The sequence below is a fragment of the Muscardinus avellanarius genome (genome assembly GCF_963383645.1).
Source record: "Muscardinus avellanarius genome assembly, chromosome: 3".
Classification (NCBI taxonomy): Eukaryota; Metazoa; Chordata; class Mammalia; order Rodentia; family Gliridae; genus Muscardinus; species Muscardinus avellanarius.
This window is the reverse complement of record NC_137788.1, coordinates 137,963,442-138,219,991: the sequence shown is the minus strand read 5'-3', so window position 1 is coordinate 138,219,991 and position 256,550 is coordinate 137,963,442. Positions and strand designations below refer to the sequence as shown.

Here is a 256,550-nt window from a genome sequence, read left to right as displayed (position 1 = left end):
CTCTTGAGTCCTCGGGATAACCTGCAGCCAGGGCCCTGAGGGCCTTGCGTTTTTTTCTACTGTAACCGTAGCAAGATATGTATATGAATATGTATATGTATATGTATGTAAGATGTGTATATGTATAGCTATGTAGTGCTCTATAGAGCCATGTAGATAGCGACTCACATGTGCACACGCGTGTGTGCGATCCAGTTAACCCCGCGTTGCCAGGACACCCAGGTCACCTTACATCCAGCAATCCGCGTGGCCCTCCAGCTGGCACTGCAGGCCTGGGGAGCACTCCACAGCCCTCGGCAGGGAAGCCCCAGGATCTCGCGGCAGGCCCCTCGCCCCAGCCCGACCCCTCCCCACACGGAAGCAGAGGACTGCGGCTGAGCCCTCCCTTCCCGGGCCGCACACCCCTTACCTCTGTGGCCCTCAGTTTCCCAGCCGCACAGTGGGTGGTGAGGGAAACTATTACTTATTGAGTCTGCTCTGTGCCAAGCACTGGTTTTGCACTTTACCCACACTGACTCTTCAGTTCCACAGACTGTGGGGTAGGTACTCTGATTCTCCCCATTTTACAGATGAGGAAAACAAGTTGGGGGTAATTTTTCCAGATTCACGTAAGTAGGCGTGGCAGCGCTGAGAAGCAAGTCCGTGTCTGTCTGGGGCCAGAGCACATGTTCTGTCCATCAAAAAACTATTGTCGGGGGCTGAGTCTGAAGGTCCCTAAGCGTGGAGCAGAGGGAAGAAACTAGAGTTTGGCTGCCTTTAGGCCTGGATTTGAATCTGAACCCTGCCATTTCCTAGCTGTGTGACCTTGGGCAAGTTATCTGAGTTACCTTTCTGAATCTGTTACCTCATTTGTGAAGTGAGAATAATTTTTGTACGGCCTCACCAGGACCTATGGACCAGGACCAGATAAGGAAAAGAATATATGTGAAATGCCCAGCCCAGCGCCTGGCACACAGCATAGTAGGTGCTCAATAAATCACATTTCTTCTGGCCTCTCCCATGCGCCCAGCCCATTACTCCAGCTAATTGTGGTGAGAACCAGGGAGCTTGGGCTGAGGGCTCCTGGACTTAAAATCTCAGGACAGGAGGTGGCTGGGCCTCCAAAAGGGCCCGAGGAAAGTGTGTGGACAGTGGCGGGCTTGAGCCAGGCCTGGAGATGCGGGAGGAGTTAGAAGAAGGAAGGGGAGAGGGAGAGGGAAGGGCCAGAGGAGTGGGGTGTGCTGGAGACCCACGGGGAGAGCCCCAGCTGACAGGGCCAGCTGTGCTGGGTGTTGAGGACAACTGGAGCCACAGCAGCTTCCCGACTGAGGCTGGTGTGCAGCAGCTCGGGTGCCCCAGGCTCCAGCTTCTGCCCTACAGGGCTGTGAGAGGCGTTATGAGGGCGGGTTCTCCCGGGACCCTCAAGCGCTCCAGGCTCCCAGCTTACATCAGGTAGGGCCCTCCTGTGGTGTGGGCTGGCCTCTCTGCAGACTGGCTGCTGAGAGCCGGAGACAACCTTCCAGGAGGGAAGGGGTGAGGGTCCTGGGATCCAAGGGACAGACTAGAGGCTGCCCGGCACTAGGAGAGCGCTCAGACCCAAAAGGACTTAAACAGCCTCAAACCGAGCTCTGTGTGCTCACACCTCCCCGCCTCCAAGGGAGGCAGCTCAGAGATGCCAGCAGTGCTGGATCCCAACCCAGTCCAGTCTCGGAGGCGCGGGGTAGAGACGGAGGCTCCAGGGGCCTAAGGAGCGAGGAGCCCCTTGCCCTCAGGGCCTGGCCCAGCCACCCTCTTCTCTACTTACACACGCGCACATTTTATAAAATCTTTGACCCAGCCTGGCCTCTCCTTGGAGCCCAGACAGGCCAGGTCCAGTCAGTGGGCCCTCCCATCCCCAATTCCCACAAGCAATTTTCAAATCTTCCACTTTTAAAACAGAAAACGGTAAATGTACCGTGTTGTATATTTTATTTAAATAAAAAAATTCTAGCAAGTAGCTGCTTTTTTTGTAGGGGACAGGGATACGGTGAGTGAAGGGCACAGGTATCCTGGAGCCTCAGGAACTCCCTGTGCAGGGTGCGGGACATGGTCCCTAGAATGCCCGTGGGACACATGTGTGCAAACCTGCACCCTCAGGAAGGTCTGGGCAGCGGCGTGTGTGGGCATGTGAGCCTGGCTGTGGACACGTGTGCACCTGCCTCCAGGCTGGGGCAGTCGCTGCGGGGGAGGCTGTGAGCATCCTCTGCTGCGAAGGGGAGAGGCAGGGGTGGGAGGTGTGAGACCCTGACTCGGCTCCCACCCCAGCCTCGAGGCTCTAGGGCCCCTTGCCCCAAGGGTGGAGGGTGCACACCGGTTCCATCCAGCTGGATGCGTGCAGGGAATGCCTGCTGATCAGAATGACCCCCAGAAGCGGGGTGCAGCTAGAGACACAGGCGACGGGGCTGGGGTGGGGTACATTGCAGTGGCTGAGGATGAGGCACAGCTGCTGGGCTCCTGCCTGGGTCAGGCAGCCTGGGGGGGCCTCACTGGGAGGAGCTGTGGCACCAACTCTCCCACTCCAGTGCTGGTGGTAGGGGTGCTGAGCCTGGACCTCCGGTGGCTCTCCTGCCAACCCTGAGAGCAGAGGGTCCTTGAAGTCCCTGGGGCCTTGTGCATAGGGCTCATGCCTGGGGCTGGGAGAGCGGAGTCCTCTGGCTCCCTGTGGCACCGGGAGTGCCACCTCACCACCAGAGGAGGGGAAGTCCCCAGAAAAGGGCAGGGAACCCGGCCACTGTTTCCCATCCTGCTTGCTGAGGCTGTTTCCGTGGTAACTGGCCTGGGAGTCCCGTTGCTAAGGAGGCAGCTCAGCAGGCCCTGGTGTCCCCATGACAACTGCCCCCTGTGGCCAGGCAGTGGTGCTTCCTCAGGGGCCCTGGGGCACGGCACAGGCAGGGCCAGGCCCAGACACCACCTCTGCATGGCTGGCCTTGGGCTGGGGAACCCTGTGTGCACAGCCCTGAGGTACAAAGCCCAAGGGGGTTGGCTGGGAGATTAGCTGCTTATGAAACCAAGTGAAGCCCTGCGGCCACACCCATCACTATCTTCTCTCTGATCCTTGACTCCAAAAGGACCTTAGTAAGTGCCTGCTGTATGCCAGGCCCTGGGTGCGTTGCCATTACCTCAGTCAAACTCCCAATAACCCTATAAGGTCAGAATGAGCCTGACTTTAGCGAGCCAAAGGACACTGAGATTCAGAGAGGGTAGGATCTGAGCTGGGCAACTTGGGAGGCTGAGGCAGGAGGGTCCCAGTTGGAGGCCAGTCTTAAGGAGGCCAACTTAAGGAAACTGTTTCAAAATGAAAAGGGCCAGGCCAGGGTGGAGAGGGGGGGGGAGGGAGGGAAGAAGAAGAAGAAGAAGAAGAAGGAGGAGGAGGAGGAGGAGGAGGAGGAGGAAGAGGAGGAGGAGGAGGAGGAGGAGGAGGAGGAGGAGGAGGAGAATAAGAGAGGGAGAGAGAGAGAAAGAGAGAGAGGAAGGGAGGGGAGGGAAAGGAAGGGAAGGAAAGGGAAGAGGGAGGGAGGGAGAGGGAGAGGGAGGGAGAGAGAGACAGAGACAGAGACAAGAGAGAGAAAGAGAGACTATGCCAAATGTACTTTCAGGACTTAAAGATTCAAACCCGCAAACGTTTCCCACTGGGAATGTAGCAACTGCAGGTGGTAGGAGCTATGGTCCTGGGTGCATATTGTCTGTAGAGAACTAAAAAACAAAACAAAAACAATACAATGACTTAAATGTCAGTTTCTTTCCCTTATCACCATGTACCAGCAGTTTTAGACAATGTCAGTGATAAAATGCTCCTCTCCACCCCCGCCTGGAAATGCCCCCAACCCCCCCACCTCGTGCTTCAGCCCCAAGGGGCCTGCTGGCTGCCAGAGTGGTGGGAAGACCCAGGGCTCCCCTCGGCCTCAGGACTACAGCAGGCGGGACATTCTGAAAGCAAGTTTAGAGTTAATGAAGTCCCTCTTCTCAGCCGGACTTCTGGAGTGATGTCCCAACTCACCGGCCTCATTCCCTGCCAGCTGGGTTCCTCCCAGGAATGGCTCTGGCCAGGTCATCACCGCATGGGGAGCGGGCACAGGGTCAGAGCACTGCTCAGAGCCCCCGCCTCGGCGTCCCCGCTGGCCCCTTGCAGCCTGGTCTTTCTGCTCAGACTCAGCGTTAAGGGCTCCTCTTTCTTCCAAAAGGTTGGTGCTCCCTGGGCCTCTGGCCTTGGCCCCTCCCATCACGCTGTGTGCGTGGCTCCCCCCACCTGGAGGCAAAAGCCCCCAGAATTTCCCTCGGTCCAGGCCTCAGCCTTCTCCCCTAGCCCGCAGCTCTCATGCACTGGGGACCGGCGACCTGCCCCGGGCGGACTCTGCTTCTTTACTTTTCTTTCTCTGGGAGGTGGACTATTTTACACGGAAGACATATTATAGGAATAAGTTATTAAAAGTAAGATAAGTAGCCATTTATCCCTTGCTCAGTTTAAGAAATAAAATGGAATACCTTTGAAGTATCTGTGCCATTGCCCAACGCCCTCCAAGGGAAACCACGCTCTTCTGAGTTTTATCATTTCCTTACTTTTCATAGACCTTTACTACAGAAATAGACATCTCTAAACAAGGTATACAACTGCATACTAAGGAGGGGGAGATGAGGATTGGAAGTAGCTGCCTTGGTGAGGGGATTTTGTCAATAATATTGCTTGGAATTGCTGATGCGTGTGGTGATAATAAAAATCCACTGAGTTTTAGTTTTGTTACTGTTTTAAATTTCTTTACAAATAATGTATCTTTTTATTGCCTACATAGGAGTGGATCTTATCCCCTCCATCTTCATATACCACTGAATATATTTGTAATTTTTAAACCTTTCATAAATGCTATCATGCTACATGTATTCATAGTTGTTTTTTATTCAGTACTGTAGTTTTGAGATCCTATTTATGCTTGGAACATCGTTACCGCATTTTCACTGCTGTGTAGTTTTCTAGTTGATGGAAGCTCCACTCTTTACATATGCATTCTGGAGAGGGTACTTCTGTCAATTTCGGTTCTCACCATGATAAACATTCCTGCTGCAGTTCTTCCTTATGGCTCCTAATAGAGAGGTATGAGGTCCCGAGGCTTTATATCTAGGAGCAGAATACCTGAGTCATAAGGTAAATTAATCTCCACCTTACATGATAATGTCAAGCTGTCGTAAGTAGCTTTAACAGATTCCACTCCCATCTGCAGAGTATGGGAGTTCTGAGTTGTCTTCATCTCCTTCCTCTTTTGTTTGTACTGGGGGTCGGACTCAGGAGCATTTTACCTCTAAGCTCCACCCCAGCCCTTCTAAACATTTTTAACATTTCGAAGCATGGTCTCACTAAGACACTGAGGGTCTCACTAAGTTGCTAAGGCCCGTCTTAAACGTTCCACCCTCCTATCTCGACCTCCCAAGTACTGGGATTATAACCATGTGCGAATGAAAGTTAGTCTTCTTGCCAATAACTGGAATCATTATGTTAACTGTTCCAATTTTTTAAGAGCCCCAAATTTCAATGATTCACCATAATAAAGGTTTATCTCAGCTCAGTCCTCTGTGGGCCAGGAAGCCACTCTCCTTGCTGGTCTCCAAGGAGACCAACGGGAAGCCCTGGTCTCCGAGGTCCCTGTAGGAGGAGCAGAGACAATTGGAAGAGGTGACGGAGCCCGGGCGGTTCTCAGGCTGGGCACACATCACTTCCTCTGACACCCTGTTGTCACAGGGCAGCAAAGGAGGCTGGCCAGGTGCGGGGCGCCGGTCCTATTTGCTGGGGACTAACTATCTTGGCCAGTCCTTTCAATACAGCCTTATAGTTTTCTTCATCCAGGTTTTGCCTTTTATTAGATTTATTCCTAGCTCTTGGCATCTTTGTGGTTATAGCCACTTACATCTGTTTCTTATGAAGTATAAATTACGTGTAACAAAAACAATCAGTGTTAAGTGTACCCTGGATGGAATGTGACAGGCAGACCCAGTCCTATAATTTTGACAATGAGAATGTAGCACAGCTCCACTGCTCCCCAACCCCCTCAGGTCCCCCCCACGCCTGACCCCGGTTAAGGTGAGTCTGTTTATCTTTGTCACCAAGGTTTTGCCGTTTCTGGAACTTCGTATAAGTGGAGTCCTAACACAATTTGTCTGTGTCTCATTTCTTTCGTGTAGCCTCTGTCTATGTTGTACCGAGCGACAGTCCCTGTAAGGATATGTCCCCAATCATTCATTCACCCATTGGTGAACAGTTGGGTTGTTTTCAGTTTTGAGTTATTAAGAATAAAGCTCCTAGGAACATTCATGTTCAAGTCTTCAACGTGAATGTGGATTTTCTTTAAAAATTTTAAAAAATTGATAATACAAATTGTGTATATTTACCATATATGGCATGATGTTTTGAATATATATATATATATATATATATATTGATATAGCTCAATCTTTTTGTGTGTGTAGTGAAACCACTTGAAATCTCTCAGTGATTTCCAAGATGAATGCAGGTTTTTGTTGCTTTTAAAGACCTAGGTGTAGCACTCCTGGGTTATATGATAAATATACTATGGCTAGGGAATGAACCCAGAGACATCCTACCTCTGAGCTAGACCCCTAGCTCTATTTTATTTTATTTTTTTATTTTGAAGCAGGGTCTTGTTAAGTTGCTGAGGGTCTCAGTAAGTTGCTGTAACTGGCCTCAAATCTCCAATCCTAAGGTCTCAGCATCTTAAGTACTGGGATTACAGGTATGCACTACCATGCCCAGCTTAATGAGCATATTTTTATAAGAAATGGTCAAAGCCGGGCGTGGTGGCGCACGCCTGTAATCCCAGCATTTGGGAGGCTGAGACAGGAGGATCGCGGTTCGCGGCCAGGCTCAGCTACTTAGTGAGGCCCTTTGTAACTCAGTGAGACCCTGTTTCAAAGTAAAGAATAAAAAAAAAGATAGGGCTAGGGGTGTAGCTTGGAAATGGAATGCCCCTGGGTTCCATCCTCAGTACCTAAAAAAAAAAAAAAAAAAAAGGAAAACGAAAAGAAATGGTTAGTATTTTTCTCCCAAAATTAGAGTGCTATTTTTTATTTCCATCAACAATTATATGATAGTACTAGCTACTTCATATCCTTACAACACTTGATATTGTAAGTCTCCTTATTTTTTAACCATCAAAAGGGTATGTGCTTGGTGCGATGGCGCACACCTGCAAACTCAGTCCTTGGGAGGCTGAGACAGGTTCAAGGTTAGCCTCGGCAACTTAGCAAGACCCTGTTTCAAAAATGAAATGAAATGAAATGAAATAAGGCTGGAGGTGTGTAGCTCAGAGGTAGAATGCCCCTGGGCTCAATTCTCAGTCGCAGTAAGTGAATGAATGAATGAATGAACGAATGAATGAATGAATGAATATTTAAAAAGAGCAGGTTTACTGTTAACTCCTGGTGTTAATCTGCATTTTCCTGATGACCAAGGAGCCTGAGAGCCTTTCAGGTATTTACCTGCTACCCGCACGTGCTCTTTGAGAAAGTGACTGCTCCAGCCTTTGTGTTCATGAAGTCACTTGTTTCCTTATGACTGAATCTTAGATAATTTATTCAAGATACAAGTCCTTTAAAAGATACAAGTCCTTTAAGAGTAAGCATGTTAATTTTCCCCAGGCATTTATCTTTTACTTTCACACTGGTGCATGTTAATTATACAGAGCGGTGGTTTCACCGAGGCATATCCATTCATGCACATCCCATATTGGATCAGTTTCACTTCCCGACACCCCGTTGCCCTCCTCTCCTCTGATCCCATTCATTTGCCTTAATGGCCTCCCTTCTACTTCTGTAAGATTCCTTTTTAATTTTTCATTCCCCCCTTATCTCCCACATAGGGGAGAAAATATATCACACTTGTCTTTCTGGATCTGGCTTATTTCACTTAACATGATGCTCGATTAGAGCTATCCCTTACTTTCGTTGGAGCAACTTTTTTTTTTTTTTTTTTTTTTTTTTGCAGGTCTGGGGATAGAACCCACAGGCATCTGACCACCGAGCTACACCCCCTGCCCTGTTTTTATTCTTTTTTTTGAAACAGGGTCTAAGTTGCAGAGGGCTTCACTAAGTAGTAGCTGAGGCTGTCCTCAAACCGTGATCCTCCAGTCTCAGCCTCCAGAATGCTGGGATTACAAGCGTGCGCCACCACGCCTGGCTAGAGCAACTTTTTTACTTTTCTTTTTTTTTTCCTTATTATTTTTAAAAGTCTTTCCCCTCGCCGGGTGTGGTGGCGCACACTAGTAATCCCCACGCTTGGGAGGCGGAGACAGGAGGATCACGCAGGTTTGAAGCCAGCCGCGCTGGCTTCGGAGACCCTGTTTCCAAATAAAAATATAAAAATAGGTCTGGGAATGTAGCCCGGAGGTAGAAGGGCTTCCAGGAACCCTAGTACCACCAAAAAAACAAAACAAAACAAAAAAAAAAACAAAACCCTTTCCCCATTTTTTCTCTTTGTTGTACTGGGACTTGAACCCAGAGGCATTCTACCTCCAAGCTACACCCCAGTTCTATTTTTTTTTTTAATTTGAAATAGGGTATTGCTAAATAGCTAAGGGCCTCAAATTTGAGATCCTCCTGTCTCAGCCTCTTAAATACTGGAAATACAGGCATGCTCTGCCATGCCTGGCTTCTTTGCAGCGGGTTATTTAAAGGCCTTCCTTCAGCCAGGCGTGGTGGCACATGCTTGTAATCCCCTTGCTTGGGAGGCTGAGACAGGAGGATTGCATGGTTCAAAGCCAGCCTCAGCTACTTAGTGAGGCTCTCAGCAACTTAGTGAGACCCTTTTCCAAATAAAATATAAAAAAATAGGGCTGGGAGTATAGCCCAGAGGTAGAAAGCCTCTGGGTTCTACACCAGTACCACACACACACACAAAAAAAAGGCCTTCCTTTTGTTGTAATTTATCTAGTACTGAGTTTTTTCTGTTTTTCAGATCTTGTTCAAGTGGCACTAGACAAAATCATTTCCTTTCTTGGGCTTTGTTCTCAGGGTAACTCGCTTGGTGACTCCCAACTCTCCAGTAAGGGCGGGAACTGCTTCCTTCCCCAGATCTCTGCACTCAGGTCTCACACTTCCCTGGATGGAAACCTGTGTTGTGTCTGAGCCCTCCTCTAGGCTGTGGACACTCCAGCAGCAGAGGCTGCCTTACTCACTTCCATCCTCAGTGCCCGGCACGGAGCAGGCCAGGAGCATCTGGAGATGATGAATGAGTCCCAGGTTCTTGGGTGAGGAAGACCCTTTCAGTGTGGCCCCAAATATTTCTTCTCTCCTATCACCTGCCTGCACTGAGGTTTTTGGCTTCAGTTCCAGACAGTTTCTCTTTATCTAAGGGGGGATGTGAATACTGGGGATTAAACTCAGGGTTGTTGCTCTACAATTGAGCTATACCTGCAGCCCTTTAAATATTTTTGAGAAAGGATCTCACCAAATTGTCCGGCTGGCCTTGAACTTGAACTTGCCATCCTCCTGCCTCAGCCCCCTGAGTAGCTGGGGTCACAGGCACGAGCCATAGCAGCCAGCCAGTTCTCCTCCTGGAAGTCTAGGATGTCCATCAGTGGGTTCTCCTGTCAACTTTTAGGCCACTTTGTCTATGGGAGCCCGATCCATCATTCTGCCATCAAGAATAGATCCTGGCTCTCCTTTTCCTCCTTCAGAAACCCATGAGCTGCCTAGAACACTTAGCAACACCTGGGTTTGAGTTTATGAAAGGAACCTACTTTCTTAAGTTGCTAGGACTGCCCCGAGCTATGCTACCTGACTCGTTCGCCCAGCTCCACAGGGGTAGCCTACCTTGGTGGTTGGTTGTCAGGCAGACCAGGGAGTGGAATGTGAGCAGCACCATCTCTCTCTGCACAGAAGGTCAGCAGCCACACCAGCATCCTCTGTGGCCTCTGCATTGCCTGCTAGGGGATCAACATTTAATCCGATGAAGAAAGCAAGCTCAGGCCCAACACAGGATGGCTGGGATGTGTCCTCCTTCAGGCACGCTGATGGCCGTGAGGTGAGAAGATTCCTCCTCAATGCGACAGCAGTCAGACTCAGCTCAGCCGCACCTTCTCTACCAGGCCTTCCTAAGAATGCTCCCTGGGAGCATCAGGGTCTTGTCAGATCTTCTTGGCACTGGGCCATGATGGAATAGTTACCTAATTTCAAGTCTGGTCTTCATGTGGCAAGTTTATTTAATGAAGACCTATATAGCTTGCTAGGCGCTGGGTTGGTTGGAGAATCCAAACACAAGCATGGTTCCTTTCCTTAAGGAGGGCACTGTGTATAGAAGATGGAAATACAAACAATGGCCGGGGGACTGGATGGCCAGGCTGGGTCTCTAAAGATGAACATTTACTGGCAGAGAAAGCTGGTGGTGAGGCAAGATAGGGAGAAATCACAGAGGAAATGGTACAGAGGCCAGACATCATGGTTCTTCCACAAGGATGAATTACTGACCTTGCTAGGCCCTTAAAAGGGCTCAAAGGGCAGACTGAATGGGAAAGAGGTGGGCAGGGCTGTGCTGACCTCTGTTCTGCAGGGCAGCTGAGGGAGAGGAGAGGGGGACACAGCAGGTTTGAGTTAGAAGAGGCACTGGGCAGTGTGCAGGTTGCTACTGAGACTGAGGCAGGGTGCACTGGGAGTCTGTGTAACAGACAAGGAGGTGCTCGGGGACACCTGACAGGTGGGAGCTGGTAGGATTTGCTGAGCAATGTGCTGTGGTGTTGAGTAAAGAGCTTAGAATAGCCCCCAGACTTCCCCCTGGGGAGAGGGGGGCTGTTAATAAGCACCAGGCACCTAGCAACAAGGTGCTGGGCTCTACTCCAGGACCTGGGAGGAGGGCGTGGAAACGCATAACCACAACCTGGAACCAGCTGCCGTGTAAAATCTAGATGAGGCCCATGGGAGCCCACATTCTCTCTCACATGTGCTACTGGGGGTTGAACCCAGGTCTTCCTTTGAGCCACACCCCACCCCTATTTTTTATTTTGAAATAAAGTCTAAGTTGCTGAGGGCCTTGCTAAGTACCTGAGGTTCAGCTTCCCAGGAACTAGGAGTATAGGTGTGCACCACCATGCCTCACTGGAGCCCACATCTCGACTGTGAAAGGTCTCATGCCCTCCCTCTGCCCCTTAGATCTCTCTGGATTCTAAGGTTTGGCTTCTTGTGGTCACTTTTGACTTTGTGCTCCTGCTTCCCATGAGCTAGACCACTCTAGGGGTCACTTACATCATGCCAGATGCCTGGTCTGCTAATGGCTGGAGACTCTTCTCCATTTGGGGAGTAACCCGTAGGTCATGTAGGCCCTTGTCCACGTGGCAGGTTACACAAGATTTGGGGAGCTGGAGGGCATCTACTTCATAGAAGTATAAATAGCACTAAATCCTCTCTCAGATCTCATTTTATGAAGTTCTTTGGGATGCCTCAAAGCCAGCCATTTCCCAGGGGGCACTCATCATGTAGCCCCGAATTCTCTATCTTGATACCAGCTGCCTCCCCCACCCCAACTATTTCAAGAAGTTACAAATTCTTCTCTAAAGTGCAGCAAGTACTCTCACTTAATGTCCTGAGGTTAGCTCTGGGCCTCCTTTCTTTAATTTTTCTTACAGAACTCAGGATTGAATCCAGGGGTATTCTACCTCCAAGCTACACCCTCAACCTTACTTTTTATTATTTTGAAACAGGGTCTCATGAAGTTGCAAAAGGCCTAAATAGCTGAGACTGGCTGCGAACAAGAGATCCTTCTTGTCTCAGCCTCCCGAATACTGGGATTACAAGTGTGCGTCACCACGTCTGGTACTCTAAGCTCCTTTCATTTCTCCAATCCATCAAGTTTCCGGTCGAGTAAAATGGGTCCTTGAAGCTGAGCGTGGTGGCACACACTTGTAATCCCAGCACTTGGGAGGCTGAGACAGGAGGATTGTGCGGGTTCAAGGCCAGCCTCAAGTACTTAGTGAGGCTCTCAGTAACTTAGTGAGACCCTGTTTCCAAATAAAAGAGAAAATTGGTCTGGGTGTATAGCCCAGAGGTAGAAAGCCCTGGATTTCATCCCTAGTATTGCTTAAAAAAAAAAAAAAAAAAAGAAAAGAAAAAGAAAAAAGCTTCTTGACCCAAAGATTGCTCACTAGGCTTAACGGTAGTTGGGGTTTTAAGTAGCATTTCCACTCAACATTATGTATTACCAAAAAAAAAAAAAAATGAAGTATTATCTTCCTTCAACTACTATCGTACATCTCTTCCCCTATATCCCTGGTGTTCCTCCTTCTGGTAGCTTGAAACCCGAGGAAGTCTGTGGCCTGGGGTCCTTCTGTTTGTGTGGCTGGGGTGGCCCCTCTTGGCTCCTGCTTGTCCAGCCCTGCCCACGCCCCTGCGGCCGCCCACTGGGGGGCTTGTCTGCTGCTCCTTGTGTGTCTCTGGATGATGCTCCCCTGGCTGGGTGGGAGGGGCTGGAGGACAGGCCAGCAGGCATTTCTTCTTTATATCTGGCCTTATCCATGTTGCTCATTTGAGAATCAATCTGGAAGACGTTCTTGTTTTAGTTCCCAGCACCAAGTTGATTACTGAGGCATCAGCATTGTCTTTAGGACTCTGCCAGGCAGAAGTGCCTTGTTTTTTTAAGTTTAGCCCAGGATGCCACAGGGCCGCTGATGCTCACATGGACAGTTGTGGCGCCAGAACACGAGGGCCCCACTGAGATCCCTGCGAGGGCAGGAGGAGGGTATGGGGGCAGCTTTCTAACATGCCCCAGCCACGAGTCCACTCATTCAACAGAATCATCTTGCGATATCCAGAAATTGCCTCTGTACCAGGTACTTGGAATAATGAGAAATTCTCTGGTCCCTAATGAGCCCATAGGCCTGTGGAGAGACTCAGATTTATTACTGTAAAATGCGCCAAGAGCTCCACCTAGGGATGTGGAGGGGCAACATGGGCAGGCGCTGTGCTGGCGGCACAGGAACAGTGAGAAGGTACCCAGGCGCAAAGGCAAACTGGCCTTCTGTGGCTGGGGCAGCAGGTGCCTCAGGCCATGTGACTCTGGACCAGGAGGCTGTGGACGTGAGCAGAGCGAGGTCTGGGAGCTGATTTCCTCCTGAGGCCATCAGGGCACTGCTTCTAGAAATGACGAGACCGGGGTTTCCTGAGTCCAGACTAGCAGAAGAACAGATGGACCACAGGGGCTGAGCAACACTGGCCTCTGGACCCATCTCTTGGTCTACTGCAAACAGGAATGGCACCTGTGGCTATGTCTCCACTATCCTGTGGCCCAGATCCCGGGCCACCATGAGGAATCTCAGAGAGGTTGTGGTGGGAGGGTAGGGCGGTCTTCCCTACCCCATGTCGCACCTGGGTGGTGAGCTGGGCATGGGAAGGGCAGCCCTGAGGCGGCACCTGGCTGTACACCAGCCAGGGCTGCTGCGCTCTGCTGCCAGGTCCACTTGCCGTTCTGCTGGCTTCTCAGTTAATACAGAGCAGCGACTGCAGGCCAGGGACAGGGACAGTACTCCTCTTTGGGGCCGGTGGATAGTCACACACCTGGCTTACCTGCCGCTCCTCCCCGGGTCCCTCTTAGAAGGCCTGGCTTTATAGTTGCAAGGACAATAGGGAAGACAATTAGAGGGTGGAATCAAGGGCCCCTTGATTGTTTTAAGGCAAAGGGAAAATAACTATTTGACCAGACCAGACCAGAGTTGGATTAAAAAAGTGTATTGGATTTCCAATACTAAATAAAAACATGAAATTGTTTTTAAAAAGCATAGAGTTTACAGCATCAACTACAGAAAAGGCCAAACAAATGCATACAGAGCCCAGCCCCAGCAGTCCTCCAGGCCCCTCCGCAGGCAGCAAGGCAACAGACACTTTTGAGCCACATCCTCCTGAAGGAAACTGCTGGGCAGCAGCTCTACTGGGACATGACGAGACACACATGATTTAGTTTCAAAAATCACAGGAAAATGTAAGAAAATGTATTAAATTGTGAAAGGTACAATACAGAGCTTTGATTTTTGTTTAAATTTTAAAAAATCCCCCAACTTTGAAGAGTTACTTTATTTAAAAATAGGTCCCTCCCCTACCTCACCCAATTCTGTGGCAGTATCCAGGTATGAAGGCCCTGAGGTAACAGAAGTGCCAGGGTTCATGGGAGGGAATGCCCTAAATACCCCAGTGTGTTCTTTGGGCAAAAGGTAAGACAGTCTGTGGGGAATCTAGCCCTCCTGATGGCCAGAATGCTCTGCCTGTTCTTTTCAGGATCAGTTGAAATGTACTGTTTAAAGAATTTCACCTGGCACCACCCTATGACCACAGCAGGGCAGCAGGAGCTCCAGCATTGCACCTTGAACCACCTCCCACCCTGCCTTAAATGCAAAGAGTTCATCTTGTAGAAAAGCAAATGTACAGTAGGACCTAAAAAAGGGTAAAATAACCCATGTTCAAAGGCTGGCGGCATCTCTGTAGCCTGTGGGGCACCTGGGAGGCCCAGGCGGGGCTGAGGCCTTGGGGCAGGTAGGCTGGGCACCCACTGGTGGTCCCAGCAGTCTTACTGGGCACAGAACTCAAGCCCGATCTACCATCTACAGTGTCTTCTGGGGATCTGTTGAAAAGCAGGAGAAGATGCCCAGGGAAGAATCTTCTATTTTCACCATATATTCTTAAGATTCAAAAAACAAGAATTTACCTCAGCTTCTTACCTTTTTAAGGAAAGGACCAAGAACTCTTTGCAAAGGCAAAAGCTTCTGTGTGTGGCCAGCTTTCAGCACACCTCAATCTTCCTGCCACCCTATTCTGGCAAGGGCTTGCTGAGCTGCTGAGATGGAGGGGACCATGCCTCTGTTGACCCTATCTACTGCCTCTGTCCCTGTGGCTCCTGCCCTGCCCTTGTTGGAGCTTCTCTGGAAGGGCCCTGCAACGTGGAGGCAAGGCTAGCCTGGCTGAGGACAGGCTCCAGGGAAGCGGGAGTCCTATGTGGAAACAAAGCTCCTCGCTTAACTTTCAACCTCCCAAATGGAATCTCTGACAGCAGGAGGCAATGGTCTCTACCCTGTGCTGATGTAAGAAATAGGGCCAGGCTCTTGCTCGACTCGGCCTCATTCGTGCAATTAAAACACAGCACACAGGGGTCCTCTGCATGACATTCCTGTTAGGATAGGACCCAGACACCGGGGCCACTAAATCCTCACACCCACCTATTGCACAGAAGAATTTTTAACCAGATCCAAATGACTCCAGTTGCAATGTGGCGATAATAAGACGGACATGCCAGGAAAGGACAATAAAAAAGATGCTTCCATTCTCTGCAGGCTTCTGGAAGAAAGTACAATGACTGGAACATTCACAGGACCTCAGGAGCCCCTCACTTCCTACTCCCAACCCTCAGCCCCCCACCCAATACTGAATCTGCACAGAGAGCAACAAACAAGTCTTTTCAATGTTACATTTCATTCAAATAGATCTGTAATCTCACAGTGATGAGAGGAGAAAGTCAGGCCTTTAATAATTATAATAAAAAAATAATAAAAAAACTTACAAACAGCAATGCAATATTTCCTCCCCCTCAAAGTGATGAATAACAGCTGGTAGAGGATGCAATGTCTCAGAATTAAAAAATTAAAATAAAACCCAAAACAAGCCAACCCCTGAAACAACCCACACTGTCAATGACTTTCCATACATAACTGGAACAAGCAGTCAAATGTCAACCACTTGTGGAGAACACCACGACTTCCTTCGTTTTTGATAGTGTTTTTTTTTTAAGGTAAAATAAAATAGGACACAAATAAAAGTGTACATAAATGCCAATGTCTACACTCCATAAAGGTGATGCCGCTGCAGCACAAAGACACAGCCTGATCACAAAGTGAAATTCAGGTGGCACTTCTCGCCTCTTCCCTGGACACAATTTGGCCCATGGTGCCCAGTCCTGCAGGGATGAGCAGGCAAAGGGAAGCTGCCCTGACACAGGCGTCTTGCAGGCTGACCAGGAGAAGGCAGGTGGCCGGGCTGGAGCTGGCCCAGGCGGCGCGGGCTGGTCTGCTGGTTCACTGTGTTCTCAGGTGCTGTCCTCTCGTACTCTGTACAATTCCTTGTTTTCAAGGCTAAGTTCCAATACTTCTAGTCTTGAGCTTGGAGTCCTGTCCTGGTGAAGGCTGTCATGCTGTCGTGATGGCATTAAGGTCCTTCATTAGTCCTTCCAGGTGGGCCATCTCTTTGGTCAGCTCATCTGGTTCATAGCTCTACAGGAAGGAGAACACTGTTACTGGGCATGATGAGAGGAGCTGTTTAGGAAGGAAAGCCTAAGGCGGGTCAGAGCATAGGTGGCTAGCGGTACACCTGCTCTCAAGGCCTGGCCCACTAAACCCAAGCTGGCTCAGAACGTCAGAGGTCTCTAAGAGGCCACTAAGATGTTATTTATTGACACTGGACAATGCCTTTCTTCCAACACACACTCCCCAGGTCACAATGGCCCAACAGGCCCATGGTCCTGCTACCTGCCCCTTCTAGGTCTTTACCACAGTTAAGACTGTTAGGATGTTCTTGATCTCTGGGCCCAAGTTTTTCTCTTGAATAGAGAATCCTATTCCTGAAAATGCAGATGCAGACATACTTATTGGTACTATTTGTGTGTGTGGTACTGAGAATTGATCCCAGTGGTGCCCTACCACTGAGCTACATGCCCCACCCATTTTATTTATTTATTTATTTATTTATTTATTTATTTATTTATTTATTTATTTATTTGTTTATTTTGGTGGTACTGGGGTTCCTGGAAGCCCTTCTAACTCTGGGCTATACTCCCAGACCTATTTTTACATTTTTTAAAATTTGGAAACAGGGTCTCCTAAGCCAGCGCACGCGTCTGGCTTCGAACCTGCGTGATCCTCCTGTCTCTGCCTCCCAAGCGCGGGGATTACAAGCGTGCGCCACCACGCCCGGCTCATTTTATTTTTTGATACAGAGTCTTCCCAGGTTGTCAAGGGGGACCCTGAACTTATGGTCTTCCTGACTCAGCCTCTGAACAGCTTGGATTAGAGGTGTTTGCCACCGTACCTGGCTACTTGAGAGCTGAAAGACCAGGTGAGTTTGTTTTGAGTGCGACCTCCCAGGCACTTCTCCAACCTCCCTACTTGAAAAAGGTCACAAAGCAGAACTGAGGGGTGAGAGAACACACACATGTTTCAAAGCAAGAAGAAAGGGCCGGGCAGAAGGGACAGAACTGAAGGACTGAGAGAAAAGTGTGTGTGTGTGTGTGTGTGTGTGTGTGTGTGTGTGTGTGTGTGTGTGTGTAAGTAGACCAAACTCTTAACATAGAGAAAAATATGTGTGTGTCTATGTGTGTGTGTAAGTAGACCAAACTCTTAACATACTCCTGGCTCAGAGGAGATGCTCAAAACATGAGTGAGGAAATGAGTGAGTTTGCTTCCCACCTCTGGGTGGTGAGGCCAGGGCCTGTATAGAACATCAGCTTGATCACACACTTGCAGGCCCTGGGACATGCACCTAGACCTTGTGGCTGGGCTGATGGCCCATGAACTTACACTCTCGGAGTCTTCCAGCATCCTTGTGGTCTCCTGCACTTCAGGGGCACTGGGAACAACCACTGGCATAGGAGGCCGGCTCCTTCCTAAAGTCCCGATGGAGGCTGTCTTCACTGCGTGAATGTGATGGTTCAGAGCTGAGGGGAAAGGGCACTGTCAGGCTGTGGCCAAGGCTGCACTCCCAGACCTCACTAAGGAGCATAACGCTCAAATGCTGCTTTGGTGTGAGAGACGTACAGTACAGGGATCCTGGTCAGAAAAGTTACTAGAACCAGAGAAGAGGAAGGAAGCAGCAAGAAATTCAAGAGGCCAGAGAAAATATTCCACTGGCTTTAGAAAACTAGTATCCTAGTCCAGTTGTTCTCAAAGTGTGGTTTATAGAACCCTTGCAGAATTTCTGGGAGGTCAAAACTCTTCATAATACCATGAAGATATCATTTGCCTTTTTACAGTGTTGCCTTTTCAAGGAGGGCGCCAAAGTAACAGTGGGTGAAACCACTAGAGTCTTAGCACAAGTTAAGGCAGTGGCACCAATCTGTCAAGTCACTGACATGCATTTATAGTTAAAAGAATCAAACAAAAATCAAGAAAGTGAGTTTCACTTAAGATCACTCTTAATGAGATGGCAAAAATTATCTTATTAAATCTTGACACTTGCCGGGCGTGGTGGCGCATGCTTGTAATCTCCACGCTTGGGAGGCAGAGACAGGAGGATCGCGCAAGTTCGAAGCCAGCCTTGCTGGCTTAAGAAACACTGTTTCCAAATAAAAATATAAAAAACAGGTGTCTGGGAGTGTAACCCGGAGGTAGAAGGGTTTCCAGGAACCCCAGTACCACCAAACAAAACAAAACAAAACAAAACAAAACAAAACACCACAACAACAAAACACACACACACAAACTTGACACTTGATTACACATCTTTTAAATATCATATGTGACAAAATGGAAAGAATGCAGAAAGTACTTCTGCTGTACAGCCAAGTACTATGCTATCCACAGAAAAGCACTAGGGACAGGTGAGATGGGATGAACTCCTGTTCTTATCATACAACACCACCATTGAGTCAAGAACGACTGAAAAATGGTTCATTAAGACTTTTTCAAGAAATTAAATTAAGCGAGCCCTTCAATTCAAGGAAAACAATGGATACTGTTTACTGCCAATTATAAAATTCAAGTTTTAAGTGAAAATTAGTTTTGAAAAACGTGTATCTGCCACCTGACTTGGCAGTTTCTTAATTATTTAAATACCTTGGTGGTGTTAATGAACGTGTTTTTTAGATACTGAATAAAAATGTATAACTATCTGGAGGAGGTGCTAAGGTAGTGAGCAAGCCAATATTTTCCATTTTGTTATGTATTCAAGATGCAACAAGGACTAATGGACTCTGACAAAAAGAACAAGGTGTAAGTTCATGGATATTGTTTCAGATCCCACATTAAAAGCAAACCTTTAAGAAATTACAACTTGTTGAGTTTTTCTATAGCATCAAAAAAGAATATCCACAATTATCTGTGGTTCTTGGCAAAAGGAAGAGTATTTTTATATCTGTGAGGCCACCTTCTCTTCTTACATTTCAACAATACAACATATGAAACAGATTGAATACAAGCAGACAGAAGGACCCAGCTGTCTTCTATTAAGCCAGACATAAGAGTTTTGAAATAAGACAATGACATCTTCTCACACATTTTTTGAAAAGTAGTTATCTTTTCATAGAAATGTTATTAATCTTAACATAACAGACTGATTACTATTTTTAAGTGAATGAAACATTTTAAAAATTGCTTGGTTTTAATTTCTAATATAGTAGATATTGATAGATATAACCTATGTTAAAAAAAAAAAAGACCTCTTTTGTGTTCTTGATAGCTTTTAGGATACCCAGTAGACCAAGAAGTTTGAGAACCACAAACTATTGTAAAATGAACTATCATAATAGACAGTGATATGGAAGAGACTAGGGAGACAGAGGGGCCTGGGTTTGTGGCTGAGCTGTGTGAACTCAGGCAAATGACCTCCTTCCTAGGACTCTCCTCCCTCCCTTTCTGAGGCTCCTTCTCATCTCAACCACCGGCCTCCCTGGCCCTTCTCTAGCTTGTAGGCATCTTATGGAGTAGGAGATCCCGGGGGGCTAAGGTAGATTCGATCTCTTGCTCACACCCAACCCACTGAGTTTTACCACCAAGGATTTACACATAAAACATGATTCTAAAGGTCAGTGCTTGCTCTCCAAAACATTCTCTGGTTTGATCTGAGTGGGACAATGAGACACAACCACTCTAAAACTACTAGGAAAAGTTTTAGGGGTTATACACTTTGTTCTTCCCCCAAAGAAGGGTTGACTCTTGTCCCAAGCCTGAGCCAAAGGGTCCCTTCAGTGGTCTGTTGTCTCCACTCACCTTGCTGGGATAGTAATGGGGTGCTTGGCAATGCAGGATCATAGGTGGGAGGTCCAGGGGGTGGGACTGCTGGCACAGCGAAGCTCTTCAATGGGTGGGAAGGACGAACGTGGGCCGTGGGGAGGCTCTGGCCTGAATCTTCCTCTTGGGAGCTGGCCAAGTAAGAGGAGCTGGTAGCACCTTCAGGATCCTGGTGATCAGTACAGCACGTCTGAGACGAGGAGGCTGGCATGGTGTCAGTGCTGGGGGTATTTCGAACAGATTCTATAGCAGGAAAGCCTAAATGTTAGCACTTCTTTTACTGTTAAATACACCCAGGGTCTTGGCTACTTCTGGGGGGTCCCCTAAACCAGTTTAACAAATACTTGGGATCAGTGCTAGTCCAAAAGAACATGGATTAGAACCCCCTGTCAGGACTAAGAACAGACTAAGAGTCCCAAACAATCCTGTCCTCAATCAGTTATTGTGAGTTTTTTTTTAATATTTACTATGAAATGCATATAAAGGTTACTGAAACTATTGTTTAATGATGAACAAAAAAGAAAGTTTAAAATTACACTTACGGATTGATAGTCTTAGAACCTGATCTTTAGTAGACAACCATGTCTGTTACCAAGGCTGGCTGGGTACTGCACGGGAGGCCAACACCACCGGCCCTGCATGGTTACCAGAGACCACACATGGCTCTGTCTTCACTAGAGCAACAGCCCCACTGCCCAAGTGAAGAGGACAAGCAAACAGCTCAGGTCTGTAGTCAGCTCTAAGATCATGGCAAGGCTCGGGTGTGGTTCTGTGGTAAAGTGCTTGCCTAGCACAGGCTGGACCCTCAGTTCAATCCCCAATATGGAAAGAGAAATCATGCCAAATGAAGGGTGTTTTGGTCCAGAGAAAGAAATAGGGGTAGACCAGCTCAGAAAAGGGAAGACTGAGAAAGAACATGGTAACAATCTCAAAGAATGTGATAAAAGGGGCGGAATTCTCCTGAAGGCAGCACGGCAGGGTCTGGCTCTAGGGCCAGACACTTGCATTTTAGGCTTGGCATACCAGCTGGGTGAATTTGACAGTCAGTCAATCTCTGAGACTTAAATGTCTTCTTCTACAAAACAGAAAGAATAATGCATAATTCATTGAAGATTAAATTAAGTGTATACAAGGAGCTGAACATAATGCTTGAATAATAAAGTTCTTTTTCTTGTAGCTTACTCTATAACAGGCACTATGCTAAATGTTATATTTTTTTTCATTCATTCCTCAGAGTAACTTGGAAGACACTGGGAGGGTAAGTACACAAGCCACCCGTGGATGCAGAACCAGTGGCAGAAACTGAATTGCTGTATTCTGGCTCCTATGCCCTGCTGCTGAAGCATCACACAGTCCTGCCCTGCCCTGGCCCAGGCCATCTCTCCCCGCCCTGTGGGGTGGCACCAAGGCCAGGGCACTAGCTCAGGAAGGAAGACTTTTACATGGTATGAGCAGGGCAGAGCATTACCCCTCTGGAAGAGAGACATGGAGGCATCAACATGGGCAACAGGCTGCACCAGGAAGCCTGAGGACATTTTCTGACTCCTAGCTCTCAAACCTTCACAGCAATGCAATAAGCAATCTGCAGAAATCCAACCTTCCCTGCCTCTGTGAGGTGGCAAGGAGTCTGTCCCTTTGGGCTCTGAGGAGCTAAGCCATGGGCGCTAACTCCTTAGCTTAAAGGTCTTGTGTCTTAGGTGTGAGGGATGGATATGCCTCCCGAGGGTGCCTAGCTATTGTGACCCCTACAGGCTTGCTTGCTTCTGAGCCTCTAAAAGGTTGGGCTAAGGCTTCCCAGCTTGCTCAAGCCAGTCATCATCATGGCTGGGGAGCTGCTGGCTGCTGTCTGTGATGCTGGCTCGGGTGAGAACTGGTTAGGAAGAGAAGGAAGGGGAAAAAGGAACTGGTGTCCAGACATGACTAGGTCAGCAGGCACTGGCAGATGCGGCAGGTCAGCGCTGGGCACACAGGCCTACCACAACTCCTTTAACTAAGAGATGGTGGGAAAGGCAAGAAAGGAAAGCCAGTTTCCTACATGACTCTAGGGGCTACAGGCACATTCTATTCTCCACAAGGACTGCTCCCAGATATGGTCCAACACCTAAGCTGACTAAGATGCTAAGCTGTGAATAGAATGTTTTGGTGAGGGGCATAATTCCTGACTTACCTCTCAGTTGTTAAAGATACAAAGTTACAGTGGCCAAGTGCTTGGACAAGGGGAAAGTGCTCTTCCTGTGTCAAGCAGCAGTGATACAATAAAAGCCCTTGGAGCAGGGACTGCCCAGCCCCAAGACCTAGGGCTGTGGCAACACTCTGAGCTCCAGAGATGCAAGGGAATGGGAAAGTACAATAGTGAGAGCTAGGACCATTTCTAGACAGCGGCTCTATTTTCCAAATCCATTTTCAGTAAATTGATCACTTTAGTTTTACCTTTTTTTTTTTTTTTTGATGGTACTGGGGTTCCTGGAAGCCCTTTGACCTCTGGGCTACACTCCCAGACCTATTTTTATATTTTTATTTGGAAACAGGGTCTCTTAAGCCAACGTGGCTGGCTTTGAACCAGCGCAATCCTCCTGTCTCCGACTCCCAAGCGTGGGGATTACAAGTGTGTGCCACCACACCCAGCTAGTTTTACCTTCTTTTATCCCTAATCACATAGGCAAAATCCTTCAGTAAGCAAATAATTACTTTTTTTCTATTCTCTACGTTCTGCTTTGATCTATACAGAAAGGAACTTTTTCAACACTGAACAGCTTGGAAGAGGGCCTGGTGGGACTAGTCATACTTCTACTTCCTAAGCCCCACCTAGTCCAGGATGAGAGAGGAGGGAGCTAATTTGACTGAGAGAGCCTGCCATCTACTCAGGCTGGCTCATATCCTAGAGAGTGGGATTCTTCAGCCTTTAGAATTGAGAAGCAGGGTTGGGCAAAAAAAACCTCCTTTCTAAGAACAAGTTTGGAGAGCTGCTTTCTGGTGCTCTGTTCTGTTTGAAACTATGTGAGGCAGACTTTGGTTCTCCATGCAATTGGCTGGAATAACTGTCTATCCCTAAAACCACTTTTCCTTAAAGACAGAACTCCAGACCTGGATTTGGAGGGAGATAAGTAGGAAGGCCAAACTGAAACATAGATTTATGTAGCCATTTTCCAAACCAAATAACAGTTTCCAGAGCAGACAATGTTGGGGGTTAATAGGCATTCCTTAAATAAAGCTTTGATCGTATTCTAGGTACATTTATCATCAATCAAAAGTTAAAGAGATGGGAATGTTAAACCAAACTTCTAAGCATGAAGTTTTGAGGTTCTTTTAAAATGGATCTCACCTGAAATTTCCTTATTTCCCAGAACCACAAAAACTTAGTTATACCAGTAATAGGATAACTATTAATAGGGAAGTTTCAAATAATGTTGTATCTATAAGAAGTTAATAGATTTGAAAGAATGAAAATTTGAAATTGAGGAACAATAAAATTAATTCTACTTAGTGTCCCCTCACTTTCATTATTTCCTCAAAACTGTTTGATAATGCTGTTTCTTAAGAGTTTGAAACTGGGACATTTGTCCAGCAATGTGTTCTTTAGATACAATGCAGATTATTATGCTAAGTTCCTATTTTTTGAGATGTGCATCCCTTCCCAATTTTCATAATCCACTAGGCAACCTGAGGTTTACAGTGAGCACAAACTCAAAGTGGCTGGGGCTGCAGGGCCCTGCATGCTGGTCTGACGCGGGTAATCTGTGTATGACAGCTGCCCCAGGGCCTTCCCATTGCCAGGTGACTGGGAGGCAAAGGCGACAGCTGGCATCCACTTGGTGTTTTCCCTTCAAACTGGAGGAGTAAGAAAAAAAAATAAACATGTTGGAAAAAAATGAATTAAGATATAAGTTTTGGAATAACAGATACTTATATGACTTACATTTTTGCTGTTTTTACTAAAATGGCACCATACACTGAACACTTAAAGCTTAGGGAGAAGGATGTGGTGAACTATCCAGAAACAAATTTGAGCCAGTCACAGAAATGGTAAGTAAATAACACTGAACAATTCTCAGCAGGGCAAGTGCTTCCCCCATTCCTGCTTGCCAACTCTTGGAAGCGTTGCACCTGAGCTCGACCCTCATCTCTCACCTGTAGAACTGGCCCTGTCTGAAAGGGACATGGATGTGCCAATGGGCCATGGGCTGCCCGGGTGGTAGAGATGACTGCGAGCTGGAGAAGCGAGGCTGCTGGAGTGGAAATGATGGTGAGGGTTATCGAGGGAATGGATGGGATGGGCACTAATCACAGCTGTGAATGAACACAAGACAGAGAAATGCTTAACATGCTTGCACAGACACACACAAATCACAGTTTAAGAGCAAAGCCACCCCTTCCCACCTTCCATACCACCCAGTCACTCCCTTGGCTATTGGTGGCAGCTGGCAAGACTTGGACAATGAGCTATTGTTCGGACAATGAGTTATTGATTTTACATTTGTTTTAACAAATGAAAACACTCCTATGCATACATCTACGTATGTATAGAAAAAAGTCTGAAGAATATATGCTAAAATGTTAACTGTTTATTCTGCACAGTGGTCAGGATTAAAAAAATATTTTTTGGCTTATCTATATATTCTGATTCTTCTATTACAAATAAGGATTACCTGGGTTATTACAATATCTATTTGAATATGTCACCAAACATAAATCCGTAAGCAAACAAATAATGGCTTAGGCTTTTGTGATTTTTTTGTCTTGCTAAAGAAAGAGTAGTCTCTTCTCCTTTGAGTACAGCCTGAATTCATTCTAATTTTTATTTTCTGAAAGAGGCATGTAACAGTATTAACAAATGAGTAGCAGTTTAATTAGTTGATACCTTAACAGGAATGTAAATGAAATTTAACTCTAGTATTAAGAGCACAAACTACAGTCCTATGGCACCATCTCCAATTGCTTCCAGTTTGGGGTCTTGGCTATACCCATCTGTATTTTAAAATATAAAAGACTTTTACTAATTTCTCCTTTCTTTACCATGCTGGCTAAAAATTATTTATTGCATTTAGCTAAAGAACCTAAGTTCCACTCAGAGATTCTATTTAGCCTCTTTAGTAAGTCTTCATGTATAATTTTGGAAATGTAAACAAAGAAACAGTATCAGAAGCCCAGATTTGGGGAATTGCTTTTTCTTAGATACTCCCTTAGAATAGCCATAGAAACAGAATGTTTAAAATCAAGATAACTAGACTAGAAACTCTAGGATTTTTTTTTCTCTCTGTAAGTAAAGGCTTCATGAACTTTATGGCAAAACTTAATTAGGTGTTTGTAGCCTAGTAGAATGTCTTTTGTTGCCAGGTTCTGCCAGGTCCAGATCTTTGTGAAGTGATGCAACATTACTTAAATGAATGTTGAAATGGATACTTTTATCCTCCAGTAATCTCCTGTCCTGACCATGTTGCAAGCAAGCAGAGGCATTAGGGTCCAACCTAGGGACCTGAAATACCCCTGCCCCTCTACCACTCAAGGCCAGATTAACAAAAAGGGGGCTTTCTCTCATGCACTGCTCTCAGGGACCGGAGGCTCTAGGATGTCCATGGGAGTAAAAATATAACCCAGAAAAGACGGCTAAGGAGGGTTCTCTGGAGAGCCTGGAAGTCAGCATCTCCTCACGAGGTAGCTTGAAGAAGGGAGATGCTGCGGTTAGCATTTTCCGAATCCAGGCTGAGAGAAGAAATAAACCTCCTGATTTTGACTTAAGTACAGTCTGAAAATGTTCTAGGTATAAAGGACTTTCACAAACAAAAAGAGTGGATTTTTAAATGGGCATTTGTAGTGTTTCCAAGTAAGTAAATAAAAAGTAAAACATGAATGTGCCTGCCTAGACTATAGTAGACAATCAATAGCTGGTAGCTGAATCTGAAAGCTATGTTTTTGTGCACAGCCTTGGACTGGACCTCTTTCCAATGCTAGCAAGCCCTTCCTAGCAATGTTGTCTTTGCAGACCAGGGTAGGTGGATGATGTGTACATGGCCCCAGACCCATCTCAGACTCCTGAGCTCATGGAATGCCAGCTTATAAAAATACGGTAGCCATGTGGGTTTTGAAAAAGGCTCTCTCAAGCTGGGCGTGGTGGCGCATGCTTGTAATCCCTGTGCTTGGGAGGCGGAGACAGGAGGATTGCGCAGGTTCAAAGCCAGCCTTGCTGGTGTAAGAGACCCTGTTTCCAAATTTAAAAAAATATAAAAATAGGTGTCTGGGAGTGTAGCCCAGAGGTAGAAGGGTTTCCAGAAACCCCAGTACCACCAAAAAAGAAAAACAAAATAGAAAAAACAAAGAAAAAAAAAGGAAAAAAAAAGGCTCTCTCAAAACCTGAAGCCCACATGTGCATCTGGGCACCTAATTTCAGATTCTTTAATTAAAAAATCCCACCTGTGTTGATGCACAAATGATATATTGTCTAATAGTGCATATTACTTTAGCATCATTAAAAAGTAAAAAGTAAAAAATGTCAACTAGGAGGATAATGTATCTTTTTTTCTTAATGTATCTTTTTTAACATATTAAATGTAATAAATCTAGTCAAACTTTATAAGCTTAAAAAGCCAGTTCAGATGGGAACTGAAGTCTTACACAAAGCAAACAAATAGGCAGGCAAACTACTATCTTCTTATAAGTTAAAAAAAAACTGGGACAAATTAATTTACTCTTTTCAGACATTTATGTCTTTAAACCTAGGGGCCCTGGTTTAGGTGACCTCTTAAAAGAGGAAAACCATGTTTTTTCTTTCCCCTATAAGCTTCCAAGTTCGGACATTTTTTCCTATGTACCTCAAGCATAAATTACTTTGTATAAAATTACCTATCAATGAATGAATAGGGCCTTACTCTTTCAGAGATGATTTTTTTTTGTGCGGTGGTGGTTTTGGGGATTGAACTCAGAGGCATTCTACCCCTGAGCTATACCCCAGGCCCCTTTTTTAGTTTTTAATTTTGAAATAGGGTCTTACTAAGTTGCTGAGAGCCTTACCAAGTTGCTGAGGCTGGCTTCAAACCTGTGATCTGCCTGTCTCAGCCTTCCAAGTACTAGGATGACATGCCTGTAATTCCAGCTGCTCTGGGGCTGAGAGAGGAGGATCTAAAACTTGAGGCCAACCTGGGCCATATAATGAGAATCCATATCAAAATACAATAAAGGACTTGGGGATGTAGTTCAGTGGTAGAGTTCTTTCCTATCATATAGAAGCCCTGAGTTCAAACCCCAGTATCAAAAAAAAAAAAAATCTGGGGTCTTACATGTTGATGCACTGTGTGGGCAGGGTATACATCTGCATGCTCTGAGGTTCTACCAGAAGGGTAGATGAGAGGAGCTTTACTAAGAAAAGAATGTTATGGTATACCCCTGTGTGTAGAACATCCACAGCTATTAAAATCTTATAATTTGTTGATACAGAGATGGCTGAACACCCCCTTAACTAGACGCTCCACAGTGTCAGCTAGTCTGAAAGGTTTCTCTGTCTTGAAAAAAGATACCAAGGAGAGGACATAGTAGTTTGAGAAAAACAGTTTGTCCCATTGATTTTGGATTTTTAATCACAACATGTAACTTATTTTGAATTATAACAATTAGATTTGGCAATTTTTATGCTTATCAAAATGAGCGATGGGTGAAATCAGACTAAAACATGTTGCCTCAAAAATTCCATGTTGCCGGGCATAGTGGCACACACTTGTAATACCAGCATTTGGGAGGCTGAGACAGGAGGATCACAGTTCATGGACAGCCTCAGCTACTACTTAGTGAGGCCCTCTGCAACTCAGTGATACCCAATTTCTTCTTTTTTGTGTGTGTGGTACTGGGTTTCCTGGAAGCCCTTCTACCTCTGGGCTACACTCCCAGACCTAATTTTTATACATTTTTATTTGGAAACAGGGTCTCTTAAGCCAGCATGGCTGGCTTCAAACCTGCGCGATCCTCCTGTCTCCGCCTCCCAAGCGCAGGGATTACAAGTGTGCACCACCACGCCCGACAGTGATACCCTATTTCAAAATAAAGAATAAAAAATAGGGCTGGGGGTAGAATGCCCCTGGGGTTCCATCCCAAGTACTGCAAAACCAAATAAATAAATAAATAAATCCATGCTAAACTGGGCATGGTGGCGCACACTTGTTAATACCAGTATTTGGGAAGTTGAGACAGGAGGAGGATTATAGGTTTGTGGCCAGCCTCAGCTACTTATTGAGGCCCTTGGCAAATAACAGACCCTGTTTCAAAATAACAGAATCAAATGTAGGGTTGGGAGTGTAGCTCAGAGGTAGAATGTACCTGGGTTCAATCCCCTGTAGTGCGTGCGCGTGCACGCGCACGAGCGCGCGCACACACACAGAGACACACACACACACTCTATGCTATAAGTCAGGTGTGGTGGTGCATGCCTGTAATCCCAGTACTTGAGAGGCTGAGACAGGATTGCAGGTTTGAGGCTAACAGCAACTTAAGACTCTATTTCAAAATTAAAATAAATAAATAAAAATAAAAAGGGCTGGGGATATAGCTTGGAGATGGAATGCAATGCTCCTGGGTTCAATCTCCAGCACCAAAACAAACAAATGCCCCCCCCCCAAAAAAAACCCCCAGAAATCCAAAATAAAACAAAAACAAAAACTTATGCTACAAACCTAAAGCAACTCTAAAATATAAACTATTAATCAAAAAATAAAAATGTCACAAGGTGTTCGTCAACACCAACTGTGTCAGGAAGCCAAAGGAAGGTGGCAAACACCCATGCATCTCAAGGGACACCTCCATCGGTCTCCTATGGAGATGTTATACACTTAGGGAGATTGATACGTTACTGTTCCTGGGAGACTGTAGAAATTGGCCTTTTAGTTTATCATAATTAAAGATGCCAGTCTCAAAAATATTTACTGCAAAATATGGCAACTGGTCACAGATTCTCTCTTATATTAGGATCAAGTGAAGTAAAAGTAATCATTTATAATTGTTCCCCATCATGGTAAGAAAGGTCTGGCAGTGCTGAAGAAAAACTTTTACTTACGCTGGGGTGGCTGAGAGTCAAAAGGCATCATCATTTTTGGTCTCATCCCCCGCCTTCCGGCCAGAGTAGACATGCTGTCCTCTGATTCATGCCCTAGACAATCATACTGGAGGTTAGTTGCAAGTGTGAGCCCCAGCTCACTGGGCAGCCTTAACAGTAAACTATTTATAGTGGGGGATTTGGGACTCTGACACAGGGCAGGGAGGGGGGACAAGGCATTTGTGCATTAGAGAATCAGGAGAGTCCCTGATGAAGATCAGGGCAGATGACACAATGCTGCCCACCATGCATCCATGAGGTGCTGTAAGAGCATTCAGACCAAGAACATCTGAACTCTGCAATGATAGCTGAAGTCCAATGGAAGGGACAGAATGCAATGTCGACATGGGTTAGATGGCTCAAATGCTTGACTGAAGCTTGAGGAGAGATGTCAAAGATCTATAAAGGTGCTCCTGATGGGTAAAGAGTCTCTCTCCATAACATGCAAGCTATTCTTCATGAAATGTTTACCAAATTTTATGCACATCTTTTTAAACCCAACCTCTTGTAGGAATTACCAAATTAAGGCAATCTTACAAAATAGTTATTGAAATAAAATCTCCTAATATTTGGAAAAAAACTGCGTTGAAAATGGTACCTCTATATGAGTTCCGCCTTTGATGGATATTGCTATCCATAGAATTGTCAACTGGTGTTATATCTTGAGAATTGCGAGGAATTGGAGTATCAGTCATGATAGGGTTTGGATCTGGAGACTTATCAATGGGCTTCAGCTCTAGTCTCTCGTGATGGATCCAAAGGTCTGGTGGTTTGACATCTTTGGAGTTCCCTTTGTACTTGTGGGAGCCATTTACTGATTTGCAGGCAGCTCGTTTCCTGGGCACAAAATTAAGAAGTTTTTAAAAAGTAATTCTTTTGATCATATTTGTCAAAAAGCCTGACTGATTAAAACTGCCTTTCTGAAAGATGTTTTAAGTAAAGGCAGGAGAAACAACAATAACAATTGGCAAGATGTTATTTTTGGAAAGAGTAAATGATACATCTCCATCTTGTCCACACATATTTAGAGACTGTACTGGGGCATACTTGAATATTGCCTTGTGACTTTTTTTCTTTCTGTGGGTCTGGGGATGGAACACATGGGCATTTGACCTCCAAGCTACAACCCCTGCCCTGTTTTTTATTCTTTATTTTGAGACAGGGTCTCACTAAGTTACAGAGGGCCTTCCCTAGAAGCTGAGGCTGTTGTTCATGAACTGTGATCCTCCGATCTCAGACTCCCGAATGCTGGGATTTACAAGCATGCGCCACCATGCCTGGCTGTGACTACTTTTTTTTTCTTGAGCATTAAGAGATTAAGATAGCATTTTTAAAATCAAATATTTTCTACAGTAGAAGGTTCCTCTACAAGTTTCCAATTGATAAAAAAAATAAGTAAAAATGACAAAATCAAGTCACTATGAGCATCACATTTGGAAGAGATTTAAGGCAGTTCTCACAGGACCAAGCTAGTTCCCCACAAAATAGGATATTGTAAGGGAGGGCTGTCAATCCCCTTTAGCCCCTCTTCTACACACGACTGGTTACCTATCTGTTTCTCTGCCATGTTGTTATGGGGTCCTCACCAGTACCAGGCCTTATCTGAACCCTTTAGTTCTCAGAATCGTGAACCTAATAAACTTCTTCGTAAAGTACCCAGCCATGGGTAGTTTGCTATAGCAACCCAAAAGAGATTGATACATCATCTGATGACTTTTACCTTCTTCATGAAGAAGCCCCAGTCATCTGTTAAGAGTGAGGGGGCTAAGGGGAATGTGTTGGGAAACAATGAGGGGTTAGAATCTCTAAATTCTCTATCGACTTTGAGGTTTTAAGAGGATATAAACAGCTACTGTCTAAATGGGAGATACATTAGATATTAGAGAGGAAGAAAAGCAACAAAAAAGATCATTTCTATTTTTAAATGGTTGATAAAACACTTAGAAAGCAGCCCACTAGAGAAAGGAGAGGAGGAAGCCCTTTGAAGACTTGATATAATTATTTTAAACAAAGGGATCCAAATCTGTAGATCTTGCAAATTCAAAAAGAGTACAGAGTCTATTATCAACTAATTTCCTTAGTCAATCTGAAGACTGAATGTCTTATTTTTATTTACCCCGAATTTGAAATCTCCTAAAGCACTGAGGACTTCTTTTGTCATTTTGGTTTTCAAATTCTCTTCAATAAAGACCTCAAGATGTCTAAAACCAGATATTAAAGCAGTGTATAAAGAAAGATAAATATGAAATGCCAAATAAAGAAGCTTGCAAAAAAGTTTTAGAGTAGATAAAATATAGTCTTTGAGGCTTTTAAGTGAAACAGTTTTCCATAATCAAAAGTAGACAGGGAAAGTTACAAGAGGCAATGTTCAGGAGGCATATAAAAGGAGCCCTCATTCTCTTGGAAAAGTGATGTAATGCAAGCAATGGGAAGCTTCTTTATTTAAACAGAAGAAAGAGATTTTAAAATATCACATAACCTACAGAAAATGACATAAATTATTAGCAGCAGTTACAGAGTACCTTGTACCTGCCCTTATACTGAAAACAAACTTATCATTATTATATACATGCATTCTTGCCCTGAGGAGATCAAATCTGAAAGATAATCATAAACACAAACATGAACTTCTTTATTTTTATGGAGCAAATCTATCTTACGAGCTTTTAGGATACTGCAATTATAGTAGCTTTATTATCTCTTATGTTTTTGCTATTAGGGGTAATTTGGGAATCTTTTTTTTTCTGTTTTTTTTTTTTTTTTTTTTTTTTTTTTGCAGGACTGGAGATATAATCCAGGAATATTCTACCTTTGAGTTACACTCCAAGCCCTATTGTTTTTAATTCTTTATTTTGAAACAGGGTATATTAAGTTGCTGAGGGCCTCACTCAGTAGCTGAGACTGGCCATGAACCTGAGATCCTCCTGTCTCAGCCTCCCAAGTACTGGGATTACAAGCGTGCGCCATCATGCCTGGCTTTTTGCATCTATCTTGATGATCAGATATGGAAGTTGAATGTGATCTAGGGTTAAGAATTCTCTCAAATTTGGGAGTGTAGAATGTTATCAAGCACTACATAACTGAACCTGCTTGCTATATGCTTAGGCTGTCAGTAACAAGTCTTGAAACCCCAGAGTTGTCAGTAGCCATTTGACTTCTCCGTGAATATGATGAGATGATTATCAACAATCCTTTCTTGTTCATTAAAGCAACCCCTAGCCCCAGCCCACTAACCTGATACTTCACAGAACTTCTTCTAAAACATTTCCAATCTTACATTTATAAGAGGCTTATGGTATTCTCCACCTTGGCTGGCACTTGGCTTGACACAGCTTGCTGTAGGCCTGCCCACAAACCTCAGCGTGCTTGGCTAGCTGTATGTATATATAGACAGTGCTCCAAGGAGATGCTGGACAGCTTCTACTTTTCATCTCTTTTCTCCTTGACTGTGAAACTTGGGAGGTTGTGCTAAGTAAATTCTATCTACTTGGCAATCCTGGCCCTGGCTTCCAGTTGGATTTGGTCAACAGAAGGTGCTAGCAAGAGATTAGAGGATAGGAAGTATTTCTTCTCCCATCTCTCTCTGCTGGGCAACATTCTTCTAGCTCCACAAATGTTCCTGTCAGAAAGCTCTCTTCTCTTTTCAGTCCTCTGAAACAGCTCTCTTTTCTTGCCTTTTGAGGACTGAGGGTGATAGTGTCTCATCACTGCTGCTAGCCCCTGAACAGCTCTGTCCAGTTTACCCTAACCCCAACTATGGCTTTGTAACCCCCCTTTGAGCATGCCACTTCTTCCTGCCAAGACTAGTCGACACACATTTATTTGATGAATCAATTTCTACTTTCTATTAAAATACGGTTACATGTCATTTAACATGGTATGTCTGGGAAACTTGTTAGGTGACTTTGTCATCAGGCAAAAGTCATAGAGTGTACTTACAAAAACCTAGATAGAATAGTGTCCTATACATTCAGGCTATATGGTACAGCCTACTGCTCCTAGGCTACAAAACTCTATGTTACTGTATTGAACACCATAGGTCATTATAATAACAATAAGTACTATGAAAGGTACAGAAAAAAATACAGATAAAAATGGTATGTTTGTACAGAGCACTTAACATGGACATAGCATGTAGGACTGGAAGTGGCTTCTCAGTGAGTCAGTGAATGAATGTAAAGGCCCAGTTACTGTCTACTACCATAACCTTTATAAACATTGTATAAGCAGGCTACACTTACTTTATGAATAATATTTTTCTTTCCTCAATAAATTAACCTTACTGTACTTTTTTACTTTATAAACATTTTTTTGGGTAGTGTTTTGATTCTTTCATAACAATACTTAGCTTAAAATGCAAACACATCACATGGCTGTACAAAAAATATTTTTCTTCATAGTTAGTCTTTATAAGCTTTTTTCCTATTAAAAAATGTAGGTTGGGTGCAATGGCACACATCTGTAATCAAGTACCTAAGAGGCTGAGACAGAAGGATTGCAGGTTTGAGGCCAGCCTGGGCAACTTAGTGAGATTCTGTCTCAAAATAAAAAATAAAAATGACTGCAGGTATAGATCAGTGGTAGAGCACCCTGGAATTTAATCCCCAGTATCATACACACAAAAAATTTTAATTTTTAATTTTTTTGTTAAAAACGAAGATGTAAACACACACACTAGCCTAGGCCTCCAGAGAGTTAGGATCATCATATCATTGCCTTTTACCTCCATATCTTGTTCTACAGGAAGATCTTCAGGGGAAATAACAAGCATGAAACTGTCTCCTCTTACCATAATGTCTCTTCCTGGAATCCCTCCTGAAGCATCTACCTGAGGTTCTTCAGGAGAAAATGTCCACAGTGGATCACTGGGTTTCTTTTTTCATCACAGATTTGCTTGTAAGTGGATAATTCATCATGCACATTCCCATTAATAAGAACCTTTCAATGTTGGGGTCCATGTTTTCAAACTTTTTAACAAGCTTGCTGAAGTCTGAAAAAAGTTTCTGCTAGGCCAGGCTTGTAATCCCTGCGCTTGGGAGGTGGAGACAGGAGGATCGTGCAGGTTTGAAGCCAGCCGTGCGCGCTGGCTTAGGAGACCCTGTTTCCAAATAAAAAAGTATAAAAAATAGGTCTGGGAGTGTAGCCCAGAGGTAGAAGGGCTTCCAGGAACCCCAGTACCACAAAAAACAAAACAAAACAAAACAAAAAAAATCAAAAACTTTTCACTGTGAATTTTCTTGAGAGTTCTTTTTTCTTGCTTCTTCTCCAACTATGTGTTTCACCAGATAGCAGGAATTTTTCCAGCTCCATTATTATTGTTGTTGTTATAATTAGGATTGAACCTAGGGTATACTACCTTTAAGCTATATTCCTAGATATTTTTATTTTGAAACAGGGTCTAAGTTGTTGAGGCTGACTCAAACTTGTAATCTTCCTGTCTCTGTTTCTCAAGTATTGGGATTATAGGTATGGGCATTGCACTAGGCTTAGCTCCATTATATTCTTATGGATCACCATCATAAAAGCTGTCCCTTGTTGACCAAAACGTAATTATGTAACATATGACTGTATCATATGCTTTTCATCTTTTGTGATTTAACTTTTGCATCACTCTAAACACAGAAGTCACATAGAAGAAAAAAAAAAAGATATCACAACATCTATGGACTATCTTTGGGAATCCTTACTTTTTCTGGTGAGAGGTGGTGCGCCGAGTGCAAAAGACAGCGATGATTACAACCACCACAATGGTGATGACGCCGACAGAAACAATGATGACCAGCAGCATATTACTGTCGAGAGGAGAGGTGGGGCTCCCATGAGGGCTGTTGCTGCCTGTACAGGGAAAATGGCACATCTGTTAATTCGAGAATTTAAAAAGCACATTCACCCACCCTACAGAACCATTCCGAGATCCTCCAGGTGAACGTTCTTCTTAACACTCGCCATGTTGCAAAAAGTGCTGCATGAATGCGGCTATGTTCTCTAGATTATGAGCGTCTAGGAAGCTGAAAGTATGTAGAGTGCTCAGCACCGAGCCCAGCTCAGAGATGGTACTCAGTAAGAATTGCTTCAACTGTGCTCAACATTCAAGAGCTTTCAAATGGCTAGATATACCCAGGCAAATAAAGGGTCTTGGCTCTCTGGTGTCTTACAGAGTATTCAAATTCATCTTTAAAAGCACCATCTCAAAGTCATTTGGTTTTTGGCTTTCAAAATAATTTAAAATGTATATTGATAAAAAAGTGCTCCCTAACATAGATGTCTGAGATTACAAAACAAACACTTAAAAACATCTATTTTTTAAAATTTTTTGTGTGTACTGAGAATCAAACCCAGAGCTTCACACTAGGTAGGCAAACACTCAACCATTGAGCTACATACCCAGCCCTTTTTGTTTCTATAAAACACAGTCTATATAGAGTTAATTTACGTATTCAATTTTAGAAAAAGTAGATCTGCACAAATGAATTAATTTGACAATTATTTATTGACTGGTTATTCTATGTCAGATACTAAGGATGCAACAGTGAACAACAAAAGTGAAAAGGTTGGGGTTGAAGCTAGGCATAATAAACAAGAAATGACTAATTAGTAATGGGTGCTATAAAAAGTAAAATAAAGAGGGGATATGATACTGAGTGACTAAGTTAATTAAGACTGAGTGGTTAAGAAACTTCTCTGAATCTAATGTGGGTAAATACTGCAAGAGGTTACTCTCCAGTTCTGTCCAAATGGCTCAGGGGACCAATAAAGACTTGCCCCATGGTATACAGTCTCTTTCCATGATAAAGAAGCTGGGCCTAGAGACTGTATTTGCACATTCCCACAACTAACTAACTAACTAACTTCCTTCCTTCCTTCCCTTTCCTTCTCACAAACCAACCGTCCATCCGTCCTCCCGTCCGTCCATCCACCCAACCACCCACCCACCCTCCCTTCCGCAGTCCTAGGGATTAAACCCAGGAGCCTTCTACCTCTGAGCTACATTCCCAGCCCTATTTTTTATTCTTTATTTTAAAACAGGGTCTCACTAAGTTATGGAAAGCCTCACTAAGTAGCTGAGGCTGGTGGCGAACCTGTGATCCTCCTGTCTCAGCCTTCCAAGTACTGGGGATTACAAGTGCACGTCACCACACGTGACTAAGAGTCCTGTTGAAAGTAACTGAGACACAGCCTCCTAGAACACTAAATTCTCCATTCATTTTGCTTTAGTCTGTTTTGCTATACTGATAAATGAGTTTAAAGCAACGAAAGAAATCTTTGAGAAGATGGCATTTGAGCTGATATTTGAATGACAATATCCCATCATAAAAAGACTTGAGGGAAGAATACTCCAGAGGGAGAACAGCCATGAAAGGGCCAAGGCAGGGAAAGGCTGGCAGCGCTGCGTAAGCTGAGATGCAAGAGAGAGTGAATGAAGTGAGGAGAAAAGTGACAGAGAAAGGCTGGAGAGATGGGCAGAGAAGAGGTCACTTAGGACCTTAATAAATTCAGTTTTCTCTTCTTCCTATTTTAACTACTTTTTCATTGCTTATGTGATGAGTTCCAGGCAGCTCTAAGTCTTGCTGTCTTCCAGTTCTTGAAACACATTTCTTTGCTCACACCTCATTATTGAAGTTATGTATGCTCACATTATATGAACCACCATGAACCATGAATATTTTTGGAATTTCCCTTTTTTTTTTTTACAGTACTGGGGACAGAACTCAGGAGCATTGTACCTCTGAGCGACACACCCAGCCCTACTTTTTAGCCTTTTTGTTTATTATTATTATTATTATTATTATTATTATTATTATTATTAGCGGTACTGGGGATTGAACCCAGAGGAATTCTACCTCTGAGCTATTTTTTTTATTCTTTATCTTAAAACAGGGTCTCACTGAGTTGCAGAGGGCCTCACTAAGTAGCTGAGGCTGGCCATGAACTGTGATCCTCCTGTTTCAGCCTCCTGAATGCTGGGATTTCAAGTGTGCGCCACCACGTCCAGCTTTAGTCTTTTTAAATTTGAAACAGGGTTTCACTGAGTTGTGCAGGGACTCGCTAAGTAGATGAGGCTGTCCGTGAACCGCAATCCTTTGGTCTCCGCTTCCTGAATGCTTCTCTCTTATCTTTCTAACCATCAGAACTGTCTAATAATGAGATGAGCTGCCCTTCCAAGCAGTGAAGCTAGTTATTAGGAGTACTTAAGAAGAGGCTTCTCACTGTGTGGGATGTTCTAAAAGAAATTTCCACCACAAGGAATAGTTTGAGAATCTGTGTTTTTAACAAATTTCCTAAAGTGATTCTCATATACCGCCTGGCTTATAAATTTATGATCTAAATTTATACTCACTGTGGGAATCCCTTCCACTACACTGGATTAGCTGACCTTCCAGCTCTGAATCTATGATTTTATAGATGACATCTAAACACAGTGCTAAATCTGGGGCTGATTTAGAAGGGCTTAAGGGCTTATTCTTCTACACTTGGTTCAATCATTTTTATCCTTCATTTCTGAGAAAAAGTTAAGCAGACAGACAACTTCAACTGTACATACTGACCTTCAACAAAATAATTTATATCTGGGAAAGACTACAATACTGGCACCAAATAAAATGAACCTTACTATGTTGGAGAAGAGATTTACATAACACTGTTATTAACAGTGCTGAGCTACTGGACTGGGTACATGGCAGGGCAGTCACAGCAGACGAGAGCTTGAAGGGCTGGAGTAGAAGAAGCAAAGGTAGTGGTAGTTCCTTTCTGTGTCTAATAAAGACGGATGCTTCTCATTTTACTGCACTTGACCTCTAATATATGAGCTGGGCAAAAGTTTCTGTTTAAGACAGTGCAAGAATGAGAAGCCAATGACTGTACCAACACTCCTACCTGAGACAGTACTAAGTGGTGTTTCTTTACGCCTCATCTAGACTGTTATAACAGTGTCCTAACTGCTTTCCTCTGACATTGTACTCTTAGCCCTCAACTCTTTCTTCACCATTACCACAATAATAATAAGAGGGAGAGGAAAAGAGAGAGCGAGAGAGAGCGAGAGAGAGGGAGGGAGGGAGGGAGGGAGGGAGGGAGGGAGGGAGGGAGGTGAGTATTTGGTGGTAATGGGGATTGAAAATCCAGAGTTGTTCTACGTCTGAGCTATACTCCCAGGCCTATTTTTTTTTTTTTTTTTGGACTGGGCATGGAACTCAGGGGCATTCTACCTCTGGGCTATACCCCCAGCCCTATTTTTTATTCTTTATTTTGAAACAGGGCCTCATTAAGTAACTGAGGCTGGCTGCAAACTGCGATCCTCCTGTCTCAGCCCCAAATGCTGGGATTACAACAGCGGCCCACCATGCCTGGCCCTGTTTTATTTTGAAAAAAGGTCTAAGTTGCTGAGGGCTGAAGCTGCTGAGGCTGGCTGAGTACCTGTGATCTTTCTGTCTTAGCTTCCCAAGTACTGGGATTACAGGCAAGCTTAGCTCTACTGAGTCTCTTAATGGATTAAATGGGGATAATGGTACCTGCTCTTCCTGTTTCCCAGTATTATAAGGACCAAATGTGATTTTCATGTGTGAAAGTGACTTATAAATGATGAATTAAGTTCTATAAAGAGGGAGGTGTTTTAAATCAGAGAACATCAGTTCTTATGATGGTGAGAAGAGTGGGAAAAAACTTCTCAAGATTCCCCTAGTATTGGGAGAACTTCACTATGAAGTGTTTCTTTGGCTTGTTTTGGGCGATGGCTAATCCAGCTAGAGGATTTATTCTTGAAAGTTTAATTATTTTCTAGGGGCAACAGAGAACATCATTTGTTTAGGAATTAATCTTCATGGAATATGTGGGAAAACAATTTTATTTACAGATTCTATATTTGCCACAAAATGCCTAATACTAGATCTGTTCAATCCAACAGGTTAACACACGACAAGCTACCACTTTAGCTACCAAAGACATTTTGAGACTTTAAGCAAAACTACTTAATATCCACAAGAGGCTCAAAAAGCCATAGGAAGTGCTTTACCACTCATCGGAGGTTTGTAGTCAGATCCTAGGTCTGGCAGCCGGCTTCCTTTTCCTGCAGACCCTGAAGCTAAAGCAAAAGAAATCATGTCAATAATGACCCAACATATTGGTGTGACAGTTCACAGCTAGTATTTTCTTAAAAAAAAAAAAAGTCTGTCTGTGAGAAAATGAAATAGCACATAAATAAAGGAAAGCAGTCTGCATGTACAGAGAAAATTAAGGTATAGCTCTATGTAATGAGGCATCTGAAAGGCTGTCACTCTCTTGTTCAGGATGTGGGAGCACATACTCAGAGGTCTTATGGCAGAAGTAGGTTCTTTTGGGAAAGAAACCAAGGAGATTGGTTAGGTTGATGTCTCACTACAGAACTGTACTTTTCCAAGGGACTCAGCTATACTAAGCTGGCCTAATGGGGTCAGTATAATTTTGAATCATCTTCTCAAATTCTAAAGTTACCTTTCAATGTATAAAGTTAGCTTAAGTAGGGGCAGAAAGGTAAATGAAAGGTCAAACTGGATTTCCAGTTCCTGCTCTGCCACCTGTAAACATACAGAAATGGAAAAAAACAAAAACAAAAAAACACCAGTCTTCCCTCTAGTTGCTTACAAAGGATTCTGGCTCCGAATCCATCATCATGGGACACTGTGAGGCTGCTGACTTAAGTCTTGTGCTACCCTAGCAGCAGGCCTCAGAAAATGCAAATATCAGTTTTTTTAAAAAATTATTATTTGTGGTCTTGATCCTTATTCTTTACACTTAGAGGCAAAGCTCCTTGGGTAAAGTAAACATAAGGAGTCCTTCCCCAATAAAGCAAAGGTATCCCTTGATCTAAGGTTTGTGGTCGGAAAGCGGTATCATGTTCCTCTTGAAAAGAGGCCTGAGAGGCACTTGTACCTGCAAGGTAAAGGCTGCTTCTCAGGACTTGAGTCTGCATTTCAATATTGGCTCCAACACATGTAACTGACTCTGGGGAAGTTACGTAACTATTCTTTGTGGGACTCGGTTTCCTTATTATAAAGCAGGGCTAATAATGGTATCTATACTTCACAAAACTGTTGCAAGGATTAAATGAAAATTTAATTCCATAAAGTAGTTTGAGTACTGCTGATACACAGCAAATGTTCAATAAATATTAACTATTATTAGTATAAGCATCATAACCTTCAGGAAGGAATACAATCGTTCCCATTACAGAGGCACTGAGCATAGTACTTCAGCAAACACATAAATGAGTTATTTTTATAAGTAAAGCTTGGTCAGAAGTGCATACACTAGGTGTGCTTCTGCAAAACATTAGAGACTATGTGAAGTCCTATAAATTATCAGACTTTGATTCTGAAGCTGAAGATCCCAAAAGAAAGTAACAAAACTCCTTGGCTGTCCCAAAGCACATATGCTAGAATTTAACTCAATCTCCAACCCCCTTTTCAGTGTGTGTGTGTGTGTGTGTGTGTGTGTGTGTGTGTGTGTGTGTGTAATTTTTTTTTTTTTTTTTTTGCAGTACTGGAGATGGAACCTAGGGGCATTTTACCTCTAACCTCCATCCCTAGCCCTATTTTTTATTCTTTACTTTGGAACAGTGTCTCACTGAGTTGCAAAGGGCCTCACTAAGTAGCTGAGGCTGGCTGCAAACCGTGATTCTCCAGTCTCAGCCTCCCAAATGCTGGGATTACATGTGTGTGCCACCATACCTGGTTATACTGATTACTTTGTCCTTTTACTTCTAAGGTTATTCTTTCCTACACACACCACAGGTCAAGATTTCAGCTGTTCTTAGAAGCTTTTCACTCTGACAGAATCTACTTGGCAGAGATGCTCAGCATTTTAAGATTCTTTATATTTAAGTGAAGATGATTATCAGGCAGGCTACATTCAAGCCGAACTGCATAGAGCACTGCATCAGGTATCACACGCTCACGCTTTGCCAATAAACTGGGTGCTTTCTATTCCTGTATTTCCCCAAAATTTTCTTTTAAATTTAAATTATGAACAAGAAGCTATAAGGTAAAGAATTTTAAATACCCAGAGGTATGGTGTAGCTCAGAAGTGTACTCTGGCTGTAGTGAAAAAACAATGAGCACATGTGTGTTCTGTGTACATACATCACAGTCGTTTTTACATCCTGATGCTTCTTTCCACATGTATAAAAAGTATGTTTGCAATTTCCCTTGTGTATGGCATAAGACTCACTGAATGCAAACACATGTCTAAAGTCCTGAAAACCAATACCTCAAGTTTTGACTCTTATATGAACCAAGATCCAAAACTTTTTTATTTCTAATAACCATTCTTAAGTCATAAAGTGCAATTATCAGATTAACTTTTGTGCTTTCTCAAAATGAGAATCTAGATTTGGTTTGCTTTGCAGAGATAACAATCACCAAATATAGCTACCCTTCACCTTGGCAATTAACAGTGAAAAGAAGGCAGACTTTCAGATGATTTCAAGAATGTGATATCGAGGCTTAGGCTTTCTAAGTTTCCATATTAAATAGTTTTTGTCCTCTTTTAAAATGATCAGATATACTTAAGAGAAGAAATGGAAAATAATTGAATTAACTTCTAACTAAACCATAATTAAGCATTCTTAGCCACAGGTAATTACATAATTTAGTAGGATAAATTTGCAGGTTCTTTTTGGGGGATGGAAAATAGTATCTCTAAGCAAAAAGTTATAATCAAAATCAATGAATATCCTAAGTGCTACAAATAAAAAAATTTATGATTTTTCCCATTGTGAGTCATCACTGTTATCAACTTCAATATCTTACTACAGAAGGTGAATAATCTTATTTTATTCAGCTCAGTTTTCTTCTGCCAGTCTATTTAGATCCTAAATAGATTCCCAGCTTTTCAGATACCCCAAGTGCCACAAACATGGACTCAACTCTACTTTGGCCAATAAATATGTAGTTGTTAATACATGGTACTCATTTTTGGAGGAAAAAGAAAAAGGAAACCAAAAAGCTAAATATAGGTCACAAAACAGAGAAAAGGAAAGAGGCCATCTGTTCATTTACCTTGATCATTAGGCATTTTATCAGAGGAGTCCGCTAACAGGCCAAGCACAGGGGAAGAAAAAAACAAGGCAAGGATCAAAAGCTTTGAAGATGGGACAGACAGAGGTTAAAAGGAAAAAAACAAAATCCCCCACAAACTTCTAAACAAACTGAGTCTTGCTTTTAGTGCTAACAGAAAACAAATCCATATTTCCACAGACTTAGTTCCCAACTAAACTTTATTAGCCTAAGCTTACTTGGTTCAATATCAGTATTTTCATTTTCTTATCCTGAGTTTTATATAAAAGGTCCCATTTAGTCTTTTGTTCTTCATAAAGCCCATAAATAAGCCTTTTAAACTAAGAGTTGCATGTGTTGAAAGCTGCATGTGTGTACCCATCACAATAACGTGCTGTATTACTTATCACATCTATCTAACAAAAACTTTTAGATCATGGCAATTCACCTGCCCCAAATAGCCTAGAGCCAAAGTTCCCATGTGTGATATGATTAGGGCCAGGAACCTGGGGAATACTGACTGGGTGGTGAGTGGATGGGGAAGGGATCCTTTGGGATATATCATCACTGTAGCTGGCAAGCTCATCATTAGGACATGTAAGCACAGCCCCATTAAAGAGACACTCAACGAACCCTCAGCTCAGAAGATTTACCTTTAGGTGTTCTGAACTGGACAGCTTCAGACATGGGCCCCATTCCCTTGGAGTTCCGAGCCTGGATTTTGAAGTAGTATGGTGTGTCGAGTGTTAATTCTTGAATCTGGTGAGTCAGCCTGTTTCCCACAACAGGCTCAATAACCCAGTCATGTATCTCTGCATTCACATCTGTACTGTAATATATAATGTAACCTGTCCAAAGGAGTTATTGGGAAAAGAAATCTTATTCTTGTTTTTCTTTTTGTAATTAGGAAGTCAATAAATGCCTATAGTATCATCTACATATTATAATGCAATATTTGGATAGCAACCTCAAGAGCCTACAATTAAAATAATACAGTTTTGAAAACCAGTAATGGCATGACATGCTACTTTTAGCTCTCATCTAAGGGATCTGTTAGGAGGAAAACTGGCAGATGGGCAGCAACCTCCTTACATTCTCCAGATGAAGGGTGGGTGAAGCCATACTGCACTGTCACAGAATTCTCCACCAGGGGGCATACAATCCCCAAGAATGAGGCTGCAAGCCTCACAACACAAGCCTACCCGACCCATACCATACAGAATTGCATTGTTACTGTTTTTAAAGGACAGAACAGAATGTAATCCAAGTAAAGTTATGCTTGATTCTTTTATATAAGAGGCAAAATCAAAATCTTAAAAAAAAGAAACAAAGACCAGGATTTACAGAAAGGAATTCCTTTGAAAAAACTAAAAGGAAGACAGTGCTAAGAAATACTTCTTGTTTCCTTAGGCCACCTTATTCCTACTTCAGAAAGTAAACTGGTTCCTCAGCATAAACCTATATAGAGCAGAGGCCCCAAAGGGATTGAGAAGCAGCCAAATTTCATCAGGGTTCACTCCTTGGTAAGGCTGAGGAGAGCACAGTGTCCCCTCTACTGTACAAAGTTTTCCTGGAAGTTCAAGAAATTCCAGTTCCCTTCAAAAGGCCTAGGACAACTCAAGCTGTTAACTTTAACTGTAAGCATACAGAAACCTGAAGCAGCAGGCCTGGGGAATAGGTAATGAATTGAAAGCCTAGTAGGCTTTTTTAGGCTTCAAGATAAAAGAGCAGAATATAAATTTATTAGGGATTGTTCTCTGGAATTAAGCGGGGATATACAACACCAAAGCTGGCTATCTAGGCAATTTACAGCTGTTCCAAGGAAAATTAATACCTCTATAATGTCACAGTTCAGCCACAGGCTGTCTAGTGCACTCCATCCCCATCAGCCTTGCAGGCAGCGTGAGCAGAACCACTCAATTCCGTGCCACTGGGCAAACATCATACCCTCATCTCTAGTTTCAAGGACCATCATGACTCACACCACCCAACCCAGACCTCAGATTCCTACTTCTCTTGACAATACAGTACTTGCTAGAATAGGGCACAAAAAACACTTTAAGTCATCTTACCTGTAATTTTGCCATTGGCTTCAGAAGGAGGCTGCCAGTTCACAATTATGGTCCTAGGCTTTCCCTCTTTACTCACAACTGTCACATCCTTGGGTGGAGAAGTAGGAACTACAAAATAATTATACTTTCAATAATTCCTTTTTATTTCAATATAATTCACCATTTTCCCACCCTTTCCATTTGTAAGGTGCAATAAAAATACAAGCAAAAAAAAAAAAAAAAGAATATGCAAAGTACCAAAGAGAAAATATCATACTGTGAGGATATAGAGTGGTCATCTCAGCTGGGGGTAAGTGATATAAGGGACAGTTATGGAAATAAAAAAAATGTTTTTATCAAGTACCTACTATATGCTTGGCAATGTAAACAGCATCCCAAATATTTATGGCACTCTTGACAGGTGTTCTTGCTGTCCATGCTTTATAGGTCAGGACACCCAAAATGAGAGAAGTTATGTAATCTGCCCAAGATAACTTTCTTCCTTTCAATTTGGATTATTGTTTAGAATATTTTTAAGGGTAAGTAGTTTTTGCTCTCATTTATAGTTGGTTCTTCAATTAAATGTGACTTTTAAAAGTACTATTTCCAGCCGGGCGTGGTGGCACATGCTTGTAATCCCTGTGCTTGGGAGGCTGAGACAGGAGGATCGCACAGGTTCGAAGCCAGCCTCGGCTACTTAGTGAGGCTCTCAGCAACTTAGTGAGACCCTGTTTCCAAATAAAATATAAAAAAATAGGTCTGGGAGTATAGCCCGGAGGTAGAAAGCCCCTGGGTTCCACCCCCAGTACCACCAAAAAAAAAAAAAAAAAAAAAAAAGTACTATTTTCTCAAAGAAAAAATGATTTAAAAATTAACATTTTTCATTTTAAGCTTACATTGAAAACACACTGCCAACTATTGAGGTTATTGCTCCAAAGAAAAGTTATTTATGCAACAGAAAAACTTACAAAATTAAAACAACAGTTGTGTTTCCAAGTTATAGCTGAAAACTAATGTAATAGCAGTTCTGGAAATGAGCAAATTAAGTATATCTGAAGTTTAATCTTCTCTTCCTGAAATACTGGGATTCTAGTTTAAGATTCTAGTATAAGGAAGATAGCCCGGTGACATGCAAACTTCCTAAGGAAAAATACAAAGTTCATTTATTAGCTAATGGGTTGGAATTAAAACAAGATATTCTTAAAACACTGGTGCCAGTCCTGGTGGCACACACCTGCAATCCCAGTATTTGGGAGGCTAAGGCAGGAAGTTGGGAGATTTGAGGCTAGCTTCAGCAACTTAATGGGGCTCTCAGTAACCCTGTTTCAAAATAAAAAATAAAATAAGGTTATGGCAGGGGAGAAAGAAGGCTGAGGCTCATTAATGGAAATGCTACCTGCAACTATGTGTATACATGTGAACATAACATTGTTAACCTGGACACTTGGTATTGGGAGGGAGGGAAATGGGGAGGTGTGGGGGGAGGACACCAAGTACTGTATGAATATATCCCACTGTCAACATGATCTACATTATGATGTGAGACTATAATGTACTAATTTAGAGAGTGTGTGTGTGTGTGTGTGTGTGTGTGTGTGTGTGTGTGTCTGTGGGTATACCCCAGATGTAAAACACTTCTAAGCTGAATCTCCAGCACAGCAAACAACAACAAAAACCACTGGCAAAGAAAGCAAACTAAAGTCTATTTAAACTTTTGTGCACTATATTTTGAAGTCTCCAAATCCATCCCCTGTTCTGTAGGAATTCTAAACAACTGTGCAGGAGAGCCAAGCCTAGTCTGTGAAGAGTTCATAACTTCAGTCTTTCATTATTCCTGGATAGGAGAGAAAGATATGGGGAGGCCAGCACAGATAGAATCACAATGGTTAAGACATATTCCTGTGCTAGGAGTGCCTTAGGGGAAATAGAGGATAACCTTAAAAGTGAGAAAAAAGCAAAGAGACCATCAAGCCTGGACAGCCAGCTCTCTCCTTAATTTGCTTAATTATCTTTTCTCCCTACTTTTAAAAATAAAAGCCAAAAGAGTGTTTTGGTGAAAGATTTTATAGACATGAATTGTTTTTCAAAGAAAGTTTTGGGGTCATCCAGTAGTGCTCAGGTTCTACAAAGCTTGACAACTCTTGTTCAAGAGCAGGTTGCTTCATTTTCAATCTCAACTTGCCAGTAAAGCAGGATTAATGACAATAATCTCTTACATCTCTACAACGCTTTGTGATTTGCCACATGCTTTCCCATCTGCTCCTCATTTTCCTTATAATAACTCTACAAAGTGGAAAGGGCAAGATTATTCCTCATTTACAGGAAGGAAGAAACCAAGATTCAGTTGAAAGCCATGTTCACATTGTTAGTAGATGGCTGACATGAGCGCGAGTCTCTTGATTCCTGAGATCTAGTATGCTTTACACTATATTATTAATTTGCTAATATTCTTGCACAGTGATGAAAAAGATTCATCAGTTAAAATAGCAAAGATAAGCCCAAATATAGCTGGTCACATTGTTATCTATAAGTCTATCAATTTATATACTCAATTTTTTTCCTTGAGTAGGAAAAGCAGTGATGAGAAATCTGAGACTTGGAATGTGGCACAAATATTAACATGGACTTGTGATAGTTTCTGTATTTCACAAAGAGAAGAAGTGCCTTGTGACATAAATTGTGACAACACATACCTAATTCAAAGGTGGTCCCATGGGCTGTCATGCTCCATGTGCTGGATCTTCGACCTTTGGTCACCATCACAGAGAATTCATAAAGTGTATTTGGTTTCAAACCAGTCACCAAGTAACTAAGAGTTGTTGCATTTGCATTCTGGAAAAATGTAATTAAGAACTTTAAAATTAGAAAATATCAATAATTAGATGTTTTCATGCAAAGCAAATGTGTCAGTACCTTGTACTTGGTGTTTGCTGGGATGTTGGTTTTCCATCGAACTGTGTAGTACCGGGAGTCTGTAATCTTCTGGTGTTTGGGCAGTGAGTTGTCTGCCCATGTAATCCTTATGGTGTCATGGCTCAGAATGGAAGCCTGAACTCCCACGGGTGGCATCATGGGAGTAGGATCTGGCACTGGAGTGTATGGAGCATTAATAACAAATAAATCAACTTCAGAAGTGTCTGGGTAAAAAGTAATTAAAGAAGGGAAGTGGCATTTTAACACAAACAAAAATAAAAGGGAAATGCAGGGTAGTATAATGAAATGAAAGATGAGAAATGAAGAAAAAGAAAGAAAATAGAGTTAATTATCCATTTAAAAGAATAGTTTGTGTGTGTGTGTGTGTGTGTGTGTGTGTGTGTGTGTGTGTGTGTGTTACTGGGGATAGAACCCAGGGACAGTCTACCTCCAAGCTACACTCCCAGTCCTATTTTTTATTCTTTATTTTGAAACAGGGGACCACTGAGTTGCAAAAGGCCTCACTAAGTAGGTGAGGCTGTCCGAGAACCAGGATCCTCCTGTCTCACAGCCTCCCGAATGCTGGGATTACCAGCATGCGCCATCACACCCAGCCTAAAAGCACATTTTAATAGTGATCTTTTAAGAAAAAATTTGTAGGAAAAATGTTAAAAAAGCAATAATTAATTATATTTGCTATTGAATACTACAGTCATTTTAAAATGTGGTAATCTAGTGATTATTATATATGTGCTTGAATTTTCTTAAAATTACCTGAAAATTCAACTGTCTAAAAAGAATCATGAAAAATAAAAAAAAATACTTTTAAGATCAAGGGTATAATTTCTGATTAAGCAGCAGAAGGTCCAGATGTTTTGAGATTTCAGTAAATATGGCTGGATGTTCAGAACATGAGTTATCAGTGCATAGCACTAGACATGAAAGGGTCCTACTCGCAAACCTAAGTTAGCGGGTCAAGTCCAGATTTGCTGGTATCTTGGGGTCTAGAGGCAGTATGATTACATGTCTTACAGCTGAATGACGCAAAAGGAACTCAAGGGCATTCCTCTTCCTCGAGGAAAAGTAATCATGTTGGATGATCATCTGCACCTTCTACAGGAAAGCTAGAGAACAACCCAGTGATGATTCCTCATCAGTTAAGGGAAATGCCATGGCCAGTAGTGACACAGCTTTATGAACTTTGGAAATCAGAAAACTTATTTGAAAGTGGAAGTCTCCACTCGTGTGCTATGTCCTATATAACAGACACATCTTCTAAAAGTCATTACAAAACAAAGGCCAGAATTGCCATAAAAGCACCACTTGCCATAAAAGCACCACGAATGAGGACATATAGTGTAGCAGGTCCCTTTGAGCTTCCCCAACTCTCAGCTAGGTTTTCTAAGTGTATATGTAATAATTTAAGTTTAGGTTTAAAATGGGTTTCCCACATAGATATGGTAACTAGTCCTTCCTGTATCTCCAAATCTGAAATGGAATAGGCCTTGTAAATAACTGCCACACTAAATAATCTTCTTTTATATATGTCCTGCACAAAAAGGACTAAAAATAACAGAGGGGCAGCAAACATTATTATCAAGGGCTTTGTTCAAAGACTGTCTGGCCATAAACCAATTAGTTACAGAAATGCATCTACAGGTTCAGAAATCATTAGAATTGTATGAGAATTTTTTTCTTACATGCACTAACTCTTGGAAAAGGCTAATAGGTTTCATGACTTAGGAACATTTATTTGTGTATTTCTTGGCAGAGTATATTTTTAAGCTACACAAAAGAAAATAATTTCAATTTTTTTCCTATTATATCCTGATTTAAGAAAGTAGAAGATGGCTTATTTAAATATTCTTTTTTCCTTATTTTTTCTTTTCTTGTTTACTAAGCCTATTTCTGTAAGAATTTATAAATTGTAGGCATACAACAGCAGAAGATAAAACAGAACTACCAAACAAGTAGTAATAATACTGCTCTGACATAGATAGAAGCTTAAGAAACAAAAGGACAGAGATTCTCGTTTAATAAGAATATTGCTAAGTCTGCATTATTATGAACAGCATCTGAAAGACATAGCAGACAAAAGATTCACACTTCTTGGCAACAAATAAAAAAAAAATTTCTGAAAAAAAATCTTTAGTTTTCAGTACTGTAAAAAATTTATGACTCATATATTCAATAAACTTTCAGACCTAAATTAGCTGTTTTATTTAGCTATAGAAATTTTACATTATATATACATTACTTTATTTTGGAGATATTTTAAGCCAATGATTCAAATAAAAACAATGAATATTTGATCTAATAATAAATGTACAACTGATCAAATGGATAGTGAGGACTTTATACTCTTTAGGCACATAAAAATACTTTCCTAACTCAGATTACTAGTAAAATAAATGTTAGCTTCACTAATTACATATATTTATTGCCACAATTAGTAACCTCTAGAGATAGAGATACTACCATTTTTGACTCATTTTAGTTCTAACTAAATATGACCCAAAAGATGAAAAATCACTTTCATGACAGGCTTAATATTTTCTAACAATCAAATCAAAACAAAAATTAATAGAATTTTCCCTCCCTCTTTTTTTTTTTTTTTTTTTTTTTGTGTGTGTGTGTATGTGGTACTGGGGATTGAGCCCAGGGACATTCTATCTCTGAGCTACACTCACCAGCAATATTTTACTTTTTATTTTGAAGCAGGGCCTCACTAAATTGTGGAGGGCCTCACCATTAGTTGCTGAGGTTGGCCTTGAAACTGTGATCATCCTGTCTCAACCTCCTAAGTCCTGGATTTAGAGGTGTGCACTATCATACCTGGCTCAGAATTTTCTCTGTTGAAAACTTATTTAAGTCTACACCCTAAATTGCTATATACTTTTCCTTCTGCAAATACTTATCGGGCAAAACTCATGTCAATATTCTATATAAGCTGCATGAAAAGATGCTGACAACCACAGACAGGACACCCTACCTGTGTGAGGCCTGGTCACAGCACTCTCGTACAGCGGGATGCCTTCACCCACATTGTTAAACGCTTTCAGGGTAATCACATAGTGAGAGCTTGGATCTGAGGGAAAGAAACAAGTCAACACAATTAATTAAAAAAAAAAACACCTCACTACAGAATTTTTTTTTGGGGGGAGGCGGGTCTGGGGATGGAACCCAGGAGTATTCGACCTCCGAGCTACACCCCCCCCCCTATTTTTTATTCTTTATTTTGAAACTGGGTCTCACTGAGTTGCAAAGGGCCTCACTAAGTAGCTGAGGCTATCCGTGAACCACGATCCTCTGGTCTCAGCCTCCCAAATGCTGGGATTACAAGCGTGAGCCACCACGCCCGGCTCCCACTACAGAACTTTAAAAATTCAAGGGCGACTGTGCATTATCTCAACTGCAGGGAATTCAAGAAAGATTTAAAAGTTTTTATATGGGGTTATTTTGAGGTGTGAGGAGATGTGGATGGAAGCTCATGCAGTAGAGAAAAACTGGCCAGATCAAATTCTCAAATTTAGTCTCAGGAGTGGAAGTTGACTGTGCTTGAATCCTCTCTTGGCCTAATATGCTTTAGTGATGTCTGCTGTATGGTGTAGGGCTTAAGAGAAAAGGAGTAAATAGGATTTTTATGTGTCATAAGAATATAGGTGGAGTTGGTAATAATTAAACTCTTCCTTCCCTGAAGCACAGTGTTGGGACAGTCAAGATAGAAAAGCAGGAGATAAACCAAGTAACTGCTGAAACGTCCTCAATACTTCAATCCAGGACAGCCAAACTTGTCAGTCATCATGCAGACTTCTTGGTTAGATATGGCCCAGAATTTAACTGGCTTGGAAGTGATTATGCAATGTAAAACTGAAACACTCTTTCTCCTCTCCATATTTCTCTTTCTATCCTTCATTCCCTTTCTTTCCTTCTTTTTCTCAATATAAGACTGAAGCCTTCCCTCCCTTCCTTCCTTCCCTCCCTCCTTCCTTTCCTAGGGCATTCTACCTCCAAGCTATACCCGCAATCCTATTTTTATTTTGAAACAGGGTCTCACTAGGTTGATGAGAGTTTCACTACTTGCTGAGGCTGTCCTTGAACCTGAGATCCTTCTGAGATTACAGATGTGCAGCGCCATGCCCAGCTCCGGAACATACTTTCTAGGGGATCATACAAAATGCTACCAATAAGACTCAGAGAAGAGACAGGACACTGTATAGATGGAATGACATTCACTCTTATAATCCATCACATTCCTGACCCAGGCAAGGGTTAGTACAAATATTTCAAAAGCCTAGTTTCAAAAATGAAAAACTGAGTTCCACTGAAGTGTTCCAGGGAGAGGAAATGACCTGTTATATTCACTTCTGGCACAGCTGGGCAGTTTTCCAAATTATCTATACCTCATATGTCCTGTGTTGCTTCAAAAGCTTAAAATAGCTGCTTTCCTTGTTGGCCCACCTATGCTCCAGATAATAATAAGCAATTTATGGAAGTCTCAGGTCTTCCAATGTCAGAATTCACAACAAATGGAATCAATTAGACTTTTACTTGACTGGCAAGGAAAAAGTAGTTTGGATAACACAGTAAACAGTGATATCAATCACTGAGACTGGGAATAGATATGACAGAGCACTCATGATACAACACAATTCCAAGGCTTAATCTAGACCCAGTCTTCACTCTTCCCAATGAACTTTCATTTGCTGCCTTAGTTTTGATTAGTTTGTGCCAGTAACTGCAAATACATATCATTAATCCAAACCTTTCCTAAGGATAAGACCTGTATCTGCAACTGGAAGTTTGGCATCTCCTCTTGTATATCTCAAAATCTTTCTCTCTTCTTTCTTCCCTCTACTTCGGACCTGCTCCAGTGTTCCCTACTTCAGTAAATGGCGCTACCATCAATCTTTGCTGCTTGAGTTAGAAACCCGGAAGTCCTAAGACCTCCCCCTCTCTCACTCTTTGAGGCACACTGTCAAGTCTGGTTAACTCTTTCTCTAACCAGTCTTCCCTTGTTCTCTGTGCTCCATCTTTCACGGCCACCTCTCTGTTCACTGAGCAAGCTGTTCTTCCACTACTGTTCCCTATGCTGGCTGGGGACACATCCCACCCCTCCTTTGTATCTAAGTAAGGCTACCCATCTGACAGGGCTCATCCCACACTGATTAGGCTTGCTAGTTACAGAGCCCACCCTTGACACTGTGAACACTTTCAATTATTTTACAGTTAAATTATTATTTTTTGTGGTACTGGGAAATTGAACCCAGAGGCATTTTACCTCCCAGCTACATATCCCTAAACAAACAAACAAACAAACAAACAAACAAAAAAAACAAAAAAAGAAAAAGAAAAAAAAATTTTTGTGTGTGTGGGTCTGGAACCCAGGGGGCATTCAACCTTTGAGCTACATCCCCACCCTATTTTTTTATTCTTTATTTTGAAACAGGGTCTCATTAAGTGGGGAGGGCCTAAGTAGCTGAGGCTCTCCACGAACTGCCATCCTCTGGTCTCAGCCTCCCGAATGCTGGGATTACAAGTGTGCACCACGACACCCAGCTCCCAGACCAAATTTTCTTTCTTATTTGGAAACAGGGTCTCACTGAGTTGCTGAGAGCCTCACTAAATTCCAGAGGCTGTCCTTGAACCTGCAATCCTCCAGTCTCAGCCTCCCAAGCACTAGGATTACAAGTGCATGCCACCATGTTTGCTTCAGTTATATTACTTTTAATCATTCTGACCACGTCTGTCTGATTCTTCACTATATTTCCGAGTGCTCATTATTTATCTGTTGATTGATCAAAGGGTTGGGGGAAATGATACTGACTTAAATTTTATAGAGAACACAGGAATTCAGAGAGAAACTAGAGAGAATCCAGGTGCAGATATACATGTTTATATGTAAAACTCAGGGAAAAGTTCTAATGTGATGAATAAATGAATTCCTAAATGAATTTCTTCAGTCTTAGTTGTCGTCTTCTTCTCCTTCTTCTTCTCCTTCTTCTTCTTGGTCTGGGCCTCTGAGCTATAAGCTATACCCCTGCCCTATTTTTTTATTCTTTATTTTGAAATAGGGTCTAAGTTATGGAGGGCCTCACTAAGTAGCTGAGGCTGTCCGCGAATCATGATCCTCCCTAGTTTTCTTCTTTTGCACAACATTATATGCATTTTATATCTGATACATATAGTTCAAGCTCATTTTACTTGACGCCAGTGAACTCTGTTCTTGCTACTTCTTCATAAACACTCTTCTTACTCAGGTCTGTTGGCTTAATCTCAACAGCACATGCAGTGCTTTTTCTCATCTGTTCCTAACACTGCCCTGGCTCAATCTTTCAAGTCCAGGTGACTTCTTCCCTGATAAAGACTTAAGTCTACAATGTATGAAAACACTTGCAACTTAATAATAAGAAAACTCAATGAAAAAGTAGACAAAATATTTGGACAGACACTATGTCAAAGATTTATGAGTGGACAATACAACAATGAAAGTTTCTTTTTCTTTTTTTGCGGGTCTGGTGATTGAACCCAGGAGCATTTGAACTCCGAGCTACATCCCCTTTCCTATTTTTTATTCTTTATTTTGAAACAGGGTCTCACTAAGTTGCAGAGGGCCTCACTAAGTCGCTGAGGCTGTCCACAAACTGCGATCCCCCAGTCTCAGCCTCCCGAATGCTGGGATTACAATTACAAGCGTGTGCCTGGCACAATGAAGGTATCTTATAAAGTTAACCATACAACAAACAATCTCGTTCATAGATGTTTAAACCACAAGATATAATACCACATGTCTAAATAAAGACTTGAATGAAAATGTTCACAGTTAGTTTTATTTATAATACTTCAAAAGGAGAAATAGTTCAAATTCCCATCAATTGGTAAACAGTAAATTTTGCTTCATTAATGCACTGGAACACTATTAAGTAATTAAAAGGAACTGGCTATCAGTACACACAACAGAAAGGAGTCTCAGAAACATGCTGAGCCCAGGAGACTGCACACTGTGTTATTACATTTTTGTGAAATTACAAAATAGGCAAAATTTGTTAAGAGTTACCAAGTAAGAGCAGTGGTTACGTGGAACCAGCCTAGAGGAATGGACTACAAAAACACAGTAACTTGGACTGGTAATTACACAGGTATATAAATTTGTTAAAACTTAATGTGCACTGAAATGGGTACCTATTTTATCATATGCTACTTATACCTTAAGGGTAATTTTAAAAGCAAAAAATCAAAATATTAATATTTTATTATAAATACTTGTTTAGATAGGTATAATTTTCCAAATTGGATTATCATTATAAATCTTTCTTTGAAACACTTGTCTTTTACTTAAGACTCTACTCTGGTGACATTTTTATTGAAATCATTGCTTTGTAACATTTTTAAAAATATTTTTTATTGTTGCCTGAAAAATGAGTGACCTCCACCTTTTCAGTAAGAAATTAAGCAGGAACTCAAATTTTTCAAAAGCAGTGATAAAAACCCAACACTTCTATATCATTCCTTTCAAAATGTATAACCTGAATGTAATGGAGAAATGTTATACAAATTTAAGCTATGGGGTATTTTACAAAATATAAATGCCCTATACTTTTAAAAATATCAGTCATCAAAGTAAAAACAAACAAACAAACAAAAACCTGAGAAACTATTCCATAACAAAGAAATTGAGACATAAGTAAATGAAGCATGTGATCCTGGACCAGGAACAAAGTTTTGTCATAAAGGACATTAGTGAGAAAAGTGCCAAATATGAATAAAGCCTTGGATATTGTCTTAGTATTAGTTTTCTGATTTTGATAACTGGCTACGCTAGAACAATGCCCTTTTTAGGAGTTGTACATTAAAATACTATTAGGAGAGTTATGCCTGCAACTTACTTTCAAATTGTTTGGGAGATAAAGTATGTACATATAAGTGCAGTTACACATTAACCTTTGGGGATTTTGGGTGAAGAGCATATAGGAATTCTTAGTACTATTTTTGCAAATTTTCTACAAAAATAAAATGATCACAATAAAAAGTCAAACAGAAAGCCATCATATTGTACAGCTGTTTCCTTTACTTAGCAAACGTACCTAGATTTTCGATGGTATAATAGCGCTGTTTATAGTCCACTTTGATGGTCTGGGCATGCGGGCTGCCAATGCCATACCCAATGGCATAACCTCTGACCACAATGTTCTGATTCTCCGGAGGAGTCCAGCTTACCACTATGCTAGTGACAAGTGGGCGGACGTGAAGAGAGCTAGGCACTTCAGGAACACGAGTTTCTAGAAAGGAAAGTAGGAGAACAAGATGAAATGCACTTTCCTTTATAATACTTTATCAGCCTCAGCTACTTAGTGAGGCTCTCAGCAGCTTAGTAAGACCTTATTTCCAAATAAAATATAAAGTAAGTCTGGTAGTGAAGAACCTGGACGTAAAAAGTCCCTGGGTGCCATCCCTAGTACTACTCACCTCACACATACAAAAAAGGCACAACTGATGTGGTTCAGCCTTAAATTTTAGATTATCCATCTACTACTTAATGGCCTTAGTAGAAGACCTGACTTAAAGCAAATGTACATTTTCATGTGTTCTCTTCTGCTTGAAGGGATAGTTCTCTATAAGTTACTGCAAAAAAATCCACCTCGGGGGCCTTGTTGATTTATAGGAATGACAGTATACTTCACTAGAGTTCACAAATTAAAGTCAAAAGTCTGTGGCTTTCTAGTTAGACTTACCAACTCAAGTTAATACCTAGCATATGCTAGGTGTGCCAATGGTTTGTTCTTACCATCTAAGTCACTTTCAAAGGTTTCAGTAGACAGCCAGTCAGTTGCCGGTCCTGTACCATTGATGGTTAGAGCAGCCACTCGGAAATTATATTCAGTTCCTCGATCAAGACCTGAAACCCAAGTGACAAAGAGACAAGCTGAATAAGGGCTTTGAAAAACAAAAGATTAATAATCTCTCGTCAAAGCAAATATCTCACACACAAACTTACTTCATAGCTTGATAAATTTTAATATAGAACAAACAAAACAAATACAGTAGCTCCTCCCATGTCAATAGCAAAGGCTGAATGAAGCACAATCCAAGAGAAAAATAAGAGAAAAATGAAATGATAAAGTTCCCAGAGTACAAATTTTTGTGTAAGAGTTTAAAGGCACTTTAGGGATCATTTAATGTAATCCCTTCAATCTTCTTACAAAGAAAGCTAGGGCTAAATATAATGTAAGAATTATTATGAAGGAACAAAGTCAGCTGTTTTCAGAAGACACCAAAACCCAGAAAAAAAATGTAAAGACGTAATTCCTATCAGGTTACCTCTGTTCTGGGAATCATCCCATAACCACAGCAGAAAAATTTTAGACATCAAATATGGCCTAGAAATCTATTTCTCAACAACCAATTGTGCATATGTATTTATAGTAGATAAAAGAAGAAAAAGCTCCAAATCTATTATCATTTTTTTATTTACTACAGGCTAATAAAGTATATGATTTACCAATGTACTAAAGGCAACAATGAGCCATATATAAAAGTCTACTCTGCAAAGCAGGACAACAATTAATAACTGGATCAATTAATCATACATCCATGCATACATTTTTAGAGGACTTAAATATATGGTATTTAGCCAGGCATGGTGGCACATGCTTGTAATCCTAGCACTTGGGAGGCTAGACAGGAGGATCACACAGGTTCGAAGCCAGCCTCAGCTACTTAGTGAGGCTCTCAGCAACTTAGTGAGACTCTGTTTCCAAGTAAAGTATAAAAAATAGGTCTGGGAGTATAGCCCAGAGTAGAAAAGCTCCTGGGTTCCACCCCCAATACCACACACACACACAAAAAAAAGTTCTAGAAATACATGGTATTTTAAGTATAAATTAAGCATAAATTAAATTTAAGGTGGTAGGGCTTATAAGGTTATGATAATTATCCTTCTGCTTCATATTCAAATACCAGGATTTTTGGAGAGTAACACAGTACAGAAAATCCAATGAGTGACAGAGACACTGAGCATATATATAACTTGACTATGAGGCAAGATATACCCTAGCTAAGTTAATGAATTCTGGCATACAGTGTGGAAGGAGATATAGAAGGTTTTGTTCTCTACAGACACATCCTGAATGTTTGCCTACAAGAAAGCAAGGACAGAAAGAGGTGTGAAATGGCTGGGCCCAAGTAGGTTACCTCCGTATCTTGTCTCCACACACAATGAGCCAGAAAGTGCTAGAGTGGGCTGTCCATGAGATTTTAACTGTTAACACAAGACAGCCTGAACTACTAGCAAACATGGCTCGATGAAGATCTAGAAAGAATCATTCCTTGACCTTTGGGAAGAGTTAGGATATATGAGAGAGAACATGCAACAGAGAGACGTGTGTAATGAGGCTAAGAGTTCCTCTGCTTTTAAGTAACTGACAGGATTTATAAGCCCAAACTAAGGTAAATAATATATATTATAAAGATAATGGCAAATGTGTTAACTGCTATCATAATAATTACTTCTGGCTAAAATGTAATCTATATTTTTTTTGGGGGGGGGTGGTACATGGGATAGAACCCAGGGACTTTCTACCTCCAGGCTACACTCCTAGACGTGTTTTATTTGGGAACAGGGCCTCATTGAGTTACTGATAGCCTCAACTAAGCTGCTGAAGCTGGCTTTGAACCTGCATGATCCTCCTGTCTCAGCCTTCCAAGTACTGGGATTACAAGCATGCGCCACCAAGCCCTGCTGTAATCATGTAATTTATTGTTCAGTACAGGATCTTGGTAATCTATACTGTTCCCTGATTCTTAATAAGCTTTAAGTTAATGTTTCAAGAGAGTAAGGATCATTTTTTTAATCCCATTATATATGCAGTGCCAGTATATGCAAATTAAATGCTTTTCATCCTGTGGATCTCAGAACCATCCTTAGAGAAAATAGCTCTTTATTCTATAGAGATTTCTAGAGATGTTTATATGGCTGCAGACTTGATGATGGTCTGAGCAGTCCACATCCTGCCCTTTTCTACACTCTGTCCTCCTCTAGTTACTCGTGACTCAGACAGAATGTGCTGCCTTCTCTCCCAAGATTCCTCTGCAAGGGAAACTTACCTTTGCTTAGCTAACTCCTTCTACCCATTTTAGTGAACAAAGTAAGTTCTCTGTGGTCTACAGGATGAACCTCAGTATTTGGACTGATGTTTACCAGTATGATACTTTTCTGCTACACATAAAGGGAAAACTATATAAAAGGAACTATCCCTGACAGAATTTTCTAAAACTTTATAATGTCCATAGTAGCAAGTATGATCATTATACTGCCACAGCTATTCATAAATATTCTTACAGGCCACAAATATATGAGTAGTGTCACTATTATAAATATCATTTGACAGACTTGTTACCAACTAGATTGAGTGGGGTAATTTATTTGTTATGTAACTTTTTTTAGATTACATAAAAAACAAATTATAAACTTTCAAAAGAAAATGTGAGGAATACAGGAAGGAAATAAGAATCAAATATAATTTCACCAGAGATGGTGAAATCTATGAGTGCTTTCCACTAACCTGTATCAAGAAAAAATAATTTTTGGGAACCATTTTTTTTTTTTTATAGAAATTAAGAGCTGAGAGCAGTCCTTAGACTAGCATAAGTCAATATCTGAGAAAGGCATCACCTCCTGGCTCCTGCGTACATGCAAAGTAACTTACCTTCAATCAGCTGAGACAGCTGTGTCCCAGTCACCAAGGTCTCAGTGACATCACTCTTGCGGGAGGCCTTTCGGTATCGAATCTTGTAGCCAGTAATCTGCCCATTCTGTGTGGCTGGAGAAGGCGGCTGCCAGTGAATCACAATACTCTGGGAGAGAAAAGATTATAATGAAAAGGCTGAACATGCTGAGAGGTTTGTCCTAATTGTTGTATTATTAGCCCCTCAAAAAATATTTTATTTTTTTGCTGCTGGGTATTAAATCAAGGAGCATTCTACCTCTGAACTATAACCCCAGCCCAATTTAATTTCTTATTTTCGTTTTGAAACAGTCTCACTAAGTCATGGAGGGCCTAAGTCACTAAGGAGGCGATCTTTTTGTCTCAGCCTCCCAAGTACTGAGATTACAAACGTGTACCACCATGTCCAGATCAAAAATACTTTTCGATTTAAAAACTCTCAATAGTCAGATGAGAGACTGCTTTTTCAAGCAGTAAACTCTGAACCCTAAGCCTCCTGGGTAATTTGTGAGAATGAAGGCATTGGTCAGAAGTTCCAGAAGTTTTCAGTGGGGAAGTGTAAGGTCAGAGGGCATTCTACCACTGAGCTACACATCCAGCCCTATTTTTTAAAAATCTTTATTTTGAAGCAGGGTCTCACTGATTTGCAAAGGGCTTCACTACATAGCTGAGGCTGTCTGCAAACCGTGATCCTCCTGTCTCAACTTCCCAAATGCTGGGATTACAAGCGTGTGTCACCATGCCTGACTAGTTGTTTCTTAAAGAAGGAGACCTATAGTACTTTCTGAAAGGACTATTTCACTTATCTGCTGAGCTCAAGGGGCTCTGGCCTCTCGGAGGCACACTTGACTCCATGTGCAATGAACTTGACCAGGAAAGTTGGTGTAAGCAAACACAACTAAATCTACAGTGTCCATCTTTGGTCCATACTGGGCTTATTTTGGGACTAAGAGATTATATTGTCATAAACAATTTCTTTCTGCCACATCACCAAGATTTCGGGTAAGTTAGGATCTAAAATGTCAAATTAAAATAACAATATAGTTGTAGGAAGGCTAAAGAAGTTTTGGCATTAGAGAAAAGAAGTAAAGGTAAACTGTAAACAAGTTGGTTTCTAAGCCCATCTTAATTGTCAAATGTAATATGTATGTTGGTTAATTTCTCTGCTTGATTATGAATGTTAAGTTACATTCTAATTTAGTATGTATGTATTTATTTATTTTTGTGGTACTGGGGGTGGAGCCCAGGGGCTTTTCAACCTCTGGGCTATATTCCCAGACCTATTTTTATACTTTATTTGGAAACAGGGTCTCACTAAGTTGCTGAGAGCCTCACTAAGTAGCTGAGGATGGCCTCAAACCTGTGCGATCCTTCCTGTCTCAGTATCCCAAGCACTGGGATTACAAGCATGAGCCACCATGCCAGGCTAGTAGGTTAGTATTTTAAAAGCAAATTGATTATTACAACATTGGCATTCACTGTTCTGAAGTGAACAGCAGCAAAACAAAGTTTTACCTTTGAATTTCTCACTTCTAAGGACAAATTCTGAGGAGCAGCACTGGGAACTAGACAGGCAAAAACAAACCAAAAACAAAAACAAAACAAATTTTAATCACACATCATGTAGATTGTTCTTGGTCAGTCTTTATGCAAATACACATCTCAAACATTCAGTATGTGACTTGAAAGTCTCAACCTAGCTGCTCATGTTCTCATGTTGATATCACTAGATGGGTGAAGTGTGGCCATGTTTGTTTCTTTTGTTGAAACTAAGGGTGCTCTATCTCTGAGTTATATCCCCAGCCCTATTTATTTTTTATTTTTAAATAGGGTCTTGCTAAGTTGCTGAGGGTCTAAGTTGCTAATGCTGGTCTCAAACATGTGATCCTCCTCTCTCAGCCTCCCAAGCACTGGGACTATAGGCGTGTGCCACTCTGTCTGGCTAATTCATTTTTAAAAAGGTACTTCCCAGAGCATGTGCCATATCAAGTTAGGCTGTACCTCTGAAAGTCAAATACTAATTTCAAGGACATACGGTGGCTTCGAGATCTCCTAGACTCTAAACTTTTCTAGACTTTAGATACAGTCTGTACCTTAAACATATTTCTCTGAATATATGTCTTGGGAAGGAGCCACACATTTTCTGGAACCATGTCTAATGAATGCGGCAAAAGACTGAACTGGGTGATAACAATATGGATCAAAACGAGATGTACACAAATCAGTGAGCTTGGCTTCCTTGCATGATTCCTAAACTGGTTTTGAATTCTCAAGAAGAGAAAGATATTTAAGCAATGAGAACTTGAATAGAGTGAGCATTCTGGCTTTCTGAGGCAGCTATGTATCAGGGAACACTCACTTAGATGTGAGAAATTTGGAACTGTTGGTTAAACAAACAAGTATATAACTTCAGTCCTTGGCATATTAGAACACATGGGGGATCTCTGTGTTTACGGCCCACATATCCCTCAGTATCTCCCTCCTTTATGAAAACAGCAAGAAACTTAAGTAGACCAAATTAGTTAATTTTTCTCTTCCTTTCTCTAATATTTGGTGACCACGTATCTAAGTGGCCACTGTGCTAACAAAGCTTCTGGAAGCCAGAGAATATGCCTTGCTCATTATAACATGTGTTTCAGCCCTCAGTCACTTGTGTCGAGTGTCCAAAGATTCAGGGGAACAGGGTCTGAAATAGGAATCAGCCATCATCTCCATGTTAAGAACTGACTTAGCTAGAGGCACCCAAGCTCTGTAATAGCTGTCATTTCTTTCACTGTCATCCTCTTAACTAAGATTTGTTGTATGCTCCCTATGTAGCAGGCATGATCCTTACAACAGTTTTACAAAGGGTTTTCTATTATTTTCACTTTATAGATGAGAAAACTATTGATGCAGTTGAGGGAAGTTAACTTGCCCAAAGCCATTTGTTGCAAAGAGCATAAGAGCTAAGGTTTGCCTTATTCCCAAGTGTTGCCCTAAACCACCATGCTGAGTTCATCAATTACATTCAGTTCACAAAGATACTGTGGTCAACATGCCAACTCACTTAATACAGTTACAACTTGGCTCATCTATAGATGAATGGAGGAGGTGTAATGGAGATTGAACCCAGTGGCATTCTACCTCTGGACTATACTCCAGCCCAATTTTACTTTTTATTTTGGAACAGGGTCTAAGTTGCAGAGGGCCTAAATTGCTGAGGCTGGCTTCAAACCAACAATCCTTCTGTCTAATCCTCTCAAGTACTGGGATTACAGGTGTTCATCACTGACTAAGATTTTCCTAAAAATCTTGACCAATTGGCTTAGGCAGCTGGCTAGTAAACTACAGTTCATATTTCATTTTCTCAATTTTTTATCATGAAAATGCCAAGCCCACAGAAAAGAGTGACTCCTTAAGAAGGGTATAACAGTAAAAGTGTAAACCAGCCCATGACAGTTTTTTGTACTTGTTTGGTTTTCATGATTACTGTGTAAGGAAGACTGACATAGATGTTCTATGCTGTCCTGGACAATGTTAATTACACTTAAAATGTATTTTGGTTCCACACGCAATGACCCTTTTATACTTTCTAGGCATATTTGTTGTTGCAGATTCCCTTTGCATTGTATTAACAAATGTAATGTGAATCAGATATAAAAGAGGTCCAGAATAAATATATTTTGATATAAAAATTACAACAAAGACTATACATTCTTTTCTTAGTTTTGTCAATTATTAATATTCTAAAACATCTGCTTTACCCTTACTATAAATATATACAGATTTATCTATCCACACATTGTTTGTGAGCCATCTAAGAGATGGATGCAGTCAGAACAAGAACAGGGTCCAACAAAGCTACAACGATTATACTTGGAAAATGAATCCTGACATGAAAATCTTACCTATTTACCTGATAACAAATCTAATACTGCCCAATACTATACATATCTAACATGAGGTAACCATGACAACAGTGCTCATCTGCTTTTATCTCCAGGTCCAGGACCAAGTCAAAGATCAGACTTATTTAATATATCTAGATTCTAGAATGCTTCTTTTTTGTGTGTGTGGTACTTGGGATGGAACCCAGAGGCATTGTACTTCTGAGCTACACCCCCAGCCCTACGTTTTTTAAGTCTTTTTATTTTTGAAATGGTTTCATTGAGTTGCAAAGGGCCTTGCTAATAGCTGAGGCTGTCCTCGAACTCTGATCTTCCAGTCTCAGCCTTACGAATGCTGGGAGTACAATCATGTGGCACCATGCTCAGCCCCCCCTTTTTTTCTTTCATAAACTAATATATTTTAGGAAACTAGGTCAGCTTTTAAAACTAAGTCCCCCCCGCCCCCCCCCCGCCCAAACTTCTTTTGATTTGGATATGTCTGGTTGTTCAGGTTCAGGTTAAATATTTTGGGCAGGGATACAACAGAAGTGAGGCTGTGTCTTTCTCCGTACATCCCATCAGAGGTACTTGATGTCAGTATATTACTTTATTGGTGATGTTAAAATTTAATCATTTGTTTAAGGGAGTTGAAGAATTGCTTCTAAAGCATGTGTGTATAGGGTGAACTATATATAAAAACATTTTTATAAAACAGTGAACTTAGGTGAGTGTCATGAAATAACAGATACTCTAAATGCAATGAAATTGGATATTTACTCTTCTATTGTAACAATATGTATCTTAAATACTGGTCTTGACCTACTTACTCTCATTGACATGCTGTAGTTTGGAAAATACTGTTGTAGGTCATGGGTATGTGTACATACCTTAGTCTAGAATTCAGTCACAGGTGAGAAATGAAACTGTCATAAAATACTGAGGGATTAAAAACATTTTCAAGTAAATAAAATTGCTAAGTAGAGTAAGACTAGCCTTCCTTCAGCCTTGAAATGGTGTATTAAGAACAAGCAATACTATTTACTTACACAGAAGCCTCTAAAAATATAAACACTGACAGCCTATTCTGTATCAGATACTGTACATTCTATGCTTTCCCATCAAATCTGTATAACAACCAATGAGGGTGGTGTTACCTACATTTCACCTGTAAGGAAATATGTTCAGAAAAGTTAAGCGACTTGACCAAGTCAAACTACCAGTAAGGAAGTATAACTGGGATTTGAACTCTTCACATCAAAGCCCATGATGTTGTTATTATACCACCAGGGGTACCAAGCATGGTATTTTGTAAAAAGAAGACTCACCATCCGACAATGTTCGAACAGCAACATCCTGTGTGGAGACTCCAGGACCATGTTTATTGTAGGCCACCACCCGGAAACTATACTCTGTATATTTTTTCAACCCATTAAGAGTGTAGGAATGACTTGAAACATCAACATCCTTCAATAAAACAAAAGACTATATGTACACCTTACTCACATCAAAGAAATGCTACAAAATATACAAATTCTCATATTTTATATACAATATAATTTTTGTACTGTATGTTATATACAATATAATTTTATTACCTTTACAGTGTTATTTAATGGTCAACGCATATAAATCATAAATACTGTCAATTTACTTGCTGTTGAGTGATCCTTGCTGGTAAAAATTATGGAAAAAATCTTGGTACAAAGGCTCTGTCAACTTTTCATTTCCTATACATCTTTTTCCTCTTTTGATTTCTAGACAACTACTGAGTTTGCAGAATTCATTTCAACTTTACTATTTCAACCAATAGTTTTTAAAAATGGCATCATTTCATACCTGTTCTTTATCAGTCCCTTTTTCCATGTAGTACAATTTGTAATTCTGAATTTCTCCATTGCCAGACAATGGCGTTTCCCACGTGACAACAATGGAAGTAGGTGACGTCGCATAAGCACGGATGTTAGGTGCTGGGCCAGGGAGCTGGACTGAAAAGAAAATTTCAAGAGAGCAAGGTACAAACAGAATTTACTAAATTCCTTAATAACCATTCTCAGCAAACTGTCAGGCTATCATGTTTTCAAAAGGGTAAAAACTAATAATTCATTTGATTGAAGTGATTTTAGCATAATATCTGTGAAGTATAAACAATTTATTCAAAATATGCAAAAGTAAAAAAAAAATTTTGTGACCTACAAAACCCTAGTTTTGAAACCAGGGATGGTGGCACATGCTTGTAATCCCAGCACTTGGGAGGCTGAGACTGGAGGATCCCGTTTTGCGGCCAGCCTCAACTACTTAGTGAGGCCCTTTGCAATTCAGAGAGACCCTGTTTCAAAATAAAGAATAAAAAAAAATAGGGCTAAAGGTGTAGCTCAGAGGTAGAATGCCCGTGGGTTCCATCCCTAGTACCGCAAAAAGAAAAAAAAAATCTTAGTTTTGCAATGAGACTAGGTAGCATACAAAAGCAATCACCCTAAGAAGAAATTCTTACTCTACCAGACTCTGTGGATGGCCCTGGGGAATCCAGTGAAAAAGAATCCTGTTCACAGAGGCTTCCAGTCTAATATATAAGTCAAGCATATAAATAGTTACAAATAATGTCATGTTAACTAATTTTGGTCATGGTTGTAATGAAAACAGACTCTGCTCTGGGATGGGTTGGATACGGAAGGGAAGGACTGGTAAAGACTTTGTGGAACAGTTTCCTTAGACACTTTCCAAGGGCGTGGGGTCCACCAGGAGGATGGAAAGGTGATGTTAAATGTGGCTTAGTTGGTTGAAACACAAGATGGATGTGGGAGAAGTAATACTGAAAATGAGTGAAGAATCTCTAATGCCCTATTATGGAGTGTAGATTTTCTTTGGGCTATTAGGTAATTACTGAACTATTAAGAGCAGGAGCATAACATGATGAGACCTGTGTTTAGGAAGGACACAGAGAAGAGTAACAGTTTAAAAAAACAAGACTGCTGGGCGTGGTGGCGCACACTTTTAATCTCCGTGCTTGGGAGGCGGAGACAGGAGGATCACTCAGATTTGAAGCCAGCCTCGCTGGCTTAGGAGACCCTGTTTCTAAATTAAAAAAAAAAAAATAGGTATGGGAGTGTAGCCCAGAAGTAGAAGGGTTTCCAGGAACTCCAGTACCACCAAAAAAAAAAAAAAAAAAGACTATATAAAGGAAGAATATTAATTTTAAAAATAGCTACTATTTATTGAAAGTTTATCATCAGTCAAGAATTCAGTTCTTTACATGCTTTCTTCTCATTTAATCCTTACAGTAATTCAAATAAGATGGATATTATTACCATTCTCATTATAGGTGAAATTTTGAGATTATAAACCTTCCCCAAATGATGGAAAAGTTAAGAGTGAAGGCAGAGCCAGGTGTGGTGGCGCACGCTTGTAATCCCCACACTTGGGAGGCAGAGACAGGAGGATAGCACATGTTTGAAGCCAGCCATGCTGGCTTAAGAGACCCTGTTTCCAAATAAAAATATAAAAATATAGGTCTGGGAGTGTAGCCCGGAGGTAGAAGGGCTTCCAGGAACCCCAGAAACACACACACACACACACACACACACAAGAGTTAAGGCAGAAGCTGGGCACTTTCTGATTCCAAAACATTAGTTCAAGGTGACCAAGAAGGAGATAACTGCAATATCCTCCACAGAATGTGCTTGATTAGAATATTGGATTGCTAGATGACTGACCCATGTGCTGGTTGACTGAAAGGCTATCTATCTGACTCTTAACTTCTGCAATGGCTCACATATCGACCTTCATATTTATTTATTTTTGACTGGCAGACTAGTCCTGATTATACACAAATCCTGGGTAAATGCCCTTGTCTACACTTTGGTAGACATTTTGCATGTGAAAAAATTTCTCTGGCACTATTGTTTCTATAACAGATATCCATTAGATAAAAGTGGGGAAGACAGGGGCTAACAAATGTAAAACAAATTAGTGTGAGATGGGTGCTGAAGGCTCGTAGTATTATTGTATTGGGATCAATGTGTGACTTCATGTCACAAAGTTTGTTTTATGAAAGTAGCTGCACCAATGTTTGGAGCATAAATGTTGTTTATTGTTATTTCCTCTTGCTGTATTTTTCCTTTTACCAGTAAAAAATGACCTGTCTCTTCTGAGAAGCTTGTTCTTGAAGTCTAACTTGTCTAATATCATAATTGCTACTCCTGCTTGTTGAGTTCCACTGACATGAATTACCTTGCTACAGACCTTCATTTTTAGTTTGTTACTATATTTACTTGTAAGGTGTGTTTCTTGCAGGCAGCAGATAGATGGATTCTGGTTTTTAATCCTTTTTGCCAACTAATGTCTTTTTATTGGGGAGTTGAGGCCATTTGTGTTCAGTGTAATTATTGAGAGATGATTTTTAATATCTAACATTTTGAGTTTTAACTTCTGTTTGAGGGTTTGTTCTTCTTTGCTTAGTTGTTTGCTTGATGAAAATGGTTGTTTCTCTGGTTATGGTGTATATTACTTATTTCTTCTTTGCAGTTAATCTCTGAGTATTTTCCCTAGTGCTGGTTTGGAAGATATAAATTCTTTCAGCTTCTGTTTGTTGTGGAAGATTTTTATTTCCTTGTTGAATATGAGAGAGAGTTTTGCTGGGTAGGAAATTTTAAGGTGCAAGCTGTTTTCTTTCAGAGTTTGGAATATGTTACTCCAGGCCCTCTGGCTCTCATAACTTGGTTTGGGAAGTCTGGAGTGATTCTAATTGGTTTGCCTCTGAATGACACTTAGTTTCTTGTTTATGTGCCTTTAAGATTCTCTCTTTAGTGTCTACATTAGTCCATTTGACTATTATGTGGCATGGTGAATAAGGCAAGAGAAGAAAGTCATAGGAGTACAGATCGGAAAATAAAAGAACTAAAACTATTGCTACTTGCAGGTGACATGACATTATACTTAGAAGACTCAACAAACTCAACCAAAAGGCTTACAGAACTGATCGACAAATCAGAAGAGTGTCTGGATATAAAATCAATTTTAAAATATCAGAAGGTTTCCTGTATGCCAACCATAAATCCACTGAAAGAGAAATCCAGAAAACACTTCCACTCATGATATCCCACACAAAAAATAAAATACTTAGAAATAAGTCTAACCAAAAAGTTAAAAGACATTTACAAAGAAAACTATAAAACACTGAAAAAACAAATCAAAGACTTTGGAAGATGGAAAGATCTTTCATGTTCTTGGATAGGCAGACTAAATATAATTAAAATGTACATTCTTCCAAAGTGATCTATAGATGCAATGCAATACCCATTAACCAAGGTCATTCCTCACAAACATAGAAAAATCAGTCCTTAAATTCAATTAGAACAACAAAAAACCCAGAACAGCCAAAGTAGTCCTCAGCAACAAAAATCGTGCAGAAGGAATGATAATACCTGATTTCAAATTATACTACAAAGCCATAGTAATTTTTTTTTTAAAAAAAGCATGGTACTAGCACAAAAACAGGTACACAGACCAATGAACCAGAATAAAAGACTCAGAAACAAATCCACACACAACCAATTGATTTTTTACAAAGGTGCCAAAATCATACACTAGAAAAAAGGTAGCCTCTTCACCAAATGGTACCGGCAAAACAGGTTAACCATATGCAAAAAAAAAACAGAAATAAACACCACTTTCTCACCCTGCACAAGAGTCAATTCAAGATGGATCCAAGACTCGGAAATCAGCACAGGCCCAACACTGCAACACATAGGCACAGGTAAAAGTTTCTCAACAAGACCCCAAAGGCACAAGAAACTAAAAGGCGGATCGATACATGGGATTGCATTAAGCTGAAGAGCTTGTGTAAAGCAAAGGAAACTATAAAGAACCTCAACAGAAAGCTGACAGAAAATTTTTGCCAACTATTCCTCCAGTAGAGGACTAATATGTAGAATATACAGAGAACTCAAGAAACTCAGCACTAAGAAAACAATAACCCAATCAAAACATGGGTAAGTGAACTAAATAGACACTTCACAAAAGAAGAATTTCAAATGGCCAATAAATGTATGAAAAAATGCTCAACATCATTAGCAATCAGAGAGATGTACATCAAAACTACCCTGAGATTTCACCTACTTTTCCAATTAGAATGGTGATCATTCAAAACACAAACAACAACAATTATTGGCAAGGATGTGAAGTGGGAACTCCAATACATTGTTGGTGGGATTATAGATTAGTGCAACCACTTTGGAAAACAGTATGGAGGATCCTCAGAAGAATGAGAACAAACCTACCATATGATCCGGCAATACCACTTCTGGGTATCTATCCAAAAGAATGAAAACCAAACTACCAAACTAAGGCATTTTTCAAAGGCTGACTCCAACATTCATGCCTACCTCACACAAGCTGAATACCTCCAGATGAAATGCAAATCTCTCTTCATTCCCTGCTTCTCTTGTGCAGAAACACATTATAGTATTTCTCCAATCCAAAAATACCATCACCAGAACCTATTATCCCTCCCACCTATACTCTTAATTACTTTCTCTTACCTCCTTGAGCAAAGACTGTGCTGCCTGTTTTTCTTGTGATGACAACACCTCACAACATGGTGTTTTTACTTGTCTGTCTCGGGTACCAGACTAAGCACTTTGTGGACAGAAAAGTCTTTACCTCTTGACTGCCTAAAACAGTGACTAGCATACAGTACACACTCAAAAAAGTCACCCTTCCTTACATCTTTTCTTTCTTCTCTATATTTGATGATGATACTCCTAGTCCAGTCGTTCTCAACAACTTGATTCATAAGGTCTGAAATGATAATGAAGGCTACAGATTCTTTCCAAGAGAAGTGTGAATATATAGACATTCAAAAATTTTTATGTTGTTTCAGAAGGTTCAAGGCCCCAGGATTCTACCTTGCCCTGGATCAAATCCAGTGGTCTTTCAGTTTTCATCATGACTCATTTGCATGTACTGTTTCATCCTACTTCTGGAATTAGAGTCATATAGCTTCTTTCTCCCAGAATGCTTGCACTAAAGACAAATGTTTCCTAGGATCCTTGCCTTGACTTACCTTTTATAATTTTTCTTTGTTCTGAATACCAGTATCTCTCATAAATTGAAGGGTGATTGAGCTTAAAATCTAACAGAGTAATGAACATGGATGGATAACTGTGAAATTCAACATACTTTATCTGTAATAAAACATATTCTTCCCTTTAATCAATTCCTGGACCTTCTATCACTGAAATGTTCGATGGCCTATCATTTTATTTCCTTTATTTTTTTGGTACTAGGGATTGAATCCAGAGGCAATCTACTTCCGAGCCATATCCCCAGCCCTTTGAAATGTTTTAAAATATTTTTACTGGTGCACCGTAATTATGTATCATAGTAAAATTCAAAACAACATATTCATAATGCACACATCACTTGTATTTCCTTCTCCCACCACACTCCCCTCTTTCCTCCCCGACCACATCAGTGAGATTAGTAGTGGTGCATGCATATATAAATGTAACATGATTTGAACTGTTCACTTCCTCAAGCCCTGCTTTCCCTCTCCCCTAATCCTCTTCCAACTCTTTTCCCACCAGGTACTGTGAGTTAAACCCAGGAGCATCCTACCTGAGCTACAACCCGGTCTTGTATCTCATTCTTTATTTTTAAATTTTGAAATAGGGTTTAAGTTGCAGAGGGCCTAAGTAGCTGAGGCTGGCCACGAACCTGCAATCCTTTTGTATCAGCCTTCTGAGTACTGGGATTATAGAGTGTGCACCACCACCCTGGCTCCCCTTCCACTACTCTACTGCTCTCTTTCCTTATTTAACTCAAATTCCTTAAGTTTTCTATTTTTCTCTCTAGCTTCTCCATGAGAGAAAATATATGACCCTTTACTTACTGAGAATGGCTGATCATACTCAGCAAAATACTGTCTAGTTCTACCCATTTCCCTGCAAATGAAGTAATTTTGTTCCACTTTATAGCTGACTAAAATTCCACTGTGTACGTATATCACATTTTCTTCATCCATTCACCTACTGACAAACACCTAGGCTGGTTCCGTGATTTGGCTATTATGAATTCTGCTGCTATAACACAGGTGCGCATGTATCTCTAAAGTACTCTCACTTAAATTCTTTTGGAAAGATACTGCGAACTAGTATAGCTGGATCATGGTAGTTCCATTCCCAGTCTTCATTCATTATCCCCTTCCTCCTGCTTGTTTGTAACTAGCAATTTGTTAAGTTTTTGAAGTGCTCTAAGTATTAGGATCTGTATATTATTTTATATACTTGTTCAGCCTAAGCTGTTAGATTTACTAGTGTGAATAGAATTTACTAGTAATTTCCCTCATGCTATAATCTTTGAATGTTCAATAAACCTAGTGACACTGTGGAAAGACAGAAATTGTGTGTGACATAATTCAGTGGTCTTAGGACCTTGCAGCCCATTGCTTGAAATAACTTTCTTCCTCTAAGTCGTGGTCATCATGTATTTTGGGTCACAACAGTGAGAATGCAGACTAAAACGGTTTCCCAAATAATAGAATTATAGGCATGTATCAGCATGCCTGGCTAATGGCCTCCTAACTTCACTGTGTGTGTGTGTACGCGCGTGCATGTGCATGTGCACATGTGTGATACTGAGGACTGAACTCAGGGGCATCTACCTCTGAGCTACACCCCCAATCCTATTTTATTTTGAAACAGGGTCTTGCTAAGTTGCTAAGAGTCTAGCTAAGTTAATGAGGCTGGCCTCTAACCTGTGATCCTCCCTCCCTCAACCTTCCCAGTACTGGAATTATAGGCATATGCCACCGTGACCAGCTCACTGCTCATTCTTTTTTTTTTTTTTTTGCTGCGGGTCTGGGGATGGAACTCAAGGGCATTCAACCTCTGAGCTAATAACCCCTGTCCTATTTTTTATTCTTTATTTTGAGACAGGGTCTCACTAAGTTATGAAGGGCCTCACTAAGTAGCTGAGGCTGTCCGTGAACCACGATCCTCCTTTCTCAGCCTCCTGAATGCTGGGATTACAAGCGTGTGCCACCACACCTGGCTTCACTGCTCATTCTTTAAGAGGAAAATATTCTTCCTTGTATCTTTAATACCAATATAATATCAGGCCTGTTATAACCAAAAACATAAGATATACAAGCCATTTGCAATATAAACCAACCTGACACTTATCTCAGTCACAGAAAAATCTAGGAAATGTTATTATAAGTAATATGATTTAGCACCAAAGACCACAGGTCCAAAATAAAAGCCCCAAGAGATTCCAATGTGTGAGGTTTATATAAAGATAGGGCAATCAGTTGATAACAAAAATAAATACCGATTTCATATGCATTTAAGGAAATAACCACAGAATAAGCAAAATATGTTCATAATAATAAAGTGATAAAATCTCAGAACTGTAGAGATAGAGATTAGAGAGGATAAAGATGAATAAAAAGGGTCAGAAGAAGATTCTTCTAGAAGGCATCTGAATTAAGTCTTAAAGGATCCGTACCATATAAATTTGCAGGAAAGTATTGGCAGAATTATACTGTCTTATATCATTTGCTACTTTTGATCAAATTTTTTTGAATCTTCCCTGATTCATAATGAAGATGAGAAACTGTTATCTTCTACTCCTGAAGGTGTGCAAAGCTAAACATAAGGTAGCTCTCCATACAGGTCTTGATCTGGGTGGGGCTGGCTGACAGAGGAAGACTTACCCTCAGGCTGAGTTTCCACTTTCAGGGGAGCTGAGCTCTCTCCAGAGCCATGCCTGTTTTGCGCTATAACTCTGAAGATGTACACAGTCGCTGGCATTAGGTTTTGGATGGTTACCTGCATCTCTCCTGGGCGACTGGTATTCTCAACACGTTCCCTTTAGACAAAGAAGGATTTGAAATAAAATAGTATTAAATAGGAATATTTTCAGAATGTCCATTTTAAATTTTCAATTCATATCAAAATCTGAAACCTTAAGTCCATTTAACTAAAAAAAAAAAAAGAAAAAGAAAAAGGAAAAGAAAAAGAAAGAGAAAGTGTAGGGGTTATACCAGTGCATGTAGAATAGTATGATGGGCAAAATGGCAGGTCATACACATCCAAGTCACTGATGTCGCTGCGTAAGCATTACTGCTGTCACTGATCACAATCACAGCTTCCTTTCAGAGGCAGCACAGGGCTCTAAGTTCCACTACATGTGGGGCAGCTAGTCATCAACTTGGCAGGCCTTAGAAATCATTCAGTTTTAAGAAGTGATTTTCAGGGAAATGGGCAACAGATCATTGTAGGTATCATCTAATTTTTGTGGAAAATATCAAAGAATACTGCACATACTTTGAATAAGAGACACCAAGAGAAAGAGAGCTACATGTTATCACTTTTAAACTGGGAAAAAAACATTAAAAATCGAATTATAACTTCATCTATTGAAAAGGTGATTTATGACACTGATTTTTATAATTTAAATCTTAAAACTAATACCCATTTAAATGATTTTCAACCTGATCTGAAAGGCTTGGCAAATCTTATCACTAACACCATAAATGTACTTAGGGGTCTAGTGTTGTGAGATGAAAACAACCAAAGTAGTTATTTTGGTTCTTTATAGAAAGGTAGCTTCCAGGCTCTATCACCCAACATGGGTCCACAATTATGTCAGGCTACTGTACTTACTATAATGAAAACCAGATTATGTTAAAAAAAATTTTTTTTCAACAAATACTGTGAAGAATTTGTTTCAGAGGGTTGGGTTTTAAGAATTGTCATTCATGTCATAAAAGAGCTGTACTTATCTTGAAAAACAAGTGGGGAAAAAAAGAACCCCAAAGTACTCTTACTTCAGAATATTGCCAATTTGTCCTGCAATTGCTGATTAAAATTTTTTTAGGTACAGGTGAACATATGCTAGTTTGATTATATATGAACATCTGCATTTGAAACCTAAGTGTTTTCAACAGTTCTTTAAGCTACTTTAGTTTCATTAAAATACTACTACTACTAGGGCTGGTGATGTAGCTCAGAGCTAGCTCTCCCAGTGGTAGAGTACTTGCCTAACACGTGTTAGGCCCTCAGTTTGATCTCTAGCACTGCAACAAAACTAACCAAAGGAAAAACCAGTACCCACAGAGGCTGTTTCACTACAATCAGGCCCACCAGAAAACAGTAATGTGGTAATAAAAACCACTGTTCAGAAATATTTCAGTTATCTATAAATACTATGTTCTCTTTGGCTAAACCTCTATATCACAGAGTTTAGAAGGAGGATATCTACTGGTTTCTTATACTTGGAGGGTTCTGACACTTGGTCTGATCACAAATGATTGCTGTTTCAAAGAAAGTATTTGGCTCGGTATAGTATTACATGCCTATAATCCCAGCCTCAGCAAATTAACAAGGCCCTCAAGCAACTTAGTGAGACTCTGTTTAAAGAAAAAATAGAATATGGCTGAGGGTGTAGCTCAGAGGTAGAACAATTCTAAGTTCAATCCCCACTAACCCCCCACCACACATGTGCATATGTGGGTGTGCACTAAACTAAAAGCTCCTTGAGAGAGCACAGATTACTCTTTTGATCACCATGTATTTAAAATTTTAACAAGTTCTCTCCTAAAAAGGTTAATTTAGGGGGTTACTCGCTTACTTTAAACTCAAGTACAAGACTATTCAATCATGCTCACATGCTACAGAAGCACTAGGCAGAATACTTAAATGGAGAAGCAACCTTACACATGTCTATGGAATGCATGAACAAAAATCTGCCTTCTGATGTGTAACTCTCAGAGTGATGACATCAAGTTTATCTGTTGTTTGTTCCTGCTTGAAAGGGGAGAAATGAGAGAAATGAGAGAAGATACTGAAAGCTGAAACAAATTTTTATAGAAGCATCACTATAAAAAGAAAACCAGCCATAGGTATAGTTCCCTAAAATGTAACGTAGTACCTGAGAAGGCTCTGATAGTACACTGGTCTGAAGTCTCAGAACCAAGTTTCTATTCAGAAAGAAACCTTGATTTCAGGACAAGATCATGGAATGTTAGAAAGGGCAAGTCTCATAAATGTGTGTGGGGTTATAATGGGATTTAGGTTAGAATGTGATAGATAAAAGTCAACAGATACCGAGACAGTGCTGGGCCAGAGTGAGGAGATCCCATTCTAGTGTGTCAATGCTACCAGTTTGTGAGAGCCTATAGAGAAGCTGTCAAGTCTTTCTTGGCTCTGCTTTCTTTATGTATTGAATCAAAGAATGAGATGGGTTGTAGACTTTTTCTGAAAAAGCCTAACTGTAAATATTTATTAGGCCAAGAGGAAAATGGAATATATATAAACTTTGAAAACATTTAAAAATTAACATTAAAAATAACATTTAAAAATACAAAAACTATGTTTAGTTCCTATGACATAAAAATAATAGCTCTGACTTTGCCATCCCCTGGAATGGACTAATAGATTTATAAAGCTTCATTTATCTCTAACATGCTATCACTATCAGAAATATAACTTACTCTCTATTCTTCATTTAATGGTCAATAGAAAAGTGCTGCTGTTTTAAGTTAAAGGCTTTAAGAAATACATAAAAAGGTAAAATACATAAAAGGTAAAATACATAAAAAGGTAAAAATTTCATAGCTAAAAGGCAGAGGAAGGCCGGGCGTGGTGGTGCACGCTTGTAATCCCAGCATTCAGAAGGCTGAGACCAGAGGATCGCTGTTTGTGGACAGCCTCAGCTACTTAGTGAGGCCCTTTCAAAATAAAGAAAAAAAAATAGGGCAGGGGGTGTAACTTGGAGGTCGAATGTCCCTGGGTTCCATCTCCAGACAAAAGACAGAGGAAGGACCTTTTGAATTTTTTGGCAACTCAAGGCCCTAAAAATATTATAGCTCATGACCAAGGTATACAGTGCCATCTGGTGGGTTGAATTACTGAACGCAGAAAGTGTGGGAACTTGCAAATGAAAGTAGTGGCATACATCCTTACACTAAGTTCTTATTAAAAGAAGTCAGTGAACTAATTTTATTAACCTTGTTTTTTAGGTAAGAAAAGTTAAGCTTAGAAAGGCTGGGTAAATTCTGTTTATAAAATAAGAAGCCAGAATATATTTTTTAACTTATAGCGTTCTTTACTATTCCTTCATTGCCCTGTTCAAAACCCACAAACTTCAAGTAAGGAAGTAACAAAATTATTAGTCTCCCAAGAATTTTCCTTTCAAGTACTTCCCCACCACACCCCATCACCTCATGTCACTCTCTCATCTGCGTTTAGGCGATCAGCCCTGCATGTCTAAATGAACACAGCTACTACCTCATTTTCTCTCTGGCTCCACTTTTTTCTTTCTAACCTTGTGTAGTACTCCCAAAAGTGCTGCTAATACAAACTGCCGAATACAATCACAGCGTGCACTTGCTCTAGAGCCTAAGATGGTCCCTTCTCTTCTGATTATGTACAAATTTTTATTGCCATTCTACATCTTACTAATTCCTACCCAAAACTCTGGGTCAGTCAGGCTAGCTTTCTAGCATCCTTTTCAAAGCAGAAACCCCGCTGTAACCAGACCTTTACCTTGTATTTCTTCCTTTACACACACTTGTCTTGTTTGCCTGCACCTGCCAGCTTGCCTTCTGTATTTCCCTCAACTCCAACTTCATTTATCATCCCTGCTTACTCCCAATCTATGGTCCATTAATAAAGAATTTAAGGAACAGATTCTCATTAAAAACATATGAATACAGACATATATGTATACTATGCATACATATATAAAACTGAAAAATAAATCCTAGTTCTATTACCACAAACTTATCCTACCTGAAACCTAACTGCGACACACATATACCGAAATGTATCTTATCAGATTTCCCCATGACACACATATATGTACCTTATCAGATCTCCCCATGCCAGGGCTCCTCAACTCTGGAAGTATTGAGTTATGAGTCAGCACATTTCTTTGTCGCGGGAGTTTCTGGTACACTGTAGGATGTTTATCTGCAACCATGTCCCATCTACTTCATGCCTTTAAGTACTCCCTTTCCTCTTGTGACAATCAAAAATGTTGTCATACATTGCCCAATGCTCCCTGGGAGATGAGTGGTAAAACTGCCCCTGGTTGAAAATTACTGTTCTAGGTATTTAATACGTGTTACAACATATAGATATTTCATTTTAAAAAACTGATATACTTCAAATGTGTAAATATATATTATGTGTTCATTCCTCCACCAATAGATATTTGCACTATTTCCTTTTCTAATCTTATAAACAATTCTATAATAAAATTTTTGTATGAGTTTCCTATGCATATGTGTATCTCTGTATTAATAGGATGAATAGCTAGAACTGTAATTGTTGGATTGAAGGCTATATGCAATAAAATGATTTTAAAAGTCTGCCAAGTGACCTTCCCTAAAAACCATTTTAATACTACTGCCAATGACCTGGACTAAATTTCTTCCCAGCCTCAACTCTCTTAATATTGGATATATTGTCAACTCTTCAAATAGATTGGATATCAATATAATCTTTTATAAACGTTACAAAATTTTTTCTAATTTCTCATTTGATGTTTAACTTGTTTATAATGTTTTATCACATGGAATCCTATACAATAAACTGTCTATCTTTCTTGTTATGACTTCTGGATTTTCTATCTTTTAAAAGGCCCTTTCCATTTCCCCAATGATAAAGTTTCTATATTTTTGTCTAATGTAGTTACAGATTTAAAAACATTTGTCTCTTAATCCACTTATATTTTGCTACTATAATCATATAAAATAGGGACATAATTTATTTTTCCATCAAATGATCAGTTATTACAGCACAAATGATTACTAATCTATTATTTCTCTACTGAATGAAATTAACTTATCGACTTAGTATTTATTTAATACTTCTATGTGCCAGTTTCTGTTCCAGGTGCTAAAAACATTCTCTATTAAGAGAGACAGCCATAATAAATACATTAATGAAAGAGATAATCTTAGATTATGGTGAATTCTCAGGAAAAAAAAAAAAAACAACAAAAAAGCAAAACCAAAACCAATAGCATGAGTGATATGACGCAGCAGTATTATGGTAAATGTTTTAACAATTGGCTCTAGTTTATAGTTTTTGTTATTGCAAATATTCCTATTTCCCATTTCCAGCTGTCAACTCATGTCATCAGGATTGAGATTTCCTGAAAGTTTAGCAAATGGCATAAGAATAACATAGCTTAATAAATCACAGCGTCCTAGTGACTGAGGGAGCTAAGTTAGAGTAGCTACGTAGGTATTCAAGGCAGCAAGAGAAAGTGTCATATGGGGATGACAGATAAGAAGCCAGACAGTTATTTATAAGAGAAATGTGTTTCTAGTGCATTACAATGCCCTGTTGTGGAAACAGAGTCTATTATACAGAGGATCACTATATGCTTTTTTCATTCTATGAACTTTTAATGAGATTCTAAAATCTATCGGAGATTTTTTTTTGGGGGGGGAGAGAATTCTACCTCTGAGCTATATTCCCATCTTCCTTCCTTCCTTCCTTCTTTCCTTTCTTCTTCATTCATTCATTCATTCATTCATTCATTCATTCATTCATTCATTTTATATTTGCAGTACTGGGGATTGAACCCGGGGCAATCTACCTCCAAACTACACCCCAGTCCTATTTTTTATTCTTTATTTTGAAACAGTCTCACTAAGTTATGAAGGGCCTCACTAAGTATGGCTGAGGCTGACCATGAACCTGTGATCCTCCTGTCTCAGCCTCCCAAGTACTGAGATTACAAGCGTGTGCTTCCACGCTCCCTTTTTATATTTTGAGACAGGTTCTTGCTAAGTTGCTGAGGCTGGCCTTCAAGATAGGAGCTTCAGCTACTCAATATGAGAAATTTTAACAGATACTGAAACTTTCTCTTTGGTAGTAATATCTTACCTTTGTGTTTACAGAATTTTGTTTCATTATCATTGCAAAACCAAAATATCCAGTACAGTATTCAGGTAAACATTATCCAATGAGTAGTTCCATCTATGAAACTCAGATTATGTCATTCAAAACTTTTAAGACTATTAAATTAAGGTGTCTTGCACTTGTTAGTCTGGGCATTAAGTATATTGACTTTCAGCACCCTAGTAGAAATACAAGCTTTATTTTTTGAGGTACTAGGACCCTAACCAATATAGAAAGGCTAAGAGCAGTCAGACTGGGAGTATAGCTCAGTGGTAGAGTGCTTGTCTAGGATGGGTACAGGGTTCAATCCTTAATACCATCTCTCTCTCTCTCTCTCTCTCTCTCTCTCTCTCTCTCTCTCTCTCTCTCTCTCTCACACACACACACACACACACACACACACACTCTCTCTCTCTCTCTCTCTCTCTCTCTCTCTCTCTCTCTCATGTGGCACGGTTCCTTACAAAGAATTTAACATCTGGTTGAGAAAACAATATAAATACACATAAAATAATCATGGCTCTCATATTATCATAATCAACTGCCATTATCAGCCATATGTATGAGAGAAAGGCTAATGTGCTAAAAGGTAGTAGAAGCTCTGGAAGGCCTTCATAGGGCTTAACTGGGGACAAAGAGGATTAAGTGATTTCTGCTGAGGAAAGGGAAGCAATTGAAGAAACTAGAGAAAAAGACTATAGTGATAAGAATTAGATTAGCTTCATTAGAAAGTAAGTTTAAACTGAGAAAAAAAAGGAAAATGAGGGTAGACAGATAAAATAAAGCTTGGCTAAAGAATAAATTGGCCTAGAGATGTTGTATATTCTTCTATAAGCAATGGAGAAGCAATCTGGGCTTATAAAAGGAGTGGAGATAAAGAGATAGTTAATGAAAATGCTATTTTAGGAAAATTAGTCACAAACTACTCTTGTATCACCAAGGAGACCCCCGTGAAGCTCAGGAGCTCATGCCAAATAAGGGTACAGGCTTATATTCAGCTAAGATTTATTTAATAAATCCTAATCTCTAGAATCTGTGCTGACTGGACCTTATAAAAAAAAAAAGAGTAGTCTTCTTGATTATATTTCAATACTTCCAACCTATAAATAGTTCTACCTTCTGTCCAAGTTATCCCAGAAAGACAGAAAAGAATACCAAAACTTTGGGAATTTACGTAATAACCTAAACTTAGGAAAAATGCATCCCAGTGATCTTATTTTCTGGAATGAGAAATGATATAGAGTCTGCAACAAAGAGTCAGAGCATATCAGAATGGCGCAGAACCACTGGCTCCAGACACACAGATACTTACCTAGCAATCCCTTCTTTGGTGTAGAACACAGAGTAGGTGAGATTATCTCCATGAGGATCTGATGCAGGCGTTCGCCATGTCAGTTTGATGAAGCGGGTAGAGACCAGGGAGGCCACGACATCTCGAGGAGCTGAAGGCAGTGGTCCTGTTGTGGCTGGTGCTAGATGGTCAGTAGTGGCACTGGTCAGTGAAGTGGGAGGTAATGTTGGGATGGCAACATCTTGTCATGTGCAAACATTGGGGAATATGAAGGGCAAACCACGACGGTTTTTAAAAAGAGAACAGAAAAAACAAAATAAAAAAGAAATAAAACCATGATGGGAAACAAAATAAAATGAATGAACATAAAAAAGGCCATTAAACTGAAGGCTAACATGCAGGCCAGGGGTAATCATTGAAAACTAACGGGCAGTACTCAACAGACATCACCGTAGAACAAGCAGACTCTCTGGTCACTATAATGATCGTGCGTAAGGATTAGGGAGGGTGGCATAAGAATAAGACATCTCACGGAGGGGCACAGCAGTGCCCAGGTAATTTTCTTAATCCTGAAAGCAGCATGCAACATCTATCAAACTTTACATATAAGACTCTCACAATATGATTGACCTCAATATTGTATTTTACTTTATCAAAATACAGGATATATGTAGTATAGAGGAACCTAGTTATAATGTTTACACTGTGGGTAAGTCTAATTAGACTCTGTAACAGAGACCTCTGGCTATCATTACCTCAATACAGAGCTGTGCATATCTTTAACTCTGAATAAAATCTTGCTAGAGCCTAATGTTAAACTCTGCTCTCTGTACTGGCAATATTCAAGGAAGTGACAACCGCGCTCACTTTGCTAAGTTACACTTAATTTGCTATCATGTCAATTCATTTAACTACAACAACATAAAATCTTAAATCAAAAATTCCAAAGCCATAAAAATATAATAGGTGGATTATTTGTTATACTCCTCAGTGCTCTGTATGTTGATTAAAACAGCTTGTGGGCCTTGGGGATTAGCAGGGGGAGACAAAGCAGATGCACTGGTCAAAAGTCTCTGTCTATATACCTGTAGCCATGGATAACTTTACCTCCTAAGACAGCCTGTTTCCCTGCTGGCCAATTGTGATTTTAGAAACTTATTCCTAACACTGAACTTAAAATTTGCTTTACTTTGAAGTCAGAAAATACCAGTTTAATGTCATAATATTTAGTTAAAATAATTCATTAGTTATAATTGTCTCAAGGGGCTGAGGAAGCAGCTCAGTGGTAGAGCACATTCTAGCATGCATGAGGCCTTGAGTTCGATCCACAGCTTTGTAAAAGAGAAAGAAAGGGAGGGAGGGAGAAGTTGTGTCATAAACTTAATGGTGAAATTAGCAGAAGAGAACACAAAAATTACACACTAAGTTTTGAACGAAGCGGTAGGGAAATAACCTCCTGGAAACGTCAGTGAACTCTAAGAGAGTCTAAAGTGAGGTAATATAAATAAACTTGCCAGATGGAACTGATTCTCTAAAGGAACATCAGAGGAAGGCCAATCTTATGTTTCTAGTAGGTAAGGAGGAAGAAAGAGTAATTCAATAGCTACCACTGATAGAGCATGTACTACACAACACTCGGGCTCTTTATATGGCTCATTCCGTCCTCACAAAAATTATTAGTACTATCATAGTACCTTTGTCTTTAAAGTACAGACTGACATTTACAGGAGCTTAATCACTCATCTTTGGTCACAATAAGTGGTGGAGGGGTAAAATCACCTTTGGTTTTTAGTCTAAGAGACCTCTAGATTTAGGTAGTAGGAGTCTGAGAAATTTACTTACAGGCTGGATGTGACACTTACCCCGTGTTACCTTAGACAATCACTTACTCTCTCCTTTGTCCCTACCTTCATGGAAGTAGTGTTTTGTTGTTGTTTTGTTTTTAAACAGTCTGGGGATGGAACCCAGGGGCATTTGACCTCCGAGCTACACCCCCTGTCCTAATTTTTATTCTTTATTTTGAAACAGGGCCTCACTAAGTAGCTGAGGCTGTCTGCGAACCACGATCCTCCAGTCTCCGCCTCCCAAATGCTGGGATTTCAAGCGTGCTCCACCATGCCCAGCTCATGGAAGTAGTTTTTTGTGTTTTACTTTTGTGAAGTAGTTTTTGTGTTTCACTTTTGTGATCCTGGAAATCAAAGAGTTCTCCCACTGAGCTGAGAGTACAGACTATTAAAATGTAAGATTATAAACTGGACGTTGTGGCACATGCTTGTAATCCCAGCGTTAGGGAGGCTGAGACAGGAGGATCATACAGGTTTGAAACCAAACTTATCTACTTAGTGAGGCTCACAGCAACTTAGTGAGACCGTGTTTCCAAATTATAAAAATAATGATCTGTGAGTGTAGCCTGGAGGTAGAAAAGTCCCTGGGTTCCACCCCCAATACCACACACACACACACACACACACACACACACACACACACACACATTATTAAAGTGTAAGATTATAAAGTTTTCCATCAGACATAAGTACATGCATGACTGAAACAAGTGCAAATATCACAAAGTCAAGTCTGAATGGCCTCTAAGAACTTATTCTTGTCTCATATGCTTTGGTAAATATATTGCCTCAGAGATAAATGCCTCTCAGTTTTCAAAATTCTCTTTCGTATTCTGTCAGTTTATAAGGTAGGTAGAAAGGATGGAATTAGATGGTAAGATGAAGGTGATGAAGGAGTCAAGCACTTCTAGGTTTCTGGCTTGGTAGACTGGACAGCTTGGGGTGTCCTCAACAGAAGGGGAATAATAAAACAGATAGCAGACTAATGATGCTTTTGATTTTGAGTATGTTGTATCAAAGTAATCCAACACCTACAGAAGAATGTATGCAAGCAACTGGAGATATCAATCTTATTACTGTAAAATTTAAAACTATTAGAAAAAAACTTTTAGGATTCAAAGAGTAGTCTGAACACAGTTTTTCTGCTGCCTCATTTCTAGGCCTGTTTAGAAACATTTTAAGCTAACTTCCAAGTCTAAGTATGTTTACCAAGCCTAATTTTACCCAACTATTTACTAGTTAGAGAGGAAAGTTGTCTGTCATGTGAGAGGCAACAGAGTATACTGCAAAGAGCCCAGGATTTCAAGTACAAAAGATCTGTGTTCAAAACTTGACCCACCACTTCGAGGTAATGTGAGGGCAGCAAGTCAACCTGTCTGACATCTGCATCCTCGTCTCTCCACCGGGAACAGTAATGCTCCCTACCTGCAAGCCTGAGGTTGATCTGACAAGATGCACAGCAAATAAAAAAGTACACATGCTATGCTAATTATTATCATAACTAGCTCTGAAAGGATAACAAGCACAAAAATATAAGTATAAAAGCAGTCAGGGCACAAATGTAAGCAGGGAGGACAAGGTGAAGGGAATAATGGGTGAGCACGGAATCACTCAGATAAGGAGAGTCAACTACCCTACTGGCCAACAGCACAGATCTGTAATTCGTTAATGGCATCCAGCATTTTCTATTTACACTGTGTAACTTACACTAACCTATAAGGTCCTTAAGGACAAGATTTGTATCTGCTTCATTTAGAAATCACTCACTGTAGCTCTACTTTAGATAAACAGTAAATCTATATCTACTAAATAAACAGAAGAAAATTCAGGGAGAATGTTAGTCAACAGAGTCCAATGTTTTTAGACTCTCATGACATGATGCAAGTATTTTAATCTTTTTAGCTGACAGGACATGCATAAATAACATTATATGATGAGATACAATTTGTGAAGCAAATACATGTATTCTATTACACAGCGAATAAAAATATAAATAAAATAGATTATAAATAATTCCTAATTAACAATAAAAAAATCACTTTAGTGTAGCCCCAGTGTTCTTTCCCCAGGTGGGTTTCAGTGCTGCTGTTCCATGTCTTAGCTGAACAAGTAGGGAAAAGAGACTTCTATAATCTCAGAGAATCAAATCGGCAGGTGGGTCACACTAGAGTTCATGACAATATGGTATAGATTGGGACTCTGGGCTTCTAGCATAATAGTTTGAGGTAAACACATTTTCATCCCCAAAAGCAATTACAAAGCTGGACAAAGTTGTCAAAGACTAAAGAATGACCAAAAGCATTCAACAAGCTGAGAAGCACTTATTCATGAAAACTAACACACTTCAGGCAAAAATAGTGTCGTTGGTATTGCCCTGCTTTGTTGGAATGACTGTTCAACAAGGCTAGAGTGGGCCCTGAAAACCAGTGGCTCTCCTGCTATTGAAAGTTTCCCAGGCTGAATTTTTAAAAATAATTTATTAGTTTTCATGAAAACAAAGATTTAACTATGCAAAATTAGATGTCTCTAGTTCTGCCACAACATTCCAAGATAAGTAAATGTTCTTACTAACCAAAAAAGACCATAAAAGATGTTTTTAAGTGTAAAATACAAATGCATATATTATACTACTTATTTAAAACTACATGATACGCTATTAATTTCCAATTAAATCCTAAATTATTTTGCTCTAATTTATAAAAATTTCCCCAAAGCCAGTTGTCATGGTGCATGCCTATAATCTCAGGACACTGAGAAAAGTGAATTGCAGGTTTAAGGCCAGTCTCAGCAACTTAATGAGACTCTCAGCAACCTAATAAGATCCTGCTGGGGTGGGGGGTGTGTGCAAACAAACTAAAAGGGCTGGGTTGTAGCTCTGAGGTAGAATGCCCCTGGGGGGTTCAAGTCTAAGTATGAAAAAGAAAATTTCATCCAATTATTTCCTTTTCCAAATAAAAGTTTATATGCATTCACCACACAAGTCCACATGACAAGCTTTCATTTCCAACTCAGTTACTGAAAATTCAGTTGGTTCCTAGGTAGGGCTAAATAATTATTCAATGGTTGGTGCTGATGAGGCCTAACTTATACTCTTAAATTTTTAAACAACAACAACAACAAAAGTTGCTAGATGCTTACAGGAAGCATGTTTAAACCTAGCCAGGTTTTTGAGAATGAATGTAGGAGTGGCCAGGATGAACAGTATCACCCTTTCAAGAATAAAAACAACAAAGCACAACAAAGTACTGATAAGTGAAATACCATATTTTTATAAAAACTCACTTTGTAATTTCTCTACCTTAAAGTAGTACTTTCTTCTCCACCTCTATTCTTACCTTATACTTTAAATCTTATTTAAATAAAATAAAAAAGTGGAACACTCTGGCATTTCAACTGCAGCGACCAGGCAATGTCTAGATGGTATCAGTACGACAGATAAGCTATTTTTATAACTGTCACTGGAAAAAATCAATCAAAATTGCTCTAAGTATTTGTCTTATTCTAAAATTATCATAGAAAAACTCATTTAAATACTCATGCAGCTCATTGTTCATCCTCAAAATTTCTCTACTGGGTCCTACTCCACAATTCTGATACAGCAATTCATTTTTTCCTCATAGCAAACAGCTCAAAGAAAGCAGTAAAAAACACTTTTGAGAAGCACAAAACATGACAAGAATCCAATAAAACAACTGTTCCTTCAGATTAATGAGATTTAATGAAGTATTTATACTCAATGAAGAAACAATTACACTCAGCTATTAATAATACTACTTTATTAAAAATTAAAACACTAACAGAATGTGAAAAGAGCTGCATATGATTTGCTCAAGAGAGCAATCTGTCACATAAAAGAGCCATGAAAAACTATACGGCAGTTATAACAAATTCAGGCTGTACAATGGTATTCCAAATGTGTCTTTCAATACATTAGTGATATTTTATGAAAGATCTTAAGAATTGTTAAAAAAAAGATTTCTTTCTCTCTTCCCAAACTAATAAAGTCCATAACTATTTCTAAACTCAAAATATGATACTGAGCTAGGTGTAACAATGCATGCACAATTATAATCCCAGTACTTGGGAGGCTGAGACAGGAGGACTGAAGGTTTGAGAACTGCCTCAGCAAGAAGTGAGACCTTCATCAATCTAGCAAGACCATGTTTCAAAATAAAAACAATCAGGCTGGGGTGTAACCCAGAGGTAGAATACCCCCGAGTTCAACTCCCAGTACAACAAAAAATTATACTGAAGTAAAGAAAATTGAAGCAGAGGACTAATGCTACACAATGGTGGTGATTTAGAATTAGCATCCTCTTACATTATATCTGCTTTCAAGAGACTCATAAAATAAAGAATAAAAAATAGGGCTGGGGGGTAGCTCAGAGTTAAATGCCCCTGTGTTCCATCCCCAGTACTGGGGGAAAAAAATAAAGTCTAAAAAACCTGTAAAAAAAAAAAAAAGTTATGGCCTCAATGTAAATTCTGTATCTCATTCTACTGGATATCCCATGAGAACTGTCATGGAAGTTAGTTTGAAAATCTTAAAACTTTTAAAGATTCTACAGGTTTTGAGTAAAGAAAAGCTTTAGAAAACAGAGGAAGATTTTAATTTAAAATAAAAAATAAATTTTAAAACATAAAGTTCAACCAAATAGTCTACTGATAAAAATGGATGAAGATAATAACTGTAGAGAAAAAAATTACAATTCCAAGATTCTGATTTTCTGAAGCAGAAAAAAATAGTTTTCAGAGATTCCATGTTTACCATATCACTTATTTGAAATGACTCACACTTCTTTGTTATGTATTATTTACAAAAAATTATAATCAAATTGCTTTGGAAATTCTGACATGGATTTTCAGTTTTGAAAGGTATAGTGACAGAAAGAATGATTTATTTAGTGTCTACTTTTTAATTGGGAAGCATCTTCCATACGATAATCAATTATTATTTAACTTATACAAGGAAAAATAAAAATGTGTAGTTAACATACAAATGGCTTCCAAATGTCCTGAGTCTCCTAGAAATTTTCACGCATGTTCATATACCTCTCCTGATGCCAGTATAACAAGGAGCCGTATCTAATCAATTCTAAAGCCACTTGCCATTTCCTTGATATTCATAAATATTAATCCCTAACGCAGAATTAAGAGACATGCTCAAGATCTCTTCCTCATATTTAAATGAAATTCATGTAAATATTTATAATGAGCTGACAACTCTGATGTAGAAACTGATTTGAAAGGATGCATCTATAAAGACAAAAATTACACTAAATATATTTACTAATATCTATTAAAATAGCACATGCTTAGAAATGTTAGCAATTAGCCGGGCGTGGTGGCGCACGCTTGTAATCCCCGCGCTTGGGAGGCAGAGACAGGAGGATTGCGCAGGTTCAAAGCCAGCCGCGAGCGCTGGCTTAGGAGACCCTGTTTCCAAATAAAAATGTAAAATGAGGTCTGGGAGTGTAGCCCGGAGGTAGAAGGGCTTCCAGGAACCCCAGTACCACCAAAAAAAAAAATAAAAAATAGAAATGTTAGCAATTAAACACATAAATGACACAAATGGAATTAATGGTGAACACATATTCTCTTTCCAGTGATCTTATAGTTTAGTGGGAAAGAAGTGTATGCATTAAATGCCTACAGTAGAAAGTAGAAAGTGCTAGAAGGGACAAACAAATGTAAAATGAGGTTAAAAATAAGGGGTTTCCTTCTGCAGAAAGCCAAGAGCATTACAACTGAGGCAGCATTTAAACTGGGTCTTGAAATGTATGTAGGCTTTGGTCCTGGGAGAGGGAGGTATTTTATGTAGTAGACCTACTTAAGTTGCAAAGCATGAGTAGGAAAAAAGGTGATTGAGTTTAGTGGGATAGAAGGTACAGATTATATCACAGATTGTTAATGTGCACCTGGTTTCCTATAAATTGTTAGAATGTGCCTGGGTTCAGTCCCATCCCTAGTGCCACAAAGGTGGGGGGGTGAGGGGGGGGAGAATGAGAATGAATGCCTTGAAGAAAAAAAAAAGAAGAAAAAGCTGGCACAGATTATGTAACATTAATTAGCTATATTAATTTTAGATAATACAAAATTTAAAGAAAGAATATCACAGATAAAGAAAATCATTTCATAATGGTAAAGTTGACAACATTTCAGTAAGACATAACAATCCTAACATACGCAACAAAAGAGTGCCAAAATATATAAGGCAAAGAAAAAAGGAACTGCAAGAAGAAATAGGCAAGATTCACTATTAGAGAGTTTAAACAACTTTTGTCAATAATTTTATCAAGAAAAAAGAAAATTAGTAAGGATACAGATGGCATGAAGAATTATATTGATTAATTTGATTAAAGTGATATTAACAGACAATAATCCAGCAACTGCTGAATGATGATTAGTGTCAAATTTCCATGGAAATTTATATTTCAACACATTTAAAACATCATTCAGCCAGGCGTGGTGGCACACGCTTGTGATCCCAGCATTTGGGAGGCTGAGACAGGAGGATCATGGTTCAAGGACAGCCCCAGCTACTTATTGAGCCCCCTGGCAACTTAGTGAGACCTTGTTTCAAAATAAAGAATAAAAAATAGGACTGTGAGCCTGGCGTGGTGGCGCACGCTTGTGATCCCCGCGCTTGGGAGGCTGATACAGGAGGATTGCGCGGGTTCAAAGCCAGCCTCAGCTACTTAGTGAGGTTCTCAGCAACTTAGTGAGACCCTGTTTCCAAAAAATATATAAAAATGGGTCTGGGAGTATAGCCCGGAGGTAGAAAGCCTCTGGGTTCCACCCCCAGTACCACAAAAAAAAAAAAAAGAAAGAAAAGAAAAAGGATAGTGTGGGTGTCACTCACAGGTAGAATGCCTTGGGTTCTATCCTCAGTACTGCAAAACAAAACAAAACCAAAAACAAAAAAACCATCCAACGTAGTACGTTTTCAGACAACAAAGGAGCTAAACTAGAAATAAGCAACAAAAACATAGCTGGAAAACCTGCAAATATTTAGAAATAAATATATATCTAAATAACCCATGGGCTAAAGAGAAAGTTACACTAAATAAGAAGATATTTTGAACTGAATTAAAAGAAAAACACAACTTAAATATTTGGGATGCAACAAATGTGGTGTTTAGAGGGAAATTTATAGCATATATTAGAAAAATGCCTAATCTACCTCATGAAACTAGAGAACAAATTAAGTTTAAAGCAAGCAAAAGAAAGTAAATAATGAAAATGAGAGTAGAAATCAAAGACAATGAAAATAAGAGAGAAAACTAAAAGCTAGTTATTTGAAAGGACCAACAAATCGATAAATCATAGTAGTGAGGCACCAAGGGGAAGAGAAAGAGACGCCTTGCATTACTAATATGAAAGAGATGCCAATACTACTGATCTCCTGGGCATTGTAAGGATTATATTACAAATAACTAGTTTATATTGTTGAAAAGTTTGATGAAATAGACCAATTTCTTGAAAGATAAACCACAAAAATTCATACCAGGAGGAACAGAAAACCAGAATAGCCTTATGTTTATTAAAGAAACTAAGCCAATAAGGCCTTTAAAAATAAAGAAAACACCAGGCCCACAGTTTCTACCAAACTCTTGATGGATAAACGATATCAATTATCTATAATCTCTTTCAGAAAACACAAAGAACACTTCCTAACTCATTCTATACAGGTAGCTAAATGACTTAAATGTGTTTCTTTCAAAATTCACGCTGAAACTTAGTAGCCAGTGAAACAATATTGAGGTATGGCTTTTGGGACTGAGTCATGAGTGCTCTGTCTTCATGGATGAGACTAGCACCTTTATTAAAGTGCTCCAGGTTGAAGGGAGGGTCTTTTTGCCCTTTTTGTCCCTTTTACCAGAAAAGAACACATCATTCCTCTCTGAAGAATGCAGCAACATAACACTATCTAGGAAGCAAACACTAGGCCCTCACCAGATATGGAACCTGCTGATTTTGGACTCATAACCTGCAGACCTGTGAGCAATAAAATTGTATTTCTTATAAATAAGTCTAAAGTGTTATGTTAAAGAAGCACAAATGAACTAAAACAGCTATTCTTTTTTTTTTTTTTTTTTTTGCGGGTCCGGGGATGGAACCCAGGGACATTAGACCTCCGAGCTACAACCCCTGCCCTATTTTGTATTATTTATTTTGAAACAGGGTCTCACTAAGCTGTGGAGGGCCTCACTAAGTAGCTGAGGCTGTCCACAAACCACAATCCTCCAATCTCAGCCTCCTGAATACTGGGATTACAAGCGTGCACCACCATACCTGGCTCAGCCAGCATTATTTTAATACCAAAGCCAGATAAAGATATTACCAGAAAACTATAGACTAGCAATCTCAAGAAAATAGATATAAAAATGCCTAAGAAAATATTAACAAATAGTTGAATAAATAAGTGGAGAAAATTAATATCCCCTATAGAAGGATTCTAAATATTCTATATAGATACTTTGCCCAAAAATGAAGCATAACTCCCCAATCCCTAAGTGTGGGCTTTTATAGACATTTCTTTCTGAAATGTACAATATGGAAAAGAGGGAAAAAATTTATAGTGAAGATACCCTGATAAATGTCTGTTTATCCGGGAGGGTTAATACTGCTAGGACTCCTCAGAACCATTAAGGTCAGCAGATGTGGTGGTAAATGCCTGTAACACCAGTACTTGGGAAGCTGAGACGGGAGAAATGCAGGTTTACAAGCCAATCTCAGCAACTAAGCAAGCTGCTCTGCAACTCAGTGAGTCACTATCTCAATATAAAAACTAAAATAGGGCTGGGGGTATGACTAAGAGGTAGAATGCCTCTGGGTTTAATCCTTAGTACCCCCGAACCCAACCCAAACAAAAACTATTAAAGTCATAAAAAAAATTTGATAAACTGTCACAGCCAAGAAAAATGTAACGAGACAGGATAACCAAATGTAAGGTGGTATCCTGGTAGTATCTTAACATTAGATAAAGGCAAAGGGTATGTGAATACAGAATAGACTTTAGTTAATAAAAAGGTATCCATGTTGGTCTCATACAAGATGCTACAGTAGTGGAAATGGTATAGCATTTGTAGAAACTCTGTATCTTCATAATTAAGTTCTAGAAAAATATATAGCTAAATTTGTGTTGAATTTTTAAGAGGAGCCATTTGGTAAATAGAAATAAACTCAGATGTTGGTACTCACAAGGACAATATGTGTTAAACTGTCTACAGTTGTAGTCCTAAAACCAAAGGGTATCAAAAGTTTAAAGATGAAATAGAATATATCAGGTAATGCAGTAATATACAGTTTTTTATTTTATTTTATTTTTTTTTATTTTATTTTTGCAGTTATAAAAATCAAATCCATGGCATCATGCATACTAGGCAAGGCCTACACTACTGAATAATATCCTCTCCCAAATAAAGTGTATAGAGTAATGTCAATACCAGACAAAACAAAGTGAAAAGCAACAAGAATTAACCAGGACAAAATTAATTTTTCCTGATACTAAAGCAATTACCACATTTTTGAAATTCTAAGATATACTTTTTCACACTGTAACATCTCTGAAATCAAGTTGCATTTTATAATCTATTGTGTCTTATACTTAATTAATCATAATACTCTACCAGGAAGATAAATCATGACTACTAATGTCTTCATACATGGCTTCTAAATATATAAATCAATGATAGTTAGAAATTTAAGCACTGAACAAAGCTGCAATTATACTTTACTAGAAATATATTTCCTTAGAAATTATAAACAAAAATAGGTGAAACTATAGAATTTTAATAAAATTAATGTTTGACTTAATTTTTATTTATAAGCTGTAATGTCTAGTATACTAACACCAATAGATTCATCATCAAAAATTGGTCATGCATTAGATAAAAAAATCTTAAATTTTAAAAAGTTGGGAAATGCAGGGTTATCTGCTGAAGTAAGAAAATTGTTAAGTATGGGGAGCGTGGAGGCTTGAGATTTCATGAAGAAACAGAGCGCAGACCAGGAATATCTAATGGGATTTCCCAGCAGTCTGAGTCCCAATTTAAGTTGGTGTTTATGAATTTGGTACCCAGCCTATGTGACAGCGAAAGTATATTTATTTCCAAAATGAAGAGATTCAAAAATACCCTACCTTTGTTTAGTCTTCCCTGTATCTCAATTTCTTCCCAACTTCCATATATGAGGGAAAACATCTAATCTCACTTAGCATAATATTCTCCAACTACATCCATTTTTCTGCAAATGACATAATTCTACTCCTTATAGCTGAGTAGAATTCCACTGTGTGCACATCTCATAATTTTATAATCCTATTATCTATTGATGGGTGCATAGGCTGGTTCCATAATTTGGCTATTATGAATTGTACCGCAGACACACAAATAAAAATCAATCAATCAATTCCAAGGAAGAAAAAGCACCCCAATATCCAAAATGTTCATTGGCAACAATTACTGAATGGCTAGGAGATTGGTTAGGAACAAAATGCAAAATACTCATGTATTTTTAGTACTGAAACAACTGTAGTGCAAGGGGAAAAGAGCTGTATGTGATGGTACGGTCCCAAAGACTTTAGAATTCCTTCTCTGAGAAACTAACTCTCAAACGCAAAGAAGAACTAACAGGAATACATTGTACTGAGGAGTTTTTAATACATGTGTGCTCTGTTAAGTGGACCTTGCAGTGAACTCCTGGTTTAAGCGAATGACTTATATAAACAATTGAAGGAAGTTATAAAATAAAATGAACATAAAATATCCCTCCCATTCTTGTGTACAGGAGAGAGGTTTCAATTTTAGGGAAGTCATCTGACTTTTTCCTGACATCAAAAGCACTCATTAAAAAAGGTGTGCCAGATGTTAATGACGCACTGCAGCAGTCAGCTCAGGAAAAAAATAGCCTTCTTTCCTTTCAACCTAAACCAAAATGCTATCTCCCCAATAAGATCTCAACACCCCAGAGTAAAGAAGATAACATGTATAAAGGTACTTCTGCTGATTCCCCCACTTAGACCAATAAAAAGGAAAAGGTGATTTTTGTTTCAATGTGTTTAAAGATTTACATTAATTAAATCATAACCAACTGTTCAAGATGTAGCAAGAAAAAGAGAATTGGCATTTTTAAGATTCAGATAGCAGTTTTTATTTCTTCAGATTGTGCAGAAAGCAAATAACTCAAGCAGTTCTAATAAAGCATTTTAAGAAAACTACTTTACAGGGAACTACAACTACTAAAATTTGTAAGATGATTTATTATTATTATTATTATTATTATTATTATTATTATTATTATTATAATACTGGGGATGGAACCAAGGGGCATTCTACCTCCAAGCTATACACCCATCCCTATATTTTATTGTCCTTATTTTGAAACAGGGTCTTACTGAGTTGCAAAAGGCCTCACAAAGTAGATGAGGCTGTCCATAAACCGTGATCCTCCTGTCTCAGCCTCCCAAATGCTGGGATTACAAGTGTGCACCACCACACCCGGCTGTAAGAGTATTAACTAAAAAGAAACTCTAAAAAGTAGAAGACAACTGTCACTAAAATGGAATCCAGATAAAGTCTCTCACATTCTCTCACCCAGTTGGATGGGTCTACAATGCTCGGGTACATACAGTTTAAGGGAAAACTCAGACAATAATTCTGGTGGTAAACAAAAATGGTTTAAAAGTAAACAAACAGCTAAGATATTAGGATAATACTGCTGTAGTTATGAGGCAGTAGTAACATTCAAAATGTTAATACTAAAAGAAAATATTTCCAAATTGAATATCAAATTGTATTATACTTTTTATTTCTGGTAGTCTTTAAGCATATATCAACTGGAAGATATTCTTAATGCCAACACTATAATCTAAAGTTAAAAAACATACTGATCTAGCACTGCAACTATATGAAATCAAGTCTGTAAGCAGCCAGATTGTCAGTAATGTCTTTCAGACCCAAATGAATTCTGCCAAGTATGACATTATTGTATAATTTAACATCTTTTAAACATAGCTACCAATTAAAAGCTATTCAGACATACTACCTCCTTCTGGTGTTTCAGCACTACATAAATAATTCTTCCTTTGTAACAAAATAATAGCATCATATTACAAATCAAGCTTGGTCTCTAATAATTTTCAAATCTATCTTTGTGCCCGAAAGTTTATATGCAGGGCTTTCTTTTCTTTTTTGGTACTGGGAATTCAATCCAGGGGCATTCTACCTGTGAACTAGACCTCCAGCCTTATTTTATTTTTTAGTTTGAAATAAGTTCTCTCACTAAGTTTCTGAGGCTGGTTTTGAACCTGCAATTCTCCTGTCTCAGCCTCCCAAGTACTAGGATTACAGATGTGTGCTACCACACATGGTTTATATGCAGGACTTCTAGTTAATTGCCAAACACCAAAAATTATCACTGAGGTACTAAATTATTATTTGGGTCTTATGAGTTCTAGTCTTAAAATGCATAACTTTTGACAAAATGAATATTTAACATTAAATAAACTATTTAGACTTTAATTGTACGCCTACCAAACCAGAGCTATTTAAAAATAGAGCATCCAGGCCGGGTGTGGTGGCGCACACTTGTAATCCCAGTGCTTGGGAGGCTGAGACAGGAGGATCGCACAGGTTCGAAGCCAGCCTCAGCTACTTAGTGAGGCTCTCAGCAACTTAGTGAGACCCTGTTTCCAAATAAAGTATAAAATAGGTCTGGGAGTATAGCCCAGAGGTAGAAAAGCCCCTGGGTTCCACTCCCAGTACCACAAAAATAAATAAATAAATAAATAAATAGCATCCATTCCAGTACAGGACAAGAGTAATGGGGACATACTTTCTTAACCTAAAGACTAATGATCATAACCTCAGACTTATACAGAGACTCATTCTACTTCCCCTTGGTGTAGAACTCTATTCTTTTCTTCTCCGTTATTCTAAGTATCCAATAAATCAAAAACCTAGTCCTATCCTTCTTTGCAGGAATATCTGTTCAATATCTAATAAATATTTATCATGTATTTGCCTTTAAGGGATTTCCTTCCATTGCTAATACTTACTTGAGAGCTTTAACCATCACACCTGATTTGGTATAAAACCCTAAGTGCTATCATAGAGTCCTTATTTTCCTCTTTGAATCATTTAGCACACTCAATACATTAATCCTCTTAAAGTATTACTTGTTTCTTCATGTACTGAAAGTTGCTGAGGTCTTCCAACTGCTCATCAAATCTCAACACTCTGACTTGATATAATTTAATGTTGTCCAAGTCGGGCATCATGGCTCACATTGGTAATTCCAGTACTAGGGAGACTGAGAAAGGAAGATCACAGACTTGTGGCCAGCTTTGGCAACTTAAAGAGGCCCTTCACAATTTAGTGAAACTGTGTTTAAAAAAATAGGACTGGGGGTGTAGCACAAAGGTAGAATGCCCTTGGGTTCAATCCCTAGTGCTACCAAAAATTCTAATAATGTGATCCACACATATCTTCCTGAAACATATTCCTGAACTCATACTTCTCTGAACACTGTTAAAATGAACTGCCTGCTATTCCCAAATGCACTTTGAACTATTTATAAACATTTTCCATCTTCATGTAATCTAAGCTGACCAATCTGGAATCACACACTTTCTTCTGGCGTCAGTTCAAATGCCACATTGCCTTCCTATCTGTCAAACCTGACAGAAACTGTTTCTTACCATTCAGAATTAAGAGTGGCACGTTGGCACAACTTGCATTACAATTTAGAATCACGGTCCAAAACCTCTACCCTGGCACTGTGAAGAATGGTTCAGATTCAATAAATTGGCAATAATTGGGGTGAAATATATAATAACATATAATAACATATATATAACATACATAATAATTGGGGTACAATATAATAATTATATGCTCCAATACTTCTGAAAGTAAAAAAGATACTTTTGGTAATTATACTTGGACAATAGATATGCACTATGATTGCCTCAGATCTACTAGATGAACAGTCATACCAGCAAAATGATGTATCTAAATTGTCAATAAGTTTGACCAGAATACTGACTTCAAAGACCAAATCTGAAATTAACACCAAAAGAAAAAATCAATTTCTATCTTCAAAACATTAAATTTCTTAAAGTTGTATATAAACTTTGAAATTGAATACTTAGGTTCTGACTTTCATGCTAATTAGTTTTTTAAAGGTAAGTCCCTTTACTGAGTCTCCAGGTCAATTAAATTAAATACACAGATCTCTAAGGTCTATTCTAGCTAGATGCTCCATGATTTGATATCATCCCCTATAGTAGATTATTATATAGTCAGGTCTCTGGCAGATAACTGTGAATCTCATTAACAGAGCAGATGACTCAACACTTAGTTTCATAAAAATATGTTGTAAGCTGGGCGTGGAGGTGCATGCTTGTAATCCCAGCATTCGGGAGGCTGAGACTGGAGGATCGCGGTTTACGGACAGCCTCAGCTACTTAGTGAGGCCCTCCGCAACTCGGTGAAACCCTGTTTCAAAATAAAAAATAAAAAATAGGGCAGGAGGTGTAGCTCAGAGGTCGAATGCCCCCAGGTTCCATACCCAGACCCGCAAAAAAAAAAAGTTTTAAATATTTTAATAAACTATATTTAGCCACCTTAACATTAGTTTTATGATTCATATTGCCTAATTCTGTGTGTATGTGTGTGTGCACGCATGCATGCATTCTACTCAGAAATATTCTACATCTGAGCTGTATCTCCAGTCCTATTTTATTTTGAAACTGTCTCGATAAATTGCTGAGGCTGACCTTGAACCAGCAATCCTCCTGTCTCAGCCTCCAAAGCACTAGGATTATAGGTGTGTGCCACCATACATGGAAGTTGACAAATACTTTTAAAGTATTTTTTCTCCTACAGTATTTTGTTTCAAGAAATAAAAAATTGGTTTAAAACTGCCTTCAACAAAGTAAAAATCAATAAACAGGTATACATTTAAATAAAATAGATTTCTGAAATTCTATTGTCATTTCCTCCCAATCATCAGACTCTTCCAATCAATCTCTTCATTCCTCATATATAACAATCATTAACAAATCATTCATTGCATAGCCTTATAAAACTCTATTACACATAACAATGCACATACATGTATATCCTTCCCTCTGATCTTTTCCACAAAGAAAATCAGATGATCTATTGCTTTCTTTCTCTCTCTCCCTTCCTCCCTCCCTCCCTCCTTCCTTCCTTCCTTCTCTGGTACTGGGGATGAAACTCAGGGCCATTCTATCTCCAAGCTGCACCCCCAGGCCTATTCTTTATTCTTTATTTTGAAACAGGGTCTCACTGAGTTGCAAAGGACCTCACCAAGTAGCCGAGGCTGGCGGCAAACCTTCATCCTCCTGTCTCAACCTCCCAAATACTAGGATTACAAGCATGGGCCACCACGCCTGGCCGAGACGACATATTTTTCTGCAACTTGCTTTACTAACAGTATAACTTGGATATTTTCCCATACAAAGATATCTTACTTTTTTTTAACAGCTACCTAGTATTCCATTGTGTTCATGTATTTAACTAATTCCCTTATTGCTTTACTTTATTAGGTTGTTTCTGGACTAATGCTAGTCTAACATAAATCTTTAATACTTGGCAACTAAATCTACAGGATAAAGGATTATGAATAAAATTGTTTGATAAAATGGTATATGAATGTTAAATTATTCTTTCCTAAGTACATGATCTACATTCACAAACATATTGAAATCAATCACTAGCCAAACATGAGAAGGAGAGGGAGGGAAGAGAATGGGATGGGAAATAGGGAAGGACTAAATGAGTGATATATGCATGTATGCCTCTACCACCTTGTACATCATTAAGATTTATGACTAAAGTGCACCAATAAAAAATTAAAACAAAATTAACACTGCTACAAAATACTCAAAAGCATGTCTCTTCATAGTTTAATCTGATGAGTTATAGGATAATTAAATAAAGGTAAATTTATCCTGGGCTTGGTGGTACACGCCTGTAATCCTAGTACTTGGGAGGCTGAGACAGGAGGATCACAGATTCATGGCCTTAGTGAGGCCCTCTGTAACTTACTGAGACCTTGTTTCAGAATAAAGAATAAAATATAGTTTTGGGGGTGTAGCTCAGAGGTAGAATGCCCCTGTTTATCCCCAATACTGATAAAACCAAAAAGGGTGAATTTATAAGTACTGACATATCTACAAAATACTGGTTAATGTAAAAAGTTTATATACAAATGTGTTATATGTACTTGTCTGTGTAAAACACATACACACAAGCTACTTCTATTCCTTCAGGTCTCAATGTTAACACCTCCTGGAGAAGACCCTTTCTGTCTACCCTACTGAAAGTAACTCCCACTCTATACCCAATAATTCTTTATCAGAGCATTTAAAAAAATCTCCTAAGTGTTACAATAGAAGTATTTTATGATATATATATACACAATGGAATTTTACTCAGCCATAAAGAAGAACAAAATTATGTTATCTGCAGGGAAATGGAGAACATTATGCCAAGTGAGATTAATCAGTCATAAAAAGTAAAAAAATTGATGCTCTTCCTAATACGCAGAAGCTAGAAAGAAAATGGGTCATAGGAGGGACTCTGTTAGACAAAGAAGGAGAAACCTGAGATGAGTAAACAAGGTGATTTAAGTGAGGGAAATAGTAAGGTGGAAGAGAGACACACCCAATGCATATAATGTACATTCACAAACATATCAAAGTCATCACTAAGCAGAACATGAGAAGGAGGGAAGAGGGAATGGGGTGAGAGTGGGGAAGGGCTAAATGAGTGATGTGTGCATTATGCCTCTACCATCTTGTACCTCATTAAGATGTATGATTACAATGCATCAATAAAACAAAAACAAAGCAAGTCAGTTATCTTGAGTAAAACTTTTCTTAATGTTGTAGTTAATGTCACAAAAAAGCAAAATAATCAATCAGAATTTATCCTTTAATTAACACTAACATCAACTACTGCATAAATACTTCACATTTAAAATATTCCACTAATGACTAATCATTTCCTGTGATTTAGCCAACTTTTACTCACGCCAGGCCATTAGTCACTTATTCCAGAACTTCTGTTTTACAATACTAACCTCAGATACTATATGGAATTTTTGACAAATGTTTCTATGTTAAAAAAAAAGTGTTGCTTAATATGTGTATCCTTATCTGCTACGGCCATAATATCCTACAAGTCATTTAATAGGTTGGTAAAGTGGGAATTTCCTTTACTCAAAACAAGTTTATGTTATTCCCTTTTCATCAACCTTTCTTCCCTTACTGAACTAAAAAAACTGCCAATTATCAGACTTAGTAAGAAAGGGCATACTTTATTTTAAAAAAAGCATATTTCTGTGTTGTTACACTCTAATCTTATATGATAATTTTTATTGGTGCATTGTATTCATGCATCATAATGGGGTAAAACATTGCCCATTTAGCCCCTACCCAATTCCCACCCCATTCCCTCCCCACCCCTCCTTCTCGTGCTTGGCTTAGTGGTTGACTTCAATATGTTTAAGTACATTGTGTGCTTTAGAAAATTTCCTTCTTTCCCCCCTCCTGTCCTCTCAATTAGGTTGTCTTGTTTGCTCCTCGATAGGATTTCCTTTTTTGATAATTTTTAAATCTATTTTTAAATTCAAACTGACAGAAAGAAAGAATAAAAGGTAGATATTTCACCTTAATTTTTACTACTCTTCACATCCTGCAATAATTAAAATGACAATGATTTTTGAAAATATCATTCAATAGATAATTAACAGGGAATATTAATTTGAAATAAAACTAATACTGCTTTATGTCCAATTTAATATCTTAAAAGAAAAGATCTAAAATCAAGAGTTGCTGTTACTGAAAATGCATAGCAACATAGCTAACTATGGATAGCTTTATTTTATTTTATTATGGTACTGGGAGTTGAACTCAGGGACACTCTACCTGTGAACTATACTTCCAGCCCTTTTTTATTTTGATACAGGGTCTTGCTAAGATACCACATTGTAGCCTGGAAACTGTGATCTTCCTCTCTCAGCCTCTCAAACACTGGGGTTACAGTTATGTGCCACTGTGCCTGGCTCAATAGCTGTATTCTGAATGTTAAACTTTCAAGTCCTACTTCCCAATGTGGTTAGAAATACCTTTTTCTGGTTATGTATACAAGTGTCTTATATATCTTAATTCTCATAATGACATTTTACTTAATCTTCTATTGGGCTGATGACCAATACATACATATAGACACATTACTTCAGGTGGGAATCAGAAAATTCCTCCTCCAGAAGTAACTTTGTCAAAGTTGCTCAAATATCCAAGGTTCATGAAGCCAGGCATCAACACAACAGATCTCTTTCCTCTTTCAGTAATTGACACCAGTGTGTTTTAGTGCCTGTCTCAGAGGTGAGTCAGCGCAATATCTGTAGTTTCTAGTTCTGTTGACAGTTTTTGCCATCACAGAGACATTTCCTCCTATTCACTACCAGATCTGACCTTGTTCTCTTATCCTTGTATTTTTCACCTGCCTGCCCCTCTTGTCTTTTTCTTACCCTTACTCTGCTTTATTATTTAAACAGTAATAAGTGAAATAGACTTCTATGACCCAAAATAACTTACAATCACAAACTATGAGAGCTAAAAGACATGCATCATATAGTCCAGTTGTTGAAAGAAACTTTTTTTCTGTAAAGGGCCAGAGAGTAAATATTTTGGGGTTTATGGACCATTTGGTCTCTCTCTAAACTATTCATCTCTGCCTTATACCATGATCACTAACAGGACAGAGACAATCTGTGAACAACTGTGTTTGGTTGTGTTCAGTAAACAGAAAGTGAGTTGAATTTGGCCTGTGAGACCATGGCCTGCCAACCTCAGTCTAGTCCACTCTCCACTGAATATCCTTGAAATATGTGGAATAATTCTTACATTCTTCCCTAGCTTTTCTCCTTTTCTTTTCTTTCTTTCTTTCTTCTTTTTTTTTTTTTTTTCCAGGTCCGGGGATGGAAGCCAGAGGCATTTGACCTCCAAGCTACAACCTCTGTCCAACTTTTTTTTTTTTTATTCTTTATTTTGAAATAGGATCTCACTGAGTTGCAGAGAGCCTCACTAAGTAGCTGAGGCTGGCCACAAATCATGATCTTCCTACCTCAGCCTCCCAAATGCTGGGATTACAAGCGTGCACCTCCACGCCCGGCACTTGTCTCCTTTTCAATTTGGTTATGGTAATTTTTTAAATGGTCCTGGGGATTGAATCTAGGGGTGTTCTGCCTCTGAGCTACACCTGCGCTCTATTTTATTTTAAAACAGGGTCTCACTAAGTTGCTGAGGCTAGCCTTAAACCTGTGATTTTCCTGTCTCAGCATCTCAAATATTGGGATTACAGGTGTGCCCCATCACACTTGGCAAGATATTATTAATATACAGAAGATTTTCATTTTATTCTCATAACTTCCCTCAGTATTTTATTTCATATTTAATAAAAGCAGATGGCCACATTCATCAATCCTGTCAAACTTTTTATGAATTCAATTTAAACTTTAACTTTCTCCTATATTTTATGTCTTAAGGTAAACACTGAACTTATTTTTTCCAGATCACCAACTAACTCTTCATGTACTAAGCGATATGTAATCATTTCAATCCTAATATTTGTGATCTTACATTATCGTATATTCAAATTGGTGCTACTTGTTACATAAGCTTATTTTTGCCTCTGTGTGTGTTTGTGTTGCTTCTATCAGTTACTGGGGTTTGAACTCAGGGGCATTCTACCTCCAAACTACATCCCAGCCCTGTTTAAATTTTTTCTTCCCCTTTTTAATGGGTCTGGGAATGGAACCAAGGGACATTTGACCTCCAAGCTACACCTCCTGCCCTATTTTTTATTCTTTATTTTGAAACAGGGTCTCACTAAGTTGCAGAGGGCCTCACTAAGTAGCTGAGGCTGTCTGCGAACCGTGATCCTCAGATCTCAGTCTCCCGAATGCTGAGATTAGAAGGATGCGCCACCACATCTGGCTTGGTTTTTGCATTGAAACAGTATCCCACTAGGTTGCTGAGATTCTCACTAAGTCACTGACGCTCAAACTGCAGTCCTCCTGTGCCAGGCTTCCAAGTGCCTGGATCACAGGAGTGTGCTACCGTACCCACTGGGTGGCCCATTTTTTTAATGATGTGCACAAGACAGGATGTACAGAAGACATACAAATCATTATGATAGATTATGTTCAATTAGAAATGATTTAAAGGCAGAACCAGGAATGGTGGTGCATACAAATAATCCCCATACTTGAGAAACCGACACAAGAGGATTTCAGGTTCAAGGCCAGTGTGTGCTAACTTTAAAATGTGTGTGTGTGTATGTGTGTGTGTGTGTGTGTGTGTGTGTGTGTGTGTGTATGAACTAGGGGTGTAGCCCAGTGGTAGAATGCCCCTGGATTCAATCCCTAGGAGGGGGAGAGGGAGAAGGAGAGGAAGAGAGAATCAGGGGAGAGGGGAGAGGGAGAGGAAGAGTAGAATCAGGGGGAGAGGGTAGAGGGAGAAACAAGAACTGGTAAAAAGTAAAAAAACAATAAAGAATATACATTATCTTTAAGTAGACAAAATAAGATGTTAGTATGTAAGTCCACAAAAAATAGGAGTGGTTTAAGAAAAACCAAGAATGCATTTTCTGACCTTAAGGAAAAAAAAAGATGGCAAAAAGTTTTTGAAAAAGATTATAGTGATTTTTAAGAGATTATTTTATGGAGATTTCCAAGATAATATTTAGGAATGAACTTTGAATAAATGCCATTTCTTTGAAGGCAGAGAAACTGGACTAGATTATATATGACCCCTTATAACTTTATTTAATAAAGAGAAAGTTGAGGGATTCCAGTTTTTAATAGTGTAAAAGATGCCAGAAGACAAGTGAGGGTACAATACTCTCAATGTACAATATTCATTATTACAATACTTAAATGGGTGGATTTGTAAAGCACATCTACAATAATTTTTAAGAAAAATATGTAAGAAATGGCATCTGGAGCCGGGTGTGGTGGCGCACACTTGTAATCTCAGCATTTGGGAGTCTGAGACTGGAGGATCGGTTTGCAGACAGCCTCAGCTACATAGTGAGGCCCTCCACAACTCAGTGAGACCCTGTTTCAAAATAAAGAATAAAAAATTGGGCAGGGTGTGTAGCTCAGAAGCCAAATGACTCCTGGTTTCATCCCCAGACCTGCAAAAAAAAAAAAGAAAAAAAAAAAAGGAAATTACATCTGGATGGCATACTAAAAATATCTTTTTATTGTCTCTATATATGGGAGTCACAAAATCTGAATTTGGTTCTGTTGAATGTTTTATATTGCAATAATGAGTAGGCTTTTTACATCTGCTTTTTCAAATAATTTTTGAAGCCGGGCATGGTGGCGCACGCTTGTAATCCCCGCGCTTGGGAGGGGGAGACAGGAGGATCGCGCAGGTTCGAAGCCAACCGCGCTGGCTTAAGAGACCCTGTTTCCAAATAAAAATATTAAAAAATGGATCTGGGAGTGTAGCCCGGAGGTAGAAGGATTTCTAGGAACCCCAGTACCACCAAAAAAATAAATTTAAAAAATTTCCTCAAATAATTTTTGACTGACTGGTGAACATAATGAGCAAAAGAGCAGCGAGTTATTATTTACCTCCTGACATTCGCATGATTATTCTTTTGCCAAAGTCTTACTGTGGAGTTTACCCCATATAATCTGGAACTGAGCTTGAATGCATTTTATTGTCTCTACAGTTGCCTACAATAGACCATAGGATTCAAAGTCCTCTGCCTGTACACTACAATTGCTCTACATTTGTAGCCAGAAGGGGTCTCTCAATTTTTCTGCTTTCTTCTCAGCTTTCAACCATTTCTGATACCAGTACCACAGGGATTTCCCTCCATGTTCTTGACCTTTACAAGCAGTAGAAAGCTTCTGACTTAGTGCTATGTTCACGGTTGGAGCAGATGAATTCTCTGGTGACTTGGTGGGGAGGCCTTGTGGTTCTTTTTCCTAGGCAACTCAAATCTGCTTTATTTTTCTGTTGACCTTAGGTGGGAATTTCTGACTTCTTCTCCAACAGTAAAAGACCTCTTCTTAGTATCATTATAGGATTCTAGAGCCTAAAATGATCTTGTGTTCCTCTTTCAAAGAGAAAGCATTTTCTCTTCTACCCATCCCCTAGCAGCAAAAAGTTTTTGCCTGTATCCTATATTGTCTATCCAGAGGGGTTCTCCCCAAAGAAGCAGACAGGTATCTCCTTCCACATATTTATGAAATAAAATGGTTTTATGCCCCTCCTTCAGTAGTCTGAGGCTTAAAGAAGAAAGTTTCTGCCCATCTCTCAGCAGAACAGAAACTCCCTAATCTCTAGACCACAAAGACAGCCTTCTGGAGTCTTCTGCTTTGCCCCCTCCCTGAAGTGGGAGTACCCAGTGGAGCCTGAAGGAAAAGCATCTGCAAACAAGTACGGACTCTCTTTGTATATGTGACGGCCCCAGCTATTCGGAGGCTGAGACCGGAGGATCACGGGCTCGTGGCCAGCCTCAGCTACTTAAGCCCTTTGCAACTCAGTGAGACCCTGTTTCAAATTAAAGAATAAAAAGTAGAGCTGGGGGGGGGGGGTCACTTGGAAGTAGAATGCCCTGGGTTCCATCCCCAGCACCGCAGAAAGAGAAACAGAAACAGAAAGAAAGAGAGAGCGAGAGCGAAAGCAAGAGCGAGAGCGAAGCACACAAACTATAACTGCATCATGTGAGCATTTTCAGAATTTCAATTACGATTAGTTTAGGGACCTCCAACACAGCTAACCATTTTACTATCAGATTCATAATGGTAATCTCAGGCAAAAATATACTAGTCTTTTCTCTTAGTTTTAAGTAAATAAACCCTGATAACCATAAAATTTCCTAAGAAAAGTCACTACCATTAATAAAAAGAAATAAGACCACCTATCTTATTGATTTTGCTAGTACCTTATTTGTTAACTGTACTAAGGCAATTTGCCAACATGGAAAAGCAACATACTTCTACTAAAACTATTCCAGTGAATAGGGAAGGGGATAATCACACACATAGAAAGAAAAAAGCAACTCCAATATTTTATGCCTTTTTGTAACAGTACTCTTGGGTGTATTTCTTTAAAAAGCACATAAAAATTCTATATGCTATTTTAGTGAAGAGCCAGAGTAGTGTCATCTTTGCCGATTAACTTCCTTGCCCAAGCTACAGCTGTGAGAGAAATTCTTTCTGGAGCCACACTAGTACCTAATCATATTTAACTCAAATAAAAAAGATCATATATCGAGCGTAGAATCTTTTTCATGCATTTTTGAGAAATGCTTGAAAAGAAAAATTCTTTAGTCATTAAAAGATAAATAATGTATTCAACAGTTACCCATATCAATTTAGTACATAACTGTTTTTGTCCAACAATTTAACTTTTAGCAATTTAATACAAAAAAGTCAACATATTGTTCATAATAGAAGTAAAGCATTGTTCATAACAGAAGAAAGACAATTTAGCTGGATATGGTGGCGCATGCTTATAATCCCCGTACTAGGGAGGCTGAGACAGGAGGATCACATAGGTTCAAAGCCAGTCTCAGCTACTTAGTGAGACTCTCAGCAACTCAGTAAGACCCTGTTTCCAAATAAAGCATAAAATAGGTCTGGGAGTATAGCCCAAAGGTAGAAAGCCCCTAGATTCCTGCCCCAGTACCCCCCCAAAAAAAAGAGAAAAGAAAAAGAAAAAAAGAAGGAAAAAGAAAAAGAAAAGAAATGACACAATTTAAATGTTAACCAAAAGGGCCGGGTGTGATGGCGCACGCTTGTAATCCCCGCGCTTGGGAGGCTGAGACAGGAGGATCACACAGGTTCGAAGCCAGCCTCAGCTACTTAGTGAGGCTCTCAGCAACTTAGTGAGACCCTGTTTCCAAATAAAGTATAAAATAGGTCTGGGAGTATAGCCCAGAGGTATAAAAGCCTCTGGGTTCCACCCCCAGTACCCCCCCAAACACACACACAAAGATGTTAACCAATAGGAACTCAATTATATAAAAGAACACACACACACACACACACACACACACACACGTATATATGTGTGAATTCGCATATATACATAGGCACACACATACACACATATACACACATTCAATGATAAGCAATGTTTATACAGATCTTTATTTGTTGACTTGGAAAGATGTCCACAGCATGTTTCAACAGCAAGAAAGCAGGACATTATAAAACAATATATGTATCTGTGTGTGCTCCTATGCAGTACCCCCTGGTGGTAGGATTTGGAATATATGTGAGTTATAAATTTATTGCTTCTCCCTTTATATATTTTTCTTTTGCCATCTGGCACATGTTAAAATTTCTCCATGTAAGGTGCTGGAGACACACTGCAGAAGGAAGGAGTTTCTTTCCTGGCCCAGTGTGTTGTTTTGGCTCATACAGCCAAATGTTATCCTTTGGATATAGAATGTCTCCTGGAGGAGCTTATGTATTGGTGAGAGCTTATGTATTGATATTCATTCTCATTTAATCAATCTATCAATCTATCAATCTATCAATCTCCTCTATCTCCCCTTTCACCCTCTCTTCTCTCTCTCTCCAGATACCATGCCCTGAGCTCTGTTGATATAACTGAATATAAACTGAACCCCTGAGATCTCTAAAACTATGAGCAAATCATTCTTCTTTGTGTGGCCAGAGTTTTGGGGTCACAGAGAAGAGAATGCTTACTGAAAGAGTGGTTTTACAGAGCCTAACGCCTCTAGTGATACAGCCTGCTATGAGCAGTATTCATCAGAACCTAGAGAGTAAATTCTGAGCAAGTTTTTTTTTTGTTGTTGTTGTTGCCTTTTGGGATTTTTTATGTGTGTTTTGTTTTGTATTTTTGTTTTATGGGTTTGAACCCAGAGACACTCTAGCAGTGAGCTACATTCCCGGCCCTTTTACCATTTTTTATTTTGAGGTAAGTTCTTAGTAAATTACCAGGCTAGCCTCAAACTTGTGATCCTCCTGCTTTAGCCTCCCAAGTCATCAGGATTACAAATGTATACCCCCACACCAGGCTTTGAACAAGTTTTGACAACAAAACACCACATCAAATGTTCTGCCATCCAGTAAAGCACAGCACATCCTCTCCAACAATCTCTAGATCTCAACTCTAGCAGGCTGTTCCCTAGACACTCTATCTTGATTTGGGTTTGTAGTTGCCTGTTATATCTACCAATTTTATGTTTTTTAGATTCTATTTCTTACTAGCAAATTATTTGTTATTCCAATCCTATTATAACTAGTGATCCTTTACATTAAGCTTCCCCTGCTCAAGTAAGAGTGGTTTCTCGATTTGACTCTGACTAATGGGGGTGTGGGGGGAGCTCTTTATATTATTCAATGTTGACTGTATTTTTTATAATAAAAATGGGGTTGGGGTAATAAGCAGAAAAGCCACCTTAATTTTATAAAACTGAAGAAAAGTTCAATGGGAAATAATTAAGAAATTTTTCTTTATAGGGCAGAAATATACTTGTGATTTGTAAGATTGAAAGGACAATTTCTAAAACTATCAATTTGTATACGACTATTTTTGATCAGGCTTTTTCTTAATACCAACTTCTTTTCAACATTATCTGACATTATGTTTCTACATAATTTGAAGTGATAGAAATGATTTAGACTGCCATTTTTTCTTAGTTATGACATGCTGGCCTTTACAAACAGGATAACAATCATGAGGTATCCCAGAGTGTAGTTCCTCAAACACATAATTAGCCTCCTTCATCTTACTGTTTCAGCCCCTCTTACCATGTTCAAGGATTATCAGTTGGGCTCCAGCTTGTGTATTTCCAACATCATTCTCAGCAATGCACTGATAGAACCCTTCATCTGATTTCACCAGACCCAAAACTTGAAGATTATGTTCCTTCTAAGGAAGAAGAACATACATAAAATTTTATGACTTAATTAAAAGACACGAGCTCAAAATTTCAAGAATCTGTTCTCTTTGAGGAGAAACAAAACAAGTAAAATTTTAAGATTCAATTACTGAATACTACCTCCCTATTTACTATTAACTCAATTTTACATCAAGTATTGGAAACGTACTAGAACAGAACTGCTAGAACAGAATATATTGTTATTACCAATGAGCAGCCTAATACCTATGGTTTTGGAAAGTCATAATGTTCAAAAACGTATACCTTTGCTTGGAAAAATATCTGTCAAACAATATAGTATGACTATGGTTAAAGTCTGAATTTATGAATTTAAGGTACTATTTGCCTAAGATTATTTGTAATAGTGATAGCTTTAACAGATTAGACAAACATAAATTAAATGAAACAATAAATATATGAGCTTTCCTTAAACTATAAAACACTACATAAATGCCAATGTTGCTAAGGTATATAATAAATATGGTTTTTTAAAATGGTATAAAAATATTGATAAAAATGCTAATTCAACCATAACAGGTTGCTTAATGTTACTTATGAATTACTTTTTGCAACATGAGAGTATGCATTTAAAAATAGAAAATACATACCTACTAAGAATGAATTACTTCTATGACAAGCTTGTGTTGAGATATTAAGCCTTTAACAACTATAATTACTTCTGATCTTTTTTTATGTTATGTATGGATCTTAAGGTACGTCATTTATTAATGCTTATTATTGCTAAAACTTAAAACGATATTACTAGATAATATCTACTAAGCATTCAATGTATATATAAAATAAAAAGCAGCAATGGCTGAGAATTCTTAAATATACTTAATACTTTTCTGCATTTACTTAAAAATGTTTGATACATAAAAAAATAAGGTATATATAAATAGAGAAACACACTTTGAGTTTTATTTTCTTAAAGAATCTTTACTATTGTCACAACAATTGTTGGACACTGGGTCATCCTTACTTTGAAGAATGTGAACATCAGTATATGATTTTTGGTTAAAAAAAATTTTTTACAGTTTGTTATGTAATTAATTGATGCTTTTCAAAAGGATTATATTTTCATGCTTCATGGGACAGATAACTGCTTTTTGAATGATAGCTGGGAAAACACACACACACACACACACACACACACAATTTCCCAGAAAATGGTGGCAGCTATGTAAGAGTACCAGACTATTAGCGGGTACATGCATGTAATTCCAATACTTGGAAGGTTGAAATAGGAAGACTGGAAGATCACAGGTTTGAGGCCAGCCTCAGAAACTTAGCAAGACCTTCAATATGTTACCAAGACCCTATTTCAAATAAAGAGAGTTGAGAATGTAGCTTGGTAGTAGAATGCTTTTGGCTTCAATCCCCAATAGACCACACCCCCAAATTGTTGTTAGACTCTAAGCTAACTAGTTCAGTCACTGATTTGTTATGTGATCTCATATAAGCTAAGAAAGTACTTCTTGGATGAGATTTCTCATAAGTCTATGAAAAATTGGCATTCTATGCAAATTTTTCTGTAATTTTTCCTTCATTTTCAGGACATAAATTGATAAACATAAATGGATTTCTGGTGACAACACTGAAAACATTTAAATGTTTGAGAAGTAAGTGAAGTGATCTGAAAATACTTACTACAATCTTAAAGTAATCACTTGGGATAACCATATCCCCATTCTTGACCCACTTTACAGTTGGAGTTGGTTTCCCAGTCACTTCACACTCAAATACAATATCCATGGATTCATGAGCATATATATTAGCAGGTTGTTTCAGGAACTCAGGTGGGGCTTTAAAATAGAAAGGAAATAAAGATATTAATGAAAATAAGTATAGGTATTTACATTTTGATCAATTACAGATATAAATTACCAAAGTCATTCCTCACAGATATAGAAAAATAAGTCCTTAAATTCATTTGGAAAAAATTTTAAAAATAAAAAAAAAATAGTCAAAGTAGTTCTCAGCAACAAGAACTGTGGAAGAAGCATCACAATACCTGACTTCAAACCATACTACAAAACTAGTAATAAACACAGCATGGTAATGGCACAAAAACAGACACATCAACCAATGGAGCAGAATAGAAGACTCAATAACAAATCCACACACTTATAGCCAATTGACTTTTGACAAAGGGGCCAAAAGCATATATTGAAAAAAAAATGGCTTTTTCAACAAGTGGTGTTGATAAAACCGGTTAAACATATGCAGAAAAATGGAAAAAAAATCTCACTTTCCAAAACTTGGAAATCAGACCAAAGACTTTGCAGCTCCTTTAAGAGGTCTGACACTTCAACACACAGGTGCAAATAAAACTTTCTCAACAAAACCCCAAAGGCACAAAAAATTAAAAGGAGGATCAAAGCCGGGCGTGGTGGCACTTCTACTTCAAGTAAGAACCTAAATTTCCATTTTTAAAAGTACACACACACACACACACACACACACACACACACACAATTTTCCCCAATCTTTCTTTAGGGTACAAGTGGTAACCTGGTGTTTTTTTGCTTTTTGTTTTTTTCCTTTCTTTTCTACCTTCAAAGCCTACACCCTTGAGCAAAATAAGGGACTGACATACTTCCTGAGCACCTTAGAATGAGGCTTCTTCCACTAAGGCTGATAAGAAATTCTGGAAAACACAGCAAAATCCTCTTAAAGAATCTAATTAATATAATTCTAGTATGCACTTTTAGTAAATAGACTTCCAAAGATTATTACTAAAAAAAAAAATAGGGCTTATCATTTACTTTTCTCTTTCATGAATTAAAATATAATGCCTTTAAAATGTTCTCTGGATTTTAACTACTCTGCAGATAGTATTCACACCAATTAAATAAAATGTAAAAGCAGATGTTTGTGGTTGGGAAGATAAATTGATAATCAGAGAACAAATGAGTCAATTACCATAAGAAAATAAGTGTTGTAATGGAAGATTATGCATTTCCTTACCAAAGAGATAATTAAGCTTCAAATTCTCTGACAGTTCCCTATCCCTTCTAATGCTATCATTACAAGAACAATTTTAATTGGTAAATGTCCAAGCAGAATTTAATACTAAAACATATTATACTTGCAAAATTATTTTACCAGAACAAACACTTAATTCCATCACTGTTATATATTGCCACTCATTTCAAATAAAATATTGTAAGGCCCAAACTAATGTTTAAGGTTACTTTATTAAGCTGTGATTTGGAAAATAAGTTTTTTTCATTTACATTAACTCATAAATGTTGGGAGTTTCTGTTGTTTGATTTAAAATTTTTAAGCAGAAATTAGGTAGCAATATAATTTATCCATTCAGGTTAAACAGCACACTTGGTTTTCATAAGTTTCTTTTCTACATTTCAACAATGACTTAAAAAGTAAGAAAATAAAACCCAAAAAACCAAGCATTTAAATACACAGTCTGAAATCCTTCCAGGGTTTTTCTCTTTTTCTTTTTCTTTTTCTTTTCTTTTTTTTCCCTTTTCTCTCTCTCTCTCTCTCTCTCTCTCTCTCTCTCTCTCTCTCTTAGTACTAAGGATTAAAGTGGGGGGCATTCTACCTCCAAGCTGCACCCCCAGCCCTATTGTGTTCTATTGTGTTTTTTTTCTCTCACTAATTTGCAGAGAGCCTCACTAAGTAGCTGAGGCTGGCCTCGAACCTGCAATTCTCCTGTCTTAGCCTCCCAAATACTGGGATTACAAGCTTGTACCACAATGCCTAGCCCAAGGATTTTGTTTAATAGTTTATTAATAAGTCTGTTATAGGTACTAGCTCCATTAACAAAGCAAAAATTCATTAAAACCCTCCAACATTTCTTAAAATTTCTTTTTCAGTGAAGGTAAACTGACTCTCAATTTTCAGGAGAACCTCTATCCCTACATCTTCAGTTCCAGTCTCACTGCGTTTCTCTACTCCTCATTTCTCAATTTAGCTAACAAGAGAAGAGCTCATCCTTAAGGTCCTAATTAAAAGAATCTCTGTAAAGAAGCCTTGCCATTTCCAGAGGCCTCCATTTTCGCCATTCCTAGCCCCTCAATTCCTTAGTTATCAGGGAGGCATCACTGGCCTAAACCCAAACAGGTTCTCAAATCACATTAGTTGACTAGGTAGTTACTTGAATTCCAAAAATTCCACTAATCAGTACTATCAGAGAATAAGAATTATAAGAGGATTTTTCAAGAATTCTCAAGCTTCTCAAGGATTCACTGTTTTTTGTTTTTGTTTGTTTTGCAGTACTGGGGATGGAACCCAGGGACATTCTACCTCTGAGCTACACCTCCAGCCCTATTTTTTATTCTTTATTTTGAAACAGGTTCCATTGAATTGCAAAAGGCCTCACTAAGTAGCTGAGGCTGGCTTCAAACCTGCACAATCCTCCTGTCTCAACCTCCCAAATGCTGGGATTACAAGTGTGTGCCACTATGCCTGGCATTTAGCTGACCTATTGATGTTTCATGAAATAAATGTTTAAAGTATGGGATAGAAAGAGATGTGATGAGATGTGCCAGGAAACTTTTGTTTCAGAGATAGACATGCAGATCTATATACTGAATCATAGCAAAATGCATTTCTTACTATCTGTAGTAGTTTAAAATGTTTAAGAGTCACTGGAAGAGAATAAAGACATCACTGAAATGGGCTAATACTGAATAAAGAATACTTGACTAGGAGTTCTAGGTTTTAAATTTAGGCTTTCAAGTATATTTTGTGATTTGGGAGAAATTACTTTTCCTTAAAAGGATGTAAGACATAACAGATGTGACAATATTTTCTGGTTAAAAGAAAAGATATTTAAGGAATTTATCAGGCATATCCACATAATAAAAATATGGCAAAGTATGGATGATACTCTGAGAATACAATTAAAATTGCTTAATGTTATTTCTAGCATAATTAAATTTCTTGACAAGTCAAAAATGGCTTATAATTCCACTACCCTGTTCTAAATTTTTAAAATGCAGTTGCAACTATTTTCAGCTTCCCATGAAAAGGATTTGAAAGAAAAACATAATTTGGGAACTCTCAGAAGCTCTATCAATCAGTGAATTATACCTCTTCTATAGGGTTTTACAAGAGAAAGGGGAACTACATTTTGATCAGTATTAGTTGTAAGGTACCAAAACACACTTTATTAAATCTCTTTAAAGCTTCAAAAATATAAAACATATTAGCCGAGTGTGGTAGCTCACGCTGGTAATCCCAGCATTAGGGAGACTGAGAAAGGAGGGTCGCGGTTCGTGGACAGCCTCAGCTACTACTTAGTGAGCCCCTTTTCAACTCAGTGAGACCCTGTTTCAAAATAAAGAATAAAAAATAGGGATGAGGGTGTAGCTCGGATGTAGAATGCCCCTGGGTTCCATCCCCAGTACCGCAAAATAAATAAATACATACAAACATACATACACATACACATATACTTGTAAAGCATAATTGTTATATAAATATTGAAATCAACAATTATAGTCCCACTAAAAAGGGCTGAGAGCAATGGCTTTGGCCAATAAAATAACTTGCTTATATTTATTTTATCACTTTAACACACTGTATGATATGCTCTAGATTTTGTAGACCTGTATCTAGATTTTGTGACCTGTATCATAGGCAGGGCCAATAATGTATTTCACAAGTGTAGAAAGTTAAAAATCTCCAGGAATTCAGGGGAAATAACATTTTGGCAATTCAGTGATTAGATTTTGTAATTAGATTTGTTAAGTACCTATAATCAGATAAATACTATTATTATAGGAATTTGGGGAGGAGGACATACTGAGAACTAAACCCAGGGCCTCATGCATGCATATACAAGCACTCCACAACTGAACTATGTCCTCAGTCCCTTTTATTTTTATATTTTATATTAAGACAGGGTCTAACTAAGCTATCCAGGCTGGCCTCTAACTTGTGACCCTCCTGTCTCAGCCTCTTGAGTAGATGGAATTATGGCTGAGTGCCACCATATCCAGCAATGGTAATTCTTACGTCAACTTGACTGGGCCATGGGATACCCAGATAACTGGTTAAACATTATTTCTGTGCATCTGTGAGTTGTGCTTCCCAAAGAGAGGAGCATCTGAATTGGGAAGTAAAGCTCATGGCTCTCCCGGGTGTGTGTGGACATCATCTGATCCACTAAGAAACAAAAGGAGAGGAGGAGGATGGATTGGTTCTCTGCCTGTTTAAGGAGGTACAATCATCTCCCCCTGTACTCAGTACTCCTACTTCTTAAGCTTTTAGACTCAGACAGAAATCTACAGAATGAACTCTTCAGCTCAGGCCTTCCTACTAGACCACCAGCTTTCCTATGTCTCTGGGCTACAACAATGATGAGACTTGCCTTTGATTCTTTACATCTTTTGCTTTTCTATCTTCTTTGGTTTTATTTCTTTGGAGACCTTCAACTAAAAGACTATGCAAATTCAATTATTTACTACAGACATATATATTGTGAATTAGCAGTTTATGTAAGCAAAACTATTCAAAATCAATTTATAAATTACAGACATTTCATAGCCCATTTAATTTATTCCTTTGTTTCTTCAGGAAAATTTCAAATGGCTACAATAAAAATTTTCAAATCCTAAAATAATAAAAGTAAAATTATAAAGAACTAAAATTTATAATTTTTAATTATAATCTAATTATAAAGAACTACTTTTAAAGTCATGTAATTCACTGCTTGAAATTAAACCAGTATTTTAATTTCTCTATTGCTCATTTCTTTCAGGTATCAACAAATAGACAATTTTCTAACACAACACTCAACAAATTCTCATGACTAAATCAATGTTCTTTAAAAAATGTCTCACAAAGAAAGATACTAGAATCTCTAAGAAGCAGATAAAAAGGTACTCAATATCCCTAGTCATCAGAGAAATATAAACTAAAACCATATATACATACTGCTACAAACCCAACAGGATAACTAAAATTAAAAAAACCGACAACATCAACTACTGGCCAGGATGTAATCAGAACGCACATACACTACAGGCAAAGGTGTAAATTGGCCCAACCACTTTAGGGAAATGGTCTGGCATATACTATTCAGGAATTCAATTAAAAAAAAAACCAAATAGGCCGGGCGTGTTGGCGCACGCTTGTAATCCCCGCACTTGGGAGGCAGAGACAGGAGGATCGCGCAGGTTCGAAGCTAGCCGCACGCGCTGGCTTAGGAGACCCTGTTTCCAAATAAAAATGTAAAAATAGGTCTGGAGTGTAGCCCGGAGGTAGAAGGGCTTCCAGGAACCCCAGTACCACCAAAAACAAACAAACAAACAAACAAAAAAAAACTAAATAGTAATATATGAAACATTATGAATGAATCTCAAATATATTGTGCTTTGTAACAAAAACCTTATTTAAAAAAACCATGACTTTTTATACAAAGCTCTAGAAAAAGCAAAATTAATCAAGAGTGGAAAATATTAGAAGAATATATGCTTCTGGATATTAAGGAGTGGATGAGAAAGGCCACCTGTGAACATTCTGCAATCATGGTAACAGTCTATGTCTTTACAGGGGTCATATAGGAATGTACATTTGTAGGAATACATGAACAATACAAGATTTATGCATTTCACTAAAAATGCAAATATTAAAATACTAATTACAGGAATGCTGAAGTATCTGACTATATCAGAAAATTTTTTGAAATTTATCAAAAAAGACAAGATAAATTGATCAATAGAGTAATAGATATTTGACACAGTAATTAAAAGTAAAATGTCAGTTGAAGACTCAAAGTAGTAGGTGTTTGCTATAAAATCTCTTCAGCATTTTAGTTAAAAAAAAAACTTCCAAAAACAATTAGAAAATATTTTTTCTTAGGAAAAAGCATTCTTTATTACCTCTGCATTACTAGAAATTACAATGATTATTATTTTAAAAAGAAAAAAAACCCACCATTTTTTTGGGGGGGTGGTACTGGGGTTCCTGGAAACCCTTCTCCTGGCTACACTCCCAAACCTTTTTTATACATTTTTAAAAAAAAATTTGGAAACAGGGTCTCTTAAGCCAGCGTGGCTGGCTTTGAACCTGTGCAATCCTCCTGTCTCCGCCTCCCAAGCGCGGGGACTACAAGCGTGCACCACCACGCCTGGCTAAGCCTTACCATTTTGAAAAATTTTAGAAAAAAGAATAATACTATGTAAAATTAAAATGGTTAGTAAAAATCAGGATTTTCTCAAATGATTTGGTTTTGAAAACTGTACAGAACACCCAGATGATCCTGGTTATTTCTCAGGATTTCAAAATCCACACACCAAATTATGTCCAGGTAAACTGCCTCAAAACTATGAAAGAAAACAATTTAGCCCTGTGCTCATTATTATAGTTCTTTCACATAAAAATTTCTCGAAATTTTTATTCTCAAATTTTACCATATGCTGTATTTAGCATTCAGGTAAGTTTAAGGTGATCATGTTATACTGAAATAAGATACTCCTTTTCAGATCAGATGGAGTAAGATACCCTAAGTGTGTGTAAAGCAGGATTACTTGAAAGTAGCATCGATAAATAACTCAACAGTAGAGTAACTGAGGAAAAAATCTAAAATCAGAAAAAGTATTTTCACTAGGAGAAAATCATTCCAGTTCTCATTTTGGAGCTTCTGAGTTTAATTTTAATAAAAAAGGAGACACTGTACCTCTGAGCGACATCCCCAGTCTATTTATTTATTTATTTATTTATTTATTTATTTATTTATTTATTTTTGTGGTACTGGGGAATGGAACCCAGGGGCATTCTTCCTCCAAGCTACTCCCCCAGCCCTAATTCTTATTCTTTATTTGAGACAGGGTCTCACTGGGCTGCAAATGGCCTTGCTAAGTAGCTGAGGCTGTCCGCAAACCGAGATCCTCAAGTCTCAGCCTCCCAAATGCTGGGATTACAAAAGTGCGCCACCACACCTGGCTATTCTTTTTTTTTTTTTTTTTTTTTCCCCCTGGTGGTACTGGGGATGGAACCCTTCTACCTCCGGGCTACACTCCCAGACCTATTTTATATTTTATTTGGAAATAGGGTCTCTTAAGCCAGCAAGCCTACGCGATCCTCCTGTCTCTGCCTCCCAAGCATGGGGATTACAAGTGTGTGCCACCACGCCTGGCGGCATTATTCTTTATTTTTTGAAACAGGGTCTCACTGAGTTGCAAAGAGCCTTGCTAAGTAGCTGAGGCTGTCCGCAAACCAAGATCCTCAAGTCTCTGCCTCCCAAATGCGGGGATTATAAGCATGCCACCACATCCAGCCTTATCATGTTATTAATTCTATAATCTTTTTAATAAAAAGATAACTAAAAGAAAAAATTGAAAGTTTAAGAAATGTATTATATTTCATATGAAAATCTTATTAACAATATGACTAAAACTACTAAAGCTCTTCCTGGCATGGTCTTCTTGATCAAAGACAAGTGAATTTGATAGGCACCCTTTGAAGTAAATGAAATATAGTTCAATAAAACTAAGGTAATAAATATTATATGGAAGTCAATAAGGCTGGAATATATATCAGATTCAAGTAGATATGGCTCAAGTTAAGGAGTAGGAGAATGCGAGAAAGCTAATCAAGGAAAGCTTGAAATTCTGAGGTCAAGACAAATAACTTAAGAAGAAGAATGCCATGGATGATGGCCAAACTTTCACTCTCATATGAAATCCTTATGCTCATTAAATGAAGAATGAAGATTTACTAATACTTGGTCTCTTGGTTTCCTATTATAAGCAGGAGCTCAGCATGCATGTGTTGAGCAGAAGCAATGGGGCAGGACTAGCCTGGCTCACAGACCACAAAACACGGAGTCGAGGGTTATTTAAAGGTTGGTGGCATGGGACAAAATAAAAACAAGAAGTTATCTGAGATGTCAATCCGAATGATCCAAAAAGGAAGCAGAATCCAGATACGGAGGCAAAAAAAGAAAGAAAGCAGAATTAAGCAAAGAGTGTTTGGATAGTAAGAAAATATGCTTTGAACTCCAGAGACATTCCCTGCAGCACATTTACTGAATGCCTATATATTCAGTACTAGGCATAGTATTGACCATGTTCCTTACAACACCATTACAAAGAAGGCATTCTTATCCCCATTTCACAGTAAGGAAAATAAGGTTCACATAAACTGATTAATATTTCTTCTGTAAGGTGAAGTGCTGACCTCTTAGTGGTTTTATATCTGTACTGAGATATCCACTTATTTGTCCCACAGTTTCTAATTAATTAGGATCATTTTGCTAAGAAAATCACAATAAAGTTGTATTCTCCTTATATTGCATTTTGTCTAATGCACAAAGAGCATACAAGCAGAATCTTTAGGCATGGGAATGGCTTTTCTATGACATAACATTTTTTAAAAATCATGCATCTAGCCAGGCATGGTGACACACTCTTGTAATCTCAGAGGCTGAGACAGAACTGCAGGTTCTCAGACAGCTTCAGCTTCTTAGTCAGGCCCTCTACAACTTAGTGACACCCTGTTCCAAAAGAAAAAAAAGAAAAGAAAAAAAAAAAATAGAAGCCGGGCATGGTGGCACATGCTTGTAATCCTTAATCCCAGCATTCCGGAGGCTGAGACTGGAGAATCATGGTTTGCGGATAGCCTCAGCTACTTAGTGAGGCCCTTTGCAACTCAGTGAGACCTTGTTTCAAAATAAAGAATAAAAAAATAGGGCAGGGAGTGTAGCTCGGAGGTCAAATGCCCCTGGGTTCAATTCCCATTACTGAAAAAATGGATAGACAGATATAGATGGATGCCTGCATGCATGCAATTCAGGGTAGAGTGCCCCTGGGTTCTATCCCCAGTATATTTTAAAAAATGCACCTTCCATACAAATATAGGTTCTAACCTTACATCATATTTCACTTGATTTCACATGGATATCCCTGACCTGAGAAAGAGTACTTGAAAGTTCTTCCCTGAAAGTGATGATTAACCATAGTATTGCAGCTACTGTAGTTCAAAATAAGTTTACAAAGCTATCAGAAAATTATTTTTAGCTTGTAAATCGTGCAATTTATCTGAAAGCTAACATGACCACTGATACACTGAAAATCTAACCAACCCAAAATGATTCAGATTCCAATATAGGAATATACACAATTGCAAAGAATTTTCTAATTTATAATAACATCTTAAAAATGTAAAAACTTAATAAAAATTTTTAATATTCTGGACACAGACAATACACTCTTAAGAAAGTATTACAATCTACTCTCCAACATTTTATTCAGTGATGAAGAAAGCATGTTCTGGAGTCTTCAAATGTTGTCAATATGAAGCATCAGGCACTATCGTGGGTTCTAAGGATCAAAGGTGGACAAGGGCTAGTCTTTCCCAGAAGGAATTCACAAAGACAAAAACTAGGGGGTGGGAAGTACAAGTGTGATACATACACAATATATGTGCGCAATTAAAGAGTACTAATGAAGTGGGGAGAGGATGAATACTAGAGATGGGAGTAAGGTGGAGTCAGGGCTCCAAAGATTACTGAGGAAAGTCAAGCTCCAGGAATAGACAGAGTGACATTAGAGACAGCATAAGAAAAGAAATGCATGGTGTATATTAGCAGGTAGTGGTTGCCCTTGAACTTAGACCACCTTGAAAGGCAATGGCAAGCATGGACTCATTATCTCAGCACTCCAGTTCTCCCTTGTGCTTGGAGCTGGGAATATACATGACCTCTTCAAGACAAGTAAGCATCTAGTATTATGAAAATTACAGAGAGAAGGCTTCCAGAAGAAGATTTTTTTTTAAAGTTTCCAGCTAATTGTTTTGAGATAATTGTTAAAAGAAAATCAGAGGATATGACCCAATTTACACTTTTAACCTTATGACACAAAATCATAGCTCTCACATATTGCTTTGGAACCAATTTTTCCTCATTTAATACACCCAGTGTTTTATCTTGCCATGTTATCTTTTAAAATATGATTTTTTGATGCATAGTATTTTGACAGATAGACCATAACTTATTTAACCAATTGCCTGCTGGCCATTTAAGTGGTTTATAATTTTCTCCATTTAGTATGTATCCTTGCAATAAACATTAGCATGCATAAATCCTTGCACACATACCTGGTTATTTTAACAAATAATTAGAAATGCAATTACTGGTCAAAGGATGTGCCACTTTTTTGTTTGTTTGTTTGTTTGTTTGTTTGTTTTGTTTTCAGGTTTGGGGATGGAACCCAGGGGCATTTAACCTCTGAGCTACACCTCTTGCCCTATTTTTATTTTTTTTATTTTGAAACAGGATCTCACTAAGTTGTAGAGGGCCTCATTAAGTAGCTAACGCTGTCCAAGAACCACGATCCTCCAGTCTCAGCCTCCCAAATGCCCAGCAGGATGTGCCAGTTTTAAGAGTTGATCAGACTGCCAACTTGCCCTTCAAAATGGCAAATCAATTTGCACTAATATCAGCAGTGTATGAGAATCACCATTTTAGTGTAATTTTGCCAAAAGTGGGTCATTATTTTCAAGCTCTACCAGTAGAAAAAGTAGACTGTGCCCTGCCTTGAGTTATTTCATGTTGTATAGAGCAGCAAGTTTTTGACTCTTCCCTACCTGGTTACTCTATTTTGAGCTCAAGTGGAAGGCAAAATGATCTGGCATCTTGTCCATGCAAATACATAGCCACCAGATGTTAGATACACAGAAATTATCAAGAAGAACAACCACCAGCTACACAACACAATTATAAGACACAGACCGATAATGTATTTGTGCTAATAAATTACCATCTGTGAACTTACTGAATTAAATCAGAGGCAAATAGACACATGGAGTGATCAAGATTCTAACAGAGACTCTAGGCACAGGAACTTATCAGAAACACCAGACCAACAAATGATTGGTGCATTTTGAGTACATGTGGAAGGCAGAATGATCTGGCATCTTGTCAATCCAAATATATACCCACCAGATGTGGCACAACACTGACCTGTCACCTTATTACAGATACCAGATAATGGTTTACTCATCTCAACATCAAGTTTGCCAAGCAAGGAGAATTTCCAGCTCTCCTCAGACTTGAGCTAGTGGGACCCTCTGTTCTCCTGGTCCTTTGGTTTGACAGTTCACCCCTCATGTGAGAACCTGTGGTGAATGCATTTCTGTCAACTCTGTTTTTGCTTTTCCTTTTCCCTCTTTAAATTATGTGGACCCCGCCCCAAAACACACCCCTTCTTAGCCCTTCTGTAACCTCTGTGTTATTGTGAAGTATAATGTGTGATTTTAGTCATTGTGTGCGTGCGTGCGTGCGTGCGTGCGTGTGAAATCAAGAGTATTCAGTAAAGCTGACGAAACTGATGTAGCTGTGAATTTACTGATATTCAATACATCCTCTCAGCAACTCAGGTGGCTATAGAAGTTGAATCACAAGCTCAAAGCCACCCTGGGCAACTTAGCAAGATGCTGTCTCAAAATAAAAAAATAACAAAAGTTTGGGAAGGTAGCTCAGTGATAGAACACCTCTAGGTTTACTTTTTTCTGTCACAACCATTTTTATCTCATTCTTATAAGTAAACTATCTTTCCCTGTTTCAACTTAGGTATTCACCTTTTTTTTCAACTTAGGTATTCATCTTGTTCTTATTGTTTTATAAGTACCACCTATAACTTAAATAGTTGATGAATAACTAGAAGAGCTCAAAGACTGCAAACAAATGATAAGGAGGTAGAAACTGGTTTCTCGGATTTGATTACATGCATTGAAATACTGCACTGCACCTCAACTTAGGATTTGGCTGTGGAATATACCTCAGGAAAGCGTATGTGTTAGCCATGCAGAAATGTTCAGAGGTGAAATAATTGAATCAGGGATCTAACCCTATCAATGAATTATCCATCTGCCATATTAATGATTTCAGTGGATTTACTGGGTGTGTAGGGTGTAGTGGAGGAGGTAGGTCAGCAGGGACATGGCCTTGAGGACTATCACTGTCCCTTCTTCTCTCTCTGCTTCCCAGCTGCTGGGAGCTGAGAAGCCACCCTCTGCCATACTCTGCTGCCACGATATTCCTGCCTTAGAACTGGCAAAGCAGAGATGGAACCCCTGAAACCATGAGCCAAAGAAATCTTTCCCCCTCTAAGTTGTTTTTGTCATATATTTTGGCCATAGCAATGAAAAGCTAACTAATAGGAACAATAGTTGTGCACAACAGTACGTGTTAATTAAAAAAATTAAAAAAAGAAGTGATGATTACTGGATAGGCTGTCAAAGAATCTATTATTTAATCCTAGCTTTTTTTTTTTTTTTTTTTTTTACAGTACTGGGGATTGAGCCCAGAAGCATTCTACCTCCAAGCTATACCCCCAGCCCTATTTTTTGTTCTTTAATTTGAAACAGGGTCTCACTAAGTTGCAAAGGACCTTACTAAGTAGTTGAGGCTGGCTATGAACCGGATTCTCTTGTCTCAGCCTCCCAAGTACTGGGATTACAAGTGTGCGCCACCATGACTGGCTTAATCCTAACCTTATTATTCCCACAATCCTTCTCTTCCTTACAGCTAAACACTGGGTTTTAGCAGTAAAACCCAATTACTATCTGCTACCCTGTGCTAGTCAATTCAGTATCCATAGCCACAGGTGGCTATAAAACACTTCAAACATTACTAATCCAAATTTATATGTATTCTAAGGGACAAATACACACTGGGTTTTTAAATCTTAGTATACAAATAAACATAAAACATCTTAATTTTATATTGATTGAAATAATATTTTGCTTGTATTAGGTAAAATAAAATGTATTCTTTAAGTACAAAAGAAAAAATGACTCCAATGTTTCCAGCACAGGTGAACAAGTGGGCAATGATACCACTGAGATGCAGAAAATCAGAAGTAAAAGACGTTGAAGAAATGTGAAGTTCAGTTGTAGACATGTGAAGATTGAGATACCTGTGCAACACTAAAATGAAAAAAAATGTCTGAAGCTCAGCAAGGGGTTTGGTTTAGGAATTTAGGAATTATTTTTGCATGAGTTACAGCTGAAACCATGAGCATGTAGTATGAAAAGTCGTAGACTGATGATAGGACTTTAGAGAACACTAGTACTTCAAAATAAAATAAATAGAATAAAAGATGCCCATGAAGAAAAATATAAGGAATGGACAAAAAATAAAAATTAGAATCATAAAGTGTTATCCAGTCAAAGTCATGGAGCATCTTATGGAACAAAAAATAAAGATGAAGGGATTTGATGCACAGACTTTAAACAACAAATAAAGCTAAAAGTTTTTAGGCAGTAGAGATGGCAGTATATAGAGGAAAGCTCATTTTCAATGGTTTCCAGTTTTGTTTTGTTTTTGTAGCACTGGAGACTAAACTCAAGGCCTCCTGCATCCCACACAAATGTTGTACCACTGAGGTATACTCTCCAGACCCTGGCTTCAGTTGGCCAATGGAAAGCCTTAAAAAGCTAAGAAGGGTAATTAATACAAATAATCAAGCCCTGTTCGTTAACATAATATGCACAAGAATGTGTCAACTATGAACTCAACTTTCTAAGTAAGGATATTGGTCCATCTGCCTCCAGCCTCCAGAATAACCTTTAAGAAAGAGTTGTTTGTTTGTTTGTTTTGGTGGTGCTGGTGATGGGACCAGGAGCATTCTACCTTCAAGATATACCCCTAGCCCTATTTTGTATTCTTTATTTTGAAACAGGGACTCACTAAGTTGGAGAAGTCCTCACCATGTAGCTGAGCCTGACAGTGAACCCGGATACTCCTGTCTCAGTCTCCCAAGTACTGGAATTACAAAGGTGCACCACCACAACTGGCTCAGAAAAAGAGTTTTTAAAAATCCCGGTCTCTAGGTGAGTGCAGTGGAGCATGCCTCTAATCCCAGTACTTGGGAAGCTGAGACAAGAGGATTACTAGTAATGACAGCCTGGAAAACTTAGTGAGACCCTATCTCCAAATAAATAAAAAAGGTTAGGAGGAGTGTAACTCAAAGGTAGAACATTTCTGGGTTCAATCAGTAACACAATAGTAATAATAATAATAATAATAATCATCATCCTATTTCTTATATATGGAAGTCTATAAAAAAGAAGTTCCAGAGGAAACAATGAATAGCAAAGTAACAACAAATCATTCTAGTTCTCATATTTAACATTTTTAATACAGTTTATTCATTTATTCAACAATCATTTATTAATAATCTATGATAAAAAAATTAAGACCAGTCCCCATTGATAAGGACCACAATCTAATAGTAGTAGAAACAGGTATACAAATAAACCAGTGAAAAATACTACCATACTACTGGTAAGAAGCTATTTAAAGAGACCAATTATGCCTAGGGGTGAGGAACTGGTTAATAAAAGCTTCACAGGAAGTTGGGTGAAAATTGTGGTAGAAGGTGAGGGGTTTCCCTCTATATGCACTTTGGTGAAGATAACTGCATATTCATCCCAGGTTTGGGTGAAAAGTGCCAGAAGTTTATTTAATCCTTATAAGAACCCATTCAACTGTTAAAACACAGGTTAGGCAGTCACAGAGCTGTGCATCAGAGCTTAGACTTGTGTCCAGGCACACTTAGGTAGAGACTGCTCTTAATCCCTTCTCTGTGATGGCTCCCCAGTAAACAGGCTTTTCAACAAAGATTATGAAGGGCTTGACCATGCTTTGTACACAGCCATAAGGAGTTTGCCTTTTATCCTGAAAGTTCCAATATGCAAATACTGTTACTGATCATTACGTAGACACTTGCAGAAAAGGAGAGATGAATTTCTTAATGTAGCTAGAGGTAAGTAAAGAAGAGAAGTAAGAGAAGTAGAATATTATTAAGCTATGGCTTCAAGAAAGGTGGTAGAGTTGAGATAGGAGGATCACAGGTTCGCAGTAAGCCTTACTACTTAGGCCCACTGCAACTTAGTGAGACCCTGTTTCAAAATAAAGATAAAAAATAGGGCTGGGGGCGTAGCTTAGCAGTAGAATGCCCCCTGGATTCAATTCAATTCAATTCACTGCAAAAAAAAGGAAAAAAAAAGAAAAAAGAAAAAAGAAAGAAGAAAAAAAAGATGGCAGAGTTTTAAATTATAGTTATAGATTATAAGTATGGCAATGTCTAGAGGATGGATAATTTAAAATTTATCAATTTGTTCCATACAAACACAAATGGAAAAATTTCTTTTTGATTAGGGGGAAGGGAGATGTGTATCATAGACTATTATAACTGTTTCATGAGAAAAGAAAAAATTCCTACTTAAAAAACAACTCATGACCCATTTTAACTGTTATCAACAATCCAAGATGACAGGAAATACATACTGGGCTAATTCACGTCACAGCATGTGTAGAAATCCCAAGAGTTAATGAAAAGATAATAAATTTGAAATATTAAACAGATGAAGAATGAACCTATAACCTTTTCAGCATTAACAGTCACTATGGCATTTCCTATAGCTATAACTTTTTTAAAAAAAATAACAAACCAGACAAGTATGACTGTATTTATATCTCTCCAATTATTTCTCATAAACTACTTCTCCTATGGGGGGGGGGCAAAACACTTTCAGCTCAAAACAGTTATCCAAATAGGTTTTCATATGTAATGACTTCTCTATAAACAACAACAAAAAAGAGATCTCATGGCACACATCCACAATTCAGCTTGAACTAGTTCCCTCAGATTCAGAAACAGAATGGTAATCCACCAGAAGCCCAGCTAATAACACTCAGGCATTACTCTGCCCTTCTCGAAAAGCAATCACTATCTAGACTTCTAAAACTACATACTAGTTTTGCCTGTTTTTAAACTTCATAAAATGGGGACTGAATGTAGGGCATTCTAGGCATTCTAACTCTGAGCTACACTCCCAGCCCTAAGTTGCAGAAGGCCTAAGTAGCTGAGGCTCATCGCAAACCTGTGATCCTCCTGTCTCAGCCTCCCAATTATTGGGATTACAAGCATGCACCACTATGCCCAGCTCATTGAGGTTTTAATTTGGATTTTCCTGATGATTAGTGATACTGAACTTTTTTTTTTTTTCATTTACCTGTTGGCTATTTCTGTGACTTCTTCTGAAAAAGTGTCTTTTCAAGTTTTTGCCTGTTTTTTAATTAAGCTGTTTTCTTGTTCTTGGGTTCTTTATTTTGGATATTAACCCTTATCAGATCTACAATTTGCAAATACACTCTCCCATTCTTTCCTCTTCACTCTGTTGTTTCCTGTGCTATGTAGAAGTTTTCTCAGTTCTATGTAATACTGTCTATATTTGTTTCTGTTGCCTCTTCTTTTGGAATTCATATCCAAAAATAATTTTTCTAAGGTCACTGTCAAGATGCTTTAAGTAATTTTATTTATTTTTTAAAATTTTTTTTATTAGTGCTGGGCATGGTGGCGCACGCTTGTAATCCCAGCATTCAGGAGGCTGAGACTGGAGGATCGCAGTTTGCAGAGAGCCTCAGCTACTTAGTGAGGCCCTCTACAGCTCAGTGAGACCCGGTTTCAAAATAAAGAATAAAAAATAGGGCAGGGAGTGTAGCTCGGAGGTCAAATGCCCCTGGGTTCCATCTCGATACCCAAACAAAAAAAAATGTATTAGTGCATTGTATTCATACATCATAATGGGGTTAAAAAAAAAAACTGTGTATACATACATGCACACATTGCCCATTTAGCCCTTACCCAATTCCCACCCCATTCCCTCCCCATCCCTCCTTCCCATGCTTGGCTTAATGGTTGACTTCGATATGTTTAAATACATTGTGTACTTTAGAGAATTTCTTTCTTCCACTCTCCCATCCCCTCAATTAGGTTGTCTTGTTTACTCCTCTATAGGATTTCCTTTTTCATCTAGAGTTCCTCCTATGACCCATTTCTCCTTAGCTTTCACATATTTGGGAAAGCACCCAGTTTCTTTCTTTCTTTCTTTCTTTCTTTCTTTCTTTCTTTCTTTCTTTCTTTCTTTTTTTTTTTTTTTTTACTAATCTCCCTTAGCATAATGTCCTCCAGTTCCTTCCATTTCCCTGAGAATTATGTAATTGTGATTTCTGGGATTTTTAATGGCTGAGTAAAATTCCATTGTGTACATATTCCACAGTTTTGTAATCCATTCATCTGTTGATGGACATCCTGGCTGGTTCCATAGTTTGGCTATGGTGAATTGTGCAGCTATGAACATAGATACACATGCATTAGTTTGGCAGTTTGGTCTCCTTTCTTTTGGGTAGATACCCAGAAGAGGTATTGCTGGATCAAATGGTAGATTTGTTCCCATTCTTCTGAGGTTCCTCCATACTGTTTTCCAAAGTGGTTACACTAACTTGCAATCCCACCAACAATGTTTTAGAGTTCCCATTTCTCCACATCCTCACCAGCATTTGTTGTTGTGTTTGAATGATTGCCATTCTAGGTAGAGTTAGGTGAAATCTCAGGGTAGTTTTGACTTGCATCCCTCTGATTGCCAATGATGTTGAGCATTTTTTCATGCATTTATTGGCCATTTGAATTTCTTCTTTCATGAAGTGTCTATTTAGTTCGTTGCCCATTTTTTAAATTGGATTTTTTTTTTTTTTTTTAGTGTTGGGTTTCTTGAGTTCTCTGTGTATTTTAGTTATTAGTCCGCTATCAGAGGAGTAAGTGGCAAAAATCTTCTCCCATTCTGTTGGCTCTCGGATGAGGTTCTTGACAGTTTCCTTTGCTGAACAGAAGCTCTTCAGTTTCATGTAATCCCACGTATTGATTCCCCTTTTAGTTTGTTGTGCCTTTGGGATCATGTTGAGAAAGTTTTTACCTGTGCCTATGTGTTGCAGTGTTGGACCTATGCCTTCTTCAAGAAGCTTCAAGGTCTCTGGTCTAATTTTCAAGTCTCTGATCCATCTTGAATTGACTCTTGTGCAGGGTGAGAAAGTGGGATTAATTTACAACTTTCTGCATATGGATAACCAGTTTGGCCAACACCATTTGTTGAACAGGCTATCTTTTTTCCAGTGTATGTTTTTGTCCCTTTGTTAAAATTCAATTGGCTGTAAGTGTGTGGATTTGATTCTGGGTCTTCTATTCTGCTCCACTGGTCTATGTATCTGTTTTTGTGGCAGTACCATGCTGTTTTTTGTTTTGTTTTGTTTTGTTTTTACAATGGCTTTGTAGTATAGTTTAAAGCCAGGTATTGTGATTCCTCCGGCAAGGTTTTTGTTGCTGAGAACTACTTTGGCTATTCTGGGATTTTTGTTGTTCCAAAGGAATTTAAGGACTGATTTTTCTATGTCTGTAAGGAATAATCTAATCTGTAGATCGCATTTGGAAGTATGGCCATCTTAATGATATTTATTCTGCCTATCCATGAGCATGGAAGATTTTTCCATCTTCTAAGACCTTCGATTTCTTTTTTCAATGTTTTATAATTTTCTTTATAGAGGCCTTATACCTCATTAAATTTATTTTTTAAGTATTTTATTTTTTTGTGGGAAATCCTGAGTGGAAGTGCTTTCTGATTTTTTCAGTGGATTTATAGTTGGTGTACAGAAAAGCTTCTGATTTTTTGAGAATGATTTTGTATCCAGACACTTTGCTGAATTTGTTGATCAGCTCTATAAGCCTTTTGGTTGAGTTTGTTGGGTTTTCTAAATACAGTATCATTCCATTTGCAAATAGAGAAAGTTTGAGTTCTTCTTTGACTATTTTGTACTCCTCTGATGATTTCCTTTTCTTACCTTATTGCTCTGGCTAGAGTCTCTACTACTATATTGAAGAGAAGTGGTGATAATGGACATCCTTGTCTTGTTCCTGTTTTTAGGGGGAATTCTCAAAGTTTTTCCACATTTAATATGATGTTGGCAGTGGGCTTATTGTAGATTGCCTTTATGATGTTGAGATATGTTCCTTCTATTCCAATTCTCTGCAGTGTTTTTTATCATAAATGGATGTTGGATTTTAGCAAATGCTTTCTCAGCATCTATTAAAAAGATCATGTGATTTTTGTCTTTGATTCTGTTTATATGATGAATTACATGGATTGATTTTCATATGTTGAACCAGCCTTGCATCCCTGGGATGAACCCTACCTGGTCATGGTATATGATTTTTTTTTAATGTGGTTTTGCTGCATGTTGCTAGTATTTTGTTTAGTAGTTTTGCATCGAAGTTCATCAAAGATATAGGCCTGTAGTTTTCCTTCTTTGAACTGTCTTTATTCGGTTTGGGTATTAGTATGATATTGGTTTCAAAGAATGTATTTGAAAAAGTCCTGTTTTTTCTATTTCACGAAATAGTTTGAGGAGTATTGGGGTTAGCTCTTCTATAAAGGTTTTATAGAATTTACTTGGGAAATCATCTGGTCCTGGGCTTTTCTTTGATGGTAAGCTCTTTATTGCTGTTTCAATCTCTTTGATTGTTATTGATTGGTTTAATCTTGACTCAGTTTAGGAAGGTTGTATTTATCTAGGAAGTTGTTAATTTCCTCCAGATTTTCCATTTTGTTGGAGTATAGTTTTTCAAAGTAGTTTCTGATAATCCTCTGGATTTCTACACTCTCAGAGTAATGTCTCCTTTTTCATCTCATCTTCATAATTTCTGTTGATTCTCTTTTCTTTTTAGTTAGGTTGGCCAGTAGTTAATCTATCTTGTTAATTTTTTCTAGAAACCAGCTTTTGGTTTTGTTAATTTTCTATATTTTTTATTCTCTACTTTGTTAATTTCTGCTCTGGTTTTAATAATTTCTTGTCTTCTACTAGTTTTGGGGTTAGATTGTTCCTGTTTTTCACGGGCTTTGAGGTGCGTCGTTAGGTTATTTATTTGAAGATTTTCTGTTTTTCTTATGTGAGCTCTCAGTGCTATAAAATTTCCTCTTAATGCTGCCTTCAAAGTGTCCCAGAGGCTTTGATATGTTGTATCTCTATTTTCATTTGTTTCTAGAAATCTTGATTTCACCTCTTACATCTTCTATGACCCATTTTTTCATTCAGAAATGTGGTGTTCATTCTCCACATGTTTATGTTGTTTCTCTGGGTCTTCTTATAGTTGATTTCTAGTTTCATTCCATTATGGTCTGAAAAGATGTACAGGGAAGTAGGTAACATTTTTTGAATTTGCTAGTGCTCTTTTTTTGTGGCCCTAAATGTGATCTATTTTCGAGAAGGTTCCGTGAGCAGCTGAGAAAAATGTTAAACTCCACTGTAGTTGAGTGAAATATTCTATATGTGTCCAACAAGTCCATTTGATTAATGGTATTCTTCGGGTCTGAGGCATCTTTACTGACCTTTTATCTCGAAGATTGATCTAATGGTGTGAGAGGTGTGTTGAAGTCTCCCAGTATTATTGTATCCGGATTTATTTGTGACTTAATGTCACTAAGTTTGTTTTATTAAAGTAGCTACACCTATGTTTGGGATATAGATGTTGATTATTGTTATTTCCTTTTGCTGGATTGTTCCTTTTACCAGTAATATATGAATTTCTTTGTCTCTTCTAATAAACTTGGGCTTGAAGTCTAACTTGTCTGATATCATAGTTACTACTTCTGCTTACCTTTGAGTTCCATTAGCATGAATTACCTTGCTCCAGCCCTTTACCTTAAGTTTGTTACTATCTTTACTTGTAAGGTGTGTTTCTTGCAAGCAGCAGATAGATGGATTCTGGTTTTTAATCCATTTAATCTGTTTTTTAATGCCACTTTATGTCTTTTTATTGGGGAGTTGAGGCCATTTACATTCAGTGTGATTATTGAGAGACGATTTTTAATTCCTAACATGTTAAGCTTTTATTTATGTTTGAAATACTGTTTATTCTTCTTTGCTTAGTTGTCTGCTGGATGGAAATTCTTGTTTCTCTGATTCTGGCGTATATTACCTATTTCTTCTTTGTAGTTAATCTCTGAGTATTTTCTCTACCGCTGGTTTTGAAGACATAAATTCCTTTGGTTTCTGTTTGTTATGGAAGCTTTTTATTTCCCCATCTATTTGAAAGGTAGTTTTGCTGGGTAGGAAAGTTTTGGCTGGAAGTTGTTTTCTTTCAGAGTTTGGAATATGTTACTCCAGGCCCTTCTGGCTTTCATGACTTGGTTTGGGAAGTCTGGAGTGATTCTAATTGATTTGCCTCTGAATGTCACTTGGCCTTTTGTTTTTGTTGCCTTTAAGATTCTCTGCTTGGCTTCTACATTGGTCATTTTGACTATTATGTGGCATGGGGAACCTCTTCTCTGATATTGTGCAAAGAGAGTTCTATACGTTTCCAGAACCTGTGTGTTGAGCTTTTGCTCTATGTTTGGAAAATTTTCTGCTATTACTTATTTTAAGAGATTATTGATCCCTTTGGTTTCACCTTTTCCCTTTTCTATTCCGATCATTCTTAGGTTAGCTCTCTTAAAATGGGCCCATATTTCTTCAATGTCCAATTCCTGATGTCATTTTTTTCCCTAAGTTATAAACTATGCGTTTGTTTTTGGAGTGATCATCTTCTAGGAGCGAGATTCTATTCTCCATGTGGTCTAGTAATTGATGCCTTTACTTCAATGATTGCATCCTTTATTTCTTTCAGACTCTAAATTCTTTTTGAGAGTCCTGTATTATTTCTACAGTTACATTCCTGATTTGACCTTCTGGAGGTCTCTGCATTTCTGTGTTATCAGGTTCTGATATTGTAGGGTTGTTGGAGCTCATTGCTCTATTGTTGTTCCTCCTTCCCACGATTTCTGAACTTTGTGCCTTCTCTTTGTTCTTCTCTGGGTCACCACGTCTTCACGTATGGTACTCTACATCTCTGGGGTTTGTGGTAAACTCAGCTGCCACTACTTCTTTACTGGGTTGTATCACTAAGTCTCAGGCCCAGGGAGTTAATCCAGGCTGCGCAAGACCCTGGGGTTGGTTGTTTTCCCACGGGGAGCTGCTACTAGGGTGTGGCATCTCTGCCACCACTACTCCTTCACTGGGTTGAACTGCAGTATCTCAGACCCAGGGAGTTTATCAAAGCTGTGCAAGTCCCTGGGGGTGCAGCACTAGAAATTCTCCTGTTGGGGGCCGCAATTTCACTTACATTTTTGGTACGCGCTGACCTTGAGCTCTCCAGGTGTGGTGAACTCACCGCCACTGCTGGCAATATGGTGCTGCTGCCAAATCCTCGGCTGCGAGGCTGGCATATTTCTTTTCTGGTTTTGAGCTCTGCTCTGAATACCTGGAGGGCGTGATGAGCTTGGCCGCTGAAATTTTAAATGGTCTCTGCGCTGAAAGAACTGCTGAGTTACAACCAACTGATCTGCAGCTACTCACTTCAGTTCCTTGTTTACCTTTTCCTCTCTGGAGCCTGGTGCTGTGAGGCAAGATGGAGCCAGCGCAGCGCCCAAGTGGGCTGGTTTATTTTCTGCTTTCTGGTTGTTCTTTTAGACATCTTTTTCTCTGTCCCTTGTATTTATAGTTTTTTTTTTTTTATCTCTATTGATAGTGTCTTCTGGCTATGTAAAGTGCTGATTTTGTAGCAATAGAGATCGAGTGTTAGCAGGACTTGTCAATGCTGCTTTTCTCAGTCGCCATCTTCCTGGAAGTCTCAAGACGCTTTTCCCCTATGTTTTCTTTTAGTAGTTTTGGTTCAGGATTTAAGTCTTTATTCATATTGAGTTGATTTCATATATGATATATGGATCCTAAATTTATTCTTCCATATGTTGCTACCTACTTTTTTCCTAGCACTATTTATTGAACAGAATATCCTTTCCAATTGTATTTTCTTTGTAAAAAGAGAAGCAGGAGGAATCTATAGGCATTTTATTTTATTTTATTTTATTTTATTTTATTTTATTTTTGCGAGTCTGGGGGTGGGACCCAGGGGCATTTGACCTCCGAGCTATACCCCTGCCTCAGATTTGTATACTCTACTGATCCAAATCACTCCAAGATCACCCAGATTTAAGAACATGAAGCTGGGTGTGGTGGTGCACGCTTGTACTTAGTGAGGCCCTTTGCAACTCAGTGAGATCCTGTTTCAAAAAGTAAAGTATAAAAAACATGGCTGGGGGTGTAGCTCGGAGGTAGAATACCCCCTGGGTTTCATCCTCAATACCGCAAAACAACCAACAACACCAAAAAAGAACATGAGACACAGACACCATCATCCATTAAGATGGTGAAATATTGGGAGGCTGTTTTAGAACTCTCATATCTATTTCGGCATTTCCGGGATTTTCTACTTCTTATTTGAAACACATATACTAAAAGTGTTTTCAGCATGTTTCTGTATAGCAAACCTCAGGTCTTACATGAGTTTTTATTATGCCTTACATTTGGAATGCATACTAATCTTGGGCAGATTCAAAGTTCTTTTCCTTTAACACTCTGCATATGCCCTTTCTCAGTCTAAACTGGTCTACAAGTCTTGGGTGGGGCTGGGGAGTGCTGATGATTAAACCCATAGGCATTCTATCTCTGAGCTACAACCCCAGCCCTTTCTGTTATTTTTCACTCTGAAACAGAGTCTTGCAAGGTTGTTGAGCATCTCACTAAGTTGCTGAGGCTGGTCTTGAATCTGCAATCATTCTGTCTCAGCTTTCCAAATACGGGAATTACAGGCGTGGACTACCATGCACAGCTTGCAAGTCTTTTAATTTTGAAAAATTTATCTTATTGTTTCTTCAAATAGTTCCCCTCCATCTATGGGAACTACCTCCTCTAAGATTCCTATTTATGTACATAGCCTTTCTACATCTTTTCAAACTTCTCAGGTTTTACTCTATGTACTCCATCACTTAAAGCTATATTCTCAGAGAATTCCTCAATGTCACCTTCCAACCTGTAAGTTTGTTCATCAAACTGTATACCTTCAACTATCATCTAGATTTCTAGTTTTACTATTTTTCTTTCTTTTTTTTTTCCTCTCTCTTTTTTGTTTTTGGTGGTACTGGGGTTTCTGGAAACCCTTCTACCTCCGGGCTACACCAAACCTATTTTATACTTTTTTATTTGCAAACAGGGTCTCTTAAGCCAGCATATGGCTGGCTTCGAACCTGTACGATCCTCCTGTCTCAGCCTCCCATGTGTGGGGATTACAAGCGTGCGCCACCACACCCAGCCTGTTTTACTATTTTTCATACCTAATACTTCTACTTGTTTCAATTTTTGTTTTTCTGTTCTTGCTTCATATTGCTCATATCTTCCTTATATTTTTTAATATATTATTATGCTTTGTGTGCATGTGGTGTGTGGTGCTAGGGATTGAACCGAGGGGAATTCTACCTCCCAGCTATGCCATAGCCCTATTTTTGTTTTTTGTTTTTTGTTTTTTTTATTTAGAAATATGGTCTCGCTAAGTTGAGGCTGGCTTCAAACCTGCAATCCTCCTGGATCCAAGTACTGGATTTACAGGTGCAAGCCACAACACACAGCTTATCATGCTTATTTAAAATTCTTTAATCCCAGCATTTGGAAGTCTGAGAAAGATTGTGGGGAGGCTAAGACAGGAGGATTGTGGTTCAAGGCCAGCCTCAGCTAATACTTAGTGAGGCCCCTTTCAACTCAGTGAGACTCTGTTTCAAAATAAAAAATAAGCCGGGCATGGTGGCGCACACTTGTAATCCCCTTACTTAGGAGGCAGAGACAAGAGGATCTCGCAGGTTCGAAGCCAGCCTTGCTGGTTTAAGAGACCGTTTCCAAAATGAAAATAAAAATAGGTCTGGGAGTGTAGCTGAGAAGGTAGAAGGGTTTCCAGGAACCCCAGTACCACCAAAAAAGAAAGGAAGGAAGGAAGGAAGGAAGGAAGGAAGGAAGGAAGGAAGGAAGGGAGGGAGGGAGGGGCTGGGGTGTAGCTCAGAGGTAGAATGTCCTTGGGTTCCATCTCAAACAAAACAAACAAACAAACAAACAAATTCCTGGTCAATTTTTCCAATAATTGTCCATGAGATAGTGTATGTTATCCACTTAGTTGCCTTCTTTTAAGAGTAACTGTAATTCAGGTTACTAGTCTGCTTATAAACTATTATCTCTTGGGGTATACCAGCATTCAATCCGGCAAACATTAAAAAGGGGGAGGATGAGCCCCAGAGCAAAGAGCCCAAGGGAGCTCTGAATCACTGTTTATTCCAATTTGTTGGGCATTTAGAAGCAATAGTTCTGTTCAAGATTTCACATTTAAACTCTTGGAAAGAAAGTCTAGGAATACAGTTCAGTGGGAGAGTACTTGCCGCATGTACAAAGTCCTTGATTCAATCTTCAGCACTGTTAAAATACACAGACACACAGACACACACACACACACACACACACACACACACACACACACACAATAAACATAAACAAACTCTTAAGAAGAAACAGCACTAGGAATAGTCTTCCTCGATTGAAACCTATCAATCTAGGAGTTTGAATAGGGTGGGGAGAAAAGACAGAATGATGACCCACAAAGGGCAGTCAGACAGGCCACACCAGTTTCCATCAGAGCCCCAGCAGACCTCTAGAAATGATGCCCGGGTCACTGCTGCTCCCTTTTATGATGACAGGGCTGGCAGGCTGGCAAAAGCTGTCTCAATCCAAGGACAGTGAGAAAGAACAACAGAACTGAATGGCTGCCTCTTGCTCTGTGTTCTCCTTAGTCCAAATATGCAGCCAACGCCCCATCAACATCACAGTCCACCAACCCATCAACAAATACAGGTTCAAGGTCACCTTCAGTCTCCCAGGTTTCCTTTCCACTCCTCTGATTTCTTCGGAGTTGGTTTTGGTTATGGACTAATTTGATAAGATTAGAACCAATTTGATAAGAATAAATTTGATAAGACTAGGACTAATTTAATAAGAGATAGAAACCAGACAAAAAATTATGTTTTTTAATCAAATTGTAGAACTTTTGCTCAATTTCAACCACTCCTAATCCAGTTCAGAAATGTGAGAAAAGCAAAATCAACAAGGAATACTTTATACTTTCAAAGAACATCTTGCTACAATAAAAGTTATTCTAGTCTTTGATGAGTAATAAAAAAACTTTCCAATTCTTTTCCTGGATATTCATAACATTTCTAGCTTCATACAATTTGAAAACACATCTTATTTTGGCCCTTTCCCCTAACTCTTCATCATCATAAACTTATGAGGCACTCTGTAAATTTGTATGTGAATTTTTTCAAAACATTCTTCCTCTAGCTGGGCGTAATGGTGCACGCTTGCAATCCCAGTGCTTGGGAGGCAGAGACAGGAGGATCATGCAGGTTCGAAGCCAGCCTCGCTGGCTTAAGAGACCCTTGTTTCCAAATAAAAAAATTTAAAAATGGGTCTGGGAGTGTAGTCCAGAGGTAGAAGGGTTCCATCCCCAGTACCACCAAAAAAAACAAAAAAAATCTTCCTCTATAATTATTTAACTCACCAAGATTACTAATAACCTCGATGTGTTTTTTTGTTTTGTGGCACTGGGGATTAAATCCAGGGATGGTGTTCTATCTCCAAGCTACACCTCCAAACCTTTTTAATTTTTTATTTTGTAACAGGTTATCACTATGTTTTGAGAGTCTTACTAGCTTGCTAGGCTGGTCTCAAACCTGAGATCCTACTGTCTCAACCCCGCAAGAATTGGGCTTACCAATACTCACGACCACACCTGGCCCTTCTATGTGTTTTTACATAACATAATTTCCCAGTTCTCTAAGAACATCACAGGAACTTTCAAACACACAATGCATAGCTACTGATCTGAAATTATATTAGCAACTGAGAGGTTAGAAGATAGGATGTCATTTGGATGGAGGCAAGAAATAAAAGAACATAACCTACAAGCTTAAACATCATCCACAAATATGGCCAGGGAAGAAAAGAGTTGGTGGGCAGTTGATAAGACTTGGTTAGTAAATTAATCGGGCAATTCCTTCTAATATGATTATTTAAAAAAGCTAATTCAACCTTAAATTAATCAACATATAAAATATCCAATACACCAAGGAAGAACTAATTCTGCTCTATTCTGTACTGATAAGATAAAATCAGTAATTATTTTCGGTTCTAAATAACACACTGCATGCTTGGAAGATGAAAATAAACTTTGATTTTTGCCAATATGATGACTGAGAATAATGGTATCTTTTACATGTACATTTTACTATTATTCTTATTTATATTCTTTATCAAGTTTCCTTAGGTTGTTTCCATTTTAAAAATAAGCACCTGAAAGTTTTTGATATTTTAAGAATGTTAACCTTCTTTCAGTTATATATACTACAAATATTTTCTCCCAGTCTAACATCTGCACTTAGCTTTTATTGCGAGCTCTTTTCTATATAACTTTTTTTTTTTTTTTTTTTTTTGTGGTACTGGGGTTTCTGGAAGCCCTTCTACCTCCGGGCTACACTCCCAGAACCTATTTTTTATATTTTTATTTGGAAACCGGGTCTCTTGAGCCAGCGCGGCTGGCTTAGAACCAGCGCGATCCTCCTGTCTCCGCCTCCCAAGCACGGGGATTACAAGCGTGCGCCACCACGCCCGGCTATGTAACTTTTTTAAAGAGAACTTTTTGTATATCATTAATTTTGTTTGAATTTTGCTTTATTTTTAATATCTAGAATCCCTGCCTCTTCTTTTCTCATTTTCTATAATGTACTTACTATAGGGTACTATTTCCAAGCACAAATTCTAAGACAAAAGGGTATAAATTGTAAGATACATGTATTATCTGTTTTTAAAATGCAGTTAATCCAGTTGATAGGCAGTCTCAACTACAGTCTATACAATGAATGAAAATAAAGAAAAGTAAAATAGAAAAGTAAAAAATAGGTGTGGTGGCGCACACTTGTAACCCCCATGCTTGGGAGACGGAGAGAGGAGGATCGTGCCAGACGCGCTGGCTTAAGAGACCCTGTTTCCAAATGAAAAGTATAAAATAGGTCTGGGAGTGTAGCCAAGAGGTAGAAGGGCTTCCAGGAAACCCAGTACCACCAAAATGAATGAATGAATGAATGAATGAATGAATAAATAAATAAATAAATGTGAACACATGTCCTCATCAAGAAATGGTGGACAGCTAACAAGTAGAACAGATACTACATCTTATTTGAGGCTCCCCCAAATCAAATGAGATATGTGGAGAAAACTGAAGCACATAGAAGAAACAGAAGAGTCTTTTAGACAAGAATCTAATTAATGGTCTGGAGGGGAAACATCTATTAAGGGAGGCAAAAGAGACCAAAGAAAATTGATTTTGCTAATATTTTATTTATATTTTTATTAACATTTTTATTTATATTTTATATTTATTAATATTTTATTTGTCCAATTCCATCACATAGAGGTGAAGAACTGATCATTCTACAATGCTATACCCCACATTCAACCTTCTATCACCTTCCATCTAGCCAGAAAGACTGAGCTCAGCTGATAGTAATTATGTGAACTCCATAGCCTATTTTTTTGGTGTTCAGAGATTATTAATTTACATGGAGAGCCACCATATACTCTTTCATGGTGATCTATTCACCCAAAAGAAGGGAACACAAATGCTGAAGAGAGACATGGTTCTGGGTCAGAAAACACATTGTGAAAAAGCATCCTGAGACAAGAAAAGCAAGCTGAACTTTTCAAATGCCTCACCACCACCACCACCACCACCACCATTAAAAATAATAGAAACAAGCATCGAGCTCTTATATTCTAATCAGTATTCTGTGAATTTTATAAGAATTAGCACTTAACCCTCAACACAACCCAAAACTCAAACTCTTATTGTCCAAACCTAAATCTCCACTTTATATATAAGGAAAATGAGGTTCAGACAGTAATATACTTAGAAAATGTAAGACCCAGAATTTGATCCCAAGCAGTCTGGTCTAAAAGTTGGAATTTTAATTGTTATGCTATATTGCCCTCCCATTCGATGTTAAACAATTAAGAGACTCAGAAAGTACACTAATTTTTTTTAAAAATGCAGTAAATATGTACATACCTTGTACTATAAGCTCTGCTTGAGCTTCAACTGTCTCATTTCCATTATCAGCTATACAAAAATAAGTCCCAGCATCAGTCTCAGTGACGTCACTGATTTCAAGGCTACCTCCAGCCAGCAAGACCAATCTTTCAGAGCTGCGTGAAAAAATGTCATACGTTTCAGTACAAGAAAAAAATGCCAAGAAACTCTCCACATAAAACAGGAAAACACTTAAACTGTATTATATGAATTGGGCTACAAATGCACTGAGACTAGCCTAAAATAATCAGAATTTAATCCAAGTTGCTTTGTTCAAATTTTGCATGTACAAATATCACAAATACAAATAAAATGTTACAATGAATTACTTCTGACACTTAAATTATAACCTTTATAGGGATATCATTTTTATGAGCAAAACTACTTCCCCTAGCATATCACTGTCTCCCTACTCTGGCTAGCTTTTTGAAAATTATATAATTTTGAAGTACTGCATTAGTTTAAGACTGGCTTCACACAATCTTTTGCTAATAGATTACTAGTTGAAGGGAAAAATAAAAAGGAGAAAACATCAGACCAGAAAGAGCAAGTCCTGGGCCAAATGCCCCTACTAAAAGTTTCCTTTGGTTGCTTGGTGAGGAAAAGAAAGGAAAGGAAAAAGGATAGCTGCCTGGATCAGCTTCCTGGGTGTGGTACTGGCCATGAAGTGGCCACCATCATGCCATTATCAACAAGGATGCTGATGAAGAATGATCCTACTTTACAGAAATGATATGTCTATTTAAAGAAAAACTGAAATACAGGAATATACATATATATACATAGGATAGATAGATATAGATATAGATATATAGATATATATATTGTGCATGTGTGTGGTACCAGGAATGGAACCTGGAACCCAAGGGCATTCTCCCTCCAAGCTATACTCCTAGCCCTATTTTTTAGTTTTTTATCTTTTGAAACAAGATCTCACTGAGTTGCAAAGGGCCTTGCAAAGTAGCTGAGGCTATCCGCAAACCACAGGGCAGTGGATGTAGCTCGGAGGTCGAAACCCCTGGATTTCATCCCCAGACCCACAAAATAAATAAACACACACACACACACACACACACACACACACACACACACACACACGAGGTCTGGGAGGAAGGATGTTCATTTGTGTGGCAGAATTCCTTAATCTGTTCATGGCTTATAATATTAAGCCTTTAAAATTCCAACATTCAAATGCAAAAGAAACAAGTAGAAAGGATGTGGCAAAGGGACACAGGTGTCAGTACAGCTGGATATCAGAGATGTGTGTTCCATGAGTAGCCTGATGTCAGTTTGGAAGATTTTCCTACATCCCAAAGAGTACGGCTTTTAAGCAAATAAAAGACACAATTCAGATTTTGTGAAGAAACACAAAGAGTGGGAAAAGACTAGAATCTGAAATTTTGGTTATAAAGTTATTAAAATGGCCCAGAATTAAAAAGTAAAAGATTAGAAATCTTCTAATTAATAGTAATAATAGAGGTAAAGTGGAGGCAGAAAGTACTAACTACTCTTTTAAAGTTGGATGATAAAGGTAAAAAGAGATTTACTTACTCATTTAACAAATATTATTGGCATGCCTATATGTGTCACATAGCAGCTGGGGATGCAACAGTGAGCAAAATATAATCAGTGCTATTAAGCAATTCAGTAGGGAAAACATAAAGAACCATAGATAAGCAAATATGGTGACCTGAGGGGGATGGAAAGGGGGAAGAGGAAAATTCCCTAATGTACATGAGGTACATTCAAAACATCAAAGTCAATCACTAAGCTTAACAAGAGATGGAGGGAAGAGGGAGGAAATCGGTTGGGAAGTGGGGAAGGGCTAAATGCGTGTGATGTGTGTATGCATGCCTCTACCATCTTGTACCTCATTAAGATGTATGACTACAATGCACCAATAAAAAGATAAGAAAATAATTTTATAAAATAATTTAACAAAAGAACCTGCCAGGAAATTAGGGAATAATAGAGAGATTCTCCTTGCAAAGTAGTCCTTAAGCTGTTATCTGAAGAGTGAGTAGGAGCTAGCTAAATAATGAGGGGGAGAAAAAAGTATTTGAGAAAGATTAGCACGTGGAAAGGAATTATGGCAGAAAGATCAGCAGTATGAAGATCTGAAAGAAATCAGAGTGACAAGGTGTGAAAAAAAAAGAAGAAAAGAAAGATGAGAACAGAAGGTGTTTTAAGAATATGCGTCCTTAAACCTAGAACAATTTTGCAAAGAATTATAAAACCCTGCCAGATTAAAATATATGGTTTAAATTTAAACTACTATTTTGACAGAAAAGACACAAATACATTCTCACAATTTCCCCCTCTTTTATATACACTATTCCTCTCTTCTTCAAATTCTATTAACATACAGTGACTTTTGCTCTTGAAGGTGTTAGACAAGGATGATCTGATTAGAACTGCCTCTGCCTGTCTAGGGAGTACGTAGTCTAAGACAGAGGATTATACTGCATCCCAGTTGGATCATATTCCAAATACTATCAGAAATAGTATTATCAGAGGCATTATTTTTCCTTGTTTTTCAAACCATAGCTCCATCAGCCTGGGGAAAGAATCAGCTATCCTGGAACTTTTTGGCTAATTCAGCTGCTAATGCAGACAAACTTCACAGGGCTTCAGTTATGGCGCTATCTGTTGCCACATTGTTTGGGACACGTATACTGTGTTCTCTTTACTGATGCCTCTTTACGGTGCATAACTTTTTCCCCAAGATCATATCTAAGGCTAGTCTATTTTCCCCAATTATTTTGTTAGGAGCATCTGTTTATTTCCTGTATGGTATCTAGAATGCCTCTGCGTTCAATCCCCAGTACCAAAATAAAAATCAGTCCACCAGATTTCAAGACTTATAGCTACAGATTTATGATACTGATGGAGGTATGGACACATAGATCAATGCAACAGAATAGAAAACCAAGCAAAATGCAAGTTTTAAAATAATCTATTTCAACTTTCATATTCCTAATAGAGATTTTGTTCTAACATGTGGTAATTAAAATGTCTGTTCAAGCCCGGCATGGTGGCGCATGCTTGTAATCCCAGCATTCGGGAGCCTGAGACCAGAGGATCACGGTTCACGGTCAGCCTCAGCTATTTAGTGAGGCCTTCCGCAACTTAGCGAGACCCTGTTTCAAAATAAAGAATAAAAAATTGGGCAGGGGGTGTAGCTTGGAGGTCAAATGCCCCTGGGTTCCAACTCCAGACAGGCAAAAAAAAAAAAAGTCTGTTCTAAGAGCTTGAAACATTTTAGTCACTATTTCAGGGTTCCTTATGTTTCAATTAGCAGAAGTTTAAAAGAAATTACTTTGAAATCTTATAAATTCTTCACCTACTATTTAGTCAGAAGAGAACAGGAAGAAGGAGAGGAAGCAAAATATGAACAAAGAAGTTGGTGAATCAATGAGTGTGCAGAAATCACTCACTGGGGATAATACCAGGAGCTTTGCTACTGAAACATGTAAGGAACAATCTGATTAAATTCCATCATCCCTACTGAAGACTGATCACCCAGCTAACTACACAAACATCCCTTTCCATGTCTGAAACAGACATGTTTAAAATTAAAAGCAACTTAGCTAGATGCAGTAGCACATAACAGTAATCCCAGCAACCTAGGAGGCTGAGAGAGGAGGATCACAAGATCAAGGCCAGCCTGGGCAACTGTTTCAGAATTAAAAATAAAAAGGCCTGGGAATGAAGTTCAGTGGGAGGGCACTCCGTGGTGCAAGAGACAGACAAGCAAGCAACTTTCTGATAATTGCTTTTCTGCATCTGGAGTTTTCTCCTGCTGAGAATGGAAACTGAAAAGCTCCCTCCCTTTCCACTCAGGTAGGCACCAAAGGAACTGAAACTGTGACATATTTCTGACTAGGACAGCCTAACTAAATCTACATATGTATACGTCCTTCCCTTTATCCCATCATATCCTTTCTCCTCTTATAAAAGCTAGCCCCCCAGAAAATGGAGATTTGAGACAGAAAAAGGTCTCCTCATCTTCCTCAAGACTGACTTTGAATAAACTTGTTTTCCTTCATCAACCTTTGTCTCCTAAATTTTAGTGAAGCTGAGCAGTGTAACCTTCATTCCTGGGAATATGTCTGGACTACTTGTCTTGACTACTGAACCACACAAGACTGTCTGCTCACTTTTGACTTTCCCAGTAAGAAACTCTACAGCTGTTCTATCCAAATAGAAATCAATGGCCACTAACGACATGGAGCTTGTAACACTTGAAATGTAGGCAGTATAACTGAAGAACCAAATGTTTTCTTTCATTTTAACATATAAGCAGAAGAAATATAAAATAATTTCCACTAAACACAACCTTTATTATTTTGGTAGAACTATATTTCATTCTTAGCAATACATTACAAAAATAATACTACTGTACTTAGTAGTACGTGCCTATTTTTTAGTATGGCTACCAGAAAACTTTACATATGTGGCTTGTATTATATTTTCACTGAACAGCACTGGTCTAGAAGAGTGAGTCTCAATTAGAGGTGATTTTTTTTGTCTCCCAAGGCACATCTGGGAGCACTTGAAGGTGTTTTTCATATCTATGGAGTAGAGGCCAGGGAAGCCAGTAAACATCCTACAATGCACAAGATAGCTCTTTTTGGGAAACAAAAACATATCTAACTAATGCTACCACCACTGCCATCCTAATTCTCTTCTGAGAATAGAACTGAGAAAGTAGCCATTAAGTAAGGAAGAAATGAGGAAGAAAGAGACAGACAATAATATAGCTGGTGTTAAGAGAGAAGACGTTTGTGAGAGAATGTGCAAACCGAAGAGCAAAAGAGCTGCTCTGGGTTTAAAAGGCAAAAACAAAAGGATGAGGAAGAATACATTTACTTTTACTGTTTGAGAAAAAAAAAAATCAAAATGCCTGAGAAGACTCAAGCTAGTTAGGACTGAAAGCCCTTAAAAATAATTTAGGGAAAGAGACCCTAAAGCTGTAAGCTAAGTATACTGAAGCTTCATGGACTAATTATCCCTAACTATCTTGAAAGCTTTTTTTTTAATTACCCTAATCATATACAACATATAAACATATTCCAAGGATGAGATACGAGCACTATACTGTGTTTAAATAAAGTAATCATTTTATTATCAATAGTCTCAAATAGGATTAGACCAAGTTAAAAGCTCAGGGAGAAAAACGCTTTTAGGTAGACAACATTTACCTTTCTGTGTCAAGAGTCTCCTCATTTTTCATCCATCTAATGGTTGGGGCAGGAAGTCCTGAAGCAACACATGGTAGCACTGCAGTCTGCCCAATGACTTTAACCAAGGAAGAAGGCTGCTTCAAAAATGCCAAGTTTGATGTTTGTTCAGAATCTAAAAAAATATTTAAATAAATGACAATAATTAAATGAAAGACAAAGCATTGTACCACTTTAAGCATAAGGATTGGCTAATTTCCATTTACAGACTGTGTGATTTTAAGCAAAAGTGATACAAAAATTTCATTTAAATTATAACTATTTCTCAAATAATTTCTATTTGCAAAACATTTGACACTATCAGCCTTGTCTTCTTGCATCAGATTATAAGATTTGCTTAAATTCTACCTCAGGCACAGAGAAAAAATATTGTGATGTCAAGCAAGTCATGAAGTAGAATGGTCAGGAAGCTACAAATCTGAAACCAGCGTGGGAAACTGAACATAAAACCCTGCCTCTGGGGCAGAAGAATTGCAAATTTGAAATTAATATGGGCAACTTTGCATAAGACCCTGCCTCAAAGTAAAAAAGAAAACCAGGTATGGTGGCACACACCTGTAATCCCAGTACATGGGGAAAATGAAACAGGAGGATTGCAGATTCATGACCAGCCTCAGTCTCTTAGTGAGGTCCACAGCACTCAGTGAAACCCTTTAAAAAAAAATAGGACTGGGGATGTGGCTTGTAGATAGAATGGCCCTGGGCTCAATCCCCAGTACAAAAAAAAAAAAAAAAAAAGCAGCTTATAAAGTAGTCATGTATTAAAAATAATCTCTGCCCAAACAATGATGCAGGGTCCAATTATATTCATTAACTAGGATTTGAAAGGAGAGACAAAATCAGGCATGCAGCAGTGGAACGAGAGACCCTGTTTCCAAATTTAAAAAATATAAAATAGGTCTGGGAGTATAGTCCGGAGTTAGAAGGGTTTCCAGGAACCCCAGTACCAGCAAAAATTAAAAATAAAAATAAATAAATAAATAAATAAATAAATAAATAAATAAATAAGGAAAACAAGCAGAAGCAGAAAGAATGAACAGACACACAAAAAGTATACAAAATTGAGTACTTGGGAGGCTGAGACAGGAGGGCTACAGGTTCCAGTCCAGCCTCAGCAACTTAGTAAGGCTCTGAGAGAAACCTAGCAAGATCCTATTTCACATTTTAAAAAACGAAATAAGCCGGGAATGGTGGCGCACGCTTGTAACCCCCGTGCTTGGGAGGCGAGACAGGAGGATCGCGCTGGTTTGAAGCCAGCCTCACTGGCTTAAGAGATCCTGTTTCCCAAAAAATATATGAAATAGGTCTGGGAGTGTAGCCCAGAGGTAGAAGGGTTTCCAGGAACCCCAGTACCACACATACAAAAATAAGAATAATAATAATTTAAAAATAAATTAAAAAAATAAAAAACTAAATAAATAAATAGGGGGGTCTAGGGGAATAGCTCAGAGGTAGAATGCCCCTTGGTTCAAGCTCCAGTACCACCAAAAAAAAAAGGAGGAGGAAGGGGAGCTAAGTTTCTTTTAAGACAAGAATCACATTAAATATCCAAGAAAATTCACTAGCTACCATATAAACAAACCACCCCACCTATCCCTTATATTAACTAGCCTAAGTAAGTCTCTGATTCTTACATGTAAAAAGACTTAATTATAAATGCATTCTATTGTTGGGAAGTAGTAGAAGACAGGCTTGACAAAAGACACAAAGCTATTATTTTTTTGAAAAAGGAGAATGCCATTAGATACTGAACACACCAGCTAGGTGCAGTGCTGCACACCGTTAATCACAGTACTTGGGTGACTGAGACAGGAGTATTATAGGTTTTAGGACAGCCTTAGTAACTTATTGAGACCCTCAGTAACTTAGTAAAACCATGTTTCAAAATAAAAAATAAAAAGAGCTGTGGGTGTAGCTCAAAGGTTGAATGCCCCTAGGTTTAATCTCCAGAACCCCCTCAAAAATAAGATACGGAACATTACCTGATGAATTTTTAATAATACAGTCACTAAAGAGTAAAGTGTTCTGGCATATTTTCTTCTATTTACTCTTGAAAGAAACTGAGACTCCTTATGCTGATGGTAATATGTCACGCCACATACTAAGTATTTATTTTAAAAATTATAACCAAACAATTTTTACTCATTAATAAACAAAACCACTGGGCATAGCAATGCTTGAGAAATGAGATAGTAGTGTCACAGATTTGAGGACAGTCTCATCAATATAGTGAGACCTTGTTTGAAAACAAAAAGTAAAAAAGGCTGGAGATGTAGATCAGTGGTAGAATGCTCCTGGGTTCAATCCCTAATATCACAAATAAAACACAAACACAAAGCCATCAGTCCTGATAATTAATTAATACCTGGAAGAACTTTCAATTCAGCTTCATCACTATACTTTGGTGGCCCACCACTTTCAACTGTGCAGCGATAGAGTCCTCCGTCTCCTTCCGTTACATTGCTGATAACCAGTGTTCCACTTGGAAGTTTGATAACTCTATCATCCAAAAGAAGGGGCTGTCTGTTCTGTTCCCACCTCACGAATGGGACCAAATCAGCATTAACTTCACAATTCAAAATTGCACTGTTCCCAGCATAAACTGAGGAAGGTTCTGGTTGACTGGTAAATCTGGGAAGACCTGGAGAATAAAAAAAAAAGAAGAAATAAAAAGTAATTAAGTATTACATGAAAATGTAGGCATAGGGACCAGAAGCAAGTGTCTATGTGGCCACACATACAGTAGAATCAGAGTCAAGAAGACAATCCATGGGTCAGGAAACTGGCTACACAGAAGGATATAAATAATTGTGTCAAAATAATTGGAGTCAAGAGTCTTTAGAGTTGGAAATTCAAATATGGAAAAGGGTAAGAGTAGAATAAAGTCCATGGTACTGGTCTATAATGAAGATATTCGAGGTATTAGAGTAAATTTATGGTTCTATGTAACGTAAGATATATAGACAGGTATCAAATGTGTGAAATATGTATATATTCCATATAGAGTCAGTCCATGTATTAGTTGATATTCCTCAGTTTCTTTCATACATATCTACCCATGTATTTCCCATCCCTGTACACAGAGAGGGCCCAGAATCAATGTCACTCCAGCAGCAATGAATACATATCAATCTCCATATTCTAATGAACCAATGTTTTCTGAAGAAATGGCTGATTCTAGGAGTGTAATGGGGAAAGCTAAAAATCAACTGGGATCTTTTTCATGAGTTTGTATCTGAAGACATAAAGAAAGAAACTATTAAAAGAATAGTGTGCACACATCAAAAGCAATCGAGATCAAGATTAATGGGTATTTCTTCTGGCAAATTTTTGAATAATGTTAAATATAATAACTCAGTAACCCCAAATCTGTTAGTTTGTACTAATATTAACAAATAAATAGGGGAGAAGAAAAGATCTACCTTACAGAAATGATGGAATTAGAAAATAACCTTAGTAGCCACTAAGGTTCAGGCAAAAATAATGGATATGAAAATTAGTAGATAAAAATGTGATAATGAACAGTATATTTACAAAGTATCTCTTCACAAAGTAGTTATTATCAATGAAAAAAGTATAAATACCTAAATTTATGTGGAAAAAATAGCGTACAGACCATCTTAAGGATGACCATTTTAATATCACCAGCAACAAAACAAAACATCACATGCTTCCTGGTATGATGCATGTGATGACTATATTATTTCTGTTGTATACTTCCAAAAATGTAAAATCTGAATCTACTGATAGGGAAAAATAGAGTAAACCCACAATAAAACAAGGAAAAACTGGGACTTGCTTGCATATCAAAAAGCTTAAAGAGGCACAGAAAGTTAAGACCAGACCAGAAAGTTAAGAGGCTGGGGAAGAAAGGCCAAGTTTCTACTTTTGTTTTTTGCTTTATAATAAACATTATTCCAACAATTCATGAAATCTAAATTAAATGGTATGTTTATTTGTTTTGATATTGGTGATTGAACCAAGAGGCATTCTACCTCCAGCTATACCCCTGGTCCTATTTTTTTTTATTTTGAAACAGGGTCTCACTAGGTTAATGAGAGTCTCACGACTTGCTCGGGCTGTCCTCGAACTTATGATACTCCAGCCTCCCAGGTATACTCCACATATATATATGTGCCCAGCAGATGCTAGCTTTATTTTAAGATTAATTTCCTAATTTTTCTGGATACCTAAGATCATTGGGAAAATGCCCTTGTTTTTAGGAAATACACAGTGATGGAATTAGGTAGGGTAACAGAGCAACATATCTGCAACTTACTCTTAATGGTTCATAAAAATAATGAATTTAGGGAATGACAAAACAGATGTGGTAAGGTGGTAACAACTGGGCAGTCTGGGTGAAGGTGTATCAGATTTCTTGGTTCTACTCTTGAAACTATTACCTAAGTTTGAAATTACTTCAAAATGTTAATCAAAACCAGAGTCATAAGTATTCTGTAGATGCCACAGACCTGGAGCTCAGGAGCCACATATATGAATGTAAACTCAATTCTGCCACCTTTGATGGCTGTTAGGAAGTTGGCAAGTTATGTACCTCTCTTCCTCAGCCTCAGTTTCCCCACCAATAAAACAAGAACACAGGCCTCATGAGGTCGTTAAAAAATGTTAAATACTTTAAATACTTAGCACAGATAATTCATATGCTCATATATTGCCTGGTACATAAATATTCAATTAGCTACTATTGTTATTAATAATATCTGTTATGCTCGGAATATAATAACATGTTTCTTTAAAGACTAGGAATCAAATTGTGAAAAATAATTCCAGATTTTATTTTATGATGGTGAATGAGTCCAAACTGAACTATTATATAGGTTCTCTAGCCCTGCTATAATTTTTTCCTTATTTTTTATTTCAAGGAGATTTTTTTACCCAGGGGCGTTCTTCCTCTGAGCTATACCCCCAGCCCTATTTTTTAATTCTTTATTTTGAAACAAGGTTTCACTAGGTAGCTGAGGCTGGCACCAAACACATGATCCTCCTCTGTCTCAGCCTCCCAAGTACAGAGATTACAAGCATTAGCCACCACATCCAGTTTCAAGGTGATTTAGAAGTAAAAAATACAAATAAAACTATCCAAATACTTACTTTTAAGAAACCAGACAACAGGGAAAAAGGGATTAACAAAGATAAATATAGAATCTAATAAAAATGGAAAAATAGAAATCTTAAATAAGATTACGAACTAGTTCTTTTTTATAAAAGTAAAAAAAAAAATTCCTCTTCAGGTCTCATGGTAATGAGTAATTTTTAAAAATATAAATCCATGCCGGGCGTGGTGGCGCATGCTTGTAATCCCCGCGCTTGGGAGGCAGAGACAGGAGGACCACGCAGGTTCAAAGCCAGCCGCGCATGCTGGCTTAAAAGACCCTGTCTCCAAATAAAAATTTTAAAAAATAGGTCTGGGAGTGTAGCCCGGAGGTAGAAGGGCTTCCAGGAATCCCAGTACCACCAAAAACAAACAAACAAACAAACAAACAAACAAAAAATATATATATATATATCCATAACATATGGGAAATAAGCAGGCAAGAAATTTCAAAAGTTTCTGAATAGGAAAGCAGATGGAAGACCCAGTAACAGACATACCAAGGAAGAGAGTGCTGCAGCTTCTGGGCTCACAACAGGGAAGCCAAGTGTCCCACTGCCTCTGGAGAGGAGAAGTTGCAGGATGAAAGGGGGGATGGGAGTCAAGACAAGGACTTGGCAAGAAGGGACTGACAAAGCCTGTATTTAGAACACCTCATTCCCTCTACCTTTGGTCACAAAATACCCACAGCCCAGGCTACTCCCCTAGCAGGAAAGCAGAAATTTCTGTTGTAGAGAAATGAGACCGCTCAAAGAAAAAGCAGCCTCATATTTAATTCAATGAATTATCTACTTAATGTTCTTTCAAAAATTTCCCTATTACTGGACTTGGCTGCCATCAGTTTCTAGTGTTGAGAACCAAAAACTGAGAATTTTTTTAGAGTAGTAACTTGGCATTATCTTTGTCATATTTAGATATAATTTTTATATCATAAACTTCACCATTGAAAGTACTCAATTCAAGCCAGACATGATGATGCATGCCTATAATCCCAGGACTTGAGAGGTTGAGAGAGGAGGATTGAAGGTTCAAGGCCAGCCACAGCAATTTAGTGGCACCCTCAGCAACTTAGTGAGACCCTGTTTCAAAAAATAAAGAGGGAGGTAAAAATGCCTTGGAAATAATCCCCAAAACCAATGAATGAATGAATGAATGAATGAATGAATGATTTTTTCTGGCAAACGAGCAGTTGTGCAATCATCTCCATAACCTAATTTCAGAAACTTTTTACCATCCTCCCAAAAAACCTTGTACTCACTTGGTATAACTCCCCATATTCCCTATACAGAATCTTTTCCTTAAACCCCTATTCCTACATCTCCCCAGAAAACACTAGGTCTTTACCCCTAGAAGACCACTTAATCTGCCTTTTGTCTCTATAGATTTGCTTATTCTGGACAACTCATATGAATGAGATCATACAGTGTATGGTACTTTATGATTGGTTTCTTTAATTTAGCATATTTTTTATAGTTAGTCCATGTTGTCAAATGTACTAGAAATTTCTTTTTGTTGCTAAAGAATATTCCACTGTATGAATATTCCACTCTTAGATTACCCAATCATCACTGGGTGAATATTTAGACTATTTCTACATTGGGCTGTTATGATTAATGCACGAAAGGATTAATGCAATGAATAGTCACATGCAAACTGTCTGTGAACTTTTCATTTCCATTGATACTCAAGAATGAAACTGCTAAGTCACATGATAATTCTGTGGTTAATATTTTGAGACAATGACAAATTAATACCTTTTTAAATTACTTACATACAGACACATATCCTATGATCCAGCAATCCAAATTCTAGTAATCTATTTTACAGAAATAAAGATTTACAAAAAAAAAAAAAAGCAGTTCCCTGTAGTATTGCTTATAACACCCACTATTTTTTTTTTTTTAATACTGAGGGTGTAACCCAGAGGCTTTCTACCTCCAGGCTATACTCCCAGCTCTATTTTATTTATATTTTATTTGGAAACAGGGTCTCATTAAGTTGCTGAGAGCCTCACTAAGTAGCTGAGACTGGCTTTGAACCTGTGCAATCCTCCTGTATCCACCTCCCAAGTGTGGGGATTACAAGTGTGTGCCACCATGCCCGGCTACAACACCCAGTATTTTTAATGCACAAAATTGTTAATCAAAAGGGAACTCTGGCCGGGCGTGGTGGCGCACACTTGTAATCCCCGAGCTTGGGAGGCAGAGACAGGAGGATCGCGCAGGTTCGAAGCCAGCCGTGCTGGCTTAAGAGACCCTGTCTCTAAATAAAAATATAAAATGGATCTGGGAGTGTAGCCCGAAAGTAGAAAGGTTTCCAGGAACCCCAGTACCACCAAAAAGGGGGGGGGGCTCTGAATAAATCAGAGTCTGTATACAGTGCATACTATGCTACTATTAAGAAGCACTTCTGAGCTGGATATGGTGGTGCCCACTTATAATCCCAGTACCTAGGAGGCCAAGACAAAAAGACAGCAGATTTAAGGCCAGTGCATGATAACTTAGTGAAACTCTGCTTCAAAATAAAAATTAAGAAGCGTTGGAGGTGTAGATAAGAGGTAGGTCCTACTTCCTCTGGATACCTAGGCCAAGAGTAGGTTAACTCTCCTATAGAACTGTCTGTAGTTACCATAGAATGCACCTTCTAAGAGCACTGAAACTGTAGGCTTACAGTCAAAAAATTGCTTTCTGAAGAATATGAAAGCTAGAAGGATGGGCAAACCTAGAGGAGAAGAGAAAAAAGGTAGAGGCCAGAATTATTAGCGGCACAGACATGAACAAAGGACAGAGGCAGAAAATAAGTAAAAGGGAACTGAAAATATTCAGCCTGCGGTGCTAAGGTTATGGTGAGGGTGAAAATGGCATGGGGTTAGAGAGGAGAATGCTGGAGAAGGGGCACCAGCTCATAAAAGGAATGCAGATGCATTGTTAGAAGAGTTTAGACATTAACTTGACAGTGTTACGAGATAAACAATGAGCCACTGCAGTATGAGAAAGGGTGGTCTGACCATAGTGTGAAGACAAGATTGGACAAAGGGAAGAGTGAGGTGGCAGAAAAGATAGTGCAGGGCAGTGATGAGGGAAGTTGAGAAGCTGTCTCAAGAAAGAGAAGATAAGTCAATACAGAAAAATCAGCAGGCAGAATTTGCTGGATTTAGTGACAGCTGGCAGGAAAGAATCACAAATAAAAGCCCAGATAAGAGACAGTTAAAAACATAAATGATAAATGAAAGTCTGGCCTGAATTACACTGTACAGGAAGTCATTATACAAATTTGTCAGACATATTAGAGAAAGCATGGCAGATGGATGGGAGAAAGAGGCAGGGAGGGAGGGAGGAAAAAAGGAAGGCAAGGAGAGAAGAAGGGAAAAGAAAAGCAAAATTTCCAAGGGAGCCAATCCTCCCCCTTTATTTTTCCATCTTTAATCTGTGATTATAGAGTAATTATAGTGGCTTTATGTCATGCCCAAATTCGACTTCATATTTAGCTCCAAAGACACAAGACACTCATCCTCTGAATGAGTGAGCCAATGCACTTTGGAGTGAGTATGAGATGAGAAGCCTTAGCCCTGACATGGGGAAAAGATGGGATATATTCTCAGATTCCAATCTCACATGCTAGCATTTTGTACAATATGGCCCTTCATATAGTACTCAAGTAAAGAAACACAATTGGGGAATGCTAGTGTCTACTCTAAAGCAGACATGACTTACTTAGGAAATCACATCTTATTTTTCTAGATTCTTGATTTCTCTTACAATTTCCATCATTAGTCAAATAAGGATGCTCCAAAAGAAAATGAATATTCTTCCCTTTACAACTTTCTGCTACTTTCTGTCTGTGTGCTCATACTAGAGACTTTTAAATAATTTCACTGTCTACTCCTTGGTTAACACATAACAGAATCAGGATTCTGACTTTACTGTAAGTTTTATAAAACCATATTAAATGGTTTTCCTGGGCAAGATAAAAGTTAACTGTCAAAGTTACTCGATTTTCCTTGCACAGTTTCCTCTGCCATTTGCAAGTTAAAAGAGAGAAAAAATTAAAAACCTGCTCAGTACCTCAGATAGCAACTTTAACCCATCAGATAAGTTGAAAAGTGCTGGCTCAGCCCATCAAGCACTGAACAAGCCCCAGTGTAGTCCAATACACATAATATAAGCACAGTTGTTGTCTGTTAAATGATTTGTTGTTATCAATTAAGTGAAAACTCTAAGATAATACTGCTTTTACTTCTATTTACCCTTTCCTTTATAAAAATGTCAAAGGATAAGCAAATGGTTTAATAAAACTTACCTGCTACAGTGAGCTTGGCTGTTCTGCTGACAATAGTTCCAAGACTATCAACAGTGGCCACACACTGATAGTGACCTTCATCAGGTTTATTGTGTTTGGAATGCACCACGTTGCTGATATACAAAGATCCATCTGGAAGAAGCTGGCGTCGATCATCAGATACCAAGTTTAAAAAAGTGCCGTCTTTTTTCCATTCAATTTTTGGAGAAGGATCAGAATATGCTGAACAGTTTAATATAACAGAAGAGCCTCTAATTGAGAGTGTATCCATGGGCTCCACCAAAAAATAAAATGGAGTGAAAGTTCGAACACTGGCTCCTACAAAAATAAAGAAAAAGAACAAAGTTAAGCAAAACTATCTCCTATCAGTTCTTAGAAAATAAAACATTCATAAATTATTCTTAAATGAGTAAGCTCTTTGAGTATGATACATAAAATCACCTTTCTAATAAGTAAAATTTAACTTAAAATTTAAAGCCTAATAACTAAATTTTACCTTTTATAATGAAGTCAAAATTTGACTCCCTTGGAACATAAAAAAATAACTTAAAAAAGTCCTTCTGTCTGAAATAAGTCTTATTAGGTGACATAGGTGTCTAATAAATGTTTTATTTTAAACCCCACAGTGGGATTTATAAATATTTTAAATTACTGTATTCAAAGTGAATTTTCTATAGAACACAAAGAAAGCAAAAATTAAAATGATTCTGTTAATCAGGGATCTTATTTCATGTTTACTGGGTGTTTGTATTCTATTCATAAATTTACTATGCATATATTCTGCCCACTTTTTTTTTTTTTTTTTGGCAGTACTGGGAATGGAACCCAGGGGCATTCTACCTCCAAGCTGCACCTCTTATTTTTTTGTTCTTTATTTTGTCTTTAGTCATGGCTAACAGATTTCAAAATACTCTCTTTTCCATTTGGCTTTATCATTTTTTAAGAAAAAATAAATTATAAACTACATAAAATTAAATCTGTCATGCTTGGTCTTCTCTTGTAACTAATTTTTATTAGTGCATTGTAATTATACATGATAGATTCACAGTGATACATTCATATGCTTATCACATTATTGGTCTACTTCTTTCCCCAAATCCTCCTTCCCCAGGTTGTTCTTCCAGTATCCTAATGGTCTCTCTCTTAATTTTCATAAGGACTTTTTTCTTCCTCTTTTTTCTATTTAGCTTTCACATATGTGAGACACCATGCAGCCTTGACTTTCTGAGTCTAGCTGACCTCACCTAGCACGATGTTCTCCAGTTCCATCTGTTTTCCTGCAAATAACATAATCTTTTTTGTGGCTATGTAAAACTCCACTGTATGTATATACCACATTTTCTTTAAGCACTGATCTGTTGACACCTAAGTTGGATCCATAACTTGGATGGCTGTTGAGAACTGTGCTGCTATAAACATGAGTATGCACATATCACTATAGTATTCCTGTGTGTGTGTATGTGGTGTGTGTGTGTGTGTGTGTGTGTGTGTGTGTGTGTGTGTGTGTTTATACTGGGGATTGAACTCAGGGACATTCTACCTCTGGAGCTATACCCCAAGCCCTGTTTTTTGTTTACTTGGTTTTTTGTTTGTTTGGTTGGTTGTTTTTCTTTTGTTTTTGACAGAGTCTCAGTAAGATGTAGAGGGCCTCACTAAGTTGCTGGGGCTGGCTATAAACCTGTGATCCTGCAGTCTCCCAAGTACTGGAATTACAAGCATGCATCAACCACTTTAGTATTCTGACTTTAATTCCCCTCAGAAAGGAGTGGTATAGCTAGGTCATATGGTAGTCCCATTCCTAGTCTTTTGAGGAACCTCCATAATAATCTCCACAGTGGCTGTACTATACTAACAATGTGTATGCATTCTTTTCCCTCAAGTACATATTATTGTTTGTATTCTTGATTGCTGTTGTAACTGGAGTAATGAATAAAGCATCTCAGTGTTTTGATTTTCCACTTCCCTGGCTGCTAAGAACATTAAACACTTTTTCATATATTGAATGGCTATTAGTACAATTGCCTTTTTATTGATTGCTTTTTTTTTAAGTTTTTTGGGGTTGTTTATACATCGTGGCTACTAGTCCTGTCAGATAAGTAGCTGACAAAGATTTTCTCCTATTCTGTAAGCTCTCCCTTCATGCTCTTGATTGTTTCCTCTGCTGTGCAGAAACTTTTAAATGTGATGCCATCCCATTTATTAATTCTTGGTTTTATTCCTGAGCTTGAAGTGTCTTATTGAGGTCTCTATTTGTATCTATATGCTTGAGAGTTGGTCCTGTGTTTTCTTCTAGTTATCACAAAGTAATAAAGGTCTTTATCCAAAGATTACAAAATAAATTTGATTTCTTCTAGTACTTTTGTGGTTTTGTTTTCTACATTTAATCTTCATGTAGAATTTATTTTAATGAAAGAAGGGATCAGTTTAATTTTCCAAATCTTAGTCCAATTCTTTAAACATGGAAAGAACAAAACAATTTTTTCTATAAACTTTATATCTCAGCTAGGGAAAGCTTTCCAATTTAAAGCTTTACCTCTTTTCTAAAACAAGACTTACTGCTGGATATGCAGCCTGTGCCTGATACTCTGGCAAGATTAGAATGCACTATGAGCAAGTTCCCTCTACCTACAGAGAACTTTAAATGTTCTTAATTTTTAAATGTAATAACTTATTTGTTAAAGCAGAAAATTTCCCCAACTTTCTGGGCTTCTGGTGCTTATTTTCTCAGTACTTCAGTTCACAAATTCCCTAGACCAAAAGAAATACCTAACAGTTTTATTCATTTAATAGGTTCATAAAGGACTTCTGGGAAGATGGCAACTGAGAAAAGCAGCGTTTATGAGCCCTGCTAAAATTCGATCTCTATTGCCACAAAATCAGTGAATTTCATATCCAGAAAATGCCATCAGCAGAGAAATAAAAAATGTAAACACAAGGGACAGAGAAAAAAAAGACTAGAAGAACAACCAGAGACCAGAAATCACGCCCACAATACAGCAGCGGGGCCGCGCCAGCACCATCTTCCCTTACAGCACCAGGATCCAGAGAGGAAAGGTAAGCAAGGAGCTGAAGTGAGCAGCTGCGGATCATTCCGGTGTAATGCAGCAGTTCTTTCAGCACAGAGAACTTCAAAAACTCCCAGTGGTCAAACTCACCTTCCAGGGACTAAGAACAGAGCTCAAAACCAGAAAAGAAATAGGCCAGCTTCACAGCCGAGGGCGTGGCAGCGGTGCCATATTGCCAGCAGTAACAGTGAGTTCACCGCACCCTCGACAGCTCCTGATCAACACGCACAATAACCGTGAGTGAAACTGCGGCCCCTAAAGGAGAAATCCCTGTACTGCACACCCAGGGAGTGTGATAATCTCCCTGGGTCTGAGATTTTGCAGTCCAACCCAGTAAAGGAGTAGCAGTGGCAGAGATTACCACAGACTCGAGATAGAGAGCACCCTAAGTGAAGTCGTAGTGATCCAGGGAAGGCACAAACTTCTGAAATCATGGGAAAGAGAAACAACAATAGAGCAATGAATGCCCACAACCCCATATTATCAGAACCTGATAACACAGAAATTCAGAGATTTCCAGAAGATCAAATCAGGAATATAACTGTAGAAATAATACAAGACCTTCTAAAAGAATTTAGAGAGTCTAAAAGACAAGGATGCAATCATTGAGGTAAAGGCCTCAATTCAAAGTATAAACAATTAGACCACATGGAAAATAGAATCTCACTCCTAGAAGAGGATCACTCCAAAAATGAACGCATAATTTATAACTTAGAAAAAAAAATCAGACACCAGGAATCTGACATTGAAGAAATATGGGCCCATTTTAAGAGAGCTAACCTAAGAATAATTGGAATAGAGGAGGGAAAAGAAAGTGAAACCAAAGGGATCCATAATATCTTCAAAGAAATAATAGCATATAATTTTCCAAACATAGAGCAAGAGATCAATACACAGGTCCAGGAAACGTATAGAACTCCCTTTAGACAGGATCAGAGAAGAGGTTCCCCACGCCACATAATTGTCAAAATGACCAATGTGGAAGCCAAGCAGAGAATCTTAAAGGCAACAAAAACAAAAGGCCAAGTGACATTCAGAGGCAAACCAATTAGAATCACTCCAGACTTCCCAAACCGAGTCATGAAAGCCAGAAGGGCTTAGAGTAACATATTTCAAACTCTGAAAGAAAACAACTTCCAGCCAAAAATTTCCTACCCAGCACAACTATCAAATTAGATGGGGAAATAAGAAGTTTCCATGACAAACAGAAACTGAAGGAATTTATGTCTTCAAAATCAGCGCTACAGAAAATACTGAGATTAACTACAAAGAAAAAATAGGTAATAAACACCAGAACCAGAGAAACAATATTTTCCATCCAGCAGACAACTAAGCAAAGAAGAATATATTCATGTGTTTATTGGTTAAAATCTTTGGAGATTCATTATTTATTTTAGTTTTTTACCTATTTCTAAATTGTATTGTTTGCTTTTATTGTTGCTAATTTTTTGGATTTCTATTTGGAATATTAATACACCTTCAGATATAGCATTTGGAAATATTTTACTCCATTCTATCAGTAACTTTTAACTCTGTTTACATTGTTTTTGGATGTACAATATCTTTTTATTTTAGGAAGTTTGTTTATTCTGTTGTTGCCTGTACCTCTGAAATCATATCCAAGAAATCACTGCCAATTTCAATGTTGTGAAGAGTTATGACCTAGGTTTTCTTCTAAAAGTTTATAGTCTTAAGATTTACATCTAGGTCTTTTATCTATTTTGAGTTAATATTTGCATATGGTGTTAGGTTAAGGGTCCAACTTTATTCTTTTTCATGTAATTATTATTTTTCAACAATATTTAGTGAAAGGATCATTATTTCCTTCACCAAATGTTCTTGGAAACCTTGTCAAAAATAACTTGACCATATATGGAAACAAAAAACAAAACAAAACAAAAAAAATAGGTTCATAAAGTGAATAAGTATTTGTGTCCTCACAAGTCAATCATCTTTTGAAAAATAATACACATAAAATAAAAAAACTTCTAAATTTCATTTCTGAATAACCACACAACTTCTCAAACTTAGAAATTAGATACTGCTGCACTCGTTTCCTGTTTCCCACTGATTTTTTGGCATGGTATTTTCTTTTTATCAGTAACCACCAAAAAATCCATTCAAAAAAACAAAATGAAGTGAAAATAGCATAATCAAATATTCAAACTACCTTGTGCTAGAAATACACATAGTATCCAAAAGACGGTTATGTTTCTCTAGAAAGTCTGAAATACCCCTGGAGTTCTCCAAGGTGCCTCAGGGTAGGTCCCTCAGGATATAGTCTATGAACTGTGAACTAAAGATCTACCATTCTACAGTGCTTTTATTCAACCATATTCACAGTATCTACCTAGCATACTGTTTGGTATTGATGTATAGATTCTATAACCAAATTAATTTCTAAAAATTTCACTGGTTAAGATATTAATAAGATCACAGGTTCATTCTAACACTAGTCTAGTTGGTATCATTCTTCCATGCTAAGACACAAGAACAAACAGAATTCTTATAAATTCTTGTTTTCTAAAAAATTAAATCAAAGAAAAACAAGAAGCGACAAAATAATTTCATAGAATTAAGTAAAAGGATTCCATCCATCAGTTAACATATTTATAAAGCTACAGGAACTACTATGGCTCAGGAGATAAAAGAGCCATAAAACAAGCCATGAGGTCTAAAAACAAGGACGCACACACTTGAAACCTAATGTGCTATGGAGACAACAGTTTAAGCCAATTGGTAGAAAAAAGGAACTATTCAATAAAAGTTATCAGGGCAACTGTTAACCATATAGGAGAAAAATGAGATGCCTATGTACAACATGTAATAATGATAAACATCTGTGTTCTGTGTACCGGATACTGTCCTTAATATTGTGCATATATTAATCACTCATTTAAGCTCATTACTATCTTAGGAGATAGGTCCAAGTATCATCCCTGTTTCAGAGAGGAAAACTGAAGCATAGAAATGTTAAGTAACTTTTCAAAGGTCACACATGAGCCAGGTATGGTGGCACAATCTGTAATCCCAGTACAGGGAGGTTTCTGAGACAGGAGCATTACAGGTTTGAGACCAGCCTCAGCAAATTAAGGATATTGTTTCAGAATAAAATAGGACTGCGAGTAGAATGCTCCTGGGTTCAATCCTCCATTTAAACAACAACAACAAAAAGTAACACAGGTAACAACAGAATCACAGCCTCTCATCTGATCATTATACTACAATGCAACTGAATGCATATAAACAAAGTAGGAACAAAAATCTTAGAAGAAATTTTAGGTAAATACAGAGCTAACCCTGGGGTTTATAAGTCAAAACATGACATCTCATAGTGAAAAAATATACATGCTTCATTATATATCATGTCATTACATTTAAAACATATACACATACTTTTAACAGCAAAATACCGAAAAAAGTTAGACAAATAATGGATTGGGGAAAAACTTGTCACCTACACAGATAAAGAATAGAAAAATAGGTGAGGCTATGGTCCGATAAATCTTTATTTACAAAAATAGGTAGCAGGATAGATTTGATTATCAACTAGAGTTCAATAGTTCCTGCCTACCTTAGAATATTATCCAGAAAAAGGAACTATGTATACTTGATCTAGACTGAGTTCTCTGATGAATAATGAATAAGCCATTAACTATAAATTACATAATTTCATATGTATATGGTTATATGAGCATTGAGAAAGGCAGGAAATTAAGTGCATATCAGTTTGTTTTGGTTCCTGAGAGAGAAAAGGTGAGAGGACAGAGGAGTAAGGCTCTCCAAGTGCATATAAAATAATTTGTGTAAAAAAAAATAATTTTGTGATAAAAATCAACATGTTGGACAATCCTTTGCTGGGAACATAAGATTAATATTTTAAAGATGCATCACCATTTTCTCTAGCCATTCTTTATCACAGTAGAACTGTTAGTAGACACTCTTTAGCTGACTTCATTATAAAAATTGTCCTTTATTTCTCACCAGGGTCCTGATTCCTTACCCATTTACATTTGCTTAATATTAGTTATGTCCATAGTCACTGGACAAATTATTTTAAAATAAGCTTAATGAACCTGTCTGATATCTTCTATATTCTAGTCTCTATAAATTTCTCACTTCCTAATGGAAAAGCTCTCACTTCTTGATAGATTATTCCTCACTTTTAGATAAACTGTTTCACACCTCTTGATAGAATTCCATTTTATGAAAGGAAATTATCCACAGGGAACATCTTTCAATTGTAAATCCCATCCCCCAAATATCAACAAATCACATCATTTGCCACTTATCTTAATTGTGTGACTAGCAATAATTCTAAATCTTATTGTACCCACAGTAAAAAAAAAAATTAGCATAGGTATTTGAGTACTAGCAGAAATAAAATCTATCTGTCCTTTTGGGTGAAGAGCTTCAACGTTTGTGGGCTTTGGGGGAGGGGGTTGTTTTGTATTGTTTGTGGTGTGGGGATGGAACCGGGGGGCATTCTACCTCCAAGCTACACCCCTAGCCCTATTTTTTATTCTTTATTTTGAAACAGGGTCTCACTAAGTAGCTGAGGCTGTCCTTGAACTGCGATCCTCCTGTCTCAGCCTCCCCAATGCTGGGATTACAAGCATATACCACCAAGCCTGGCAAGTTTCAACATTTAACAATAGAAATACAGATGCATTTTTATACACCTTCTTCATCTTAAGAAAATTCTCTCTTCATTATAATCCAAGAGACTATTGTTAGAGGTCTTCATATTTCTTTTACTCCTAATGTTACTACTTCTTATCCCATCTCATTCAGTCTAGTAATTCTACATATGTTCTGATCCTTTGGTTATTACCATGTAGTTCAGATTCTCACTTCAAGTTCTCAATTTATAATTGAAAAGTTATAAAACTGAAAAGCTAAAATTATTTAACATCTAAAGAATGCAACTAAATACAATCATGTTATCAACTGGAAGCAGACATTAAAAAGTTGAAAATTCTCTACCATTTTATAGTCTCTCTTTGCACTGCTAACTCCCCCAAAGACCAAATCTACCTCAAATACATCATCTTCCCAATTTTCTAACATTGCAGAACCTCTTTCCTAGGAAAAATCAATCATTAAAATTATTTAGATCATTTTATATGATAAATATATAGTTTTAATTTTTTTTATAAGCTGGACACAGTGGCACATTCCTATAATCCCAGCACTTAGGAGGCTGAGGCAGGAGGATTATAGGTTTGAGAAATGATAGTAACTTCCTCAGATTCCATTTCAAAATAAAATAGGGCTGGGGGTATAACTCAGTGGTAGAACTTCCCTGGGATCAATCCCCAATGCCAGGAAAAAAGGAAGGAGAGACAGAGAGATGGACAGATGGAAGTAAGGAAATAAAACTACATGGTATATAAGATATACCATAAAAACAGTGATTATAGCCTTCTTTTTTTGTGTGTGGGGTAGGTACTGGGGGTTGAACCCAGGAACTTTCTACTTCCGGGCTATATACTCCCAGACCTATTTTCTATTTTATTTGAAAATAGGGTCTCACTAAGTTGTTGAGAGCCTCACTAAGTAGCTGAGGCTGTCTTCGAACCTGTGCGATCCTCCTGTCTCAGCCTCCCAAGCTTGGGGATTACAAGTGCACCACCACGCCCGGTGGTTATTGCCTTCTAATAAAGCCAAACCTGAAATTCTTTTTCAGGACCATACTATCCTGTGTGAAAATTCTAGAAAAAAATATTATCTATAAGAAAATGCACTTTGATACACTGTTCTAATTTACAGCATCTATGTTCCCAATTACCCAAATAAAAAATATCTGGATTCATTTATTCAATAAACATTATAATAAGAGTGTTCTCCCCCTTTTTTTTTTCAATTTTCAGTCTTTCTCTTCTTTCTCCTCAACCCTGCCAAAATAAATAACAAAATAAGAGAGGGAGAGAGAAAGAAAGGGAATGGTGGGGAAAACCATGGAGAAATCAGCCCAGAGACAAAACATGCCCTTCAAGAACATGCCCTCAGTGATCCACTTCCCAAAGTTTCCATCGCCTCCCAACACCACCACCACCTAAGAGCCAAGCTTTCAACACCTGAGCCTTTCTGGGGCAACAGCCAGATCCAAACCATAACATGGGTATAAGTGCCAATAAACACCTTGGTTCAGACAAGACACTTATGAGTGCTTTCAGTGAAGGAAACACACTGAGACAGTCCCAGCGTGGTGTGGTCAGAACCAGGTACGTACAAAGTGTACAATGAGAGGCTAACTGGCATAAGGAGCCAGAGAAGACAGACCCACGAACAATGGGAAACCTGAAGCTGAACAGAGTCCCCTAGGCAAGGCAGAACAGCAGAGGCAAAGGCCTAAACAACTGGGCAGTGGAAGGGCAAAGTATTCACAAGGATGAAGGGTTTTACACAGGAAGTTAACAAGTTTGGAAGTTAAGGAGTTTGACAACAGTTTTGAAAGGCTTTAAGATGGGAAGTGAAGATCACATTTACTATTTTCTTAAGTGAATCACTCTTTGCTACAAAATGTTTCATATGTGGAAGCTAGAGAGAAACTGGGAATTAAAGACCTTAGATAAATGAGGGCAGACACTAATGGAATGGGAAAGGGGGACTGCAAGGGGTAGGAAGAGGAGGGGAAAGGGAAGATATGATGAAGATATGTACTTTCTATGGGGTGGGAAGGGAAACAATGAATGCTGCTTGCATGTATGTATCACTCTGAACCTCACTATAATATAGTTACAATGATATATAGTTATAATGTACCAATAAATAAAAAACAAAAATTTTCTAAGCAGGTAAGTTAAAGATGATAAAGAGGAATAAAGAACTGAAAATTATATTGGAAAGGTAGGCACTCAAATTATCCAGAATGATGGTTGACTTGGAATGGAGAGGAAGATTATGAAACAATAACAAAAATTTTCAGGGAATCAAAGTGAATAGTATGCACACAGATTATAATAAAGAAGAGTACTAGAGAATGATAAAATCCAGTGGCCTACATCTTGAAAGATCAATAATTTTATGAGACTAATTATTTCACATTGTAAAGCTATTCTGTTATATTCTGCTATTTCTGTTATTCTTTAGTAATCAGCTATCTTCTAGAGAGTTGATGTTGCTCTAAATATCTTTAATAGAGTACTTTTCCTATAGGAAACAAGCATTGCTGATTTTAAGTCCACTACCATATGTCTACAAATTATTACCAAGTTTAGCTAACAAAAAAAGGTAAAGATGCATTAATTCTTGAACACAGAAAACAAATGGCATGTGAATAATTTAAGCTTCTGCTGTCAGCAGCTTTATTAACAGAAATATTTGTAAAATCCCACAGGATAATCTAACAATTTAAATATATGCAAAAAGGAAAAACACAGGGCTGAGAATCCTTAATAATGAATATTAGGGTGTCTTTTCAACAAAGACTGCTGTACAGGCACAAGCTCTCAATGCAAAATAGACAAGATGTTCAAAAAAGTCTGTCATGGCCGGGCGTGGTGGCGCACGCTTGTAATCCCCGCGCTTGGGAGGCTGAGACAGGAGGATTGCATAGGTTCGAAGCTAGCCTCAGATACTTAGTGAGGCTTTCAGCAACTTAGTGAGACCCTGTTTCCAAATAAAATATAAAAAAGGTCTGGGAGTATAGCCCGGAGGTAGAAAGCCTCTGGGTTCCACCCCCAGAACCACAAAAAAAAAAAAAAAAGGTCTGTCATGGTCTCTCAAAGTTTGTAAACCAGGTTCTAGAAATCTTCTATGCAACTATGTATCTGATAGAAATAAACTGAATTCAGCCGGGCATAGTGGCGCACACTTATAATCCCCCCACTTGGGAGGCGGAGACAGGAGGATCATGCAGGTTCGAAGCCAGCCTTGCTGGCTTAAGAGACCCTGTTTCCAAATAAAAATATAAAATAGATCTGGGAGTGTAGCCCAGAGGTAGAAGGGTTTCCAGAAACCCTAGTACCACCAAAAATAAAACATAAAAAATAAACTGAATTCAAAAGCTGTTACCTCAATCCTACATCAGTGGTGTCAATTCATACACAAACTTCATTCATTCATTGAGCTCTTAATCTCTTAATAACATATCTCCCACATAAAATAATCTTGGGAGAAAGAAGAGCGGGATCTAAAATCCAGTAGAAGGCGGGGCATGGTGGCGCACGCTTGTCCCTGTGCTTGGGAAGCGGAGATAGGAGGATCGCATGGGTTCAAAAAGAGACCCTGTTTCCAAAAAATATATAAAATAGGTCTGAGAGTGTAGCCCGGAGGTAGAAGGGCTTCCAGGAACCCCAGTACCACCAAAAAAATTAAAAAATTAAAAAATTAAATAAAATAAAATCCAGGAGAGATGTTAAGAGAACCTGAAGGATAGGACACCAACACAGAAAACCTACAATTAAGTCATACACACATAACCAAAAGCAGTTGTAAATGCACATCTCTGAGCAAAATAAGATGTTCTATAATGCTGCATGTCATTTTCACACGGATGTAGAATTAGTTATTAAAATGAAATGCAAATGACCCTTAATCATTTTAAAAGATGTTCGCTCTCATAAAAGAAATGCAAATTAAAACTACACTGAGATGCAATTTCTCACCTATCATATTGGCAAAAATCCAAATGTTTAACAGTACACTCCAGGCAAAGTACAGGGAAACAGGCTGATGAGAATGCAGAATGGTTCAGTCACTCTAGCAAAATTATATATGCAGTCACCCTTCAACTAGCAAGCTTTCTCTTATCTATGAATCTATCCAAAGGTACACTGGCAAAAATATGAAAATAGATACATGCAAAACACCACTTGTAGTAACAGCCTGGAAACAACCTTGATATCCATCAATAAGGAACCTGTTGAATAAAATGGTACACTGACACAATGAAGTTCTACAAGGTCATAAAGAGGGAGTGTAGAGTAACTATATTTTAACATGGCATGATCTCTAGAACAGAGTAAGTGAACTGGACACATGCTTATAACCCCAGCATTGGGAAGCTGAAACAAGAGGATCATGGGTTCACGGCCAGCCTCAGCTAACTTACTGAGACCCTGTTTCAAATAAAGAATAAAAAATAGGGCTGGGGGTGTATCTTGAAGGTAAAATACCTCTGAGTTCAATCCTCAGTATCGAAAAAAAAAGAAAAAGAAAAAAAGCAACTGAAGAAAAGTGAGGCATTTACTTAAGAAAGGTAAGATAATTTTATACACACACACACACACACACACACACACACACACAAACACACACACACATACATATATACATGTAATTTGTGGGAGGACAAGATTCTAAGGGATTGAACTCAGAGGCATTCTACCTTTGAGCTATACCACTAGCCTTTTGTATTTTGAAACAGGGTCTGACTAAGTTGATCCTCCTGTTTTAGCCTCCCAAGTGCAGGCATGCACCTCTGCACTCAGGACATGTGTTATTTTTAATATACACAGGGAAAGGAAATATGGTGAACGAAACAAGAACTGAAGGTAGATTCTGTCTCTGGACAGACCCGATTGATACATTTGGCTTTTGAACCATGTCAATAACATTTAAAATCTCTAAAACTTGAGAACAGATATTAAACAAATAAACCTCTCTAGCTGTCATTATAACCACATTATAGGGAGGAGCTAGTCCAAAAGAAACAATGACCACTGTAACCAAACTATACACAATAGATTATACTCTAGGGACCAAAAGAACTACAAAAAAAATTAAGCTTGATAAGTGTTTTGTTGTAGTTATTACTAGTACTATTATTCTGAGACTGGGGTGTTTGTATATGTTGGGATAAAGCAAATTATAATGTCACTAATATGGAGAACAGGATTCTCAGTGTGGAAGAAAAATAAAGATGCAAAATCAATGAAATTAAGTAAAACTCTATAGCCTTGAATTTTAAGTATGAATGAGTTCATATTTTATTTCTTAAAAATATCACCAAAACAACCTAGTAACAATAACCACCCCAGCAGCAATGCCCATTTTCTTTAGCCAGGTTTTCCTCTCTAAATACCATTTTTCTCTAAAAAGAACCTTTTAAAAATGGGTAAATATAAGTCTAAAATGGAAATTAGATAAATCTGGACTCTCTTTTATCAGAAAACCAAAAACTATCAACAAGTTTAACTAAAGTGATCCCAAAGCTTGGTCTCAAAAGGTTATCTTACTGGCCAAATATGGATCATTTCAACTTCAATAATGATAATATCACAATATATTGAAACAATAAAAAATGTTAAATTTTATTACTTTATAATGCTCTCAAAATAAATGCATCAACAGATAAATGGATAAAGAAAATGTGGTGTGTATACACACAAAGGAGTTTTACCCAGCCATTAAGAACAAAACTGTAATTTGCAGGAAAATGGATGGAACTGGAGAACTTTATGCTGTGATCAGCCAGTCTCAGAAAGTTAAGGTTCATGTGTGATTTTTTCATCTGTGGAAGCTAAAGAGACTAGAAAGGAAGGGGGTGGGACTTCATGATAATAAGACTGAAACCAGTAAAAGAGTGGAAGGGTTGGAGTTTGGGGGGAAAGGAGGCTTGAGAAAGGAAATAGACCAAATAATAGAGTGTCCATAAATGAAGGTTCACTAAGAGTCTTCTAGTATGTACAGGGAAGGAGGGGTGGGTAGCTGCATGGAGTTAAAAGGAAACTATACCAAGAGACATTGTGTGCCTATATGAATATATAACTTTGACTCTCACTATGATATATAATTATATTGTACCAATTAAATTCTAAAAAATACAATAAAAATTAATTCATCACCTTAGTGAATGCTATAGAACCAAATTATTACTTTGAAAAGTGGCAAGAAGAATTAAAAGCATCTTTCTTAATCAACCGTTCGCTATGGCAATAAAATTGTTGATACAGTTTCTGCTTATAGAAGTACTCTATTAAATAAATCAAAGAATGATAGAATATCATTATTTTGCAATCCTAATGAATTACAGCTCTAGAGAATAACAAATCAGTGATCCAGGAGTAAACAGACTTTATTTGTAAAAGGTCAGATAAAGAATATGGCTTTATATGCCGCATACAGTTTCTGTCAAATATTCTCTTTTATGTATCTAACTTTTAAAAATAAAAAATTAAAATTAGATCATGGGTTGTATACAACCCACAGGTCAGATTTGGCTGGACTCTGGTAGCTAATGGCAATTTAAAAAAAAAAAACAGATTCACTCAGATGCCTCTTAAAAGAATTCACTATTGACACCTGTGTGGTAGCCCAAAAAAACAAAACCCTAAAATGGACTGCAGTCAAGAAAAAGTATAAAGGATAAAGGAATGTGGTAAGACACCATGTAGAACACAATCAGCAACACCCCGACTGCAAGGCCAAATATGGATTCAGGACAATGGCCCAGTTTCTTCAACAAATAAATTATAATGAAGAAAGTGATGAGGTGGAAGAGAGAAAATCACTGTTTAAAAAGAAACTTAAATGCTGTGAGGCAAGGCCGGTGCTGGGGCCTCCGAGGCCGGGATTAGAGCCTGATGAGGGGTTAGGCCAGCGCCAGGGCCAATGGCCGGCATCGAGCCTGCTGTGAGGCAAGGACGGTGCTGGGGCCTCCGTGGCCGGAATAAGAGCCTGCTGAGGGGTTTGGCCAGTGCCGGGACCAGCAGCCAGCATCGGAGCCTTCCATGAGGCAAGGCCGCTACTGAGGCCTCCGAGGCCGGATCAGAGCCTGCCGAGGGCTTAGACCGGTGCTGGGGCCAGCGAGGCTGTCATCGGAGCCTGCTGTGAGGCAAGGCCAGTGCTGGGGCCTCCGAGGCAGGGATCAGAGCCTGCCGAGGGGTTAGGCCAGTGCCGGGGTCAGCAAGGCCGGGATCGGAGCTCACCGTGAGGCAAGGCCGGTGCTGGGGCCTCCAAGGCCAGGATCGGAGCCTACCGAGGGGTTAGGCCAATGCCGGGGCCAATGGCCGGCATCGGAGCCTGACAGGAGGCAAGGCCGCTACTGGGGCCTCTGAGGCTGGGATCGGAGCCTGCCGAGGGGTTAGGCCGGTGCTGGGGCCAGTAAGGCCGGGATCGTAGCCTGCCGTGAGGCTAGGCCGGTGCTGGGGCCTCTGAGGCCAGGATCAGAGCCTGCCGTGAGGCTAGGCCGATGCCGGGGCCAATGGCCGGCATCGAAGCCGGCCATGAGGCAAAGCCGCTACTGGGGCCTCCAAGGCCAGGATCGGAGCCAGCTGAGGGGTTAGGCTGGTGTCGGGGCCTCCCATGAGGCAAGGCTGCTGCTTAAGCCAGCAAGGTCTGGATCAGTCCACCGGGTAGCCAGGCCACTACTGGAGCCATCAAGAGTGGGACCGGTACTTGCAACGCAGCATGCACAGAGAAATATCGCAGAAAATAAAAATCAGATGCTTCCCCTAATCAGCAAAAACTAGGAGGAAAGGGGCAACAGGAAGAGGTCGAGCTATAGAAAGGGCCCTATAGTGAAGCAACTAAGGTGACCAATCAGAGGGTATGGAATAGGGGAGGATGGAGCCTCTTTAAAACGCAGGAGGTACATAAACAAATGTATCAAAATTAATCACCAAACAAGCATAGGATCCAGGGAGGGGGAGGGAATGGGATGGGGACTGGATGAGGGCTAATTGGATGATGTGTGCTTGTATATCCTCTCAACTCTTGTATTCCAATGACATATATAATTACAAGGCACCAATTTAAAAAATAAAAAATTTAAAATAAATAAATAAATTCATAAAATCTACAGAGCCAAGGCATTTTTAGTTTAGTTTTTTTTTTTTTTTTAACCTTCTTTCCCTATGAAAAGGCTGTAGTGCTCATGACACTCAACAACTGCATGGAGAGAAAAATAAAATTACAAAGAAATGGCTAAATTAGAACTTGGGGACAAATGAAGGTTTAGAAATATGACAACATGGAAATTGGAAAACTGAATTTACTCTTTCTCTTTGACAATAAAATTTCCCCCTTCTAAGATGAAGGAAAAAAAGAAACTTAAAACATATTTATGCAGATTCTGATTCTAACAAAGAACTTTAAAAATAATTGTATAGAATAGACATGTCAGTGTTATCCATAATATCCATAAGAGCCAGAAGATGTGAACATGAAAACAATCCAAGGTCCATCAATTGATGAATAAATAAACCCATAGACTATAGTACTATTCATCTATAAGAAAGAAGTAATGATACAAGCTACAACATAAATGTATCTTGAAAACATGCTAAGGAAAAGAGGACAGGTACAAAAGAGCACATGCTGTATGACTATATTTTTATGAAATGGCCAATGTAGGTAAATTCAGAAATAATTTTCTAGGGCAAAAGAGAGTGAGGAATGGAAAGTGGCTGCCAGTGGGGTACGAGGATTCTTTTGAGGTAATAAAAATGTTCTAAATTTGTGACAATGGCTTCATAGTTCTGAGACTACACTAAAAACAACTGGAATTGCCAATTTTAAATAGGTGAGTTGAATGGCATATGAGTTATATCTCAATAAAGCTCAGCTAAAACTGAGCTTAAAAAAGTAATAACTAACATTTATATAACAATTAGAAATACAACACTAAGTGGATATTCTATGACACAGTAATAGTTTCACTTTTAGATGTGAAAAACTTTGTGCCTTAAAATATATACACAAGATAACAGAAACACCAAAAAAGACTGGGTACAGAAGTTAAAATATCAATTATATTCAAGATCAGTAAAATAATGAACACTTCCAAAGAGACTGTCATTAACTCAATAATATATTTAATGTAAAATCTCAAAATAAAAGATCAGCAAAAGTGCCACTGTTGTGGTTATATTTAGAAAGTCCCCTGAAGCCGGGCGTGGTGGCGCACGCTTGTAATCCCCACGCTTGGGAGGCAGAGCCAGGAGGATCGCTCAGGTTTGAAGCCAGCTGCGCACGCTGGCTTAGGAGACCCTGTTTCCAAATAAAAATGTAAAAATAGGTCTGGGAGTGTAGCCCAGAGATAGAAGGGCTTCCAGGAACCCCAGTACCACCAAAAAAAAAAAAAAAAAAGTCCCCTGAAGAGTTCATTCATGTATTAGCATTCAGAGTTGATGTGATTAAGTTCTGGGGGCTGAATTGCTGGGCAGTAACCTGGGCAGGTGGGGTGTGGGCCCCTGAGGATGTGACCATAGGGACTGTGCTGTATCTCTCTCCTGCTCTCAGCCTCCATGATGTGAAAGCTCTGCAGAGCCCTCGCTCTCTGCCTCCTTGCTTCCCACAGCCACACATCAGCTCCACAGATGGAACCTAGCCTGATATGGAATGAAATTCCAAGACCTCAAAAAACCTGAGCAAGTAAATCTACCTTCCTGCAAGTTGTGTGTTCAGTTGTTTGGGATTGTATTAGTAGGAATATTGATCACAACAGAAATTGGTACCAGAGGAATGGGTTCACTGCTATATCTAAGTCTGACCATGTGTCTTGTTTTGGAACTGGTTTGTGAAAGGAAGTTGGAAGAGCCAGAAAAGGAATATGGTAGAGAATATGCGGATAATTTCAGAGTTAAAAAGAGGGCTCCACAGGTAAATGGAGTAGAGGCCACCCATGTTACATTCTTTTTTTTTTTTCCCCCCCCCGGGTCTGGGGATGGAACCCAGAGGTATTTGACCTCTGAGCTACACCCCCTGCCCAATTTTTTACTCTTTATTTTGAAACAGGATCTCACTGAGTTGCAGAGGACCTCACTGAGTAGCTGAGGCTCTCCGCGAACCGTGATCCTCCTGTCTCAGCCTCTCAAATGCTGGGATTACAAGTGTGCACCACCAAGCCTGGCTTCCATGTTACATTCTGGTAAAGAACTTATCAGCATTTTGCCAGTGTCATAAAGCTTTGGGTGAGACTGAATTTAAAGATGATGGACTAGCTGTGGCGGCAGCAGCAGAAACGACCTTTGGTCTGAATTGTTTCCTCAAGGAGTTTACTCCTTACTGGACTGCTTACCAAAGTCATTACCTCTGCCTGACAGTGTACAAATCTGAATCTCTTCATGACAACTCAAGCTCCACATAGTAAAACCTAACCCTTCTACCTCCTTATTTGTATTTATTTATTTATTTATTTATTTGTACCGGAGATGGAACCCAGGGGCTTTCTATCTCCAGGCTACACTCTCAGATCTATTTTATATTTTTATTTGGAAACAGGGTCTCACTAAGTTGCTGAGAGCCTCACTAAGTAGCTGAGGCTGACTTCGAACCTGGGCGATCCTTCTGTCTCAGCCTCCCAAGCGCTGGGATTACAAGCCTGTGCTACCACACCAGCTACTTCCTTACTCTTTTTAAATCTCAGAAACCAACCTCCTTCTACTTAGAGTTTTTCTATTCCTCTAAGTTTTAAAACTTTATTATATTCTATCTCATCCACTTTGTCCCAGGACTAATACACCCATCCTTTCTAACCTCTTGCCTCTCTTTAACCCTGGTCTTTGTTTATAGTGAGAGCACTGCCTCTTACTTCAACTTACCCTCCAGTTGGAATTCCAAACCTTTTCTTTGTTCTGACTGTTCTCTTAAGATGAACCTCCCTTCTATTTGACCAAGAAAATACATCTCTTCTCTATGAACTTTTCTTCTTTGCATTTAAAACTTTCTTTTTCCTCTTTACTTTTGGTCATACCACCAGGTTAAATTATTTTAAATTGCAGTTTTTTAAGTTAAAAAAACTGGCCATATGTGATTGATTTCATATGGCTCAACCTAAAATAAGCCTAATTCCTTTGCTCCCTTCATTTCCTTCTGTGATATCATTTTTTCCAGCATCTTCATCTGGACCTTACTTCATCATTTTAAACAACTCTCTTGCCCCCTTGCTGCTGTGCAATCTTTTCTTTTTCACTGTCTTTTTCCAAATCTAAAAATTACCCCAGTTGGCCGTGGTGGTGCATGCTTATAATCCCAGCATTTGGGAGGCTGAGACAGGAGTATCGCAGTTTGCAGACAGCCTCAGCTACTTTGTGAAGCACTCTGCAACTCATTGAGACCCTGTTTCAAAAATAAGGGGAAAAAAATGGGGCTGGGGGTGTAGCTCGAAGGTAGAAAGCCCCTGGGTTCCATCCCCAGAACCACATAAAACAATGCCCCATTTGTCAGATGAAATGGTTTTCTCCAATTTTCCCTTTAATCTTGCCAACCACATGAGATGCTCCATTTCTTCACTGAAAAACTTCCTAAAATGGCAGCCTGCACTCCCTGCTTCCATCTTCCTCACTTTACTAAATTTCTTAACATTTTTCAAGCTGACTGATCCACTCATCAGCTCTAGACACATTCTCCCAAGGCTACCAATTATCTCCATGTTGCCAAAAATCAGAGGCCTTTGTCCAGTCCTCATCCCGACTGTTGAAGTCTGAGGTGCTTCATGCTGACCAATTCCCCCTTGACAGTTTCCTCGGTGAGCTTCACTACACCCTTCTCCTTTCTTTCATTTCTACCTCCCTGATCCTACCTTCTACTTCTACATTTTCCAAATACAAGGATTTCAAGCCAGGTGTGGTGCCACCTTGTAATCCCAGCATTCAGGAGGCTGAGATCAGAGGATTGCGGTTAGTGGACAGCCTCAGCTATTTAATGAGACCCCCATTTCAAAGTAAAGAATAAAAAATAGAGCAGGATGTATAGCTCGGAGGTTGAATGCCCCTAGGTTCCATCCCCAAACCCACAAAAAAAAAAAAAAAAAAAAAAAAAAAAAAAAAAGATTTCACAAGGATCGGTCTTTAGTTTCCTCTATTCTTTTTACTTTTCCTCCCTGATACTTTTTATACATATTTTCTGGTCTCAACTTTCATGATCCTTTCTAAAATTGATTTCTGCCAGAGTGGTGGTGCATGCTTGTAATCCCAGTATTTGAGGCTGAGACAGGTGGATCGCGCAAGTTCAAAGCCAGCCTCAGCTACTTAAGTGAGGCTCTTGGCAACTTGGTGAGACCATTTCCAAATAAAATGTAGAATGGGTCTGGGAGTATAGCCCTGAAGTGGAAACCCTCTGGGTTCCACACCCAGTACCACCAAAAATATAAATAAATAAATAAATAAATAAATAAAATTGATTTCAAATTCTCTTTCCCTTTCTTCTTTTATATCTTCTTCCTTTGGAGATCTGAAGATAGTTAAAAAAAATAATCACCTCACACCCCAATTCCTCCCAGATTCTCTATTTTTGTACCGCTGAAGAACTCCCATAATTGAACTGCTGTCCCTTTCCACTTAAAGATAACAACTTCCTTTCTTCCACTGTCTATCATCCAGTCTTTCCCACACATGCCACAGTAAATTCACAAAAGGGAAGAGGAAAGGGCAAGCCCGGGAGATCCTGCTTCTTGGAAGTCACAAGTACAGATCCTCTGGCTTTGGAGCCTGGGACTCCACTTAAACCATCCCTTCCTGAGCTTCTCTCGAAATCCCCAACTAAAACATCATATAAACATGTAACTCTAAGGCAAAATTCTCTCCATAAATGTGAGTATATCACAAATCTGGTCAACTTCATGTATTGATTTTCGGTTTTTTCTTTTGTTCTTTTTTTTTTTTTTTTAAGGTCAGGGTCCAATCTGACCTTTTTACATTATTTTAATTTGCAAGACACTTTCAAAGAGTTTCATACATCTTCACTATGAAAGCAAAGGTCTGACGGTCCCTCAGCTTTCTCAAAGAGAATCACAGAGTTGGGCAAATTGCTGCACACTTCAAATACCAAAATTTCGGGGGCTGAGACAGGAGAACTGCAGGTTAGAGACCAGCCTCAGGAATGTGTTGAGACCCTGCTTCAAAATACAAAATAAAAAGGGCTGAGGGTATAGATCAGAAGCAGAATGCCACTGAGTTCAATCCCGCATTCCATACACACAAACAAATACACTTACACAAAGTGTCCCAATGCTACGGAGTGCTATTACTACTGTGGATCACAGATCAAATTCTATCTTTTCCCTGACATTTTTGCAGATTACCAAAGCCATAAGTGTTCTCTCTCCTCCAAGTGACTATGAGAATCACTGCTATAGGAAATGATATTTTGAGAGAGGGGCCAAGTTGGCGGCGGCCACGGTCACAGTGGCAACAGCAGCCACAGCGACAATAGCTGGCAGCAGCCAAATAGGACATATATTCCCCTGAGAAACCCCGGACATCAGATTTTGGTTTAATATGTGATTGAGACAACATATAGAGCCATTTATAGCCACGAATTCCTATCTAAAATATAAGAGAGAAGAGACAGACCTAGATGGTGGCGGCAGTGGCGGTGGCCAATATTCAAGAGAGGTAGATAAATCCAATCCAACCTGCCTTGAACTGTTGGAGAAATCGCCCCCAAAAAAGACTGCTCCTGCTCCACATGCTCAGGAATTCTGAACAACATACTATGTAAGAAAAATGCTCCAGAGGAGGGCTAAGATGGCGGCAGACAGTATCGGGGAGAGTCAGGTAGATTCATTCTAATCCACCCTGACTTTTGAGGAAATCTCCTCGAAAGTAGACTGCACCTGCCACACATGCTCAGGAACTCTGGACAACATACTATGTAAGAAAAATGTTCAGGGCACGTCAGATAGAGCCCCGCATAATCGGGTCGGCCGGCGCCACGCATTCCAGAAGCCAAGGGCACTCCTGGCCGCTGTACTCCTCTGCAAAGAGCTGGGGCTGGGTACACTCGGAACAGCAGAACCCACTCTCCATGGTTAAGCTGTGGGCTTCTGCTCTTGGCAGGGAGATAAAAAACACATTGCTACTAAGTACTTGGGCCCCCAACTCCTGCAAAAGACACGTACTGTTTTCTTTTATTAAAAAATACTGAAGAAGGAGGAAGATGGTGGCGGCTGCGGCTGCGGCTGCGGCTACAGCGGCGACAAACGGCCAGAGCGGTATAGGTTGGCAGTGGCTGAACAGGACATGCATCCCTGTGAGAAACCCTGGACAACAGATTTTGACTTAATAGCTGATTGGGACAACACACAGAAACATTTCCAGTCATGACTTCCTACCCTGGAATACAGGAGAGTGGAAAATGGCATAATTAGTAGCAAGACGGCAGTGCGGCGCCTGCCACTGCAAGAAAAGTGATTTTTGGAGGGATATCTCAGAGGAAATCAGAAAGAAGACTGCTCCTGCCACACATGCACAGGAATACTTAACAACATACTGTCCTAGGAGAGACCAAGAAGGCGGCGGTGGCCAGAATTCAGAGAGGCAGACAGATACAACCAAATCCACCTTGAATTTTGAAGAAATCTCCCCAAATGTAGACTGTTCCTGCCCCACATGCTCAGGAACTCCGAACAACATACTATGTAAGAAAAAGTTTCACAGAGAGGGACCAAGATGGCAACAGCGGTGGCGGCGGCCAGTATTCAGGAGAGGCAGACAAAGCCAATCCAATCCACCTTGAATTTTTGAAGAAATCTTCCCAAAAGTAGACTGTTCCTGCTGCACACGTGCAGAAATTCTGGACAACATACTATGTAAGAAAAATGTCTGGGACAAGTAAGAGGGAGCCCTGCCCATATTGCTGGGCCAGCTCGCTGCACCGGGTGTCCCAGGAGACCTCAGCTCATGGCCGCCACACTCATCTGCACTGTGCTGGGGGCCAGGGTGTACTTGGAGCAGCAGATCCCGCTCTCCATGGTGAGGCTGCAAGCCTCCACTTTCAGTGGGGAGATAAAATCTATTGCAGACCTATAGATTTGGGAATTGGGCTCCCAACTTCTGCAAATGACACATGCTGTTTTCTCCTACTTAAAAAAAAAAAATATATATATATATATATATATATATATATATATATATAGAGAGAGAGAGAGAGAGAGAGAGAGAGAGAGAGAGAGAGAGAGAGAAATGGGAACCTCTGTAAACATCCTGCCCACAGTGACAGGGATCAGAGACTGCCATGCGGCAAGGCCGGGTCTGGAGCCATTGAGGTCAGGCCCGGAGCCCACTGGGGACAAGGCCCAGTCTGGAGCCACCGAGGCCAAGCCCGGAGCCCGCCGTGTGGCAAGGTCGGGTCTGGAGCCAGCAAGGCCGGGCCCAGAGCCTGCCACGTGGCAGGTCTGGTACTGGAGCCTGCTCCACAACAAAGGGCCAGCGAGTTTCTTCAACAGTATGGCCAGGAAGCACTAGAAGATGCCGCTACCTCACCTAATCTCTCAGATTTTCAGATCAAAATGACCTCTATTAAAAATATTGGTTGTGAGTGGATTATCTTGTCAAAGTCACTCACCGTCTGGCTTTCAGGTTTTCAGTAAGTGGGAATAAGTGTGGAGAAATAAAAGCTCTAATACATTGTTGATGGGATTGCAAGTTGGTGCAACCACTTTGGAGAACAGTATAGAAGATCCTCAGAAGGAAAACAAACTTACCATATGATCCAGCAATACCACCTCTGGGTATCTACCAAAAAGAATGAAAACCAAAATACCAAACTAATGCATGAATAACCATGTTCACAGCTGCAGAGTTTACCATTGCCAAACTGTGGAACCAGCCAAGATGTCCTTTCAATGGATGAGTGGATTTCAAAACAATGGGGTATGTACACAATGGAATTTTGCCAAGCCATAAGGGAGAACAAAATTATGGCATTTACAGTGAAATGTCACCAAAAAATAAGAAATCAGATGCTTTTTTTTTTTTTTTGGTGGTGGTGGTACTGGGGTTCCTGGAAACCCTTCTACCTCCGGGCTATACTCGCAGACCTATTTTTATATTTTTATTTGGAAACAGGGTCTCTTAAGCCATCAAGACTGGCTTCAAACCTGCACGATCTTCCTGTCTCCGCCTCCCAAGCACAAGGATTACAAGTGTGCGCCACCACGCCCGGCCCAGATGCTTTTCTTAATGTGCAAAACATTAGGGAGAAATGGATAACAGGAGGAACTCTAGATGAAGAAGGGACCCTATAGAGGAATAATTAAGGTGACATATCTGAGGAGATAAGAGGGAGGATAAGGGAAACTCTTTAAAGCACATGATGTACTTAAACATATCAAAGCCAATCAGGAAGCCAAGCATGGGCAGGAGGGAGGGGGAGGGAAGGGATTAGAGATAGGGTAGGGACTGACTGTCTGATGTGTGCATGTATATCTCCACAAGTTTTTTTTTTATCCCGTTGAGATGTATGACTACAATGCACAAATAAAAATTTATTTAAAAAATTAAAAATTAAAAAATTAAAAAAAGAAAATGTTTTGGTACTTGCTCAGTCCAAGAAATGATTATCAAACATCCACAATGTAGTAAGCTATCTGTAAGAAATAAAATGCAATCCTTGTTCAATGTTTATAATCCTGTTTGGGAAAAAAAGACTTAAAATGTTCATAATTTAGTAAAGGCACTTCTAATTACAAACAACAAAATTACTTGAAAACTGGCTTTTAAATATTTAAGTAAAGGTGCAAGCCGGACGAGGTAGTGCACACCTGCAATCTCAGTATTTGGGAGGCTGAGGCAGGAGGATCTCAGATTTGAAGCTAGTCTCAGCAACTTACTGAGGTTCTGGTCAACTTAGTGGGACTCTGTTTCCATGTAAATAAAATAGGGCTGGTGGTGTAGCTCAGATGTAGGATGCACAAAGAGTAAAGTGAAATTTAAAAAGGAATGTCTAGTATAGCTGTTGTGAAATAGTATGAAGATTCCTAAAAAACTAAAAACTACCGTATGATCCAGTAATTCCACTGGGTTCAAAATAAAGGATATCAAATCAGTCTGTAAAAGAAATATCTGCACTCTTGTGTTCAATGCAGTATTATTCCCAATAGCCAGTAAGAAAATCAACCTGTCTAACAACAGATGAATGGGTAAAGAAAATATAGTACAGATACATAATACAATACTATTCAGCCTTTTAAAAACAGAAATCTTGTGTTTGTGACAACATGGATGAATCTGGAGGATACTGCGATAAGTGAAATAAGGACAGAGGTCAAATATTCTATGATCTCATTTACACAGTAAATTCTAAAAAAAAACTCAAATTCACGGAAGCAAAAAGTACAAGGGTGGTTACCAGGGCTTGAGGGGGGTTGGCAGGTTTGGTCAAAGGCAACAAACTTTCAACTTAGGATGAATAAAATCAAGAGAATTATACAATATGATGACTACAGTTAATAGCAATATCTTGTGTTCTTGAACATTTCTAAGAGAATAGTGTTCTTACCACAAAGAAGTATGTAAAGTAATGCACATATTAATTAGCTCAACCATTCCCAATGCATACATATTTCAAAACATTGTGTTGTACATATAGAAGTTTCATCAATTAAAAATGAGCAAAACCAAAGGTTTAAACTAGAAAAAGGTTTCTGTTCAAGAGATATTAGAGCCAAAGTACTTAGATAATAAGAAAAGATGATTTGCCATGTCTAAAACCAACAAGAATGACATTAGGAATATATAAAGAACTACAAATCAGTAAGAAAGACTAGAATCCTGACACAAAAATAAATACAGGATGTAAATGGAAAATTTACAAAGTAGACAACCTGAATGGCTGCAATCACTACAAGATTCATTAGTAATCAGAAAAAATGCAAAATTAACCAACAATGAAATTACTCTTCAGTGTCAAAATGGCAAAATTAAGAAAGCTAAATCCTATCAACTATAAATAAGATTATAAGAAATAACTCACATGTGACTTCCGGGAAGATGGCGACCGAGAAAAGTGGGGCTTAAGAGCCCCGCTAACAACCAATCTCCATTACCACAAAATCAGCGCCTTTCATAGCCAGAAAATACCATCACCAGAGAAACAAAAAAATCACCAGGCTCCAGAGAGAAAGCGGACTGAGAACAGAGCTCAGAGCCACAGAGGAGATAACCGGCCTCACGCCCGAGGACGCGGCAGCAGCGCCATACTGCCAGCGGCAGCGGCAAATTCACCGGACGGCTACAGCAAGCCAAGCTGAGCTGCTGCGGAACAGCCAGGCGGGATTTCTCGCCACAGGTAAAATCTAAAGCTCCCAGTGGCTGAGCTCAGCACACACCGCAGGGATTCAGAGTGGAAATCAAAACCAAGAAGAAATACGCCAGCCTCACGGCCGAGGGCGTGGCAGCGGCGCCATATTGACACCAGTGACAGTAGCAGAGAATTCACCGAATCCAGTACAGCTACATCTGCGTACTCAAGAACAGTGAGTCAAATTGCGGGCTACAGAGGAGAAATCCCAGTACTGTACTCCCTGGGACTTGACCCAGTGGGGGAGGGGCGGTGGTAGAGATAACACACCATAGGAGAACGTGCAACCTGGCACCCCCCGCAGTCTAAAGCAGCCTCTATCGACTCTCTGGGTCGGAGACTCTGTGATACAACCCAGTAAAGGAGTAGTGGGGTCTGAGATACTACAGACTCGAGATCCAGAACACCTTAAGTGAAGTCATAGTGACCCAAGGGAAGAACCCAGAGAAGGCACAAACTTCCGAAATCATGGGAAAGAGGAATAATACTGGAGCAATGAATGCCCACAACCACACAACATCAGAACCCGATAAAACAGAAAATCAGAGATTTCTAGAAGATCAAATCAGGAAAATAACTGTAGAAATAATAGAGGTGCTTCGAAAAGAACTCAGAGAGAGCCAAAAAGAGATAAAGGATGCAATTAATGAAGTAAAGGCCTCAATTCAAAGCACAAACAACCGATTAGACCACATGGAGAACAGAATCTCGCTCTTAGAAGATGATCATTCCAAAAATGAAGGCATAGTTTCTAATCTAGAAAAAAATATCCGACAGCAAGAATCTGATATTGAAGAAATATGGGCCCATTTTAAGAGAGCTAACCTAAGAATAATTGGAATAGAGGAGGGAAAAGAAAGTGAAACCAAAGGGATCAACAATCTCTTCAAGGAAGTAATAGCAGAAAATTTTCCAAACATAGAGCAAGAGGTTGATACACAGGTCCAGGAAACTTATAGAACTCCCTTTAGACAGGATCGGAGAAGAGGATCCCCACGCCACATAATTGTCAAAATGACCAATGTGGAAGCCAAGCAGAGAATCTTAAAGGCAACAAAAACAAAGGGCCAAGTGACATTCAGAGGCAAACCAATTAGAATCACTCCAGACTTCCCAAACCAAGTCATGAGAGCCAGAAGGGCTTGGAGTAACATATTCAAACTCTGAAAGAAAACAACTTCCAGCCAAAAATTTCCTACCCAGCAAAACTTTCTATCAAATTAGATGGAAAAATAAGAAGCTTCCATGACAAACAGAAACTGAAGGAATTTATGTCTTCAAAACCAGCGCTAGAGAAAATACTCAAAGAGATTAACTACAAAGAAGAAATAGGTAACACACACCAGAACCAGAGAAACAAGAGTTTCCATCCAACAGACAATTAAGATTGGTTATCTGTGGAGATTCATTATTTATGTTAGTCTTTTACCTATCTCTAAATGGTATTGTTTGCCTTTATTGTTGTTAATTTTTAGGATTTCTAGTTGGAATATTAATATACCTTCAGATATAGCATTTGGAAATATTTTATCCCATTCTATTAGTAACTGTTAACTCTGTTTACATTGTCTTTGGATATACAATTTTTTTTATTTTTTAGGGAGTTTGTATACTCTTCTGTTGCCTGTGCCATTGAAATCATATCCAAGAAATCACTGCCAATTTCAGTGTTGTGAGGTTTTATGACCCAGATTTTCTCCTAAAAGTTTATAGTCTTAAGATTTATATTGAGGTCTTTTATCTATTTTGAGTAAATATTTGTATATGGGATTAGGTAAGGGTCCAACTTTATTCTTTTCCATGTAATTATTATGTTTCAACAATATTTAGTTAAAATATTATTTCTACCACCAAATGTTCGTGGAAACCTTGTCAAAAATAACTTGACAATATAGGGAAGAATTTAGCTCTAGGCTTTTATTTAACTCCAATGGTTTATATATCTGCCTTTAGAATAGTACTACACTGTTTCAATTATTGTAGTTTATATGGTTTGAAATCAGAAAATATATATCTTCTAGCTTTGTTCTATTTCAAGATCGTTTTGGGTATCTAGAGTCCATATTCCATATTAGGATAGAGTTTTTTTCTGAAAAATCAATATATAAATATATGATAGTTTCACCTAAAAAAAATAGAAAAAAAAATATTCTCTGGTAAGAAAGAAAGTAAAAAGAAATATTGAAATGTTACCTTTAAGTCATCAAAAGCTTGGTATCAGACAAATGAAACTGTTATGTGAGATTATCATTTTTAATTTTGGATAAATTGCTATAACACTAGATGTCAACCACTAAGCCAAGCATGGGAGGGAGGGATGGGGAGAGAATGGGGTGGGGATCGGGTGGGGGCTGACTGGGCGATGTGTGCATGTATGTCTACAAAAGTTTGTATCCCACTATGATGTATGAATACAGTGCACCAATAAAAAATAAATAAATAAATAAAAATTTAAAAAATAATAAAAAATTAAAAATAAAAGAAATAACTCACATGTATCACTGGTATGAGTACAAACTAGAACAAGCATTCCAGAAAACAATCAGGCCATATTTGCTGAAATTAAATTATATGCCACCTCTGGATTTGATCTCGGAAATTCACTAAAAGGTCAATAAGGATTCATGGCAAAGAACTTTTATCATGGATGTATTTGTGGTAGTGGGAGCTGGCACAAATCTGGAAATACACAACTTAGAAAACAGAAGATGTAAGCCAGGCGTGGTGGTGCGCACTTGTAATCCCAGCATTTGGGAGGCTGAGACAGGAGGATCACAGTTCCCGGACAGCCTCAGCTACTTAGGCCCTTTGCAACTCAGTGAGACCCTGTTTCAAAATAAAGGATAAAAAAATAGGACAGGGGGTGTAGTTAGGAGGTAAAATGCCTCTGGGCTCCATCCCCAGACCGACAAAAAAAAAAAAAAAAAGAAGAAGAAGAAAATGGAAGATGCAATGGATGCATGCTATGCCAAAATGTAGTAATTTTCTATTGCTAAAAAGTTTTAATATGCCTGATATTTCATGAATAAACAAAATTATTTCTCTCCCCTTCCCAACAAAATCTGTCATGTCAATTTTATTTTCTGTGAGTCAGTGACTACTCATATTTAAAGTTTTATAATAGCTGGGCGTGGTGGTGCGTGTTTGTAATCCCCGCGCTTGGGAGGCTGAGATAGGAGGATCTCACAGGTTCAAAGCCAGCCTCAGCTACTTAGTGAGGCTCTCAGCACCTTAGTGAGAACCTGTTTCCAAAAAAAATAGAAAATAGGTCTGTGAGTATAACCCAGAGGTAGAAAGCCTCTGAGTTCCACTCCCATACCACAAAAAAATAAAGTTTTAAAATAATTAACAATCTTCTATTCTCAAAATATAACATTTCTTCAAATTTAAGGGGAGTAAGTTCTCAAAGTACTCAGAGTTCATTTCAACTCATTAATAGACAACATTCATAAGCCAAAGAGTCCTATAAAATGTAGTCAATAAAAATTCATTAGTTGAGGCTGGGCGTGGTGGTGCACACTTGTAATCCCCGCGCTTGGGAGGCAGAGACAGGAGGATCGCGCAGGCTCGAAGCCAGCCGTGCTGGCTTAAGAGACCCTGTTTCCAAACAAAAAAGTATAAAAATAGGTCTGGGAGTGTCGCCCAGAGGTAGAAGGGCTTCCAGGAACCCCAGTACCACCAAAACAAAATTCATTAGGTTCATTAGTTGAACTGTTCTAATTCTATCATATTTAAGTAATGTATTCTCAAGTTTAAAAACTTAATAGAGGAAAATGATATCTGAAGGGCCTAAGTACAACTTAAATCTAAATATAATGTCTACAAAGGCAATAATCCATTATAAAATTCTTAAATATTTAGTACTTGCTGTAGTATTTCACCACCAGGTGGCAGACCCATTCAACTTTCTAGAAATGATCATCACTGAGAAGTTAGTCCAATCAGAAGAAATATTAGGAAAAATTTAATAATTTTAAGCATTTTTTTAACCTGAGCCAATTAACAACCACAAGATAGATACACCAATTGTTTCTCAAAACATCACACTTTTATTTAACTGTAAATTTGTCTCCAGGCCATGCAGAGTACTCAATTATCTTTAAAGAGAACAGAATATTATAATACAATTTTAAAATGTGGCTTATCAACACTCCAGTCACTCAAAATCTTCAGTATGTATAAAGAGCTTTGAATCCAAATTAAAGAGACAAGAGATGAAAAGGGTGGAAAATAAAATACAGATGCAAGAATATAAAAGAAAGGAGAGAGAAGAATCACCTACTGAACCAAGAAGCTGTCAACACCCAATACACAGCAACCCAAAGAACTGACATTTCTGCTTTTAATTTGTGCGCATCAAAATATTATAATCAATAGAAGACTTTAAGTCAACCTGTTAATTAAGGTATTGGTTTTTCAAATTGTGTGTGTGTGGGGGGGGGGGTGCTAGGTGTGGAATCCAGGTGCTTTTCTACCTCCAGGCTATACTCTCAGATCTATTTTATACTTTATTTGGAAACAGGGTCTCACTAAGTTGCTGAGAACCTCAGTAAGCAGTTGAGGCTGGCTTTGAACCTGTGCGCTCCTCCTGTCTCAGCCTCCCAAGCACTGGGATTATAAGCACACACCACCACGCCCGGCAGGCTTTTCAATTTTTTAATAAAATAATTCTAATTTTTTAAATATATTATCCAAATTTCAAGGTAAGATATATTGAGATGGATCTTTAGCTTTTTTTTAAATACTACAAACAGTGTCTGCAAACACACCCTTAAATCAAGGAAACACTAATATGTTCACCACCTTAGCTCCAGCACACCTTTCCCTGTACCATGCTTCTGCCAGCCCTACCCACACTGGCTCTTCCTAGCTCATGTCTGCAGAAGCAGCAGACAGAGCAGCCCCTGATGCTAAGAGGAGTGCTGCTGGCCATGACAGGCTCAGCTTCCTCGCTAGTGCTCTCTTCTTGGTACTCTTTAATCTATTCACCAAACTTCCCTCAGCCACAATCAGAAACCAATACACAATCAGCATCAGGAGCTCAGGCTGATCTGAATTTTGTGGAATTTGAAGCATATAAACTCAGGGGTCTTTTGGAGAAAAATAGGGGAAAAAAACCCTAATGTTGCAAATTTTATAGACATATATGACTACTCAACACAGTGCTACAGCCTCCTTCCTGGCACTGGAAGAGCCCCTGCAAGTGAGGGGTCCAGTGCTCACCACTTGAGGGAAAACTGCCTCTACGTGAACACATGTTGAGGAAAAGGCAAGCCTCTAAAGTCCTTCTTTGTTCCACAACACAACTAGTACACAATTCCACTGAAGTAAAGGAAAAACACTGGCCAATGAGCTACAACGTTCTCCCTTTCTAAACACTAGTACACAATTCCACTCAACAAAATTCACACACCACTGCTTTTAAGCTCTAAAAGCACGCTGCCATCAACTACTATCGTTCTCCTTCTGGAGCAGTTTCCTCATACGGTTACTTACACAACTTGACTTCAGAATGCTCTCACTTTTCTTCCTGGGCGGGGACAATTTTCAAACAACTTCACTTTGGGAAATTTGTCTTTTACTTATGCACCATATACTCCATCATTCCATAGTCTAAAATCCCTAACACTATTAGAACCAAGTTGCCAAAGCTCTCATTTCTTCCTCTAATACAAACTGTTTTGATATACTCAAAGGTCTCAGCAGCTTATCTGACTGAATAAGAACACAAGTTCTCATTTCCTAATAACTTCCTGAATATTTTATTATCGTTTCCTCCCAGGAAATTTACTAACTCTATGTGGCTCCAACACTAACAGTCCACTTTTGAAGGGAAACTATTCAACTACAGCAGAAGCCCACATTAAAAATGACCTCCCCCTGCCGGGCGTGGTGGCGCACGCTTGTAATCCCGCACTTGGGAGGCTGAGACAGGAGGATCGCACAGGTTCAAAGCCAGCCTCGGCTATTTAGTGAGGCTCTCAGCAACTTAGTGAGACCCTGTTTCCAAATAAAATATATAAAACAGGTCTGGGATTATAGCCCAGAGGTAGAAAGCCTCTGGGCTCCACCCCCCAATACCACCAAAAAAAAAAATATATATATATATATATATATATATACACATATACACACAAGTAGTACACTAAAAATATATTTCTACATTTCAACTCTGCCTATATTACAATTATACTTCATTAAAATAAATATTTGTAAAGTCCCAAGAATAAGACTGGGTAATTTTACCCATCAGCAAGAAGAATTATTGGTATTCTTTTCAAGGAAAAAGATTTATAGAAATTATCTTGTATCTTTTAACTCATTTCTTAAATACATAATTTATATTCCCAGGGCCACAATATTGGGCCTCCTTTATAGCATAATAGCCTACAAGATTTGACAAGTTTTCACAGTAAAACCTCTGCTCCTTGGAGCAAAGGATCTGGAGAGCAATAATCAGTAACAACGAGATTCCAAATGCAATCTGCTTGGACACTCCACTTATTCTAACACCTCTGAACAATTAAAAAATAGCTTCTTTCCTTTCTCTCTGGAACAGGAAAGTTTTTTGACTAAACAAAAGGAACAGAAACTAACACACTTTAGAATGAGAAGGAATTCCAGGAAAGAAAACGACACTGTTTAGTATTTTTATAATCCTGGCCTGGGTGCAAATTCCTGCTTGTCATTTACTGGGTATATAACCACAGATTAAATGACTTATTACATAGAATATACTTTTAAAGTCTCTGGCACATAGTGCATCACACATAAGAAAACTAAGGCAGAAAGGTTAACTAATTTGCCTAAGGTCCCCCAAACCCTGGAAATACCCAGTACTGCTTGTGAATAGTCATGAGATTTGCCGAAAAACACAAGGACAATATAGCCAACTATAAGTCACTACAACAGAAACATACAGCATCTACTGTATGTAACCAATAGCTGCCCATGCCATGCGGTGACCCTTCCCCACAGTGTCCCTAAAACCTTTAAAAAATCCTTTATCATGTTATCGTGTCCTAGACAGCTTATTTAGAAGGAAGGCAGAAAACACTGCCATTATCTAAGTAAAATAAAGCCCTTTGTGGACTGAGGGGTGGGGAGTCAGACTAACCCAACCAACTACACACACTGCTGCTCCTCAATCACTGTGAAGACATCAGCATGAAAAACCACAGCAAGCTGGTGTGGCAGCGCACGCTTGTAACCCCAATATTTGGGAGGCAGAGACAGGAGCATGACAGGTTCAAAGCCAGTCTCACCTACTCAGTAAGTAGTGAGATTTTCATCAACCTTGCAAGACCCTATTTCAAAATAAAATAGGGCTGGGAGCATAGCTCAGAGGTAGAATGCCCCTGGGTTCAATTCCCAGTACCACAAAACAGAGAGTGAGAGTGAGAGAGAGAGAACACCACACAACAAATTTCAACTGATAAAATCTACAAAATATCCAACTGTGTTTAATGCAACAACATAACTGAATATACTGTCACAGAAATTATTCTAAAGATCAGAATCATCTCCTTCCCTCTCCTGCAGGGAGGGATTCTCTATTTACTTTAAGCAGAGAGCTTTTTCCCATCATAAAATGACTAACACCTAGCCTTAGAAAACAATGGTCTAGGAGACACCAACTTGATAAATAGCCTAACTTAACCCACTCCTCCAATTTCTAGTATACCCCAGCTGTCAGGGATGGAATTGTTCTTTTCCAACCCTGTGCTTTACTACTTCCTATCTCCACCCTCAACCTCAAATTCGTTTTCTATTGCCCATATCACCAATGTTTTCCTCCCTCCAGCCTACTGCTCTTATGTCTTCTCTCCTTCCTCATCGTCACAGGTCCACATCCTCACTCAGCCAGGGCCTCACTCAGCCGGTGCAGGGACTATGTACTTGGCCTTTAGGACCAGTTTGAATTGTATCACTACAGAAAGTTAACCCTGAGTTGCCCTGTCTAGAAGTAACTACTTCTATTTTTAAAACTCTCAAAGTACTCTGAACTGCTTTTACAGCACACATCACTTTCTACACAGCACTGACTGTTTTTATAACTGACATATCATTTGCTACATTAACTCATATTTCTCCCATCTCCCATTACCTAGCACAGTGTCTCACACATAGTAGCTACTCAATAAATCCTTTCTTAATAAATAATGAGTTCGAGAGTCTATTTCCCATTGGAGAATCATAATTAGTTTTTACTAAGCACAGTTAAATAGACTGGACTTCTCCCTCAGAGAACACAAACTATTTGAAGTTGCCAAGAGCTACATCTTAAATCAGGGAAAGTCACAAGGCTGTACAGCAGAATTTCATTCACATAAGCGCCCTTGTACTTACTTGTTTATGTGTTCTTCTATGTGAAACAGGTCTTTATACTGCCAAAATTGAGAAGGGTGGAGAACATAACTGGTAGTTTAATTTGTGTTTTTTTTAAGCAGCCAATTAAAATGCAGTTATGAAGGCCTGAAAATGTGGCTCAAAATTTGCTATGTCTAAGATAGGAAATATCACCTCTATCCTACAGTTTTATTCTTAATAGTCAGAGGATTTTATTCTAATAGTCATAAAAGACAAGTCTGAAGTTATAAAAATTTCTTATAATTCAATTCTTCCCCAGTGCGTCATACCCTACAACTTTAGGTGAAGAGAGAACCAAAAAAAAAACATAATATTTTTATAAACCAAAACATGACCTCTCTAAATCCTAGATGAACAGCAAAGCTGTAAGAAAGACAGAGATAAAGGAGGACCATCAAAGCAATGATAAAAATAACATATGAAAAGGCTTGCTTATAAGGAAAAAATCAGTTATCAAAAGGAAGCAATCACTATGGGGATTGAAAAAGTGGTGGGAGACATCCTGAGATAGAGGCATTGAAAATGCAAAATCAAACAGAATGGGATTCCTTATCCCTTCGACTAACAAGATCCCAGGCCTTCTCTACCACCACGGCCCTCAGAGGCTCTCCCTTACTTGCTGTCAATGCCTTCTATTTATCTAACCAATACTTACTGAAAATCAATGATGTACCTGGCACTATTGTCAAAACTGAGAAAATAGTAAGAAACCTTAATTTAGCATAAAGATATAGAGTACTGTTATTCAATTACTTTAAGTCCTTTAAACCTTCTCCCTAATCAGATTATAAACCTTTTGAAAGCATTATTTCTCAACTAGATTACAAACAACCTGAGGGCAGGGTAAAAATTATATGCAAATGGTATTAGCTGCTGAGCTTCTTGCATCTAGATATATCATAGGATCAACTTATACCCCCATGTTGCTATTAATAAAGGTAAAAATATCCAACATGTCTGTTTGCAGGCCATGATATTAGAATAAATTTCAATGGCATCCAAAGAAAAAAGACTTGAAAATATTTAAAAAGACTTGAAAATCACTTGGCAATATGATTTTACTTTATGTAAAAAGGGTCCTATCACCAGGAAAGCCAGGTATGTAAACGTACCTTGCAGAGAGGTCTCTGGATGTTTATTCCTAAGTAAAATTTAAGTATATACTCTTTTTTTTTTTTTTTTTTTTTTTTTTGGTGGTGGTACTGGGGTTCCTGGAAACCCTTCGACCTCTGGGCTACACTCCTAGACCTATTTTATATTTTTATTTGGAAACAGGGTCTCTTAAGCCAGCGTGGCTGGCTTAGAACCTGCGTGATCCTCCTGTCTCTACCTCCCAAGCGCGGGGATTACAAGCGTGCACCACCATGCCCGGCTAAGTATATACTCTTAATGGTAGGAGGATGAGCATGGCTTCACAGTCTTCACACCACTACCTAGAACAGCATACCAAAGAAGGGGTTGGCATTTGCAGTTTTTTAAAAGAAATGCTAACTTTATAAAAGAATGAGAAGTTATACGAGGTTACAAAATGGTGGTTTCTTAAGCTAAGCTTTTGATAGAAAAGACTTAATTATATTCTCACAATGGTACACTATCACAAACCAGAAACAGACAAATGACAGCACAAACATGCATTTAGATAAAGTTCTTAATTCTTCCTGCTGCTGCTAAACCCACTGGACATACCATTTCACCATTTCCCTCCCCAGATTTCTACCTTCTCCCTATTTCCCAAACTAGTACAATATATGAGACATCTATTTCATATCTGGGGAACTTTGTGCTAGAACTTAACAAAACAACACCAAAAAAAGAAATTCAACACAGAAAAAAATAAGCTACAATTTACAAGAGAACATGACATACTGCCAGTCACAGCTCAAGCAAAGTATAGCCTCCTAGGACCAGAAAAGAAGAGATTAGAATAGATTATCCTGAAGGTCCCCTGCCAGTTAAAAGAAAATAATCTAGGATTCATACAATCTCTTACATTCAACACACACACACACACACACACACACACACACACACACACCCCTGGATAAAACAACTTTACTAAAATAGGCCAGCACTATTCAATGTAATTGATTAAGAGAATTTCTTAGCTCTTGATAGAGAACCATATGATACAAAAGAAACCAACAGGTACAATCTCCATATAGTTAACACCAAGAAACACTATCAAATGGATAATAGTCATCAATGTGTACTTCCAGAGTTTCCCCAACTCTAATCTGTTTCCACTTTTAGAAAAGCAACTGAAAATGCATGCCTTGCTGATGGTGTGCCATTAGCGTTTTCTTTTGGTTTGGTTTTACTGCATTGTATAAAGTTTGGCATATATAAAGATATAGAACTCATTCAACATTTCATCATATACTGCTCTGAGACATAGTAATTCTTTTATGTTGTCTCATGCTACATAAAAGCTGTCTTATGTGACTTTGTATCTGCTATAGCACAGTATTCAACAAATACAGGCACCAAAGCAAAATAAAACACACACTACCACCATCCCCTCCCCTCCATCCCAAAAAGAATCCTGCTGGATAAATGGCTGCTTGATTATTTCTTCTTTCCTTTTCTCTTTTTTTCTTTCTTTCTTTCACTTTGTGGTGCCCAGGATTAAACCCAGGGGCATCCTACCTCTGAGCTACACCCCTAGCCCTTGATTTTAAAATAGGGTCTGGCTAAGTTACCACTTACTGGTCTCACATCTGTGATCTTCCTCTTCCTGTCTCAGTCTCACAAATACTGGAATTACAAGCATGCTCCTCCATATCCAGTTTCTCAACTCTCTATTTAATTTGGAATTCCTAGAAGGCTGAGACTATTTTTACTTACCTCTTTGTATGGACATAATTCGTCAAACCATATGAAGTTACATAGCTACTAAATCTAAGCTTCACTTTTCTCATCTATAAAAGCAGAAAGATGCTAGGTGTAGTAGCACACAGCTATAATCCCAGTGTTTGAGAGGATGAAACAGGAGGATCACAGTTTCAAGGCCAGCCTCAGCAACTTCATGAGGCTCTGTTTCAAAATAAAATAAAATGAGCTTGGAGTATACTTTGGAGGTAGAATGCCCCTGAGTTAAATCCTCAGTATAAAAGAAAAAGAAAGAAAAGCCTGGGGGTGTGACTAAGAGATAGAGTGTGCCTTGGTTCAACTGTCAGTACTACCAAAAAAAAGGCAGAAAGATAAATGATTCTTCCCGTGACTGTAATTTTGAAATAACCTTTCTTTCAAAAACAGAAAGGTTCTAGAGACATGGCAGGCACTGTGTTAGAACCTTGAGATATGAAGAAAAAAAGTTACAACCACCAGTAGAGCAGCATGGTCTAGCAATCTTCATTTGCATTTCTTCATCTGGCCTCTGCATCCACTTGGCCTTGGTTGTAGTCTGTATACCCTGGTCATCAGTATTTCATATGCTTACAAAGCAAGCGGTTGAACAATAGTGACAAGGACAGGGAAGGAGTGGGGGATGCCTGGAGCTATAGGTAAGAGTGATGGAAAAGGGAGACATAATAAAGATGGAAAGGAGAGCTGCTCCTGCCCTTTTAAAAGGCCACATGCCTATTCTACTTCAAACATAAGGATAGAATTCTGCCTGAAACTGCTCATTGTCTCCACAATCTAAATAACATGAGTTCACATATCAGGAATGCATTTTATTACAATAAATATTATTAAATGGTAGTCATTCTGATGGCTCTGAATGAGCCAAAGAAACAAGGCACAAGCTTTAGCCATTAATTTATCTACATTCTCTGTTTTTCTTGTCCAAATCTTAACTCATGAGGTTAGAGTAACAAAATGGCCAGAGAGGGACAGATTAGAAGGGAGAAAGACGAGAATTTACTAATCTCGAGATAAATATATTTTGAACAACTAGGAATTTGCTATATATGTCCCCACTGTGAGATGCAACAGGTTTTTAACACGGATGTCAAAAGTAAATTGTCCTGGGGTAAAATTTTGATTGCATTTACAGTGTATCTTAACCATACCTCAGCTATTACCTTTATCTGTTTAGAAAGGATTGAGTCCTCAAATGAGGAAAAATTTACTGTGTAAATCAGGTTCTTAATTAATGAAAAAGCTTAGTAGGCTGCAGAGAGATTTGTTGAAATGGTAAGTTAAACACTGTTATAGGAAAAGACTTCATTCACTTATTAATTCTACCATCAGTCTACAAACTTCAAGTCAGTTCATAGTTATGGTCTATGCAAAATCAAAATATTTTTCACTTAAGGTTTTAGTTTAGGTAAATTTTTACTTGAAACCTATGCTCTCCAATGTGCTCATTGAATTCTGGCAGATGAAGGGGTAAAGGCACTGAAAACAATGCTACCCCACAGAATTACAATCTTCTTAACCTCCTACTGTAGTAGTCACCTCACACGCCAGCTCTCCGGAAAACTATGTCTTGCTTGCGTAAAGCAAAAGGCCTCATTTTCTTACTCAGAATTTTAGCCTGTTTGAATGCTCCTTCCCTCCTGATAGGCTCCCTCCTCCAGGGGAGATCTCTCCTCCAATCTAAAACAAATCTGTGCTCAGAACTCCATGTTCTCCCACCTTTCCAAAAGGCTTACACTATTAACATGTTTCCTTATACAGCTTAACTACCCTCTCAAATAGAGCCTTGCGTTTTTAAATATGTTCAAGAGTCTCGCCTATTAAACACACCCAAACACACATGGACATGGGCACACAAACCCACTCATTAGACCTCAACTGCCACAATCATCCTATTCACAGATAAATTTCTACAAGTTTTCAGTCTTCATTTCCTCCCTTCCCACTTAGCCCTCTACCTGTTTTCAAATTCTAGTGACTCATGAGTAGCTAAATACAAAAGATATGTTTTACTTTCCACCATATTTAATCTGCTAGCAGAATCTGACACTCTGTTCTTGGCTCCTGTGATACAACTCCAGTTTCCCCCTACTTCTTTACTCACTTTCTTCTCTCTCTTGTAATAGCCCATCCTTCTCAACCATACTCTAAAAAGACGATTCACAACTAGCAGTCCATATCTGCCACTGCACCAAATTGTAACCAAATGCCCCTTGAACAACTCGAAGGCATATCAAATTCATTGTGCCTAAAAATAAAATGCATGTTCTTCTTGTCCTTCCAAAATTCATTTTTTTCCCAATAAGATGTTTTTTTTAGGTCCTGGGGATGGAACCCAGGAGTATTCTACCTCAGAGCTACATCCCCAGCCCTATTTTTGATTCTTTATTTTGAAACAGGATCTCACTGAGTTGCAAAGGGCCTCACTAAGTAGCTGAGACAGTTCACGAGCCGCGATCCTCCTGTCTCAGCCTTGCAAATGCTGGGATTACAAACCTGCGCCACCACGCCCGGCTCTAATATGTATTTTTAATACAAAAAATTAGAACCTAACTTCTATTTTCTTCTAGCTCTCCCATGACTCATTTTCAACATAAAGCTCTTATTTTATGATATACAACAAAAGCTCGTTAAATATTTCCTGAGTTACTGAGCTGAATCACATTCACCTAAGTCCTATTTAGAGCTAGTAAAACTATACTTCAATCATTTAATATCATTAAAGATTTAGCTCACAATGTCTCACAAAGCACACCACTACTTCCAGATGTTCTAACACCCGATAATTGTGAAAAACACTACATTAAAAACTGGGGGAAAAGAAAAAAAACTAGCAGCAATTACATTTTGTCTTTTCAAGTTTATATGACACAAGATACAGAATAAACCTAAGATGAAGAGCATATGGAGAAAACTTACATCATAATGAAGCATTAGTCTGGAATATTCAATCTAATATCCTTCCTTAAATTTTACTGAATCTCCGGGCATGGTGGCGCACGCTAGTAATCCCAGCATTCAAGAGGCTGAGACCGGAGGATTGCGGTTTGCAGACAGCGTCACTACTTAGTGAGGCCCTCTGCAACTCAGTGAGATCCAGTTTCAAAATAAAGAATAAAAAAGTGGGCAGAGGTTGTAGCTCGGAGGTCAAATGCCTCTGGGTTCCAGCCCCAGACCCACAAAAAAAAAAAAAAAAAAAAAAAAAAAAAAAAAAAAAAAAAAAAAAAAATTTACTGAATCTGTTGAATGCAAAATGAAGGAGGCCAACTCTCCTTACACAGTATATTATGCCTGTAATGGAAATAGCCTTTGTTGTCCATGACAGTATAATGAAGCTAACCATTTTCTTTCCCAATCTGCCTGCTTTCCCCAATTCCTTCTACTGTACCCAATTTGGAAAACAACTTCCAAAGTACTGTTTCCCAAATTGCAAACTCCAGATTTAATGTGGAAGCGGATTCATCTTCCTTTAAGTAAAAAACTGCATAACAGGTATGTAATACCTCTACTTTATTTCATGTTTATGTACTTTGCTAAACATAAAACCCCTTTATTTAAAAAAAAAAATTAAAGGGCCATAAAAGCTGTGCCATTCTACTTTCCATATATTATAAATCCAATTATATTCATTACCTAAATCCTTACAAGTGGGCAAATCTAACTGTATTCATTACCTAAGCCTTTACTAATTGATATGATCATCTCATCAGAGAACAGACTAAAATATATCATAAAAAAAGATGGGAGGCTATGACAGTAGGATTGCAGGTTCAAAGCCAGACTCAGCAACTTAGTGAGACCCTGTTTACAAACAAAAGAAGAAAATAGGTATAGAGGTATAGCTTGGAAGTAGAATGTCCCTGGGTTCTATCCCAAGTATCACCAAAAAAAAAAAAAAAATATATATATATATATATATATATCTCAACCAAACAATCCATAAAAAATTTAACTGGAACATTTTCTACATACATAAAAACTATTATGTTTATTTATATTCAACAATATAACTAATGGCTTAAAAGCCAATTTTTTTTTGTGTGTGTGGTACTGGGGTTTCTGGAAGCCCTTCTACCTCCGGGCTACACTCCCAGACCTATTTTTACATTTTTATTTGAAAACAGGGTCTCCTAAGCCAGCGCGCACGGCTGGCTTCAAACCTGCACGATCCTCCTGTCTCTGCCTCCCAAGCGCGGGGATTACGAGCGTGCGCCACCACGCCCGGCCAAAAGCCAAAAATTTTTAATGAACACTGTTGCTTTGGGGTTCTCCCCTCAAAAAAGTTTCTCATCCTCAGAGAAATAAATGCATTTCTGCCTCAAGAACAGGTACATGAGATTAAGGGAACTGTCCATGTCTGCAATCCTTGAACCTGACGTAGCCCTACCTAAATTTGCAATTACAAAACGTCTACTGAATAAAAAACACCCCAGTCTATTAAATGGTTCATATCAGGCAGGAGTTAATTAGCCTAACAGAGTCCTTTAGTAGGTGTAAAATAGTAACCCATATGTACATAAAAATAAAAATTATTTTCTAATTGGATCTGACACCAAAACAAAACAATTAACAGAAAACAGCCTTATCAGTTCAAAATGATAAAACTAATCTCATACATTTAACCAATGCCCAATCCCAATATCCCCTGAAATAAACAATTGTTTTAATTTAAATAAATAAAATACCTAGAGAGAGAAAAAAAAAAAAACTGTGTATCTCCACTGGAAACCACCGAGCAATGACAAGCTACACGGAACTCTGATGCCTCCAAAAACAGAAGCTGGCAAAGCCTTTGGCTGCAGCACTTATATTCAAGATATGCTAAAGTTTAAGAAACAAGGGATAAACAGGAAGCTGCCACTGCTAGCCTCACACTAAATACAAGCACTGGATTTTGAGTGTTTGAATCTAAGCACTGAAGACAAATGCTTTGGCAATAAGCCTTCCTGCTTCATGGCTGTTTTCACTATACTTTGCCCCATCCCCTACAAATAACAAAAGCAACTATCTAGCAATGTAAAATTGTGTCAAATTAAAATGTTCTACTCTTTCATCTTTACCTACAATACTAGAATAGAAAACCACACAGGCTTCAAGAATCCATCTTGACAGCAATGTTGAGCACATTTTGATCCTGCTTCCCCATCACGATCACCCTCCAAATAGGTAACTTTTCAGACCTAAAAGCTACTGAAGTAACTGTTCTATCAATTAGAACAAATAATTTCCCTAAGAATTTTACAGTCACAGAGAGAAAACAAATTTTAGAATAACATTAGAATTCTGAACTGCACAAATCTCAAAGAATTGTGTGTGTGTGTGTGTGTGTGTGTGTGTGTGTGTTGTGTGTGGGTGGTACTGGGAATGGAACTCATGAACATTCTACTTCCAAGCTCCACCCAAAGCCCTATTGTTTATTATTTGTTTTGAAACAGGGTCTCACTAAGTTGCAGAGGGCCTCACAAAGTTCCTGAGGTTGGCTGTGAACCTGCAATCCTCCTGTCTCAGTCTCCCAAGTACTGGGATTATAAGCATGTGCCACCACACCTGGCTCCAAAGGAACTTAAAATAATACGTTATAGCCGGGTGTGATGGCACATGCTTGTAATCCCAGTATTTGGAAAGCTGACACAGAAGGATCACGGTTCGTGGGCAGCCTCAGCTACTACTTAGTGAGGCTCTTTGCAACTCAGTGAGACCCTGTTTCAAAATAAAGAATAAAAAATAGGGCCAGGGAATATAGCCCAAAGGTAGAATGCCCTGGGTTCCTTCCCCAGTACCGCAAAATAAATACATTATATATGAAAAGAAAATCTGAAATCAGGAAAAGTTGCTTTCAGCCACATAATTCAATAATTTTTTCAAAGAAATACAATGAGGGCAATAAAGAATAGGTTGCATATGACAAAAAAAAAAAAAAGGCTTGCCTAGCATGCACAAAGCTCTGGTTTGATTCCTCAGCACCACAAAAACAAATAAAAACAAAAAGCAAAGACAAGCTTGAAAGTTTCTCACAAAACACAAATAAGAGAGAGGATTAAGGGTACCAAGGAACTCACTGCCATGAATGACAAGAACAGATGGTTCAGATCAATTCTTCCACTGAGAACAACCAAAGAAACTAAATAAAATGCAAAATATCTATGTGAAGGCAATCAAGGCACCTGAGGAATTGAGGGACCAAAATGCAAAAAGTAAAGAAATGAAAGAGATAAACCTGGTATTTGGGTCTCCTTTTTGCCTAGAAATAAAATTCTAAAGGCAACTTGCTAAGAGGAGCATAGCTTCTGAAAGACCCAGGCCCTGAGAGGAAAAACTTGAGGTGCAAACCTGCCCAAAGGAGGGTAAATCTGTGAATTAGGACTTCTGAGGACTATATCCAAGAAGTAAAGGTAAACCTAAATTATTTCAACTCATAATGTTGGAATCTTAAATCATGTGAATGGACTAAAATAATCTGAGATTATCAGTACCTCTAACAAAGGTAGAGTACCAGAAGCAAAGGCAAGCAAAGATAAATTCTTTCTGAGAGAAGACAGTATCATCCAGAGAATCTGTAATTTTTCATGTACAATACTAGCCACTCTATCACAAATAAACAAGCCATCAAAAGACAAGAAACCCCCAGAAGTCAAGTATTGCCTCAAACTTCTTTTCTAGCATTACAAAACTTTTTAAACTGGCTATTATTACCTGTCTATGATTTAATTATCTAATAATCATGTTTATAACAAATGATAAATCTTAAACAAAAATGAACCTTTAAAGAAATGGTTTATTGATTAAGAACATTTATGCTGCTAGACATGAAGCATGCCTATAACCCCAGCTATTTGGGCAGCTGAGGCAGAAGGATCACAAATTCAAGGCCAGCCTGGGTAATTTGACAAGATCCAGTTCAATCCCCAGTACTGAATAAATAAATAAATAAATAAATAAATAAATAAATAAATAAATAAATATTATGTTGTTTTTGCCTTTACTCTGCTTTATATCACTCTTCACTTTATCTTCTAACCAAACAAAACATAAAACAAACCAAAACCCCTACTCATAGCTAAAACTTATTCAAATTCTCAGAAACTTAGCTAACTAGCCCAAACTAAACAAATCCTATTCTCCTTACTCATCTAGATCAGCCTAATTATATACAGCCATCAGATAAAAATATAAATCAAATTACATGTGTTATCTAATTTTCATGTCTTTTTAGCTAACCTCGCCATCTAGAATAACAAAACAAGAATGATAACGGTTTATATTTAATGAATGATAAGCCAGGCCCTGTTCTATTATTAATTCATTATTTATCTCAGCTCAGTAGGGTAGGTAGTAAGTTATTAATGTCATTTAAAGTAAAGAATTATTTGGAGTTGTTATTATAAGCCTTGCTCTCCCTGCCTAGTATTCTAAGCCAGGGATATGCCACTACTTAGGAGTTACAGAAAGAACCAACATTAGTTTAACACTACATTTATTCATATAGATGTCTCTCCATGTGCTCCGCACAGGAGAAATAAACTTTATAACTGTACATAATTCTTATCTAGGTACTTACCTAATGTTCATAGCAATGCCTTCTGCAAATAAAAGACATTTCCTTCCTTTGGAAACTCAACTATGGGTGTATGCCTAAATCTTTACCCCAGGTTTTCTTTTTACTTTCTAAATGGTATGATCTATTCTCATGACTTGAACTGGAATCACCTCTACCAGATATCTCCTGAACCTACATTTCTAGCATACACCTCTAAGTCCTAATTCTGTAAGACCTTTACAAAAGTGTTCTGCTAGCAGGCATTATGGGCTCAAGGTATTAAAAATGGAAATAATATCCTGTTCCTGTTTTAGTCCATTTTCCACTACTATAATAAAATACCTGAGGTTGGGTCATTTATAAAGAAAAGAGGTTTATTAAGCTCGCAGTTTTCGAAGCTGAAATTCCAAACATCATGGTGTCAAGTCTGGCAAAGGCCCCCTTACTGCATTCTGTCATGGTGGATGGCATCATAAAGAGACCAGAAAAAGGAAAGATCACAGAGCACAAGAGGGAACCAGAGACTGGAAGAGCAAAAGTAACTCTCTTATAACAAATCAGTCTCTGGAGAACTAACTCAGGATTACACAAGAATTATGTTACTCTCTTCTGAGTATCTAGTTAACTAAACTTCATCTCCCTAAACCAAAGTTGTCCAACCTGTCTTAAAAGAGGAAATTGTATGTTTCAATCCCTATTTGTTATTCAAATAAAGAAGATATCTAACTTTTTACTTCAAAATGGAACAATTTTAAAAGCTTATGAATCCATATCAAGTGAACATGAGCAATACCTAGCAAAAGTTAGATAAGCAGATTGACTCAATTGAGTACTCAGTTTACTTATCATTTAAGTTAGAAAATACAGGCAGGCACAGTAGTGCATGCCTGTAATTCCAGCTACTCCAGAGGCTGAAGCAGGAGGATTTCAAGTTCAAGGCCAGCCTGGGCATCTTAGCCTGACATTATCTCAAAATTAAAATTTAAATTTAAAAATGGTGTGGACTCCGGGCATGGTGGCGCACACTTGTAATCCCCGCGCTTGGGAGACTGAGACAGGAGGATCGTGCAAGTTAAAAGCCAGCCTCAGCTACTTAGTGAGGCTCTCAGCAACTGAGACCCTGTTTCCAAATAAAATAGAAAATAGGTCTGGGAGAGCAGCCTGGAGTTAGAAAGCCCCTGGGTTCCATCCCCAGTACCACAAAAAAAAAAAGGTCTGGAGATGTACTTCAGTATATAGCATTAGCATTTGCCTAGCATGCATGAGGACCTGGGTTGGAATGCCAGCACCAAAAAAAAAAAAAAACCAGCCACTGGAGCTTTTACAAGTTATAAATTATTCCTCTTCTTAATTAAATAATGCTGATATTTATAAATGAATCACTGATTTGTGAAAAGATCCAAAAATATGAACAAAAGATACAGGCAATTCTCAGAAAACAATATAAACCACCAATAAAAATCTGAAAAGATACTCAACTCCATTAATAATTTTGAGCTATAAAATATAAAGAGAAATACTTTTTCTTCTATCAAATTGGCAAAGACTAAGAAGTCTGAACCTAACTTGTCAAGGGTGTGGGGCAATAGGTACTCCCTTGTTTGCTGTTGTTAGGGCTGTGTGTCAGCCTTTTGGCAAACATTTTGAAAATAACTACAAGAAATTTCAATATATGTGCCCTTCTGCCTTACAATCCACATACATCTGCAAAGTTGTTTGACAGCGTGCTTGCTTGCACATGGTCATAGAGACATTTATAAAAGTGAGTTCACTGCATCATTTGCAATAAAAAAACGGGAGCATCAAAAGAGAACTGGAAGCCAGGCATGGTGGCGCACGCTTGTAATCCCCGCACTTGGGAGGCAGATACTGGAGGATCGCGCAGGTTCGAAGCCAGCCGCACGCACTGGCTTAGGAGACCCTGTTTCCAAATTTAAAAAAAAAAAAAGTAAAAATAGGTCTGGGAGTATAGCCCGAAGGTAGAAGGGCTTCCAGGAACCCCAGTACTACCAAAAGAGAACTGGAGCCTGGTGTGGTGGCGCATGCTTGTAATCCCAGTACTTGGGAGGCTGTGATGGGAGGATCTCAGGTTCATGGCCAGATACTTAGTGAAGCCCTCTGCAACTTAGTAAGACCCTGTTTCAAAATAAAGAATAAAAAATAGGGCTGGGGTGTAGCTTGGAGGTAGAATGCCCCTGGGTTCAATCCCCAGTACCACAAAACAAAAAGAGAATTGATCATATATATTGATAAATCAATAAAATACCATATGGATATCAAAATAACTTTGATAAACTCATACATACTCATGTGGAAAGAGGTCCCAAAATAAGCAGAAAAACTATGCACAGTATAATTTGACTTGTTAATTTTGTTATATATGCACTGTTTAAGTAATTACACATACAAAATATAAAGTTTATAGCTATTAAAAGTGATTACCAGCCAGGCATGGTAGCACACAGGTTTGTAATCCCAGCATTTGAGAGGCCATGGTTCAGGGTCAGACTTGGCTTCTTAATGAAGCCCTTTGCAACTCAGTGAGAGCCTGTTTCAAAATATAGAATAAAAAATAGATAGGGCTGGGGGTGTAACTTGGAGAGAAAATGTCCCTGGGTTCCATCCCCAGTACCGCAAAAAAAAAAAAAAAGTGATTGCCTCTGGGGACAAGGCTGGAGTGTATGATTTCACATTATAACTAAAATTTTATAATTTTTTGATCTTTTAAGAGTCAAATCAAAGCAAGGCATGGTGGTACATACTTAAGAATCCCAATACCTTGAGACTGTGGCAAGAGGCTCACAGGTTCACAGTTTCAGCAACTTATAGTAAGACCCTATTTCAAAATAAAATAAGCCTGGGGAGTGTAGCTCAGAGGTAGAATGCTCCTGGGTTCAATCCTCAGTACCACACATACAAAAAAAGAGCCAAATTAAAATCAACTTTATCCCAAAACAAAAAATCCACATAGATAGTTTAGCAATCAGGTTTGGCAATGCTGTTAAAGATGAATGCCACTGCCAGAGGAGCAGAGACCAGCAGAGAAGGAAGCGAACCTGGGCCACCTCCCTCCCGTGCTCTTTCCCTTTCCTCCCACCTCTGTCAGCAACCTGGACCCAAACTAATTTGAAGTGAGGTTAAGACTCCAGAGATTTCTGAGGGAAGATGTACCTCCCAAGAAAACAGCAAATGCCTGTGTAGTGTGAGGGGTAAAAGGAAGGGCCAATATCTATTAGCAAAAGAAATCTTCCTCAATCAGGATGAGATCATTATTTCTGTTTATGGGAAGATCTCTGCGTTCTTAGGCTTATTTTAAGTCTCCTTCAAATGGCAAAACCTCCTGTTGTTGGGGGCATTCCCAAGACAGTCCTTCTACCCACTTCTGGTCAGCTATGGGCTTAGAAATTAGATTATCCTGTTTGTTGGAACTGCATATGAATTAAAGATTCACTCAGAACAAGGACCTTTGGGATTCATTTGCTTCAATGCAGACATTCAAATTATTTCCCCTTATGCCCTAGACTTATATTGGAAGATGCATAATGATTGAGTACTATGGAAGGAGGTACTATTAATAAAAGGGATTACCAACCATAAGAATTTCTGTGAGTCCCTTAAATATACAACACTATATTAATTTAAAATAGCACCACCTCAAACTTCAAAAGTTTTTAAGAATTAACCAAAAAGAACTCAAGTTTTAGTTGTTACACTTAAAGTTATACTATGAATAGAAAAATACCTATGAAACATAATTTGCTATTATGTTCCTGAATCTGTAAATTATAAAAGTCATTATCTTAACTAGACCTCACGTATAAAAATACATCTGATGATTTTTCAATTCACTTTTTATGCAGCAGAAAAATATTCTGTATTCAATTTTTGTTGGTTGGTTGGTTGGTTGGTTGGTTGGTTGGTAGGTACTGGGGTTCCTGGAAACCCTTCTACCTCCAGACCTATTTTATATTTTTATTTGGAAACAGGGTCTCTTAAGCCAGCGAGGCTGGCTTCGAACCTGCGCTATCCTCCTGTCTCCGCCTCCCAAGCGCGGGGATTACAAGCGTGCGCCACCACGCCCGGCTCTGTATTCATTTATTCATTTTTATGTAGCATCATTTCAGAAACTCACTCTGCTAAGGACTTCTCAGTAAGTTTCACTGGCCAAACATAAATCCTGAAAACCAGTACAGTCAATCTCCATAATTCCAGAAGACATAGGAATTGTTGTACCTCAGATAGCTCCATTACAGGTGTCTTCATGTATTAAAACATTCCTGTAAACACTTAGAGGTAATGAGAAATAACCCCCACCCAGAACTCTAGTCTACTGGCTTTATAAGACTAAGTTATGGCTATTCTAAAGATACAGAATCAAAATTTTATGAGAGAAAGCAGCATCACTGCCTGATCACCAGTGACACATGATTCCAGAATGTGCTTTCCACTTACCGTAATAATGGCTTTTTCTCCAAATTGAGTTACCTATTATCTATCTTATCCTGGCCATTAGACCAAATGCTTCCTGAGGACAGAAAACACATTGAATTTATCTTAGGATGTATCTTCACAGTGCATAGCTTGGTGCATGATTATCCCTCACATATATGTGTGTGAAATGAGCCAAAATTACTTAAATCTTTACCTATCTCTTCTGTCGGAGTAAACAATAAAATTTAAAAATTCTTGCTATAAAGCTGGGCATGGTGGGGCATGTTTGTAAGTACTTGGGAGGCTGAGACAGGAGGGTCACAGGTTCGCAGCCAGTCTCAGTTACTTCATGTGGCCCTCCACAAAGTAGTGAGACTGTTTCAAAATAAACAATAAAAAAGAGAACTGGGATGTAGCTCAGAAGTAGAATGCCCCAGGATTAAATCGCCAACACCACACACACACACACACACAAAAAAAAAAACCTCTTGCTATAAAATCATTTTAAAGAAGGTCATAAAATCTTTTCAGGCTACTCACCTGCTAACTACTTACTAAAAAAAATTCAAATACTGATTTTAGTAAAACAAAACATATAAAATCACTCCACCTCTCTGCTCTATCTTTAAAAAGAGAAACAAGCCGGGCGTGGTGGCGCACGCTTGTAATCCCCGCGCTTGGGAGGCGGAGAAAGGAGGATGGCTCAGGTATAAAGCCAGCCGCGCTGGCTTAGGAAATTCTGTTTCCAAATAAAAATATAAAAAATAGGTCTGGGAGTTACGCTGGCTTAGGAAACCCTGTTTCCAAATAAAAATATAAAAAATAGGTCTGGGAGTATAGCCCAGAGGTAGAAGGGCTTCCAGGAACCCCAGTACCACCAAAAAAAAAAAAGAAAAGAAACAAAACGTGTTCATTTAAGCCAGGTCCGTGACCAAGCCAATTTACTTTATGCCCTTTTCCAAGACTAAGAATAATTACCTAATATTTCGGGTAATATTTTAAATACAAAATACGTCACAATTACTTAACCCTGAACTTAAACTTTATGAATTCAGGTCTAAAGCTATTTTATACAATAAAATCATACACAACCCTTTAGAAGCAATGTAAAAAAAAAAAAAAAAACCAATAATATCCTACTTTATACCAGAAAAAAAAAAAATGTACAGTCACTTGAGCTTTATGGAATGATAAAAGCTAATTCTTGCATTCCAAAACAGAAATGAGTGTTCAAACACAAGAACTGAACAGAGGTCATTAGTTGAGATAAATTTTACACTTTTACAGGGTAAAAGAGACCTGAAGGTAGAAGGAACCTCTGCTCTACCCTTCAGCTAACAGATGAAACCAAGAAGTTATGGAGCCTTCATTTTTAAATACTAGCCTTAAGTATTCAAAGTTAACAAAGGTGAAAATATACTAGAAAAGTCATATAAGATTAGTCAATAGTTTTACTCCTCAAGCTATCATTATTCTTCCACAATAAGTGGAACTCTGACTCCACATGCACACAGAAACTATCTTTTCAATGATCTCATATGTGAAAATCCAAAATATAGGAAGAAAAGGCTATATGCAGGAAGATGCTCATCACAGAATTCATTATCACAGTAAAATAGTGAAGTTTGCCTTCAATATCCATAATAGGAGAATACATAATTACAGCAGTATGCAGCATAATACAGAATATAGGCTTTGGAGTTGGAAATACCTAGATTCACATGCCAATTCTTCCACATAACAACTGTGAAACCTTTGGCAAGGCATTTAAATTGTGAGACTTAGAGCAAGGAGTGGTGGTGCACACCTGTAATCCCAGTACTTAGGAAGCTGAGACAGGAGGATTATAGGTTCAAGGCCAGCCTCAGCAACTCAGCAAGACCCTGTTTCAAAATAAAATAGAGCGAGGCCGGGCGTGGTGGCACACGCTTGCAATCCCCGCGCTTGGGAGGCAGAGACAGGAGGATCGCGCAGGTTCGAAGCCAGCCGCGCTGGCGTAAGAGACCCTGTTTCAGAAATATAAAATAGGTCTGGGAGTGTAGCCCGGAGGTAGAAGGGCTTCCAGGAACCCCAGTACCACCAAAAAAAAAAAAAAATAGAGTTGGGGGTTTTAGCTCAAAGGTAGAATGCCTGTGGGTTCAATCCCTAGTACCACAAAAAAAAAAAAAAATGAGACTCAGTTTTCTCATCTATAAGATGGGGAATATTACCATCTTCTTCATAGAGTTGTATAAATATTAAATATACATAAAACATCTTGACATAGTATCTGGAACTCTGAGTGCATTATAAATACCATGTTTATTGGCTGCTATTAATATTACATTCATTAGCTGGAATATTATACAGACATTTTAAATGGTTATAAGAAAATCTGTATGTACTGGTATGGAAAAGATTTCCAAAAACACTGGTAAATAAAAAAACAACTGGTAGAGCTGGGCGTGGCAGTGCACCTTGTAATCCCAGTACTTGGGAGGCTGAGACAGTAGGATCATGTAGGTTCAAAGCCACCCTCAGCTACTTAGTGAGGCTGTCAGCAACTTAGTGAGACCCTGTCTCCAAATAAAAGATAAAATAGGTCTGGGAGTATAGCCTGGAGGTAGAAAGCCCCTGGGTTCCATCCCCAGTACCATAAAAAAAATTGGTAACATGACCTTCCTTATATGTAAAAAGAAAAACTATACACATGTATGTGAATGCAGGAGGAAAAAATATTCAAAATGGTTCTTCATTAACCATTTTAAAAATTAAATTTGCCAGCCTGGTGTGGTCGTGCACACTTGTAATCCCAGCATTCAAGAGACTGAGACAGGAGGATCGCGGTCCGTGAACTGCCTCAGCTACTTAGTGAGGCCCTTTGCAACTCAGTGAGACCCTGTTTCAAAATAAAGAATCAAAAATAGGGCTGGGGGTATAGCTCGGAGGTAGAATTGACCCCTGGATTCCATCCCCAGTACTGCAAAAAAAAAAAAAAAAAAAATTAAGTTTGCAAAAGCCTGGCATGGTGGCAAACACTTGTAATCTCAACATTCAGGAGGCTGTGACTGGAGGATCATGGTTCGCAGACAGCCTCTGCTACTTAGTGAGACCCTTTGCAACTCAGTGAAGCACTGTTTCCAAATAAAAAAATAAAAAATAAGGATGGGGGTGTATCTCGGGGGTAGAATGTTCCTCGGTTCCATCCCCAGTACCGCAAAAAAAAAAATAAATAAATAAAAAATTTGCCAGTAGAAGTGAAAACCTTATTTTACATAATCCTATATTGTTTGAAAATAAGTACTTTAAAAATAAAATGAACTAAAGATACTGTGGCAATAAAAAAATGTTATAATGCTAAAGGAAAACATCTAAAGTTGTGCACATACCCTGATTACAATGTAAAAAAGAAGAGGCATACACACAGCAATTAGAAAGAAATATGACAATGGCTCTGAATACATTTTTGTCTCATATCTAAAATTTTCTAATCAAAAACTTTTTTGTTGAGTCCAAAATTTTAGCCCCTATTTTAAAGCCATCTTTCACTTCATTGCATTCCCTAACAAACTTTTTTTTTTTTTTTTTGGTGGTACTGGGGCTGTAACCCAGGGGCCTTCTACCTCCGGACTACATTCCCAGACCTATTTTATATCTTTTATTTGGAAACAGGGTCTCTTAAGCCAGCTGAGATTGGCTTCAAACCTGTGTGATCCTCCTGTCTCAGCCTCCCAAACGCAGGGATTATTAAGAGTGCTCCACCACACCCAGCTCAGAGTTAACTTTTTAAAAGCTTAAACACACAACTTTTCCTCACTTCATTTAGCTCTGTGGTCAAAATGATCTTATCTATTGTCTTTTCTCCTGATTGTTCTTCTATTATGGATACAATATAACCCAGAAGTTAAAACATTTAATCAATGACTTGGCAAATACAACTCAATCACATGGAAGTCACTAATCAAATAAAGCATTTGGAGAAAAAAAAAAAACCATATTAGAGCCGCCTCTATATAATAATGAAAGTTTCTTTTTTTGTTTTAGGTGTGTTGGGGGACTATTACTGGGGATTGAACCCAGGGGCATTCTACCTCCAAGCTATCCCTCCAGATCTTATACTTCAGGTGAAAAGAATCTCACTAAATTGTTGAGAGCCTCACTACATTGCTGAGGCTATCCTCAAACCTGAGATCCTCCTGTCTCAGCCTCCCAGGGATACAAAAGTGAATAAGGCAAGGGTTGGACACAAATGTGAATAAGCAAGTGCCAACCCCTTGGGAGATTAAGATTAGCAGAGGAGATAAGAAAATAAGCAACACAAGATGAAAAGTAGTACTCAGAAAGCTATGGGAACACAGAGAATGTCGGCTATTAACTCTCTTTCGGGGAGGGAGCTGGCAGAGAAAAGGTCACTGCTGAGATGAGTTTCAGAAGTGGACAAGAAGTGGGTTTAGCAGGAAGAAAGGGCAGTTATGTACCAAGGCATAGAGGCATGAAGCTCTACAATTAACCTGGAGTGGTGATACATAAGATACACACTGGAGTGATGAGAGGGGACACTTTAAATTAGGGCCCCATTCTCCATGCCAAGAGTTTGGACTTGAACACCCGAGCTACAGAACACTAATAAGGGATTTTAAGTAGGACAGGGCATGATTAGAAAATTATTTCAGGTCAGGCCTCATGGTACACGCTTGTAATCCCAGCATTCAGGAGGCTGAGACCCAGAGGATTGCAGTTCCCAGACAGCCCTCAGCTACTTAGTGAGGCCCTTCGCAACTCATTGAGACCCTGTTTCAAATTTTAAAAGACACTAAAAAATAGGGCTGGGGGTGTAGCTTGAAGGTACAATGCCCCTGGGTTCCACTCCCAGTACCAAAAAAAAAAAAAAAAAAATTTCAAAAGTTCTTTCCAGTAGGACAGACTTCTAGAGAGTGGAGATAAGAGATTTCTTACGGAGACACTATATTGCTAGTTCAGGAGGGATGAGGATGAAAAGCTACTGATCCAAGCAATACCTAAGAGGTAAAGACCAAACAAAACTATCAGCTATAGAAATGAGTGAAAGAGCAGATCTAAAACTCAACTTGGGGGAGTGGAAGGATCATAATGGCTATGACAGGTAACACAAGAAGGCAAAGCCATGCAATCAGTCCAGCAATGAGAGAGCCTGGGCCAGGAACTGCTTTATTGTTGGAGAAAGAGGAAGAAGGAAGCAGGAGGGAAAAGCAGCAAAGTTAGGTGTACCTTTGGACCAGAGTAATAAGGTACCTGATTCGGTGAAGGTAACAAGTGGCATGTGAAAATCATGAGGATCATTAGCATATATGTAGCAAATGAAGAGAGTAAACAGAATGAGAAAAACTTTAGGTGACAATGAGTGCGTGAAAGAAAAACCTGAAAAAGAATCAATTAGAGATGAATCAAGTGATGAGCTGATAAAGGCAAGAGAAGAACAAAAAATTAGAGTGGGGAGAGTGGACATCATTTTAAGTGTATTGCATAAAGCAAAATTTTGTAACAGAAGTTACTCAAAACAGGAATGGACTACCTTGTGAGGTAATGAATCACATCAAGTAAATGGCTCAGGCAGATGCCTATGGAGTCCTTGAAGGCTATCCACCCTGAATGAGAAGACTTGCAATGCACAGGGTACTCTGTCATCTTTCCCAAGGTCCTCGAGAATATTTTTAGTAATCTGCCCTTCCTTCCTAAAACCAGATTGTGAGCCCACTCACTTCCAACCCTCCACTACTACTGACCATTCCTACACCAGCCTCTGTTCTGTCTTTCCTCTACCCACATGTGTCTGAATATCTACCCAAAGATGAAAAACCCTCATCCCTTGCCCCTTTTCTCCCTTGTACTACTGAACATCTCCACTCTTCTACCATGCCTACAAAAAGATTTGAGTCTACAACTCTACAAAAAATTTTTAAAACACTAGCTGGGCATAGTGGTGCATGCTTGTAATCCCAGCGCTAGGGAGGCTGAAACAGGAGGATCGCACAGGTTCAAAGTTACTTAGTGAGGCTCTCAGCAACTTAGTGAGTCCCTGTTTCCAAGTAAAGTATAAAATAGGTCTGGGAGTATAGCCCGGAGGTAGAAAAGTCCCTGGGTTCCACCCCAGTACCATAAAAAAATAAAAATAAAAATAAAAAAAATACTGACAAATGACATCTGATTTACTGACAGCTTGTTCCAGCTGCTGCTAGCTCAGTTCTCCATTCTCTTGATCTATTCCACAGCTCAACAGAACTGACCCATCATCCTTCCGTACTGCAGTTATTCCTTTTGCTTTTGAAACAAGGCAGAATGGCTTACAGAAAATACTCTGAAAAGTCAATCAAAGGACCTGTGTTCTAGACTCAACTACACCACTACCCACCTCTCTTCCTAAGCCCCTCAAATCTCGCTTCTGAGATACCCTGATACAGACCAGGTTAGGTCGTCACACAAGCACACTTTCTCAAAACCCAGTCTCCTTTGTAGTCCTTATCATAATTGCCTCATTACATAAATAGTGAATGGCTATCTTTCCTACTACATACCAGACTGCAAACCCTATGAAGGCAGACAGCACATGCCTTGTACCTCATCAATGCAAAACAAAAACCCATCGATTGAGTTATATTGAAACAGATGTTAAGATCACTTCCCAAGAGACTATTACGTTATTTCTATTAACCTAAGTAATAAAATTAACAGCACTTATTTACTTACAAAATTACTAACACAACCTTAAACACAAACTTCACCTATTATCTCACACATAATTTTACATGCAAATTTATATATATAATTAAACAAGAGTAAGAGGAACTTATTTCTCAAGATGTATTTCTTTTGCCCATCCCCATAAAAAAGAGATGGATCAGTTACCTACATTTCAGAACTGAAAGGTGAATCCTAAACTTGTACAGATTCAATGTACAGATGTACTTCATGATATCGGTGATGCCGATTTAATTATTAATGACTGTTGTTTAGCTGTTTAGCTAATACCTATTGGTACTTTACGTTTAAAGCTATTTTTAACACTGGATAGAGTTATACAGAGATATATGGATACAGATATATTCACATACATACACACACACGTTTTGAAGTAAATCAAAAGTTTACCAGACTAGTTACCCTGCATTGAGATTTAAATAGGATTTGATATAGATCAGGGGAAAACAGAAACAAGCAGTGGGTTAGCAAGTACCAGTTGCCAGTGTGCCTAATCAGAGGACTTTCCAATGTAAAATTTTCATATCTCATGAAAGTAAGTGAAAGTTCTGTCAAGTTTTACGATACACCACCTTGGGCAAACAATTTTAACAGATTACATGCTAACTTACCCTCCAGCTGCTAAGCATGTCCCGCTTCTCAACTATACCCAAAAGCTTAGCATATCTGTTAACTGGGCACCCTAAAGAACTAGAATGCAGGTGACTCCGGTATAGCCTGTGATATGCAAAAAAGCAGCTGAACATGGCTTTTAAGGTCCGATATATTTATAGAGTGTCACTTGAAAACAATGTACAAGCACTTAGCGTCGGATGCTTGGACAATTCCCTAGGTGAAGGGTGTAAATATAGTTGTAATCCCCAGGAAAAGGGGGCCTTTAATAACGGAAACACTAAAAGATACAATCGCTCGGAGCCGCTCTCCAAGGCGCCCGCATGGGTAAGTCAACACCACCGGTCGTGAGGGGGCAATCGTGCCCCCCGGCACCCCTTCCCTCCAATCCCAGTGCGAGGAGTCCCACGAGACCCGCCCGCGGCTCCCAGAGGCTCCAGAGCTGGGAAATCCCTGTCCAGGCAGAGGGGAGACCAAACCCCCTCCCCCTGGCTTTCCTGAAAATTAATGAATTGGCCGTACGATTGTTTATTTAATGAGGTGTGTAGTGGCCTCTGCTGGTGCCTGTGTGAGCACAAGAATGTCCCACTCTTACAAGTGGGATGAGCCTGGGGGAGGGGAGAGAGGCGAGGGGTGAACCTGCCTCGGGGTACAAAGCGCAGAGCTGGCCCCGGGCCCCGGCCGGGCCGACCCGCGGCGCCCCTCCCGCCGGCCCCCCTCCCGCGAGACCCCTTCCCCCGCCGCGCGGGGGCCGAGGCAGCGAAGTTCCCGCACGTCTCCTCCGGGATCCTAAACAAAAACACGGCGCCCGCGGGCCGGCCGGCCTTCGGGCCGCGCCCCTGCCCCCACCGGCCGGCGCCCGCTTACCTGCCGGCTGCGGCGGGGGTCCGCTCCGGGCCGCCCCCGGCCCGAGCAGCAGCAGCGCGCAGCACGCCCAGAGCGCCGCGGCGCCGAGGCCGCGCCGGGCTCGCCGCGCCGCCGCCATCTCTGCCGCCAGGGAGCGGCGGCGGCGGCCGCAGCGCCGCGGAGCTCCCGCCGCCTCTCGCCGCCGCCTCGGCCGTCCCTCGCCGCGGGCTCGGCTCCCGCCCGGCCCGGCCCGGCCCCGCGCGCCCCTCCGGCGGCGGCCGCTCTCGGGGCGCCTCCCTCCTGCAGGGCGGGGAGAGCGGGGCGGGCGTCAGAACATGCCGCGGCGGGGCGGCTGGCGCTCCGGGCTCCAGGCGCCGCCACCCGCCGCCGACTCCGGCTCCTCACACCGCGGCGAGGGGGGCGGAGACCGCGGCGGCGGCGGCGGCGGCGGCGGCGGCGGCGGGCGGGGGCGGGGCCGGGCGCGCGCACGCGGGCCGCCGGGCGCGCGCACGCCGCCCGCTCCAATCCCGGCAGCCGCCTCGCGCGCCCGCGCCCCTCCCCCGCGCCTCTGCCGGGGCCGCGCGCGCATCAGGGAAACCCCGGAGAAGCCGGCCGCCCCCTCCTCCTCCTCCTCCTCCTCCTCCTCCTCCTCCCCTTCGTCCTCCTCCGGGTCCTCCCGCCCGCAGGGCCGGCGCCCGGGGAGAGGTGTCCTCACCTCGCCCGCCGCCTGGTGCGGAGCCCGGAGCGGCGCTCGGAGCGCGGGAGGCCGGAGCGCAGCCGCTTCTGCTCGCCCCGAGCCCGGGCCTCCCTCTATATAGGGCCTCGGAGGAAACCCAATGGCCTCCGGAGGAAACCTGGGTGCGCCGAGGGTCGGCACCGGGATTTATGTGCGCGCCAAAAACAATAGCGAGCCGCCCGGGCCTCGCCAGGACCTGGCGCGGCTCCCGCGGGAGGGGGCCGGCGTCCTCCCCGGGCACAGCGGGGGCCGCCCCGCCTCGGCCCCGGGCCAGGGGACCCGGCGCAGACAAAGGTGCCCGCGCCGAGGAGGCCCCGCGGGGCTGCCGCTTTCCCCCTGTACCTCGGCGGGGCATTCCCATGTTCGTAACTGGGAACCATGTCTTGTGCGGGTAAACTCCGAACGTGCAGGATCTAATTTTAAACCACTTGATCGACGGGAGGCGAGCTCCCTAAAGTTAGGAGGAAGCAATTCGTAGTTGCATGGCTGATGAGGATACTGTTCGTCTTGTACACTGCAGCCGTGGGTAGCTAACAAAATCTCTTTGTATGGTTATTCCCTGGAAAAGTCATATTTGGTGGTTGACTTCGGTTGGATTTGTATTCGCTCTTCTGTATAGTCAGTAACCAAGATGCGTTGCTTCCCACAAGAAAATGGCTATTCTGTTAACACATCATCATCCTGTGTCTTCTCTTAGTTATTTCTTCAGATATTTTTCTTCCAAAGTACCAAAATCAACAGCATAAGGTGTGGATTAACATTAAGAAGGAAGGGCTCAGAAACCTCATAAAAACCTCTTAAGTCATTAAAACAGTGAAAATAGGACCCTTCGTCCCAGTTCTTTGAAACAATTGACTTAAAAGAGCAAACACATGCTCATTGTTTTCCACAAGGGAAACCATTTAAATATCTTTTTGTTTTGGTTAGAGTTGTTAACTAGAAAAAATATTTCCTAAATACCCCTGATTGACCTGTTAAATTAGAAATAGATTACCTCCCAATTACTTCACAAGTATTTGCTTAATTAACCTTTAATAATGGCATCATTATTCAGTTTTCTGAGATAATTAATGAGAAAAGCTCTTTGGAAACGAAATGGCCTTGCAAATGTTAATTTGGGGGCTACCTTTTCTAAAGCTGAAAATGTTTCATTATATTAAAACTATAAAATGTGTAATGTGACTTTTAAAATGAAGCTTACATTTATCTTCAAGATTTGGAAAATCTTGATGAGTTGTAGCTAATAAAATAACACTGATGTTCATGTATGACTTCAGCGAACCGTCTCATTAATTTATTAGCCCACTGTGTATATTGAGTTTATATTAAAAAGTTTAAAGCACTTTGTGTAAAACAGGGTGACTAAATCGCATATGCCTGACTTATGATTAAATCACAATTTTCATAAAAGCCTCTCTAATAAACCACTAATAGATGGAGCCCCAGATTAAAAGTTAGAGATTCTGAATCAGTTCAAGAGCAAGATTATAAAGTAACCCACGCACACTTCAATCCAGATCCTTTACTTAATTTCAGTGTTACTGTCCTTGTTGACATCACTGTTTAAAAATCATCATTTGGAGTCATTAACCTCCAAATAACTGTTTAGGAAAGCATAGCTGAGAAAAGATTTTCTTGGACATCTCATTAATCATTCTCACTCTCCAGAACAAGATTTGCAACAAATAACCTCAATTCACAACTATACTGCTAGGCAACATATTTGTATGTAATCCATAAAGAGATATTAAACCATTGCTGAAGTTAACACTTTTTTCATCTAAGTAAGTTAGAACATGAGGCCCATGTTCAAGGAATAGTGCACAAAGAAACTTTAGAGCAAAGAAAACAGAGTGGCCATTGTATGGTAGTATAAATTATCAAAATGCTGGCCAAAAATAACTAGGCCAAATATTCATGTGAAATTTATTCTAAGTACATTTTGATATAAAATTTAAATAAAAAATTAAAGCCTGTGAATATAAAATTTAGTAGGAATCTTATCCTCTGTAGTAAAAGGATTATTTTTCAGTATTAGAGAGCCAATATAGTTCAGTGTTTAGTTACTGCCAGTAATGAGATTCTGCAGCTGAGTCCCTGGCTGAATCCCAGTATCCAAAGTAGAGAAGAATAAAGCAAGCCTCTGACTAGTGCATCCCAGTATAATACACTTTCTGGTTATAATGGAATTCAACTGTAGTTACCCATGTCTTAAGAACATGGTTTTCTTCTGCACAGATGTTGATATTTTTACATTTGCCCTTTATATTCCACTAGATAAGACTTTTTTTCCCTCTCTCTTTCTCTTTTGAAAGCCACCTGTTCTATGGAGCCGTCTCTGATCAAGCCTAATTAAGAAGAATGTATGCTCCTTTAGAACAAAGCTACACAATATTAATCTTGCTTCTTATATGTTGCTTGGTTAATCACATATCTTATTCAGTAATTCAACAAATACTATTGAAGACCTAACTTTACCAGGTATTGTGCTGGATAGTGGTATAACAAAATTATTGGCTTATTTATTAAGCACTCGTAGTATCTCAGGTCCTGCCCTCTGTTAAGAGAACACAGTGATGAGCCAGATTGACAAGAGTTCCCAGTCTAGCAGAAAAGACAAACAATTCTAACAAAGAAGTGTGAGGACTGTTATGGTAAGTAAAGATAAGGCTTGTGGGAAAAACATAATAAGAGCATCTAACTTAGCTAAAATGCGGGGGGGGGGGGCGGGGGGGGTGGAGAGGAAAGGAGAATGAGGAATTAGAGAAGAAGCATTGGTCTCTAACCTCACACCCAAAGATAGGTTAGAGTTTAACCACCTGCAGTGAAAATTGACCTCAGATTTGCATTTTAGAAGGATCCTTTAAACTGCTTCTTGGAGGGTAGGTAAGGAGGAGAGAAGACCAAGCAAACCAGTTCAGATTTTGTTACAGTAGTGTGGGGAAGAGATGATAGTAACCTGGAGTAAAGCAGAGGGGATTAAGAGAAATGGATAGATAAGAGGGTTTAGGAGATAGAAACAACAAGGATGTGCCAGAAACAAAAGGAGATGTGGGTGACTCTGGTTTCAGTTTAGGCCCCTGAATGAAGATAGTGACATTCTGTGAGAAGAGAACAAGGAGGAGGAGGAGGAGGAAAATAGGTGGGAGGCTGAATTTAACTTTGGAAAAACTGAATTTAAAGGACCTGTTGGGCATCCCTATAGAAATGTCAGCAAACTGTTAAAAAGATCTGGAATTTAGCAGGGAGATACAGGGCTGGAGTCATCAACCTATACCATATATGCCTGAGCGTAAGGTGAGAATAAACTTTTTTCAATTAAAGTCCTCCTCCCTCTCAATAAAACTTTGTGGCCAACTTGAATATATAAACTTTTTGAGCCAGGCATGGTGGTGCACACTTGAAATCCCAGTACTTGGGAGTCTGAGACAGGAGAATCAAAGGTTCACAGCCAGCTTCCGAAACTTAGTGAGGCCCTCCGCAACTTAGTAAAAACCCTTTTTCAAAATAAATAACAAAATAGGGCCAAGGATATAACTTGCAGGTTGAATGGCCCTGGGTTCAACTCCCAATACCAAAACCAAAAAATAAACTTTTCAAGATATAAATAATCAGGGTTCTACCTATACTATTTATTGATTTAAAGACTTGATATATTTTGAGAATTAATTTAAAAATGATTTTACTGTAACTCTTCACAGTGTTTCTATCATTGCTGTTGTCATATTTTGAGTCTCTGAAGTAGTTTTCTATGACGCACTGTCTTCATTTTTACCTAAGTTTTTAACTCTACAGATGATGCTGGCACTGGGGATTTTATTCCAAGCCATAAATATCTAATTACACTACATCATTCATCCTGTAATCATATTGGGTTTTTTGTGGGTTTTTAAAGGTTTATTGACAAGGACATCCACCATTTGCAAGGTATCTCCCCAGAAGTAATTTCTAAATCTTTGTTGAACACATTCCTTTTCTTATCAGTTCTGTCTTGGGACTTCTATCTGATCATGAATGTAATAACTTCATGTTACTATATATTCCCAAAAAAAGCATTTTGCTGTTCAAAATAATTGAGAGCATTCAGTCATCAAAAGAACTTTAAGGGATCAAAATATAAGGTGGCTCCTTCTTTGCTAGAGATCAGGGAGGGGGTTGTTTGAGTTATAATATAGTAATGCCATGAAAGTAGCTGAGATCGCCCGAGGAGGAGAGTTCAGGAGGAAAGAGGACTGGAAATGAGGACTGAACCAGGACTGAAGACTGAAGAATAGGGCCCATCGGGAGGACACCAACACACTGAAGGTAGATAACAACAACAACAAAAAAGAAACAAGAAGACATGTAAAAAGAAGGCCAAGAGCATGTGGTATCACAGAAGCCAAGAAAATAGCGTGTTTCAGAAATACAGTAGTGGTTAATAGTGTCACTTGCTCCTGAAAGTTCAAGCGAGGTAAGCCCTGAAAGCCATCTGTTGGCCTTAGTGACAAGGTAAGTGGTCAAGAGCAACCTTACCAAGCCCAGTTGCAGCAGAATAAGAACTTTTGATTGCTGGGGCTCTCCACTGAGTATGAACAACTTTTAGACGTTTGCCTGTAATAGAAAGGAAAAGGTAGGTGAGTCTAGAATGGATTTTGTTATGAAGGGGGTGGATTTAAATGCTGATGTTAGCAGGAAATAGAGAGGGAAGTGTTGAAGATTCAAGAGAAAAGGGATAATTGATAGCTTTAGAAACTGTGCAGTAGATAATTTGGCAACTGTAATTCAGCAAGGCCCGTGATTATCTGACCTCAGTAGTCTCAGGCAACTGGCAATAGGCAAAAGGACTTCACAGAACAGAGTTACACCCTGGTCCTGTGGTTTCTAAGCAGCTTTCAGCTGTATCCCAGCACGTTTTGTAGCAATTTTAATGAAGACTGAAAAGAAGCGACAACATCCTGTTACTTCCTACCTACTCCCCTGAAATTCTATCCTCAAAGCACACAGAGCTGGGTCCCAGCAGATAACAGCCCAGCTTTCTAGCAAAAATAACAATAACTTGCTCTTTTGCTCGCAATAACAGACACCCAATACCAAATACTATCTTCTAATATTCTAGGTTGGGCTTTTTTTTTTTTTTAAGGCTTTTGGGGGGGGTTGTTTTTTTGTTTTTTTGTGTTTTTTTTTAGTTTGGTTTGGTACTAGGGTTCTAACTCAGGGCCATTCTACCGCTCAGCTACATCCCCAGCCCTATTTTATTTTTTTTAATTTTGAAACAGGGTCTTGCTAAGTTGCTGAGGCTGGCCCAAACCTGGGATCCTCCTGTCTCAGCCGCCTAAGTACTGAGATTACAGGCATGCACCACTACCCCTGGCACAAAATACTATCTTAAGCAGAAATTTTATTGGAAGTGCCCTAGCATCTTTATTTGGGGGGGGGGGTGGTGGTGGTACTGGGGGTGGAACCCAGGGGGCTTCTACCACCAGGCTACACTCCCAGACCTATTTTATATTTAATTTGGAAAAAGGGTCTCTTAAGCCAGCTGAGGCTGGCTTCGAACCTGCATGATCCTCCTGTCTCAACCTCCCAAGCGTGGGGATTACAAGGGTGTGACACCACGCCTCGGTTCTTATTCTTTATTTTGAAACAGGGTCTCAATGAGTTGTGGAGGGCCTCACTAAGTAGCTGAGGCTGTCCGTGAACCACGATCCTCCGGTCTCAGCCTCCCAAATGCTGAGATTACAAGCGTACGCCATTACACCCGGCCCCTAGCATCTTAATTCAAGGATGCAACTTGCCGCCAAGTATAGGAGGCATTGGAGAATGGAGAACCCTGAAAGAACTGAAAGAAGCCAGGTAGTCTTCTGGAGTCTTGTGTCTCTGCACCTCCCTCTAAATGTGCCTCTGCCTTATGCTTGCTGCAGAATGGTTCCTCCACTGTGTGTGTGTGTGTGTGTGTGTGTGTGTGTGTGTGTGTGTGTGTGTTCTCATCCACATGACCGTAAATGGCTACTACCAACTTCCAAGTTGCCCTGTTACAATCCATTCCAAGAGTCCCAGTTAAAAATTTCCCAGTGAACAGATACAGTTGATTGCCGGTACTGGTTTAGGCGCCCATTCAGGGGGACCAGTGAGTGAAAAGTATTACAATGGCAGCTTCCACTGCAACCCACCAGTAAATAAAAGAGGAAAGTGTAATTCACAGAAAAACCATTGCAGTCAAGCAACTCAACAGGCATCCATTGCAGCTGGGTTCTATTCATCACTCTATCCCAATTGTGTAGCCTATCTTTTTTTTTTTCCTTTGTAGTGCTGAGGATGCCAGGGGCATTCTACCTCCGAGTTACACCTCCAGCCCTATTTTTATTCTTTATTTTGAAACAGCGTCCACTGAATTACAGAGGACCTCAGTAAGTAGCAAGGCTGTCTTCCAACCGCAGTCCTCCTGTCTCAGCCTTTCAAATGCTGGGATTACAAGCATGTGCCACCACACTCAGCTTATCCTGGTACTGAATAAATATTTGTGTAAAGAATAAATATTTCGCGTTGATAAAAAGTGTTTTTAAAGTATAAAGTAGGTCTAGGAGTGTAGCCTGGAGGTAGAAGGGCTCCCAGAAACCCCAGTACCACCAAATAAAAAAGTGTTTTAGTTCTGAAAAAAATTAAATATCAGGCCAATGAATTTGCTTGCATGAGAAAAGTCAGAAAGGAAGGAGGCAGAGATGGGTATTGATGGGTTCATAGGTAAGAGGAAAGGAAACCCATGAAGTAAGCTGGAAGGTCCTCTGCAAGGAGAGGAGAAGGGGTGCCGTAGGGGATTAAGGAGAGTGATAACTGGAAGAATCAGGGTGGATAGGAAGGGAACTATATTAGGGCCCAACTAAAATGTAATGATACATTCATGATTTTCCTCCTTGTTGGTGCTCATGAGGCAATGCATGGTAAGAGGAGGGAAGGTGGATGGTTAAAGTGACACAAAGCTGAGGATTGCTAAGAGTGGGTGAAAAAGTGCTCAACCATGAATTATTCCAGTGGCAAGCTGCATGGTTTATGTTACATAAGAAAAGAAATAAATCCAGAATGTGCAGAAGAACATGAGGGTATCCAGGAGTTAAAGCACTCAAGAAGATCTAAGCACAGATGTATTATTATGACTAAGAAGTAGAAAGATAAAGATAGAAGCTTACGTATTTGAGTGTGTGTGTGTGTGTGTGTGTGTGTGTGTGTGTGTGTGTGTGTATGGTGCTGGGGATCGAATCCAGAGCCTTGCACATGCTAGACAAGTACTTTACCACTGAACTGTATCCCCAGCCCAGAAGGTTATAGGTGAGACTAGAATATTGATGTTTACTTTCTCAAGAGAGTCCAGGAAGCCAATAAACTTAGGTAATGGTGCTTGGTGCATTACTTGTCGATGTGCATTACTTGTATGTTTTGCAAGTATTCAAGGGTTCTTTCTTGCCATTCTAGTCTTGATTGAATCCAGTTGCTTATCGCTGAGCTTGTATGTGGCACACTCCCACTCCTCCTCTACCACCACCACCATCACCACCACTAAGCTGCTTTCCACAAAAGATTTGAGGTGGCAAAAAAGAGAGTTTCTCATAGGACAACCAGCCTACTTATTCCAAGCTGTTACTTCCCTACCCTCAACCTGATTCTCCAACACTAGAGAGCTGATCTAGACAACGTAAAAACCTTAAAAATCTCCTATTCCTTTAAATAATGTCTTTTATAAGGGCTGTGTTTTGGTCCCCTTCACTTAGCGCTGCTAGGCCATCCTACATTGAGAAACTCCCAAGCAGAAAACCATCTTCAACCTTATCACTAACTGGGAAACAAAAATATGAGCTGTCTCCTCTTTCTTCCACAGAAGGAATCAATAAGAACACTATTCCAGCTAGACATGGTAATGCACACCTGTAATCTCAGCCACTTGGAGGATCACAAGTTCCAAGCCAGCCTGGGAAACTTAGTGAGACCCTGTCTCAAAACAAAAAGGGCTAGGGATGTAGTTCAGTAGTAGTTCCTGGATTTAGTCAGAATAAAAGGGAGGAGAAGAAGGAAGAGGAGGAGGAGTCGAAGGAAATAAAAGAGAGGGAATAGGAAGCATAAGTTGTTTCTTTATTGGTCTTGTTCTGCCCTGTGTATTGCCATGCAATCTTCTCTTGGGTCTTGAAGTGGTGGACTTCAGTGGTAAAGTGATGGGTCTTGAAGAGTGGGAAGAGAACAGCGACAGTGTGGTTTAAAGATGGGTTATCCACAGGTCCGTGAAGTCACTCAGGATGGCAAGTGTATGATTTGGATATGGTTGTGTGTGTCCCTTAACAGTTCATGTGTTGGGAGCTTGGTCTTCAGTATGGCAGTATTGGGAGGTGGTAGGGAACCTTTAAGAGGAGATCTAGAAAGGAGTGCTGCCTTCAGAAGGAAGAAGGATGTAGTTCTTGTGAGACCCTGGCTACCGGTCAGGAGAGGGTTGTTATAAAAGAACAAGCCTGGCCCCTCCCAGCCTTTCTGGCCTTCTGTCTGACTGTGTGATCTCTCTCTCTCCCACACCCTCCTGCCGCCATGATGCTATTTGCCATGATGTGATGCTGCTAGGACCTGGGTACAGGAGTGGTCCTACCAGAACCAGTGTCATGCTGTTTCAACTTTCAGCTAAATAAACCTCTCTTCTTTAAAAGTACCCAGCCTCAGGTATATTGTTTTAGTAGTGAAAAGCTGACTCGAATGATGAAAGAGGAGTGTAAGCCACTTTACACTTAAGATATGTGAGGAGTGACTCAGAGTTCCGTCATGGGGTGACAAGAGACAAAGAGAAAAGACAATGAACTGGATGCCATATGGTAGAGTTTGAATGCTTGTTGCCCTCCTCCATTCGTATGTTAAAAATAATCGCCAAGATGATGGTCTTAGGAGATGAGGACTTTGGGAGGTGACTAGATCATGGGATTAGGAATCCCAAAGAGCTGCTTTGCCTCTTCCACTGTGTGAGGACACAAGAAAAGTGCTATCTATGGTAACATGGGCCTTCACAAGACACCAAGTCTGCTAGCGCTAGATTTTATTTTATTTATTTTTATTTTTTATTTTTTTGCGGGTCTGGGGATGGAACCCAGGGGCATTCGACCTCTGAGCCACACCCCCCTCCCCTATTTTTTATTCTTTATTTTGAAACCAGGTCTCACTGAGTTGCAGAGGGCCTCACTAAGTAGCTGAGGCTGTCCACGAACCGCGATCCTCCGGTCTCAGCCTCCCAAATGCTGGGATTACAAGCGTGTGCCACCACGCCCAGCTAGCACTAGATTTTAGACTTCCCAGTGAGAAATAACTCCTGTTGTTTATAAGCCACCCAGTTTATGGTATTTTGTTATAGTAGCCTGCACAGATTAAGATACCTTGATTCTCAAAATCGAACAGAAGAACAGAATTATTGTTTTGCTGTGTTGCATTTTGTTTTGTTTTTGCCCGGGAATGTAAGTGAGATGGTAGGGAAATGACAGGGGTCCCCTTTGAATAGTAACACCACCTACTGGTCACTTGAAATCTGAACAAATGAGAGTGGCAAAAGTGGCCTCAGGAGAGCGGCAGATTTCAAATAAAGCAGGAGACAGAAGGAGCGCCTGTGATTAGGCAGAGTATGGAGGCATCTGTTTCACTTCACTGGGACTTCCAGGAGGAACAAAGGAAGTAGTTGGGAAAGTGAGCACTGAGAGCTCACATGAGCTGAGTGGAAGTGCAGAACATTATAAAACAAGCCTCCCAGACATTGACCTCTCGGATAGGGGTTCTAAATCCTCTTGAACTAGAAATTCCCAGGAACCTGTATTTTTGAGAAGTCATCAGCTTCAGAAGGAGGAACTTAAAGATGGCGGTGTAGTTGAATGCTGAAAGTAAGCAAAATATGTTGAGTTTTAGTACAGTGATTCAAAGAATAATCAATTTTTTAGATTTTCATATTCCTAAACCCAAATTTACCTATACCAAAAATAATACAAAGCATTAACTTATAATTAACTTATAACTCCTTATAACTCCCTATATTTAGAACTTTTTTGTGTGTGTGTGTGATACTGGGGATGGAACCCAGGGGCATTGTACCTCCGAGTTACATCCCCAGCCCTAATTTTTAGTCTCTTTATTTTTGAAACAGGGTCTCACTGAGTTGTGAAGGGCCTTGCTAAGTAGCTGAGGCTGTCTGCAAACCAATCCTCCAATCTCTGCATCTCGAATGCTGGGGTTACAAGCTGGTACCACCACACCCACCTTTTAGAACTTTTTATTACCACTCTCTTCCTATTTGCCTTTTTTGAAATTTGAAATCATATCCTCTTCTCCTTGCCGGTTAAGAAAACTTCCATTTTGAGGCCAGCTTCAGCAACTTAGCCAGACCCTAATTCAAAATAAAAAAATAAAAAATAAAAAGAGCCAGTAGTGTAGAATGCCCCTGAGTTTAATATTCAATCCCCAAAACCAGAGAGAGAGACAGAGACAGAGAGAGAAAGAGAGAATGTGGATATCTTCCCTTTTAATGTTACATTAAAGAAATGCACGTTATAGAATACTTGGAAAATACCAAAAAAATAAAGAGAAGAAGAAAATCACCTGTATTCCCTTTCTCCACACGATTCTTAATGTTTGGTGACACTCTTTTCACTTTAATTTCTTTCCACAGAGTTTCTTTTTCTATATTTAAACCATAATATGCAGTCACATGTTGCTTCTCATGCAGACATATTCTGAGAAATGTGTCTTTTGCCTAGGCTATACAACGTGGCGCGCACACACACACACACACACCCCTATTACTGCCAGGACTATTATGAATAAAACATTGTGAGATTAAATCAAGCACAAGAGAAAATTATGCAATCAGGAGACACAGTAAACATGAAATGTATGAGGCTGCTGGCAACATAACATGGCATAATATTTTACAGTAAACTTTTTAAAAAAAATAAGCAGAAAGTACATTCTAAAATAATAATAAACTGTAAGAAATGCATAAACTGAGCGGGGCTTGGTGGCACACACTTGTAATCCTAGTACTTGGGAGGCTGAGACAAGAGGATTCCAGGTTCAAGGCCAGCCTAGCTACTTAGTGAGGCCTTCCACAACTTAGTGAGACCCTATTTCAAAATGAAGAACAAAAAATTGGGCTAGGGATGTAGCTAGTAGGTAGAATGCCCCTTGGTTCAATGCCTGGTATTGTAAAAAAAAAAAAAGAAGAAGAAGAAGAGGAAGAAGAAGAAGAAGAAGAAGAAGAAGAAGAAGAAGAAGAAGAAGAAGAAGAAGAAGAAGATAAAAGCCAGTAACAGTCACTTATCATTATCAAGTATTATGTACTAGGTAGTATGGTAGATTTGTTCACACCTCTAAATAGCCACAAAAATATGGGGTAATGCATATAACTTTAGGGCAGCTATGATGTCACCAGGCAATAGGAGTTTTTCAGCTTGATTATAATCTTATGGAACCACTATCATACGGGAGGTCCAACATTGATCAAAATGTCATTATGAGCCAGGCTTGGGAGGCTGAGACAGGAGGATCGCAGGTTTGAAGCCAGCCTCAGCTGCTTAATGGGGCTCTCAGCAACTTAGTGAGACCCTGTTTCCAAATAAAATATAAAATAGGTCTGGAGGTGTAGCCTGGAGGTAGAAAGCCCCTGGGTTCCATTCCCACTACTACACAAAAGTCATTATGATCTGGGGGTGTTGGCGCACACCTGTAATCCCAGTACTTGGGAGGCTCAGACATGAGAATCACAAGTTTGAGGCTAGCCTCAGTAACTAAGCAAAATAAGAAAAAAAAAAAAAAAAAGGATTAGGGCTATCGCTCAGTGGTAGAGTACCCCTGGGATCAATTCTCTGTACCCCACACACAAACACACACACACAAATATCATTATGTGTTGCATTACTATATATACATAAAATATATTCTTTCTTAAAATTATTTCATCATTAATACTTCTTTATGTTATTATCCTTAAAATGTTTCTAATAAACTGGGCATGATGGTGCATGTCTGTAGTCCTAGCACTTGGGAGATTGAGACAGGAGGATCATAGGTTTGAGAACAGCCTCAACAACATAGTGAGACCCTGTTTCCAAATAAGAAAGAAAATAGGGCTGGGAGTATAGCTCGGAGGTAGAATGCTCCTTAACTCAATCCCCAGCACTATAAAAAGTGGTATGTAATACCTTCACAATTTTATGTTGAGTAGCTAAATCATAACTGTCTAAGTAATTTCCTTATATGAATAGATCAGCAATGAGTAGATTGTCTCATAATGCTTCTCGGTTTTTAAATTATTTTGTCTAGATAGTTAACCAAAGGGTGGTGGGGGGGAAACGATTGAGTTGAGAAGAGTGAATATTTTTTATATTCTTTTTTGTTCAGTACTGGGGATGGAATCCAGGGGCATTCAACCTCTGAGCTACACCCCCAGCCCTATTTTTTATTCTTTATTTTGAAACCGGGTCTCACTGAGTTGCAAAGGGCCTCACTAAGTAGCTGAGGCTGTCGGCGAACCAGGATCCTCCAGACTCAGCCTCCCAAATGCTAGGATTACAAGTGTGCGCCACCACGCCCAGCTATATTCTTTTTTTTTTTTTCTTTTTTTTCTTTTTTGGTGGTACTGGGGTTCCTGGAAGCCCTTCTACCTCCGTGCTACACTCCCAGACCTATTTTTTTATATTTTGGAAACAGGGTCTCTTACGCCAGCGCGGCTGGCTTCGAACCTGTGCGATCCTCCTGTCTCTGCCTCCCAAGCATGGGGATTACAAGCGTGCACCACCACGCCCAGCGCTATATTCTTAATATATATTGGTAATTGCATTCTGAAGAATTATACCATTTGTATTATCACTGTTGAGGTGGGACCATGAGTATTTATGCTGTTTTATAAGTTTTGCTTATTTTCTTATTTATTTGAATAAGCTTTTAAAGAACAAACAAATGAACATTTATCATACATGTTGCAATAACTACCAGATTCTCAACTGTCTCTTAGCACTGGTGATATGCTGTTCTCTCTTTACACACCTACAAGTTGTACCAATACTTTGCTAAGTAATTTTTTCTCATTGGTTTCTGCAGCTTCATATATCACATATTAATATTTGCAGTTTATCAGGATTTATTTCAAGGTTATTTTGTTCACTTGTCAATTTTGTTGCATCAATGCCACTCTGTTTTAATAATTCAAGTATAAGACCTTCTAAGATCTGGTAGGGCTCATTCCTCCTTATTTTTGACTAAAGTGTGTATGTGTGATTCTTTATGGTTTGTTATTCTAAGTAAATTTTGTACCAGTTTAGTCAAATATTCATTCCAGTTTGTTACCCACCATTATTATATTTTTATGCTATTAGGAGTGGAATTTCCTTTTTATTACCTTTTTAATGTGTTATTGCTGTTATACAGGCTAGCTATTGATTTTTGTATATTTATCTCATCCTACCATTTTATTGAACTCTTTTTTATCAATTCAAATAGCTTTTTAATGAAATCTCTTTGGTTTTATAGACATACAATTTATTTTCCCTTATATTTCTAATAGCTTTTCCTATGTTTTGGGTAATATGTTACTTGATATCTTAGGGCATATTACTGTTATATTTTTATTTGGAAATATACCTCTTACCAAAATTAAATTATTACTGTCTTTGATGAATGGCTTTGACTTTGAATTTGACTTTCTTATGTTAATTCATGCCAAACATATCTTTGCTTTCCTTTAATTTATTTTATTTTATTTTATTTTTGGTGGTACTGGGGTTCCTGGAAACCTTCCTACCTCCAAGCTACACTCCCAGACCTATTTTTATACTTTTTTTTTTATTTTGGAAACAGGGTCTCTTAAGCCAGCGCTAGCGGCTGGCTTCGAACCTGCGCGATCCTCCTGTCTCCACCTCCCAAGCGCGGGGATTACAAGCGTGCGCCACCACACCCGGCTCCTTTTAAACATTTGCCTCTTTGTTTTAGCTAGGTGTAGGGAGTGTTTATTACTCACTCCTCTTCCAAGCACTTGGTTGCTGTCAGAACCAATATCCATAGAGTGTGACCTTCATCTCCTGCCACGGTTGATTTGGCTTGGTATGGAAACCTGATTGAGCTTGGTCAAGAGTACCCAAGTCCACTGATATGGTCAGTTGGTTCATGTATGGTTCATGTATGGTTCATGTATGGTTCATGTATGGTTCTGACCTAAATGGGGCCCATTTAGAGGCTCTTACTGGAAGTACTGAGACAGCACAAGTATACAATGGTTCTTCTTCTCTTTTTTCTTTTTTGTGGTACTGGGGATTAAATCCCAGGGCATTCTACTACTGAGCTATACTTCTAGCTCCTTTATTCTTATTTTTATTTTGAAGTCATTTTACTAAGTTACCACACTCTGGCCTCAAACTTGCAATACTCCTGTCTCAATGTCTCAAGAACTAGGATTATAGGTGCACACCACTGCACCTGGTGCCAGTGGTTTAACTTCTAATACTTAAAAGCCAAGATCTTGCTGGGAGTGGTGGCGCACTCTTGTAATCCCTGTACTTGGGAGGTAGATACAGGAGGATCGCGCAGGTTTGAAGCCAGCCTCACTGGCTTGACCATTTTTCCAAATAAAAATATAAAAATAGGGAGAAAAGCGGGGCTTAAGAGCCCCGCTAACAACAAATCTCCATTACCACAAAATCAGCGCCTTTCATAGCCAGAAAACACCATCACCAGTGAAACAAAAAATCACCAGGCTCCAGAGAGAAAGCGGACTGAGAACAGAGCCACAGAGGAGATAACTGGCCTCGCGCCCAAGGATGTGGCAGACGCGGCAGCAGCGCCATACTGCCGGCGGCACCGGCGAATTCACGGGACGGCTACAGCAAGCCGAGGTGAGCCACTGCAGAACAGCCAGGCGGGATTTCTCTGCGCAGAGAGCATCTAAAGCTCCCAGTGGCCGAGCTCAGCACACGCTGCAGGGATTCAGAGTAGAAATCAAAATCAAGAAGAAAAACGCCAGCCCCATAGCCTAGGGCGTAGCAGCGGCACCATATTGCCACCGGCAGCAGCAGCAGAGAATTCACCGAATCCAGTACAGCTACATCTGCGTACTCAAGAACAGTGAGTCAAATTGCGGGCCACAGAGGAGAAATCCCAGTACTGTACTCCCTGGGACTTGACCCAGTGGGGGAGGGGCGGTGGCAGAGATATCACACCATAGGAGAACGTGCAACCTGGCACCCCCCACAGTCTAAAGCAGCCTCTATCGACTCTCTGGGTCGGAGACTCTGTGATAAAACCCAGTAAAGGAGTAGTGAGGTCCGAGATACTACTGACTCGAGATCCAGAACACGTTAAGTGAAGTCATAGTGACCCAAGGGAAGAACCCAGAGAAGGCACAAACATCGGAAATCATGGGAAAGAGGAATAATACTGGAGCAATTAATGCCCACAACCCCACAACATCAGAACCCGATAAAACAGAAAATCAGAGATTTCTAGAAGATCAAATCAGGAAAATAACTGTAGAAATAATAGAGGTGCTTCAAAAAGAACTCAGAGAGAGCCAAAAAGAGATAAAGGATGCAATTAATGAAGTAAAGGCCTCAATTCAAAGCACAAACAACCGATTAGAACACATGGAGAACAGAATCTCGCTCTTAGAAGATGAGCAATCCAAAAATGAACTCATAGTTTCTAATCTAGGAAAAAATATCCGACAACAGGAATCTGATATTGAAGAAATATGGGCCCATTTTAAGAGAGCTAACCTAAGAATAATTGGAATAGAGGAGGGAAAAGAAAGTGAAACCAAAGGGATCAACAATCTCTTCAAGGAAGTAATAGCAGAAAATTTTCCAAACATAGAGCAAGAGGTTGATACAAAGGTCCAGGAAACGTATAGAACTCCCTTTAGACAGGATCGGAGAAGAGGATCCCCACGCCACATAATTGTCAAAATGACCAATGTGGAAGCCAAGCAGAGAATCTTAAAGGCAACAAAAACAAAGGGCCAAGTGACATTCAGAGGCAAACCAATTAGAATCACTCCAGACTTCCCAAACCAAGTCATGAGAGCCAGAAGGGCTTGGAGTAACATATTCCAAACTCTGAAAGAAAACAACTTCCAGCCAAAAATTTCCTACCCTTTCAAAACTTTCTATCAAATTAGATGGAAAAATAAGAAGCTTCCATGACAAACAGAAACTGAAGGAATTTATGTCTTCAAAACCAGCACTAGAGAAAATACTCAAAGAGATTAACTACAAAGAAGAAATAGGTAACACACACCAGAACCAGAGAAACAAGAGTTTCCATCCAACAGACAATTAAGATTGGTTATCTGTGGAGATTCATTATTTATGTTAGTCTTTTACCTATCTCTAAATTGTATTGTTTGCCTTTATTGTTGTTAATTTTTAGGATTTCTAGTTGGAATATTAATATACCTTCAGATATAGCAATTGGAAATATTTTATCCCATTCTATTAGTAACTGTTAACTCTGTTTACATTGTCTTTGGATATACAATTTTTTTTTTATTTTTTAGGGAGTCTGTATACTCCTCTGTTGCCTGTGCCATTGAAATCATAACCAAGAAATCACTGCCAATTTCAATGTTGTGAGGTTTTATGACCCAGATTTTCTTCTAAAAGTTTATAGTCTTAAGATTTATATTTAGGTCTATTATCTATTTTGAGCTAATATTTGTATATGGGATTAGCTAAGGGTCCAATTTTATTCTTTTCCATGTAATTATTATTTTTAACAATATTTAGTTAAAAGATTATCATTTCTACCACCAAATGTTCGTGGAAACCTTGTCAAAAATAACTTGACAATATAGGGAAGAATTTAGCTCTAGGCTTTTATTTAACTCAAATGGTTTATATATCTGCCTCTGGAACAGTACTACACTGTTTCAATTATTGTAGCTTTATATGGTTTGAAATCAGAAAATATATATCTTCTAGCTTTGTTCTTTTTCAAGATCATTTTGGGTATCTAGAGTCCATATTCCATATTAGGATAGAGGTTTTTTTCTGAAAATAAATATATAAATATTTGATAGTTTCACCTAAAAAATAGAAAAACATATTCTCTGGTAAGAAAGAAAGCAAAAAGAAATATTGAATTGTTATCTTTAAGTCATCAAAAGCTTGGTATCAGACAAATGAAACTGTTATGTGAGATTATCATTTTTAATTTTAGATAAATTGCCATAATACTAGATGTCAATTACTAAGCCAAGCATGGGAGGGAGGGATAGGGAGAGAATGGGGTGGGGATTGGGTGGGGGCTGACTGGGAAAAGTGTGCATGTATGTCTACAAAAGTATGTATCCTACTATGATGTATGAATACAGTGCACCAATAAAAAAAAAAAAGAAAAAAAAATAGGTCTGGGAGTGTAGCCTGGAGGTAGAAGGGTTTCCAGGAACCCCAGTACCACCAAAAAAAAAAAAAAAAAAAAAAAAAGAAAGAAAAAAGCCAAGATCTTGGCCGGGTGTGGTGGCACACACCTGTAATACTAGTACTAGTGAGGCTGAGACAGAAGAAGTACGGGTTCAAGGAGAGCTCAACAAGTAGTGAGATTCTCATCAACCTAGCAAGACCCTGTTTCAAAATAAAAGTAAAAATAAACTAGGGCTGGAGATGTAGCTTGGAGGTATAATGGCCCCTGGGTTAAATCCCTAACACCCCCCAAAATAACAAACCACTGGATCTCTGTGAGGCTGTTTTCCAACCAGTGTCCAGGAAAAGAGATTGAAGCTGGTACAGAGAATCGCAGCAACGGCGAATAAGGCAATATTTGAATATCACCACATCCCACATATCCCAGCTTCTGGCATTCTTGAGGTGCGGCTGCATCTCTGCATCTATGTAATTTCTAGAGGGTGATCAATAGTTATTTGTATAATCCACTGGTCAGATCAGCTCTGCAGGGAGTCAAGAGAAGGAAAAAGAGAATACTCTGGTATAGACTATCTTGGTCCCATTCTTCCTATCTTGTATCTAGATGTGGCAAGTCAGACTTCTCCCACTGGATTGAGGTCCTAAGTTGTCCCAGGAAGGATATGACCACTTTTCCAAAGCTTGTATCTGAGCAGCATATTAGTTTTGGGGCCTCTGGATGAAGAGAGGGGAAGGGAGAGCAGTCTGGCAGCCTTTGAGAAGAGCACGCGCTCATTCTAAACCAGGCCCCGCAGTGCTGTCTTCAGGGCTGTCAGCTGTACTTTTGCCAGCCAAAGGCAGTTAAAGAAAAAAAAGGATCACTTCAGGGAACTGACTTTCTGAGAGGAACATCTGTTCTGTCACCTCCCTGCACATTCAGGGGACTTGTGGTCAGAGCCTCCAGCCATGTGACGCTGAGGGGCGTTGATCCTGGACGAAGACCAGATCAAAGATCCCACATTTCCCTCACAGCTATGCCACCAAGAATGTCAAGATCTGTACATCTGCTTTCAGGATGTGAATTTAGCATTCTGGATGGTTTTTAGACTCTTACTAGCAGCTTAGAAATCAAATTACTCTACCGAGTGCCAGAGGCCCCAACGCTCACTGACTAAGCCACTAAATCAGACTAATTGAGGTAACAAATATGCCTGAATAGAGCTTCTTAGAGAAAATGCAACCCTCGAAAGACATGACATTTACTTCTGACTCAGCCAGACATATCGACAACCAGGCGTTTCTGAGACCGCTTTTGATTTCTATTGATTAAAAGAAATATGGAATGAGTTTGAGAGTCCAAATGTACCTTTGCCCCGGTTCAAACACAAACACAAACACCAGAGGGAAATTGATAAGTAGAATACAAATCTAGCCCAAGCCACTAACAATTGAGAGCTTTTATCTCCTGACAGCAGCTTTCAGATCCGTATGAAATGATTCGAGGGGTTTGGTGCAGTTCATAATGGGCCAAGTGTCAGTGTCACAAATGCCTTCCAGAAATTATTACAGTTGTTTGGCTACTGTGTTGGCAGTCTCAGCAGGATAACCAAGAAGTATAATGTTACCAATGGCGTACACTTCTCTCCCAGTCTTAGATCTGGTGCTTTGGAGAGAGAAACATGTGAGGACAAATAACTTTACTATTTATAACAACCTGCACAGATAACTTCAAAACGTTCAGTCTAGTTCTTTCAATCACCAAATGAAAAATATTCAGGAGAGAAAAAAAAAATCATAGGATACCTTTAATAGTAGGATTATAAACCGGGCGTGGTGGCGCACGCTTGTCATCCCAGCATTCGGGAGGCTGAGACTGGAGGCTCGCGGTTCGCAGACAGCCTCGGCTACTTAGTGAGGCCCTCTGCGACTCAGTGAGACCCTGTTTCAAAATAAAGAATAAACTGGGTGTGGTGGTGCACGCTTGTCATCCCAGCATCTGAGAGGCTGAGACGAGAGGATCGCAGTTTGAGGACAGCCTCAGCTACTTAGTGAGGCCCTCCTCAACTTAGTGAGACCCCATGTCAAATTAAAAAGAATAAAAAATAGGGCAGGGGGTGTAGCTTGGGGTTGAATGACCCTGGGTTCCATCCCCAGACCCACACACACAAAAAAATAAATAAAATAGGGCAGGAGGGCAGGGGGTGTAGTTCAGCGATACAGTATAATGTGGTGTGATGCAGATAAACCTACCAGAAGCTTTTAACAGCACAGAGAGGGAGCATTTTCCTGAAGACTGCACTGCTAGGCACCATGCTGATATGCTAAACAGGCAGATATTTTAATCAATGCCTAGGACCCTAAAATAAGCTCAAAAGATATTGAGATTTTATTTTAAATGAATTATTCATGGACCATACAGCAAATTAAAAATAATGTTATTGCACAATCCTCTTTTGCCAAAAAATCCTGAAAGAAAGTAACCATGGAAAGTTGAATACTTCAGTTATAACTCAGAAGAATTGAACTTTTTTTTTATTCCTAGCTTCATCCCTCACTCATAGTTTACTTTCACAGATCACCGAAAGCTCCTGTGTCTACATGTGCTAGATTGTAGAGACACTTCATTAAATATAATGTGGACCTAATAACATAAAAAGCAACCTGTGAACCACACAATCCATTTTTCTTCTGACTTTGCTATCAAGAGATATTTTATAAGAGAACATTGTCTGCCAGGTCAGCCCTGACTATCCCCTGCTTCCTTAATTAGCTATTATAGACTATTTACACATTTTCCTTTACCCTGAGAGAGCAATTCTCTGGAAGCACAACTCCAACAGGCAAGCACAGTTGGATTAGGAGGTAAAGACACTGTAATCGGAGCCAGGAGACCAAGACTTGGTTTCCAGTTGAGCTTGTTTTTACTACTTGAGCCATTTCTAAAGCAGATAGGCTCTGAGTGCCACTGAGGCACAAGGGGTAGCTCAGTGGTTACAGATGAAGCTGAAATACTGATTCCCTTAAGCCTTGCACCAGCTGAGTGAAGGTGGGGACAGCTGGATCCTCCAAGCCTCTTGATCACAAACAGACTCAACAGTGTGCCTCGGGATGCTGCAAAAATATTATCAGTTTCTGCACGATCCATGATATTAAAAACACTAGGTTGTCTAACATTGGAATTTCTCAGTCAGTCTAAAAATATAAGGGCTGAAATAGGATTAGAACTTTGAAAAGCTTGCTGTGAACACAGTGACAACTTGCCCCTCTTGGGTTTCCTGTCCTGGTCTCACTTTCCTTCCGTCCATTTCCACAGAGCCATCGTAGAGATGATTTTAAACACATTTTTCCCCCCTGAATCCTACCAGTGAGGCTTGTGGTCTACAGGAAAAAGTCTAAATGTGGCCTATAGGCTTTGTGTTACTCGAGCCTGCACCCATTCATTAGACTCATCTTTGTGTAGACACAAAGCCTTACAGCAATATCACACTGGTGGCTTCTAGCTCCTCCTTAGACACTGCATGCTGTGTGTGTGTGTGTGTGTGTGTGTGTGTGTGTGTGTGTGTGTGTGAGTTATTGGGTATGGAATCCAGGAATATTCTGCTTCTAAGTTAACTGCCCAGCCCAATTTAATTTTATGATTTTTAAAAAATTTTTATTTTGAAGCAGGGTCTCGCTAAGTTGCTGAGGCTGGCTGCAAACTTGTGATCCTCCCGTATCAGCCTCCCAAGTGCTGGGATTACAGGCCTGCGCCACCAGCCCTGCTTACTGCATACTTTTTCATGCCTCTATGCCTTTGCTCAAGGTGTGCCCTTTGATTAAAATGCACATGACAAATAAATTCCAAACCCTCTTTCATACTTCAATGCTTCTAGGAAGTTTTCCCCTGCCCCACCACTCCATTCTCACAGAGTCAATTGTTTTCTGTCTATCTTAAGCACACTCCTGTGATTTTACTTATTTCCATGATGTGATTTGTAGGGCTACCTCCCCCCACGAGGGCGGGAAACACGCCTTATTTGCCTCAGTGATTCCGAGGGCTGGCACCAGAGGCACTGGGGTAACGTTTGCTGGGCAGATGGACACACCAACAGATGGTTGAATGGATGGATGAATCTGAGTTAATGTGGTCTTATTTACCAAGTCTCAAAAGTGGTGCAAGAGCTTGAAGAATAAAAAGAAGTATTAATTTTACCTAGTGAACACTCATTTGGTACTAGGCATGCCACACATTTTCCTTTCCTATTCATTTCCCATTTCTCCAAGGGGATCCTAAGTTACCAACATCCATGCCAGTGAGGCATGCCATAGATAGCATGAAACTTGATTCTCCTCAGATTTTGTATTTTAAGTGTCAGGTCTTGAAGACAAGTCCAACCACCTTTTATACCAGGCGTCCTCTTGGGAGCAACATTATTTAATGGGTGGCTGGTTATGACCATGTGGAGATTAAGATTTGTTGGAAAAAAAACCAAAGGACTGCTCCCCTTCTAATCTCGGGAGGCATTCATATGAATTAATAAGAATTCTCCCTTATCTTTACCTCAAAACTCATCTTGCCTGAGGAAAGTAAGTGGGGGGAGGTGGGGACAGAACGGCTGATTCTAATTCAAAGCATCATCACTGGATAGAATAGTGGAGTTTAATTTAGGGATTTGGGTTTTTTTGAGTGACTGTAAAAAAGAAAAAAAAAGTGGTTACTACACAGAAGAAAAATAGCAGAACGAAATGGAGCTTTCAGAATGAACCAGATTTATCTTTCTACTTTATTCTTTTCTCCTCAGCACGGGGATGCAAGAACTACGGTGACTGTGATGCTCTTTTCCCTACTGCCATTCTCCTCAAAATCAAAGGCACCCAATCGTGGAGATGTATCTGGCTAGTGAAATAGGACTTTCTGCCACCAAGTTAAGCTGCATGTGACACTCCGAAAAGGAAGCCCTCTTCAGCTCAGTCTTCACGATGGCATGTTCTGGACAATAGGGAACTCTTCGAAGCTTACGGGCTCTTGCTTTCAGGAAGCACATTTTACTACATAACCAGAAGAGTGTCTTTTTGAGTTTGGGCTTCCTAACCTTGAGAAGGAGTTGACGTGCTTCTTCACGGAGTGTGAAGTGAGCAGATGGTGTTGTCTCACTCCAATTTGTTTTGCATGGACTGAAGAGAAGGGTGTGGGGGAAGGAATAAATATGTTCTATTCCGGAATTCTATTTTTTTTTTTTTTTTTTTTTTTTTTTTTTTTTTTTTTTTTTTTTTTTTTTAGGCATAATATTTGCGTTTATTATAAATTGAAGACAAATATAGATATATGTTAAAACACATATTTAAGTGGCAGAACAAATAAATGTAATTATAGCCATAGCCTTAACAAAAATCTTACTTGTTAGTATATACTTCTGTTACAGCTAAGGTTTATAAAATTATACTACAGAGAGATGTTTTATTCAGCACTGTATTTGGGCTTGAGTTCTTTTGTCTTCTGTCTGAAAAACTCAGCTTCCATAGAAAATGGTCATTTTGACGGCAGCTATTTCTGGTTAGGTGCTGCCACTAAGGATATTTGTCCAAATAGGAGGTGCAAAAATATTCTGACTGCTACTGGCTAATCTGTATCCCTTTACAGCTATTAATGACAACTTGAATATTAGCTTAAGATGTCACACCAGTGTTATGGTTATTTCAAAAAGAGTTTTTATTTAATAATATGCACCTCTCTTTTACTCTTGTAGTATGAAAGATAATTAACAGGTTTTATCTGTGGGTCAGTTGGGAAACTGTTTTATTCATGGACAAAAAATAACAGAGAATAAAGAATTTCAGACTTTGCCATCTCATGATTGTCCCTTCCACTGCTATGGAATTTGATTTAATGTATTCCCAGCCCTAGACACCAGTCACTGTTTCAATATTAGAAATTCTAGAAGTATGATCTTGCTATGGTTTTACCCCAAGGACAAGATGATGCACAACTCTGCTATATTTGATGTTTTTATTTTCTCGGGTACTGTTTGCAATCACCAAGAAGAGGACATGGTAATTTATGTTACTCTTTTTTTGAAATATTTTTTTTTTTTTTTTTTTTTTTTTTTGTTTTTTTTGTTTTTTTTTTTTTAATTTATTTTTTATTGGTGCAATGTATTCATACATCATAGTGGTATAAATAAGATACTTTTGTAGACATACATGCACACATCGCCCAGTTAGCCCCTACCCGATCCCCACCCCATTCCCTCCCCATCCCTCCTTCCCACGCTTGGCTTAGTGGTTGACATCTAGTATTATAGCAATTTATACAATATTAACATTGATAATCTCACATAACAGTTTCATTTGTCTGGTACCAAACTTTTGATGACTTAAAGATAATATTTTAATATTTCTTTTTGCTTTCTTTCTTACCAGAGAATATTTTTTTTCTTTTTTTTTTTAGGTGAAACTATCATACATTTATTTATTTATTTTTCAGAAAAAAAATCTATCCTGATATGGAATATGGGCTCTAGATACCCAAAACAGTCTCAAAGAAGAACAAAGCTAGAAGATGTATATTTTCTGATTTCAAACCATATAAAGCTACAATAATTGAAACAGTGTAGTACTGTTCTAAAGGCAGATATATAAACCATTGGAGCTAAATAAAAGCCTAGAGATAAATTCTTCCATACATTGTCAAGTTATTTTTGACAAGGTTTCCATGAACTTTTGGTGGAGGAAATACTAGTCTTTTAACTAAATATTGTTGAAAAATAATAATAAATGAAAAATAATAAAATTGGACCCTTACCTAACACATATACAAATATTAACTCAAAATAGATAAAGGACCTAAATATAAATCTTAATACTATCAGCTTTTAGAAGAAAATCTGGGTCATAAAACCTCACAACATTGAAATTGGAAGTGATTTCTTGGATATGATTTCAATGGCACAGGCAACAAAAGGGTAAATAAACTCCCTTAAAAAATAAAAAAATATTGTATATCCAAAGACAATGTAAACAGAGTTAAAAGTTACTGATGCTCTTCCAAGAGTTCCTCCTATGACCCATTTCTCCCTAACTCTCACATATTAGGGAAAGCATCTGATTTCTTATTTTTTGTGCCTGACTAATCTCACTTAGCATAATGTCCTCCAGCTCCATCCATTTCCCTGAAAATGATGTAATTGAGTTTTTTTTGATGGCTGAGTAAAATTCCATTGTGTACATATCCCACAGTTTTGTAATCCATTCATCTGTTGATGGACATCTTGGCTGGTTCCATAGTTTGGCTATGGTGAATTGTGCAGCTATGAACATAGATACACATGCATTAGTTTGATAGTTTGGTTTCTTTTCTTTTGGGTAGATACCCAACAGTGGTATTGCTGGATCAAATGGTAGATTTGTTCCCATTCTTCTGAGGATTCTCCATACTGTTTTCCAAAGTGGTTGCACTAATTTGCAATCCCACCAACAATGTCTTAGAGTTCCCACTTCTCCACATCCTCGCCAGCATCTGTTGTTGTTTGTGTTTTGAATGATGGCCATTCTAGTTGGAGTTAGGTGAAATCTCAGGGTAGTTTTGATTTGCATCTCTCTGATTGCCAGTGATGTTGAGCATTTTTTCATGCATTTATTGGCCATTTGAATTTCTTCTTTTGTGAAGTGTCTATTTAGTTCATTTGCCCATTTTGTTATTGGATGTTTTGTTTTCTTAGTGTTGAGTTTCTTGAGTTCTCTGTATATTCTAGATATTAGTCCTCTATCAGTGGTGTAGGTGGCAAAAATCTTCTCCCATTCTGTTGGCTCTCGATTGAGAATCTTGATAGTTTCCTTTGCTGAACAGAAGCTCTTCAGTTTCATGCAATCCCATGTATTGATTCTCCTTTTAATTTGTTGTGCTTTTGGGGTCTTGTTGAGGAAATGTTTGTCTGTGCCTATGTGTTGTAGTGTTGGACCTATGCCCTCTTCAAGGAGCTTCAAAGTCTCTGGTTTAATTTCCAAGTCTTTGATCCATCGTGAGTTGACTTTTGTACAGGGTGAAAAAGTGGGATTAACATCCAATTTTCTGCATATGGTTAACCAGTTTTGCCAACACCATTTGTTAAAGAGGCTATCTTTTTTCCAGTGTATGTTTTTGGCCCCTTTGTCAAAAATCAATTGGCTGAAAGTGTGTGGACTTGTTTCTGGGTCTTCTATTCTGCTCCATTGGTCTATATATCTGTTCTTTTGCCAGTACCATGCTGTTTTTATTACAATGGCTTTGTAGTATAGTTTAAAGTCAGGTATTGTGATTCCTCCTGCGTGGTTTTTGTTGCTGAGAACTACCTTGGCTATTCTGGGCTTTTTGTTATTCCAGATAAATTTAAGGACTGATTTTTCTATGTCTGTGAGGAATGATCTTGGTAGTTTAATGGGCATTGCATTAAATCTGTAGATCAGTTTTGGGAGTATGGCCATTTTAATAATATTTATTCTGCCAATCCATGAACATGGAAGGTCTTTCCATCTTCTAAGATCTTCTTCGATTTCTTTTTTCAGTGTTTTATAATTTTCTTTGTAGAGATCTTTTACCTCCTTGGTCAAGTTTATTCCTAGGTATTTTATTTTTTTGTGGGAGATCCTGAGTGGAAGTGTTTTCTGAATTTCTTTTTCAGTGGATTTATGGTTGGTGTACAGGAAAGCTTCTGATTTTTTAAGATTGATTTTGTATCCAGATACCTTGCTGAATTTGTTGATCAGTTCTATAAGCCTTTTGGTTGAGTTTGTTGGGTTTTCTAAGTATAGTATCATGTCATCTGCAAATAGTGAAAGCTTGAGTTCTTCTTTTCCTATTTGTACTCCTTTGATTTCCTTTTCTTGCCTTATTGCTCTGGCTAGAGTCTCTAGTACTATATTGAAGAGAAGTGGTGATAGTGGACATCCTTGTCTCGTTCCAGTTTTTAGGGGGAATTCTTGAAGTTTTTCCCCATTTAATATGATGTTGGCAGTGGGCTTATTGTAGATTGCCTTAATAATGTTGAGATATGTTCCTTCTATTCCAATTCTCTGCAGTGTTTTTATCATAAATGGATGTTGAATTTTATCAAATGCTTTTTCAGCATCTATTGAGATGATCATGTGGTTTTTGTCTTTGATTCTGTTTATATGATGAATTACATGGATTGATTTTCGTATATTGAACCAGCCTTGCATCCCTGGGATGAACCCTACCTGGTCATGGTGAATGATTTTCTTGATGTGGTTTTGAATGCGTGTTGCTAGTATTTTGTTTAATAGTTTTGCATCCAAGTTCATCAGAGATATAGGCCTGTAGTTTTCCTTCCTTGAACTGTCTTTATTCGGTTTGGGTATTAGTGTGATGTTGGCTTCATAGAATGTATTTGGGAGAGTCCCGGTTTTTTCTATTTCCCGAAATAGTTTGAGTAGTATTGGGATTAGTTCTCCTATAAAGGTTTTATAGAATTCACTTGGGAAACCATCTGGTCCTGGGCTTTTCTTTGATGGTAAGCTCTTTATTGCTGTTTCAATCTCTTTAATTGTTATTGGTTGGTTTAAGTGTTCTATATCTTCTTGACTCAGTTTAGGAAGGTTGTATTTATCTAGGAAGTTGTCGATTTCCTCCAGGTTTTCCATTTTGTTGGAGTATAGTTTTTCAAAGTAGTTTCTGATAATCCTCTGGATTTCTACGCTGTCAGTAGTAATGTCTCCTTTTTCATCCCTTATCTTCATAATTTGGGTTGATTCTCTCTTTTTTTTAGTTAGGTTGGCTAATGGTTTATCAATCTTGTTAATTTTTTCAAGAAACCAGCTTTTAGTTTTGTTGATTTTCTGTATTGTTTTTTTATTCTCTATTTCGTTAATTTCTGCTCTAATTTTAATAATTTCCCGTCTTCTGCTGGCTTTGGGGTTCAATTGTTCCTGCTTTTCAAGGGCTTTGAGGTGTGTCATAAGGCTATTTATTTGAAGATTTTCTGTTTTTCTTATGTGAGCACTCAGTGCTATAAATTTTCCTCTTAATACTGCCTTCAAAGTGTCCCAGAGGTTTTGATATGTTGTTTCTTTATTTTCATTTGTTTCTAGAAATTTCTTGATTTCACCTCTTACATCTTCTATGACCCATTCTTCATTCAGAAGTGTGGTGTTCAGTCTCCACATGTTTATGTTGTTTCTCTGAGTCTTCTTATAGTTGATTTCTAGTTTTATTCCATTATGGTCTGAAATGACACAGGGAAGTATGTAACATTTTTTAAATTTGCTAGTGCTCATTTTGTGTCCCAGGATGTGATCTATTTTGGAGAAGGTTCCATGAGCAGCTGAGAAAAATGTAAACTCTGCTGTAGTTGGGTGAAATATTCTATATGAGTCCAACAGGTCCATTTGGTTAATGGTGTTCTTTAGTTCTGAGACATCTTTACTGACCCTTTGTCTGGAAGATCGGTCTAGTATTGTGAGAGGTGTGTTGAAGTCTCCCAGTATTATTGTGTTGGGATTTATGTGTGACTTCATATCACAAAGAGTTTGATTTATGAAAGTAGCTGCCCCTATGTTTGGGGCATAGATGTTGATTATTGTTATTTCCTCTTGCTGGACTATTCCTTTTACCAGTAAGATGTGACCTTCTTTGTCTCTTCTAATAAGTTTGGGTTTGAAGTCTAACTTGTCTGATATCATAGTTGCTACTCCTGCTTGTCTTCGAGTACCATTAGCATGGATTACCTTGCTCCAGCCCTTTACCTTGAGTTTGTTCCTATCTTTACTTGTAAGGTGTGTTTCTTGTAAGCAGCAGATGGATGGATTCTGGCTTTTAATCCATTTTGCCACTTTATGTCTTTTTATTGGGGAGTTGAGGCCGTTTACATTAAGTGTGATTATAGAGAGATAATTTTTAATTCCCAACATGTTAAGATCTTATTTCTGTTTAAGATACTGTTTATTCTTCTTTGCTTAGTTGTCTGCTGGATGGGAATTCTTGTTTCTTTGGTTCTGGCGTGTATTACCCATTTCCTCTTTGCAGTTAATCTCCTTGAGTATTTTCTCTAGCGCTGGTTTTGAAGACATAAATTCCTTCAGTTGCTGTTTGTCATGGAAGCTTCTTATTTCCCCATCTAATTTGATGGATAGTTTTGCTGGGTAGGAAATTTTTGGCTGGAAGTTGTGTTCTTTCAGAGTTTGGAATATGTTACTCCAAGCCCTTCTGGCTTTCATAACTTGGTTTGGGAAGTCTGGAGTGATTCTAATTGGTTTGCCTCTGTATGTCACGTGGCCTTTTGTTTTTGTTGCCTTTAAGATTCTCTCCTTGGCTTCCACATTAGTCATTTTGACAATTATGTGGCGTGGGGATCCTCTTCTCTGATCCTGTCTAAAGGGAGTTCTATAAGTTTCCTGGATCTGTGTATCGACCTCTTGCTCTATGTTTGGAAAATTTTCTGCTATTACTTCCTTGAAGAGATTGTTGATCCCTTTGGTTTCACCTTCTTTTCCCTCCTCTATTCCAATTATTCTTAGGTTAGCTCTCTTGAACTGGGCCCATATTTCTTCAATGTCAGATTCCTGCTGTCGGGTTTTTTTTTCTAAATTAGAAACTATGCGTTCATTTTTAGAATGATCATCTTCAAGGAGCGAGATTCTATTCTCCATGTGGTCTAATCTGTTGTTTATACTTTGGATTGAGGCCTTTACTTCATTAATTGCATCCTTTATCTCTTTTTGACTCTCTCTAAATTCTTTTCGAAAGTCCTCTATTATTTCTAAAGTTATTTTCCTAATTTGATCTTCTAGAGATCTTTGGATTTCTGTGTTATCAGATTCTGATGTTGTGGGGTTGTTGGCATTCACTGCTCCATTGTTATTTCTCTTTCCCATGATTTTGGAAGTTTGTGCCTTCTCTGGGTTCTTCCCCGAGTCACTACGAGTTCACTTAAGATGCTCTGGATCTCGTGTCTGTGGTATCTCAGTCACCACTACTCCTTAACTGGTTTGTATCACAAAGTCTCAGACCCAGGGAGTCAATCAAGGCTGCTTAGACCGTGGGGAGTGCCAAGTTGGGCGTTCTCCAGTGGGGAGTTGTGACTATGGTATGATATCTCTGCCACTGCCACTCCCCCCCTGGGCTGCACTGCTAAAATCTCCGACCCAGGGAGACTATCTGCGCAAGTCCCTGGGAGCGCAGTACTGGGATTTTTTCCCTAGGGGTCACAATTTGACTCACGGTTATTGAGTGCGCTGATGGAGCTGTAGTGAACTTGGTGGATTCGCTGCTGCCGCCACTGGCAATATGGCACCACTGCCACGCCCTTGGCCGTGATGCGGCGTATTTCTTCTCTGGTTTTGAACTCCGCTCTGAGTCCCTGCCAGTTGTGCTGTGCTCGGCCCTTGGGAGCTTTAGATGTTCCCTGCACCAACAAAACTGCTGACTGCCGCCCGGCTGTTCAGCACCTGCTCACCTCAGCTCGCTGTCAACCGCTCCTCTCAGGCTCCTGGTGGCTGGTTGAATGGATTGGTCTAGGGCCGTCCGGTGAACTCACCACTGCCGCCAGCAGTAAGACGCTGCTTCTGCGTCCTAGGCCGCGAGGCCAAAGTACCTCCTCTCTGGATTTGAGCTCTGTTTTGAGTCTCCCTCCTCTCTGGAGCCTGGTGCTGTTAGGGGAGATGTAGGCCGCTCCGCTCCGGCCGCTCTGCGCCCGGCTCTGGCTGCTCTGCACCGCGGGTCTGGCCACTCCGGCCGCTCCGGCCGTTCCGCAACGCGGCTCTGGCTGCTCCGACTGTTCTGGCCGCTCCGCTCCGGCTGTTCTGGCCGCTCTGCTTGGCTGCTCTGGCCGCTCCGCTCAGCTGTTCTGGCCGCTCCGCTCCGGCTGCTCCAGCCGCTCCACTCCGCGGCTCTGGCCACTCCGCGCGGCCGCTCCAGGCAATCCGCGCTGCGGCTCTGGCTGCTCCGGCTGTTCTGGCCACTCCGCTTGGCTGTTCTGGCCGCTCTACTCGGCTGCTCTGAACCGCGGCTTCGGCTGCTCTGCACCGCGGGTCTGGCCACTCCGGCCGCTCTGGCGGTTCGGCGACGCGGCAGGCCGCTCCACTCTGCGGCTCCCCCCAATCCCCGGAATTCTAAATACAACTTATCGGCACACACACACACACACACACACACACACACAGCCGCTTCACGAATACTGCTGGATTATCTACTTTTTTTGTTGTTTTATTGTTAATATACAATGCTGGATCATCTAGTTTTTAAATTGTTTTGTTGTTATTGGGGTTTTTGTTTGCTTGGTTTGGTACTAGGGATTGAACCCAGTGATGTTCTACCTCTAAGCTAAACCCCCAGACATTTATTTATTTATTTATTTATTTATTTATTTATTTATTTATGGACTGGGGATGGGACCCAGGGGCATTCTACCTCAGTGCTACACCTTCAGCCCTATTTTTTATTCTTTATTTTGAAACAGAGTCTCACTGAGTTGCGAAGGGCCTCACTAAGTAGCTGAGGCTATCCATGAACTGTGATCCACCTCTCTCAGCCTCCCAAATACTGGGATTACAAGGGTGCACCACCAACCCATTTTATTTTTCATTTTGAAACAGAGTCTCACTAAGTTGTTGAGGCTTGCCTTGAACCGGCAATCTTCCTTTCTCAGCCTCCCCAACTACTGGGATTGCAGGTGTGTGCCATGGTTCCCAGCTTATTGCTGTTTTTTGTTAGTTTGTTTTTGCTTCTGGGAATTAAACTTAGGGATTCATGCTTGGGAAGTGCATGCTATAATACTGAGCTCCGTCCACTGCCTCCATCCACTTCTCAATAAGCACCAGAGCTTCACTTAGACCACTCCAAGCTGAGAGTTATCACGTATTTCTCTTAATCTACAGGGGCCATATTCTTACTACAGCAAGACAAAGATGACAGCTAACAAAAAAAGTATTTGGATTGTTTGTCCAAGCTGATAATTGAAGGGATCTATTGTGGGTTCTTTGCAGTAATGCAAGTTAACCACCGCACATTTTTAAAATGACCAGTTGCCCTTCCCCAGGCATGTTCACCCCATTTCCAACTCTACATCCAGCACCCAACTCTACAACCCAAAGATGGCCCCAGGGAACCACGACAAAAGAGCCTGACTACTCTCATGGGAAAGCCACTAAATTCCCAAACATCCCCCAGTTGACTTTCTGTCTGACTGCTAGGAGGGTGATAGTCTAGACAAAGGCTTGTTAGTTGTGACCTTCTACTAGGGAAGCAGGTAGAAACCCCAGTCAAATAGCATACAATAAAGGGGCTCAGAGGCCTAAGAGGGGACCATCGGATCAGTCAGCTGCCACACGTACATGCTCTCGTAACACCATCTACCACCTTGACACAGCTACAGCACCTTCGTATGTCCCACCTTTTCATCCACTGCCACAAAAGCATCAGGAAGTAAGATCAATTTTGCTGATGATTTCATTGGGGAGAGGGAAGGCACAGAGGAAAGAGTGCCCATACATCATGAAAATTCCTAAAACACCATCTGTGTGAAGGTTGTGTCTCTTCAGCAGGTCTCTGTTATGTTTCATCCATAACACTCTGAATTCAGCTTGGTCCCCCTCTCCCGCACACATAATAAAGCTTTGCAGTTATTGGACCTATTGCTCCCCTGAGAAGGCAAATTAATAACCATCTATTTTATGTAAACCTACCCTCTGGGGGTTTTAGCCACACCCCAGGGGACATTGGACAAGAGCCAATATTCTCCCCAAAAGGCCACCTGACAAATACAATCTTCTTCATGTCCGTATAACAGGACATGAATTCTGGCGAAACTTCCAGAATTCACTGAAGTGTCTTCCTGCTTTTTTTTTTTTGTTGTTGTTTTTGTTTTTTGTTGTTGTTGTTTTTGGCCTGCTCCTCCCAAGTCCTTTCTCCTCTTTCCTTGACCTGCTTTCTTCTCTGCCACTCAGCAACCAAGGCTTACCTCTCAGCCCTTTGCTGCTCTGGTGGCCCCGGTTAGATGCTTTCCTCCAGCCATGTGCCGCTGCTGCCACCATTTTTTTTAATTGGAGATTGAACTAGGGCATTCAAGCTTCTTAACTATACCCCCATTGTGTTTTATTTTTTAAAATTGAAACAGGGTCTCTCTAAGTTGCGGAGGTTTAAACCCACTCCTGTCTCAGCCTCCAGTGTATTGAGATTACAGGTCTGTGTGGCCTCACCAGTTTCTTGCTGCCTCTTTGAAGGGCAAGACCGTCCTGCTTCTCTTCTACCAGGCCACTAACTGAGAGTGCTGGGTAAGGTAGCACCAAATCACTGTCCTTAAATGAGATCTTAATGTAGCATTTAAGGAACATACAGATATGTTCATCCTCTAGCACCGCTTCAAACTCCCTAGGATAGAGGCTGATAATGGTGTGACATAGTAGATCAGAGCCCAGCGCCACATCCCTCTGCCGATGCTGCCAACGTTCCCTGTTGCATCTGGCACTTGAACCACCTTGCAGCTACCATTTGGATCTGGCTCTGCCTATTGAAGGGCATCTTTGGAACTAGGGCCCAGTCACTGGACCTGGCAATTAGTCCAGCTGATGCTCTTTTTCACCCCCTCTTTCGACACAGGTGGCCTTGCCTTTCCACAGCTGTGACAAGGCTTCTGCTGGGAACTGTGTGGTGGGCATCTCCTGCCCCATCCAGCCACTAACGTGGCACCAATCACATTAAGGTTCTCAAGAGACATGAACTTACACAGGTTTGCCAAGTGTCTAATATTGAACCAGACAATCTGGCATTTTAGCTTTCTGTCTAGTTAAAAAAAAATTTAAAGGAGACATATTTATGAATTGCTATTATAAGGTAAAAACTATTTCTAAAATATGCATATGTAAACCTACCAATGATAAACACAAAACATTTTATATAGGCAGATAATTTATTTAAGTCAAACAACTTTTACATTACTTCCTTTTCTCCCCGACTCTCATTTAGATCTGGTACTTTTGTAGAAAAACCTAGAAGTCTAAATTATTGTAAAATGCAGAGCCCCCCCCACCCTTTTTACTTTAAAAATGGCTAAAAAGTATCTCTGTAACTTTTCAAAATAAAGGCTACAAATTGGGCAGATATATGGATAGCAGAACTGTGTATTCAACCAACTCTTGAGAACTATTTTGTACTTTTAGTTTTCAAGCCAGGTTGTGGTGGTGCACGCTTATAATCCCAGTACTTGGAAGGCCAAGACAGGAGGATCCCAGGTTTGCAGCTGGCCTTAGATGCTTATCCAATTCCTTTGCAACTTGGTGAGACCCTCTTTTTTTTTTTTTTTTTTTTTTTGCTGGTTTGGGGATAGAACCCAGAGGCATCTGACCTCCAAGCTACACCCCCTGCCCAATTTTTTATTCTTTATTTTGAAACGGTCTCACTGAATTGCAGAGGGCCTCACTAAGTAGTGGAGGCTGTCTGCGAACCATGATCCTCCAGTCTCAGCCTCCCAAATGCTGGGATTACAAGCGTGCGCCACCACGCTGGGCCGAGAGACCCTGTTTAAAAAGGGGGGAAGGGCTGAGGAGTAGCTCAGAGGTAGAATGCCCCTGGCTTCAAACCCCAGTAACACAGAAAAAAAAGTTTTCAGCAGAATAAAAAAATGTGATCTCCCTGGAATTTGTCTCTTAATCTTAAAAATACAGATGGGTTTCAAAGGACATTTAACCATGATTTTCATTCCTTTTCACTTAATAATGTATTTTAAAAGTGCTACTTGATATCTAGGAGAACCTCATGAATTCTTTTAACAATTTCCCATTTTGAACTAAGAGCTTGTTTGCCAAAAAGAGTTGGAACCTACAAAGCCTTGGGACCATATTAAACTATACCTTTTTTTTTTTTAATTTTGAAAGCTTGCCAGAGTATTGTCTTCTCTAGTTTATAAATTTTTCCTATTTTTTCCTCACTTACCAATTGAATACAAGTTAAAAGGTCACATCTTTCTCATCTCATCACCAAAGTAAACATTTCTCCAATTACCCATAAAGGGCAGATGTTTCCAAGGAATTATTTATTGTTTATTAGCAGAAAGCAAAGGCTATAAGAGAAAGCTCTATTTCACACACATGAATTCTTGGCAATAACATTTAAGTAGCCCTAAGTTTTGTTTGGGGGGATAAAATGAAGGAGAAGAATAGAAATCATGCCACATTCACAGTACTTCTAAGAATTTCGTACCAACTAAACCCCTAAAGTATCTTTCAGTAGTGGATCTGAGGACTTGCCTCTTGTAAGTATCACCTTCACAATTCATTTGTTTCACAAATATTTATTTTCCTGGTACTGTTATAGGCACCAGAAATACAGCAGTAAACAAAACAGACAAAAATCCCTGTACTTTACAGCTGAGAAAAGAAAGTCTCAGTTTCCTTAGCAGTTCTAACTTATTGGAAGTAAATACAATACATAAACGATTGCTGGGCTTCAAAGAACTCCAGGCTTCCACAGTTAAGACTGTAAACTTCTATTTAGATGTCAGTCTTTTAGAGGCAGGAATAGAGAAGCAGCTACTTCCAAGCTCCTCCTTTGCCCAGATAGATATCTGCTAACTAATCAGTATTCTGTGATGACCACAGATGGTCTATTTCTGGATGAAGAACCTCTGGGTCCCTGGGATGGTTTCTTTACATTCATAACCAATCATTTTTCAGGTGTCCTTAGTTGTCTGCATGTAACAGCTATTCTCAGACTTCTCTGATATACGAAAAGGTTTTTTTTAAAGTAATTTACATTTAATCAAGTCTAGTAGAAAAATATTCTTACATCGTTACACTTAGATTGTTTGTATAAATACAAGGCCATGGAATGGCGTAGATTATGGAGTAACCTGGGAAAAGCCCAGGGAAGTCCTATCTAATCATATCCCCCCTTCCCATCCCCAATTTATCTCTTCTATATAGATGCCTCACTGCAGGGGGGAAAAAAAAGCCAGCATTGGACTGTTTATTGCTCTGTATTGCTGAATTGCTTTCTCTGGGTAACATTTATTCAAATATGCAGACACTACTTGGAGATTATCATACTCTGCTACAGTCACTGTATTTGGAAGATGGAAGAGAACTAACACTTCAAGGTCAAACTGCATGCTAGGCACTTTACATGTTGTATTGGTTAAATCCTGCAATGAGCTCTAACAGTAGGTTCTCTCATCTTAAAGACAAGCAACCTGAGGCTCAGAGATCTGAAATGACATCACCGCCCCTGCCCCCAATCGCAGCCTCTGGTGCTGGAGCCAATAGTCAAACGTGACCTTTCAGGTCCCTTAGTCTGAATTCATTTATCAAATTCCTTTCCTCTGTGGTACACAATCTAGGGGTAGCCTCGAGAGCGATTACTGCCCAGCAAGAGGGTTGAAAGTAAGAGGCAAGAACAGAGAAATGAATTCGAGGACAAAAAGGAAATATTTTGCTGACTTTCCAGTTTTCCCTGAGGTCGGAACCCAGCACAGGGCACAGTCTTACTGCTTTGATAAAATTCCTGATTCTCAGAAATACTGACTTGGCAGGACCTTGGAGGTCATGTAGCCCAACCCACCATTAAAAGCTTTATTCAGTCATTAACTTACTTTATGACTGCTGGTGATCTGGGAAGTCGTGTCGTGGACTTGGCAAGTAAGTGCTTTCCTCAGAACCAGTTTTCCACTGTCTCGCTGCGGGCCTTGTCTAGAGAGATTTGACTCTACTAAGAAGAATTCTTTTACATCTTTTTAGCTTTTCACAGTTGTCAAAAATGCTTATGTTCATATACACTATGCCCTTTAGGCTGTCATTTCTGTGATAAAGGGAGGGAGGTGCCTTTTATGATGGAGAAAAGCTAAAATCCAGACCAGATCTGAATTCAGATTCCTGCTTTACAATGTACCAGCCTTGTGAACTTCGGCATATCATTTAATCTCTTTAAGCTTCCTTAATGTTACCTTCTTCTTTTATTTTTATTTTTTGGAACTAGGGATTGAACCCAGGGGCATTCTAGCTTTGAGCAACACTCCCAGTTCTTTTATTTTATTTTATTTTTTATTTTGAAAGAGGGTCTTGCTAAGTTGCTAAGGGTCTTGCTAAAGTTGCTGAGGCTGGCCTCAAACCTGGGATCCTCTTGTCTCCCAAGTACCGGAACTACCGGTATGGGCCTGGCTTACCTTTTTCCTAAACCTTCCACGTCCTCCTGTATGGAATGGGAACAGTCATACCTCCCACATAGGTTGAACTAAGAATTCAGTGAGGTCATGTATGTAACATGCTTGCTTGTGGCAGGTAGTCTGGGTTGGTGGCTGTTAATCTTTCCTTTCATTTTAACAGCTGAGGAACTGGAGGTGAGATGAGGCAGAGCAACCCTCCCAGGATCAAACTACCAGCGACTGGTTTAATTGCACTTACACCCTCCTGCCTGTAATAACTCTCTTCCTTCTCTACATTTCTAACCCATGAACACCTTGCCCTCTTGCTTGACCTTGGGCAATGCAAACTCTTCATTCCCTCTCTCTGCTCTAGGTCTCCTGCTTTGCTCTTTCTTCTCCTTGCAGGGCTGTCCCCCATTGCCTCTTGCTAGGTTGCCTGCGTGCTTTATGTGCTCTTTGGATGTTGAAGACAGACAGGGTGCTTTCAACCATGTCCCTCAAATGTGAAATCTGGTTCTTGTATAGGAGACAGAACAGCTGTGGTGGCATCCGGGCAGATGGGCTCAGAGTCCCCTGGCTTCTGGTGGCCGGGCGTGACTGGCTGCTGGCTGCCTTCTAGATTTTGATTACCGCTCCCACGGTACCCTAGTTTCCCAAACACTTCTCTTGACAAACTGTGCTTTAAGCAATCCTGCCGCCAGCCTTTCAATACCCCTGTAACACACAGAACTGGCCTGGCCCATTGGGAGCACCTCACATGAATCACTGCCAGAGGAATTGGTGTTTTAAAAGAGGTCATTCTTCCAAGGCTACACAGAAATGCATGCAAGTCTTCTAAAACTGTCTTTATTTAGGTCATTCGCAATGCATGGTCACAGTGTTGCATTGGATTGAAAAATAAATGCGTAGGCAAGCAAATTTATAATATAGCATACATACATCATGTGCATATGTATGCAGAACACATAATAAAAACGTATTTGTCACTCATTTCCTTTATCAAAATTTCAAGTGGTACAATTTAAATATTACCCAACCCAGAGAAAACATGGTATCAGAGTTCTGAGAGAATTCTCAGGAGGTCATCTTACCCACCTACCTAGTTATCTATAAGCAGAGGAAACATCTAAACTAATCAGAACTGAGAGTTAATGTTCCTTTATTGAAGATCTCTATTCCACTGTAAAGCCTATCTATATATCTGAAATTGTTTTATTACCACCAAAAGACAACACCTCGGAAATTCCCATGAATAAGAAGGATCGCATTTGTTTTCCCTCCTGGGGAAGGCTCTCAGGATATAATTTTGGAAAAATTGCCAAGAAACCCTGTGTCACTCCCCTCTCTATCTGTTGTAGGTACCACCCCTCCTACCCTGAACATGGTTCATGCCTGCCAACCATGGTCCAGGCTGAGTGCTAGTCAGTGCCTCTTGTATGAGGCTCTATTGGTGATTTCTAAGGAGCCTAGTTTCCTGCGAGAGCAGAGCAACAACAACAAAAAATTGCTAATGGCAAGGTTTCTATGCTTCTACTGGGCTCCCACTGGAACTGGCACTCTCCCAGTCTACCACCAACCAGCTTCGCTGGTGTATTTTTATTTCTGCCTCCTGCCATGGTTTAGATGTATCTCCCAAAGTTCACTTGTTGGAAACTCGATCCCCAAATTCAAATATTGGAAGTCTTTGGAAAGGGGGCCTTTAGGAGGTAACTAGGATAGGTAAGGTCATGAGAGTGGGCCCCTTATGATGGGACTAATGGTTTTATAAGAAGAGAAAGAAAGACCTGAGCTTACACACTTGCTTGGTCTTGCCAAGTCATAACGCCACCATGATATCACATAGCAAGAAGGACTTTACCAGATGCAACCCCCAGTCTTAAAGTTTCTATAAGAATTGTAAGAAATAAATTTCTTTTCTTTATACATATTCTAGCCTCAGGTATTCTGCTATAGAAGCAGAATATGGACAAGACGACTCCCCGATGCACTGGCCAAGCCCGTAGGCAATGAGAGAAGAGAAGGAAAAGGACAAACTTCCCAACAAGAATGGAGATGGTCCCCTTGGTCCTGCTGAATTCTGAATAGTGTGCCTCACCCACACCATCTGCCATTCCTCCTGCTGTTCTTGCTTCAGCTAAGCAAAGCAAGAAGATCAAATCAAATCAAATCAGAAGAAAGAAACAGAACACGTGTGGAAACAGGCAGTTCACAGGGAATCTTGTCTGCACTCTGCCTGGCCATCCACCATGCTCTTACACATCCTTACATGGTGCCAGAATTCACTGGAAAGGGCAACTGAAATTTCTCTCCCTTTACCTGGATTCCCATCTCCCCAGATGAATCTAAAGTGGTATTAACCTCTGTGGAGTAACAAAGTATCAGTATTTCCCTCCACTGGTTTTATTTTTTTATTTTTTATTTTTTGGTGGTACTGGGGTTCCTGGAAGCCCTTCTACCTCCGGGCTACACTCCCAGACCTATCTTTACATTTTTATTTGGAAACAGGGTCTCCTAAGCCAGCACGCACGGCTGGCTTCGAACCTGCGCGATCCTCCTGTCTCTGCCTCCCAAGCGCGGGGATTACAAGCGTGCGCCACCACGCCCGGCCCTCCACTGGTTTTAAAATATGCTTATAAATAGCATTGTAGAAAATGGGGATGAAATCCGGGCGTGGTGGTGCCCCCTTGTAATTTTGGCATTTGGAAGGCTGAAACAGGAGGACCACAGGTTGGCGGACAGCCTCAGCTACTTAGTGAGACTCTATTTCAATATAAATGATAAAAAATAGAGATAGGGAGGCAGCTCATAGGTAGAATGTCCCTGGGTTTCATCCCCAGTACCACAAAAAAAAAAAAAAAAAAAAGAGAGAGAGAGAGAGAGAGGAAAAGAAATGGACAAAGAAGTATGCACAAATAGTTGGCTTAACTATTTTATGAGCTGATTATAAAAAATTTAATTTTTTGTGAAGAGGAAAAGCCCATAGGTGATATCAGTCTTGATGACTGGAATCCACAGCCCCACCAGGGCAAGTGCTGTCCTCATCAGGAAGCTGTTCATTTCCCTCCCGTGCAGGTATTCCACCCAGGGACTCGCCCAGGGGCCAGGTTCAGGGAGAGTGATGAAACAGGCACGGAGACAAACAGATCGAGGGTCTGAGCATGAAGGGAGATTGTTTATGGTACTGGGGATTGAACCCCAGGGGCATTCTACACCAAGCTATACCCTAGCTTTTCAAACAGGGTCTCGCTAGTTCAATGAGAGTCTCACTACTTGCTGAGGTCATCCTCAAATCTGCGATTCTTCTATTTCAGCCTCCCAAGTACTCCTCAAAAGGAAGTTTATTAAACAATACAGGAGCTGGGTGTGGTGGCACACGCTTATAATTCCAGCATTTGGGAGACTGACACGGGAGGATCGCGGTGCGTGGACAACCTAGGCTACTTAGCGAGGCCATTTGCAACTCAGTGAGACCCTGTTTCAAAACTAAAAGGACAGAAAAGGGGGGCCTGGGGTGTAGCTCAGAGGTATAATGCCCCTGGGTTCCATCCCGTGTGTGTGTGTGTGTGTGTGTGTGTGTGTGTATAAAAGACTGTTGTCAAATACGGTCACATTCTGAGGCACTAGGGTTAGGGCTTCACAAATGAATGGTGGGGGCAGTGGTACAATTCAGCCCAGAACTGGGGGGTTAACTGCCTTCTGATAGGAAGTGTCCTCTTGGGACAGATTCTATGCCACACCACTGCAGGGACAGATGTCCTATCCAGCTTGTGGGTGGCCGCCTTAGGCTTGGCATCAATGTTTGGAGAAACCAGCTTTAGTGAGGACACCAAGTTGGTTTCACTCAAAACATAGCATAAGCAGTAGCGAGGGACACAGGAAAGAACCGGTTGGGGCCGCTTTCCTTAAAAGGCAACCTCAGGTGTGGCAGGTGTTCCTGGGCTCCTGCCACACACCACTGTGGCTGCCAGCTGCTGGCAGCATCCCAGCTGTTTCCTCTCGGATCTGAAGGCAGAGCTGTGTCTTCCCTGCCCAACCTCACTCAGACCCTCTTCAGGCCTAGAACCTGTTTCTCGATTTCTGTCTTACTTGGTTTGACCCTTCTAAAGACACACTCCCCTGTCCTGGCAAAATGGTAGCTCTCTCTAGCTTCTTGATTACCCCCTCCCTAGTTTAGTCTTCACAAACCATTTAGTTCCCTGGCTTCTGACTCCGTTTTATCTCCCTTGCTACTGCTTTCAGACCTCTTCCCCTCAGTCCATGAATCCCATGACTTACTCTGTAGGTCACACTTAACTTGGCCCCCCAGCAGCTGGACATCTGCCCATCTGCTTCCCCAAAGAAGCCCTCTGCCCAATCAGTCTAGAACACAGCTGCAAATCTGCACACAACTCCTTTGGGCACACAGATGTGATGGATTTTGTCGGTACAAGGAGGAGGTTTTGGCTTTCTGGGCCTGCAGGGCAGAGCTTCTGATATGGCTGGAGACGCCACACACTTGGTGCTTCTCAGAGTAGCTGAGAGAATGACCTTCCCGAGTTTCCACTTGCCCAGGGAGGGTAAGAAGTGGGTCATCCTCACAGGAAGGTGGACATGTGTGCATAAATAATTTGTTTGGCAGTCTGTTCCCTTATGCATGGCAAGAGTGAGAGAGGTCCATACTGGGGCAGAGGAGGGGGACTGACTAACAGACTCTTCCCAGAAGCACCTCTAGCCACTGGGCAGGTGGCTAGGTTATGCCTAGTTTAAGAGGCTTGAGTCTGAAAGGCCTGGCCTGCTGCCATGGTAACCTGCACCTGCACCAGCAGCTGCCGTCTGACCTCTTAGGGGACCTCTTAGGGTGCTTCTATCCTGGTGCCCAGATGAATTGCAAAGCTACCACCACTTATCGCAAACTCCCAAAGAAGTTGTTTCACCCGGTCCTCAACTGAAGGTTTTCAGAACTCCTTTCATGCAGTCTCGGGTGGATCATGCTTTTGTCTGCCAGACATCTCTTCTTTTGGAGACATTCCCTCCCATGATTCCAGGGAAAACTGTGAGTCAAGGGGCCCTGCCCCTTCACTCAGTCCCCATTCAGACCATTCTTACTACCAGGTACTTGAGTCTGAAGTGGGAACACACAGAGTAAGAAGGAGGATAAAGCAGGGCTTTCGAAAAAAAAAAAAAAAAAACTTGCAATGGAGGAAGGCAGTGCAGGAGTTATTGTCAGTCTTTTTTTACGGAAGAGAAAACTGAGACTCAGGATTAAATATCCGGTCCATATACCCACGCTACTAAATGGCAAAGCCAGGATTTGAACCTAGATCTGTGCGACCTCAAAGCCCGTGATTAAACCGTCTCCGTGCACAGAGTACTTATTTCCACTTGGGGCCATGGAGAGAGCAGGGGAAGGGCTCTGGCGCTCCTGCACCTCATTCAGTGAGCGGAGGCAGAGGCGTGGATGGGAGGGTTGGCTCTCATCTGTATGCATAGTCTCCTGGCGTTGCATCTCCCTACCTTGCTGCAATTCCTACAGCAGCTCATCGTGTTCCTCACACATCCTACTATTAGCCAGTGATGGGTTTTCAGTCTTTTTTCCATGGACACCATTCTCAGATTTCAGGTCTGCCCTCATCTTCACCTCCGAGAAACAGGCACTATCTTACGCATGTGCTCTATTTTCTTGAATTGTTCTTCTCCCAACCAATTACTGTTTCCCCTTCCCGCCCAGCTGCCTATAAAAGCAGGCTGGGAGCCAGGGTGTCCCTGTAAATACCGAAATGGCTCTTCCATTTTGTCATTAGGCATTATGCTTTAACCAAATAAAGCATGTCTGCCGAGGGCACTGGAGCCTCTTCTGAGATGGTTTATTTCCTACGACCTGCTAGCTTCTTTCTTCCTGATGAATCAGCACTCCCCCTTTGCTCTCAATGCTCCGGCAGTAACAAGGCACAAAGACTGTCAAGTCTCAGCCCATAAATGACTCTAAATGCACCTATTATCCCACTGTTTTTCCAGCTGATTCCTCCTGAGTTCAATACTCTGTTCTAGGCAGTTGTAAGCGTCCGTAGATCTTACTGAGGGCTCACGGGGTTGGAAAAAGCATTTGATTTCTTGGGTGTACTGTATGCTTTGGGAAAACAAAACCAAACAAACGATTCTTATTTGAAAAGCATATTCTTTTCATAATCCTCAAAGGGAAGACTTAAATGTGGCATTAACCTCATCCCAATTAGCCCAGAAGCACATGGCAGGCTGTGTCTGTGAAGATAAACTCCAGAGGAAAACACCGGCTTGACACACCTCTCTTGGACTTGAAAAATACCCTCAGTTCTGGATAGCCGCCTGCCCTGACGCACTTAGACACCCTGGGAGGTGCATTGCAATTTAACGTCGCTTGAGCACAATTATTTCCTCTTTGGGATCTCAGGGTTGTGATCCGATGTGCTCAGGGTAATTCTTGCGCCACTTCTCTGCTTCTGCCTTAGACTCCATCAACTCTTTTTTTTTTTTTTTTTTAAGTGCCTGCCTTTTCTAGGCACTGTGGGAGGGAGATGCAAGAAATGGACAAATAGATCCTTTCAAGGGCCTCTCAATACCAGTAATGTAAGCAGATTGTATCACTGGTGGCTAGACCCTGAAGAGAATTTCAATTTTAGCAGAAGCAGACGGAAATAGGCTTTTAAGATCCTTCCTCTCTGGATTCTAACCTGCTCGGGAGCTAGCTGCCCACTTTTGCCGGTCTCCTAGCAACCGAGCCCCTTCCTCTGCAGGCGCTGCTGCTGTCCATGGGGCCAGGCTTGGGAGAGTCAGGCTTTCCCTCCACTCCCCAGCACAGGGCAGGGATGTCACTGAGGGAACGGAATGGATGTGAGCATTGGAAAAATTGCTAAATGGTCTGTAAATGCTCGGCGAGGATGACAATCCAAATGGGGCACCTTTTGCACATTTTTCAGGAGATCTGGGATTTAAATTCATCCTTCTGCTTCCTTCCAATAATAGCTTGCATGCATGAACTGCTTTGTATTTGACAAAACACTTCTGCATCCATTACCTCATGCGATACCCAAAGAAAGCCTTGAGAGGCTTCTATAGTGAGGAAAAGGGAAATGTTGTTAGTTAACTTTCAGATTCTTTTTAAGGACCCGAGAAGGAAGTCCAGGTCATTCAATTAATAGGTTTTTTAAGAAAGAGGGGGGAGATTTCTAAACATCCGTCTTTATCATCGCCATCATCATCTTCAGAAATTTAGAGTTCTAACCAGCTAGGCTTGACCACTGTGACCAGGAGTTTGAGTGGAGCTCGGCAGAGATGATGTCTTCTCTGTCCTTCTCCTTGTTCCTTCCTCAGCCACCACTATTGGGATTAAACTCGCAGAGGCTCTTTGTTTAGAACAACCAGGTTATACTGAGTTCTACCTATAGTATTCTTCGCTTTTTGTAATAAGAGGGAAAGCAAAAAAGGGGGGAAAGCTCTGTCTCGGGCTGCCACAATCAAATATAATGAACTGGGTGGCTTTAACGACTGAAATTGATTTCTCACAGTTAGGCTGAAGGTCCTAGATCAAGGCAGGCTAAGGCTGGCTTCTGGTGAAGCCTCTCCTCCTTCCTTCTGCCTTGGAAAGGAGCCTCCTTCTTGCTCTGCCAGCTATCAAGTACCCAAATGAGAGAGGGCTCCAGTGTCTCTTCGTATAAGGGGCACCAGTCTATGGGATCAAGACTCTACTCTTATGACCTCACCTTGTGTGTATGGGGGAGGAGGTGCTCGGGGTGGAAGCCAGGGGCATTTGACATCTGAGCTCTTTTTATTTATTTTATTTTAAAACAGATTCTTGTTAAGTTGCTGAGGGGCTTGCTAAGTTGCTGAGGCTGGCCTTAAACCTTCCATCTTCCTGGCTCAGCCTCCCAAGTACTAGGATCACAGGCATGCACGACCATACCTGGCAGATCTCACTCAATCAACTCCTCAAAGGCCCCATTTCACAGTACGCTCACAGGCCTTCAACATATGAATTTGGGAGGATACGTTTCAGTCACTAGTAAGCCTCTTCGTTTTCCTGCAAAATGGAAGGAAGAGCAATCCAAATCTTTTCACCTACCCAGAAACCCCCACACACAGCCTCCCATAGCTGGAGATGGAAGCCAGTCTGTGAACTGTGGGTCAGGATATTTGTCCCAGTGATAAAATCTGTCTGTGTTTTCTTCTCTCGTTGTGGATTGGAATCCATTGTGAGCAGTTATTGATTCTCTGTGGTTTACAACATCTTTATCATTGCAAGTGTTCAGACAACCGGCCTGATGGCTCTAAAAGACTCTGCTACGGAAAAAAAGGCTCTAAAAAAATGCAAGTGGGGAAGATGCTTGGACCACCTTGCTTATCCCAGTGCAGTTGCCAGCAGCCTATACAGCAGCTGCAGATCTCAGAGAGACCCCTTCATCACCACCTCAGAAAGCAGCAGCTGTGGCACGGTGGGAGCTGGAGACAGCAGGCCTCTGTCTTTCGTGCCTTTCGTATTTTTGAAAAAATTGAAGTTAGGTATTTAGTAGACTATCAATCTGGGTTTCCCTTTTCATATTCTCTTTCTTACAAGTGAATCACTAACTCCAGCTCATCCTGGGTGGTGGGCTATGAAAGGGGAAAGTATGGACATATATTATATTATGATAACATGTGTCTCTTCTTCCTCATTTATTTGTGAAATGTGAATTTTTAAAAATCATAGTACATACTTTGGAAAGTCAATATTTCCAGGATGAAAACTAGGTTACCAGGAAGA

At 39.5% G+C, this 256,550-nt stretch overlaps 1 protein-coding gene across 1 annotated transcript; it reads right to left on the bottom strand.

Annotated features, from left to right (window-relative positions):
- Positions 1-16,172: 16,172 nt before the first annotated feature.
- Positions 16,173-210,729, bottom strand: NEO1 (neogenin 1; the record flags this gene model as incomplete). The annotated part of the gene is made up of 29 exons (XM_080692886.1): positions 16,173-16,256; positions 17,559-17,695; positions 19,965-20,228; positions 24,114-24,272; positions 29,020-29,112; positions 29,657-29,895; positions 34,746-34,893; positions 39,065-39,133; positions 42,087-42,119; positions 42,737-42,931; positions 44,156-44,263; positions 46,828-46,966; positions 47,048-47,271; positions 50,040-50,135; positions 55,132-55,326; positions 55,833-55,943; positions 58,753-58,900; positions 60,286-60,335; positions 63,962-64,100; positions 64,473-64,621; positions 72,349-72,503; positions 79,866-80,085; positions 107,534-107,654; positions 109,315-109,469; positions 138,507-138,643; positions 143,732-143,885; positions 146,136-146,411; positions 153,183-153,500; positions 210,612-210,729. 29 exons carry the CDS (start codon positions 210,727-210,729, stop codon positions 16,173-16,175), a joined length of 4,434 nt encoding a protein of 1,477 aa, XP_080549012.1.
- Positions 210,730-256,550: the final 45,821 nt, after the last annotated feature.